At 42.7% G+C, this 207623-nt stretch overlaps 1 protein-coding gene, 2 long non-coding RNA genes and 1 pseudogene across 23 annotated transcripts; all 4 read right to left on the bottom strand.

Moving 5' to 3' along the window:
• Positions 1–21859: 21859 nt before the first annotated feature.
• Positions 21860–142054, bottom strand: TACC1 (transforming acidic coiled-coil containing protein 1). 21 transcript variants are annotated; one of them, XM_072776502.1, is made up of 15 exons: positions 141688–142054; positions 80132–80318; positions 79065–79180; positions 53885–54986; positions 51584–51619; positions 50243–50303; positions 47940–48147; positions 45133–45185; positions 38153–38278; positions 36046–36122; positions 34599–34642; positions 32413–32573; positions 31385–31491; positions 27814–27934; positions 21860–26627 (listed from the first exon to the last, which is right to left on the bottom strand). In XM_072776502.1, exons 2-15 carry the CDS (start codon positions 80290–80292, stop codon positions 26559–26561), a joined length of 2442 nt encoding a protein of 813 aa, XP_072632603.1. In that variant the 5' UTR covers positions 80293–80318; positions 141688–142054; the 3' UTR covers positions 21860–26558. The 21 variants fall into 21 exon arrangements, with proteins under 21 accessions (XP_072632603.1, XP_072632613.1, XP_072632616.1 ...); XM_072776512.1 differs by lacking the exon at positions 141688–142054 and adding an exon at positions 111223–111363; XM_072776515.1 differs by lacking the exon at positions 80132–80318 and having other exon boundaries at positions 141688–141864.
• A 2598-nt stretch (positions 142055–144652) lies between these two features.
• Positions 144653–145907, bottom strand: LOC140605528 (ras-related protein Rab-1B pseudogene; annotated as a pseudogene).
• Positions 145908–159325: 13418 nt separating this feature from the next.
• Positions 159326–163177, bottom strand: LOC140605526 (uncharacterized). The gene is made up of 3 exons (XR_012008179.1): positions 162855–163177; positions 162342–162461; positions 159326–159810 (listed from the first exon to the last, which is right to left on the bottom strand). It is a non-coding gene; the product is annotated as an uncharacterized lncRNA (long non-coding RNA).
• A 20874-nt stretch (positions 163178–184051) lies between these two features.
• LOC140604868 (uncharacterized) lies at positions 184052–198459 on the bottom strand. Its single transcript, XR_012007689.1, has 4 exons — positions 198162–198459; positions 185650–185720; positions 184728–184862; positions 184052–184363 (listed from the first exon to the last, which is right to left on the bottom strand). It is a non-coding gene; the product is annotated as an uncharacterized lncRNA (long non-coding RNA).
• Between the last annotated feature and the right edge of the window lie 9164 nt (positions 198460–207623).

Here is a 207623-nt window from a genome sequence, read left to right as displayed (position 1 = left end):
AGAACACACGTAGAGATAGCAGGGATATGCATATACATAGGGAAAACTGCATGAGGGAGAAGGTGGCCAAGTGCAAATCAAGGGGAAGGACCTCAGAAGAAACCCAAACTGCCAGTATCTTGACCTTGGCCTTCTAGCCTCTAGGGCTGTGAGCAAATTCTGTTGTTTAAGCTACCCAGTCCATGATACTTTATTACAGCAGCCCAAACAAGCTAATATACACATATTTTTTTAAATTATTATATATTCAAAATAGAGAAAAATTAGAAAGAACCTAGAAGTTCAATGATAAGGAAAGAATATTTTACAGTCATCAAAATGCTGAAGCTTCATGGAAAAAATGCTTGTAAGAGAATATTTAAAAGAAAAAGCAAGATAAATCATATATACACATATACATACATATCTCTCTCTGAAGGAAGTGAGTATATACCTACACAGACATAAATATGATAAATACATAAATTTTAACTATGTTTTGTAAATCCTATAGAGGAAAAAAAACTAGAAGAAAGAAAAGCCAATTGTGGCATTACTTTTAGAAAGTTATAATGTATATTCTCCTTTCTTTGTTAATGAGTTTAAGCTATGGCTATTTGAAATAGACCTTATTCAAATAAACAGATAAAATAGGGAATGGTATAATGGGCGTCTACACCTCACAGAATGTAGCCCTGCATTGAAGACTTCAGAAAGAGAAGTACAGTGGTTAGCCTGAGGGTTTGGTTCTTCGTCTCCCACGCACATACTTATTGATAAAATTCCTGCTCAAGTGTTCAAAGAAGCAGATTAAACACCATCCTGTACTTCATTCCTCGGTGGGCCCACTGAAACCTTTGCTCTCAGGGAGTCCAGGCTAGGAAAGGTGCTTCTCATGTGGCCCTCTGGAAACTCTTCCTTGAGTTCTGGCCTCATGATACCTGCTGCATCAGCAATGGGGACAACCATCCCATGAAGGCTTGAGGAAGGCCGGCCAGGCTCTCCTTGTATCCACAGGGGAGTCCTGTTCTCAAAAATAACCAGTGCTCATCTCCTGTTTCTCCCATTCACAACCAGACTCTCTGCTTCTCCAGTTCAACTGATGTCTTTCCTTTGAGTTAAAGGACGGTATGTGCTGACAACTCTTAAATATGTATCTCTGGTTTGGACCTTTCTGCTTAACTCTAAATTCCTGTGTCTAAGTGCTTCCTGGTCTTCTACCTGTGAATGTCCCAAAGTTAACATACTTAAAACCGAGGTTACAGATTGCCTTGTAAATATTTCTCTCCTACATTTCCTATCTCTATCAAGGATAAGCAACCACTCATCACAGAAGCCAGAGACCTCAATAACTCCCTCTCTCCACCCACATCCATTTAGTCATCAAGCTATATCAATTCTCGCTGCTTTTCATCTTTTTATTCCATTTTGTCCTCACCTGGGTTTAGGTCCTTACTGTCTCTTGTTTGACATATCATTCATTCATTCATTTAGCATCTAGGCCATGTTGGTGAATAAGACAAGGATGACTCCTTTCCTCATGAAAGCTATTTGAGACGGTGAAAGAAAATGAATTAAAAAACAAATGAATTACATGTTTGCAACATATTAAAGTGAAAGAAGGTGAGATTAAAACTGAAACTTCCTGGTTGAGAAGGGAGAATCATGGGGAGAGCCTAAGGACAAGCGCTTTAGGCAAGAGAAACAACAGGTCAATGCAAAGGTCCTGAGGTAGAAAGAGCTTGTCACCTCTGAGAAGCTGACCAAAGGTCCTGAGGCTGTAACATTCCCTTGAGAAGGAAGTGGTTCAAGATGGCCTTTCTGGGCAAGGAGGAATAAGTCTGGGTTTTATTTTAATCTCTTGGAAAATTTTAAGCAGGAAAGAGATGTCTTTCTGGGTCCACCCCTCTAAATCCTTCTTCAATATGGCTTCCAAGTTGATCTTTCTGTAACAAAATTCTAATCACGTGTCTCTGTGGTTTTAAGTCTTTCAATGGGTCTCATTTGTTTGCAGAATAACACCCAAACTCCTTAGGCTGGCCCACAAGGCCTTTCATGACCTTGCCCACATTTCTCCCATTTTATTTCTCCCCATGCCTCCTTATCCCCATGGCTTTGGCCATGCAATGTTGCTTCTGGATCCCCTGAAAGATTTTACTATTTCATCACTGTGTCTTTACTCATGATTCATCTCTTCTGAGCAGGGTTCCTTACTCCATCATCTACTCATCCATCAAAACAAGGATCAAAAGTCACCTCATCTGTGTAATCTTTCCTGATTACCACCTCCAAACAGAATGGACCATTCCCTCCTTTGGGTCCTCAGTGTGCCCTGGACAAACTTCCAACATAAGCCCTTTATCACTTGATGGCACTTCTTGGTTTGCATGCATCTTTCCCTGCTCACATGTGAACCTCTCTTACTCATGTTTATTTCCTACCACTTAGCGAAGATCTTGGAATATTTTATTGTATAAAGAGAATGAGCTTCCCTCCATTGTGCATATACAATTACACATGATAGTTCTGCCAAAGTAGTGAAAGGCCAGATGCATGGATCTCAGTAAGAATTTTAATGAAAATGTCAGATGAGACTTACAGCAGGGTGTACCTGTCTTTGAGCTATCAGTGTCCCCATCATCAGCTGCATCACCACATTGATTCTCGTTGGTAAGGATGCAACTGAGAAAGAGTTCGAGCAGGTAAACACATCTACAGGGTGTGGGCTGTTTTGAGACCTGTCTTTGTCAGGCATCTCTCTGCGTGCTGCCATGGCCACATCACCAGACACATCTGTAGTGCTCTCTCAGTAACAGGCAGCACGAGGGATCCACTGGCTGGTGGGTGCCAGACTGTTGGAAACTAAGCTCCTCACTTTATACCTTCCTGCTACATGGTCAGCACTGTGGAGTGTAGGCTGGGGAGAATCAAGAAGCAAATAACTTGTTCCCTATATTTGGGGAAGGGAGAGCATGATTATATCTACAGAAGACGTTAATTGATATTTGTCCATTGATGTATTATTATATAAGATGTAACCAGAAAATAACAGAAGGCTGTATCATCAAGAGCTGAATGACATGTTACAGGGAGTACCTGCCATGGATTTTTTCCAGGGTCTTGTGACCCTGACTTTGAAAGCCAGTCTGCAGCTTCTCCCAGCTTGTCTGCTTCTCATGGGTTGGGCCACAACTGTGGATGAATGCAAAGAGAATCAGGAGATTCCTTTGCCAAGTGCTCAGAGTACTTTCTCTGCAGCTCATTCCAAGCATTTGCCGTGTACTAAGAAACATGTTTGGAACATGTGCCTACCCAGCCTCTGTATCTCTGAAGAAGTTGATTCAAAACTGACCCAGAGGGATGTCTAGGTGGCTCAGTAGTTGAGCGTCTGCCTTTGGCTCAGGCCGTGATCCCAGAGTCCTGGAATTGAGTCCCACACCGGGCTCTCCGCAGGGAGCCTGCTTCTCCCTCTGCCTGTGTCTCTGACTCTCTCTCTGTGTGTCTCTCATGAATAAATAAATAAAATATTTTTAAAAATCCAAGCCTGACATGGAAGAGTGAGGCAGTGGCAGGTTTGCTGAGCCCTGGAAAATCCATACGGGATGAGTGTGATCTATGCATGCTGCTGACCAGAGTCAAAAGAACTGTCGTCGCCGATTACTTTTTTATGAGTTCTCGCTGAAAAATGTCTTCAGGCAAATGAGCAACTTGTGAAAAAGACCAATGGTAGTAAATTGTCCAGCTCCCCAGCCAGCTCCAGCTGCAGCAGCTTTCCCAGAGGCTCTGCCAAGAAGACATTGTTGCCTGAGAGCCAGGATCACAAGTAGCCATCCTTAGGAGAGAGCAACTGGCTGGAGCTCAGATGAGATGTAATCATTACCAATTTCTGAAGAAAGATTTGAAAACTTAAACTACACATTCTGATGGCTCATCCCTCCATAAATCCTAATTGTGGTGACTTCATTTGGACTTAAACAGCAACATGCCACCACTCTATGAAGGTTAAGTTAGTGTATCTCCTCACTTACTGGTATAAAATTTCAGTTGACTTTCAATTTTTTTTCTTTTAGCCTTCCATACATTTCTTGACTCCCCAGTAGAATTTGATACGTGTGCGGTGTCTGGTCTTTGAAGCAGGGGCCCATGTAGTTCATTGCACATAAAAAGCTGATACTAAATATCTTTTGCTTGGGGTAACTAGATGGCTCAGTGGTTGAGTGTGTGCCTTTGGTTCCCAGGTCATGATCTTGGGGTCCTGGGATCGAGTCCTACATCGGACTCCCCAGGGCGGGGGGGGGGTGTGCTTCTCCCTCTACCTATGTCTCTGCCTCTCTCTCATTCGCTCATGAATAAATAAATAAATAAATAAATCTTTTTAAAAATAAAATAAATATCTATTGTTTGACATTCTGAGTTTTAGCTTTTTATTTTTTATTTATTTTTTTTAAAGATTTTATTTATTTATTCATGATAGTCACACAGAGAGAGACAGAGAGGCAGAGACACAGGCAGAGGGAGAAGCAGGCTCCATGCAGGGAGCCCGACGTGGGATTCGATCCCGGGTCTCCAGGATTGCGCCCCGGGCCAAAGGCAGGCGCCAAACCGCTGCGCCACCCAGGGATCCCGAGTTTTAGCTTTTTAGATCATGGCAAGACATTTCGTATTGATTCAATATCACCTAACATTGAATTCATATTCATAGAGCTCTATTGCACCCAAAAAGTCCTTTCTGGCTATTGTTAGTTAGCTTTTAACCTTCTGAACCTCTTAAGACAGAGCTTTTGGTATTCCCATTTGCTTGATCACAGTCTTCTTTAATATTTATTTTCTGCGGAGGTAGAACCTGTGTCCTCGGAGGGAGAATTTAAGTCTCTATATCTCCTCTGTGGGTGAGAACTGACACAATTTGTCAAACCTATCAAGCACCCAGTGCAATACCCTGTCTCCAAACAGGTGCCCAGGGAAATGTGGGCAAGGGCACGCGGCGTTCCAAATCTGTCCTCTGAGCATCAGCTGTAAACACGAACTCACTCTGTAACAAACAACCTAAAGCTTGGTTTTCAAAGTAAAACAAAAATGTTAAGGGCATTTGATGTTAATAAAATGTGTGACTACGTCCCATGAGCTCATTTGTTTTTCGATTGGCTGCTCATATTAACCACATCACCCTGTGTAACTTGGGTCTTTGCCTTCTGTCATAAGTTCAGCAGTAGTCTGTCTTTAGGTAAGTCACTCTAAAGCTTCCCTTAAAAGGGACCCACATGCTCACTAACCAAAGACAGAATTAGACATACCTGGTGTAAAAATCATGTACCCGCAATTCAGCTTTTATTAGTGCGCAGCTCCCCGCCCCCATTGTCCATATTTAAAATTTTTGAGTGTGCGTATGTGCCAGATGATTCATCCAAGCTGCTCTGGAAGTCGTCTCTGCTGGTGACAGTAAAGTCAATCCACCCTCTACACTCCCTTCTCTCTGGTGAACATGCGGAATGTCAGTCTGTGGCACTGCTATAAGCGCACTGTGGCCTTCTTAATTTAGGTACAATGGGCTGAGGCAACTTGCTCCCACATGGAGTTTTCATCCCTCGATCGCACTTCCCCATGGTTCCCATCTGCCTGTGCCACCCAGAAGTATGTGAGCCCCCAAAGAGGGTAAGGACCCAGCGATCCCTCAGCCCCTCTGACCAATTATTTCCTTGCTCCATGGCTGCAGAGCTAAGGAGATGAGATGCTAACCTATTTCCCAGTTCTATCAGTGTAGGAGTCTTGCTCTTGCTTCCTGCTTCTTGGAGATTCTCCCTTGGAAAGGTGCCAAAAAATTGTCTTCTATGAACTTTCAGTAATTCTTAGGCTGACTATATTATTAGAGATTCCAAAACTTCTGGTAGTTCCAGCTCTTGGAGTTCTTTCTACAAGGTTTGGGGGACAGATCTGTGTTCTGAGGTTCAGGCTAACCCCATTAAAGCCGAGAGTGCTTTGTGGGAATTATGTTTTTCCCCTTCCCTGTCCACTCCCTCCATATAGATTCTCACATTCTGGAGGAAAGCCAGGTTTTTTTTAAACTGTCAATTTTCATGCTAGCCCCAGCAGGCTTCCAGCTCTCTGGTCTTTCGTTCCTCTCCTGGCCCCTATTCAATGACTAAAGCTCTCCAGGAGTATTTCTGGACCAGGGTATCTCCTGTGACCTTGTGATCGCACTAATCCTCTGGCTTGAGGCCTTGAGGCTGTTCTGCTCTGACAGTCACAAGGATGATCAGGGGTGGGGGTAGGGAGGAGCACAGTGTATCATCCAGGAGTGGTGTTTATTTATAGAGCAGTCCTTCTCCTTTCTCACCTTGCATTCTCTGCTAATACAGCAGTCGCTGTTTCTTCAAAACCTCCCACCAGGAGATAGGTGATGGATGCCCCGTGCTGCCCGAATTCAAGACCAGAGTTCTCAGAGTCAGCACCAAAGGGGCTGCCCACCCCCTCACCTCCATGGGACAACCCAAGGAGGTCTGAGTTCCTAGGAATGGTTGACCACTAAGCATGATCACTTCTGCACAACCCCAGAGGTGCAGCCAGATGCTTGCGCCTGGGCCACCCAACCCAGCAGCCTCGGGGTGTGTGAGTCAAAATTCCCAGGAAAATGGCCTCATTCTGGCAGCATCTGAGGGCTAGTTGGCCTGACAATCCCTCTGGGGGTCTTTGAGGAGCAGGCTGGGAAGTTGCTTACAGGAAGAGAGAAGGACAAATGGACTGACTTAGTAGGTCTTGTGGGATGGAATTGTTCCCATCTGGATTAAGGAGAAAGGAGAAAACCAGGGCTCTGGAGAAAGAGAGTGAAGGCCACCTGAAGAACTGGACAAGGCCTACCTAGCCTCACCCCAATTTAGCACATAATGGTATGCTACCGTGGGGGATTGTGATGGCTTCTTGCATTCATCTGACTCAAGCAGACAGTAAGTCATCTAAGGGCAGGAACCTTAGGCACAGAGCTGGGCACAAAACTAGTGTTCAGTAAGCCTTGTGTGTTCTCATGCATGGATTCTCATAAGTAACTCTTTATTAGCATTAGGAAAAGTTTTTTGAAGAGGATGAGGAGGAGGAGGATGGCAGAAATCTACTGTGGGCGAGAACCCTGCATCTTTTCTATTCCCTCTTCCTGCTGCTCAGAGAGTACAATGCACATAGTGGGTATGCACAATTGCTTGCTCAATTTTTATTAAATAAATGATGATGCGGGTGCCTGGGTGGCTCAGTTGATTAAGCATCTGCCTTTGGCTCAGGTCATGGTCCCAGGGGATTGAGCCCCTCATCAGGTTCCCTGCTCAGCAGGGAGTCTGCTTCTCCCTCTCCCTCTGCCACCTACCCCTGCTCATGCTCTGTCTCTCTCTCTCTCAAATAAAGAAATAAAATCTTTTAATAAATATATAAATACATATGTACATAAACACATAAATAAATAATGATTATCCTAGTTCCATATCTGCCACCTAGAACTTCTTTTTTTTTTCCACCTAGAACTTCTAATCTACTTTTCTCTTAAAAAAAACAAAAAGAGAATCGGATGAGCCTGGTGGTCAGGCCTTAACGTGTGTGATACATGGGGTGGTGGGGCGGTGGTTCTCCAGCATTGGCCTGGCCTCAGAGCCACCTGGAGAGCTCAGGACTACATGGAAGCTGGGCCCCAGGGTTTCTGATTCACTAGCTATGGGGTGGGGCTCAAGAATGTGCATTCTGCAGCTCTCCTGTGATGGCGTTGCTGGTGTGGGGACCGCTCTTTGAGAACCACCACCATCAGGGTGGGTACAAATGTCTCAGGTTCCCTTACCTGGAATGTGAGGATTTGAGAAAAGTCCTAGGAGTCTGTGGAGAGAACAGTGGAAAGGCCCTCCACAGGATTCTCAGAGGGATCACTTTCCCTCTCTGCCCAGGGTCCACCTTCTCAAGAATTTAGAAATTGCCCAAGTGGGAGAAAGGTTGACCAGAAACCCTTTGGGAATCCCAGTCTAACAGGCCTCTAGGCTCACCTTCTCAGGCTCCTGCTTGAAAGCCTCCCACCATTCCCTAATTCCCCCAGCAGGAGGTCCATACTCTGGAGTCCCTCAGCCTGGTTGCCAAACCCTTCGTGGTTTGACCCCTGCCTATCTCTTCAAGTAGGTGTCCTGCTGCTGCTGCCCAACTATCATGGTTCCCGGAGAAGAGCTCTCTCACCCTCTTCCTCTGCACCAGCTTTTCCCGGTCCCGTCTCAGCTCCGGCCGCCACCCGGCTCTCCCCTGCTCCACCTCCAAGCAAAGCCCGCCGCCTTGTTCTCCCCTCCCGCCCGGGCACCCCTCCTCAGAGCCCCCGTTGCCAGGGCTGCCGTCCCGTGTCCGGCTCTGGAGGGCCCAGGACTGGCCTCCGAGTCCTAACCTTGAGCTGCCCTGGATGGCAGGAGGAGCTCGGAGAAGATTTGTGGAAGGAATGGAACCAGAGGAGGACTGGGCGGCAGCCCTCCGTGCCCTCCACGCCCTCCATACACTCGGCCGGTACCGCCTTTTACCTTGGGCACCTGTTGATGCACTGTGGGGGCGAGGTGGGCGCGGGCCTGCGGGGTGGGTGAGCGGAGGGATGGAGAGGGCCGGCGCCGCGCCCAGCAGTGCCCTGAAGTCGTCCAGGTAAAATGCCCTCCTCCGGCCCCTGTTCTCCCCAAGCTCCGTGACAAAGGTGTGTTCAGAGCAAACACGTGAGGTAGAACCGCAGGCAGCGCGGGAGGAAGCGGAAGGTTTGGCGGAAGGGGAAGCAGGAGCCTCCTGAAATCACAGGGGCGGGGGAGGGCCTCCCCGAGCTCCCCCTTCCCCCAGGCTGGCGGCAGCCTCCTGCTCTCTGCCTTTAAACGCGATGGCCTTCCAGGGCCACAGGTGACGCCCGGGCCTGCGTGCCGCGTGGTGCCTGAGGACATCGGGCTTCTCTCTGTGCACGCTGGTCTACCAATGGTCTTCATTTCTGAAGCTATTTTTACTCTTATGAGGTTGACTTAGAGACCACAGGATCGAGTTTATAAGAAAAGAAGTAGGCTGGGAATCGGGAAACCTGCTTCCTCTTTCTCCCCCAGCGCCCAGCGATGGCTGCAGCGCGGCGGTTGGATTCCCGCTTCCTTCCCGGCCAGGCGGGGCCCGTTAGGACCGCCCCCTCGGCTTTATTTATGACCCTCTCAAGCTGACCACATAGCTGTTTTCCATTCCTGAGATTGTGCCTATTTCTAAGTTCTCCCAGTGACATTGCTCCTTGTGAAGTCCAATGGCCAGGAAAGTATGATAAACAAAAGCAACCCCAGAGGGAGTTTCTCAAGTTCCAAATGTTTGATCTCAAAATCTGGCTGAATTTATCGGCTGGAACCACCATTGACCGAATATTTCTGGCTGACCTTTCTGCCCTCTGCACCAGTCACCCCCATTCTGAACGCTGAGCTTCTCAGCCCTTCTATTAGCATCTGCACCGATACCTCCCCTGGGATCAGAGCCTGTGTTCTTCCTGGAACCAATTTAAACCCAACAGAGACTTAAAAAAAATCTATTTAATAGTTGGAGAGGCTCCCTCTCCTTTTAGCCTTCTGAGCTCATTCCCTCTGGGAACCAAGTGACATTTAGATTCCGGTGTGTAAGTTGTTTTTTCTTTAGATTCGTTATTGTGTAAACATTCCTCTGGAAATTATTCTCACATTGTAAGGCGACTTCTTTCAAGTGTCCAGACTCATCACAACTCGCCTCTTCGGCTACCCTCAGCTTGCCTCTCTCTCACTTCTCAACTTCCCCATTTCTCAACAACCAAGTTCAAACTAATTCTACTGCTCGTTCACCTATTTCCCCAACTTTCTGGAATTTGCATTTCTCAAAGTTATCTCCCCTGGGCTGCAGCCAGAGCTAGGCCCCCTGAGATGAATGAAGGTGCCATGCGGTCAGGAAGGCAAATCCATGGAGGTTCCAGCCTGGGTGGTGGTGGGTGGGGGGGAGGTGGGGGAGGCCAGCAGGAGGCCAGAGCTGCCCTGAGAAGGTGACTTGGAACCAGCAGGACCGGCTTAGAGTGAGGTCGAGGATGAGCACCAAGCCTGAGCAAACGGGGCGACAGCTGTCACACTGTGACACCTAGAGCAGCCTGGCAGTCACAGAGAGAAAAGCAGGCAGGTTGCATCCATTTCTGCTAAGAACCGGACTGCTCTTTTGTAACAGGCCCACCAGAGTAACTCCTCCTCATGACTGTTCTAACATTGCTGTTGAAAGCTTTGTCTAGGGCCCCCCTGTGGCTCAGTCGGTTAAGCATCTGTTAGACTCAGGTCATGATCTCAGGGTCTTGGGATAGAGTCCTGTGGTGGGCTCCCCACTCAGTGGGAAGTCTGCTTCTCCCTCTGCCTCTGTGCACTTTCTCTCTCTTCTCTCAAATAAAATTCTAAAATCTTTAAATAAAAGGAAAGAAGCTTTGTCTAATTTGGTGCAATTTTCCTTATACCTGATCTTCATCTCTCAGTTTTAAAACATGTCCCTTTATCAGGGCTATGAGGAACAGCCACATGAGCTGGTCACAACTCTAGAGAACGCATTCACAGAGACAACTATATAAGTTTCAGAAGAACCAGCCACTTGTCTTTGAAGCTTAGAGGCATCTTTTCTTTTTTTCAATTCATTGAGAGAGGTAAACAGGTTGTGTGGAAGGAATACTTAACTAGTCCTGCTATCACCACAACATGACTGGTGTGTCCTTGGACAGGTCACCCTGCTACCCACATCTCTCATCTGTAAAATAAGGGAGGGGATGAGATCATCTCTGAGGTCTTGCCCTCGGGCAATAATATTTTCTGATCAGCAGAAAGTGACATTGTGTTGATCAATAAGTTACACGATGAGGGGCACCTGGGTGGCTCAGTGGTTGAGCATCTGCCTTTGACTCAGGGCATGGTCCTGGGATCGAGTCCTGCATCCAGCTCCCTGCAGGGAGCCTGCTTCTCCCTCTGCCTCCGTCTCTGACTCTCTGTGTCTCTCATGAATAAATAAATAAAATCTTAAAAAAAATAAGTTACATGATAGGGAGCTTTTGATGAATCATTTTCCTTTATTGCCCCTCTTGCATTTCAAGCCGTTCAGCTTTGCTCTGACATTAGCTCTCTCCTTGCAATGGCGCTGAGGATTTTGAAGTCCAGCAAATGTGGGCTCGCTGTGCTAATTATCTTCCTTGATTTTCTGAGCTTGGATCTTTTCTGCATCATTAAAACCAGAAACACAAATTTGAGGAATTAACTGAGGTGGTGACTTGAGGTCATATAGCAGCTGTGACCCACCAGGGTCTCACTTTTGCAAAGAAATCAAAACAAAACAAAAGAGGCAAGAAGGTTGACCAGGTAACTTCGGAAGTTTAGGAAACAAAGTATTCCATTCTGAGTTTTTCATTGTGCGGGGCTGAACCATGGCTCCTCCTGGGTTTTGTTTCCTATCAAATCACAACTTGGCCAACAATTTCTGGTAAAGGTCATAAACCAGTGCTGTGGAGAACACTGGAGAAACAGTTATCCAACCAATCCTAGGGTAGTTCTGCAATACCAAGTCCCAGAGAGGAGGTTCAGGAGAAAAGGCTCTTAGTTGGCTGCATCCAACAAGGCTTTGTCAGGAGCTCTGGTTGGGAGGAGACAGTACTCCTGAACCTTGAAATCAATTTGTAATCTCACACTTGTGAAAAATTAGCAAATCAGAGCAGTGCTTTGTCACTAAGGCTATACTGCAAGTAATTCACTGTTAATACTTAAGCCACCACAGTTTGGAAGTGATTGTTTTGGAAATATAAATGAGAGCAGATTCAGGGGCATCTTTCAATACTGAACTTCTTTAAAAAGTCCTCTGCAGGACTGCTAGTTCCCTCCGAAGGAGAGAATTATTTTTGTTTAGGAAAATATCTTGTAGGGACATTTAGATTTTAAAAGATGGGACAAAGAACAGAGCCTGAAAAAAACAGATCCAATGGAGGAATCACTAAATGGTTTTGCATGATAAAGAGGATGGAATCTTCTTTTTTTCTTTCGTTTGCCTGTTGTTATCCTTGTAAATAGGTAAACCAAGAGGTGGGCTGGTAGTGTGGTCCTGACAATGTGACTGCAGATGGGACCCCAGAGTTAGGTCATTTAGGTTCACATCCATAGAACCCACCATGATGCACCTGGCATAAAGCAAATTTAGATAGAAGAGAATTGGCTTCCATCCTCTGCCCATCTCCCATTCTCAACCAGGGGTGGGCTAAAGTTCTTTTTATTTCAATTGTGGTAAAACACACATAACATAGTAGTTTAAATAGTACTAATAGTACACATAAATAGTAAATTTTGATCTTTTTAAGATTTTATTTATTTATTCATGAGAGAGAGAGAGAGAGAGAGAGAGAGGCAGAGACACAGGCAGAGGGAGAAGCAGGCTTCATGCAGGGAGTCTGATGTGGGACTTGATTCCAGGGCTCCAGGATCAGGCCCTGGGCTGAAGGTGCCACTAAACCGCTGAGCCACCCGGGCTGCCCTATTTTTAAGGGCACAGTTCAGCAGCATTAAGAACATTCACATTGTTGTGCTGGCTTAAGGTTTTTATTTTCTCTGGGGGAGCAGAGAATGTGAGGGAAGAGTGACAGCCTCAAAAGACGGAAGTGTTTGGCATTCTTGGTGTTCTCATCCCAGCTCATCTCGCTGGCACCATCGAACCAGGAGATTCCTGAAACTGCCTCCGGGAAGTCCAGCTAACCACAGAACCAGAGATTATTTAATCCAGAGCAGTCAGTTGCCATCGGGTGGTTGGGGCCAGACTATGGGATGGAGTCAGCACAGCTGGACCTCTTGAATGCCAGGCCAACAACTAGCAAAGCTCACCCTGGTCCTATCATTAAACTTACAATAACACAATCTTGCCTTTTTGGGATGGAAAAACTGGGGCCACAAATATTTCTTATGGAGGCATGTACTGTGTCAATAATAAGTATAATAAGCACTCAATAAGTACTAGGTATTTCTGGCCATGTGAAATATTCAAATTTAAGTTGTTGTATTCTTGTAATGTTAACTTGTTGTTCTGCAGTTTGTTCTACATCCACAAGACTTTTTAAAAAAAGATTTTATTTATTTGAGAGAGAGAGTGGGAGAGAGAGCACAAGCAAGGGAGTGGGGGAGGAGCAGAGGGAGAGGGAGAAGCAGGCTGGATTCTTGGGAATCCAGGATCTTGATCTGAGCTAAAGGCAGATGCTTAACCGACTGAGACACCCAGGTGCCCCATCCACAAGATTTCCTAATTCTAATTATTGTTGTTATTATTATTACTTTGATGAAGATTTTTAAAAAATGCTAAGGTACATTTCTGAGTCAACGCAAGTATAGACATATAGAAATAGCCATTAGATTCAGGATGAAGAATAAGAATCCACTGGCCGAAGGAAGCTAGATCCAATACTCAGCATAAGAAGGTAAGCCTCCAGAATCCTCAGTACCTTGAGGGGAGGGCATTGGACTTCCCATAAGGCAGGGAATGGAGAGCCAAGTCAATCCTACTTGTATCATTGAGGAGACTCCTAGGTTATAACTAAGTCGCTCATAAAGTCATCCCATTCAATGCTTTCTTTAACGGAAAGGAAAAGGAGGGCCCAATGGGGACTGTGGAGATTCCAGGTGCTCTGCCCCAGGGGGCTCTGGGGCAGATGAGCATCACTCACAAATGCGTAGAGCCTAGACATGCTGAGCCGGCCCTTCTGAGTTTCGACTCTGATTCTGCCACATGCTAGCCTGGGACACTGGCGAGCTTACCTGCTCTAGATTCCTTGTCTATGACATGGGGATAATACTAGGTGTCCATGAAGTCTGGAAACAGAGAAATACACATAGCATCGTCAAGGACATGCTTCAGTCTATAAAAAATGCACATTATGGACCCTGTCATACTGAATTCTGTCAGAAAAAAACTGCCACTTTGAAATAGGCGAAGAAAGGCTCAGTGATTAGCTCACTCATCGGTGTTATCTCCCTCTTTCATCTTTGAGCTTCTTTTCAACTCTGTAAATTATAGGAAACAGATACCAAAGGAAATGATTTTTGTCCATAGAAATGCAAATTAACTGTGTCAGAATATGATTGATTATTGCCTTGAGGAGAGACCCTTTTATGTATCTATGAATTTATTTCAGAATTCCTTATTCTCTGTTTAGGCTCTTTGGGTTCCCCTTTGAGTCCCTTAAAACATTCTATAGTTTCCTTCATTAATGAGTTTAATGAAATCTTTGACATGTGTTCATTTTATATAACTGAGAACAAAAGTCATGATTATACCCTCTTCCAAAAATTCTTCTAACCCTTCCTAGGGTTATAGTGAAGATGAAGTGAGTTAATGCATATACAAAGCTGAGAGCAGGGCTTGGCACACACAAAGCACTAAGTGCAAACAAGGACTGTTATTATCTATAACATGCACCCAGTTCACTGTGATGTCACTGCTAAGGTCTGTGATGTCACTGTTAAGGTCTCTCTCCTGATTAGACTCTACCGCTCTCTTAGGATAGGACCTCTGTAACTCCAGCATGGAGAACAGTAGAACCAAACACCAAGAAAGAACACAGTGGATAGATTAGTCAAATACATTGGCATTTATTTCCCCCCGAAAGGGCCAGATAATACCATAGACTTTGGAGGTCAGTCTCTCACACCAACTCAAGTATGCTGTTGTGACATGGAAGTGCCACAGAGGTTGGGTGCCTGGGTGGCTCAGTTGGTTAAGCATCTGCCTTCAGCTCAAGTCATGATTCCTGAGTCTCAGGATCAAGTCCCATGTTGAGCTCCCTCCTTAGTGGGGAGTCTGATTCTCCCTTTGGCCCTCCCCCTTCTCGTTCTTGCTCTCTCTCAAATAAATAAAGTGTTAAAAAAAAAAATGCCACAGAGGTTACATTTAAAACCAGGTGTGGTCATGTTACAATATAATTCTATATACCAATACTAAAATTTGAATTTAATATAATTTTCACTTGACATGAAGTATTCTTTTGATTTTTTTTTTTTTTTTTTTTTTTTTTTTGGCCACTTAAAGTTATAAAAACCACTTCCAGATTGGAGGGCTTTATGAAAACCGGCAGTAGGGTAGATTCAGCCCCAGCCATCCTTTGCTGAACCTGAGTACATTAAAGGCCAGAATTATGCCTTGTTCATACAACTTTTAACCTGGTCCTTCTCATACAATGGATGTCTGGGAGATGTTGAATTAAGTAGCAAATGGTTAAAGGCAAAAGGGAGACATTTTAGAAGAGTAACTTGGTAAATCTTTTCAGAAAGATTCAATCTGTAGTGATGACAGACTGATGGCTGGCTTGGCCAAGCCTGTCATGTGGGTGGGTGGCAGTGACTGGTACCAACTGCATCAACTGAGTCCTTTATCATCATCAGTCTTAACTGAGATCTTAAGTGATGCCAATGGTTTTACACCCTGCCTGTAAACTGCCTTCAATTCTTTTTTAGAACAAAATGGAAATATAAATAAGTCTAAATAATAGCTACTGATCAAAAAACGTGATCAGAATCACATTACAGGATATGTTCTCTAGAGAAGCTAGAAAACTGTCAGATTATCTTATACTGGCATTGGTCAATTTCATAGGTCAGCAGTGGGAATTTTCCAGAATTAGGAAAATGGCAGATGGGTGTCCAAAAGCAGACAGGCCCAGAATTTGATCCACCTACAGGACTGAAGTCTACCCAGCTGCAATCTACAGATGCTGCCTGCTTTGTCTCCTGGCCTACACGCCTCCCTCCCCCTCACTCATGTCCTTCCCCAGACAGAACAAAAGGTTTGCCTCCAGTTGAGGGAACCCTGTCTTCCCTGAAGACCATGGATCTGTGGTCGCCACGGTCCTGAAGTCAGACAGACAGAGGTACAGCTGTGTTTTTGTTTGTAATCTGCTTTCATCTAGGGATCAGGCAAATGTTCATTTGGATGGGAGACTCTCAAACAAGAATTCCATAAAAAGCATTTTTCACCACAGAACTATGACTAAAAGAATTAGAACAGCTGTGGCAGCAGAATGGACCTGGGTCCCAATCACGCTCGCTGCAAGGAGCCTGCTTCTCCCTTTGCCTGTGTCTCTGCCTCTCACATGAATAAACATATAACCTAAAAATAAATAAATAAATAAATAAATAAATAAATAAATAAATAAATAAATAAAATGAACACAGAGTCACAGAGTGAATCCGAACTCCTGTTATTTTATGCTGAAGAAAGAGGTCCGTGGTATTATGGTGGCTGTGGGAGCCCTGGCAGGGAGGGGACTCAGCTCTCTTCTCAAGCCCACTCAGGTGCTTTGCAAACATGATGCAGGGAGGAAAAGGAAAGGGGCCTTTCTCTCATCTATGGCGAATTATCATACATAGCTTTAAAAAATTTACCGGGGCACCTGCGGGCTCAGTTGCTTAAGCTCCGACTCTTGATTTAGGCTCAGGTCATGATCTCAGGGTCTGGGATGGAGCCTCACGAGTCTGCTGGCAATGTTCTCTCTCTTTCTCCCTCTGCCCCTCCTTCTGCTCGCTCTCTCTCTCTCTCAAATAAGTCTTAAGAAAATGTACTAAGGTAATGTATCTTACTAGAAAAGAGATTACCCATGATACCACTGCCTATAATCATAGTGATGCTTTTTTCTAAAATGGGGTGAACAACTCATCATCCTTCCTTGTCCCTCTGTGGAACATACCACAAAGGTACAATAAGGCTTGAAAAAGGAGGGGAAAACCCTAGGGAAGAAGAGGGATGAGGAGATGGATATGGCTTTCCCCCCATCAGCACCTCCCCAGGACTCAGCACATAGTAAATGTTCAGTAAATACTCAGACCTTCTTGGAATGCTGTTAATGGTGGGATAGGGAAGGGCAGAAGTAGAGAGCCGACCACAAAAGAAGGAAGCAAAGTCTAGAGAATCCTTGCAACTGGCCTGCAAATCTAAAATGATTCTAAAAATTTATTTAAAATGTTTGGAGAAGCTAGTGGTTGTTTCAACAGATATTCCAGCTGACCAATTATTCTAACACACCCCTGGAGTTCTCTGATTTCCACCTGCGTGAGGCTGTGGTGAAACTTTTTTTTCCTTGGGTTTTATCTCATCAACTCAAACTCTTGGATTCAGCTTCACATTTTATCACACTTCTAAAAACACATGGTAACCTAATGACTTAGTCACTTTCTCATCTCACCCAAGTATCCTAATTGCTTGAGGTCACTCAGTTGAAGCGTGGTGTTCATGATAACAGAAAATCACCCACCCTTAGTTAAGATTTTCAGGAATTGACTGCATATGCACACATTTCTAATCAGAATTGAACTGCGCAGAGGGAGTTTAGCATAAGAACTTGCAATCATGGAGAAGTCGTGCTCCGAACAGAGGAGGTTTCATTTTTTCGAATGTGAATCAGGGTAGCTATTAGCAGTGGCAGCAGAGCAGGAATGGGGCTCTGAACCCAAGTAGCCTGCCCTCTGCTGCCAAAGGGAGTGGGGAAGAGTTCAGTGTGCTGGGGACCCAGGCAGGAAAGAAGAATTTTATTTTTTTCTCGTGTAAAACAGAAATTTATTTTTTTGGAGCACTTCGGGGCTCACTGGTTATTTTATTCCTTATATGCTCTCCCCCTAATTTCCTTTTGTCTTTCCCTCTCAACTGACCATTAGGAAGGAATTTTTATTATGTCCTGTTTTCTGAATTGCAGCTTCATGTTCCTGTTCCAAAGGTTTGATTTCTTCAAGTTACTACAAACCGTGGTTGTTGGAGACTAAGTGTTCTAACTGTAGCTTACTTTTAAAAGATGAGCATTGCAACTGAGTACTTTTTCACGCCCATAAGACACTGTGATTCCACAACCCCCCTGCCCCATTACCTGCAGTCAGTGGCTTTCAAACTTTTGTGTTTTTTGTAGCTTTTCAGACCCCCAACCTAAAACATTTGACATTGTGACCCAGTGCCCACAGGTACGTGTGAGGTAAAAGTTCCACAGCTGGTGCTTCCCTTCACTGCTAATTAAAAAAAATAATAATAATTTAGGAAATAAATTTATTATTTTTGTTATTTTTATTTTTAAAATACTTTGAACTCAGTTTGCCCTCACTGCTAATTCTTACAGCCCACTCTGCTCTCTTCTAGTTCAGAGCCTCCCAAGAGGGTTTTAACCTGCAGTTTGAGTGGCGCCCCCCAGTGAACACTCACACATATTTGCATCGGAAGCTGCTGCAGGAAATACATGATTTTAGACCTCTTCTGCTGAAAACTGATGACATTACAAAGATCAGCTGAAAGGGAGAAAGAAAAAAAATATGTCTGGAAAAATCAGACCTTCACAAAAGACAACTTACAGTAAGTGCCACCCTTTCGGGGGAATCCAAGTTATGTGCTTTAATTGCACACATGGCACCTCGAGGTCTGATCAGGTCTGGCTGGACTCTTCCAAGATTTTAGTAAAATATGACAATTATGCACCAAATTAGCTTAACCACGCTGCCATTTTTGATGCTTAGAACAAAAAAGGCCTAAGTCTACAGAATGTCTCTTATGGTTGAATTTTGTGATGATGAGTTTGCATATCTTAAGAGCTTAACACATTTGTCAAAGTAAGTTATTCTCAGGAAGGCAGACAGTACAGGCTGGCCATCTCCAAGGGTATGCAACCAAACGCCGGAGTCTGTGGGCGTAGTGCCCTGGAACGGGTTAGTGAGTTCAGCTGGAGTCATGGGAGGCTGGGGACAGTGGCTGTAATGGCACTCTTGGGAGAGCTTAGAGGATAAAACCTAACTTCAGCCGGCGGACAAAACTGAGGCCTAATTGGAGCAGTTGACTGGAGAAAATGAGCACAAACCTGGATGTTGGCTTGGGGCTTGGGGCTTGGGCCCAGGCCTTTCCCCTTCCTGCATGATGTGGGCTGGCGTTTGCCGGTCTGAATACTGCAACCACAGCAGACACTGCAAAGCTCGGTGGACCCACCATCTAGTGGCAAGTCCACTACTGTCATGACAGGCCTTTCCAGAATGCTTTTGAAAGGGAAATTGGGGGAATTTTTGCCTTACAGGCAGCACCTTGGGCAGACCTGTAAAATCACAAATCAGAGGAAGGGAGCTGCTAGCAGTTGACAAAAGCTAGGACTTGAACCCATGGCTCAGCCTCCCACACCAAGTTCTTTTTGGCAAAGCCAGGATGCCTGAGAGGTAGAACTGGAATTTTGTTTTCCCTTTACAGTGCCTTTCCAACACTGTGACCAATTATGCATCTCTGATTAGGTTTATCCTCACACTCTTGAACTGTGGAGACATCATGCAATGGCCTCTCTGCTTTCCACTGAGATATTCCCACTTGATGTGAGAAAAGAGCAAAATTCATTTGATGAATAAAAAGTCATCCTCCGCACTCTTGAAGGACACGTTCCAAAGAGTGCCCCAACATGGAGTGGCCTTAAGGAGAATGGGATTTGAGATCAGAGACCTAGGTTCACATGCCAGCTCTACCTTCCAGTTAACTGATTCATGTTCAGTATTTTTTAACCTCTTTCTCCCATTGGTTAAAAAAGAAATTCCACCCACATGGAATTGTTCCCGTGACATATTTATAAGGCACCTGGCACAGAGAGGACTCAAATGTCATTGACCATTTCCTTTAAATTAGCTAAAAAGCAAAGTTCTATTAACTGAATATATTTTGTCTGTTCTGCATATGGATTCCCATGGAGACCTACACATTCTGGCAAAGGAAAACTCGAAATCAGAGACATCTGTCATGGCTAGTGCAGGCCTCGGGGGGGTGGGGGGTCTTGGAATAGGTATGTGGCACTCAAAGGGCGACTTCCATCCCCATTTAATTGCTCGAACACCCTAACTTGGAGATCTGTCTTCAGCTAATCCCCACTTCCACATCCTATTGATCTCAAATACAAGAACAAAGTTGGGTGACTCTTAAGTCTAATAAATCTAGAAGCAAAATCATTTGACTCTAAGAGGGAGTCTCCATGTGAAACTTTGATAAACTCTCAAGTTTTAGGTGACAATCACTATCCCATAAGGACCCAAGGGCCAGGTACGATGCATGAATTCCCACAGAGCCCTCACAACCTCGTGAGGTGGGAACGATTATCCCTATTTGGGAAAACTGAAGCTCAGGCAGGCAAAATAAGAGAGGCTGCATCTGAAACCAGTCTGAGCCGAGGGTGCTGGTCTATAGGGCCTGGTGCTCTGCTTCATTTGTGTGTCCTTCCCTGTTCCGGTCCCTCCTCCTGGACTCCTCAGCACTGCGCCTGCCATGGCGCAGACAGTTCCACACCATCTGGTCCTGTTTGGGGGTTAGATTTATCTCGTGATTAAACTGTAAGCACCATGGTGTCCCCATCCTCAAGCACATAACTTAGATAGAATGATCTACAAATCACAACTGGGCAAAGACTTGTGGATTAGGAATAGCTTTCCGCTGGTCAAGAAGTTTTAATTAGCATATCATTCATATTTCAATGGCAGTTCAGTCAAACTTGAAAACAATTTCTCTTTCACTAACGAGCCTCAGAAACTTTGCACATTTCACTTTAGACTCTTGCAGAGGCAGAAGCATTTGGTTAAGTGAATAAATGCGTTAAGTTTTGACTGGTCCTTAAATACCCATAAATCTGGAAATGTCTACAATATTATCCAAACCTGGAAGGACTTCGATTTAAAGAGCTTGAAAAGGACAAAGGATGGAGTGACAATTCTGCTGCCGATTTTGAAAGAGGGCAACTGTGTTCACTAACATGCAAGCTATGTAATCTTGGCCACATTTCTCTCTGGGCCTCAGTTTCCATAGTTGCAAAAGGACTCATGTTAGCAGCTGGTTTTTTTAAATACTTTGACCATCCGTCATAGCAAGAAATTAACTTCACCATGACACAGTACATACATACTTCTATCTGAAACAGATCTCACGAAACACTACTCATCCTTAACTTGTGTGATACTTTACCTCCTGTCATGGTTTCCCTTAAGAAAATACTGATTGCCACTCAGGATCCCACGATCTCATATTTGCAGAAGTGTGAAAATCACTTTTGGTCTCATTATTATCTAAGAGTAAAACTCTGTAAGAGTAGGAAGGTAATTCCTATCTTCTTCCCAATACTGTGTAGAGATCCATGAGATTTCTACCGTCGTTAGTGTGTAGTGAAAGGCAGTGCCACCTCCTCTCTGTCCTTTTATAGGATTCCCTCCTGCCGGTTCAGGAGCACACGAGTGAGAAACATTCTTTTTAGGAGCTTTATAGGCTGCAATGTCTCAAGAAAGTGACAGTGCTCAGACTCTCCTCACTGGGCCCCCCACCAAGTTGTGAAGTGGAGTCATAACGAGCCTTTTAATTGATCTTTTCCTGCAATAAAACTCACAAAGTCTCCTGCCCAGGCCCTTCTCACTTTAAGCACAGAGTTGGCCCAGCCTGGTTAACCTAGAAGAAACACAAAACGTGAACTATTTTCTCTGGGCTGTTCTATTTTCTCTGGACTGTTTGCACAGTCCTGGCTTATCCTGTGTCCATCGATGAGTCCGAGAGCTCAAGGGGACTTAGGTTCTCAGGACTTGAAAAGCGCCAGGGCAGACAAGCCGGCTCTAAGCAAAACCAAAAAGCATGCAATTAAAAACTCTGTTTGCACAGATGCGAAGGCATGGAAATTTATATGGCAAGGTCTGAATTCCAAAGTTTGTTTGTTTTAATTATGCACCCAACCAAATGCATAAAATTTCACAAAATGAGTGTAGTGAAAATGTCATCTGTTCTATTTTTAGACTGAAATATGGAGCTCTTAAAAGCAAGGCTGTCATAAATTTTCACACTTAGGGATAAGATGACTTCTAACCAGGGGGAAAAACATTCACACACCCAGATCTAACAGTGGTAAACAGTTTTTATTCAGGCAATGAAACATGGAAAAAATATATTAGTAATCATTATAATAATTTCATTTGTGTGAGTATAACTTTTACAAATATTTACCTGACATATAAAAGGGAAAGTACTGTGCATATAAAATTTATGTAGATGATTATTCCACACAACACAATCCTGACAGCAGTAGTCAACGCAGCTTCGCTCCTACAGAAGAGAGGCTCCTCACACATGTCACGGCACCCGAAGGGACACAGCGGAAGCAGATGTGCAGCTGATGTTTATTTGTTGGCACGTGAGTACAAATGGGTAGCTATTGGCAAATACACACTTGCTAACAGCAACACTGAAAGGTTTACTGCTACCTCTGAGGTTTAAAAGGAATGCTTGGACCCTGTCGCACTGGGTGACAAGGACCATGTAGAGGATGCGCGTGTGGTGGGTAACCTGCAGGCTGCCCTGTACCTGGACTGGGGGTGGCTTCGGAGTTCAAATTGGTATATGTCCACGTGGAAATTATTCACAGAACATCGGATAACAGTGTGACTAGGACATTCTTTGTGTATATTTCAGATACCACTAAAAGGCAGAGGGGGACAAGTGACACCTTCACAGCTCTACAGTGAAGAATGGGTACAGGGGAGGGTTTAAGCCACACCTCGGCTCTGTGCCCGGCCTCCTCCAAATGAGCTGAAGAGCAATAGGGACTTGCCCCAGGCCAGTGTCACACGCACCACTTCCTATTAGAACTATAACCAGAATATAGAGATATATGTAATAGCTGTAACCATATTATAGTTAATAAAGTCATTCCTTAGGAATCTTGTTTGTCCAAATCTAACTGCATGCTAAGAGGCACAGAAATGGGATTGCAATTTGGATGAAGAACTACGGAAAGTGCAATCTTTAGTCTCCAGGATGCTGGCTCTGGGCACGCGGGCATGGGTCTTCACTGGAAATGCTGCCTCTGACATCATCTTCCAGAGGAGACCCTTAGAGAGAAGCATCTACCGTATTGATTCCTTTACCTTCACTATGCGGGAGACTTGAGGTTTGAATGATACATGCTTTCCTAAAGCCACTGGAATCTGGAGGCTAGTCAAACCTTTTTTGGACAGAAGTCTCCTCAAAATGCTACTTTATTAAAATCTTTGAAGAAGATGACTTCTTAGACCTTTGGCTTGGCATTCTGGGATTCCCAGACTATAGTCTATTTTTTAATAAGCAAATAATAATCTGTTATCTTTTAAATTCTTTAGAATATATACATCTTTACTTTAAAATCCTTTGCCTGAATCATTTACTCTTTCAACAACTAGTTTCTCTCTTCCCCACCAGAGGATAAAGTAAGAAACTTGAGTCCCAGAGCAAGCTTGCAAGGTCACGAGACTACAAAAGGACAGTTATGAATGACTCAGGAGATGGCTACTGGTTGTAGTGCAGAACCAGAGGAAACAAACAGGGACCTTAGGAGCTTCTGCCCCACCGAAAAAGAGCGTCCTGAGTCATCCCCAAGCATGGCATACCAGGCTTACCGATGCCTGCTCTTTAAAACTGTATTCTGAGCTGTAGAGCCACTGCCGAGCCTTCTGTTACCTGACTTTATTTCAAAAGACTGCTTCACTTTGGCTGCTCGGTCAGCCCAGGAACGTTCGGGGCACTTGAAGCCCCCATTTATAAATAGCACTAATTCAGGGCTGTCTAATAAAGATCTAAGTCTCGGTGTGAGGGTTGCACAAAGTGTGGGACAGGAAGGAAGGGTAACTGGCTGGAGAAAACTCAGCTTGAGCTAACCTCCAGAATGAAACGCACATCTCCCCTTAGATTCCATATCATTCTGGAAGGCTGCCAGGTCCTCAGAGTTTTTCACCATCATGTGCTTCTGCACTTCCTAATTTGGGCTGGGTCTGAAGAAGCTAGAAACCACGTGAGAAAACTAGGCTTCTCAATATTTCCAGAACAGTTTTAAAGAACAAAAGGTTTGGGCAGGTCACTGGCTTCCAGGAGTTTCTCCAAATAAATCTCAGGAGGTCTGACTTTAACGCCCAGCCAACCAAGTGACAAACTGTTCAGCCTGTCTTATGCTGAATCTTCCCATTAAAATACTTGTAGATAAAGACTATCTATCTACACTTTGGCAAAGTAAAAAAACTTAAGAAATGGCTCTGGGTTCAGAGTCTCAGGCAGACCGATCACCTAATGCACCCAGACCTATCTTCTTTTCACCTCCCCTGCACGCTCTTATTAACAGGGCTTAGTATTGCCGACCTGTCATGGCTCTCCATGAAAAGCAGAATTCCAGGCTACATTCTTACTCTTTAGAATTTTGGAAGTTTTTTTTTTCCTTTTGCTTATTTTTAAAGAAAAACAAACATACATCTTTCTGCCCAGGATATTCTCTTGATTTGCCAGCTGAACAAGCTACATTTTTATTCTTGTTGGAGAATATCTGTCTGTTAAATGAGGAGGAAGCACATTCCCTCATAACGGCCATAGCTGAGAAGCCAGTGGTGAACACAAATTAACCAGGGCCCTTTCATGGTCCTTGTGCAGCAACCTCATTCACTGGGGTCTTCTTAGGGGGTCTCTTCCACCAGCGTGCTAGGAAAGGATTGTCGTCACCTTGGTTTTAACACACAGCTATTTTTTGTATATACCAAAGAAGCCTAAATGGAGGACTATGGATTTAGAATGGAGACCACTCTAAGCCTTTCATGCTTAATACAGATCGATATAAAACAAATAAACATGAATATCTCATTAAAACACAGCAGCAAAAAAGGTATAGCAACATTTCTTTCTGCAAAATGCAAAGTTAATTTCCCTAGTAGTGGAGGACCAAGAGAAATCAGTTCCACCAACTGGAGACACTTGTACTTCATTGATACTGTGACTGTAGCACAGCACTCACATTGAACCACACTGACTGCTTTCAAAGCCCAAATGATTGTCAAGTCACTTCTCCAACTACAGACCATTTCTATTGTTCTTTTTTGTACAAAATATTAAGACAGTAGGCTTTAAAATACAGCCTCAGCACCAATTACAATAAATACATATTGGTAAGACATGACTTCTAGCTTTAAAAGACACTAGGGACCTCCCTGGGGCTAAAGATTGCACCCATGTAAATAGTACACTGCTAAAGAAAAATGCATTTTTAAAGATCTACAGAGGTTCTCCACTAGGCACAATTCATTGCTGAAGTTGGATCATGCAAGTTTTACAAGAAAGGTACAAAAACGTACACGTACTGAATACAGTGCATGTCACCATGAAGACATTCAGGGTGTAAGATTAAGACAAAAGAGTGCGTTCAAACACTGCATGGATTTGGTTTTGCCTACCAAATGGAAGGGACTTCACTAGAATTACATGGAAAGTTTCCCTCTTGGGGTTAATAGCCTCATCACTTGGAGAGGAGCCTAAGGAATTTGGTATTGTGAATGTGGCTCTGCTCCCTGCACTCTCCTCCTCCAGGATTCAAACGCCCTTTGTTTAACACTATGCAGAATGTGCTGATTTTTGGGGTGGTTCACATGATTTTTATAGCTCGTTTTGTCAAAAAGTCTACTAAGTTTGAAAGGATTTTTTGCCTTAAGAAAAAAAAAAATCCAAAGAACAATGTATAACACTTGTAAAAAACAAAAAACAAAAAACACTGTTTCTCCACCTTATAATTGCTATCGGGGTTACAGTTACCTTTTAAATAAAGGAGACTGCCTAAACCTTTTACAAGTAGATTTTCTTTGCATATTTCAATTAGAAAGATGATGAAGGGTCAATATTGATTTTCTAGCAACAAATAGAAGCAGAGTAAACTGAACTGCTCTGGGACAGACTTGCCAAACCCTGGCTTTGAGGGAGCCCCATTAGCACTGCTCTTCATGCAGCCTGAGGCCTGACCCCAAAGGGCACACCTGTCAAGGCTTAGGAGTGTCCAAATACCAGGGCAACGAAACACTGTGGCAAAAAGTCTTCCCCTGACTCTACGGTCTTTGCACCTTCAATTCCCCAAATTCTGAGGTTGGCATCCAGAGCCACAACTCTATTTCAAAACAGGGTTTTACATTTATGGAAATATGCTCTTCTGTGGAGAAGCTCTTATTTGACTATGGTTCAGAGAAAAAACCCCCAGCAGCATATATAAACGTGTGTGTGTGTGTGTGTGTGTGTAGAAATGGGCACTCAGAGTCCCTCCTTGTTTAAAAACTAGAAGTAATAAGAGGCCAAGTTATTTTCCCTCTCAAATAAAACCATTAATGTTGAATGCTAGATTTAAAAGATGAAATAAATAGGTCACCAAAAAAGTTCAGACAGGTGGTAGACAGAAGATGATCCCAAATAGTAGCCACAAAATCCCAAATGCAAATTGCTTAGAAAAGAAAAGATGATTTTTACAAATAGACTAAAGATGGAGAACTCACAACCCCAAACTTGGCGGCCTGTCTGACCAAACCTGTCAGTGGACAGCTCTCAGACGTCACTCCTTCCCGGACTGTGCGATGCTCTAGGGCTCCTTCTAGGGCTGTGGTGTTGGCAGCAAAGCGGGACAGGCAGCAGTAGGCATGTGCTTTTTTAAAGTTTTTTTTTTTTTTTTTTTCTCTGCAAAGGGACAATTATTCCTGGATAAGGCAAGATAACTGTGGTTACAAGAAAAGCAGCCAGATGCAGACCTGCTGAGCTACCAGGGCGGAAACTCAGTCAGTTTTCCCCAGCTTCGCAATCAGCTCATCGCAGATTTTTGTTAGTTCCTCGATTTCTTGGTTCTGAAAGACAAATGGCATAGTGATGTAGGCCATTCTGCATCCTGAGATCCAGGCAGTGACAATTAAATAGTTCCAAGACTGGCTACACTCTGCCTCAAGATCCTAGCTCAATGGTTCAAAACTCTTCTATGTCAGGGCTCTTTAAAGAAAGGGAAACTTCTCCCCTGAAAAATGTTCATCTGTTCAAGTCATGCTCCAGTTGAGTCAGGGGATGAGGGTAACCACTGGTCCTATGCACCTTGTTCGTAAATTTTCTTATCATAGAAATTACCTGTGATGCTTGTTATCTGAGGCCCCACTCAGCCCCTTGGCCCCTTGATCTGTGATTCTGCAGTCTGAGTATCCTAGGGAATACTGCCTAGGGGTTAGCAAACCCCATGATAGTCACTCTTGCCCTAGCTGAATGGATGCAGTAAGAAAAACCACTAGAGGCACACAAAAAAAATGAAGTCCAAGAATCACTGAGTAGTGCAAAAGAGGGACCTGATTTTTATTTACCTACACCAGAATTTCTCAACCGTGGAACCACTTTGGGCTGCGTTAGTCTTTGTTATAGGGACTATCCTGTGCATTGTTAGATGTTCAGTAGCATTTCTGGCCTGTATCCATGAAATGCCAGTAGTATCTACCAGTTGTGACAACTAAATATACTTCCAGACATTGCCAATGTCCTTTGGAGGGTAAAGTTGCAATCAGGAGGCATGATGGCTTCATATATCACATAAAAAACAGGGGCACCTGAGTGGCTCAGTCAGTTAAACATCTGCCTTCGGCTCAGGTTGGGGTCCTGGGACTGAGCCCTGGCAGGCTTCCTGCTCATGGGGAGTCTGCTTCTCTCTCTTCTTCCCTCTGCCCCTCCTACTGTTTATTCTCTCTAATAAGTAAATAGAATTTAAAAAAAAGAAAAAAGAAAAAAAAAAGTAGCCTCAGAGCCTAAGTATCTGGTCCCCTAAACTTTACTTAATGCAATTTCCTCTGCATCCTGCCTGGGGATGTTTCCTATTCATATGTTTGGGAATTAAGGGGTTGCCTTGTTTGTGTTCACCTGAATCAATTCCCAGAGGAGCTGGATCAAAGTGTCTGGGTAAAAAAACAAGGCTTATCTCATCTGAATCCACTACAAGCTAGCCACTGCCAAGGAAGAAGACCAAGTGTCTCTCTGGTCACACCACACCCCTCTGGGTACCTTCTGCTGAAGGGCTCTCTCCAAGGACTCCACCTTCATCTGCTCCTTCCGGAGTCCAGCGTGCAGAGCTGCGCTCTCAGCCTTTGCTTTTGTTCGAACCTGAGCAATTTCTTCATTGGCTCTGTTCGTGGTGTTTTGTTTGCAGAATCAAGGGACGAGAAGCACATGGTTAGTCACCAGTCAGAGCTAAGGAGTCAAGATACTAACCGCTGACATTTGTGAAACAGACTAAAGGAAATGACATGATCACAGAAAAATCGGTGACCTGAATTGTTCAATTGAAATTTATAAATATTCAATTTGCACACAACTGCTAAGGAAATTTCCAAGGTAAAAACCAGTGGTAGAATTAACCTCATAGGCCATAGTGAGATTGAAATTTCTATGTCACTAGAAAATGGACTTACATGACAGTTTCTACAGCAATCTTAGATTTTTTTTTTTTAACCTAGGACAATAGCAGGCAGGGTCATCTGTGGGATTAACAGAGCTAAATAGTCAGGACACTCTCCACTGACATCTATGACACTAGAACTAAAAAGTGACTTTATTAACGAGATACAAAAGAAATTTTTAAAACTATACATGGCAATTGATAAATAGCCAATTAATTGATGAAAGGATGCTAAAAACCCATTAGTAGTCAAAGGTATGCAAATTTAAATAATAAACTTTTAAAATTTATCAGGTTGGCAAATATTAACCAGGATGATCTTATTCTATGATGGCCGAGATGCAAGGAAACAGACAGGATCACCTGCTGATGGGGAAATGAAAACTGGCACTGTCTGTGGAAGGGGATATGGCTGTAACTATTATGATTTAAAATGCATACATCTCTCCGATGTTTATAGCAGCAATGTCCACAATAGCCAAACTGTGGAAGGAGCCTTGGTGTCCATCGAAAGATGAATGGATAAAGAAGATGTGGTTTATGTATACAATGGAATATTACTCAGCCATCAGAAATGACAAATACCCACTATTTGCTTCAACGTGCATGGGACTGGAGGGTATTATGCTGAGTGAAATAACTCAAACGGAGAAGGACAAACCTTATATGGTCTCATTCATTTGGGGAATATAAAAAATAGTGAAAGGGAATAAAGGGGAAAGGAGAAAAAATGAGTGGGAAATATCAGAAAGGGAGACAGAACATGAGAGACTCCTAACTCTGGGAAACGAACAAGGGGTGGTGGAAAGGGAGGTGGGTGGGGGTTGGGGGTGACTGGGTGACGGGGCACTTGATGGGATGAGCACTGGGTGTTATACTATATGTTGGCAAATTGAACTCCAATTTAAAAAAAATATGTAAAAATAAATAAATAAATAAAAATGCATATATCTTCTGATCCAGCAAGTCCCCTGAAGTAACATATCCTCAGCAATATTCCCACTTTTCACAACTGTGTGCACAAGGATGTCCACTGCAGCATTGTTTACAACAGAAAAAAGTATGAAACTATCTAAATGGAATAATATATAATAAAGGAATGGAATAGTCCTACAACCTAATAAAAATAACTAGACTGAGCAACCATTTGCTTCGACATGGAAAATGGCCATGATGATATACTACTAAATGAAAAAGGAAATTTGTATTTTATGACTCTGAAATTATGCAAAAAAAAAAAAAAAGTCTGAAGCCATTCTGGGTAGTATCTGTAAAGGCACAAAGAAAAATCTGGAAGGATTCACAATAAACCTTTGATAGCAGTACCTCTGGGAGTGAGAATGAGAGAAGGGAACTTGAAATGTTTTACAAATATGGAGATAGCAAAATGTACAAGTAGGTATTACTTTTTAGTTAAAAAAATAAAGTTGGAAGCATTCTTCAGACCATTCCTCAGGATAAATTCCAAATGTGCTGGATTTAAGAGTTAATTAAAAAAAAAAAAAAAAAAAAAAAAGCCAAAAAAGTACCAGAAGGAAAACATGGGAGAACATTTTAAATTCAGCCCAGAGAAGAGTTTTGTTACCACAACAGCAAATACTGAGTAAAAAAAAAATGACTGTGGGATGCCTGGGTGGCTTAGCGGTTGAGCGTCTGCCTTTGGCTCAGGGCGTGATCCTGGGGTCCTGGGATTGAGTCCCACATTGGGCTTCCTGCGAGGAGCCTGCTTCTCCCTTTGCCTGTGTGTTTCTGTCTCTCTCTGTGACTCTCATGAATAAATAAATAAAATCTTTAAATAAAAAAATTTCACTATATAAAAATTCTTATATATGAAAAAACTCTAGAAACCAAAAGATAAACTAGAAAAATAACTCACAACTCATATCACAAAGGGGCTAGCACATAAATATGATAATATATTTTTATATATAATATATAAACTGACAATAGAAAACCAGGCAAAGAATACAGTGATTCATGGTAAAGCAAGTATGCCTATAGACAGTTGCTAAAATATGTTCAATTTTACTAGTAAGATAAACACAATCAAAACTACTTTGAATAAAAATGTTCTATTAGGTTTATCAAAAAAGAAAACGCTCAGCATTTGAGCGTCTGCCTTAGGCTCAGGCATGATCCTGGAGTCCTGGGATCAAGTCCCACATCGGGCTCCCTGCATGGAGCCTGCTGCTCCCTCTGCCTGTGTCTCTGCCTCTTTCCCTCTCTCTGTCTCTCATGAATAAATAAATAAAATCTTTAAAAAAAAGAAAAGAAAAGAAAAGAAAAGAAAAGAAAAGAAAAGAAAAGAAAAGAGAAAACCCAAAAAAAAAAAAAAAAAGAAAACCCTAACTAAAGTGAAATACCACCTTTATCTATTGTTTTTGTAGAAAACTAAAAATTTGATCTGTTGGCCAAGCTGTAGGGAGAAAAGAAGCTCTCATACTTCATGTAGGGATACACTGATAAACGTTGAAGGAGGGCAATTTGACAATATTTATCATAATTACAAATTCATATTATTCTTTGGCTGAGCACAATTCCTTTTCCTGCATACAGATAACTCACATGCACACCAAATGATAACCATCCAGGGCTCCTTACTGCAGCCCTGTTTGTAGTGGGTGATAAATAACCTGAGTGTCCCATAGGAGAGGTGACTAGTTAAATTACACAGCTAAATGAGAAAAGTTAGGTATGCTGTCATCTGCATGACAAAGGGAGAGTCTCACATTAAAAAAAACCGGGAATCACGTGGTATGATAGAGGTGTTGGTTAAGGCCATTGCTGTGTGATATATAAATACAGCAAATCAACAGGTTGTACCTTAAACTTGCACAATGTTATGTGTTAATTATATCTCCATAAAGCTGGGGAAGGGGGAGAAGGGGAAAGAGTAATCTGTAAGGACTGGAGGAACCAATGGCCAATTACGGGGGGGTGGGGGGGTGAGGAAGGTGGCGGGGGGGGGGGGGGGGGGCGCGGAATGGAAGGGGGGGAGAGATGTATCTTTTTCTTCTTTTTAATGTTTGAACCATGTGAAGATTCTACCTATTCAAAATTTAAATAATAAACACCCCCCCCCCTGGAGTTGCCAAACAAGGTTGAAGGTTTTTTGGCCTTTTTCAATCTTCCCACCACATCAAGGACTGTGAAATAGATCCTATGGCGAGCTCTCACTTGTCTAGTTTTTCTTCTGCATGTATCTTCAGAGCCTGGTATCGCTGTTCCTCTTGTTTAACTCTGGCTAAGTAATCCTGAGCACATTTTTTCAAGGCTTCTTCATTCTGTTCCAAAGTGACAATTTAAAAATAAAAGAAACTGGTCATTTTTCTTCTATTAGTGACAAACGGTGTACCAGAGTTTTCATTTTTTTTTCATTTTTTTAAATGAGAAAACCTAATTAATTCAGATGCCTTTAAGTTATACTCCATGATAATTCAAAACAGGCACAAATAATTCTTACTGAAGAAATTCTAGATAATTTCTTCATGTATAAATTTTCAAAACACAGTAAGGTTCAGTTATACCAATACACCCACAGTTTAGGGAGGCTATGATTCAAAAGTCAATGGCAGGGGTGCCTGGCTGGCTCAGTCGGTAGAGCGTGACTCTTGACCTTAGGGTTGTGAGTTCAAGTCTCACGTTGGGTGTAAAGAATACTTAAAAAAGAAATCTTAAGAAAAAAAATTCAAAAGTAAATGGCAATCTGGGTCTCATTTTAGGTAAATTGGCCATTCTCATTTTTATTTTACTATGAAAAAAAGAGAATGTTCACACTATAAATGTGTCCTACTGATGGTGTGCAACTAAGGTGAACCAATATGCCCACTTATATCTAAATTTGAAACACTAATGTAGCCTGAATTTTTCAGTGCTAAATGTTTCCTTTACTATTATTAAGTTAAATTGGTGAATTATCAAAACAATTTCTAGAATTCTCCTAAGGTCTGAGGGTTTCACACCTCTTATGCTCCATGCCACACGCTGGCTGTGGCCTGACCCAGGAGGGCAATGACCAAGACACACCACCTGGTGGGCCAGATGCCTGAACAACTGCAGAAAGAGAAAAAGGTAAAGAAAACCGAGGCCAGTGGTATCTCAGTTCCAACCCCCTATTTTAGGAGGGCACCCATACCTCTGGCATATATGTTTAAAGATCCATTACCAAGAAAATACACTACCAAGGAGAGAAAAGGACATGCTACCTTCTTGAACCCTTCCAGAACGCCTTTCAGGTTCTCATATCTCCTGAAGAGATCAGAAAGGGACCTTTCCACAGAATTAAGGTCAGCCAGGGCCTGCTCCTTCTCCATGGTCAGTTGTTGGAAGCTTTTCTGAGAGGTCATACTTGTCCTCTGTTCATCTTCTGTGAACCACAACAAAAAGTAATGGCGTATTCATAAAGCAGATGGTTATCAGCTGCCCTCTGTGAGCTAACCTGTATTCTTGGTGGAGTGGACCCAGCAGTGCACATAACAAAGTTCCTCCTAAGAATTTACGTTAGTGGGGGATCCAGATGGAGACAAGTGATGGGGAAAAACCCAAGCAGACCAAGAAGGGCAGGCTTCCTTTTTTACATAGAGTGGTCTCTCTGAGAGAAAAGATTTGAAGAGGGATGTAAAGGAGCTGAGGGCAGTAGCCATGCAGCTACCCAGGAGGAGAACGCTCCAGCAGAGGAACAGCTTTGGCAAGGGCCCTACACTGGTAAGGCATGAGGTGATGTGGACTGCAGAAAGCATGATTTCAGCACTTTAATAGAGAGACACTTAGGCAGTCAGTCCTGATGATATTGGTTACAGTTATTTCTAAATTCAATGCAGGAGAACCAACTCCTATCGTTTCATAAAAGGTACCAGTGCACCTGATACAGGGAAAAGTACACTCACAGCACAGTAAGGACACTGCACCCAGGGGATACTAATGATATGCTGAGGCCATCAACACTCTGGGTGTCAGGTGGAAGGCTTATCACAGAATTCAAGCCTTTGCTAGCCTCTAAAATGAACCTAACTACAGCTGATCCTTATTATCTGCAGACTGTGTATTTGTGAATTCATCTACTTGCTAACATTTATTTGTAAACCCAAAATCAATACTGTGGTGCATTCCCAACTGTCCGCCAAGTGGCAAAAAATGTGAGTCACTTGATATGCACATTTTCCAGCTAAGGTTGAACAGGGCAACACTCTGCCTTCTTGTAGTATCGTGATTTCTGCATTTTTGTGCTTTCTGTTGATGATTTTGCTGTTTAAAATGGTCTAAGTAGGGATCCCTGGGTGGCCCAGCGGTTTGGCGCCTGCCTTTGGCCCAGGGCGCGATCCTGGAGACCCGGGATTGAATCCCACGTCGGGCTCCCGGTGCATGGAGCCTGCTTCTCCCTCTGCCTGTGTCTCTGCCTCTCTCTCTATCTCTCTCTCTGTGTGTGTGTGACTGTCATAAATAAATAAAAAAAAATTTATAAATAAATAAATAAATAAATAAATAAATAAATAAAATGGTCTAAGTATAGTGCTGAGTACTGCTAGTACTTCCAAGTCTGAGAAGGCTGTGATGGGCCTTATGGTGAAAATGCCTTCATCAGATAATCTTCATTCGGGCATCAACTTTGGCACTGGGGGCCATGAGCTCGATGTTAATGAATCAACATTACATAGGATGTCTTTAAACAAAAACATACATAAGACAAGGTTATGTAAAAAAAAAAAAAAAAAAAGACAAGGTTATGTATTGACAAATATGTGACCAGAGGCCTGCAGGCCTGTCACTCTGTATTTCCCCTAAAGCAATGGCTCAGTAGCATTTCCATCTGTGGCTAATTCAGTGTTTGTGGCAACTTTGTAGAACAGAGCCACTGCAAACAGTGAGAATCAACTGGATCTAAGTGATGGACAAATGGAAGCCTGTATTCTGATTTGAAAATCATCTATGGAACCAGGGCACCTGGGTGGCTCAGTTGGTTAAGCGTCTGCCTTGGGCTCAGGTCATGATCCCAAGGTCCTGGATAAGCCCCACGTTGGGTTCCCTGCTCATCGAGGAGCCTGCTTATCTCTCTCCTTCTTCCCCTCCCCACGTTCATGCGTGCTCCATCTTTCCCTGTATCAAATAAATAAATAAAGCCTTTTTTTTTTTTAAATCATCTATGGAACCTATGGTTCACACCAGAGGAAAAAAAAAGTCCAGGGGCGCCTGGGTGGCTCCACTGGCTAAGCATCTGCCTCTTGGTTTCAGCTCAGGTCATGATCTCAAGGTTGTGAGATAAAGCCCCAAACTGGACTCCCTGCTCAGCTCAGAGCCTGCTTGAAATTCTTTCTCTCCCTTTGCCCCTCCCCTTGCTCGTTTGCTCTCTTTCTCTCAAATAAGCAAATAAAATCTTTTAAAAAATTGTCCTTACCAATCATTTGGGCAATGGTCTTTTCATATTCAGCCACAATTTTCCTTTAAAAAAATATATATATATATATTATTGGAAGAGAATTTTCCACGGAAGTTGGAGAAATGCTGCCCCAAACAATTAAACACATTAACAAAAGAACATCTGAGTGTGGTATATAATGTCTGATGAATATTTGAACGATGATGTTCAAATGAACAAATTTATGTAATCCAGTTATCTGTTTGGGTCTTTTTTATATTAATGTGAGATTTGTTAATGTTCAAAAAGGTTTTTCTGAAGATTTTATGTTTAACAAGCCTTTCATTATAGAAACTGACTTCACTTTTTCTTTGCACCTCATGTAAATGACCTCATTCTGCCTGGACAAATCAATCTTTCACAAAATAAGTGAATGAAATTCTTGGGGTTCTTCCTAAGAAGCCCGATCTGTTCAGAAGTTCAGGCCTTCCTGGCCCCAATCCACACTTTTGGGCAGTTTCTGCCCTCTGATTCAGTTTTATTTTATTTTTAAGTTTTATTTTTAAGTTTTATTTAACTGTCGTAGTTCCAAAAGCATTTCAGTTATTCAAAGACTTTAAAGATCACCCTGTCATGTTAATCTTTCTTTTTGGGCAAAGTGCAATGGAGTTTCCCTGACCCTGTCCAAATAAGAAGAGTGCTCTTCCCTGGGACCCCCAGCGAGAAGTGAGGGCTTCCCTGCCCCTCAGTGGTGGTGCCCATTACTTGGATCCAGGTTTCTTCTGGCGGCTACTGTAAGCTAGGGGGTTGTTGCTTCCTCTCTGCCACATCCAGCACGGAACCTCACGCCCAGCAGATGCTCAAAAAGCAAGTAATACAAGAGCTACAAATTAGAGTGAACATATTTAAAATGTTTCTTAATCATTCAAGAGCTGACCGAACAAGTATATAAATTATGCTTTTTTCTTCTTAGATGCTATCTTTAGTTATTTCACAGCTTTGAACTCCCCTTTCTAGGGAATGAGCAGCAAAAAGAAAAAGATTTCAATTTTAGGTCAGTTGATTTTGTTTCCTATTAACATGCTTTTTATAATCTATTTGGTGGTCATGAAATTTGAAGCCATCATGCATAATTGATTTTAGAAAAGTACTATGACTACTGACTTTATATGTCAATAAATCTTATTATTCTGTAGTTTAAATGGATTTTTTTTTTTTGCACAAATTGATGTCTCTTCAAAAGATTAAGAATTATGCGAGTTCTGCTTATTTGTAATGTTCTCAACAACCCACAAAAAGCTACGGCATTTGAGTAACTGGTCAACAACACTCATGAAAAGACACTGTCAATCACATATTAAGGTGCAAATACCAATGCCCTCAAGTTCTCAACAGTTGGTTTTGTGGTATGCAAATACTTTCATCACTACATTTATATAAAGTATAATAATGCATAAAAGTCTCCAACCCAAACCTCCCATCTAACCTCATCTCCAAAACTTCTTGTCGGGTTTCTTCGTATTTTTTCTTCCATTCATTTGCTTCAATTTCCTTAGTGATTATCTAAATTATAATAGAGATAAAGTGTGGTTTTACCTACTGAATCTATCACAGTTTGAATTTAAGATTGGAAACTGAAAACACATAACTAGGTCAATCCCAAGACATTTAAGCTACAATAGGAATATAAAGCCTCAAAATCTACATATAATGCTCACAAGCATTTGGAAAAATGTGCTCTCTGCCACATAGGATGGTGGAAATGTAACCACCGAAACAGAGGCAAACAGAACATCTCCCAGGAAAATTCAAAGTGATAATCACAATCCCTGTAAATTTTACCCGGGCCCAGGGTCTGGCTCTCAGCTCTGCAGGCCCAAAACCATGACTGGGATAGGACACCAAAAGAAGAGCTATCAGCCTAGAAGAGACTCACCCTAACCAAAGTAGTAATTTTAGGATATGAAATGAAGCATTAGTGTGACCAGCACATTCTCCTTCTATAGAGATTTCTGATTGCTTGGTAAGAATGGAGTCACAACTAGGGCTCAGAGTTCTAAGCCTCCAGCCAGAAGGCTTGCTCATCAGACCAGAACCCATATCCCTATCTGGGATGGCCTTACTAACTGGAAAGAAATACTATAAACTCATTACCTCAAACTCCATGTGCCTTGACAGAGCTTAGAGGGACATCCTTTTATTATACTTCTCTCTAATTGGTACATTCTTTATTTTGATGCCTTTAATCAGAATAGAATCAAGAACCTAGCAGCCAAGGACACCTATATGGCTCAGTGATTGGATGTCTGCCTTTGGCTCAGGGCATGATCCTGGGGTCCTGGGATCAAGTCCTGCATCAGGCTCCTTGCAGGGAGCCTGCTTCTCCCTCTGCCTGTGTCTCTGCCTCTCTCTCTTTCTGTGTCTCTCATGAATAAATAAAATCTTAAAAAAAAAAAGGAAAGGAAAGGAAAAAGAACCTAGCAGCCAGACCGTCTGCTTCAGGTGACGAGGCACATTTTTGCTCTACTCTATTAGGCAGACATCTGATAGTTTTACTCTTGGGAGGAAGAAGATGTCATTTTCCTCACTGACAGGGACAGGCAGGCATCCTCGCCACTGCTCCTCAGTTCTGACAATGGAACCAGGTGACATCCATCATTATCAATCTAATGCTATTTTTTAAGCTTTAAAAGACTATATCTGAGGTTCTTTTTTCTTTTTTTTAAGATTTTATTTATTTATTCATAGAGACACAGCTAGAGAGAGAGAGGCAGAGACACAGGCAGAGGGAGAAGCAGGCACCATGCAGGGAGCCTGATGCGGGACTCGATCCAGGGTCTCCAGGATCACGCCCTTGGCTGCAGGCGGCGCCAAATCGCTGCGCCACCAGGGCTGCCCTTTTTTTTTTTTTTTAAAGATTTTATTTATATATCTGAGGTTCTTATCTACTCTCATGATATTATAATAACATTGCTACAGTAAGGAAATTCCCTTTTTAAGAGAAAAAAAGATGGAACCATCAAGAAACACACAAACCAAACACATAAAATACAGCATAGAAATATAATGGGAATGGATGGTAACTGATTAATAGCACGTGACGGCATCTTCTGTATTTTCTGATCACCCAATAAAGGCCTAGTAGTAAGCGATTTTGAGCAGAGACTGTTTAAGAGACGTAGTAAAGGAATTTAAGAGTTGACGGTTAGAGAATGGATAAAGGTGGGAAACAATTTTATATTATTGCAAGCGTAGAATTTAAGACATTTGTAAGCGTGAACACATATCTCCTGCTAAATGAAGGCACTGATTCAGTCACATACGTGGGAAGAGTTGGCAGAATTTGATATTTAAAAAACTTCAAGGCTGAAAGATAAAAAAGTGTTAACTTTTTCCCTAGGACACCAGAAAGTCGGGACTCTAGCACCAATGTGAGTTTTACAGGGAGCCTTTATACGAGCTACACAAGCTACAGGAAATAAGAACTTCCAGCCAGGAATAACTTAAGCCCAACAGAGATGGAATCTCCCTGTTGGCGCGTGGGCTTTACAAAGAAATGGAGTGCTAAGCAGACAGAACACCAAGGCCTTTACCTCTTCTCTTATGAGTGTGAGCACGGCTGTCTTATCTGATTCACTGAGGCAGATGCCATCCAGGGGGCTCTCCCCTTCACAGGCCACAGACACGGGGGCCTTCTCCATAGAGGACTCCAACAGGCCCTGAGGGGCAAGAAGTCACACTTAGTTCAGTCTTCAGCTTCTTAACCCCAAATATTCTTCAATAACTTCCTCATTGCTCAATTGATTACAGTGATTAAAAACATATTTGAAGACAAAACGGGGGGGGAAGCTTTCGAAAAAAAAAAAAATCAAATCCAGTTACAGCACTATCTAAAGGAAAAAGTATCCTAATGAATATGGGGTGGCGGCAGTGAGTTAACAACCATTTAAAACAGAGAGCCTGCAAAGTTTTCTTCGTATCTAAAAAGGAGAAAGTGTGATTATCACAGTGACCAGTCACCGAAGAATCACATGTATAAAAGAAAAAATGTCTCATTTTTCAGGTGTTTCTGGGGATGATGCATTCCATGTAACTTTTCCCCAAAAGAGTATCAACTTTTAAACATACTGATAACTTTGTATATCTCTTCATTCACATTGGATAGAAATGTTTCTAAAATGGACTAGTAACTTCCAGTCCTAAGGAAGTAGAAATGGCAAACATAACTGAATGCTGACTCCCTTACCCCAGAATGCTTCAGGGCCATCAGGAACTTCAGCTGCTCTGTAGTGACATTGGCCCTGGCGCATGATGCTGTCAAGTGTACAGTGTGATTGGTCCCTTTACAAAGTGGCCACATGTAAAGTCCTCTGGTATATTGTTGAACCAAGACTGAACAAAAAGGCCAAAGTCTACTTAGACCAGTAATTGTTAAACCTTTCATGTTCATTACAATTCACTCTTTCTCTAGAAAATGTTAAAAAATTCACACATAATTTTTGCATTTAGCCCAATACAGAAAACCCTACTGACAGGAGCCCACGGTCCCCCCAGAAACACTTTCTACCTTGGGGCAGATCTATCACTATAGCTAGACGCCACTCACCACAGGCAGCCTCAAACATAGCCCTGAATGACCCCCACCATCCTGGTACTAATTCTCTCGTGTAAGCTCCTCTCCGTGAGTCTAGGGTGGACCTGATGACTCACTCCTAAAGAGGCTACTTACAGTAAAAGCCATAGGTGAAATTAGTTTACAAAAAGACTCCAGCTTCCACATTGTGAGGAACTCTCTATGTAAAGGCCCATGTGCAAGGAACTGATGTCTCTGCCAACAGCCATGTGAGTTAACTTGGAAGTGGGTCCCCCCAAATTGAGTCTGGAGGTGACCACAGCTCTGGTCAGTACCTTGACTGCATGCAGCCTGTGTGCACTCAGTCAGAGGCATCCAGCAGAACTGCCCCAGGATTCCAGGGCCAGAAATGAGGACATAAGAAATGTTTCTTGTGGATAATGAATAAACTCCTGGACTTTGAGTCATCCATTAACTTCTTGTGCCATGCTTCTCCTCAAGAAGCTTTCTCATAATCTTGATTCCCACATAACTTGCCTACAGGGAGGAAAGACCCCAGGGCAAGCTGACACATTTGGTTCACTTTATCGTTAGATTTCTGATTCTAAATTAATACATTTTACAATCAGTCTTTTATATTTTTATTAGTTGAAGACAGAATCCTCAAGTCAAATCAACTCCAGGAAATAGTTCCCCTATGCCTTCTCTGATTCTCAAGTTAGCAAGATTTTAGGAAATAAGCCAAAAGATTTTTCTTAGTAAGCAAAGTATCAACATTTATTCTAGAGGTTAGCATCTCATTCATTTGTTGGGGGAATAAAGGAATTGTCTGCCAATATGCTCAACAATTTAATGTGTCTGGAAGAGGCAGCATTCTGAATTGGAGCCAGGTGATCAGACTTTAGATAGGGACAGATATATATCCAGGTGAGTGGCTTCTGTAGCCTGCAGACCTCCCCAGTTACCCCCTCCACCTGGCCACATCCTCTCACTTCACAGCTCAAAATATGACAGTTTACAAAAAGACTCCAGCTTCCACATTGTGAGGAACTCTCTATGTAAAGGCCTATGTGCAAGGAACTGATGTCAGGGAATTTATGGCTGTGGCCTATTTCAGCTGCCTTTTCAAGAACCCTAGGAATTAGCTTTTCACCTTCTTTAGTTCTTTATATAGCTTATTAAACAGCATAGAAAGCCTACAGAATCTACCATCACAGAGAACTGACCTGACAACCTCATCCTGGGCTGGTTAATCTATTATGTTTAATAAAGATGCTAACCCAATCAATCAGTCTCAACCTTTCTACTAAAGGGTCCTGTTCATGTCCACTAATCCCCTTTCCTTGAACATTTCCTTTGAATGTTCCCAAAGCATTCACAGCTGAGCCAAGAAAGACCTGTCTCTAGACCATGAAACTCAATGCTGTCCTGGTTGCAACTGGCAGTGAGCATGGATGCCACCACGTACAGCTCTTCTGCTCACTGCCTTGCAGTAAGACAATTAGCACCATTACTTTCTCACAGCATGCTGAGTTCATCCCATCTTTGATCTTTTTCTTAAAAGCTTTTATTATTAATCATGAAAGACACACACACACACACACACACACAGAGAGGCAGAGATACAGGCAGAGGGAGAAGCAGGCTCCATGCAAGGAGCCCTATGTGGGACTCGATCCCTGAGCCAAAGTCAGGTGTTCAACTGCTGACCAACCCAGGCATCCCCCATCTTTCATCCTCGAATCGACTGGAGTGTACCCCACCCCAGCCACTTCACTCTAACAGAGACACGCTTGGAAAAACCACATGAACTTAACTTTTAAGAAGTTTAAGACTTCCTAGAAAAATAAATTGACTTCTAATTGAAAAATGTCATAGACCAATAGCTGATAAGCAAACTGAGACTTAGTGCCCACCATTGACTGATCTCTGGACTTAGTTACTTTGGCCTGGATACGACCAACCGCCAGCAACAAGCTGCAACAGGAATGCACTTCCAAGAAACACAAGGGAGGCTTTCACAAGAGAATGCTACATTAACCAGACTTCTTTATTCAACGTTTTGAATAGTGCAGTTTCTCTATGCAATGTCTAATCCACACTCTAGGTAGTAGAAATTAATTGATTTCAGGAAGTTCCACTGGGGTTACTTTTAAAAGATCACAACATAGCAGCTGGCTCCAAAGACAAGTATTTTCTTTGTCGCTCACTCTGCACTCTTTTACTAGCAGCATCACCCCACCTGACAGTGGCCTAGTACTTTGCTGCTCCCATCTTTCATTTTACCACTTTCTTTTTTTCGTTTTTTATGTGTAAGTTCCCTTTTTAAAAAAATATTTATTTATTTATTCATAGACACAGAGAGAAAGGCAGAGACACAGGCAGAGGGAGAGGGAGAAGCAGGCTCCATGCAGGGAGCCAGATGTGGGACTCAATCCCAGGTCTCCAGGATCACACTCCAGGCTGCAGGCGGCGCCAAACCGCTGCACCACGGGCTGCCCACCACTGACTTTCATCCTCATGACCACTCTGACGACAGCCATAGGTCCACTTATTTTATGGATGAAGAAGCTGAGAATCTGGAAGTTGAACCAGTCTGTAGTTGAACCAGTCTGTTCCCACAGCTGGGGAAGCCACCTAAATCTGCAATGGCACAGGCCAATGCTTCATCCACTCAACACAGCCTTCTTTGATCACCCCTCTTTGCTATTTTTATAGGATAAAAAAAAATACAAGAAAGTGCTCCCTTAGTACTTAGAAAACTTCAAAAGGAACTGATTTCCCCAAGTGCACAAGCAGGCTCTTTGGTAGGACAGTGTATAGTTTCAGCATCTTGTGGGTGGGGATGGCAGGCATCCCTCTCTCTCACAGATGAGAAAAGTCAGGAGAAGCCCAGGAGTGGCTGTGCTGGGTTTAGGTGACCTGGCTCCCAGAAAAGTGATGTTGTCCAGAAACAAATGTCACTAACGTGTGAGGACAATGCTGCCAAGACCCTGTGTGTTTTGTGTATGTCTTTCTTCTGCTCATGCTCCTCCTTCACCCATCTATCTTTACACTTGCTCACCCTATGTCCTCTAGGGAATCACTACGGGTCTCAGCCTAACAGTGAGCCCTGAAAACAATTTACTGGGACATGCAATCTGCACTAAAAATGAAACAGAATAAACTAATCCTACAGCTTCAACTATCCTGTGTACTAAAGGCCATCACTTTTTTTAAAAAAGATATATTTATTTATTTTAGAGAGAAAAAGAGGCAAAGGGAGACAGAGAGATAGTCTTAAGCACAACCCTGAGATCCCTTAACTGACTGCACCACCCAGGTGCCTCCTGGGTGGGCTTTAATAAATTTGAGGGCCAAGGTGCCTGGCGACTCTTGGTTTCGGCTCAGGTCATGATCTGGGGACCTGCGGATCTAGCCCTATGTTAGGCTCCATGCTCAACAGGGAATCTGCTTGAGGATCTCCCTCTTCCTCTGCCCCACACCTGCTGCCTCCACTCCCTGGCTCAGGTGCACACATGTGTACTCTCTAAAATAAATAAATAAATCTTGGGGTGCCTGGGTGGCTCAGTCGATCAAGCATCTGACTTTGGCTCAGGTCATGATATCATGGTCCTGGATCAAGCCCTGAGATGGGCTCCCTGCTCAGTGGGGAGTCTGCTTGTCCCCCTGCCCCTCTCCCTGCTTGTGCTCTCTCCTCCTCAAATAAAATCCTTAAGAAAATAAACAAACAAATCTTTAAAAATAATAATAAAGCCAACCCAGGCCTTTCTTGAACTCATTCTATGTATTTACTAGAACTGCCTCCTGGAAATATGGACTTAGAAACTTGTCCCACAGATGTCTCAAAGCCATAGATCTAAAAATTCTTCTACAATTCTGCACGTCTTTCTTAATTTGCTGATTCCTGTGTCCAGTAGAATTTTCTGTGGTAGGTGCTACGGTAGTAGCAGTCAGTCATGGTCTCTACCTTTTCCAAGCTTCTAGTGTTAGAAGGAAGAAAGGGAGAACAGGAAGTGACTCAAAGGGGCAGGTTTATGGAACTGAAAGTAATTCCATATGATAAGGCAAGAGTCAGATGTGTGAGATAGAGAAGAGACAGTGGAGGCTGGAGAGAAAAGCAGAGTCCCAGTGCAGAAAGCCTTGGCCACCAGAAGAGTCTGAACTTATTCTAAAGACAAGGGAAGCCAACCAAGAAGTTTAAGCAAAGAGTAACAAGATCAGTTTTGTATTTAAAACATTACCTTGGCTTATGTCAATGGATAAGAGAACAGCCTGGAAACAGGGAGACTGGTTAGGAAACTACTGCCATATTTAAAAAGACTGTTGACAGCCATGGGCTGGAGAAGTAGTAAGCGGATTTACAGTATATGGTACCTGGATGTAGAAACCACATATTTGCTTGCGGGGAATAAGGGGGAGAGAGGGGCCCAGGGAGACCCCGGGTTTGCACGATGGATTATCAGTAGCACTGACTACTCAGATGTTCAAGGAAGAAAACTTGGGTGGCTTTCACTAACTTTCTCTCACCACCATTTCACCCCAGCCACAATGCAAGTCTCCCAAGTCACCAAATAGTAAAGGTCCTACCTGATAAATATCTCTCAGCCTCCACCCCATCCTTTGAACTATTTGTTACCCAACATGATGCTCCTTACTTAAAGCCCCACGATAGTTCCCTACTGCTTCTACCATGAATTCCCAACCTCCTGGCACCAAGTCAATAGCTCCTGATGATCTGGTCCTCATCTACTGTAGACCACCTACTCATACGGGATTACTAACACTTCCACTTCCTTATAAAGCGCCTGCTTCTCACTCTTTGCCTTTGTTCAGGCCAACTCTGCTGCTTCACTGCTTTATCTCTCAAACTCCATTCTCTCTTTACAACTAAGTTCAAATGGAGGAACCTAAGACCACACCACCTTAACCAAGTGGTCATAGTTAATTCCACCAAAAATGGGACATGCTGAAAGCCACAGTGTCACTTCTGATGGATTTGTGCTCGAGATGCACAAACTGAATTTAATCATGAGGAAACACTAGATGAACCCAAATCGAAAGATTCTACAAAACAACTTCAAAAGTGTCAGGGTCAGGAAAGACAAAGACTGAAGAACTATCATAGATCACAGGAGACTGAGAACCCAAAAACTAAATTTAACATGGGATCCTGAGCTGGATCCTGCAACCAGAAAGAGGACATTAATGGGACAACGGACAAAATTCAAAGACAGCTTCTAGCTTAGATAATAACATGGTCATTGATTTTGGTAACTGGACTGTGATTATATAAAATGTTAACATTCAGGGAACATGGGTGAAAGATTTACAGAAATTCTCTGTACTATTTTTACAAGTCTAAAAAATGTTAACATAGTTTTGCTTTTAATGAGCTCAAATTCAGCCTCCCGGACACCTGCTGTGCAGGTGGTCAGCCTTGGCTCCCACAGCCCCTGGAACACATTAAATTACAACATTCACATAGTATCACTAGTTTCCATTTTGCATCTACTACTAACGAGGTTCAAAAGAAATACAATGCAAGCCATTGGTAATTTAAAATGTTTCAGTGGCCATTTAAAAAGTAAAAGATACAAGTAAAATTAATTTTAATAATGTACTTCAGTTAACCTAAGATATCTAAAACATGAGCATCTCAACATGTAATCAGTACAAAAAGTTTGAGACATTTTATTTTCCTTTTTTGTATAAAGTCTTTAAAGACAAGTAATACTTTACACTTACGAGAGACATCTCAATTCAGACTAACTACAGGTCAGGTGCTCAGTAATCAGAAGGGCTAGTGGCTACTGGATTGGAGATCTCAGGAAAGACTATGAGCTCCTTGAGTGAAGAAACTTTTATTTATATTTCATCCCGTCACCAAAGACTAGAACTTATTTAATGAATTAACTTTGGCCTTAAATACTGAAAAAAATCCAACTGAGCCCCACATTCCCCCCGCTCCTGCCCCCCAACCCAAGTGCAGGAACTTACAGTCATGGCAGATCCATCTTTTTCCATCTTCTGGCACATCTCTTTCTCTATGCCTGCAACACAGAGAGTCATTTTTATAATTATCCCAAGAAGTCAGTTCCTGTCTTTCCTGGTAAAAGACTCTGGAAACCCCAGTGCAGGCCCGGAGTGACGTCTATGAACAAATGAACAGCATTTTCAGATTTTCAAAGGAGCACTGGCATTTTGTTTATGGGTGTGTTGTCTGTATTAAAAGTTCAAGTATTCAGAAGAAAGGGGAGTGTGCGGTTAGCCAGCCATCAACAGAATCACCATCTTCAGGTGGAAAAAATAGCGAGGCTGCCCTCTTGTGTCCGTGAAAAGTTTTGTAAAAAAGCTGTACTATAACCATGGGACTATCTATCTCAGAAAGAGAAAACCAAAGAGCGAATGTTACTTTTATTATTGGTCTGAGTGAATTTAAATTCCAGCCCAGAAGGGTACCCTCATAATTAACATAGCAGATAAAACAATAAGCTCTAAATTTCAATGCCCGAAAACTAAATTCATTCTCCTCCCCACACCCTTTCAAACTCGTCTCCAAAGGCATCAAAAAAAAAAAATATATATAAAATATATATATGTATAGGTATACATATATATGTATAGGTACATATGTATACATATACATATATACATATATATACACACAATGTGATTTCTAATTGAAGGAATAGGTACTTATTAAAGAAAATCTTAAAACGTGAAAGAGCACACACAATTTTAAAGCTACATCCTCCGTGTAGCAACAACAAATTACTATTTTAGTGTACTGTCAACAGTGAATTATTTAAAACAAATGTGACCATCACTACTCTGTTTACAAACCGTCAATGGCTCCCCTTTACCTACAGAATCAAGTCTTGATTCCTCAGTTGGACCTCGTTTTTCCTACTTGTCCTGAATTCACAAAGAACTGCTTAGCATTTACCAATATAGCAGGCTCCTTCTCATCCCTGCAAGAGATTCTCATTCTCTGGGGCACATCTAAGTACATATGTATCTATCCAGACCTGGTGCAAAGGTGGCTCTCCCTAGGAAACAGATCGTGATTCCCCTGATAGAGCCAGAACTTCTTGCCCACCTCCACACACCTACCACCCCTGCATGACCATAGCTTCAGCTTGCTCCCAAGACATGATCAAACACTGTAGCACTAGCTCTTTACTAACTCTGAGGATAGCACCATAGCTAACAGAACCCCAGTTCTAGAAATTTCTGTTGGAGGAATTTCCTCCTAGTGAGGAAGAATATAATCCAAAAAATATTTCCTATATCAGAGGAAAGACAAAGATGAATCATTCATAGTCCTTAACCTCAAGAACTTTATCAAAGATACCTCTTATAATAAATACATGGAACAGGAACGGTAAGGAGAAATGTGTGGGAATATAAAGTGTGGTGGAAGCCAAGTCATAGTTTTGAAAGAAACCTGAAAAAAAACGGACAGAATTTTTATAAAGATGGCAAAGAAAGGAATTTTATTTTACTTTATTTTTAAAGATTTTATTTATTTATCCATGAGAGACACAGAAAGAGAAGCAGAGACACAGGCAGAGGGAGAAGCAGGCTTTCTGCAGGGAGCCCGATGCCTGACTTGATCCCAGGACCCCAGCATCACAACCTGAGCCAAAGGCAGACACTCAACCACTAAGCCACCTAGGTGTCCTAAGAAAGATTTTAAATGTAAGAAATAAATGCAGGTACTAGAGTACTCAGGATCATCCCTATAACTGGGGTAGAGGAGTACAGGTGGGAAAGATCTCAGAGCAGAAAGAGGCCTGGGAAGAAATGTGGAACAGTGCCTGGCACGTTTACTCTATAGATGGGAGGAGATGTGGTCAGTGAGGAGAGGCTGAAGGGAGAACTCTTGCAAAGTATGGTCTCCCACCTGCTTCCCTGGTTTGATGACATATTGTGATTTTTAAGTATAAAAGTCCCCAGATCAAATTACATTGCTGAAAAGTCTGCATTTTTAATAATATTTAAGGTAGTCAAGAACATGGTTCTAAATATTTCACAAGTTGAAGGCCACAGACATATCTTGGGACCTGGGCAAGGGCCTCAGCTCTAGAATGTTCTTACAAGTTCAACAGGAAGAAGCTTCAGCATAGGTTAAGCCTAGTTAGTCCTTAGTAGAACATCAAGGATTTTTCAGGGTATTTGTCGATTTCAGCCTACAAACAGGAAAATGGATAATATTCTAGTCGTGAAAGCAACCTCTTCCCATGTTAGCATTGTGCTTAAAAGACCATAAAACCAGACTGCCAAGGTTTGGATCCTAGTTCTACCATGTGCTAATCAAGTGACCTTGGCTAACTTACTCAACTTCTATGTCTCACCTTCCTTCTCTGAAAAATGGGGGGCGGGGGGGGAATAATACTGACCAAGGAGTCATCAGTTAATAGATGTAAAGCACTTAGCACTGTGCCTGCACATGGTAAGGCACTATACGTGTTATTATTATTTCTCTACGCTGAACAACAATCACAACATGGCTACAGGCCACTATATTTTGAGATGAAGTCACATAAAATAAGTCACAAAATTCAAGCAGCCTCATATGTCAGTGTCTCCATCCTGCCACACTCATCCCTATGGCTCTGGTATTTCGAGAAGATGCCCTCCTGCATCTCTTCTCTAGGCAAAGAAGCAAAGCACAGATCAGCAACCTGCATCTATCCTCCAAGTGACCCAATTCTCTAATCTCTTTAAACTGCCTCCTGCATTAAGCTTTCAGGCATTTCTAGGCTTATGTACATTAGAAAGATGAACATATACTTCCATACCTGCTTCTGAGGATGAAAACGCATGATTTATGGTAGACACGGGAACATTGGAACATTCAAAGTACTCCAGGTCTTCCTCTGGCTCACCTTTCACCTCGGCCCCAGCTGATTTCTGACCAGATGAAGTGGACGCCAGTTTTTCCTCATCGGTAGCGTGGCCATCCCTATTAGATATGTCTGAAATCTGGGAGATCACTGCTCCTTCATCCTAGGAAAAGCAACAGATCAGATGCTACCATTTAGGAGGACCAACAGTGGGGAAAGTGACATCTGAGGAATGGGGCAAGACAGCCACCATTCCACATGGGTGTCAGATAAGACTTAATCATAGATTTTGGTACCAATCAAGGAGGAAGCTGAGGTATCTCAATTATGGAATATTATGCTTTCTAGAACCTCGCTTCTCTTATTCACACATGAGGTCTGAAAAATTAACCTTTTCTAGCCGAGATTCATAAGCAACAAGTTTAAGTGATCTAAGGCAGTGGTTTTCAAATATTTTGCTCATATAGCCCATGAATTGTTTTTGAAATATCAATGTACCCACTGTATTTTAGGTGACATCCAAAAACTTTTCAGCATAAATATAAAAAACTTCGTAAGATATAATATCCGGTATACTTTAAAAATTGCCTAGTTCAACCTAATTACTCTAGTGATTTGATGATATTCTATCATCTACTTAAAATCAACATGAACACACATTTTTAATAGTTTTAAGTCAGAAATTTGCATCATTGCTTCTACCAAGAAATTATCCTTTTTTTTTTTTTCCAAGAAATTATCCTTAAAAAGAAGCACCTGTATCCTTTTAAAGTCTTTTAAAGTTCTATCATCTTTCTCAGTTAAAAAAGTTAAAAATTAAAAAAAACTTCTATGACCGTAAATCTTTAAACATTAACATTTTTTCTTCTGGACAACTAATCATCATAATTAACTAATGCACAATTTATCCTAAAATTATTACAACTTTTGATAAGTACTATCACATACAAAAGTTTCTACTAAAAAGTATCAATTACATTTTGTTGTACCAATTATTTAAAACTTTTGCAGTGTCATATGTGTTATTTTCCTGAATCAAATCAAAGGTAAATTTCTCACAGAAATTTGTTGCCTGCTTTAGCAGCATTTGAAATTGGATACTTTACATATTTGTAATAGATGAAAAAATAAATCAGAGGGCAAATCTTTCTTTCTTTTTTTTAATCTTCAGCCATGTACCAAGTTTTTGGTCCAAACTGTGTAAAATAAACTTAAAATGAATTTTATTAACTAATTAATGTATTTCTGTATTCACAGTTATGCTGCAATAAAGTTTTTTAAAAGGTCTCATCACAATCAAATGAGTCTGGGTTTTTGTTTTTTTGTGTGTGTGTTTTCCAATTCATAGTCATGGGCAAATATTTACTGCTAGAAGGAAACAAGGATCCACATGAATTTTATTCCTGTTTTTCATTTTTATAATTATCAATCAAGAAGAAGCTTAGATATTTAAGCCTATTTATACAAACAGATGAAAGAGAAAAAAAGTTTTAGAAATAGAAATGTCTCTTAATTCTTTGAATCCCTTTCCAAGTCATGTACCAAAAAATTCTATCATCAAAAGTTACTTTGGGAGGGGAGTGCTCCTGAGTGGCTCAGCCAGTTAAACATCTGACTTAGGCTCAGGTCACAGTCTCATGGTTCTGGAAGGAGCCCTGCATCTGGGCTCCCTGCTCAGAGGTGAGTCTGTTTGTCCCACTCTGTCCCTCCTCTAGCCTGTGCTTTCTCAAATAAATAAAAATCTTTTAAAAACATTATTTTTTAACTGAGATATAACTGACATATAACATTGGGTCAGATAATTTTTAATAGTCTATCAGGTTATAACTCAAGTTCTCCTACTTTGCTGAAAGCAATGAATTGGAAAACCATCTGACTTAAGAAATTTATTATCCAGTTATTAAAGTTAATCACTTTCTTAAAACATGCAGTATTATTTCAAATCTGCCCTTTGTTTGGTGTCCCAGACATTTCATATCCAGTGAAAATGCATCTTATTAAGATTCAGAATGACAGGAAATTTTACCTCAAAGAAGTGGGAAAAGTGTAACATGAGTGGGCACTCCTTTTCTCAGGAGCCTTCTCAGGTCACTTTAGGAAGTTGAGGGTCAAGAAATTGGTATCCTCAAAGCCAGATTACTCAGAAACCAGATTACCTGCTGGAAACTATTCATTATACCCCCCTCCCCAGGAGCACACAAACTCCAGTTTGGGGACCCCTGGTCCAAGAGACATTCTGGTGACAGGCACAGACTCACCTGAGAACATCCATCCAAAGCAAGAGACTGTGTTTCATATTTCTTCACCTTACAGCCACTCCTGGAAAGGAGAACAAAAATAAAACAAAACAAAACAAAACAGGCCATTTTGGAATCATATTAACAACTTCCAAGCTATGAGATGGAGCAGAGAAAGCAATGTGTGCAGAGAGAAGCCAAAGCATACAGCACCACGCAAGTTCTACATCTACACAGTAGAGAGGGGAACACCTTTCATGTCTCTGAATTTCCCAGGAGACAGGGCAGGCAAGGAACTATAGCTCAGCTCATTCTCTGAGAAGACCTCCTCACGTGTTTCCGTGGGATGTGTAACACCAGTACTCTGACTCTGACAGTTTCTGCTGACACACCACCAAAACTTGCAGAGGTACCTTATCACCTAGAGACATTCAGTTCATCTGATCCCTACTCACTGGCTTTGATATTCATTAGAAAAATTACCACACCGGACCAGATTCTTTAAAAAAGTTCTTTATTGCACTAAAAACCACATAAGTCTGATAAGACAGTTCCAGACCTGTGTGCTAACAGAGAAAAACTATGGTCAATGGAAAGTACAAAAATAAAAATATTTGCGTAAATGGTTATCATTCCTATTAAGCAGTAAGATGGAAAACGAATGTCATGTATTTGTGGAAAGATTGGAACTGGGGAAACCTCAAACCCCCTGTTATTTTTTAACTAGCACATAATTTATGACCCAAAGCCTAGTTCAGATTCTGTTCTGTTTTAATGAACTTAAAAATTTCCAGTAAAAAAGCCACTCTGACAAAATAAATAAATAAGTTTATAACCTTTACTTCTTCTTGGGGGGTAGGAGGGTAAGGGGAGGGGAGGAGCACATAAAGTTACCAGAATGTGCATGACCACTATCTAGTTTCTGGGTTTTTTCCCTAATGGTCTTACTAAATGCCACCCCCTGCCACCAAACCACCAAACTGGAGTTGCCTCTAAAATGTCTCTCCTCTCCAAGTCAGCAACCTTATCCCATCAAAAAAGTCAATTGTTTCTAACAATAGCAGAGCAGTCCCTCAGACCACTGTCAGGATGATCTCGGGGCCAAGCCAGCGCTCACTGTCAGGGTGCCACATGAGGCGTGCCAAGCTGGGGAGTGCAAGCTCTTGCACCTAAGGTGGAAGGCTGATCTCCACTCCTTTAGGTACAAATTGCAAGGCTAAGCTGACTCATGAAGTGGCAAATGAAATGCAAAAATCATCCTCAGGTCAAACTCAGAAACAAGCCAACATGCTATGGAGAGATGGTCTGGGGAGAGGACTGCCAACGGTCCTGGGGATGAACAGAGACAGCAGGAGTACTTACAACAGAAAACAGAGAAATTTCACTTGTTCAGTAGTCCTGATGCACCAACAAAATTAGAGACAGAAAAGAGACAGACAGATGGAGAAAAAAAATCATGTAAAGCCTGGAATATTTTATCTGTAGTCTGGCAGATGTAAAGGCTGCAAAATTCTTTCTATGAGGTGGGATACAAATAAAAATGTCATACTCATGAATGTCATCATTGGTGAGTGAATGATTATCAGGAACCTCTCTCTAACAAAGAGTAGTAAGTAGAAACACTCAGAAATGCCTCATATTCAAATTTATAGATGAAAAGTGAACTTCTAAATATTTGTAAATATATAAAACCAACATTTCTCTACAGAGAACATTTAGTCTTAAAGGTCTCATCATCCAGATTAAAGGCAATGCATGAATACAACTACAGCTGACAATGGATCTGCTTATAACTTCTGCACATGTGTATCACTAAGAGACTTAAAATGATTTTACATAATTTATCTTATTTGATCCATAAATACCAATCATAGATAGGATGATGTCTCCACTGTAGAGAAGAATTTAAGATGCCAAAGTCCCACAAGTAACCTGCTAACAGAACCTCTAACTTTCCACTCAATTCTACTTCCACATGCATATCTCCAGTCCTTCCTGCCAACAGACGGATTTTTCTAAACAAAATCCCATAGTTACATGAAAGGTGGAGCACTCTTCTCTTACAGAAAGAACAAGAGTTTTAATTTCATAAGAGTTTTTACAAAAGTCTGTAAGGTATTATTAAATCAAGAAGTGCACTCCCCAAGAACAGAACAGGAGGAAACTGCTACCACATGAGGGTGGCAGGTCTTGAGAGGGTACTTCTTAGTACTGCAAATTAGGTGTAGGAAAAACTTCCCTCCTTTTGGTCCAGACTTAATCTTATCTAACAGGACTGCCCTCACTATACAGGTTCGACATGCAACTGAAGGGAAGGCCCCCAATGACTCCCTTATCAGCCTTGCTAGCCAAAAGCACCCTGTATTTCGTACATCCCACGTTATGAAACACCAAGGCGATGACGGAGCCAACACATACTCGAAGCACCATCTAGACAGAGGTAACTAACCTCAGTCACAGAAGAGCACTGAGGACCCCCAGTCATACTTTTTAGCAACTATTTAACTGCTCATATACAATCGAAGAACAGATCAAGAACTACTACTGGCATTTCATTCACCTTAGACATTCTGGGGCTGCTGAGGAACTGGTTTCTCATGGCTCAAGTTTCTTGGTCCTGATACTTTCTACTCCTTATACTTTTCTCCCTGGTGTAATTCATTATGCCACCTAGCCTGTTCTGTCAGGACACAGTAATGCTGACTGTTATTTTCCTGACTCATCTATGGTGACGGCTGGAAATAATGGTACTTCTCATCCTCCCTTTTCACATTTCATCCTCTATGTCATTGGTCCTTCTTTATATCTCATTTTTAGTAAAACGTCACAGGGTCACAAGGGGCTATATTGTCATCAACACAAGTTCTATGAAAAGGTAACCCTGTAACAAATTTAAACTGAAACTTTACATGGAATATGGCTTGGTCACTCCGAAAACTCCAAGGACCTTGCAAAAATGGCTATAGAAGTCTCAGAAAGGGGGAGGGGGAGACAACACACATCAAAACACAAATTTAGTTAGATTTATACGACTGTTTAAAATATTGATTCTTATTGGAAATTTACTGCCTTACTGATGGAGCTAGAAGCTAAACACGGAGGGAAAGAATTCTTACCAACTTTCAGCCATAGGTCTGTTTCCCAATAAAAATCACAGCTTTCCGTTTTAAGTGAAAGACTTCTAGAAGACCTTTCCGGACCACTTTGCACATGTTACTAATACTAGATAGGTAATGGGGAGGCTTGGAATTTTTGTTTTATCCAGAGAATATGAAGATGGTGGCTAGCACTGACACTTGAATTCTGTATGTAAAGTAATTCCTGACAGCCCAGATAGGATTTCTGAAAACCATCAAATCTCTACCTAGCCTACATTTTTTTTTTTTTTTAAAGAGGGGAAAAGTACCCAAGTGGAGGTAGGAGAGGTCAGCTGAATAAACTGAGGATTCAGAAATAAGGCAGACACCTGAAAGGGAAACCTCTGGTATTTCTGACTGTACACCAAAGTTAAGCAAAATAGTGAGGACTACCACATAAAGCTATAAGCTGTATGCCTGCCCCTGATGCACCTCAAGGGTAACTTCAGTTGGCCAAGACAAGAGCAGCCAGCTGCCGAACTCAGAGAGTACACAGAACACAACACCCACCCCCGTCGTCACTCACGTTATTAAACGCGACTTTGCCTTCTTAGGTGATTCTAAGATTTCATTAATATGATTACCGGCAGGAGAACAAAAGTCACTGCTTGCTAATGTTGTAGTTGGTTTAAAGGGATCCATGGATTCGTCAAAGTGGTAGGAGCCCTTAGAGGAGAGAAGGGGGGAGTTCTGCAGAGTGGAGTGGCCCCCAAAGGGATTGAAGTTGGGGCTATCCCACTGGCTGGGATCCAGCTTAGCAGATGCCTGGGAGGGAGGAGCACTGTCTGCAGCTGGGTCTGCAGGCTGGTCCACACCTTTGGCACCTACTGGCTTATTGATGCTATCTTTCTGTACCTTGGGAGGCAGTTTGCTACCCAGTTTCCTGCCAACTTTCCTTGGAAGGCCTTTCCTGGACTCTATATTTTCCACATCTTCTGTGAAATCAAACTCTAGTTTCAGAGGTGAATTCCTCGACTCCTCTAGCAGCTCAACTCCTGAATCGTTGGTGTCACTGCTGGGAGTGCTTGATGTTTCCTTAGTATCAGGGGGAGATTTCTGGATCCTGGCACCTTCTAGCAAAGAACTTGTGTTCCCATCCATCTCATCAGGACAGAATTGATAGGATGCCTGGGGGAGAGGCGTGCCCTCTAGGGCAATATCAGTTTCTAAGAATTCGCCGATTGTCTTCTTCCTCAGAGGGACAGGTTTGGGTTTTCTTAGCTTGCTTCTGCTGGGAACAGGCTCTGGAGAGGAGCTGCCAGCCTTTAGATCAGATTCTGTGGAAGTTTCCAGTGTAACTCCCATGGTGCCTTCTGTCATTGCCTTGTCCAGGATGGCTTCTGGTATGCTGGAGGGCGAAGCCTCCCCCGAGACCACAGTTACACAGCCATAAGCTGCCCTTGTGCCTAGAGCTGCTGGGATATTCGTGGAATTCTTGGCTTCTATTGAAAATGGCCTCACTACTGAAATTCTGCTACTATCATGTTCAGGTTCTTCTTTGAAATCCTTGACCAAGTAAGAATCAACAGCCTGCTGTGCTACCTCATTTTCTGAGGTTCTAGAACAAGTTTCAGATGAACATTTTTCAACCACTTCTGCTACCAGCTGTTCATCAACTTCTTGTGATTCTAAAACAAAACACAAAGGCCATCTATTAAAGACTTATCTTTTTGGCATGTGTAAATATTCTCTACTAGCTGAATTCACATAGACCAGCAGCAAGTTCCTCCCTCTTTGCTTTTATTAAGGTTCAGCAAGGTCAGCAGAGCAGTCTAAAAGGAAACAGCTAGTACTACACTCTAAATAAATTTTCCTATCCCAAATTGTATACGTGTTTCATCTCAGTTATACAAACAATAATTATACAAAATAGAGCTATTGAAGAAAGAGCTAAATAGATCGAGAGACTATTGCAAAGCATATTAATGTGATTATTAAAATTCCTTGGGTTAAAATAACTGGTTTGGAAAAAACGTGAGATGCTGCCAGTGTAGGCAGAGGGGTCAGAACTGGCACCACAGTTTCCAGGCACTTCTTGACAGCTTCAGGGTCTGAATGTTATGCAGTAAACAGATTTTTTTTTTTTTTTTTTTTTTAGTAAACAGATTTTCATCTTTGGATGTCAAAAACTAGTATTCCCTCTTCCCTAGAATAATGTTTAAATTATTGAACCAAAATTAAATGAAAAACCCACCATGGCCTACCCGCCATGGCCTGCTCAGAGGAACTTCTCTGTAGACTTAAAAAAACCTGAAAGAACCAAATAAAAAAACTAATTTGAAAAATCAAATACAGAAATAGCTTAAAAAACAAATAGTCCTGAGGTACCTCGCTGGCTCAGTTGGTAGAACATACAACTCAGGGTCAAGCTGGGCATAGAGCTTACTCAAAAAAGAAAAATCAACTGGATTTAATAAGACTTTAAAAAAAATGAGGCTATTTAAAAACAACACATACAACAACAACAAACAAATAATCCTTATTTTACTAAGATAGGAATCATACAATAATAAAGCTATTTCTTCTTTAGCTCTGTCACTGAGCTGGGCCAGGTATTCAAAGCACTTGTGAAAAACGAAGATCCTCTTTAACTTGGGTTTTATTAGAAGAAATGCTGGAATTAGGAAGGTGTACATGAGGGTATTTCTTTAAAGCACAAACTAAGATAGTGTTTTCCTGAGTTATATACCTGAACTATAGAAGAACAGCAGCAAAAACCAAATAAATTGGTATGATCATGGTATCTTGGGATTTTAAAGGGAACTCCGTGATGCCCCTCTAACCCTAATCCTCATCCAGGATCAAAAAACTGAGCACAAGAAAAGTTTTTTAGAGCACTTGGATATATTTTCACATGACCCCTTTATGACTAGAATTAAGGCAGTGCCTTATAAACTGTTCTGCACAGATGCTTCAGACACTCTACCAATGTCCAATGTCCGTTCTGTTTCTGTTTTCAAATGTACATTTAACTGTTATTAATACTGTAGTTTTTTAAAAAAGATTTTATTTATTTATTCATGAGAGACACAGAGAGAGAGAGAAAGACAGAGACCCAGGCAGAGGGAGAAGCAGGCTCCATGCAGGGAGCCCAATGTGGGACTCGATCCCAGGACTCCAGGATCATGCCCTGGGCCGAAGGCAGGTGCTAAACCACTGAGCCACCCAAGGATCCCCAAATACAGTACTCTTTAAAAAGCTCTCAACACATGATATCTTGGATTTGCTTTAACATATTTCAAAAGAATGTCTTCTTAAAAATAGAAAGGGGTGCCTGTATGGCTTAGCGGGGTACGCATTGGACTCCTGACTTTGGCTCAGGTCATGATCTCAGGGTCATGAGATGGTGCCTCTCATCACATCGGGCTCTGTGGTGGGCATGGAGCCTGCTTCGGATTCTCTCTTCCCCTAGGTAGCTTCAGGATGAGAGCTGGTCACTGGAAAGGCCAAGCCAGGATGATGGGATTGGAACTTTCAGCCCCACCTTACCCTCACCTCAGGGGAGGAAAGAAACAGGAAGTGAAGTCTAATCACCAATAGCCAATGATTTATCAACCATGCCCATGTAATAAAACCTACATAAAAACCCCTAAACAACAGGGCCTGGGAAGCTTACAGGTTGCTGACCTCCTCAAAGTGCTGGAGAGGTGGTATACCCAGAGAGGAGAGGGCAGAGATGCTCTGCACCTTCACCCCACTTTGTCCTTTGTGCCCTTAGTTCTGAGAATCATCTAAACAAATTACCAAATCTGAAGAGGAGGGCTGTAGCAACCTGCACATTTACAGCCAGTTGGTCGGAAGTACTGAAATTGTACTGTTGCATTGCATATGCAACTGGCATTTGAATGAAGTTGGTGGGAAGGGAGGCTCAGAGTCTTGTGGGAATAAGCACTTAATTTGTGGGGCCCATGGAAACTGTGGATAGTCAGAACTAACTGAACTATTGATGCCAAGTTGGTGTTGGAGAATCTGAGAACATATAAAACAAGAAATTTGCCTTGAAACAGTGAATAATCAACAGAGATAGCCACAAAGGCACCTGAGAGTTTTTTAAATGATGCTGTTAAATACTGCAATATTATATTTTCCGTGCAAAGTTTCAAACTCATGAAGAACCACTTTACATACTTTCTATAAATTTTAAATCTGCAAAATTAAGAAATTAGACAAATTGTTAGATACTGTTAGTAACTCAACTCTGAAACACAAATTTCCTTCTGCTTCTCTTCCAGGCTTCCAGGACAGTTTAACTCAACTAAGTGTTTCAAATTCTCATTCATCACTACTGACTTGTTTAAGTCAAGGTTTTCTTCTCAATAACCTATAATCCAAACACAAGTGAAATACACTGATTTAGACTCCAACTGAGTTATTTTGTATTTTTCAATTTCATAAATCCCATTGTTTTAAAAATATCTTGGGGATCCCTGGGTGGCACAGCGGTTTGGCGCCTGCCTTTGGCCCAGGGTGAGATCTGGAGACCCGGGATCGAATCCCACGTCGGGCTTCCGGTGCATGGAGCCTGCTTCTCCCTCTGCCTATGTCTCTGCCCCTCTCTCTCTCTCTCTCTCTCTCTCTGTGACTATCAAAAATAAATAAAAATTAAAAAAAATAAAAACAAAAAAAATATTTTGAATCTTTACAACTATAATATCAAACCACTTCCCATGACCTATTTAGTCTTCTAATAAATAGCTCTATGTATATTATGCAAGTGATACAAATAATAATTAGATGACCTCATCTCACTGTAACCTACTGTGGCATAACTGAGCATAGAGCAAGTGCAATATGGAGAAGTACTGCAAGGGGGTAAAAATTCTGGGGCCTTCGACTAGGGTAATGAACAGCAAGAGAAATATATAATATTTGAGAAAGAAAATGGGATAAAATTGATAAGTCTCAGTCCTTGGCTGCCTGTAGGACTGAAGTCAAAGGAGGTTATCAATTGAAGACAATTTAACTCATGGAAAGATAGATATATTACCATTCAGTGACACCCAGGAAATACTAGCAAAAGAGCTTGGAGGCTGTCAGAGTGGGGCCAGGAGTTTGGCTTGGACACACTGAGAGCTGTTTGGGCCTTTGAAGTAGAGATGTTTGTTGAGTAGGCAGTAGCTCATAGAGATCTGGGGTGCAAATAATATTTGACATAATCAAAGACACTGAGGTAGATGTGATTCCTTTAAAAGTCACATGGAATACTACAGAATTATAAGTTATCTCTATTTTATACTTTCATCATTGAGCCTCAGCATATTTTAAATCTGATTTATAGTATCTTTTATTTTTAAAAAAGTGTACCTAAAAATGATTAATCCAGTTTAAAATAAAATTCCAAGAAAAAACCAAGCTCATAGAGAGAGCAGATTGGTGGTTGCCAGAGGTGGAGCATCTTCAGTGTGAGGGGACAGGGCAGGCCACCTGAAAGCTGGAGAAGGAGGAATGGCAGAGGAGCAGGATCTCAGTGTTAAGACAGAAGTTCTAACGCCCGCCTGGCCCAGCTCCCCTTCTCCCTCCTGCTCTAGGGATCAAGGAGCTTTATGGGCTGCATCATAAAGCATGTCACCCACTAGTAGAATGGGACAGGAAAACAAATGCCCCTCATCTGAATTCAGCCTGAGCAGACAGCTGGAGGAGCACTGCCAAGAAGACACCACCCAGGTGCCAGGCAAATTAACATGCCCAGCTATGCACCTAGTCACTGAGGACCTCACCTAGGACTAGCATCTTTAGTCCCCACTAGAAGGTACTGCCAGGTGAGACAGAGTGGGTGGGAGAACATTGCTCATGGACTTAAACCAGTGTTGGGAATTGTGAGAATGTAAAAGAAGAAAACAAACCACAAAACTCAAAATGGTATGTCTGAATAAGATTTGAATCTTACTGAATCTGAATCTGCCAAGTACCCCAGTACCAGCTGTGCCTACATACGGAGTGCTGCCCTAAAACAAAACCTAAACTTCAAGTTCCACAGAGCAAACAAAGCACAATGCCCTTCTCAACAAGCTCCGTTCTCAGCTTCCATCACTGAAGAGTCCTAGCCACAGCTGTCAGTGCTTGCTTTTCATCTGAAAACACCGTTATGTAAGTGCCCTACCTCTAGTCATCCTTTTATTTTTACAAAAATCCTGTATTCCTTAAAAATCTTCCTCCAGGGTGCTGAAATGCTCTCTCCCTGAAATGAGTTTGAGGAGTCTGGACGATTCTGACAAGCACAGCATTGCCTGGCGGCTTCCTGAACACAGACGGTTAGAGATTAGATCAGTAGATAAATTCAAAGCAAACACAGAGGAAATCCAAAAATAGACCAACATTTCCACTTCTGTCACATTTGTTGCTGTTAACAAAACTCTTCCTTTCAATTATCAGCCTCTCCTGAATCTAAAAAGCTGTGTGAATTGCCCAGGTGTGCTTTAAAACATAGATGCTTTTTATGCTTATTCAGGTAGGACATAGAGTATTCTAATGTAAAAATATTTTCCCTCTATTTTATAATAGTTTCAAAAAAAGAGGCACAGAATACCAAAACTTTGAAGACTGAGGTAAGAGTCTCCGGACACTGTGATTTGCACTCCAGTATGCTAAAGATACACGGAGTTAGAAGACATGTTTCCAAAAAATCTTGGAAGCCTCAAAAGGGGGGTGGGGGATGGGGGCTATGCTATTAACACAAGTATTTTTGAAGCTAAGAAGCGTATTCAGCTAATAATATACATGGAGAACCTGGCTAGCTGCTTTCATACATATAATCTCATTTAAGAGAGAGACAAAACAGAACCATTTGGAAAACAATGCATATTAACACTTCGATTTGGCATTATTCTCAAATATGCTTGCCTTTTGGTGAAAAATTGTCTAGAAGCTCCTTTTAGATCTGTCCATCAGTTCCTCTCCTTTAGCTACAGAAGGTCCTCTTTATGCGTTCCCAAATACCTGATGTGTAAAGTAAGAAAGCTGCCAAAATTTGAACAGGCCTCCTGTATCATACAGACATACATATTGGCCTCTTTCTAACCTCAAAATCCAGTCTCTCACATCCAAGCTGAAGATACAAGCTCTGACTCTAAGGCCTTAGAGAACCAATATATGAATCTGAGAACCAATATATGAAAATGAATGACCTTTATAGTAATTCAGGAAGGGTTCACAGATAAATTTTCAGAGGACCCACAAAGCCCCTGAAACTCAAAGAAAAATTATGTCAGATCATTCTCTAGCCAAGAAAATCCAAAGCCTTCTTTCCTAGCCTGGCATTTAGCAATCACTGCTCTTGAAGACTGTCTTTCTGGACCACTTTTAAGGTCCTCAAAAGGGCTCCTCTCATACTTTATGGTTAATTTCCCTTCAATCACTACACTGAGGTTTAAAAACTCTTCAGCTACCTTGGGGGAAAAAATCTTAACATCTAAGAATAAAGCTTGTCACCTCTGAGAATGTTCAAGAGGGATGTGCTGCTGCAAGTGCTGTTTTAAGCACTTTTAAGTGTGGACTAAATCTTTGAGAGGGAACATCACTAAAACATAAATTTAAATAGGTTTTGTTTAAACACACTTCAGCCACCTGTTGACATTAAGACTGGACTTGAAGGGACACAAAATATCAAGTGGGAGTGGGTGGGGGAAATGTCTCACCAGTACCCAGGTGTGGCAGGAAAGGATACTGGACTACTCCAGGAAGACAATCAAACCCCAGGAACAAAATGGTGTAAATATTTTCCTTCTCTGAATGGTGGCTCAGGTTTTGTTGTGCAGAGCACAGCATATGATCAAAGGATGGCCAGGGTGCCTAGGTGGCTCAGTAGGTTGGGCGTCTGCCTTCAGCTCAAGTCTTGATCCTGGGGTCCTGGGATTGAGCTCCTCACTGGGCTGGGATCCCTACTGGGCAAGGAGTCTGCTTCTGCTTCTCCCTACCTCTCTCCCTCCATTCCACCACTCATGCTCTCTCTCTTAAATAAATAAGTAAAATCTTAAAAAAACAAACAAACAAACAAACAAACAAACAAACAAACAAAAGATGGCCAAACTTTGGCCTAAGTCTGTAGACTTACATGGAACTCTGCTGGATATTTAGAGAACATTAATCTGAAGGAGAATACAAACTGCTGGCCTGCCTGATGAGCCTGGGCGTGGTCTGGCCCCATTGGGAAGTCAGGTGTTGTGAGGCCCTGGTAGACACCAGATAAGAGGCCACCCACAAGGCCTGGTATAATGTAAGGGAACAATGAGAGGGAAGAAAAAGGAGGAAGCAGCACTGACTACAGTGTCAGGCACCGTGACTGAGCATTTTACAAACAAAAACTCATACAATCAAAAGAAGAATTAAAGAACACACAGACACAATCTCCTGTCTTAAGGAATCTACAAACTGGAGGCAGTAACAACTTTAGTGAGCAACCAGACCATAAATCCTCCTCCCCATTCCCAATTAAAAAAACAAAAAACAAAAAACACCCCTGGTGCTTTTCACTGAATAGTGGAAATAAGAGTAAGTTCTATATGATAAAGCCCAAAAGCAAGCAAGCTATTTCTTTTAATGGCCAAAACATTATTGAAAAATAAGCTCACTCTCACACAATTAATAAACAGGATACCATTTTTAACCTATCAGATTTGTAAAACTTAAAATATTGATAATACCCATTAACAGTTGCCAGGTAAGAGGGCCAGGAGGCACTCTCATATATTCTGAAGGAGAGTATATTGTGGGATCTTTCAGAGTACTTAGTACTACCTATCAGATTCCAAAATGAACAGATTCTTAATTCATCAACATGACTGTTAGGAATTTATCTTAATTATGTGCACAAAGAGGACCTTACACACATGTACAAGGATGAGGATGTTGACTGAACTGTTGGTTCCTACACACTATTTTGGGGCAATTATAAAGCATCACAGAGGACTGAAAAATCACTAGGCATGCAAACTTACACCAGATATTGTATGGGCGTTAAACCATAGAGTACATCTGTATGTGCTAACAGGACTGGATCTCTAAGACACATTACATGTAAAAAGAAAGGGGAAGAACAGTGCTTGAAAAAAACAGTTACATGATTATTCAATTTAAACATATAAAGACATAAAACTTATATTCTGAGGCCTAGAATCCTTAAGAAGCACAAAAATCTCTTCTCACCCAAACTTAATACCCCTTTACCCATTTCTCTTTTGTCTCCATGTCACCACAGGATTCCTATTTCCAAGCCCAACCAGCTCCCTGTTGCCTTCTCCTCCCAAGACAGAGGAGTGGAATTCATTGTAAAAGGTTATTTTTGAAGTGTCTCACTCCAGAAAATTTTTTTCTTAAGTACAATATTATTGCAACTGCTTGATATTCTAGATATATTACACTATTTAATCCTTACAACAACCCTGTGAGATTTTTTTTTAATCCCATTTCACAGATGAAGAAATCATGGCTCAGAATGGTTAACCATATACACGAGGGGAGGTGAAGGGAGAGACAGGAAGCAGACAGACTTAGTTTGGAGCACAGGCAGGCCATGGCTTACCCATGCTAGATAGTCACTTAATTAATTCCAGAACTATCTTCGTTCATCTAATTTCTCTTCATTCATGGGAAACCCCAAGTGGGATCTTAAGCTAAGGAAGAAAGGGTTCAGAGTGGGGATTCAACGCTACGGTGTGATACAAATATATTGATTATGTTGTCATATCGACTGAGGGGTGGGCATCTGAGAGTCAGGAAGCAAAGGGACAATCTCTAGGAACAAAGCACCAGTGTCATGCTTCTGAATGCTCTGAAGTGAGATGAAGAATCCATTTGACCATGTTGGGCTACACATCACAAATAGATGGACTATTCTATCCCCATTGGTGGAGATAATCCCACGTGTATAATCACCCATGTTATATATCTCATAATCGGGAAACCTCAAACTACACAACTATAGAATAGGATGCCTGTTACAAAGAAACTGGCCTGGATTTCCAAACTCAAACCCAAAATGTAGGTCTTTGCTATTCAGGGCCACATAAAAGATACGTAGAGAATAACACAAACTTGGAAGGCACAACAATGACAGTGAAGTGTTATAAATGTGTAATAGCAATTGACTCTAAGCCGTAGTACTAAAATATTCTACAGAAAGATCCAAACCAGATGTTCAATGTCACCATTCCCTAAAATCAAATCACAAAAATTTTTTTTAAGATAACCATCTAACTAACCAAGCACAGCCCCTTATGACCTGCAGCATACACTGTGCTCCATATAAAGAGATCACAAAATAAGTGCATGGGACTTATAATCCAGTTAAGGAAACAAGAGCCACACTCAAAGCCCCTTCAGAGAACAATCAAGTGCTAAACACACTGAAATACAGTGAGAGAAGAAGCTACTACCTTCTCATAAAATTGCCACCTCACATGTTCTTATATAGAAAACACCAGTGTTGCTAGACTTCTGACTTTAAGGAGTCAGTTTCTTATATCATCAACTTCTCTTCTAAGGGAGTCATTCCTTCTTTGACTCTACCTTTATATTCAGCAAAAGAGAACTTTCTAGAGCATTATATGAAATAATTTTTTATTTTTAAAGCTAAGTTGTATTTTAAGAGAACCCTTTTGGGGAAGTGCAGAGGGAGAAGGAAAGACAGAATCCTAAGCAGGCTCCACGCCCAGGACATGAGCGCAACACAGGGCCAATCTCACAACCCTGAGATCATGACCCAAGCCAAAATCAAGAGTTGAACACTTAACCAACGGAGCAACCCAGACACCCCTAAGAGAACCTTTATTACTGACTTAGATGCAAGCTAGGAGGTATGTCTAAGGTATGGATTACAGGAGAGCTTAGGAAATCAGTGACTGGACCAAGCTCAGCAATTCCTCAAGGAGGAAAGGAAACATTTGTTCTCAGTGCTGGGGGAGAGCAGAATGGATCAGAGCCCACAACTGACTTCTTAATGATACAGTGATGTCCTCTAATACTGACAGTGTAGGATCTACTTGTTCTGCTACTCCTCAGGAAACAAGCAGAAATAGGTCTCAAAATCACTTTAGTTCCCCCCTCAAACCCAACCTTAGTTCATATTCCTTTGGTAACAAGGGCAACAATCACTCCCTTGAAACAGAACTGACAAAGGAGGAACACAGTACAAATGCTAAATTGCAGACATTGGTAAAATAAGGTTATGTTCTAACTAAGAATTTAGAACAAATCAAATACTTCACACTTATTTGATCCTCAAAATGTTATCTACCTTGATCCTCAAAACAACCCTGTGAAAAAAGCACAGCAAAGCTTATTAATTCCATTTAAAAATGAGACACTATTATGTTAACAAGTTAGATAACAAATTCCTTGAAAGACACAAACTACTGAATCTGACTCAGAGGAAAATGGAATATCTGAATAGATCTAAAGCAGGGATAGAGACTGAAATGGTAAATTAAAAACTTCCCCCCACCACACACACACACATACACACAACTGTATCAAATTGGTGAATTCTACCAAATACTTAAAGAAAAATTAGTATCAATTCTTCACAAACTCTTACATGAAATGAGGGGAAAAGGCTTCCCAACTCATTTCATCAGTCCAATATTACCTTGATATCAAACCCAAAGCTTTCATAAGAAAGAAACTACAGACTAGTATCTCACATTGAAAAGAGAAGCAAAAATCCTCAACAAAATACTATCAAACTGAATCCACCAACACATAAGAAGGATTATGCATCATGAGCAGTGGGATTTATCCAAGGAATGCAAAGTTGGTGTAACATCTGAAAATCAATTAGGGTAATATACCACAGCAATAGAACAGAAGACAAAACTCACATGATCATCTCAAAATATGGAGAAAAAATTTGAAAAAAAAAAAAAAAAACAAAATTCTTTCATGACAAAAAACACCCAACAAACTAGGCACAGAAGGGAACTTCCTCAACTTGATAAAGGACACCTATGAATTCTACAGCTAATGATATACTTAATGGTAAAAGGCTGATGCTTTCCTCTTAAGGTCAAGAATAAGACATGAATATCAGCTTTTGCTATTTCTATTCAAAATTGTACTAGAAGTCCTAGCCAGTCCCAATAGGCAAGGAAAAGAAATAAGAGGCATCTAGATTGAAAAGGAAAAAGGAGAGCAGCCCCGGTGGCCTAGCGGTTTAGTGTCACCCTCAGCCCGGGGTGTGATCCTCGAGACCCGGGATCAAGTCCCATGTCTGGCTCCCTGTGTGGAGCCTGCTTCTCCCTCTGCCTGTGTCTCTGCCTCTCTCTCTGTGTGTCTGTCATGAATAAATAAATAAAATCTTAAAAAAAAAAAAAAAAGGAAAAAGGAAAAACTATCTCTATTTGCAGATGAAATGATCTCGTACATAGAAAGTTCTAAGGAATACACCAACAAAAACTATTATAACAAATGAATTTAGCAAATTTAGCAAATTTGCAGAATACAAGATCAGTGTGCACAAATCAACTGTATTCCTATACAGCATTCAAAAATCAATTGTATTTCCATACATGCAATGAAAAATCCAAAAAAGAAATTAAGAAAACAATTCCATTTATCATAGTATCAAAAAGAATAAAATACTTAAAAGTAACAAACAAGGCCAAGCTTGTACTCTAAAAACTATAGAACATAATTTGAGGAAATTAAAAATCTTAATGGAAAGGCATCCTATATTCATGGAGTGGAAAATTTAACATTGTTACCATGATAGTACTCCCCAAATTTATCTACAGATTGAATACAATCTGTATCAACATACCAGCTGGCTTTTTTGAAAAAAATTAATAAACTGATCCTAAAATTTATAAGGACATGGGAAGAACCCAGAGTAACTAAAACAATCAGAAAGACAAAGTTGGAGGACTCATATTTCCTGATTTCAAAACTTACTACAGAGCTACCATAATCAAGAATATATGATAAACATAAGGAAAGGCATACAGATCAATAAAACAAAAGTTCAGAAGCCAACCCTTAACATCTATGATCAAGTGACTTTTGACAAGGTCGGTAAAAGGGTACAAAATCAATTCAAACACTCTTTTCAATGAATGGTGCTGGACATCTACATGCAAAAGAAAGAAGTTGCACCATTTCCTCACAACACATATAATAATTAGCTCAAAATCAATCACAGATCTAAGTATAAGAGCTCAAACTATAAAACTCTTAGAAGAAAACATAGGGGTAATAAATCTTTGTGACGGTGGGTTAAAAGGCAAAACCTTCTTGGATATGACATAAGGGACAAAAGAAAAAGTAGAAAATTGAACATCATCAAAATTAAAAACTTCTACACATCGAATGATGCCCTCAAAAATGTGAAAAGGGGGGTGTCTGGGTAGCTCAGTTAGTTAGGCATCCAACTCTTGATTTCAGCTCAGGTCATCATCTCAGAGTTGTGAGATCATTCGGCTTTGGGTATGGAGCCTGTTTAAGATTCTCTCTCCCTCCTCCCCTAAAAAAAAGTGAAAAGACAACCCCCAGAATGGGAAGAACTATTTACAATTACATATCTAATAGGGGACTTGTATCCAGAATACATAAAGTACTCTTACAACTCAATATAAAAAGATAAACAACACAGTCAAAAAGTAGGTCAAGGGCAGCCTGGGTGGCTCAGCAGTTTAGCGCCACCTTCAGTCCACGGCCTGATCCTGGAGACCCAGGATCGAGTCCCACGTCGGGCTACCTGCATGGAACCTGCTTTTCCCTCTACCTCTCTCTCTTGCTCTCTTTTATAAATAAATAAAATCTTAAAAAAAAAAAAAGTAGGCCAAGAATCTGTATAAACATTTTGCTAAAGAAGATATACAAACAGCCAATGAATACATGAAAAGATGCTCAACACTGTTAGGCATTAGGGAAATACAAATCAAAACCAGGATATACCACTTCACACCTACTAAGATGGCTAAAATCAAACAGACAGGTAACAAGTGTTGACAAGGATGTGGAGAAATTGAAATCCTCACACACTCTTGGTAGGAATGTAAAATGGTGCAGCCACTTTGGAAAACAGTTTGACAGTTCCTCAAAGTGTTAGAAATACAGTTACCTTATGACCCATCAGTAACACTACTAGGTATATAGGTATATACCCAGGAGAAATGAAAACATACATCCACAGAAAAACCTGAACAGGAAATGTTCGTAGCAGCATGAATCTTAATCGCCCCGAAGTGGAAATAACTCTAACGTCCATCAACTGAACAAAATATGACACATTCATGTAATGGAGTATTTACTGACAATAAAAAGGAATGAAGTACCGATACATGCTACAATATGGATGTGAACAGAGGCAGTCACAATAAACTATAGATTGTATAGTTCTATTTACATAAAATGTCCAGAATAAGCAAATATACTGAGACACAAAGTAGATTATCAGTTGCCTAGGACTAGGGGGTGGAATGGCAAAGGAATGCTAAAGGGTACAGAATTTCTTTGGGAGTGATAAAATGTTCTAAAAATCGGATGAAGGCCACAGTTGTACAATTCTGTTAGTATACTAAAAATCATTGAATCAGGAGTGCCTTGGTGGTTCAGTCAATTAAGTATTTGCCTTTGGCTCAGGTCATGATCTCGGGGTCCTGGGATGGAACCCTGCATCGGGCTCCCTGCTCAATGGGGAGTCAGCTTCTCCCTCTCCCTCTACCCCTTCCCCCTGCTCATGCTTTCTCTCTCTCTCAAATAAAATCTTTTTAAAAATCATTGAATTGGGGCAGCCTGGGTGGCTCAGCAGTTTAGCGTCACCTTTAGCTCAGGGCATGATCCTAGAGACCCGGGATGGAATCCCACATCAGGCTCCCTGCATGGAGACTGCTTCGCCCTCTCCTCTGCCTGTGTCTCTGCCTCTCTCTCTCTCTGTGTGTGTCTCTCATGAATAAATAAATAAAATATTTTTAAAAATTATTGAATTATAGACCCTTAAAATGGGTGAACTGCATGATATGTGAGTTAGATCTCAATAAAACTGTTAAAAAAGAAAAAATGGACATGGCTCAAAAGCTCAGAGCAAGCACAGCATCCTGCAGTTCCTAATAAAATATTCTACTCTACCACAGACTTGTATTTCAGAAAATGCTTTAAATAGTCTCTTATGTATATCACGTGTAGGAACTCAAACTTCAGAGAAGTGGTAGGTCTCACCATCACATCAATTTGGAATTTTAAATTTCTCTTGAGGAAGCCTACAATGTGCTAAATTCTATTTACAGAAAAAGGTGAAAAAATGACATCACTCCTCTCTCCTACAACAGATATAGCACAGTACAGGAACCATCCTAGAGGCAGGACAATCATCAAGTTCAAAAGGCTTTTGGCTTTGTTCCTGTCTAGGGAGGGGAAGATTTTTTCAATGCTAGTTTTTAACATTTGACTTCTTCCAAGACCTCCTTCACATACTCCCTTATTAAAACTATCTATTTGCTGTTAAAACTTCTGGAGAAGCCAAGAAGGCCAAGAAGCCTGGGAAACAGAGGCCAGCTAGCCTCCTCCAAACTCAGCTCTGTAAGGGCCTTACGCCCAAGCCCCCAAAGCAGAGCTGACACTCTATCAGTGCCCACTGCTGGGCGCATGTCAGACAAATAAAGGACTCTTTTCAACTGATATCTTTTATGTACAGAAAAGGTACATATAAGTCGTGGTAAAGCTGTGTAGCTCTAAACCAACAGCTGTGAGGGATTAACATTTGTTCTTCATTTGACCCCTTCCCTTTGAAGAGCTTTCCTCACTCAAATGTATGGATGGCTTGGTCTTGCCCTTCCACCCCCTACTCTCCTGTGTTTGAATCAGGGCTTCAGGAGGGAAATGAGCGTGATTCTGGCACTTGTGCCACCCCTTCCTGCTAAAGTGATCCGACTTGAGGAGACTGTTAATAAGGTACATATTAGCATTTAGGCAAGTGTCCAAAATTCGAGGTTTTTTGTTTTTTTCCCAATTTCATGTCTGAATTCCCAGTCCCTCTGATTACCCCAAAGCTTAAATATATTTTATATATGTACGTTCTCAGTCATTTGGTCAAGAGCACAGGCCTTAAAGTGGAGAAGTCGACATGATGTATTACCCAGGGGCAGGACAACAGCACCAGCAGGCCTTTTCCAGGAATGCTAGGTAGAAAGAACCTCAGGGTACAGGCTACAAAGCTCACATTCCCCTGACAACCACTGAGGCCTCAGGTCACCCAGAAACACGAGAGTAAGGAGGGGATTCCAAGTGGGTGAGTCAAGGCAGGAAAATGAGGAACATCCTCCTAGGTATGCAGTAACTTTAAGATGTCACTACTTAGAGCAGAAAAACATCAACACCCAACACCCCCACACACACCCTCACATACACTCCTGACCAAACCCAGACAGAAACAAACTGTCCAAACTTCCTCCTCCACGGCCTCCAAAAAAAAAAAAAAGAAAAAAAAAATCACCAAATAAAACACTACTCAGGAGCTGGGAGGGACAGGGGAGAAGGCAGGGGCGAGTTTATTGCTATTTGTAAGAGTGTAAGAGAGCACCAGATGCCATTTCTCCTGAGATAAGCTTCTAACTCCTGACAGTGGCTCACTGTAAAATGTAACACTCCACAGGTAAAGAATACTATGGAAAGCCACTTGATGAGCTGAAAAAGCTTATATACTAAGGATAAAGAAAATATTTCAAATTTCCAAACCAGTATGTTATGCTATTTTACTTACAAAAAAAAAAAAAAAAGACCCAACTCTGTCCTCTGAAGGCCCAGATCCTAATATGAAAGAAGGGAAAAGCCCACCAATCCTGAGTGTCTGCCACCCAGGCAGCCAAACCTTCTCCACAGAAACCCTTCCCATAACTAATACGTCTTCTCTTCTCATTCCTGAGATGCCCCGGAGTTTCAGAAGTCTGGATTTGTTTGAGGTTACATTTCGAATACATGAGAAATCCCCCACCACAGACAGAAAATGTAGAAGGACCTCCCTGTGGACTTCTCCTCCGAACCCAACGCCTGCAGCCTGCAGCAGGATGAGTGGAGAGAAAGAGCACGTGCTAGCAGATGGGACTCCTCTGCAGAGATGGGAAATTGTGTAACTTCACTCCGCTGCTGCCAAACAACCATAATGTGCATCTCTTCAGAAATAATTACTGGAGGATTCAAAATACCAACTGCCTCTCTCACAAAGAAGCAACCACCCACACAGGAGCTGGGGGCTGATGCAGGATAAAGGAAAAGAGAAAGGAGCCTCCAGACAGAGCAACAGCAGCTGATTTGCCAGTCACATCACATGCCTCCACAACAGGACAGAGGCCTTGGCTGAAGACCATGTTATTTCTCCCATCTCTTCTGCTCCAGCACTCTAAGAAAAGGGGCAAAAGGAAGAGGTGGATAAAGCAGCAAAGAGGCCCCAGAGGAAGAGAGTAATAAAGAAGTCTGAAGTCTTTGAAATTACACTGTTTAGCAGAAGTTTGGCTTTTTTTAAAGTAGGAAACAGGGGTGCCTGGGTGGCTTAGTTGTTTAGGCGTCTGCCTTCGGCTTGGGTCATGATTCTAGGGTCCTGGGATGGAGCCCCACATAGGGCTCCCTGCTCAGTGGGGAGCCTGCTCCTCCCCCCCACTTAAGCTTTCTCTCTCTCAGATAAATAAATAAAATCTTCGGGCAGCCTGGGTGGCTCAGCGGTTTAGTGCTGCCTTCAGCCCAGGGCGTGATCCTGGAGTCCCGGGATCGAGTCCCACCTTGGCTCCCTGCATGGAGCCTGCTTCTCCCTCTACCTGTGTCTCTGCCTCTCTCTCTCTGTGTCTCTCATGAATAAATAAATAAAATCTTAAAAAAAAAAAAAAAAAAGTAGGAAAGAGTCTTAAGCTAGTCAGCCTCCAAGATGGTCCCCAATGAGGGCGCCATTTATCAAGTGAGATGAATCCCATCTCCTGGCAATCATGCTGTTGGACAGACCTGTGTAAACAAAAAGATATTGTGGAAATAACTGTGACTTCTGAGGCCAAGTCATAAGAGATACTACAATTCCCGTCTTGCTCTTGGATCACTCACTCTGTGGCAAGTCAGCTGCCATGCTGGAAGAACACTCAAGCAACCTCATAGACAGCAAGGTCCACCCACATGGTAAAGAGCTGAGGCCTCCCACCAACAGCCAGCACTTGCCAGGCAGCAGTGAGCTACCTAAGTTCTTCCAAACCCGATCAAGCTCTCAGATGATGACAGTCCCAGCCAATACCGTGACCGTATTCTCACAAATAACCCTAAGCCAAATCACCGAGCTAATAAGCTGCTACTCAAATTCCAGACCTATGAAAACTATGTGAAATAATATTCTAAGCTGTTAATAAATTTTGGAGTAATTTGTTATGCAGCAATAGGTAACTAATAGGCCTTTTAGAAACTCCTCTTTGTGGGGCAGCCCGGGTGGCTCTGCGGTTTAGCACCGCCTCCGGCCCAGGGCTTGATCCTGGAGACCCGGGATCAAGTCCCATGTCGGGCTCCCTGCATGGAGCCTGCTTCTCTCTCTGCCTGTGTCTCTGCCTCTCTCTCCCTCTCTGTGTCTCTCGTGAATAAATAAAAAAATCTTTAAAAAAAAAAAAAAAAAGAAAGAAACTCCTCTTTGGGAGCACCTGGGTGGCTCAGTCAATTAAGTATCTGCCTTCAGCTCTAGTCATGATCCCAGGGTCCTGGGATCAAGCCCTGCATTCATAGGCAGCCTGGGTGGCTCAGTGGTTTAGTGTCACCTTCAGCCCCAGGAGTGATCCTGGAGACCTGGGATTGAGTCCCATGTCGGGCTCCCTGCATGGAGCCTGCTTCTCCCTCTGCCTATGTTTCTGCCTCTCTCTGTGTCTCTCATGAATAAATAAAATCTTAAAAAAAAAAAAAATTAAAAGCTTTAAAAAAAAAAAAAAGCCCTGCATTCAGAATCCCTGCTCACCAGGGAGCCTGCTTCTCCCTCTCCCTCTGCTTGCACTCCTAGTGCTTGCATTCTCTCTCTCTTCCTGCTAAATAAATAAAAGCTTCTTTAAAAAAATAAAAAGAAAGAAAACAAAAAAACCTCCTCTCTCTATCCCAAAATAGATGCAGAGTCCCAGGAGGCTGCATACATCTCCATGCAGATGCCTTTTCTCATCCACATGTGACTCACAGGTGGAGAGAGAAAGCAATAGCTACTACTGAATATGTCCCCACCCTCTTAATTTCTCACTGATGAGCTGAAGCTAAGCATTAAAGATGCAAAATGTTTTCAATAGAGCAGCTTACCCTGTAACGCTTTCTTTCCTGCTTCAAGCTCTATATCTAAATTTTGCTGCAAATTCAAAATTTGATATTCAAAATTCCTGAAGTACATTTTATACTTCACATATATACGTGCCAAGTTAATAAATGTGAATACATGTCCCCTATGGAACTTATAAAAAAAATTACTATCACTTAACAGGATACATTAAAGGATGCTCTCCCTGAGCAAACAACCCTGTCTTGGCAACATTTTAAGAACCTTTATTTCCTCTGATAAGTTTTCTCTTCAATCAGTGAAGACAGAGAATCACGGATTCCCTGGGGAGAGAAGCTGTATAATATGTTCTATGAAGCTATGGATGTGTGACCTTAAAAGCTGAATTTAAGGGGCACCTCGGTGGCTCAGTGGTTGACTGTCTGCCTTTGGCTCAGGTCATGATCCCCGGGGTCCTTGGAAAGAGTCCTGCTTCTCCCTCTGTGTGTCTCTGCCTCTCTCACTGTGTCTCTCATGAATAAATAAATAAAATATATTTTTTAAAAAACCCTGAATTTAAGACCCTAGTCTAGTATTAACAGTAAAGACAATGGCCTGGATTTTCCAATCCTTGGAATGGAGATCACATGCATCCTATCTCATAGCATCACTGTTCTAAAAATCAAGCAAGATGCTGAAAAGAAACAAAAAAAGCTTACTTGTTTCCAATACATTCAGTAAACTCAGCTGAAAGAAAAAGCCAGTGTTCTGCTAGGTGGGAGTCGTATAGTGGGAAAGGTGGAGATCAGTAATTTGTTCTATCTCCAGCAATGACATAGGAAAAAGGGTACCTGGACTGGCTAGGAAAATATCTGTATCTGCCAAACAGAACTGCCAGATTACATTTTTTTCATTTGAAATATCCATTTGGCCATTAGTGACCTAACCCCTGGAGATGTGACCATGTTTGAGGAAACTTCATAAAATTAGGTTTACATACAAGCAAAGGTGACAGTGAGATCCTGAACTTACAAACAGCAATCCCTTTCTAGGCCCAATGCAACAGTTTTTAGGCAGTTAAGTGACCCTCATTTATCACATCCCCACGGAGACTGCTGTTTTGTTTTGGGGAGATAAACCAGGATCTTCCCATTCCTGACCTGAGGTTAGAGAGTGTGACTAAAAGGTTTATGCTGCCAGCCAGGACTTCCTATGAAGAGTGTTACAACCCACTTGAAAAAGACACTATGAGTACTCTTTAACCTAAATGTTTAAATGTCTTTAGACCACATCCATTTTTTTAAATGGAGTATTATATGGCAGCAACATCATTTTGGAAGGGTTGCCCCCAACCAGACAGACACACACCGGATGCCTCCAACCACCACAGACTGTCAAAGTAAGTTACCTTGCTTTGATGCTCAGGTAAGCCCCAGACTGGGGAGTACAAGTCTGAAATGAGTTTCATCCTTACAACATTTCTCACAAATTTACTATTCATTTGGAAAGAAAAATACTGCTTTATAGTTATAAATAAATCTAGTAAAATGTATACTCAACAGGCAGACTTTTCCCCTGCCCCTAAGTTTTTTATTCAAATATTACAGTTCTGCACTTTCTGAGGTGTCTGCTGGAAAAACTATACTTTCTCCCTAAGACATTTTCTTTGGGTGGAACACCATACAGAAACTCTCTACATGGCTCATTTACACTTGTATAAATAAAGCAACAAAAAAACATGGCTCTGATCCCATTTACTAACTAGTAGGAATCTCCCAAGTTGAGAGCTAAAAACATTACATGGAAAAAAAAAAATGTACCATGCTGCTGAGGTTTTCAAGCCTTAAACATCTTACAATATAAAATAATATAAAAATTTAAATTGAACTATGAAGGAGCCAATTACATTTTAAAAAATCAAATAAAAATAAAAGAGATAGGGGATGGCTTAGGATGTTATTGAAGGAGCCATGGGAGTTGAACTATTGGACTAACATTAAGAGTCCTTATTAGTATTATTTCTAGGAAATTCTAATAAAGCAATCCCTATGGTAGGGGCAGGAAGAGAATGTTAAACTAAATCCTTAGGAGAACCATATTCACGGATTCGACTGGAACACTTCAATAAACACGTAATGAAAAATGTCTACATATTATTTTCTTATACATATAACTCAAAGCCTTAGAACCAAAAACCTAAGGCTTACATTTTAACAAGACTTATATTCCATGTCTCATATATGTAGTCTGAAACACCCAATAAATAAACTATTTCAACCACACAACATATACCAACAACATACCACATCAATTGTCAAATAAATTCGGGAACACCCAATTAAAACCATTAAATTAAATTAAAACCATTAAATTAAAATAATTAAATACACTAAACACTTAATGGGCAAAAGTTTAGTGTCTATATATACTTGTACTTATATTAAATGATTCCCAAACTCTCTTCATTCTTCCCTAATTTCCTTTTTTCATAACTCCTTGGATCTTTTAGTCAACTGAAAATCAGGTATACTGACAGATCAATGACATTTGTGTTTTACACGGGAGACAAATAGCCAGCCCAAACAAGTCTTTCCCCAAAGCCTTACATAACCACACAGGCCTGTACTAAGGCACCTGGTCCCATGCTTCATTGTGAATTAATCATGGATAGCCTTGCCACCTTCTTTAAAGTTATCCCAAACTACTTAAGTTTTATATTTTTATCACAATTGTCGAAAGTGTGGATCTAAGTCAGCAAACTTTTCTGTGAAGAGCCAAGCAGTAAATATTTTAGGCTTTTGCTGTCCATTTAGTCTCTGTTCCAAGTACTCAACCTTGAGGGGCGCGTGGCTGGCTTTGTAAAGCATATATATGACTCTGAATCTTAGGGTCGTGAGTTCAAGCCCCACAGTGGGTATGGAGCCTATTTAAAAACAAACAAAAAACCTTGCTACTTTAGTGTGAAAGCAGCCATATTAGAACAACACCTGAGTGAACCTGTGGCTGCATTCCCACAAAACTTTATTTATGGGCCCTAAAGTTTGAATCTCCTATAATTTTCACACTGCACAATTTTTTTCAACCATTTAAAAATGTAAAACTAATTCTTAGCTCCCAGGCAGATTAATAATTGGCCACAGCAGGCAGCAGGCCATATTTGGGTCTATGAGCCAGTCTTGCTGATTCCAGAGCTAGACTACCAAAACTGTGTCAACAAACAACTCTGCATTCCCCCTAGGCCTTCAGCAGTAAATATCTATGGATTGATTTTATTTATCTTCCCTTCTATTCTGGAGGTCTATAGTTTGTCTTTGAAATGCTGAGGCATCTAATTAACACATCAAACAGGGTAGATTTAACTAGTCATTCCAAGGGCAGTTGATAGTTTCAGCAGAAATTGATATTTTCTTTCTCAAAGAAAGGTAACAAACTATAAATGAAGCTGTGTGTGGGTGTGTGTGGTGGGGAGGCTTCTAGTAGCAGAGGACTGCAGCTTTTATAGTCCAAAACAATGGACAAAAACCACAGTCCACCACAAAAAAGGGGATGCACTTGAGATTGAACCCTTTTTAAAAGTCCTCTCTTAGGTGAAGAAGTCTCCTCACTGATATATCCTTCAGCAAAGAACAACAACAGTAACACCAGCAGCTTAGACATTCTTTGTTGGGGAAGGCAGACAGATAGCAAACACAGAATTGCCAGCCCTAATATTACAGCTACTACTGTGGTCTTTTCAATGAACCTCTTTGGTTCAAGTTTTATTTTAGCAGTTAGTCTGAAACCAGCTCCCATCTATGGCTTTAAAAAATCCCCACAACCTCATCTACCATTTAATTCCTAGGACAGCATACAACCCTATCTCAAAAAGCATTATTAGAGTTCAGATATTGTAAGTCCCCTCAAAAAACTCCCAATAAAAAGAAAATTAACTTTGTATAGACGTAGATGTTTCCCTGCATTCAAAGAATTAGATGGAGGTTGGGGTGGGGGCTGTGGCTATGGTATGTGGTATACAGCCCACACATTGGAGGGCCATCATATACCAGGAAGCCAGGATCTTTTACATACGTTAACTCCAACCCCCGACTAACAACTCAAATATCATTCCTCCGGAAAATATAGTCTTATATAATCTCTACCTGCTGCTCCATCACGTCCTGAAATCACAGAAACATGAAAGACTAACTGTATCAGGAGTTAAATCATCAACAATTTCAGGAGAAAGAAGTTGATTCAAGCCCAGAAATTAAGACTTTAACATGAAATGAGTCTCTAGGAATTTTTGTTCACTGATATCATTCTTAGTCAGACCTGGGCTTTGGGAGTATTTTTGTATTTCCTTGTATATGTATAATAAGGTCATCAACAAGACTCTGAACTAACTTTACAGGTTAGGCAGAAAGAATTCTCAAAGGCAGAATACTACCAGGCTGATATGCAATCATCCTATTATTTAAACACCGTAAACGAAAAGATTTCTTAATATGGAGTAGTAATTTTCCAGATTGTACACTCTCCCTCAACCCCTACCAAATACATGGCCTTCAATCATGATCTACTTCGCAGAGCTTCCCTGGTCCATGACTCTAAAGACAAAAAACTTTTAGAAAGAATAAAAAAAAAAACAGTGTGAACTAGAAGTTACCAAAACATTTAAAAAAGAATCGGTGGCACAAGGAAGAAACAAACATTTGGGTCTCTATGGTTCTGGGGGACTGTCTCTATGCAATTAGCAAAGAATCTGACAAGATGAATCAGACTACCAGCTGACAGAATGGCGAGGAAGGGGCCCTCCCAAGCTGAGAGCAATTCAAAGTAACTTTCAAATAACTACTTAACATGTCTGGTGAGCATTATTTAAATGGGATGGGAAAGCTTCAAAATAGGTCTTTCCAGCTTTCAAATCTCCTTTCTGAACTGCCAGTCTTAAGAGAGGAAAAAGAAAGCCACAAATAACAAGTGCATCTTCCATGCTGTAAAGCTCTTAAAAAAAAAAAAAAGAAAAAAGAAAAAGTTGAATTCCTAACTCCCCATACCTATGAGTGTGACCTATTTGGAAATAGTACCTTTGCAGATGTAATCAAATTAAGATGAGGTCATACCAAATTAAGAGGGTCCCTGTATTCACTGACTGGGGTCCTTAAAAGAATGTCATGTGAAGGCACAGAGGCACATGGGAGAAGCCTGCCATGTAATGAAGGAGACAGAGATTAAAGTTACACTGCCACAAGCCAAGGAACACCAAGAATTACACTAGCAACCACCAGAAGCTACAGGAGACAAGAAAGGATTCTTTCCTAGAACGTGTGGAGAGAACATGGCTCTGTGGACACCTTCATTTTGGACCTCTAGCCTCCAAATCTGTGAGAATACATTTCTGTCATTTTAAGCCATTACAAAATGTTCCAGACTTCCCTTTATCTGGTTACCTTCAGCTACTGTTCCCTCCCTAGTCACTCCACTCTAGCCACACTTGGCCTCTTCAGACTGGCCCTCAAAACCCTCCCACCATGGGGCCTCACCCCACCCCAGGCTGGTCCTGCTTCAGACCTTTGCAGATAACATTCCCTCTGCTGAAAGGGTTCTCTCCCCAAGAATCTGCAAGTCTGAGCCCTCAATCTTCCCTCAGGGCTCTGCTCAAGTTCCTTTATTGGCAAGGCTCCGCCTAATTACTCTTCAGCATCTCTTATCCCTACTCCATACACCCTATTCCTCCTTCCACTGCTGTATTTAGGACAAGCTGACATATATATCTTGTTTAACCTTTAAAAGATCCATCTTCCTCTATCTATAATGTTAGCTCAGTGAGAGCAACACTTTTTCACTGCTGAATCACAGCACACTCTACTGAGTGGATAAACAGATTCTATCAGGACAGGTGAAATTTTACTCAAAATTGGCTGTGTGACAAAAAAGGTTTCTGCTAATTAAATGGAACATCAGAAGCTTTTGTAGATGAAGGACAGGCTCAAGGTTGAGCTCTGAGGGGGCTAGGAGACAATCTCTGTGCCAGATTTTCTTAGGTAGACAGAGAGGTTCCCCACCATTCCTATGTAGCTTAGGGGAGAGGTAAACAATTTTAAAACAACTTCTTAAGATACCTTCTTATCTACAAAGATCAACTCTTAACTAGAATTTTTGTCTCCAGCCACACACACACCCCTGGAGAAAGTGACTGAACCTGAGAAATATCTAAAGCCAAATCTAAACATACCTCCATCTCCGCATTACTATACACACTTTTGTTTTTTAGGGGCTGAGGGGAAGGGCCCAGCAGAAATGTTCGATAATGATAATCTCATCCTGCAACTGTACAAACTACTTAGGAAGAAAGCCTCTGACCACCACATTCCTAAAAAACAAACCAACAAAAACATTTCAAAATAAGCCAGGAACTTTAAAACAGCTCTTTCTTCGTAATTACTCAATCCAAAGCTTTTAAGTGGCCCTAAATTAACCTTCTTCCTTCTCTCTTTACATTTTCAAAACTTTAAAACAAGAGAGGCAGAAAATGAAAGCCTTTCTTTACCTTGGGTTTTGGCCTCTGGTCCTGCCAACCCTAGTGATGAATCACGGGATTCCTTGAGAGGCGATCTGATTGGTGTTTCGGCTTCAGGGGTCTCAAAATTACCTTCAGAATCCGAGCTGCCAAGGGGGAAAAATGAGGAATTACCACTTTCAACGGTATTTCCGACACCCTTTACAGTTTATATATCGACAAGGGCTAATGTCCAGCATTTTTGCCTAACTTTACAACCCGCTAGTCCCTGCTGAGGCAGGGACTGGCCTGTGGGAGCTCACCGTGGGGTTTTCTCCAAGGGCCGTTCCCCGCCTTCAGCCTGTCTCCCTGATATTCCTCAGTTCCGGGGCTTTTCTCCATCACCATTTATTTTTGAGGTCATCCTTTCTTCCGACATCCCTCCCAAAGCGCTTTTCAACAGACTCTTATTCTCACCAGAACCCTTCTTCATAGATTTAAAAATTAAGATTGCCTCCTCCCCCTTAAAATTAAGTCAGCTCTCGCCATGATGCCTTTTTCTTGGGCAGGCCTCTACCTGTCCGGAACTCACTCGTTCCGAAGCTGAGAATACTGTCACCTGCCTTCCTCAATCACTGGGTGACAGCTCAGCAAAGACCACCATTTCTCACCAGCTGCTAGGGGCCTGTCATCACGCGACCTTCTTCACCAAGGCTGCATTTTCGGGGCACAGGGGGACACCAGGAGGGCCTGGGCGCGACTTCTTCCCCACAGGGAAGGCCCCAACTTGTACCAGATGGGATCCCTGACACTCGGTGTGTGTAGGGGCGGGGGCTGGGGTCTCGAAGCTTAGAGAAAGTGACAAGCAGACCGGGATGCGGAGAGACTGCGGAGTCTGGGTTAGGTTCCGAAAGCTGGTACCGAACTGGGGGAAAGGGGACACCGGACCGAGCACCCTGAACTTCCGAATGCACAGCGGGGAACCGGTTACGGGTAGGGGCGCAGCACTGCGATGGCAATGGTTACGCGGGCGAGCGACCACACACACGCACACAGAATGAGCCGCAGATGGATGGATGGCAGCACGTCTGCATCTCGGCGGGGATGCGTGTACTTGCCTGAAACTCAAGGATTTGGTCTCGGCTTGCGAGTCCTCGTCCTCGGGGTCGCCCTCCGGCCCTCCGGCCTCTTCCTCTCCGGCGCCCCCGCCGCGCACCGCGGACCAGGTCCATTTCGCCCACTGCACTGGGGACAGGATCTGCCAAGGGCTGAACGCCATGAGCGCGGCTCCTCGGGCTCCAGCTCCTAAGAGTAGGGGAAGGGGGAGAGCCTTTTTTCCCTTTCAAAATGGAGGGAACGGGTGACAGGCGCCCGTAAGCGTTTCCAGCGGAGGCGCGGATGTGGTTCAACGAGCGCCGTCGGGGGCCCGGGTGGAGCGCTTCCTCTCGGCCGCAGGCAGCGCCGCTTCCTCCTCGTCCTCCTTCCCGAGCGGCGCGGCCGCGGCCACCTCCGCGCCAGCGACTCCCGCCGGGGCGATGCCTCTCGTGGGGCCTCCTCAGGTCCCCGGGCCGCGGCGCCGGGCGGCTCCGGGTCTCGGGCTCCGGGTCTCGGGCTCCGGGTCTCGGGCTCCGGGGTCTCGGGCTCCCGCCTCCCGGCCGGCGGGCGCGCATCAGCTGCGGCGGGCGCCGCGCCCCAGGAGCCGCCCCCTCGGACCGTACTATCGGCGCGCGCGGGCGGGGGCGGCGGCGGCGGCGGGCCTTTGAAGTCGCCGGCGCGCCCGCCCGATCCCCCCGCCGCGGCACCGCTGTGGTCGCGCCCGGGCTGCGGGAAGGGGGCTGCCCCGCTGCGACTCGGAGCCGCCGAGCGCCGCTGCGCCCCCACCGCTCGGGCCGCGGCGGCTGCAGCAGCCGGGAAGATCCATTTTCTGGGTCCGCGCGCACTGGACGCGTCCTCCTTCCCTTCTTAATTCTTCTTCTTGCTACTGTGACCTAATGGCGTTGTGACATTGGGCCGCACAGAAAGGAAGCCCCTTATTAAAAAAAAAAAAAAAAAAAAATCAAAAACCAAAACCAAACTTGGAGGCCGCCGTTGCCTGGTGCGTCTCCCCCTCCCTGACTTTGACAGCGTGGAAGATTTCAGCTGTTCGCCTCCGGCCCTGTCACTCCCAGGATCTGGAAATTCCTCAGCAACGCTCTAGAAGCAGCCAAGCACGGGAATTGTAGATGCTTTGTCCCTCCCCAGACCGCGCTGGTGGACGCTCTGGGGCCAGGTCTCGGGTAAAGGGTGCTAAATTACCCTGTGAGGTTACAGCCTGCTCGGTTTCCCATTCTCCTTTTTAGAGGCTTTCTCTTCATAACTTCTATGTCTTTGATTTCTGACTTCGTTTGCTGGTTCAGAAGTATGCCAACAGGCCTGATGAAGGTAGCCTTCGAAATAAAAACCCTCTTTATGCTGGAAGGCAGAGGAAAATAGCAAAGCTCTCCTTGGATTTTCTTCATTTTCCATCTAGGGATTACTCCCCTCAGAGTTTCCAACGCACCAAGGAAGCCCGCTGCCACAAACTACAAACACCAGGCTTCACCATCTCCTAGCCTGGATAAGGCGTTTCTTCTACTATTGTAATTTCCCGAGTTTGCGGTGAATCTGCAAGGTGGCTGCAGGTTCTCGCAGAGAGAGCAGCTCCAGAATTTAGGAACAAAGTCATGCTGAAACTGCAGGAGACCATCTCCCCTGAAAGGGGTTGGCCCTGCTAAGAAGTCATGACTGTCTTACACATTCGATCACAAAAACAGAAGCAAAAATAACGCAAGATAAGGCATGGCAACTAGTCTTACCGTAGGAGAAGGGCAGAGGTTTGCCTGAAGTCTAGATAAAACGGTTGGGGTGTCAGGATGCCCTTCCCAGAGATAAACACAACTGTCATGACTGTTCTGAAGACTACAACAATGGGAAATAAGCAGGATTTTTTTTTTTTTTTTTAGGTCCACATGAAATACGTCACAATATTCTCCAGTTCTTGGGTTTTGTTTGTTTGTTTGTTTAGGTGTATGGCTGACTATTTAAACCTTCAAAATGTAAGGTCCCCCAGGTTCCTGGATTTGACACAAGTGTTCTGATGCCTGGAACTGCATATTACCCCATGTAAATCAGTAACCGGCATAACCCAGGTCCTGTTCATTCTTCCTCCTGAGTAGTTCTTACATCTTTTCATTCCTCTGCATCCCTACTGTGACTGACATATAGTTCCCACACTGTCCATTTTTCATAGGTCTACTGTATTTGTCTTCCAACTTGTTCTATCTCTGAGGGTTTTCCCACCGGAGGTTACCCACCTGACTGATAGGTGACTTATGCTCTAGTCTTGCTGTTTCTGTTCCTCTTTACTCCCAGCCCTTTGTATGCCTTGCCATAATCAGTATAGAATTGGTTCTGAACTTCCAGTTTGTCCCAGAGTCATCTGGAACACTTCTTTAAAAATACTCATCCAGATTACCAGCAGGACCAGATCTGTGTTTTTTACCAAATATCTTGGGGAATTATTTTCACAGGATAAATTTGGGAAACAATGACTAGCTTGGACTAATTGTTGCTTCAGGAACAATTTCCCTTTTGCCTGCAGAGTTTTGCACATTTTCCCCTCCCCCTTACTTCTACCTTGAGCTCCCAGACCTGGACTGCTCAAACTGCTTTCATCACCCAGCTCGAGTGTCTACTCTAGGAGAACAGGCTGATTTCTCCCTGCTTTTACCATCTCTATACCTCAAACTTTCATAGAAACCTTTACTGTGGCCCTTAGATGGTTTTGACAGGGGACACTATTAATAGTTATACCAGACAGCAAGCATAAACCAGGATGTTCCCAGGATGTCAGGTCACCCTACACTTAACGCACAATATATAATATGTTTGTTTATATATATATATATATATATATATATATATATATATATATATATATATATATATATACCACTTCTAGACCATAAGCTCCTAAATGGCAGGGACCACATCATATTTTTTATTTATTTTTGTTTCACCAGACATTAGGACAGGGCCACACACTTAGTAGGTATTGAGTAAATGAACAGAAAAGGAATATTCTAGTTTAGTAATAGACCTTATGAGTTTGGCTAGGATGACATAAGTTCTGAAAGCCTAACTCCTCCTGGGGAAATCAAGTTTCGGAACCAGCACAGAGTAGAACGTGGAGTAAGTAATAGCACCAGTAAGATAAAGCCTGACCTATACAGCAATTTCTTGAAACTAGAGAAGCAAATGCCCAGGTTTCTGAACATCGCTCCTCTGCAAGCTTCTGGATTTAATGTGAACAGCAATAAAGGAAGTAATTCAGTAGCTTGAATTTATTTTATTGTCTAGAAGTTCAAGTAATGAAGCTGATATATCAATTTTCCTGTAATTCTGGAAAGAATAGGCAAATTGGAAAACAGATATCCTAATTGAGGTAAACCACTTTGCTGCTACAGCCTCAGCATCACAGAGCAGAATGTCTGTAAATACATGACCATGTAACCACATGAAACTAATTTGTTTTGGAAATGGCCAAAAGCACAGAAAGGGCCCTATCTGTTCTTTTCCTTCCTCTGCTTCTTGCCCTTTTCAGAAGCTCTGGATCCATACGAAATGAAAATCTGAAATGTAACTAACTCCCACTCCACAATTGTGGTGTGGTCAGGCTAGGCACACTCCATCCCTGTAATGGATGCTCCAGAGGGATCTGCAAGATGGGTCTCTTCGGTTAAAAAAATAACAAAATAAAATAAAATGTATGGGTAAGCAAACTCAAACAGGCAAACAACTAATCATTTCATAGCATTGCTATTCTGGAAAAGCCCATATGGATGGGGCAAGAGTTGGAGGCAGATGTAGTTGGGGCCTAATTGGTATAAATCCTGTATATCTGATAAAGAGTTGATCTTGGCAGAACGTAAAGACTGCTAACTCTGGGAAACGAACTAGGGGTGGTAGAAGGGGAGGAGGGCGGGGGGTGGGAGTGAATGGGTGACGGGCACTGGGGGTTATTCTGTATGTTAGTAAATTGAACACCAATTAAAAAAAAAAAAAAAAAAAGAGTTGATCTTGGGATGCCTGGGTGGCTCAGCGGTTGAGCGTCTGCCTTTGGCTCAGGGCATGATCCTGGAGACCCGAGATCAAGTGCCACATCGGGCTCCCTGCATGGAGTCTGCTTCTCCCTCTGCCTGTGTCTCTCTCTCATGAATAAATAAACAAAATCTTTAAAAAAAAAAAAAAAGAGTTGATCTTAACTCAGGTTGAACTTGATATTGTAGTGGGGGAAGCAAACACAAGAGCCTCCCTAGGTAACTAACATAAAGGAGTGTTGAGGCCATAGTAGTAGCTGTGCCATCTGGAGAACCCTGCTAGCCTGTGGCTAAGGGGCAGTCCTACCCAGTTCCTGGTGTCCAGTGTTGCCATCTAACATTCTCCTGAGTGAAACTCAAATCATGGATTTTATAAGACATCTTCCAATCCATCTTTAATGTTCTTAACGAATTTAAATTGTCTTAAAACTTGTGGAGGCCAACATGATACCTGACAAAAATAAAGCCATCTGTGTGCTGGGTGGCCTGCGGAACCTAGATGGGCAGAGGGGAGTCATCAGGCTTTGAGCAAGTAACATTTCCATTTAGAAAGATCATTCTGGTAACAACCTGGGAGCTGGGAGGGAAGGAGTCAAGATTGGGAGATCTGTAGAATCACATTGCCTTGCCCCCAAACTACTTAGAGGAAGCGGATGCCCTCTCCCTGGGAGGGTGAAGAAGCAGAACTGAAAGTTGTGTCCTTAGCTTTCACTCCACTTGTTCAAGTATCAGAGTTGTAAGCAATCCAAGCATGATGGGAACACTTTAACAGGGGAAGGACAGGAAAATCTACTGCTAAGGAAACCAAGTTTCTGACAGCTAGTAAAATGAGAAAGCATCTGCTATGAGATGATGTTGAGGGGGTGGAGGAGGCCAGGGAGGAGGATAGGGCCAGCATGGCATGAGGGGATTGGCGCTGAAGTCGCCACAGGGGCTGAAAGGTCAGGCAGGCAGACAAAGCCGTTAATGTATTCCGTATTCTCTCACAATTTAGGAATCTGGTGAGCGAGAGATACATCTAACTCAACTATGATTGCATGCCAGATTGATGATGTAACCAAAGGAAAAAGCACTGGCCTGTGCAAAACTGAAACGGAGAACAGCAACTCGGTTGACATGCCTCAGTGGAACCTCCACAGAAAGTCTCCCCCTCCCCAGCCCTGCCTTTTGAGAGCCATTTGTTCACTGGATGAGGTTTCCAAGACATGATAGGAATTCCCTACATGTGGTTACTCCATCAACCTGATTCCTGAATGTTCTCTCCTCACTCACCAAGCGAAACATTCTCCTGAGGTCCCTAGGACATAATGATTTAACAGAACCTTGTATCAATCAAGTTTCATCTGATCCTTATAGTCATTCTCTCTGGTAGCGGGGCAGGTTTTCTTATTCTGTTTGCAGATGAGGTAGCTGAGGCAGAAAGGGCAATCACTTGCCTGAAGTCAGACAGCTAACTGGTGCCAGAGCTGAATCTAGGATGCTAGTCTCCTGTCAGGATCTTGGGCGCTCTATCAGATTGGAAGAAAGCAAACGTACTCGCAGCCGCTCGGTAGCTTGCCACTGGGTCAGCTAGACACTCCTGCTGTTGCAGTCCTGGCTCCAGGCTTACCTGCTTTTCTGACCGACTATAGTCTAACCAGGCAACAATATGCTGATGTCTGCACAAGAAAAGATGGCCAATAAGGGCATCTGACATATGCAAATGTGTTAACATGACAGTCTTAACCTTGCGACATCAGATGTTATTCTTACCTATAGGCCACCTGTAGAATCACAGTCTTCCCTCTACTACCCAAACACACCCAAATCCGAATTTGTGCTATGCATTTAGACTGAAAATTATATCATAAAGAGAATTTCCTTTCTAATTTTTTTTAATTTATTCATGAGAGACACACAGAGAGGCAGAGACAGAGGGAGAAGTAGGCTCCCTGCAGGGAGCCTGATGCGGGACTCAATCCCAGGACCCTAGGTTCTGGGGTTCATGACCCAAGCCAAAGGCAGACAGACATTCAACCACTGAGCCACCCAGGTGCCCCATCCTTTTTAATTTTTTTAAGAGAAAAGCCAGATTTATGTCCATAGTTAATACTCTTTCAGAGCTCCAGATTAAAAGGGATCTAGATTGCCTCTATTAAAGATGCTCCCCACCTAAGGCCTGCTCAGAGACCTTTGTCTAAGCTTTGTTCTGGTGAATAACTCTTGTCAGGTCCACCCTCTGATCTATTTCGTTCTGTATCACAAAAGTAAAGTTTGACTTTCCCAGAAATTATGCCATTCAACACAGATCACAATCAGACTTATAGCAGAGTTATACTATGTCAGCTTCACTGGGAAGTAGGGAAAAAAAAAACTAAATCTATTTTATGATGTTTGCACTGAACTAGTGTCATTTAAGAGCCAGTTCTGTGAGGCGCTCTCTCATCCCCATCAGACAACGTGACTATGTTTATTGACTTTATGAGAAAGTTCACTTTAGCTCTACCCTGGCATGGAAGAGTACTAGAGAAACAGTTGTTGAGTATGAAGGACAGAAACAGAAATAGGTCTGTTAATTCTAAGTCAGGAAAAAAAACCTCAATATTATCCCTAATTCTTCCCACCAACTACCACAAATCCAAAGTTGAAAATAAGCCAAGAATGAACATAAAAGATCTAGTTAAAGCAGTGAACGATCTTTAAATTTAGAAATATCTTCCATTCCAGGAGATATAAGTGGTTTTTCTGGCTAAACAGCATTATTGCAATTACAAAGCCTGTTAAACAGGTAGACCATCTTGTAAAATTATTGTTATTGACTTAGCGCATTTTGTGTTCTATTGAATTTATATTCCTTTTCAGTAGATTAGACATTAAGGAAAGTGGGCACTCTGAATCAGGCAGCTTTGCGTGTTTGGCCTCAGACAAGAAAACTATCTGAAACCCTTAAGTTTTTTATGACTGTAAGTTTCTAATAATGAACATTACTCCAAATTTGAGAGATCTAGATTACTTCACTTACCTTGGTTAGGCAGAGGATGGAGACTAAGGCTTGTGTTAAAGAGGATGAAGGAATTTAGGAAATTGAAATAGAATAGTATTCCTTCTCTTGCAGCCATTTTATTCCCTTTCCTTTACCCTACCTGGAAAATAAATCTCCCAAATAACACACCTGGAGCAATACAGCAACACTGATCGCATGACCCAGGTTTTCTGAGATCATTCTGATATCAAATATTATACCCACTCTCCTTGTAAATACATGTCCCACTTTCGATTTATGAAATATCGTCACTAAGAAGTTGGAAGATAACAGATGGAGATGACAATTGGAAAGGACAGCAGAGATGGCTGTGGTTAGAGGGGATGGTTGGCAGGGAGGAGGAGTTTGCACCCAGATGGAAAATAAAAAACCACAAAAAGCTTTCCAAAATAACTGGGACACCCACTCTACTAAATCCTCACTTGGGGATGAGGGGTGGATTTCATGACAGTAATTCTCTGTGACATAACCTTCCCGTGTTTCTAAGAGAAAAAGGTGGGAAAGTAAGTAGCAGACTCCATGACATGATATGAAGCCTTCTGGTACTTCCAGCCTTTATCTTCTTCTTTAAAAAAATAAAAAAAGGTTTTATTTATTTATTCATGAGATAGAGAGAGAGAGGCAGAGACACAGGCAGAGGGAGAAGCAGGCTCCATGCAGGGAGCCCAACGTGGGACTTGATCCCGGGTCTCCAGGATCAGGCCCTGAGCTAAAAGCGGCACTAAACCGCTGAGCCAACCCGGGCTGCCCCAGCCTTTATCTTCTTAAAGCAGAAGTTTAACTGCTCTATTTGAGTTCTGAAACCACATGTGTGTGAAAATTGAAGGAAAATAAGTCCTTTAACTTCTCTGCTATAGTACAAAGTGGGAAGAAGGGAAACCTGTCCTTTTTAAGTATGTTACAATATTTTTAAACTCCAAATGTTAACACGTTGCTCATTTTCTTCTCTAATAAATATAAGCTAACCAACTAGCTGAATAAATGGAAAGACATTACAATGTGTCAACTTGGTAAAACTAAATATTTAAAGATGGCAATACTACCCAATTAATAAGTCTAATATTAGCAATTTCAATAAAAATTCCTACGGCTTTTTTTCTTGGGATTTGTCAATATTTTCCAAAGTTTTATTTAGAAAAATTAACAAGTGAGCATATTTTATATTCTTTAAAAAAAGTCAAGAAGGAAATGAGGTCTATAAAATATTAAGACACATTTATGCCAAAATAGGCATATCCTTGTTCTGTGAAACAGAATGTAAAGCCAAGAAAGAGACTCTTATAAAATATAGGAATTTATTATATGTAAAGAAGATGTTATAATCCAGTGGGGAGGGGAAGGTTATTTAATACGTGGTTGGGGAATAAGGTGGTTGGCAATGGAGAAAAAGACCAAGTAAAACCCCTACCCCAGAGCATAACCAAGATAAATTCCAGATGGATTAGAATGCTAAGTAATAATAATCAAACCATGGGGAGAAAACAATCTAGAAGCAACAGAATCTGTCAAAGCTCTGTCAGAAGGATGACTGTCCAATCTTCCAAGTAATTAGTGAAATCACACATAAAATAAAGATTGCAGATTTGGCTTCATAAGAAGAGTAAAGCTTCTAAATGTTTGCCTTCAAATTAAAAGGCAAACAACAGGCAAATGACCAAAGCTATTATTGTTTTTACCTAAGGAACTCCTGAAAATATTAAGATCATCGAAACCCTGGCAGAGAGATGAGCAATTATCACTGCTAGCTATGTATCAGGCACTATACTAAGCACTCTTTTTTTTTTTTTAATTTTTATTTATTTATGATAGTCACACACAGAGAGAGAGAGAGAGAGGCAGAGACACAGGCAGAGGGAGAAGCAGGCTCCATGCACCGGGAGCCCGACGTGGGATTCGATCCCGGGTCTCCAGGATCGCGCCCTGGGCCAAAGGCAGGCGCTAAACCGCTGCGCCACCCAGGGATCCCTATACTAAGCACTCTTAACATGAATTATCTCCTCTAATCCCCATCCTCTAGCCCCTGGTATTGGAGGGTAGATTATTATGAGGAAGGTATTAGTATGGCCTAAAAAAAAAACAGGTCAAGTTGCATACATTTTCAACTTCTAGAGCAGGGGTTAGCAAGAGGAGTTTCAGAAGATTGTGACCTCTCTGCAATCATATGCAAAATGATGTGCATGTGTGTCTGTGTGTGTGCACATGCAGGTGTGTTTATTTGCACCCATCTCTCCCCACCTTGTCCCCATACCATCAAGTTCCACCCCAAAAACAATGCTTTAAGGCTGATTAAAGATTAATTTCTGAACCTGAAAATGGAGCCATTGGATTCCTCCAACAGTCACAGGGAAGTTCTAACCAAAGGAGCCCTTACACGGAGAACCCAGACCTGCGAGAGATTAATACAAGAAGCAGCAAGCTTGGATGACACGCAGAAGGGTGGAGCTGCAGGTACTAGTGGGCAGCCTGTGGGATAATCTAAGTGACACCCTCATTACAGGGAGGCATTTGCCTGGGGAGCCAAGGTGCCATTAAAAAAGAGATTTTCCCAGGGACTTCCTACCGATACACATGAACATCTGCAAGGACGTACAAAATTGAGCCAGGATAGCAAAGATGTACTTTATGTGGAAGGAGCAAAAGAATGAGGTTTACCATCTATCTCTTTTGGGGTACTTCCCTTTTAGAGTGGTGTCTTCCAAGAAACCATGTTGATGAGGTGCACTCTCCAGTAGACCCCTCTTCTGCACCATGTTCCTTTTCGTAATTTCAGTTACCTGCAATCAACCAGGGTCTGGAAGCAGATGATTCTCCTTACACATGGTCTAAAGGTCAACAGCAGCCTAACACTAGGTCCCCATGTGTATGTCATTAATCTCACTTCATCCCATCACATGTGCATTTTAACATCTCACATCATCACAAGAAGGGTGAGTGAAGTACAGTAAGACATTGTGAAAGAAAGACCACATTCACATGGTTTGTATTACAGCATGGTGTTATAATAGTTCTAGCTTATTGTTAATTAGTGTTGTTAATTTCTTACTGCACCTAACTGCTAAATTAAACCAAATCATAGGTATTTATAAGAAAAAACATAGTGTATATAGAGTTTGGTACTAGCTGTGGTTTATGCATCCACTGAGGGCTTGGGAATGTATCCCTAGTGGGTAAAGGAGGACAACTATACTAGCCATGCCGCATCTGGAACAAAGAGGGAACTGTGGTGGGGCTCAGTGGGGGACGGAGGCATGGGACAGGTTGCCAAGGCCCAGGCCTGTGCAGCAGGAAGCTTAAGAATCTGAGGAGCTCTCTTTAAGAGAACCCCAAAAGAATCTTGTGAATACAAGGTGAGGGCCCCTCTAGAGATTGTAGGGGGGGCCTGCCCAAGTGAGGCGTCCTTCATGGTAAATTCAACCCTGCCCAGAGGGCAAAAGAGATCCTTGTGGCTCAGGAGTGCCCAGCAAGGCTTCAACTTGTAAGTGAAAATATCGATATATTGAGGCACTGACCTCCTCTATCTTCCACAAGGCAATGAAAAATTTTAACTGTGGGCAGCTTGATGAAACTGTTGGAAGTTACCTCCTATACAAAGTGTGAAACATAACTCATGGTTCTAATGCTTCAGTACAGGTGTAAATACACACACACACACACACACATACATACACGTATACATTTTAATTAAGATAAAAAATAAAAACCACACACACATACATACACGTATACATTTTAATTAAGATAAATAAAAACCGTAACACTTCTCTAGTCTCGTGTGCCTTAGGGATAATCTAAGTGACACCCTCATTACAATTATCCTTCAGACTTCCACAACCACCAGACCACAGCCTACCTTCCCTGGATGGCCATTATTTCCTTATTTCTTCTGGTGAAAGAGCCCCCATTTCCCCTGGGCACATGGCCAGCAGGTAGAGGCCACATTTCCCTGCCTCTTATGCAGGAAGGTGTGGTCTCCTAAGTTCGTTCTGGCCTGTGGGATGTGATCCAGGTGGCAGACACAACTTTGGGGCAGCATGTCTTTAAAAAGACAGCTGCTTGTCCTTGCCTCCCTGTTGTGGGCTGGTGCTGAGCCAGCTTCTACAGAGTGGACGAGGATCACACTTGGGAAATCGAACAACAGACAGATGACGGAGCCAAGCCAGGCTGACCCGGAGCAGAGCAGCCTGCTGCCCTGGACCAGCATACCTGAGGGCTGTTATGTAAGAAAGAAATAAAAAGGGACGCCTGGATGGGTCAGTGGTTGAGGTCTGCGTTTGGCTCAGGGCATGTTCCACAATCCCGGGATCAAGTCCCACATCGGGCTTTCTACATGGAGCCTGCTTCTCCCTCTACCTATGTCTCGGACTCTCTCTGTGTGTCTCTCATGAATAAATGAATAAAATCTTAAAAAAAAAAAAAAAGAGGCAGCCTGGGTGGCTCAGCGGTTTAGTGCCGCCTTCAGTCCAGGGCCTGAGATCCTGGAGACCTGGGATAGAGTCCCACATTGGGCTCCCTGCATGGAGCCTGCTTCTCCTTCTGCCTGTGTCTCTGCCTGTCTCTCTTTCTCTCTCTCTCTACTCTCATGAATAAATAAATAAAATCTTAAAAAAAAAAAAAAGAAAGAAAGAAAAGTCCAACTTTGTGCCACTGTACCATTAAGTCTGTTGGTGAGAAGCAGCCTCACCTCCCCCTTCACAATACAACCTCTTTTGGGGCATTTTAGCATCTTAAACTCCCTTGGATGGCAATATTAAATGAGTGAGACTCAAGCCTGCCACGTGGATGAGGTGCTCTAACTAGCCCAGAAACAGGACTGAGCCCACCCTTCCCCCTACTGTAATAACCTCAGCTGTAATACTGCCCTTCTGAAAATTAGGCAGTATCATCTTTAGAGATGACAAATGCAGATGAAAAAACTGAAGGGAAGAGGGACACTCTGTTTCCTGCAAAGGCCAAGTTTTCCAGGCAAGAATGTTTGTGATATTATATGAAGGATATAATCTTCTTTGGGAGAATATTATCTTTAATTCTTCTTGAATATGTCTTGAAAATCATATGATTTTATACATCCAGAAATGCTATATAATAAAAATGAGTATCTTGCCAATTCAAAGGCTAAAATCATAAGTGACTCACATTCTATAAATAAATTAATCATTGTTGTTCTTTGGCTTTAACACCAACTGGTGTTAATAAGGATTTCTGGTACTCATAAAATATTTTTTTTAGAAACTGTTTTCATATAGACTCATAGTCAATTACTTTGTTGTATTATCTTACAGAAGTACCATAAGCAAGGTTATCCTTACTATTCTGAGTACCTCGCCATGTAAGATATGGTAATACTGTATGGATTTTCTACTTCCTTTTGCCAAAGCATTGATAATGCCTGAGTATAATGTATTCACTTTAAATTGTTTTTTGAACAAATGAGAAGTCAGTGACTCCAAACTAAGCATCCACCCTAGATCTCACTGAGCCACAGGAACTTTTAAATGGAAAGGACCTTAACCAGAGAGCACTGGGCTGAATATCCTTGTTTTCAAATGATCACATGAATCCTTGAGACATTAGGGATCGCTCAAGGTGCAGTCAGGCACCAAAGTTTGTATAACTAGGACTCACACCTTTCTGGCAGGAAATATAAATTCTAGGCTTTCTCCCCAACCCTAAAGGATATACATACTTGGTATGTGTAATGAAGACAAAACTCCCCCCACACCTCACATTCACCTCATTCATTCATTCATTCATTCATTCAAAGTAGGCTTCATGCCCAGGATGGAGCTCACCTCATTCTAAAAGGCAACCTGAACTGTTTTATACGGCAAATATTTTTTTATACAAATAACATTATGCTTTGTTTTAGAAGTATTTTAAATACGTCTAAGGGAAAAGAATATATATGTTCATTCTTTCATTCAATCATTCCACAGATTTTACAAATGACAAAACAAATCCAGTTCTTATCCACATGGAGTTTGCACATTAATGAGTTTAGAAAGCAAAGAAATAAATATGTAACTTATAAAGCATGAAGAGCTCTATATCAGAAAAGCACAGGGGCAGTGAGGAAGGCCAAGGGAGGGGGTGGTCAGTGGAGATAAACCAGGGAGGGGACAGGCTGAGTCCTGAGGGATGAATGTGGGAAGGTGACAGCGTCCTGGCAGAGGGAACAGGAGCCTCTGCTTTGGAGCAAGTATAGCTAAAGTGAAGCCCGTCAGGGGCAGAACTGTCCAGGTGGTTTTGGTGGCGTAGGAAAGGTACAGGTTGTCCAGAGGGCCTGCTGAATCGTGGTCTCTGAAAAGGTGAATTTTTGATGACACAGAAAAGAACAAAGACAAAAGGAAAACTCACTCATAGTTGTGCTTTTGATAAACAGCCACTGTTAAAATGTTGGTGAGCCGTATACCCTGTTTTTATCTTTTTCAAAGGACTTTTTACAACTGGCATCAAGTTATTTCTATTTCTCTAGTGATTATCTGTCTTTCCTGATTAGAAGTGGCTCCATGAACACAAAGTGCCTTGTCTACCTTGTTCTGTCTGCTGATAATATTTTGATGACTGGATAAATAGACAAAAACTTCCATCCTCTTAAAAATACACCAGCATGTACTCATGAGCATGGATAGATAGGCAGACAGGCAGACACTTTTTACACAAATGGGATTTATTTTTAAAGATTTTATTTATTTATTCATGAGAGAGACAGAGAGAGAGGCAGAGACACAGGCAGAGAGAGAAGCAGGCTCCCTGCAAGGAGCCCGATGCAGGATTTGATCCCAGGACTCCGGGATCACAACCTGAGCCAAAGGCTCAACCACTGAACCACCCAGGCACCCCCACAAATGGGATTTAAATATCATACTGCCTCTCTGCTAGACGTGAGGACTCTATTCCTACTTCTGTTTTCAGCAGAAGCTCTGCTCCCCAGGGGAGGAAATAGGGAGCAGGATGTGAAACCAATGCCCTTCCCAACCCCCTAGAGCCCAAGTGTTCTGCTCTCTCTCTCTTAGCTGCAGTAATAAGCCTTTCAGTGTCTCTAACATTTACACAATTTGTTCCCCATGGAGGGATACTTAGGGAGTTCACTATTCCTCATTATAAGAGAAACTGTGACAACCCCACACATGCATCTTTTCACATGTAGACAATGATTTCTTAAGAGCTAAAACTCTAGAAATGGTATTGTAGTGTCAAAACAAACACATTTAATAGTTGGAGACTAATAGCCAAACTGCCCTCCAGAAAGGTTTGTGCTAATTTACCTTTTTATTTATTTTTTTTTAATTTACCTTTTTAAATGACAGTGTATGAGATAACCTTTTCCCTAAGCCTTAATCAACACTGAGTTCAGTTCATCTCTAACTATGGCAAATAGGAGGAAAAGACTTGCCATTGTTGGTTTTACTTGAACATGTCTGATTGCTAAAGGAAGTCTGAACATACTTTAATGTAGTTACTGAAACACTGGGGGACTTCCTCCCTTCCCGTCCTCCCTTCCTTTCCTTCTTTCTTTGGTAAATGGAGGATTTATGTTCCTTGCCTTAAATCAGCAGTTCCGTGTGGTCCCCAGACCAGCAACACCAGCACTACCTGGAAATTAGCAGTGTAAATTCTTAAGACCCATCCTGAAACTACAGAATTAGAAACTCTGGGGCTGGGCCCAGCCTCTGGGTTTTTGATCAACAGCAAGTTCAGTATTTCCTCCATCAATATGGTATTTGTGGACCGAATTTCACTTACTCTTTCCTTTCATTCAAATTTTCTGAACTATCTCAACAAGCCCCAGGAGTCCAGGGCATCACCAGTGCCCACCTCCCCATGGTACCACATGACACCTGTAAGACAGATTCCCTCTCCTTATCTGCCTAGCCTCATTAACCCATTCTCCGAGCAGAAATCACATTTTCTTTGAGGAGCTGCCCTCTCCTGCTCTCAGGGCGTGTGGTTTGGGTATCTGGCTCCCAATGGGAGAGTGAGTAGGAGTCAGGCCTGACTGAACACTGCATTCCACAACCAGCCCCCCACACTCGGTTCTGCAAAGAGCAATGACCCAAGCCCATCCAACTCAGTTCTGTAAGACAACCTCTCTAAACTCTGTCACCACTACCTCTCCTATTTCCTGTATCAAACCTGGGCCCTCTGAGAGGATTTGAAAGAAAATCCAGCATCCTCAGGCAGGGAGACAGGCTAAAAGCTGGCCCCAGGAGCCACCTGCAGGAGAAATGGCCTTTACCATGGTAACTGCAGTGTATTCAGCAGGCATGCCAGGACACAGGCTGATATCAGCAGATAGCATGTGCACAAATGTGACTCTGCCAACATGTGGGATTAGCCAACATGATGGGCATTTTCATTAGTCACTGGCCTCTTGGTTCAATAATCCTTTTATTTAAGAAGCTCTGCAAGCCTCAAGTAATGACAGCTGGTAGACACATTTCCCAGGCTGGTGGGTGCCAGGAATGGATATACAGAGTTTGTGTGGTAACATTCTTCAGCCTCATTCCAGGGCTCTTGATACATCTGTTTGGTAAAAAGTAGCCTCAGATATTCCCAGAATTCATTTTCCCTCACCACCACCACCAAGGGCCAAATTTCAAAAAACTCCCCGACTCTCAGAGATAGTTATTAAAGGGTCCTCATGCTGGAGTCTGTCTTTTCTCCCTTTGGTTGTTGATGGTGTTTCCCCCTCAAATAAGATATTCAGAATGGTTTTATCTTCAGCACCTGCACTTTAATTAAATTCACTCATTCAAAAACATCTATTGAGTACTTCTCGGTATGGGCAAGGCAGGCCAAAGGAACTGCTTATTCTCTCTGAAATCCACATCCCAAACAGGCACATTACAGGCAGCACTGTGCAAGGAACTGATTTGTTTCACACCCTGAGCCTCTGCCTGGTGAAAGTAAAGGAAAGCTCAAGTATGGCCAAAAAAGGAAATAACATGATTCAGCTTCCATAGAGGGTTTCCAAACGCATGAAGGGAAAAAGTAGGGGGAGAGGAAGAAAAGAGGGAGGGAGGGAGGCCCGAGGGTGGTGATGTTACTGACTGCAAAGAAGGAATGTGAGTGAGCCCAAGTCCATGCTCCTCTCAACATTCTGCTCCTAGGAAACTATTTTTATGCTGATAAATAATGCAGCATAAAAAAAAACCTCTCTGCTTTGTACGAGCATAAGAAATCTGGGATTTGATACTGTCAGCTAGAGAATTCTAGCCACACAGACAGCCCTGGGTACAGCTCTTCAGCTCAGCAGGAGAAACCAGTCACCCGACATCTCCATGGCTGAGACTGTCATAGCTTTGTGACGAGAGATGTGTGGGGAAATCCTGGCTGGCAAAACAGGTGCATGTTCGTGTACACATCCCTCCACACACCCCACGCCCATGCGTGTGTGCACACACAGTCACACAGAGACCCCCACACACCCCCTCCACACACACCCCTCCACACAGTCCCATGCACATCACACACAGATATACACAACAGAATCACATGCACACCACACTCCCCCACACACACATACCTCACACACAGATGGTGCACACACAGACACACACACGGACACACATACACACAGCCCCACACATAGTCTCACACACACACAACACACACACACAGAGCCAGTCGCACATAGAAACCCACCCATACACACACCCCTCCACACAGTTCCATGCATACCACACATATATACACAACAGTATCATACACACACACACATACACACCCCACTCCTCCACATATAAGCACATACTTCATTCACACATGGTGCACACACACACATGCACACACACGGGCACACATACACACTGCCCACACAGTCATACACACACACAAGGTCATACAAACCCCTCAAACACTTCTGTCCTAACACAAGCCCCCCCCCCACTGACCATTCATACAGGGGAATAGAATCAATCAAAGAAGACAGACAATCATGAGGGGTATAAAAACAACTCCTACTTAATAGAAAAAGGCTATAAACCGGGAAAGGCCTGACAAATGAGAAACACAAGGAGAAATGTAAAAAGTGTAGGTAGGCCTAGGGAAACAGTGACTGAGAATAAGAGATACTGAAAGCACCGGTCAAGTTTGGCTTTGGTTTCATTTGGGTTTTAGTCTCTGAAGAACATTCCTCAAAAACTGGCTAAGCCACTCTTTTTTAGAAGAACTGGCATCCCGCTGAGTTGGGGCAGCACTGCAGGTCCCCTTTTCTCTCTGAATAAAACCTTCTACTATACAGATTTGCCGGCCAGGAGCTACAGCAGCCACCAGAGAACACCAGAAAGTTCTGTCACGCATTCAATCAACATATATTTTTTTAAAGAGGATTTCTTCAAGGTATGCATTTCTACAAATACAAAAAGTTACCACAAGTCCCCTTCGTGTCCAACACAGGGTGTTTATTCTGCAATTCAACCACTGCACACCAATGAACAATACACGGTGGGCAGGGGGGGAGACTTCTAGCTTCTCAGAAGCCCTCCCCACCCCCCCCCCCAAATATGCTTGGAATCTCGGAACCATGTGTTTTGGAGTGAAGAAAACACACCTGTGAGAGAGGTAGGATCCTAGCCAGCAGAAAGGTAAGTATCAAAAAAATTCAGTTTCGTCCTCCCTCATTCCCTGTTTTCCTTTCTCCAACATGCACTCTAAGCTGATGAGATGGCCCTCATTTTATCCCACCCAGCAAAGGAGCCTGCTGAAGAAACATCTCCCCTCAGACCAACCTCCCCCAAGAACTAAGCAGATGGCGGCTGGCGCCCCCTGGTGGGAGGACGGGGAACAGCGCCTCTACCCGCCAAGAAGCGGGTGAGAGCCCAGCCGCACCCCGACCTCCATCTCTCCTCCGCCACGCTGTTGTCAGCTACTTTTGAAATATGGGCACATCTCTTAGTTCTGATCTTGTCCTCAAGGGAACCTTCCAACCACCACCTCAGATATCAACTGTAAAGGTGGCCCATGTTCTTCAGAACTTGACTTGTGTTCCCAAGTGTCATCACTACAGGCCACTGGACTTGTACTAGGAACCATGGCTTCACACATGGGGAACTAGTGGATGCACAGGTGTGCGAAGGCAAAGGGGGGGATGGGGGAAGGGACTGGACTCAGAGAAATGCTTGAAAAGTGATGTCTGGCAAGTAAAATGTCAGTCATCTTTCCCACCGTGACTTCATGTCCAAACCTTCCTAGTTTTGCTTCCTCAAACCCCTATTTAAGAACAATTTTGAGGTAGCCATAGAAACATAACATCTTGCAGTTGTTAGGAAAGCAAGACCCACAGACAAAAATAATTCAGCGAAGAAATCCAGGGGAGGCATTCTATCTGCTGTGTGCAAGTGCAATATGGCATATGGGTATTTACCTACAGAATGGGCTGGACAATATTCCTCAAACATTTACTTTCCTGAAACCATGTTATCACTAGGGAAAGAGCCATAAAAACTTATTTTCCAGCAAACAGAAGTTTCTGCTGGTTTATGAGTTGTCTACGTGGCAGACCCACTCTGGAAATGACCAGTAATATTGCTGCTTCTGCTCCAACCAGGTGCATTAGACCTGAATCCCAGCTCTCCCATTTACTAGCTCTGTGGCCTTGGTTTCCTAACTTTTTCCAGGCCTCAGTTTACTTACCTGTAAAATGGAGGTAATAATATCTACTTCACGGGGTCTAGGAAAGGATTTTTTTTAAAACATTTATTTAGAGAGAGCGTGCATGAAAGCAGGGGGAAGGGCAGAGGGAGAGGGAGAGAGAGAATCTCAAGCAGACTCCCCAGTGAGCACGGAGCTCAACAGGGAGCTTGATCCCACAACCCTGAGATCATGACCTGAGCCAAAACCAAGGGCTGGGCACTCAACTGAGTCACCTAGGTGCCCTGAGTCTAGGAAAGGATTAAACAAGTTAATGCAGTGGCCTCAGGATCCCTGACACTCCTAACTTTTATATATTATATATACATGTGTGTTCATTTATTAAAAGTCTACCAATGTTTTATATTATCAAGTGATCTGTGATCCAAAGGAGTTTTAAGACCTGTTGCTCTAGAGCACAGCATCTTTATAAGATTCCTAGGGGCTCTCATCCTTACCAGTGACGTACCATGCTGTAAGGCTTTTATGGGAACATGCAGTATGAGACAAATGTGTGGGTTATATTAGAAACAGAGTTAGCCTACTTTCAGAAAATAGATATGACTCCAAAGTTTCTATGTAATACCCCTAAATTAAAGCAAGCCAAATATAATTTCTTTTGCCTACAATTGTTATTAATAGCATTTGCAGCCGGCATACCATAAGATTGGTCAGGCAAAATTGTACTATGTACAGGACAAAAAAAAAGTATATCCGCAGTAGCCTTAACAGTGAGAATTCTGAAAATGAGGAATGTCAGCGTGAGGAATTCTCTTACTCTCCAGAGTTACCAAGTCTCTACAGGTAGAAGAGCTGGAAGATAAAGGACGAGTAGAAAATAGTGGTTAATCATTTGCCATTCCTTATATAAATCCACAAGGACTTTACATCATATTACCATGAAAAATAAAGTCTAGACTGTCCAAGAAAAGTGTAAGCATGACAAAGCATGCAGATGGCCTGAGGGTATTTGAAGGCACCACTGTATCCAAACAGGAAGCTAAACTGTTTAAAATGAAATCTTCAAACGAACTGCAGAGTGACCAATGTCAGCATAAAATCTATGAAAAAAGTTCAATTATGAATACTACTTTTTCCCAAGCTCCTCATATCCCCCTTCATTCCCAAAGTCAGCTCCACTCATCTAACTCTCTGGCAAATGTCTTGCCCCCCCAAATTATAAAATGAATACTTAGATTTCAAATTTTAAAAATGCTTCTCTCTGCTCATGTAAATTCCTACATAAATAATAAATAATATTCACAGAGCTTGAACACAAGAAAGCAGTCAGTTAGTATTTGTTGAATTGATAAGAATGGAAAGAGAAAAACCAACAAGTGTTAAACAGAAGGAGAGGTATAGTAAATGGTATTTTTTTTTAAATTTTTTAAATGGTATTACAATCTGCGGGAAGAGACAGATTATTTAATGCAGGTTTTCCTCAATTTACAATGGGGTTACGTCCTGATAAATCCATTTTAAGTTGAAAATATCGAAGTCAAAAATGCATTTAATACACCTAACCTATCAAGCACCATAGTTTAGCCTAGCCAACCTTAAATGTGCTCCGAGCACTTCTATTAGCCTACAGTTGGGCAAAATCACGGAACACGAGGCCTATTTCATAACAAAGTGTTGAATATCTCCTGTGATATATCGAACACTGTACCGAAAGAAACAAAACGGTTTCCAGGGTACGGGTAGTCCACCCTCATGATCGCCTGGCTGACAGAGGGCTGTGGCTCCCCGCTGCCACCCAGCATCGCCAGAGAGGCTTGTCCTGCGTAAGGCTAGCCTGGATAAGGACCAGAACTCAAAACTCCATATTTGGTTTCTACTGAATATGTGTAGTTTTCACACCATCCTCAAGTTGAGAAATCATTAACTCAAACCCTAGTAAATCAGGGACTGTCTGTACTTTACTCCTGGAGTAACTGGCTAGCTTTTTTGGAAAAAAAAAAAAAAAAAAGTTAGAGCCTTACCTTACACTACTAATTCTAGAAATTTCAGATAGAGTAAATGACTTATCATAAAGAAAAGGAAGTCATAAAACAACTAGAAGAAAAAAGTTATCTCATCTTGGGATGAGGAAGAACTTCCCAAGCATAACCACAGAGGAAGAAAGCCTAGAGGAAAACATGATAGGTTTATTTACATTAAAAAGTAACAGAACTACTAAATGTAACATGGTATTCTGGATGGGATTCCATAACAGAAAAAGGGCTATCAGTCCAGGTTGCTTTTAATAAGTAAATGCCTATTTTGTTATATGCTGCATTTTTATTTTCAATCATCATGAATTATTTTCACGCAAAAATAATTTATATAAAAAAGAAAAAGGAGATCAGATAAAAACTAAGTAAATCTGAATAAAATATGGACTTGAGTTAATATATCAGTGACAGTTTCATTAATTGTAATAAATGGAGTGACTGGGTGGCTCAGTCAGTTAAACATCTGCTTTCAGCTCAGGTCAAGATCTCAGGGTCCTGGGATCAAGCCTTGCATCAGGCTCCCTGTTCAACAAGAAGTCAGCTTCTCCCTCTCCCTCTGCTCCTCCCCCCTGCTAGTGCTCATTCTCTCTCCTTTCCTCACTATCTCAAATAAATAAATAAAATATTTTAAAAATGTTGTAACAAATGCTATACTAATATGAGACGGTGGTAATAGGGAGACTGTGTGGCATGTATAGGAACTGAGAAGTAGGTCGGAATTTTTCTGTAAATCTAAAGCTGTTCTAAATAAAAAGTTAATTTAGAAAATACCTCCCCCTTGGGGTGCCTGGGTGGCTCCATTGTTTAAGTGTCAGACTCTAGGTTTTTGGCTCAGATGATGATCTCACGGTGGTGAGATCCAGCCCTGCATCAGGCTCTGTGCTCAGCAGGTAGTCTGCTTGAGATTCTCTCCCTGTACCCCACCCCCCTCTCAAATAAACAAATCTTTAAAAAATACCTCCTCCCTCAAAACAACAAAAAAAATGGTAAATAAGGGTTATTAGATTTGTGTGATACAATAGCAAGGCATATAGGTCTCTGGGTTCAGGCTGTCTAGGTTTAAATATCAATTTTGTCACTCATTGGCTGTGAGGTCTTGGGCAAGTTGTTTAATTTCTCTGTGTCCATTTCCTCATGTATAAAATAGGAATTTAAAATTGTACCTACTCTATAGGCCTATTTTGAAAATCATGTAAGTTAATGTGTATGTAAGACATCAACATTTTCCTAGCACATAGTGAGCACTCAATAGATGTTAGCTGGCCTTATCATTTAGAGAACCCTCACAAATAAATATGAAAAAATTAATATTTCAGTACAAATTAGCAAACAAATAAATAAAAAATTACAGTTGGCTAATAACATATGGAGAAAAGTTCACTCTCACTGATAATGGACACAAAAATTAAATCAAGATTATATATTTTTTTCTTACTAAACTGGCAAAGATTCAAAATGATAGTGCTCAGCATTGGAAAGGATGCTATACTGCTGGTACATGAAAATAATGTGCAATCTCAGTATAATGATACAGAGAAATGTTAATAACATTAAGTCAAAAAATCAGAATGTACAACATGGTATAACTCCTCTTTTGAAAAATATATTGGAAAAAAAAAGACAGTAATAAAATGTACCAAGATACTAATAGTCATCTCTGGGTAAAAAGATTATGAATGATTTATTTTCTTTATATTTTTCTGGGTTTTCTAAATTTTCAAATTTTTATATACTTTATGATTATAAAAGGGATTATATGCTTCTCATAGAAAATTTGGAAAATCAGGGGCTCCTGGGTGGCTCAGTGGTTGAGCGTTTCCTTTTGGCTCAGATCGTGATCCCCGGGTCCTGGGTTCGAGTCCCACACTGGCTCCCCACAAGGAACCTGCTTCTCCCTCTACTTGTCTCTGCCTCTCTCTGTGTCTATCATGAATAAATAAATAAAATCTTTAAAAAAAAAAAAGAAAATCAGAAAAATAGAAATGTTTACATATGCTACTGAAGAGCTAATAAACAAAAATGAAGACAAGGTAAGAGGTTGAAAGAGTAAACTCTAGTCCCCTGGATGTGCTGCCTAGGGTAGACAGGGAGGTGCTGGGGAGAATCATAGGAAGTTGTGGTTTACTGGAATCCCCACCATTTGGTTGAGGTACTCTGCAAGAATACTTCTCCTCAGTTTCGTTCAGGGCTGCCACAGTGGCTTGGCCAATCCCTCAGCTGAAAACTTCCTTAAATTAAGTCCAAATTCCCACATAGCCACAAAGACCTCACCACCCAGACTTTATCCACTTCTCCATACTCACTGCTTCCCAATCCCATCAGTCCATCCCACATCCACCTCACCCCCAAATCCTTACCACTCCCCCCACCCCATATGGCAAACTCCTGACACCAGGGGGCCATGCTTCACACAGGCTTTCCTTTCACCTGGACATCCCTTTCCTGACCCCCCTCACCTGGCAACTCATTCCTCCTTCAGGACTCCTTCCAGGATTAGTCTCTTCTCTGAGAACAGGTGGGCTCCCTGATGCTCACCTCTCAGGACCCCTGACCCTCACAGTGATTTCATTCTCGTGCCTGCCTCTCTGGGACTCCTGTCCACATCTAGGTCCTCTTTATTTTTTTTTAAGATTTTATTTATTTATTCATGAGAGACACACATAGAGAGAGGCAGAGACACAGGCAGAGGCAGAAGCAGGCTCCATGCAGGGAGCCTGACATGGGACTCGATCCCAGGTCTCCAGGATCATGCCCTGGGCTGAAGGCAGGTGCTAAACCGCTGAGCCACCCGGGCTGCCCACATCTAGGTCCTCTTTAGATACTTGGTTCCTGAGTCTCTGGGTCAGGGCAGGTTCTCAGCAGATCTCTTGGGGTGAAAAATCTGCCTGGAGGTGAGGAAGCAGAGAGGGCTGAGAAGGAGAATTTCTGGGGTATACTATCACTTGAAGGCAGTCTAGCATCCTCTCATGTAAGACTGGCTGACTTAACACACACACACATATACAAATCCCACCTCAAGAAACCCCAAATAGCCAAAACAGTCTTGAAAAAAAATTTTAAGGACTCCTACTTCCTGATTCAAACTTAGTACAAAGTTGCAGTAACCTAAACAGTGTGGTACTAGCATAAGGATAGACATATAGAACAGAACAGAGAGCCCAGAAACAAAACCATTCAGTGGGGAAAGGATCATCTTTTCAACAAATGGTGCCAGAAAAACTGGACACACATGCAAAAGAAGGAAGGAGCCCTGACCTTACACCAGATGCAAAACTTACTCTCAAAATGGATACAAGACCTAAACTTAAGAGCTAAAACTATAAAACTCCTAGATAAGACATAAGGCAAAATCTTCACAACATGGGTCCCACAATAACTTCTTAAATATGACACCAAAAGCACCAGCAATACAAGGAAGAGTGGATAAACTGGACTTTATCAAAATTAAGTACTTTCATGCATCAAAGGATACTATCAACATAGTGAAAAGGTAACCCACGGAATGGGAGAAAATATTCAAAACCACATATCTGATAAAGGATTAATATCCAGGATAACTAAAGGACACCTGTAACTCAACAGCAAAACAACTAAATTCAAAACTGGGCAAAGGACTTGAATAGGCATTTCTCCAAAGGAGATATACAAATGGTTGATAAGCACATGAAAGGACAATCAACATCATTGATCACTAGGGAAATGCAAATCAAAACAAAATGAGATGCCATTTCACACCTGGTAGGCTAGATAGTAATAAAAAAAGAAGCAAAAAATATGTTGGAAAGATGTGGAGAAACTGGAACCTCATGCATTGCTGGTGGGAATGTAAAATAGTGAAGTCCTGGGGAAAACCATTGAGTGGTTCCTCAAAAAGTTAAACATAGAGTTACCATAAGACCCAGTAATTCTGCTCCTGGGCATATACCCAAAAGAACTGAAAGTAGAGACTCAAACAGGTATGTGCACACTAACCTGCATAGCAGAATTATTCACAATAGCCAAAAGGTGAAGGGAACCCAAGTGCCCATCAACAGACAAACAGACAAATTGAATAGGGTGTGTACATACACTGGAATCATACCCAGCCATAAAAAGGAACGAATTTCTGATACATGCTACAAAAGGGATGAACCTTGAGGGCATGATGCTAAGTTATATAAGCCAGACATCAAAGAGCAAATATTGTATGCTTCTAGTTACAGGAGGGACCTAGAATCAGTGGATAGAGACAGAATAAAGGTCACCAGGGGCTAGCAGTGGGAAGGATGAGGAATTATTGCCTAATGGGTACAGAGTTTCTGTTTGGGATGCCAAAAAAGTCCTGGAAATGGATATTTGTGATGGTCACACATCATTGTGAATGTACTTAATCCCACTTCATTTTAAGTGTACACTTAAAAATTATTTAAATGGTGAATTTTATGTTATGTGCAGTTACCACAAGAAAAACAAAAAATCCCCCAATAGCATGAGTGAGCTTCATCAGAAGATGGGCTGCCATGTTCTGTGGCTATTTGGATGCACCAGGTTCATTTCCTGACCCTTGGGTTAACAAATTCACACACCCTGCAGCCCACTCTGCCTATAGACCAACTGAGACATTAGATAATCTACTTTGTTAGCTCAGGACACCAGCAGCCATGCTCTGCCTTTTGTCCTTTTCTCTTCTTGATTTTTAAAGATTTGTTTATTTTACTTTAGAGAGAGAGAACACATGGGTGCAGGAGGAGGGGCAGAGGGAGAGAACTTTCAAGCAAACTCCTGGCTTTGCTCAGAGTTCAACCCAGGGCTGGATCCCCAACACCATTACCTGAGTTGAAATCAAGAGTCAGACACTCAACCGACTGAGCCACCCAGGAGCCTCTTCCTTCTTGAATTTTTAAAAAACATTTATTTATTTATTTATTTATTTATTTATTTATTTATTTATTTATTTATTTATTTATTTAAGAAAGAGATTGTATGGGGGGGAGAGCATGAGAAAGGGGAGGATTATGGGGATCCCTGGATGGCTCAGTGGTTTAGTGCCTGCCTTCAACCGGGGGCGTGATCCTGGAGGCCCAGGATCAAGTTCCACATCAGGCTCCCTGCATAGAGCCTGCTTCCCTCTCTGCCTATGTCTCTGCCTTTCTCTCTCTCTGTGCCTCTCATGAATAAATAAATAAAATCTTAAAAAAAAAATTTTTTTTTTAAAGGAGAGGATCAGAGGGAGAAGTAGACTCCCACTGAGCACGGAGCCCAACTTAGGGCTTGATCCCAGGACTCCAGGATCATGACCTGAGCCAAACAAAGGTAGATCTTAACTGCTTAACTGACGGAGCCACCAGGGCACCCCTCTCCTTGATTTTTAATACTGAAACATGTACCAGCTGGGAGAAGCTGTGGGGTGGAAGTAGGGGTAGGGCACAGTTGGTCACTGAATCAAAAAGAGTAAAGAAATCATGGAACAAAACTATACCTGAACCTCCTTAGAGTTTCGACCCTTGATAGAGCAACTATTTTACCTTTTAATGACTCAGAGAAGAATTTTTCTTCCCTTAATTAGCCCTTTCTACCATCTGAACTACCCTCATGGCTGAGAAGTTGTGATAACGAAATTCAACATATACACACAAATAATCCTCTTGTCTTACAATTCAAACCATTTTCTTTTTGTGCCGGCCTCACCAGAGATAGAGCCATTTAAACAGGCATTTAAAAAACTTCTGTAGCAACTGGGAACTTAAAATGTTTTTAATGACAATAAAAATTGCAATGGGTTTCAGAAATATTATTCCCCAAATTAACATGTTTTGAGTAATATTTTCCTGTCTAAAACCTCAAAGCCGGGATCCCTGGGTGGCGCAGCGGTTTAGCGCCTGTCTTTGGCCCAGGGCGCGATCCTGGAGACCCAGATCGAGTCCCACGTCGGGCTCCCGGTGCATGGAGCCTGCTTCTCCCTCTGCCTATGTCTCTGCCCCTCTCTCTCTCTCTCTCTCTCTCTCTCTCTCTCTCTGTGTGTGGCTATCATAAATAAAAAATAAAAAATAAATTAAAAAAAAATAAAACCTCAAAGCCAGTGCTTCCTTTTCAGGTCAGGGACATCTGTCCTGCAGTGACGTGCCCAACAAGTGGCACTTGAGTTTAATGGTTGCTGATTTTGCAGTTCACTAGAACCTTGTAGAACCTGTATCTAATCTACATGATCAGAAAGGTGCACAGCAAAAACACTTAAGACCTCAAACTCCTCCCAACTTTGCACTGTCCTATTCCATTATGATACATTCCAAATGCAAACAAAGTTTGGTCTAGAAATTTAATAGAAATTGACAGCAGGTGCATATCTTGCATTCCAGGCAGACAAGCTCAACAAGCAGTAGATGAATTAGTTACACACCACTTTCCCTAAAAACTAATAGGCTCTGTTTATGCCATTTTTCAAATTTTTCCACAAATTATTTATTGCTCTTAGAAAACCCACCCTGGCCACATTGCCAAAACTAATCACCTAAGGAATCAGTGATTTCAAACATTTCACCAAACTGCCATGGTCTCAAACACATGTTCGTCCTCTTGAGAGTGCATCTTTCTGGAAAATGTAAATTAACTAAGGAAAAGAAAACTAACTCAACAAAGTTATTGCCTTGCTTCTTCTTTATGAGGCCTTGATGAATTAGGGAACCTTCCCTTCAGAAAAGACTCTACCTTTTTCAAAAATATACATCCCAAAGAACCTGGCATAGCATCTGGTTTATATGCACATGTAAAGGTACTTATAATAACTCAGGTATTGAGCCATCAGTAAGTACCAGGCCCTGCACTTCAAAAAGTAATTATGATTATTGCCATTTATTATTTTTTTAAAGATTCATTTGAGAGAGAGCATATGTGTACATGCAAGTGGGATGGTGGGGGCAGTGCAGGAGGAAAGAATCTCAAGCCGACCCCCCACTGAGCACAGAGCCAGACTGAGGGCTCTATTTCATGACTCTGAGATCCCGACCTGAGCTGAAATCAAGAGTGGATCCTCAACCAACTGAGCTACCCAGGCACCCCCACGATTACTGCCATTTCAAAGATGTAGAAATTTTGCCCAACAGAGGAATTAAGTGATTCTTTTCTAAGGCTTCCTAAAGGAAGTCAGTAAACTCTCTAGCTGGAATTCCAATCCAGGTCTGCCTCACTCTTCAGCTTCTGTTCCTAATCACCATAGTGTGCAGCCTCCCTGAATAAATGAAGTGAAATTTCCCCTAATTTTTTTTTTTTACCAAAGCCAGCAATTTTGTTTCCTTGGGTTTGAGTAAGGCAGACAGCTACAATTTTCAATACTGATGAGCATTATCTTAAAATTGGGCATTTCTTCAGCCAGACTGTGCACAGGGACTGAGAAAAAAAACAAAACAAAACAGATATTTCTTTTCATGTACTTCCATACTTCTTTATATTTCACAATAGAGCTCTGCTACAAGAGATTTATCTGGTTAATTTTAGGGCTTGATTAAATTATTCTGAAATATAAATTGTGAACATCCTGAAACATAATTTCTCCCTCAAAAGACAAATGCCATAGTAATGTGTTCCTTGTGAGCTTTTCATGTATTTATTTTTTTGGAAAGGAACAATAGATTTTGAAAATGCAACTGAAAAGGCTTGAGTAGAACTTCCTTGAGGTCAGTGTTATCCACGATAGCCATATGTCCGGCAGGAAATCTGTGGCCGGGTGACATTAACAACGAATCCCCCACTTTCTCAGACCCTGGAGAGACTTGTGGCTTGTACATCTAAAAAGGCAGGGCTTGGATAAAGGATATACTTTTAGCTTTTCATATTACAGGTGTGGAATCTCTTATTTCTAGTCTTTGACCTAGTGCACACCAAGTGGTTTGTAGGGTTGACTCCTTAAGCAGAGTCTGCACACTCTGAGACCAAATAATCCTATTGTTGCCTACATGAGTTTATGTGCTTCTTAATGTATTCAACTGAGTAGGGAAGGGCACACCTGGGCTGTATTTCCAGGTGAAGATCAAAGATGGGCTTTTATGCTGATCATACTTAGGCCAGCTTTGCTAAATATCTAAGGTACATGTAAGAACCTCATTGAAAGAGAGATCCTCTATCTACTGCCATGCCATTGGAAAATTTAACAATTGGGAATCAAATTCCTCACCCTAACAAGTGAACCATACATGGAAGCACTGCGTTCTGCATGTTACTAGTGAATGATTCTAATATTTACTTTCAAATTACACAGTAAACCCTGCCACGTGTTCACAAAGATTAGTCAACTTTTATCCTTGGCTAAAACAATATATTGCTCAGAGACATATTATATCACTATTAACTTATTTTTTCATATACACCTGATCTTATGTCACCTTCAGAACAGCCTATGAAATGGACATGGTTTTCATTCCCACTTTACAAATAAGGAAATAAATACAGAGAGGTTAAGGAACAGACTAAAGATCTCCAGCTGTTAAGGAGCAGAGCCTAGAAGTAAACCCAAAGCTCTGTGCTTCTAAAACACTTAACTTCATCTCAATGTTACACTGCTTCTCATATTTGTTTCTTTATTTTTTAAAAGATTTTATTTATTTATTCATGAGAGACACAGGGAGAGAGAGAGAGGCAGAGGCACAGGTAGAGGAAGAAGCAGGCTTCCTGCGAGGAGCCCAGTGTGGGACACGATCCCGGATCCCGGGATCACGCCCTGAGCCACCTAGGTGTCCCTCATATTTGTTTTTTTTTTTTTTAAGATTTTATTTATTTATTCGTGAGAGATAGAGACAGAGAGAGAGAGAGAGAGAGAGAGGCAGAGACACCGGCAGAGGGAGGAGCAGGCTCCATGCAGGGAGCCCAATGAGGGACTCGATCCCAGGTCTCCAGAATCATGCCCTGGGCTGAAGGTGGCGCTAAACCGCTGAGCCACCCGGGCTGCCCCCCTATTTGTTTTTTAAAAGGTTAAATCAACTTTGGCAATTTCCTCTTAGTAGATTCTAAGCATTGCTAATTCAGATTTCTCCCTTATGCAGGAAGAATTAAAGAAAAAAAAAAATGTGGGATGAATTCTGCCGGCTGAGACAAAAGTTAGCTTCCCGTAATAGCCCCAGCTCTCCTGTGGGAGGCAGCTGCAGCAAGCGACCTGGAGTCTATACACCTTCTGGCAGTGTGACCTTGGGCAAGTCACTTAATCTCTCTGTCCTTCAGTTTTCTCATCAGGAACATGAGGGCAATAATAGAAACCGGATGTTCTTGGGGATTAGAGTATTTTAAAAAGTGTTTTGCACATTTTATATGCTGTATGAGCTATCCAAGTGATTAATAAGCTTCCTGATCTAAGTTTAGTGATCATACATAAACATCAGGAGGCATAACTAACATGTCTATCATTTGGAAATTCAGAAAGCTACTTTGCCTTGAAAAGATGATCAACCACCACCCCCCGCCCCCCACCATGGCCAGGCTGCTCTATGTGAAGCCTAAGTGTCTAATTCTCAAATGAATTAGCTTTGTCATTGGCCGACTTAAAATACAGTATGAATTCCTTAACATTACCTCACCTCCAAGATCTACACACGCTCTAAAACTATTTTAAACTAAAAGCTTAACGACTGGGACGCCTGAGTGGCTCAGCGGTTGAGCTGCCTTCCGCTCAGGACGAGATCCCGGGGTCCTGGGATCAAGTCCCGCATCAGGCTCCCTTCTCCCTCTGCCTGTGTCTCTGCCTCTCTCTCTCTCTCTCTCATGAGTAAACAAAATCTTTAAAATAAAAGCTTAACAACCATTTGTGTTCTCAAGTAGTTCTTCACGCATTCTCTCTGGAGAGAAGCATGGCCCCCTTTCCAACCCTGCAACTAACTTGCTTTAAACTACGTTCTCTAAAAATGTTTCTTCGCAGTTTGCATTTCAGTTACAGGGTGTCCCCGATTGTTGCTGTCCCAGAACAAAAGCCTAATTGCTGCTGCTACAATACAGCCCTTTCTGTGAGATCATCACGAAGCCCTCGGAGCAAACAAGAGAGGGAGTTCTTAGGAACAGCAAGCGCTGCATCCAAATTCCTGCACTCCGAAGGCCAACACGAGCCCAATTATCTGAGACTCGAGCTCCTCTCTTGTATCTACCTCCCCTGCACACAGCTGTCTCGCGAATACGTCCGAGCCCTTGAGGACACGTGTGTTTTCCCGCGTGGACGAGTTCGGGAAAACTCGGGGTCCCCTTCTCCCACCCGCGCAGCGCGAACAGGCAGGCGCCGGGCAGCGGCCCCGCCTGGGCGCGACCTGGGCGGTGGGGTCGCGGCGGGGCGCCCCGGAGCCCCAGCAGGGCCAGGCTCGCGGCGGGACGTGCCGCCAGGCCCACCCCGGCGCCCCGGCGCCCCGGCCCCGCGGAAGGGAACCCCACCTCCGCAGCGCCCCCGGGCCGGCGCGCCAACCCCCGAACGGCGGCCCCGGGGAGGGCTCGGGACTCACGCGCTGTCTCGGGCTGTCGGGGGCCTGTCCCCCGCCGGCTCCCGGCCCCGCGGGCTCTGAGAGTGCGAGCCTCCCATGGCTCGGAGCTCCGCGCGCGCCGCTGCTCCCGGACCCTGGGCCGGGAGGAGGCGGCGGGCGGGGGAGGAAGGGTGGGGCGGAGGGGCGGGCGGCTGTCGCGGGGAGCCGGCCTCGGGTCCCGGCCGCCGGGAAAGCCGGCGAAAGGGCGTTGCTCCCGACGCCGCCAACCCCGCCGCCAATTGCAGGGCTCGGCGTGCGCCGCGGCCGGCGGGGGGTGGGGGGTGGCGGGTCTCCAGCCGGGAGACGCAGAGCGCCCCGCTCCCGCGGAGTCGGGGCCCCGGGCCGCCGCCCCCGCCCCCGCCCCGGAAGCCCCTCGGCGGCGGAAGAAAACAGGTGAAGCGGCCGGGAGGCCCGCGCGCACCCCGGGGGCCCCGCGGACCCGGAGCTGCCGCCGTCTGCGCCCGGGGAGCCCCCGCTCGAGGCCAGAAGGGGAGCGGCTCTGCAGGGAAGCACCGGTAGGGGGCGCTGTGTGCGTCGGGATCCCGAGACCCAGGCTGCCCTTCCCAGCGGCCTCCCCAGCACGGCTTCTCCTGGGAGGGAGGCCAGGGCTGAACTGTGGAGAAAAGTGCGTTAATCCCGGTTCTGCCCCCCACTCGCTGGGACAAATTACTTCTCCCTCTGCGAGTCTAATTTTCTTCATCTGGAAAAATGAGGTAGTATGTTCATTTTTACCTCCAGTGTCCCTTCTGGTTCTGACATTGAGTTCCAAACTCTGTCTTAGGGAAAAATGCACCCTATCCCTCCTATTGCACCTGTGATCCACCTAATGATACACCTAATAACTCCCTTTGCAGAATATTTCATGCCCTTGCTCACCTGTTCCCATCTCCTGCATCGCTCCTCTGCAACCTACCTTTCATCCCAGCGTTTTGTTTTGTTTCCAGGCCCCCCTTCTAGAACACTATCCAGCATCCTGATAGTACATCCTTTTTTCTTATTGCCTGTCTCTTTCATTAGAATGTAAACTCTGCAAAGACGGGAATTTGTTTTGTTTTCCCGTTCCCCCAACACTACTTGGTGCATAGTGGACACTAACAATTGTCAATAAACGCATTTATCCTACCCCCATGTTACCGTTTTCCTCCCCAGTCTTCCCACACCATGTGTTAATTCCTCTAACTTAGCAATCTTACTTTGAAATTATTTCTTTACTTGTCTGTCTTTCCACTAGAATATGAGTTCTATAATCATGAGAACACTTTCTTATCTCTATATACAACCTTAGTGCCTGTATCCTGCCTTATATACAGTATTTGCTGAATGAATGAATGAATGAATGAGCCTGTGGCAAAGCACACAGAATGGTGTTCAACATTAACTTCGTTCTTGACTTGAAGCTTTAGGCAATAATGATGTATGTGCCTACATTTCAATGTTCCCAGAAAGGGTCAGGAAATTCATAATAGAGACTTCTGTTTACAAAGGATCTTTTTATGTCAAATTTTGACTTCCTGTTTATACATTATCTTCACTCTACCATAGCTAGAGAGTTCCTAGGGTAGGGAATGCTGCCACATTGTAGGCATATACAAGCAGAACATTTGGACATGGGAAAATAAACATTAATTAGTAAAAGTGTAGTGAGACTGGGAATTGAGGTTGTGTGGGAAGGATTTCAAATAGCTCAAGAAAAGTTGACTCTTGGCCGAAGATTTTTTAAAAGCTCACATTCTTCACACATTCTGTCTGAAATACTTTGGCAATGTGATTGAAGTGCCATTGATAATGCAAACATAAGCCTGCCGGAGCTGTGGTCCCTTTGAGAGGAATACTCGGCCTCTTCTCATGAAAAAATCTTAATTCCCAGTGGATCATTCCAAGGGAAAAATGGGAGGGTAAGCAATAGGAGAGGAGGAAAAGGAGGAGAAAATTTTAGAAAATTTAGACAAGATGGACTATTGGGAAAGTTTTATTATTATTAGTGGAGAAAGGCACAGGGTAACATCACTTAAATTGTTTAAAAGAAAAGGAAGAGAGTAAAGCCCACACCTTATAGTGATGCAGAGAAATCAAGGTAATGAGGAGAAAAAAGAGTTTGCAAAATAATGTGAAAGTTTGTACCTAGGGGGCCAAAGAGCATCTCTGCATAGATGCTTGTGTTTACTTATTTTGCTGCCTTGGCTGCTACAGAGACATGGGTGGCTGGGGAGTGAAGACAGTGAAGGAGAAGTCTTATCTTTGGAAAGTCAACATATGAGGGCTTTTCAGAGAAAATGCCCAAGATAGACCGGAGAGACCCAAACATCCCTCTCCCCCCTCAATGTATAGAGATTGGCTCTTCACATAGAAGCAGAGCCAAGTTCTATTTCCCCATCTCAGAGACTGGCTGCAGATCTCCAACAAAGGAATAGGTTATGGGATATGTGCAGATCCTCTGCTTAATGTCTTTTGGCTTAAAATCCTTCTAACTTTTCATGTTTCAATTAGAAGGCAAAATTTAAAAGCTCAGCATCCCTAATGAAGATATAAAATTGTTACCACGCAATCACGAGTTCTTCTCCGAGGAAAATTATTAAAGAAATGGAACCACCTCCTCTCCCTCCATGTGGTTCTGAAGCTGTGCACTCAAAGGCCATTTATAAGTTGTGGATGACCCTGCTGTCATCTGACCCATTGGTAGAGCAAGTTATGCCAGTTCTAGGGCTCAGAGCTATTCACACAGCTGAGGAGTTGTCCTTTAAGGGGAGGGCAGGAGGATGACAGCTGTACACCAATTGCTATTGCATTTGACACAGAATAAAGGGAGAATAGAAACTTCTGACTGTTTTATGGTGCCCTGTAGTTTCTGCCTAACACAACCAAAGAAGAAAAAGAAAGGGAAGAGGAAAAGAGGGAGGCAGCCTGCGTTTTGCAGTCCTTGGGCAGCAGGCTGCTGGACATGATTGCCAGTTGGGATCAAAGGAGATATATGGCCTGTGATGGAGTCTTGGAGGGATAGTATTTGACATCCAGTATTAAGGTTTCCATTTTGCATTATAATTCTATCAGGAGGCATTTTTTTAAGTATTGAAAAAATTATAGAGAAAGAACATTTAAGAAACTAAAATTTATGACTACCCCCTATACTGCAAAATACACACATCAGTGTCAAACCCTACTCCTAGAATGCTACTTAGGCTCTGTAGAAGGATGAGAGCTAACATTTAGTAGATACTGGGAGCCTTGCTTGGTGTTTGATGAAAGTAACCACATTTTGTCCTCATAACACAGGGACATGATAACAACAGTAGGTAATAGTTTTTTGAGTACATATTATGTGCCAGACTGTTCTAAGTGCTTTAGATTTATTAATTCATTTGATGTCCATTACAATGTTTATAGGCACTTTTAGTATCCTCAATTTAAAAACAAGTAAAGTGAAGCATGGAAAGGTTAAACATGCCCAAGGCCACATAGTTACAAAATGGCAGAGTTAGGAACAGGGCCCAGTTAGGTTAGCTCCACAGTCATAACATAGAGCTAAGTCTCCATGCTGTATTTCTTTAATTTTTACACTGTGCATCCCACTTTCAGATGAAGAAACTGAGGTTTAGAGAGATAAGTGGCGTATACAGTATTTAAACCCAGTTCTATCTTGATTACAAAGCTTATGTTCAACATGCATTCTTTCCCCCAGCAATCATGCCAAATGAGTATTACCCTTCATAGTAGCCATCTTGGGAAATTACATGCTTATATCAGAGCTGTGCCACCTTTCCTTTTTTGGAAATTATTGAAATGTTAATTTATAAGCCAAAAGAATAAAATTCAGTTTACTACAGATTGTTAGTAAGGGCCACATACCGTTACTGCAAGAGCCACATGTTTTTCTTGAAATTAGACAGTGTAAGTGCTCCAACATTGTTCTCCTTTTTCAAAATAGTTTTAAATATCCTAGGTTGTCTTCCCATATAAAGTTTAAAGTAAATTTGTAAATTTCTTAAAAAAAAAAAAAAAAAACCTTCTCTGGATTTCCCCAGGGATTACACCAAATCTATTGACTAATTTAAGGAGGATTGCTCATTTAACAACATTGAAACCTCTAATCCATGAACATGGTATAGCTCTATTTATGGAGACCTTCCTGAATTTCCCATAATGTCTTGTAGCTTTTCAGCCTATAGGTCTTGCACATCTTTTGCTAAACCTATCCCTATATGTTTTTATGCTGTTTTAGATGGTGAAATGAAATTGATTATTGTATGTTATATTCTGCAACCTAGCTAAGTTCATTATTACTTCTAATAGTTTTTTGGGATTCCTTAGGGTTTTTTGTATGTCACTTAAAAATAAAGATGGTTTTACTTCTTCCTTTATACTCTATACTCTGTATACCAGTGCCTAGCACTAGCTAGGCAGGTCCATACAATATTAAATAAAGTGGTTAGAGCTAATATCTTAGCCTTTATCCTGATCTTAGGTAGAAAGCATTGAATCATTCACATTGTAGCATGACATTAGCTGTCAGCTTTTGTAGATAGCCTTAATCAAGTTGAGAAGTTTGCTTTTATTCACAATTTGTTGAGTTATTTTTAATGATAACAGTTTTGAATTTCAAAAAATGCTATTTCTGTACTTCTTAAAATGATATTTTTTCCTCCTATATTCTATTAATTTATTGAATTACATTGATTTTCAGATGTCAAGCCAAACTTGCATTGCCCCTTGATTACGGTGTATAATCTTTTTATATGCTTCTAGGTTTGGTTTGATGATAATATGTTGTTTGAGGATTTTTGCATCTATATTCATGAGGGATATTGATCTGTAGTTTTCTTTCTTAAGATGTTTTCACCTGGCTTTGGAATCAGGATAATATGACATCATAAATTGAGTTAGGAAGTGTTTCTTCCTCCTTTATTTTCTGGAAGATTTTTTGTAAGATTGGTATTATTTTTTCTTTAAATGCTTGATAAAATTCACCAGTGAAGCCATCTGAACCAGAAGTTTTCTTTATCAGAATGTTTTAAAATTCCAAATTTCATTTCTTTGTCATAGGGCTGTTGAGAATTCCTGTTCCTTCTTGAGTCAGCTTTGTAATTTACATCTTTCCCAAAATGTGTCCATTTCACCTAAATGGTCACATTTAATGCATAAAGATGCTCATACTAATAATGAGTGTTTGGGGCACTGGATGGCACCTCAGTTGTTTGGGCATCTGACTCTGAGTTTCTGCTTGGATCATAATCTTATTGGTAGTAAGATCAAGCCCTGAGTCAGACTCTGTGCTCAGTGAGGAGTCTGCATGAAGATTCTTTCCCTTTGTCCCTCCCCCAACAAATAAATAAATAAATCTAAAAAAATTTTAAAATAATAATGGAGTGTTCTTCTTTTCATGTCTGAAAGATCTATAATGGAGTCCTCTCTTTCATTACTGATATGACAATATATTTTTTTTCTTGGTCAGTTGGGATTGAGATTTATGAATTTTATTTGTATTTTCAAATGACCAACTTTTGGTTTTACTGATTTTCCCTTTTTTCCTATTCTCATTTTTAAAAAGATTTATTTATTCATTTATGATAGAGAGAGAGAGAGAGGCAGAGACACAGGAGGAGGGAGACGCAGGCTCCATGCCGGGAGCCTGACTCAATCCCAGGACTCCAGGATCCGGCCCTGGGCCAAAGGCAGGCACTAAACTGCTGAGCCACCCAGGGATCCCCTCTTCTTTTATCTTATAGGAATTCAAAGTTATAATTTATTTCCCTCTAGGTTCTACTTAGCATATCCCATGAATTTTGATATGTTGTATTTTTATTATCATTCAGTACAAAATATTTTCTAATCTCGTGTGATTTCTTCTTCAAGGTAAACATGCCCATTCACTCAGTGTTTAGTTTCCAAATATTTATGATTTTCCTAGTTATCTCACTGTTCTTAGTTTCCAATTTAATTTAATTGTGGTTAGAAAATAAACTTGAATTTACTGAGATTTGTTTATGGTCCAGAATATGGTCTATCCTGATAAACGTATCATGTACACTTGAAAAGAATGTGCATTTTGCTGTTGTTGGGTGAAGTGTTCTATAAATATCACTTAGGTCAAAGTGGTTGATAGTATATTATTAACATTTTCTATCTTTGCTGATTTTTGTTTGTTTACTCTATCAATTTCTTTCTTTTTTAAAAAAAAATCTTATTTATTCATGAGAGACACACAGAGAAAGGCAGAGACCTACGCAGAGGGAGAAACAGTCTCCTCGCAGGGAGCCTGATCCAGGACTCAATCCCAGGACCCCAGGATCATGACCTGAGCCAAAGGCAGACACTCAACCAATGAGCCACCCAGGGGTCCCAACTCTATCAATTTCTGAGAGACATTATAATCTCCAGTTATGATTACATATTTCTTCCTTTGATTCTGTCAATTTTACTTCATGTATTTTTTTTAAAGATTTTATTTATTTATTCATGAGAGACACAGAGAGAGGTGGGGGGTGGCCAGAAACATAGGCAGAGGGAGATGCAGGCTCCATGCAGGGAGCCGGATATGGGACTCGATCCCAGGACTCCAGGATCATGCCCTGGGCCAAAGGCAGGCACCAAACCGCTGAGCCACCCAGGGAGCCCACTTCATGTATTTTGAAGCTATTATTGAGCATGGACAAATTTGTGATTTTTATGTCACCTTGACTAAAACTTTTATTATTCTGAAGTGCCCTTTATCATTGGTAATACACTTTGTTTCAAAATCTATTTTGTATGATACTAATATAGCCACTTAAGCCTTCCTATGCTTACTGTTTACATGATATATCATTTTTCTATCCATCTATTTTTGAGCTGTCTCTGACTTTATATTTCAAGTATTTGTTTTTTAAATAGACTATTTTTTAGAGCAGTCCTAGGTCCACAGTTAAATTGAGCAGAAAGTATAGAGAGTTCCCTCCCCCTAAACACACATACCCTCCCCAATATCAACATCCCACACCAGAGTGGTACATATGTTTCAACCAACACTGACATCATTGTTACCCAAAGTCCATAGTTTACATTTGGATTTACACTTGGTACGAGTTTTAACAAACATACAATAACATGTATCCCCCATTGTAGTATACAGAATAGTTTCACTTTTCTAAAAACCTGCTGTGTTCTGCTCATTCATCCTTTCCCCTACCCCATTCCCTGGCAACCAGATATTTTTACTGTTTTTATAGTTTTGCCTTTTTCAGAATGTTATAATAGAATCAAACAGTATATAGCTTTTCAGAGTGGCTTGTCTCATATGCATTTAAGGTTCCTCTGTGTCTTTTTGGTGGCTTGATAACTCATTTCTTTTCAGCCCTGAATAACATTCCTTGTGTGGATGTACCACAGTTTATTTATCCATTCACCTACTAAAGGACCTCTTGGTTACCTTGGGAGTTTTTGGCAATTATGAATAAAGCAGCTCTAAACATTATGTGAAAATTTTTGTTTATACAAAAGTTTTCAACTAATTTGGGTAAACGTCAAGAAATGTAATTGCTGGATGGTAAGAGTGTTTATTTGTAAGAAACCACCAAACTTTCTTCCAAAGGAACTGTACCATTTTGCATTCCTACAAGCAATGGATGAGAGTTCCTGTTGATCCACATCCTCACCAGTATCTAGTGTCACCAGTGTCCTGAATTTTTGCCATTCTAATAGGCATCCAGTGGTATCTGTTGTTTTAATTTGTAGACTCCTAATTACATATGATGTGGCACATCTTTCATGTTTATTTGCCATCTATATATCTTTTCCAGTGAGGTGTTACATTTGGCTTTTTTGATCCACTTAAGAATAATCACCAATTTTAGTCTTTTGATGAGTGTTTAGGCTATTAACATTTGATGTAATTATTAATATGGTTAATTGGGTTCTATCATTTTATATTTTTGTTGCCAACTTTTCTCTTCGGCTTCTTCATTTCCCATTTCCTGCCTTTTTTTGGTATTACTTTAATATTTTATAAATATTCCATTTTAGTTTTATTGATGGTTCTTTAGCTACGGTGTCTGCATTTTTATATTAATGGTTGACCTATAAATTACAAAATACATCCTTAACTTTTCATAGCCCATTAAAGTTAATAATGTACTTCTTCATGCAAATTCTAGAAATGAAAAGTACAATTCTTAAAAGAATTGAGCAGATGGACTTAACAACCAAATGGATATGTTAAATGAAAGAATAAGTAAACTTTAAGATAGATCAACCAAAATTACTCAAGATGAGTAACAGGAAAAAATATCAAAAATAAAATGAACAGGGGTGCCTGAGTGGCTCAATTGGTTAAGCATCTGTGTTGGGCGCAGGTCATGATCCCAGGGTCCTGAAATCTGCCCACATTGGGCTCCCTGCTCTGCTTCTCCCTCTCCCTCTAACCCTTTCCCCTGCCCCATGCTCTCACTTGCGCATGCTCTCTCTCTCTCTCTCTCTCTCTCTCTCTCTCTCATGTGTGTTGTGCTCTCTCTCATAGAAATAAATAAAATCTTTTAAAAAATTAAATGAACAAAATCTTAGGGACTTGTTAGATGATATCAAACAGTAAACATACATCTGATTGGAATTGCAGAAGGAGAGAAGAAAATGGAGTGGAAAAAATATTTGAAGAAATGACAACCAAATGCTTCCCAAATGTAATAAAAGTCAGAAATCTGCAGACACAAGATGCTGGAAAAACACCAAGTAAAATAAACACAAAATAAAAGTAAAATAAAAGTCTACTCTAAGGCACACCTTAGTCAAAATGTTATAAACCTGGAATGCAGAAAGAAAGCAACACATTAAAAGGGATTTCCTTTTGGTTCTTTTTTATGGTTTTAATTTCTCCACTGAAACTTTCCATTTCTCTGCTGAGATTCTGATTCTTTGAAAACAAGCGTTTTTTCCTTAATTTTCTTTGCTTCATTTGCTTCATTTACTTTAGCTGTAAAGTCTTTTAAAACTATAAAAACACTTAAGAATCCTGTGTTTTAAGATTCCCACATCTTATTCATCTTCGGGTTAGATCTGATTGACTTTGAAGGATGTGTTTCAGCTTCATGGTTCTTTACCTGTTAGGTAACTTTGGACTGCAGCTTGGACCTTATGAAGGCTAAGTTGCAGAGATTTCAGATTCCATTATTTTTCTCTCTGATGAGAGTTGCTTTTTCCTTTGTTTGAACAAATGATTTTCTTGCTGGGCTTGAACTGCGAACTGTTTCTTGGGTGGCAGCTCCAGCCTGAGTGTAGATCTTTTTGTCTAGCTCAACTGCTTTGAGTGTGTTCTGCATGTATGTGGTTCAGCAATTGATTAGAAATTTGGTCGGCGGGGTGGGGTGTCTCCTTTTTAACAGTTTCCTTGCTGGGTTCTCCCACTTTTTCAGCATTCGTGTTGCTCTGACCTGACTTTTTATTCCCTAGGACAGCAAGACTGTAGAGTGTTTAATGTTGCCCCTCTATTACACAAGCCACTTTGTGAGCTACAATTAGCTTCAAGCTAAAAGTTGTGGTGGTGGAGGCCTTACTTGTATGACTCCTCATCCCCTCCTCTCCAAGCTCACATGCCACACCAGAATCTATTTACTTCTGTTTCCTCTTCAGTACCCTCAGGTAGTCAATTTATATATCGTGTTCAAGTCTTAGAGTTATTTTCTGCAAGGATGGTCATAATAACCAGAATGGTCCATAATATTCAGGGGTAGAAGCCCATATGTTGTTCTTATGAGATGATAATGCTCAGCTTTTTTTTTTTTAATTTTTTATTTATTTGTGATAGTCACAGAGAGAGAGAGAGAATGAGGTAGAGACACAGGCAGAGGGAGAAGCAGGCTCCATGCACCGGGAGCCCGACGTGGGATTCGATCCCGGGTCTCCAGGATCACGCCCTGGGCCAAAGGCAGGCGCCAAACCGCTGCGCCACCCAGGGATCCCAATGCTCAGCTTTATCACCCATCTTGCTCATCATAGTTGTCCTGAGTGGGCCCAGTTTCAAAAATCAAATCCACCTCCACAAGATGAAGATTCATTTAGAATACTGAAAATAATTTGCTATGTGTCCTGAAGACAATTTTAAGGGATAAGCACCCAAAGGAGTTGAATAATGGAAGCATAATTGCAGTAAGTCTATAATATCTTAAGGTGACAAAAATTAATATTCCCTAATAACTTTTTCTTTTCTCTCTTAGTCAAACAAATAAAAAACAACCTTGACTTTTAGCTATTATGAATAACAGCTGTGTTTCCTGGTCTCCATTGCACATGGGTATGGCAATGTAACTAAGTGTTGGTCAATGGGATAAAAAGAAAAGTGCCAAGTTCAACTTACATGAAGTGTCATTATTAGGGGTGGGGTGGGAAGGTACTATTGTCTGAATATTTGTGTCTCCCTTAAATTCATATGTTGAATAGCCCCCAAGAGTGATGGTATTAAGAGATGGAAACTTTGGGGAGTGCTTAAATCATGAGGGTGGAGCACTCATGAATGAGATTAGTGCCCTTGTAAAAGAGACTCCAGAGAGATTCCTTGCCCCTTCCACTATTTGAGGACAACAGCTCGAAAGCATCTGCCATGAATTCAGAAGAGGGCCCTCACCAGAGTACAACCTGATCTTGGACTTTCAGCTTCCAAAACTGTGAGAAATACATTTATATGCTACACAGCCTGTTGTATTTTGTTATAGCAGTCCAAATAGACTAAGGCAGGAGGTGAGCCCTTTCTGGCCCTTTCTTTTCCCTGCTGGCTGGAATGTGGATAGGATGGCTCAATTCACGTGGCCATATTTCTTCCTGAGGTGGAAGGAGCCTGAATCTGTGACACCACAGAGCCCCCAAGTCTGTGCCACAGACTTTTTATGTGAGAGAAAAAATAAACCACTATTATTTTAGATTTCTGTAAACCTCAGCCAAAGCAAATCCTAATGAATATTCTGCTCATCAGATTGTAGAGAACGAAAGTCCTATTACGTTGTACTTGAGCCATCTGTACTGGAAGGACTGTATTACTGAGTGGCCCTGTCAGCAATCATTCTATCTATTCCTTAGATAAAGAGTATGTGTAAATTAGGGGCACCTGGGTGGCTCAGTCAGTTAAGCATCTGCCAACTTTGGGTTTTGGTTCAGGTGGCTCAGGTCCTGATCTCAGGGTCGTGAGATCGAGCCAGGCAGTGGGGTCTGTACTCTGCAGAGTCTGCTTGTCCCTCTCCCTCTGCTCCTCCCCCAATCTCTCTCTCTCTCAAATAAATAAAATATAGACTTTTAAGATTTTTATGTATTTATTCATGAGAGACACACAGAGAGAGAGACATAGGCAGAGGGAGAAGCAGGCCCTCTGTGGGGAGCCCGATGTGGGACTCGATCCCAGGACCCCGGTATCACACCCTGAACCAAAGGCAGACACTCAGTCACTGAGCCACCCAGGTGCCCCATAAATAAAATCTTAAAAAAAAAAAAAAAAAGACTGTGTAAAAATTCACCTCTAACCCTAGTACTTCCCAGGGCTGAAGGGCAGCTCCTGCTGAATGCGTCCATAAAACCTACCCCCAGCCATCACTGCCATAGACACAAATCTATACTCTATCCCAAATAAACTTCCTCTAGCTGGATATTTCCATTCTCTTCTCCCTCTGTCCTGCCCTGAATGATTCATTCATTTATGCACTCATTCATTCACTCATTCATTCAACAAGTACATACAGACACCTACCCTGATGTCTATCTTACTCTGAAATCATCTTTGCAAAAATGTTGCAGAAGGTAGAGAGAGTGGCCTGAGACCTGCTATCAGCCTCACAATGACCCTTCTGACCCTCATTCCACCTCACATCATTGTTGTGGCACTGCCTAACCATAACAACAACAACAACAAAAAAAAAGTCAAAACTAAGAGTCTGATTCCTAGGACTGAGCTGGAAAGGACCTTAAAGATCATCCAATTCAAGCTTCTTTTATTTATTTATTTTTTATGATTTTATTTATTTGACAAAGAATGAGCACAAGCAGAAGAAGAGGGAGAAGCAGAGTCTCCACTAAGCAGGGAGCCTGGTGTGGGGCTTGATCCCAGGACCCCGGGATCATGACCTGAGACAAGGCAGACGCTTAACCAACTGAGCCACCCAGGTGCCCCCAGCTTCTTTTATTAATGTAACTGAGCCAAGGCCTGAAACGCTTGAGACTTCCCCAAGGTTCCAGAGATATGCCAAGGCTGCAACCGGGACTCAGATTTCTCCACCCCACCCAATTCTTTGTTCTTTCCTCCCTTCTCATTTCCTTCATCCCTACTTAATCCAAATACAAAGATTACGTATCTATTACTTTGATGAGAAAATATGAAAATTTTCCATTAAAAACCACCCCAATTATATACCATGTCAAAGAAAGAAATTACCTTTGGTGATTTGTCTTGGAATTTATTCTCAGTTTACTCTGAAGAGTGAACATGCCAGCAACCCAGACCAAGACCTTTGCTCTGGCTGGAGCCCTTGGGACTGTAGAAAATTAAGTCAGGTGAAAGTCGCATGCTTACTTATAAGGTAGGTTTTCAGTGCAAGTTTCCAGCCAAAAGCCTTTTGCCTAAGGCTAATTCTCAGAAATTCCTCCACGATTCCACCACTCCGTGTAGGACTGTTCTCTTACACTTTGTGCTAGCAAAGCTGAATTATGGCACACAAACACACGCACGCACACACACAGACACACACACACAGTCTTTGTTCCCTCTATTCAAGGTGATACAACCGTCATCCATAATAAGTGGGCAGTTTCCAGAAGAAAGCTTGTGTTTCAGACCTGTGATGCTGCCCTCTTCCTGTGGGAACAGCTGCCAAGTTGACAATTTCAATCTGTATTCTCCAGGAGAGCAATGAAAGCACTTAAAAAAAAAAAAAACTTCTTTTGCTTTTTTATTTCATTTACTTATCATTTCTATTCTTACATAATGGCTCAGGGACTATATCCTTTGTGTACTTTCTATTGATTTTGTTTTTAAAGCAGGATTTTTTTGTGTGTGCCCTGGCATTGTCTTCAGAGACAGAACCTACCTATAATTCAAACATCCTTGGGCAGCCCGGTGGCTCGCCTTTGGCCTGGGGCCTGATCCTGGAGACCCGGGATCGGGTCCCACGTCGGGCTCCCTGCATGGAGCCTGCTTCTCCCTCTCTCTGCCTCTCTCTCTGTGTCTCTCATGAATAAATAAATAAAATCTTAAAAAAAAAAAAAAAAACATCCTGGAATCAGTAACCTCAAGTGTCTTCTTGGAACATTAACTCTTGGCACTTTTTTGTGTCTCATCTAACTCGGGAGTAGTGACCTGGAGCAACCTTTGGGTATTTATTTTTAAGTAATCCTATACCTAACATGGAGCTCCAAATCAAAACCCCGAGATCAAGAATCACTTGCTCTACCGACCGAGCCTGCCAGGCGCCCCGACCTCTAGGTATTTAAACATGGATTTCAACCCCACTGTCTGGTGCTGAGGGTTGGAGAGTAGGGAAAATATACTGTATTTCTACTCTCTGAACCAGCAGGTTCCAACTTTAGTCATTGCACCAAGAAATGAAAAAGTGGATAGAAAAAAACAGATGGTTGGCAACTTGTGAGCATTAAATTTGGAATTAAAAATCAGTATGATGGTCCATTGTATCAAAATAGCAGCTTAAAAAAACAAAAAAACAAAACAAAAAAAAAACAAAATAGCAGCTTAAATATTTTAAAAGCAACAACAACAATGCTATTGTGTTCTGGCTAGGCAAACCAACAGGACGTATGGAGTTTAAAAATGCTGCAAAGCAGAAGTAAACATTCCAGGGAAATCTCTAAAGAGCAAAAAGTAAATATAAAACGTTTTTTGGCTTAGAAGTTGACTGTCCTTAGAGGGCATGTCGGGACCTTAATTATTTATCTTAGGACATTTGCGAGCCAGCCAGAGCTGCCAAGTTACAAGAATAAAACAGGCTTTGAACCATAAGCAGGTTAAACACAAAGATTGAGTGCAGGTAGAACAAAACATCAGAGCCACTCTTTCCTCAAGAAGTTTGAAAGCGTTACACCTTCCTACAAAAAAAGGCTAGAATTGCACTGGAACTATGGGTACCTGCCAGTGAAACTCCAGGGCTACCCACGGGAGTTGGGATGGAAGAAAATAAAAATATGACACCTTGCCAGATGTAGTATAGGCATTGATCAGCAGGGAGTGCTGTTGTTTACCTTTTCCCCGTGCTCCATGGAGGGGTGGTATCAGGTCAGGATTTGCTTTGGGTAGTCTTAACTTTGAATTTTTTCGACCTTCTTGCCTGTGCTCTCAAGTGTTTGATCTGCGTTCAACTCAGTCATCCACATTGCTATTGATTAGTATCAATGTATTAGTATAACAATGGTTATAGTTAACCATTTTCTTGAGCATCTGAGATCCAAAAGGTGTGGACAGCACAGGTGGAAGCTATAGACTCCATCATCTGGCTCTTCAGTCCCTCCATGAATAGACCCTGGGAGGAAGGGACTGATCCTACCTCTAGGACACAGCAGGGCATAAGACGGTCAGTGCAAGAAGGGAAACAGAGGATTGAGCAGGTTGAAATGAATGCGGGAAACATACCTGGATTGCCTGGATCAAAGCATGCTGAGAGACAGTCATAAGGCCCAAGAGCTGAAAGGGGGCAATGGGATTATCTGATTCCAAATCTCACCAGATTCAGGAATCCTCTGCTTGAGAATCATGACCAACAGTCAGCCAACCTCTATTGCAATTTTCGAAGATACTTTTGGCAGACAAAGAACTGCAGCCCTCAGATCTCTTTCCAAGAAAGGACTTAGCAACCCAGCTTCAAGGAATGTGGTTAGCTGATAACCTCCAGCTGTTGGTGCCTTCAGCTCCACCTCAGCTCAAAAGCTGAGAGTTCCCAGCCAATGTCTGAGCAAAGTTGCGGAACCAAGGCCTGACCACTCCTGCCCAGCATGGCACTCCTCTTAGAGAACAATGTTTGCTTTGGAGCTCCTCACTGGCCTGGCAGAGACTTAGAACTGCAGTCTGAGGGTTCTCTTGCCCCACCTTGCTTTCTCTTCTGTCCAAATGTTACTCCTCAATAAGCCTTAATACATGAAGCACGGGGGATTTTTTTTTTTTAGGGCATGAACTTTTGTTTTTAATTTTTTTTTTAATTCAGTAAACTCAACCCACAACATTGGGCTTGAACTCATGACCCCAAGACTAAGAGTCATATGCTCTTCTGACTGAGCCAGCCAGGTGCCCAGGGCATAAACTATTCTTTATGATACTATAATGGTGGAAACATGACACTACACATTTGTCAAAACCCATATAATTTTACAGCACAAAAAGTGAACCTTAATGTAAACATTAAGGAAAAATCACTTAGGAGGTCAAGAGATCCCAGGTTGGGATGCAGATGGACAAAATAATCTAACTGTATTACAAATCTTCAAAACACCTTTACTTGCAGTATTGAGGGGAAAAGGGTGCTGACCTACGTAACTTTGGAAACAAGTGGAGTCTGTAAGACTAAAGGTCAAAGAAACTACACATTAAGCACTGTATTCCAGCTGATAAAGTTGTTTCCCTTGGGAGCACATATTCATAAAGTCTAATACCACTATCCATGTATATTGCAATTGAACAATGATAAATGGATGGAAGGTGGTGGGAGCCAGGTTTCTCGACTGAAGTAGGAAGTTACTAGTAAGCAAAGGGAGGTCTAGAAGGAGCCATGTGGTTATAGATTAGAGCCAGAGACATAAGTATGAATCCACATTTTGTTCCATATAGATTCAGATGGTTACATATAGAAATATTTATAAGTATGTGTATATACATAGCTGAGTATACACACATGTATCTTGCTCTATTAGCTGAGGGGGCGTGAAAGCAACAGCACCTCAGTAGCAACAAATTTATATATATATATATATATATATATATATATATATATATATATATATATCACCCAGAGCTTGGTTTTCAATTCCTTTCTCCAATAAAAGGAACCAGGGCTACTTGGAGAAATGGGTAATTCTAGGACTGGGGCAAGAAATGTATAGATGATGGAGCATCTTATACTGCCAGAAATTAAGAGGTGTTCAAGAAAGAAACAAACACAACACCAAAACCCATGTTGATAGAAGTATAACATGGAGACATAGACACCAACTGAAAGTTTCTGATCGTCAAAGCTGAAATAAATTGGGAAATGAAATTATTAAATTAGAGTTGGGTTATAACCTGAAGTATGAAATCATTATGCATAAGTTTCTACAATATAAGTAAACAATTTAACAAATAAATAAATGAAAAGACAAATGTTTCATGAAGAAAAATTCCAACTAACTTATATAGACAGTCCAATCCCAATGAGGCAATTCTTAACTCTCTATTCTTTAAGCATGGGCAGCACATAGTGACTTCCTTCCAAAGAGTACCATATGGACAGAGGAAAACAAGAATTGCAGTGAAGAAATCTGACAAACACTGCCTCAGCCATGTGATCAAGGTAGACACCAATAGTGATAAGTCATGTTGACAGTATGTATCCTTGATATGATGCAAGGAAACAGTACTTTACTTCTGTGATCGTCCTTCTAAAAACCCATAACCACAGTGTAATCATGAGAACAACATAACACAAATTCCAATAGAGACATTTTACAAAATATGGGATCAACAGTCCTCAAAACTTCCTGGGTTGTCAAAAACAAGAGAAGTCTGAGAAACTGTCAAACTGAAAGTAACCAGAGGAGTTATAACTACTAAATGCAATATGGCACTCTCAATGGGATCTTGGAACAGAAAGTGGACATTAGGTAAAAACTAAAGAAATTAAATAAAGTATGGACTTCAGTTAATAATAATGAATCAATACTGGTTCATTAATTGTGACATAGGTAGCACACAAATGTTAATGTTAATTACGGAGAATTCTGGATGTGGGTTATATTGGAACACTCTATACTATCTTCATAATTTTTCTGTAAATCTACAACTATTGTAAAATAAAAGGCTTGTTTTTAAAAACACTCCCTTATATTGTTAAAATTAACTTCCTTATGTTTAGCTAACATCTGCCTGCCAAGAATCTTTACCACCTTTAGTGATGTTTGAAGATCTTCTGCCTAGATCCCTCCTACCCTAGATCTTCATGTGGCTGCCTTTATTGTCATTCAGGACTCACCTCAAGCATCATCACCTCTGTGACGGTGCTTCTAACTACTCAGTCTGAAGAAGCATCTCCACGCCCATCATCTTACCTTGTCTTGGTTTATGTTGAAATTATTTTTATTTTACGTATTGCCTCATAACCAGCCCCTCCCATGAGAGCCAGAACCTCATTCTTGCCCACAGCAATCTTCGTAAGAACCTAGAAGAGTCTAGGAATACAGTGAGCACTCAAAAAGATTTATTAGTTGAATGAACAAATTAAAAAATTGATCTACTTTCTTCTACATGATAGTTCTTCGAACATATGGATTTGCATTCCTCTAAGTTTTCTTTAGTTCAAGCTGGAAACCTCTAGATTCTTCACATGTGTCTCACTTGACATAGGCAACTGGTACTGGATGATAATACAATAGCAATAAAATTGTTTATTAACTTATTTAGTGCTTTTTCATATACTGTGAACTGTGGTAAGTAAGCACTTTTAAAACAGCTTCTCTTTTATCTGCACAAAATTTATGCTCCATAAGTCAGTCATTGTTGGATAATTTCTGGAATGTCATTATCCCCCTTAGAAATGGCCCCAAATCTGGACTCCACTGACTAAATGCATTCTGGACCGAGGAACCATTACCTTCTCTGATGTCTTTATCTATCAACATGACCTATTTGGGGGATCGGTTTGCTTAAGCAACATTGAAGCCATGCTTTTACTGTTGTCCTCTAGCCAGTGATGATCATCACACTGGTCTGTGATGAGATAAGGAGCTTGTAGCAGAATGTAAATCAACCACATCATGAAGGACACTGTTTAGCTCTGCTGGTTTGTCTTTCAGAGCAAGACCTTCTCAATGAAGGAAGCTGTGTGTTGGTTTATATTGATACCAGCTCTTCATCCTGTTGTGGACTCTGAGTGGCAGTTATCTAAGCCTCAATTCTCATCATTGTTTTCTTATTTTGTGTCATAACAGACAATATCTAGTGCATTCCTGCTGCCTACCAACTTCTAGCAAATGGAATACTCAGGGTAGAAATCCCACAAAGAAAACCCGAAGATTGCCCAGAAGGAAGGCAGTTAGTGAGAAGGTGTGAGAAGAAGGTGAGAAGATGGCATAATGGAAAAGTCCTTAGACTAAGTCCTATAACCTCTATTTTAGTCCTGAATCTGTCATTCACCAGCTGTGGGTAGGGAAATTTCCCTCTCTGGGTCTCATTTTCCTCATCTGGAAAGAAGGTGATGGAGCTAAGTAATTTCTTTCAGTTTTGTGCTTGGATTTGAACTCCTTGAGTCAAATGACTTCCACATACTAAATGTCCCCAGGCTAAGCCTTTCCACAACTTGCGTGTCCCCATCACATCTGCCACCATTTTGTTTCCCACAACATTTTGCTTGGTGACTACACAACCAACTTTAGAATGGGAAGGTCACAGTGAGATCCAGCAGCCAGGCCCAAAAATAAGGGAATTAGAATCTAGGGACTGAAAGGCATCTTCAGCAATATGTGTCTCCCAATGATGGAAGAATGCTTTAGTCAAACATAGAGGTATCAATAAATGCATGCCACTAAAATTGTTCTGGAATTTTCTGGTCCTGCATGTAAAGGGCTTGGAAGTTACTACTCTGTCCTAACAGCAAATAAAAATCTGAACAGACTGAAAAGTCAACAACTCTTCTTGGATCTGTAAGAGAGGGAAGGATACAGGACAAACCACTGCACCCAAGATTAGACGGACAAGTGAGTGCAGAAAGCCATTGCTTACCAGAGCAGAGATTCATAAGCAGAATCACCATGGCAATCATTTGGATATCCACAAATTGATTTTAAAGTTTATATGGAGGGCGCCTGGGTGGCTCAGTGGTTGAGCTTCTGCATTTGGCTCAGGTTGTGATCCTGGAGACCCGGGATCAAGTCCCACATCGGGCTCCCTACATGGAGCCTACTTCTCCCTCCACCTGTGTCTCTGCTCCTCTCTCTCTCTCTCTCTCTCTGTGTGTGTCTCTCATGAATAAATAAAGAAAATTAAAAAAAAATAAAGTTTATATGGAGAGGCACAAGGCCCACAATGGCCAACATGATTTTGAAGGAGAGGAACAAAGTGGTAGGACAGATACTACCTGATTTCAAGGCTTATTATAAAGCTACAGTACTCAAGACAGTGTGGTATTGGTGAAAGAATAGACAAATAAATCAATAGAACATAACAGAGAACACAGAAATAGAGCCACATACAAATAGACCCATACATACAGTCAAAGGAGCAAAGGCAAGACAATAGAGCAAATACAGTCTTTTCAACAAATGTGCTGGAACAAATGGACCTTATACCCTACACAAAACTGCCTCAAAATGGATCACAGACCTAAATGTAAATTGCAAAATGGGGCACTTGGGTGGTTGAGTTGGTTAAGCATCTGCCTTCAGCTAAGGTCATGATCTCAGGGTCCTGGGATCAGCCCCAAGTCAGGCTCCCTGCTCAGCGGGGAGTCTGCTTGTCCCTCTGCCCCTCTCACTGCTTGTTCTCTCTCTCTCTCTCTCTCTCTCTCTCTCTCTCTCTCTTTCTGCCTCAAATAAATAAAGAAATCTTTCAAAATAAAATAAAATGCAAAATTATAAAACATCTAAAAATAATATAGGAGAAAATCTAGATGACATTGGGTGTGGAGACGACTTTTTGATACAACACTGAAGATACAATGCATGAAAGAAATTATTAATAATTTGGATTCATTAAAATTAAATTTTTTCTGTTCTGGGAAAGACATTGTCTAGAGAATGAGAAGATAGGCCATAGACTGGGATAAAATATATGCAAAGGACATACCTTTTTTTTAAAGTTTACTTATTTTTTAGTGATGTCTACACCCAACATGAGGCTTTAACTCACAACCCCGAAGGATTTGAAAGTCACATGCTCTTCTGAGTGAGCCAGCCAGGTGCCCTACAAATGACACATCTGATAAAGGATTGTTATCTAAAATTTATGAAGAAGGGCCCCTGGGTGGCGCAGTTGAGCATCTGCTTTTGGCTCAGGTAGGGATCCCAGGGGTTCTGGGATTGAGTCTCGGCATCAGGCTCTCTGCAGGGAGCCTGTTTCTCCCTCTGCCTATGTCTCTGCCTCTCTCTGTATCTCTCATGAATAAATAAATAAAATAAAAAATAAATAAATAAATAAATAAGATAAAATTCATGAAGAACTTTTAAAACTCAACAATAAAGAAACCAGGAACCATTAAAAAATGAGCCAAAGACCATAACAGACATTTCAATCAAGAAGCTATGCAGATGGCAAATAAGCATTTGAAAAGATGCTCCATGTCATACATTATCAGAAAAATGCAAATTAAAACAACGAGATACTACTACACACTTATGAGAGTGGTCAAAATCTGGAACACTGACAACACCAAATACTGGTGAGGATATGGAGCAACAGAAACTTTCATACACTGCTAGTGAGAAAGTAAAATGGAACAGCCGCCTTGGAAGACAACTGGCAATTGTCTTGGCAATTTCACATAAAACTAAATGTACTCTTACCACACAATCTAGCAATCATATCCCTTGGTATTAATCGAATGGAGCTGAAAACTTATATCCATACAAAAATGCACACATACATTTATAGCATCTTTATTCATAATTGCCAAAACCTGAAAACAACCAGGATGTCCTTTAGTAGGTGAATTAATAAATAAATTGTGGTAATCCAGATAATGGAATATTTTTCAGGGCTAAAAAAGAAATGAGCTATGAAAAGACATTGAGAAACCTTAACTACATATTACTAAGTGAAAGAAGCCATTGAAAAGACTAAATGCTAACATGATTCCAACTATGGGGACATTCTGGAAAGGGCAAAAACTGTGGAGATAGTAAAAAGATCAATGGTTGCCAGGGTAGGGGGGTGTGAGGAGAGATAGATAGGCAGCGCATAGAGGATTTTTAGGGCAGTGAAAATACTCCGTATGAGTATAATGATGGATGTAAGTTATTATATATTTGTCCAAATGCATAGAATGTACACCACCATAGAATGAGCCCTAAGGTAAGCAGTGGACTTTATGTGATAATGATGTGTCAGTGTGGGTTCATCGTTGACAAAAACGGACCATTCTGGTGAGTGTTCTTGATAATGGTGGAGGCTATGCATGTGTGGGGGCAGGAGACATGTGGGAAATCTCTGTTCCTTCTCCTCGAGTTTTTCATTAACCTAAATCTATTCTAAAATAATAAATTTTTTTAAAAAAATTGTTCTGAAGGGATTCATTGGTGCCTCTCTCACTCTCTGTAGTAAGCTGAATAATGAATGACCCCAAAGATATCAGGTCCCACTACCTGCAACCTATGAATGTGACCTTATTTAGAAAAATGTTATTTTATTTGCAAATGTAATTAAGGATTTTGAAATGGACATATTCTCTTCTATTATCTGGGTGGGCCCTACATGCAGTCACAAGAGTCCTTATAAGAGGGAAGCAGAGAAAGATTTCACACACAGAAGAGGAATAGGCAATGTGACCACAGAGGCAGATAACTGAAGTGATGCGGCCACAAGCTAAGGAATAGTGGCCACCACTAGAAGCTGAAAAGGCAAGGCACAGATTCTCTCTCTCTTTGGAGCATAGTGGCCCTATTGAGACCTTGATTTCTGCCTAGTAATGCTGATTCTGGACTTCTGGCCTCCAGAATGCTAAAAGAATAAATTTCTGCTGTTTTGGGGTTGTTTTATTTTTTTAAATATTCATTTATTTATTTTAGAGAGAGAAAGAGCAAGCAAGGGGGGAGTAAAGGGGGAGGGAGAGAAACAATCCCAAGCAGACTCCTTGCTAAGCAGGGAGCTCGATGTAGGGCTTGATCCCAGGACCCTGAGATCATGACCTGAGCTGAAACCAAGAGTTGGATCCTTAGCAAGGGCAGCCCTGGTGGCTCAGCGGTTTAGTGCTGCCTGCAGCCTGGGGTGTGATCCTGGAGACCTGGGATGGAGTCCCACGTTGGGCTCCCTGCATGGAACCTGCTTCTCCCTCTGCCTGTGTCTCTGCCCCTCTCTCTGTGTCTGTCATGAATAAGTAAATAAAATCTTAAAAAAAAAAAAAAAAGATGGATCCTTAGCCAACTGCACTACCCAGGCAACCCCAATTTAAACTCCCAAGTGTGCAATCATTTGTTGTAGCAGCCACAGGAAACTTATACATTATCTTCCTAAATTTCACCTTCCCTTCATATAGATTTTTCTTCCTGTGATAAAGCCACTCACAGGTATCTCTGTCAGGACCCTGGCAGCTAACACTCCCCAGTTTGAGAGTTTAGTAAAGGGACTGTACAGGAAGGCCGGGTAGAGTTTGAGACCTCAAAAGAGTGTAGTTTCACAGAGCTGAACAGTCGGGGAGCTTTGGGCACCACCCTAGGCCTGAAGGCTTGGGGGACAGAGCCTTGTGGAGCAAGAGGGCTGTCTGACAGAGCCGTGCCTGCAGGCAGGGGACACAGTTGGCCCACAGCAACGCAGAGATAGCAGGTGGGATACACACCTCATATCACTCTCTCCCCTTGCTCTGATTTCCTGCCAGGGCCTCTGTTGCCTGCCTCTAACCAGAAGTCAAATGCGAGGGAGCCATTCAGGTAGCATCCTGGACACACAGAACAGTGGAGAAGAGTAGAGAGTGGATTTATAAGGGCAAATGGAAGTAGCTGGCACCCATAAAACCTCAATCCCTTCTCACGACCATCCATTAACAGATTGGCTTTGTGAGATAGAAAGCCCCGTGAAACGCCGGGACACCTGCACCCCGATGTTTATAGCAGCAATGGCCACGATAGCCAAACTGTGGAAGGAGCCTCGGTGTCCATCGAAAGATGAATGGATAAAGAAGATGTGGTTTATGTATACAATGGAATATTCCTCAGCCATTAGAAACCACAAATACCCACCATTTGCTTCGACGTGGATGGAACTGGAGGGTATTATGCTGAGTGAAGTAAGTCAGTCGGAGAAGGACAAACACTATATGTTCTCATTCATTTGGGGAATATAATTAATAGTGAAAGGGAATATAAGGGAAGGGGGAAGAAATGTGTGGGAAATATCAGAAAGGGAGACAGAACGTAAAGACTGCTAACTCTGGGAAACAAACTAGGGGTGGTGGAGGGGGAGAAGGGCGGGGGGTGGGAGTGAATGGGTGACGGGCACTGGGGGTTATTCTGTATGTTAGTAAATTGAACACCAATAAAAAAAAAAAAAAAAAAAAAAAGGAAAGCCCCGTCGATCCTAGCTCTGTGGCCTTGGGCAAGTCCCTACTTCCCTAGACAGTCTTCTTATCTGTAAAACGAGGGATTTGGACTACAAAGTCTTTAAGATCCCTCTCAACTCTGATGCTCGGGATTCTAGAAGCAGACTGAATGCCTTACCAGGCAGAGGCTGATGTGTGCCCAGAGTCCTGACAGCTGTTTACTTACTAAAATATAAGCAGCCTCTCTTTTCCATGACGCATCTCCGTATCTGTGTGGGGATGTGCTGTGCCTGTTGGTTCCCGAGCCACTCCAAGGAAAGGAGCAGGCTGTGTTCACTCACAGTGTGGACATATCACAGGTGTGCGGGGAAGGAAAACGTGTGGCCAGAAAACCAGATCCGCCCCTGGACAGCCGACTGCATGATTCGGGGAGGCAGGCAGAAAGGCAAGCCACTTACCCAATGGCCAGGATGCAGTCTGGGGGACATCTGTTTGTGCCTCAAGAAAAACTCAAGGGGACCTCAGCAGCTGTCAGTGGCTGGTGCAGCCCTCGGACTGGCCCGGCAACTCCACTGGCAGGCCCAGCACAGGGGTGGCTGCCAGCAACCACACAGATGGTAATAATTAGCCAGAAAGCCAAACCATGGAAAGTTCCAAGGGTCCAGGAGAGCCCCACATTGAACAATGAACATATACCAAGCCTTCCTCTGCTGCCTTGAGACATTTTGTTCTGTATTATGTCTGCCTTTTCTACCACTCCTGTCTGCTTCTGTTTGGAACCTCTTTTTCAAAATGGAGGATGAGGCAAAGGAAGAGAATATCTTCACTAGCCCTCCAGGCCTGAAAGTATAGGAGGTGTAAGCCCCCCGCCCCTCCTCCCCCATCCACATATACCTTGGGTGGCCTGGGATAAACAGTAGGTTTCCTCTCCTCCCCCAGACCTACCATCATCATTAATTAGGACCCTCCCTAACTCCTGACGGGCCCCCCATGAGCACTGCTTTCTAAGTGTGTGATTTGGGGGTCAGGGGTCTAACAAGAACCTATATCCCTAAATCCTTAAAAGCCCTCCCCAAACTGCTGATTCCTATATTCCATGGTCAACTTGTTCTCAGCAAAACCATTTGAATCTCATCATACACACAACCCACTCTTGGGAAGCATGTGGTTTAAGGTTGTTCAGTGAGTTAAGGGCCCGAAGGTCCTGTTGGAGATAAGGAAGGAAAAGGAGTCTGCATGTGAGGGTCTGAGAAGGTGGGTGGGCGCGGGCCACCAGAAAGGACAACAGACAGAAAGAGAGGGCCCTGGGCACTGAGGGACAGCCTCACCCACTGCACATACCGCCTAGAGCTATCCCGGTTGAGTTGGTGCTATAAATGTTTTCTGAGAATTCAGATAAGCAGCTTCTCTTTCAAGAACACAAGAGATAAGAAACATCGCAGAGGATCATAGGGAAAGAGAGAGGAACCAGAATGGGAAGTCATCAGAAAGGGAGACAAACCATGAAGGACTCAACCCTAGGAAACAAACTGAGGGTTGCTGGAGGGGAGGGGGTGGGAGGCTGGGGTGCCTAGGTGATGGGCATTCAGGAGGGCACATGATGTGGTGAGCACTGGGTGTTATGTGCAACTGATGAATTAGTGAACACTGCATCTGAAACTAATGATGCACTATATGTTGTCTAATTGAATTTAAAAAAAAGAAGACAAGAGAAGCTTGCACTGAGGACCTCAGAGCCTCAGAAAAGAGCTTGCTTTCCAGTGATGGGTAGATTTTAACCATGGAATGCAGTTAGGGGATGCCTGGGAGGGGCAGTGGGGAAGGTCTCCCTCCTCCAAAATGCTTCTCCTATTCCTTGCCACCATGAAATCTAAGTCTCCCACTAGAGCCGAACTTGCATATTAATTCATTTAGTAATCACTTCGGAGGGGTTTGCTAAAACTCAAGCACTGGCCAAAGGGAGTTCTGGTGGACAAGAACAAGGATTAATTTTAGTTACAGGGTACTGAGGGGATTAGAGGCAGAGTAGGGCTCCTGGGAGGCTACAGCTGGGACCTTCTCTTCTTATCAGAAAGTGACAGAGATCCTTGCAGAAAAGGAGGGAGGAATCCCTGGACGTAGGGCCTCTGGGAGAGCGTGGGGGCAGGTTAAGGTGGCAACCGCCTCCACAGGTTTACCCACGCTCGGCCCTGCCTGATAACACGCTTGCTTACATGCAGGTGCACTGTGCCCACCCCCACCCCCATCAGGTGCCCTTTGTATCTTCTGCCACCTATTATCCAAAATGCCTGAGTGCTGTACTCAAACCTCATGCTGTGGGTGTTACTGCCCCTCCATCCTCTTCCAAACACAGCACATTTCAAACAGACTGAAATGGACTAAGTCAGGAAGGATTAGATCTACTAGAACCAAACTACAAGATTGAAGCACCTGCAGGCAAACCAGACAGTCCTGAGTCGGTGCCGACCCTAGCACCTGCCAGCTCTGCGTGTTTGTGCACATCCTTTCCTCCTCTAGACCATGCCTTCCTCATTTGTAAACCGGGGATAATAGGAGTAGTCACTTGATGTGCAGTTTTGAAGATTAAACAAATGAGAAAATGCATATGAAGCCCTTAGCACAAGGCCTGGCTCCTAGTAAGTACTCAATAAATGTCAGTTACTCATTTATTTCTTGCCTACTTTTACTTCCAGTAAAGGTTGCCAAACTGATGTGTATGACTTTCAGAATCATTGCAAATCTAATCTAGATTTAAGTTCTGCTCACAGATCTGTCCTTTGAAAAAGCCACAAAATTCTTTTGTAATTCATGATCTCCTTACTGTTTTTTTTGTCTGCTATATTTAGCTCTTAAATTTCATATCTCAGCTTGAAATCTTAAAGTCATCCTTCCAAAAATACAAGGGGTTCAACCAATGGTATTTAATCACTGAAAAAAACAGCAAATTTGTTTTTTGAATAACAATAGGTCAGAGATGGAACTAATTTCAATAACTTCAAAGATAAATAATTGTACTTCATGTAATCAAAAGGTCCAATTTGACAAGATGATCCTAAAGACTAGTTGTTTCGGTTCTACCTCTTTAATCTCTGGGAAAACATCTCAGTTCTTTCTGGTAGGTCTTAAGACCTAAGGTACGTCTCTTGGGGACTCTGGTCCTTTCTGATTGGAGTCCAGGAACAACCGTCTCCCCCAAGCTCACAGTTGAAATTATTAGTGTCCATCTTATATTCTTGAACACCAGTTACTTATTTCCAGATGGCTGCCCCACTGTCTAAGGTTAATCCAAAAACCTCTTTTACACATAATAATATATTCACTTAGTGTTTACTATGTGCCAGACACAGTTCTAAATGCTTTTTGTGGACTAGGTCATCTTATCATGATGATAGCTCTGTGAGATAGATACTGTCATTATCATCCCTCTACATGGGATATCTCTACTTTAATAATTTGCCTACGAATGACCTAGCCAACATGTGGGAGAACTAGGATTTGAACCCGAGGAGTCTGGCTACGTAGCTGCTCTTTCCCGCTAAACCATACCACCCCTGAGAGAAGAGGTGAAGTTTATAACCAGGATACAGCTTGAACAGAAATCCCGACTCCACTCTTTCACAGAAGCACCCTTGCTTCCATGGAACATTCTGTCCTAACCCTGTCACTTTGTTCTTCCCAGCCTTTTCTCTGGGGTATCCTTTGCCAAAAATATGAACAAAACACACTCACAATGATATCCCTCTTACCTCTGTCAAACAGAGCTGCAAAAATATTTGAGGCAGTGTGGCTGAGACTTGGAGGATGAGGCTCCAAACCCACGGTCAGCACTAACTGGCTGGGTGCCCTTGAGCATGTGCATTCATGTCTCTATCTTTCGATGCCATGTCAGCATTTTCGATGCGGAACATGCCGAACCGCCTTATAGGGCTTTTGTGGGGATTACATGAGCTAATCCATGTCTTGTGTCCATCAGAGTGCCTGGCTCCATCAGCAAGCTGTTATCATTAAAGAAGATCAATAATAGCTATTATGACAATAGCCAAACTGTGGAAGGAGCCTCGGTGTCCATTGAAAGATGAATGGATAAAGGAGATGTGGTTTATGTATACAATGGGATATTACTCAGCCATTAGGAATGACAAATACCCACCATTTGCTTCAACGTGGATGGAACTGGAGGGTATTATGTTGAGTGAAATAAGTCAATCGGAGAAGGACAAACAGTATATGTCCTCATTCATTTGGGGAATATAAATAATAGTGGAAGGGAATATAAGGGAAGAGAGAAGAAATGTGTGGGAAATATCAGAAAGGGAGACAGAACATAAAGACTCCTAACTCTGGGAAACGAGCTAGGGGTGATGGAAGGGGAGGAGGGCAGGGGGTGGGGGTGACTGGGTGGTGGGCACTGAGGGGGGCACTTGACGGGATGAGCACTGGGTGTTATTCTGTATGTTGGCAAATTGAACACCAATAAAAAATAAATTTATTATTTAAAAAAATAATAGCTATTATGATTATTGACCATGCAGTCCCCAACTGTGAGCAGAGTTGAGAAGGGCACATTCAGAAAAGACGCAGAGAGAGGCCAGGTTGTAACCTAAGCTCTCTGCTGCTCTGCCCCTTGCCAGTCCCTGTGCGGGAGGAGGGCGGGCTGCCTGAGATGGCCCACAGCCCCCCTGGGCACCCCGTAGCAGGAGATGATCACTAAGTAGGAGGTGGTGGGAGGGCCGCGTGAGAGCGTAGACAGGGAAGCTAAGAATCCTTCTGTGAATCAACTCCACTCCATAAGCGGTCACTTTCAGCCCAGATGCATTTCTTGTTCCAGGTTAGCAGGTGCTGAAAATTATTTTCAAAACTTTCTTCCAACTGGGCACCCCAACATACGAGTCAGTAAAGGTAGAGCTGCTTTGTTGGAAGTGGGAGGAGGAGGCTCCTGGAACACTCATAGGCTCCTGGTTGAACTCCTTCCCAAAAAGACCCTGTGTCCCTTCTGAAAAGCAACAGTGTCTTCAGGCCACAGTTTGAGAACCATTTTTTTTTTTAAGAGAAACAAAGATACATACTACATGAGCCCTGCCCTTAGGGAGTTTGGAGTCCAGGGAGCTGGCAACTGCAGTCCTGCACTGGCTGCCAAGGAAACTCCAATGTCCCTCGTGGAGGGTACAGCACTCTTGCTAGCTCCTGCAGAACCTTGAGGCTTTCAGTTGCATGAGATCCTTCTACATTTATACCACACACTACAGGGACTGGGGAGAGCTTGCTTGTATTGTTCATTTCCTTCAATAAAATAGTCTCTTACAACTAATTTACCTCTCACAATACCTCTGTGATGTGGGGTTATTGCTATCCCATTTTACAGATGAGAAAACTGAGGATGAGGACATATAACTTATCTAGAGCCACCCAGCCAGGCAATGCTGGAACCAAGATTCAAATCCCGCTCTTCCTGGTTTCAGAGCATGGCAGCTGGGACTCAAAACGGAGGCTACCTCAGTGCAGGTCCCATTTCTGCCATGGACTAGTTGTCCCTCTGGCTTCAGCTTCCTCATCTGTCAATAAGGATGATGCCAATGACACCTACTGCCCTTAGAACAGTGCCTGGCACCCAGCCAGCGCTCGGTAAGAGTTGGCTGCTGTCTTGGGATCACCAACTAATAGGTTCTGATAAGTTTGCTCAGTTACCCTCTCATTTATCTGGCCTGTTAAAGAAGAGCACAATGTACTATGTGTGTGGCTAAGGAGCGCTGTGTGTGGTACAGGGATGTAAAAGCCATAGGAGTTCAAATGAAGGGCATAGAAGTGCTTCATTTATGACTGCTTCATAAATTTTTGAGTATTCCTTGTGCAGAAGCCATGTGGAGTTCTCGATGTCCGTCCATGTCAGCATGTATGGCACCAAGCCTAGCCTTCCAGCCCCGGACTGAGGAGCGCGTCCCCAGCAGAGCTAAGGGCCTCCTGGGTGGATGGGAACCTCTGCCACCGTCACCTGTGTCTCAAACTCCATGAATGCACAGCCCTGGTGCTCCAGGGCCCTGGGGGTCTGTGCCACATCCCCATACCTGGAGGGACAGCTGCAGAGTGTGACCACCTTGGGGGTGGGGGGGAGCAGCAGAGCATAGGGTCCTGGTTGCAGCACTTCACTCATTTCTCTGTCAATCTGTCCAGAGTTCAAGGTACAATGAACGCTCCTTGACTTCCAGGGACTCAGACAACACCACAAAATACACACACACACACACACACACACACACACACACACACAAAACAGAAATCAAGGAACTCTCAGAGTCCTCCCACGACATTTTCCATACCAGAACCCAAACAAAACATGTGCTTCCAGGAGCCGGAGAGTTCAAGCTCAATTGGGAAGGAGAGGGAGAGAGAAGACATCTGACCTTCTTGCCTGAGAGTCCGCCTACCCGGCCAGCACACGCACCCACCGGGCCAGCACACGCGCCCCCCCCCCCCAACCAGCACACGCGCCCACCCGCCCAGCACACGCACCCACCCGGCCAGCACACGCGCCCACCCGCCCAGCACACGCACCCACCCGGCCAGCACACACGCCCACCCGGCCAGCACACGCGCCCACCCGGCCAGCACACGCGCCCCCCCCCCCCGCCCAGCACACGCGCCCACCCGGCCAGCACACGCACGCAACGGGCAGCACACGTGCACACCCAGCCAGCACACGCACGCACAAAGCAGCACACGCACGCACCGGGCAGCACATGCGCGCCCCCAGCCAGCACACGCACGCACCGGGCAGCACACGCACCCACCCAGCCAGCCACACGCACGCACCGGGCAGCACACACACGCACCGGGCAGCACACGCGCGCACCCAGCCAGCACACGCACGCACCGGGCAGCACACGCACGCACCCAGCCAGCACACGCGCGCATCCAGCCAGCACACGCACCCACCCAGCCAGCACACGCGCGCACCCAGCACAGCACCCACGGGCAGAGCCCTCACAGCCCAAGGCTTAAAGGGCAAGCGCCTCCTGGTGCTCAGTGACTGTCCAACGACCGCAAGAACGTCCAGCTCCCTCTGCCCGGTTCCTACCTCTGGGGCCAGGGTCCCCGTGGTCTCTCTCCACCTCTGGCCCCACCTGCTACGGCAGCTCCATCATCCCTCCCGGGGAAGCGGCTCCGTCCTCGCTCCCCGGAGCCCACGCCGCTGCTCAGGGAGGGGTTCCGCGGAAGGAAGGCGAGGGCGGGCCCTGAGGTCACTGGCCTGGGAAGGGGATGGTCTCCCAACCAAGCACTCGGTCAGAGGGAAAAGGATGTTTTGTCATTTTTGGCTTGAACTTCCAGAGGCAGAACAGGAAATGTCCACGGGGGCTGGGAGCTCGGGGAGACGGGCCCGCGTCTCCCTCCAGCGCCGGCCTTCCGTGGGCTCTCCCCGCCGCGCCCCGTCGGCAGCTTCAAGCTCCGTCTGGACTCTGGTTTCCGCTGATGCTTTCCTTTAGCACATTTTTTAAAAAAATATTTTTTTGTTCTTAATGGAACGTCAGCTTCGTTCCTGACATGCTGGAAAATTTTTCCTCTGCCTCAACTTGGCTCAGGAACAACTTCTCCTTGTGAGAAAATTTCTCCTGTTACAACGTTCAGCTTTTTTTTTCCTTCTTCTTTTTTTTTTTTTTAAGAAAAAAGGACGCCTGGATGGCTCAGTGGTTGAGCCTCTGCCTTTGGCTCAGGGTGGATCCCAGGGTCCTGGGATCAAGTCCCACATCTGGCTCCCTGCAAGGATCCTGCTTCTCCCTCTGCCTGTGTCTCTACCTCTCTCTGTGTCCCTCATGAATAAATTAATAAAATCTTTTTTTTAAAAGCTATTTATTTTGCCAAGCTTTGTTCTAGGGACATTTTTGATAGATTTTTTTTTTTTCCATCTGAACCTCTGGATTTCAAGAACTATACACACCCATATTTCTCTTGACTGTTTTCCCCCTCTCTTCTAATGGAAAAACAACAACAGTAATAACTGGTAAAAGATTACAGTGAAACTGTCCTTAAACTCTGGTCTAGGTCAGCCTTGTCCCTGCTCACATCTCCACTCACAGTGCAGGGTGCAAGGAGTGTGGTAAAGAGCGGGAAGGCTGGTCTTCAAAGCCCTCACTTAGTTCTAGGTCTTTCTATGATGGTGACACAGGCACGGCTACCTTTCCCAAGAGAGTCTGGTTGCACATAACAAACCGTGTCCTCAGCCCCTCAGGGATGGGGCTGCAAGTGTGCTGGTTGTGATTCTTGGAGGCCGTGGGTGGGGGTGCATTGGGGTGAGAAGCCATTGTAAGATTCAGCTGTTGGTAATCACCCAGAGGGTGGCACATCTGTGAATTGTCAAATGCCACCACAAATTGGGAACCTTTAGAGTCTTGTTGACTCTTGCAATAAAACTCAGTAGTTCTCACAGTGCTAATTGGGGATTTGCTCACAAACAGGAAATGAGGACATCCCCTCTGCTCTGTTTATTAAAAGAAGGGGAGTAATAAACAAATTAATAGTGTAAGCAAGATAAGAATAATTTGGGGGGAGCCAGTTCATGAGGTTAGAAAATTTCAAATGTTCTAGAACTCTCCTTCATTTATAAAAATAATACATAGGCTGAGGGTAGCAATTTTTAGATTTTTGAGTTGATGTATTAATCACATATTGTTATCCAGTCAGCAAAGCGAGACTAACGTAGGTGATTTTTTGTCTATTCCTAGCTTGAGTTTTGTACCTAAACTCGAAAGTAATTAAAATGTGTTCATATTCTGAAATTTGGAGAGTCTGTCATTTCAATTTTGGTTTTGTGTGGAAATAATCATAATCAGCAAAATTTAACCCATCATTAGAGTATTTAACTAGTTGCCCATTTTGTTTCTTAACATAACAGTATATGTAATATACTATACTCCCTCACTTGGTTTTTATCCCCAAACGACCTCAAGAATCACACTCTGAAAGGACATAGACAGACTGAGTCTATTTGACATCTAAACAATAGACAAACTATGTTCTAAAAAGACTGACCATGCCCCTCAATGAGGGCAAGAGTCTAATTCCCCAGATATGGAGTGTGCAGTGTGGTGGACACAACTCACCACAGAGATGGGGGAATGTTGCCAAGCAGAACTGGTGGAGTGGCATTTAAAAAATACTTATTTATTTGAGAGAGAAAAAGAGAACGATAGAGTGGGGCATAGGGGCAAAGGGAGGGAGAAACTCAAGCAGATTCTGCACTGAGCTTGGACTCCCATGCGGGGGCTCCATCTCATGACCCTGAGATCAGACCCAACCGAAACCAAGAGTCAGATGCTTAACCCAACTGTGCCACCCAAGGTACCCCAGTAGGGTGGCATTTCTAATTCTTTTTTTTTTTCCCCTTGCAAAAACCCTTGGCTCACCCAAGGGCCAGTGGAAATTTATTTTTTGTCCTTTGTCTTTCCCCAAGTGGCTTTTCCTTGCAAAATGCCTGACATGACACCAGAGGGGAACCTGGGAGTGAGGGGCACCGCAGGGACTTAAATACAAGCTGGAGGGCAGGGCACAAGTGGGACAGACAAGAGATAGCATAAGGGACATGGCTTCTCAGGTAGAGACCAAAAGTTTGTTTTTCTGCAGGAAGAAGCTATGCCAGAGTGCATGGGGCTAGGATCCTGGGTGGGAGGGGGTGAAGGGAGAGGCCCCCAACCCTGGATTTGCACCCACATTCCCCAGAGGAGAAATAGTGACAGGGTATGAGGACCTGCCCTCATAGGCTCCAAACAGAAGGAAGAGAATAAGCCAGATGTGCTGCCTCAGGGAAAGGGAAGAGATGCTGGCAGAGTGAGGGTTAAGGCTGATGCCCGGCCTCTGGCACAGTGGGCCTTCCGCCTCTGCCTGCCTTGGGGAGGGGCACGGTGGACAGGCAACACATGGGCCTGGCTCTGGCATGGCAGGGGGTGGCAGGAGTAGGCTTCCTCTGGGCTCAAGGCACAGGCCCAGCATGGCTGCCCGCCCACCTGCTCTAGATGTGCTCAGACTCCACTGCAGCTGGACAGCTGGAGCTGTGAGTATGGAAGGGGCAGGGAGGAGTCAGGGAGGAGAGGAAAAGGTGGGCTGCTGGGCCCCTGTGGCCCCCATGCCCTTCCTGAGGTCCAGCCCAGGGCCCTGGATCCTGGGTCCTGGATCCCCTGGTCCCATTCCTGGCCCCTGACGCTGACTGCAGCCAGGGACTATAGAGGCCAGGGAGGCTCCCAGCTCTTGGGGAAGAGGTGGGGTGGAGATGGAAAAGGATGAGAGAAACCCACTGAGCATACATAGGGGGGCAAAGGAGGGAAAGAGGAGCCCTCATCTCAAAGAAAGGTGTGTGGTGGGGTATCTTTTAAAGTTACTTAGAGGCAGCAGCAGAGCAAGCCCACATCCCCACCCCAGTCAAAGGTCCTGGGTATCCTCCCTTGGGGACCTTGACAAAACCAGGGCTCAGGGCAGCAGGCAGATGGGCCAGAGGGAGATGGGGAGCCCAGGACACCCCAAAGCCGCAGACTCAAATGCCCCAGGAGAGGGGGGCACCTCTTGTCCCCTCCAGGAGCATCACCTGGAGAAGGTGCCCCCTCCTGTCCCACCCTAGGTGCCCCTCCTAGAATAGCCGCCACTAGCCGGCATCACAGGGGTGCTGTTGATCTTGAGATTGGGCCGCTCACCCCCTGAGGCTGCCCCAGGCCCCATCCGCTTCTTGATCTCAGCAGCCATGGTCATGAATGCCTGCTCAACATTGGCAGCATCCTTGGCACTTGTTTCCAGGAAGGGGATGCCCAGAGAATCTGCGAACTCCTTGGCTATGGTGTTGTCCACCACCTTCTTGGTGGTGAGGTCGCTCTTATTGCCTACCAGGAGTTTATTGATGTTCTCACTGGCATAGCAGTCAGTCTCGGGTAGCCACTGCTTCACGTTGGCCTAGGATTCCTGGTCGGTGACATCGTACACCACAATGATGGCATGAGCCCCCCGGTAGTAGCTAGAAGTGATGGTCTGGAACCGCTCCTGACCAGCTGTGTCCCAGATCTGAATTTGATGGTTTTGCCATCCAGCTGGATGGTTCGGATCTTGAAGTCCACCCTGATGGTGCTGATGTAGCTCTCCGTGTATGTGTCATCAGCAAACTGCAGAAGCAGGCATGACTTGCCCATACCCGAATCACCAATCAAAAGCAGCTTAAATAGGTAGTCATATTTGGGGTTCATGGCAGCGGCGGTGGCCCGCTCGGTCGCTCCCAGGCAGCTCTGCTCCGCCTCCCGTTTCAAGATCGGCATTTCTGATTCTTACCTGAGAGCAAGAGTCACTAGCTTAGTCAGTCACCTCTTTCCGCTTGCTAAACTAACAGCTTTGATATCATGAATGTAGACAGACGCCTAATAATTTTATGGGCAGCAAAAGACAGAGCTGAAGGTGAAATGAAAATCCCATCTTTTCAAGGTTAAAGCTAGACAAGATTTCACAAAAGGCCGAAGCTGGGATTGGTTTGTAGGTGAGAGATCATACTGAATTTAACCAGCTATATAGTGTTAGGATGGGTGCCAGCCATTTGAGGTCTCCTCAGATGGAAAACAATTTTAAGACAACAACTCCATAAGATGCAGTTTCTCTCATTTTATAGAAGGGATGCTGGGGTTCTGAGAAGTATATTTTGCAATTCTACTTGTCATTGTCAAGATTGCCTGTAATTAAAAAAAAGAAGAATTTTCATGATTTGAGTTTTTTGAAAAGATTCATTTTATTCATGCTGTCTGTCCAGTCGTCCAAATCCCCATGCTCCATGTTAGAACTGCAAATATCATCCACTTATTCATTCCAGGCAATGAACATTTAATGAATGTCTATGTACATAGTCTGGGCCAGGAGACAAATGCCTCAAACTCTGCCCTGGGGTTGTTTGTAATCTAGTAGGGGGAGGAAAGAGACATATCTGTAACATTGGATGCAACAATTCTACTCCTAGGTATATACCGGAGAGAAATGAAAACGTGTCCACACAGAAATCTGTACACGAGTACTTACATCAGCAGTATGCATTATAGCTGCTGATGGAAATGACCCAAATGTTTAACTAATGAGTGGATAAACAAAGTTGATATAGCTATAACAATAGAATAATATTCATAAAAAGAAATAAGTCCTGACACGTGCTACGGCCTGGGTGAACTCTGAATATACTAGGCTAAGCAAAAGCAACCAGACATAAAACACCACATAGGATATGATTTCAGTTAGGTGACCTATACAGAATGGGTAAATCTTAAGAGACAGAGAGTAAATAAGTGGTTGCCAAAGGCTGGGGAGGTGGTGTTGCTGGGGTTGATAGTTAAAACCACAGGGTTTTGGGGTGCCTAGGTGACTCAGTTGGTTAAACATCTGCCTTTGCCTCAGGTCATGATCTGAGAGTCCTGGGATTGAGTCTCGCGTTGGGCTCCCTGCTCAGCGGAGAGTCTGCTTCTTCCTCTCCCTCTGCCTCTGCCCCTCACGTGTGCACTTTCTCCCTCTCACTCACTATCTCTCAAATAGATAAAATCTTTTTAAAAACTACAGGGTTTCTTTAGGGGCTGAGGAGAATGTTCTAAAATTAATGGTGGCAGCGGTTGCACAACTTTGTGAATATATTAAAAACCATTGAATTGTATATTCTAAATAGGTGAATTTACGGTCCATGAATGATATCTAAATAAAGCTATTGCAAAACAATACACGTACCTGGAAAAAAAGTAACTGTATCTGTTTTATTTTGTAACCTACCCGACCCTGCAAAGTGCTGTATTCCACTGTATTCCAAGTCCAGTTTCTTATTTCCTTGGCTAATTCATTTTGAGGTTTTATTCTGAGAAACCCAAGACACTCAGAAAAGAAAAATATGATACTGGAGACTCAAGGAAAGAATCATTTCTTACAGGAGCAAATTATTCTGCATATTTTGATTCTTCGACAATCTGCTTTCCTTAAGAAAACCAATGTTCCCAAGCTTTTCCCATTCTGTCTTCTGCCAAAATTCATATTTGGGAAAAGGATTTTAAAAGTGTGATTATCCTGAAACTTAGGAAAAAATTACTGTCTGATTACTGTGTGCGCATTTAATTAATAAATGTTTGATTACCTTAAGCTATTGTAATAACTTCACTCGGATTTTTCATCTCTCAAAAATGATCAAACTTCTACTTATTCTGGGTACCCTTAAAGGTGCAGAAACCAAAAGTCTGGCAGAGGAAGCAAGCAAACAAATAAATGTTGGCAGTTCCAGGTGTTATAATGGGAAATACAGATATTATAAGGACCCCATTGAGACAACGAGTGAACGGTGTGGGGATTGGCTAGAATGGCAGGTGTGGTAACAAGAAGACCTGTGGAATCACTTCCATAATCGATGGAAGCCACCGAAAAGTTTGAAGCAAGAGAATGTCATGTTTTAGAAGCGATGTTCTGGAAGTATTGAGAATGGACACTGGTACTTTCACTCTAGAATTCCTGGCGAGTGGTGGAAGAGGTTTCATTATTATTGCTGTTGTTGTTTTATTTTGTTTTAGAATTTTAGAATTTTTTTCTTAAGCAGATGCCACACCCAGTTCCAAAGCCAAACTTGAACTTATGATCTTGAGATCAAGACCTGGGCTGAAATCAAAAGTCTGACACTTAACCGACTGAGCCTCTTAAGCGCCCCTGTTGTTTTATTTTAAAGGATGGAATATGTAGGGGTAATGTAGAAGCAGCTTTCTTTCCCTAAAATATGATATGCATGGATAGAGAAGAGAAAGACAATTCAGCTGCTCTTCTTTAGAATCCATGACCAGTCCAAGAAACTTCATTTTTCCCAGTGGGTCAGATGTCATTCTTGCATCTGTCCAGTAGATGGAGGTATTGCTGTTCCAGAAAGAAAACTCTTCCCAAACTTGGTCTTCAGTATTGGAGCTAAACCCCAAGAGTGGCTGCCATTTACTCCGTTCCATTGAGCGGCAGACAGGACAGCCCGGAATTATGCCATAGAAAGAGCAGCCGTATCCTAATCCGGACTCTTTGCCTTACTTAGTACAGTGTGATCTTGGGCACGCTATTTCGTCTCTCTGGACCTCAGCTACCTCATCCAAAAAGTGAGGGTTTCCCAGGTCCAGAATCTCTTGTCCACGTTTCCAAACTCCCACACTCAGAAAACCAGAAGCATTTCATAACTCACTTGGCAGCAAGACCTGACCTAAAGTGACCTGAAGTTATTATATATTTTCCTACTTAGTGTAAATATTCTTACATTTCGCTGCAAAAGGGTTTCTCTGTTTAATTACAAAGTGCCCCCCTCCCTGCCCACCGGGGGTGTGATATAATAAAAGGTATAATATGCAGAGTTAGCTTCCTAAAATCCGAAAACAATCGGAATCCTGCAGCATACCTGGCTTTTGGGTAAGAGCTCATAGATCTGCAATACTGATTGCAAGGGTGCTGTGGGGATGAAAGGAGGTGTCTAAAGCACTAAAGCACAACGTTGTGAAGGGTCCTCCAGGACTCTCCTCCTTGGCACCCAAGCCAATCAGATTTGGGGTCTGGCAAATAAGAGAAAGCTCAGGAGGAAACACAGCACATAATCCCTACTGATGCATTCATATCACTCATTCATATGACAAAGATACATTTGAGCACCTCCTATGTGCTCATTCTGAAAACAAGACACAGATGTAAATGTGCCCCAAGTATGTGTGGAGACAAGGATCGGGGGTCAGGATGCTAGCTAGCAAGGTGGGTGGTGGACAACTGGAGCAGTGCCATGCCAACGTTTCTATCATTACAGATGGATTCCTCTTCTATCTTTAAAAAGTCTTTTAAAATTCAAAGATTTCTGGGTCTCGCTTTTGTTACCTTAAAATCAGAGAATTTTGAGGCCGATAGAAATTTAGTGGTGACACCTCAGCTATCCTGTCAAAACCTTGCGGCGGTGGTTGATGGGCAACTAGAATGGGACAGCTCTGACGGCAGCTGGCTAATAACCCCCAGTGTGAGACTTGTGGACAGAGTGTAAGAAGGTACGCTAGTAAAATTTCTCCAACTTGGTTAGTTATCAGTAATGCAAGCACTTCTACAAAAGCAGAACTTCTGTCCCAAATACAAGGTATTCTCCACCTTCCCATGCCCCTCACTGGGCTTCCCGCCATCACACACCAGCTGCTCAAACCAAAGCCCTGGAAATCATTCTCTCCCTCCCTCATCTTTAACACGCAATCCATTTGTAAACATAGCCCTGGTCTGACCACTTCTCACTGTGAGAACTCAGGCCAAAATCACTGTCATCTTGCTGGGACTAAAGCTTCAGCTTCCCAGTTGGGTGCCTGCCTCTATTCTTGTGCTCCCTGGACATCATTCTCTTTTATGGCTGCCAGAACCATCTTCATCTCCAATGGTTTCTCACTGCCACTAGAGGAGGATCTGAAGTCCCTGTCCACCTCTCCAACCTTACCTTCCAGGCTGCAGCCACGCTGACCTTTATATCCCTCCAATATGTCAAACATTCACTGTTTCAGGGCCTTTGAACCTGTTACTGCCTCTTCCCCCAGATCTTCATACATAGGCCCAGCCCTGGCATGATTGGGGCCCAGGGTAAGGGCACAAATGGGGGCCCCCATACCACTAAGAACTGTTAGGTAGGATATGTTCTCTCCTCTTAACCATGACAAATGCCTTCATAATGATGAAATTGAAAAATATGTGTAAGTTTATGGTTTTTATGACTATAAATTAGCAAACTATACATGACAATTGAATGTAATTATTATTCTCATATTTGAGTGTTCTGTTGGCTGGTTGGTGATATTGTAACAAAGTAGAGACATACGTTATTCATAACTTGTTACATATTTATTCCATAGAAATTCACTCTTTGCTTTCATTTAAGTGAAATCACTAATGTAATCATTTTCAAATAATTTCTGTTCAATTGAGATGAATGATATAAAAGATTTTTTAAATGTTATTGTTCTCAAAGTGTACAAAACTTGAATATATTATCATTAAAGACACAGCTGAGGGATCCCTGGGTGGCGCAGCGGTTTGGCGCCTGCCTTTGACCCAGGGCGTGATCCTGGAGACCCGGGATCGAATCCCACATCGGGCTCCCGGTGCATGGAGCCTGCTTCTCCCTCTGCCTGTGTCTCTGCCCCTCTCTCTCTCTCTGTGTGACTATCATGAATAAATAAAAATTAAAAAAAAATTAAAAAAAAAAATAAAGACACAGCTGAGGGGTGCCTGGGTGGCTCAGTCTTCCTTGAACTCAGGTCATGATCTCAGGGTCCTGGGATCAAGTCCCAAGTTGTCAGGCTCCCTATTCAGCGGGGTCTTCTTCTCCCTCTCCCTTTGCCCCTCCCCCTGCTTGTATTCTCTCTCTCACATGTTCACTTTCTCTCAGATAAATAAAATCTTAAAAAAAAAGAATGAAAAAGAACTATAGCTGAAGGTACAATATAAACAATTAAAAATTAAAATGATTTTCCCATATGCTTTCCAAAAGTTCCTTTTTTCCAACATGCAAAATTATTTTAAAGTAAACAAATGCATGTTATAATTAGTGAGTGTGAAATTTTAAAATTAGAATTATTTAAATAGAGCTGAAGTTTTTTGGAAAATTTAATAAATTATATTAAATATTCTTATTAAAATATGATTCTCATTATTAGTGTTCAATGTCCATGGGGTTGTTAGGGTAAAGAATTGGTACACTTCAAGCATCTTGCATCTAGACAAACATATATGAATTTAAGAGAAATATAAATTATTTAACTTTGTAAAATGTTCCTCCCAAACCAAGTGCAAATGTTGCAAATACTGCTGTAATCTATGAGCGTCTCCCAAACACAAAAAGCAAAATAAAATAAAATAAAACAAAAACACTCAGAAACTCTCTGGAAAACAATTCCTTTTTTAAAAAAGATTTTAAAAACTTATTTTATAGTGAGAAGGAGACAGCATGAATGGGATGGGCATAGGGAGAGAGAGAAAGATAATCTAAAACCAACTCTACAGTGAACGCAGAGCACCACATAGGACTTGATCCCAGGACCCTGAGATCAGCACCTGAGCCAAGAGTAAGTCGCTCAAGGAAATGTGCCACCTAACCACCCCGGGGAAATGACTCTTTGCGCAACAATCTATTGCATTGATGCTATCAGAGAAGCAGGGTTTAACACATTAATTAATTTGTCCTTTCTCTTACCTAAGCATTTCTGCATGCCCATCCTCTCTGTACTAGTTTGTATGTAGGAGCAGAGGTGGAAAAGCATGTCGCTGGGATCCAGTGTTAAGTAAGGAGAACGATCAGTGTGGTCCAATTCAGGGGGCCCTGGGCAGGGACCCCTGCAGCCTTGGTCTAAGGGTAGGGCTGTTCATAAGGTCACTTCCTACTAGGTCTCAGCCACAGAAAGGCCTTCCCTGACTGTCCTGGCTGACTGCAGGGGTGGCCTCCTCCCACCTCAGCCATCCTCTAGCAATGAACACTCTGGGAAATCACATCTTATCTTATTTGCTGATTGTTTATTATCTCCCCCCCCCAAAATGGACTTTGTAGTGTCTACTTTATATACTCAGCAATTATAAGAGAGCGTGGCATATGACAGGCCCTCCATAACTATTTGGTTGGTAGTTGAACACCTCTGACTTTATAATTCTGTAGGGACAGCAGCCAGGTTCATTTATTTTTGTAATGCTTTAATGCTTCCTGGGACGTCCCAAGATGGTGAATGGGGCTAAGAGAGGTTAGAGGCTTGGCCTCTAACCCAGTGTAAGAATTGGGGCTTGAAACCATCACTCCTAACCAGAAAATGAGGGTTTTTTCCTGTATACTGCTAGAAGGAAGAAGGGGGCTGAGAGCTGGTGGCCGCCTTGGAAACAGAAACCCACGCCAAGGGCGCGTGTCTTCCCCTAGGGGGCAGTGGCTGCACACGCGTGGATGCCTCCCCGACTTGGTCAGACCCTAGAAGGTGGTGATGAGAGCCCACACCTTCATCTTCACCTTCACGCAGATTCCAGAAGGCCCACAAGACATTCTGATCACATGAAGCCTGTAACACCAGCTCTGTAGATGTCAGCTCTGTGTTTCCAGAAAGGATGGATTCCCTGCCTGTACCCCATCTTTGTCCAGGTAGAAAGTTAGAATGTAGAGCAAATACATCTCTGTTCCTTTCTGCTTTTCAGATACCTTATTGCTGGTGTTTCTCAATGTACACAAATGTTTTGTTGTGGAGGGCCTGTCCTGGGCATCATAGAATGCTTAACTGCATCCTGGACCTCTGCACACTAGTCACCAATAGTACTCACAGCCCTCTCCCCGACACACACACACACACATACACACACACTGTTGTGACAACCCAAAATGTCTATGGACTTCACCAAATGTCCTGGGGGGAAGGGAGGGGTGAAATCACCCTGGTTGGAGAATCCCGGCCTTGTTGTAAAACACCAAACCCAAGCTGCCTGTGGAGTAGATGTTCCGGAGTTCAGTTGTGAGCTGAGGTTCAGGAGACGGCTGAGGAGGAATTCACAAATGTTCTCAATGGAGGATCTTGCGATTTCCGTGGAAACTTTTCTTCCAGCAACAGTTAAATTTTTATCATCTCCAAATGGCAATCAGAGGCAAATTAAGTGGTGTTTATCCTCCTGGCTATGAACTCTAAACCGAGCGCAGGGGATTTGGGTGGTGGTGGTGGTGGTTGTTTTGTCTGCACGGTTCTTTAGTCCCCGGGAGTCACTGATCTCCCTTTGACTGTTGTTGTTTCTCACTCGGCCTCCCCCTCTACCAGACAGGCATAATGACTGGCAATCATCACATCGCAGGGCAAAGTGGTCGGCTGCCACCCCCGCAACGCAGGACTCAGCCGGTCCCCAGAGCCTGCTCTCTGGAGCCATTGCCTCTTTTGTTTTGTCAGGGGGACTGCAGTTTTGTCTCTTGGCTCTCGCTGAATGAAGGGAACCTTAAAACATCATGTGGCTGCAAATGGCTTCGTCTAAGCTGGAAGGAGCAGTAAACAGGAAGTCAACAGCACAGGCGAAATAAAAGTGATCAGTCAATTAGACTGTTAGAACGACTCAAATCCCCCCCCAGGCGTCTTTGGGCCAAGCCGGGCTGCGCTAATCAGGCTTGGGGACACAGGCCCGGAGCCGACCCGCAGGGAGGCCCACAGGGAGCCACCAGCGCTGCCCGCGCCAAACGGCCCTGAGAGCCAAGGATCCGCCGGGAGAGGCAGACCAATGCGGCCCCCATGCATGCGTGGAAATCGTCGCAGCCAAGTTGCAGGACTTACATGACAATTTTTTATCCTTTCCTGGACTCAGATGAAAGGCTGCTCTGTGAGTGGGGAGTACAATTGCCCTGGCACTCCGGCCCACATCTGGCTGCGTCTGTGGGACTCCAGATTTTCACATTCAGGAAGAGACGACCCCCCAGTGTTCCAGAGACAGCGAGGGCACTGACTCTCCGACTGCACCTCGGAGTCTGCTCCTCAGGACCCTGGCCGCCCTTCCCGGCCACCACCCAGCCCCTCTGTCTTCCCTGCCCAGCATCCTGACGGGCGGCGCCCGTCCCGACCAGAATCACTGCCACACCGGTTTAGATCCTGATCCACCCTCCCCAGGACTCTTTGCTGAAAGCAGCATCGGAGGGAATTTGGGGAATGATATAAGACTCCTTTGACGTCAGTCTTAAGGGATGGGATGCCTCGAAAAACTGAGGGAGAAAAAGAGAGAGCTACTACAGGGTTGGTGTCTTATTTCACAAGGAAGGTCAGATTGTGCAGACGGGGAGCTTAAGGGCGGGGAGGGTGGGAGGGTGAGGAAGGATGTAGGAGGTAGCAAACTAGTTTGAAGTCAAAGGTTAAGAAACATTTTAAAGCCAGTTTCTAAAGGCTTCCTGGGAGAAGCAGGGCATGCAACATGTTGACCACTATGATGAAAAAGTAACCCTCTCTTCAATCCCTAACCCCCATGTCCGTTGATTCTGTCACAGGCTATTCTGCAAACACCAGCATGCAAGTGGCCAGGGTTGTCTCCCTACCAGCAGTTCCACTGTGGAGAGTGGAGACATTTTCAGGAAGGCCCCCAAGAAGACTCATGTTCTACATGATGTAAAAAAACAGCATGATGGCAGAGCCCTGCCCTGAATGTTCCGAACTAGAGTCGTAAGCAAGTTGTTTTCCAACAGTTGACACCCTCATGACTAGACTAGAGAATAAGGATCCCACCCACATGTGGGAAGGTGATTGGCTTCCAGCTTCTGCTTCAGCAAAGGCCCCCCTTCCTGGAGACACTCTTGTTGTCTGGACTCTGGGCTGCTGTATCCATGAAACTTCCATTTCCCAGATAAGCTAAGTGCCACAACTTGACCCAGCCAGTCATCATGGACAACAGATGAGCCCGTGAACAAGAGCCTCTGCCATGTGTCTGGGCTGTGTTCAGTCCTGTGGGTCATGTTAAAGAAGCCAAAACAGTCCTGGCTTCTGTGAGGCCGAGTTCTAGTTCAACACACAAGGCTAGCAAACATGCAAGGCCGAGAGCATAATAGAAGGCCATGTGATCATCCTGCCCTCAGTGAGCTCGAGCCTAAACATTTAGGTTGAGCTTGGGACTTCATTAAAGAATATCTCACATTGTGATTTAATTTGTCCTGTCTTACCCTGTGACTTATAAACCCCTCCAGAGTAGGAAGCACAATTTACCTTTCTTAGAGTCTCATCACACACACACGCACACACGGACACACGTGTGTGTGTGCGGCTTCTAGAACTGCTGTACACTGTTAGTTTCTCATTATATTGTTACTGAATGCTTTAGTAAGTATGATTGTGTAGAACAGAATATGATTGCAGCAGGGGTTTGTGTAAGGGAGCAACCTGGGTGGGCAAGAGGAGCTGGAGTAGGGAGACTTCACTGGAGATGCAAGAGGCAATTGACAGTAAATATGCTGTGGTTCTTTTTTTTCTTTTGAAAGTAGTGATTAAAGATAACATTTAAAAAATTATAAAAGTGTACATATTCATTATGGAAAATTTGTAAAATAAAGAAAAATATAAAGAAGAAAATTTAAATCACAGATAATTTGACTCCCAGTCATATGTAAACGTACAGAATATATAATTATACACTTGTAACAAGCACTAGGAAGGCATGGATACAGAAGAGAATAATGGAAGACCCGAACTTGAATAGGGAGGCTTTTCTGGGGCTATGACCTTTACACTAGGACTGAAGAGTGGGTAGGGGTTGGACAGGTGAAGAGACGAGAGAGAGTATAAGAGGCAGGTATGTGTTAGGGAATAGAGTTTTTAAAAAGGTAAATGAGGCACACCCAGGTGGCTCAGTTACTTAGGTGTCTGCCTTCCGCTCAGGTCATGATCTCTGTGTCCTGGGATGGGTCCTGGGATGGAGCCCTGTATCAGGCTCCCTGCTGATACTTCTCCCTCTCTCTCTCCCCTGTTCCCCCTACTAATGTGTGTGCTCTCTCTCTCAAATAAAAAAAAATAAAATCTCTTAAAAATAAAATAAATAAATAAATAAAAAGGTAAATCATACAAATATAAAATGAACATATGCCAAAAGTTGTTTCTTTTAACTCAATTAATGAGATAACCATTAAGATGTTACAGATGTTTCATAGGAGAATGCCAAGGATATATATACATAGATGCCAAGTTGGGTGAAGGAAATCAGTTGCCCCTCCCCTGGACAGAATTTACTAGCACATGGAAATAATCATTCACACTACTCTCAGTTATCTACAGCTTTCAGACTTATAAACTAGCCTCACAGAAAATGAAAGAGGGAGATAACCAGGATAGGTAAGCTAGTCAGGACACCCACGAATTCTTTTTCTCTCCTTTCAAAGGCTTTTGTGTTTTTTCCTGACATGTGCAAAGGCACTGGGGAAGGAAAGAGCTTACTAGAACTGAAGAAAAGGAATGTTTTTAAGATGTAATGAGCAAGGAGGAGAGTGGGTTGAGATGGGTGTCATGGTGTATATCCCGGTTTGTAGCCTGCATTTTTCATTTAACAATATAGGGTGAACGTTTCTCCATAACATCCAATATCCATTCTAAGTAAGATTCTTTTTTTTTTAGGTTTATTTATTTAAGTAATCTTTACAACCCAGTATGAGGCTCTAACTCATGACCCTGAGATCAAGAGTAGCATGGTCCTTTTAAAAAAAAAAAAAAAAAGATTTAGGGCAGCCCGGGTGGCTCAGCGGTTTAGTGCCACCTTCAGCCCCGGGCATGATCCTAGAGACCCAGGATCGAGTTCCATGTTGGGCTCCGTACGTGGACCTGCTTCTCCCTCTGCCTGTGTCTCTGCCTCTCTCTCTCTCTCTCTGTGTCTCTCATGAATAAATAAATAAAATCTTAAAAAAAATTTATTTATTTTAGGGGTGCCTGGGTGGCTTAGTGGTTGAGCGTCTGCCTTTGGCTCAGGTCGTGATCCCAGGGTCCTGGGATCAAGTTCCACATGGAGCTCCCACAGGGAGCCTATTTCTCCCTCTGCCTGTGTCTCTGCTTCTCTCTTTCTGTGTCTCTCATGAATAAACAAATAAAATCTTTTTTAAAAAAGATTTATTTATTTGAGAGAGAAAGTGCACACAGGCGAGTGGAGGAGAGGCAGAGAGGGAGAGAGAATCTCCAGCAGACTCCCTGTTGAGCATGGAGCCAGAAGCAGGGCTGGATCTCAGGACACTGAGACCATGACCCCAGTTGAAATCAAGAGTCAGACACCCAACCAACTGAGCCATCCAGGCGCCCTATCCTTAGGGTAGATTTCTACAAGTAGAATCTCTAGATCAAAGATTATTTAAAGGTGTTAACAAAAACTGCCTTTTATTTTTTAAATAGATTTTATTCTTATTTATTTGATTGAGAGGGAGAGAGAGAGCACAAGCAGGGGGAGCTGCAGGCAGAGGGAGAGGGAGAAGCAGACTTCCCTCTGAGCAGGGAGCCTGAAGTAGGGCTTGATCCCAGAACTCTAGATCATAAGCTGAGCCGAAGGCTGATGTTCACCCAACTGAATCACCTGAGTGCCCCCCAAACACTACTTTTTAAAAAGGCTATCTCTACACTTAATGTGGGGAGATGGAGTTGTATGCTCTACTCACTGAGCCAAGTGCCACAACAAAAACTCCTTTTCAATGAAATGTTTTAGGAAAATAATGGGGTGAGGAGAGGTAGAAGCTCTGATAAAAGCTAGAAGGCCCCTGTAAGAAGAGGGTGTGAGGTGAGAGGAGTCTGAACTAGGCAAGCGGAGGGAGAGGGAGAGAGGGTCAGAGGGAGAGGTGTTTAGAAGCAGCAGCAAAGTGGTCTGGGTGTGCAGAATGGAAATGGGGGAAGAGTAAGATTTGGGCTTGTATTTGCCTTAGACAGACTTGGAAATGGGTATGTTTGGAAGAGAAACTGATTCGAGGGACATGGAGGGTGTGGGGTAACCATAGGAGTATTCAGGAGGGTGCATCTGGGTGGCTCAGTGGTTGAGCGTCTGCCTTTGGCTCAGGTCGTGATCCGGGGTCCTGGGATAGAGTTCTACATCAGGCTCCTCCCTGTGAGCCTCCTCACAGGGAGCCTGATTCTCCCTCTGCCTATGTCTCTGCCTCTCTCTCTGTGTCTCTCATGAATAAATAAATAAAATCTTAAAAAAAAAAAAAAAAAAGAGCACCCAGCAGCATCGAGACAGGGTCTGGGCTGGAAAGGTAAATTTGGGAGTCACACAGATATCTGCTAGTTGAATCCAGGAGCCAGGGGATGTCTAAGTGAAAGGAGCCCTTGCAGAATCTGCATCATCAGATTTGCTCCAGCAAAGGAGCAAGCAGGAAAGAAGAAGGTAAGGAAGCCTGTGCAGGAGGTGGGTAACTAACAATATTAAATTTTACCATGGGGTCAGAAAGGATGAGGGCTAAGGAAAAAAACCATTGTATTTGGCCAGAAGAAAGTCATAGTGACCTTGACAAGAGAAGTTTCAATAGAATTGTGGGGGCGGAAGTCAGCGGTTAAGGGAATAGGAGATGGAGGCATTGAGTGTCGGCCACAATGTGGAGGATTTTGGCAACAAAGGAGATAGAAAAGTCTGGAAATTAGCTAGAAAGGAGGAGAGTCCAGCATCATTGTGTGTGAGTATGTGTCTTGCTCATATTCCAACCCAGCAACTTCCGTCTGCCTTCCCACACCCCCCACCACAGTTTCCTCTGCTTATTTTTCAATCCTAAGTATTTTTTCAACCTCAGATGATATTATGTGGCTTCATGTGACAAGCACTTAACACAGAGCCCGCGCATAGTAAGTGCTCAGTAAGTGTTCGCTATCGTTACTATTTTTATTAAGAGTCCTTAGGAACAAAATGTGCAAAAAGAAAGGAAGGACAGTATGCCAGGGAGGGATAGAGTACTGGAGATGTGGTTAAGGAGGGGCCACTGTCCTTAGCAGCGAATCTTTAGAAACATAATAGGCTTTTCTTCTTTTCATGGCCTTAATTCTAGGTCTAGTGTTGGCTTATTTTTTTTTTAAGATTTTTATTTATATATTTATTTATTTATTTATTTATCCATGAGAGACACACAGAGAGAGGCAGAGACACAGGCAGAAGGAAAAGCAGGCTCCCTGCAGGGAGCCCAATGTGGGACTCCATCCCAGGACCCTGGGATCATAACCTGAGCCAAAGGCAGATGCTCAACCACTGAGCCACCCAGGTGCCCCTCTTGTTGGCTTAATTTTAAATACCCTTTCTAACTGAGATGTCCTAAAAGAGCCTGCCATTTGTCCGTCTGCCTGTAGCTTTGTGACACTTCTCGAGGATTTCTCTCTGCATTCACGTTCATGACTGTGGGGTCAGTCTGAGTTGTAGGTCTGGCCCTGCCCCCTTGGAACAGTGGAAGAGACCAAAGAACTCCCCAAGGGACAAGATTTGGGAAGAGAATGTGCAGAGGGGAAATAAGCAAACACCAAATGTGTGAGCAAATCGCAGCAAGTGCAAGTGAGGGACAGAAGAGCCCAAGAGCCCAAATCTCTGGCAGTGGACTGAGTGATATCACGGCCAGTCATCAACAGGGAAGATCTGGGAGAGAGCAAAAGCCCAGAGGGTTCTGTTTCCCGGTGAGGGTGTAGGAACAGGAGCCAAGGAACAGAGGGGTCAGACCTGCTTTTCCTGTTGCAGGATGACAGAATCAATCCACACTGCAGCAGGGCTGTGGAGAGAAGGTACAATGACTTTATTTTGTCTGTAACTTTGCTAGCCTTCCTCCTCAGTCCTCCTCACCCCCACTGGTTAGAAGGAGGAGAAAGTAACTAACTGTCCAACTTAGTTTAAAGCTTCAATAATTTAAACAGTCCCCTTTGAGTAGAGTTCAGTCTTTCATGGATAAAAATTCTCCTCCTCCATCTCACCCTAAGATAGCGTCTGAGTCATAGGGGAAGAGCCCCTTGTGACTTACTAGAAGGAGGCCCTCAGATGCATCCTTGGTGTCCTGGGAGATTTAGTGAACTTTCCTGTGTCTTCCTGGTTGCTCTGATGGCCTTCTCGGGTAAAGTGGAGGCTGTTTGATACATGCTCTGGCCTCTTTTGGCTTGACTAGAGCTCAGCGCACTCCCAAATAAATTGACTTGGCTCTCCTGTTGCTGCATGCCCCCCAGAGGTCTGTCTGTGACTGCCATTGGGCCGCAGTGCCAAGATTCTACCCTGCTGCCCTGGCTACAGAGACACCCATCCCAGTGATAATTCTTGTCTTTCTCTCAGCAACATTGCTGGTTGCATTCCTTTTCAGTAGCAGAAGTCCTACTGTTACAAAAGCTGCCCGTCTCATTGCTTGATTTTATAACTGGGCTAAATGTCAGCCTGGGGGGAGGGTGTGTTGGAGGGGGACATCTGCTATTAAGGCGACCTATGTGATGAGACATGAGCCCCCTGAATTCCCCTGCATCGAATGATGCTTTGGACCGACCAGTTACATTGGCGTCTGGTGGACATGGCTGTTTCCAGCCAGCCCCACAAACCTGAGAGTCTTTTATTTCAAACCTTCTAATCTCTGCGCTCAATGAGTATGGAAAGTGTTGCATGTGGAAATTGCCTGGGCGACTGGGGGAAACGTTGCCAAAAGAGAAACTTTCCAGTTCTTAGCTTTCAAAGTGTGCACTGTGCCATATGTCATGAGGTAATACGGATTCTCTGAATGGGGGCGCCACCGCCAATGAAAGCAGTGACTTGACAGTCAGCAAATACAGTTCTAGTCACTAATCAGAGGCAAAAGAATTGCTAAGAAAGAGCAAAACAACAGGCCACGAAGAATCTAAACAGCACAAAATGGAGGGAAGCTGCCCTTATTTAGGAGGACAAAATAAGCTCCAAAGTGTTCCTGAGGCAGCCGTGGTAACGTTAACAGATGCCATCTGGAAATCAACAAAACTCAGATTTTATTTTTACTGATTTGCACCGAAAACCAGTTCCAGCCAGGGACTCTCAAACTCAGAAGTCTCCAACGGGGCACTAAGATATAAACAATCATTTAGCAAAATCCGTGGTCAAAATGACAGATGAAGGCTGCTGTCTTGTCCTCTTTGTTCAAATCAAGACATGAGGTCAGACGTGACCAAGTGCGTGGAGAAGTGAGAGTTTGCAGTGATGCATTTTAAATAATTTTTAATACATAATGCCCAGCCTCAGAGACGGGCCAAAATTATCTTCAAGACTTCATTTCCCTCAAATATCCGGTGCTCTCATTCTGGCCCCCACCGATTACTGTTCTTGAAAGATAATAATTTAATGGATTTGCTAGTCCTTTCCTCAACTATCCTACTGTCTCCCCATATTTACATGTAACAGGCCTTTTCAGAGATATTGGTATCCCCTGCTTTTAGAAAGTTCGCTTTATGCCACTTCACTTTTACAAAAGACCCGTTTTCACTAACTGAAGGAAATTCAGATTATGTTTGCTTTTATGAATGAAGGTAGAAAGCAAAATAAAAAATAGCATTCAGCATCTGTTTGGCGGCAGCCACTAGTGAGGCAGTGCACTCCCTGGGCCGAACTCCTTTCCCCCAGGAGTCACCTGAGCATCTCAGCATCAAGCCGCCAGAGCTTGAACTATGTGCTTATGAACAACTGTGCTTATCTTGACTTATTTTGTGCATTCATTAGCTAGATGTGTCCTAAGGTATCAGAAAAGCCCAAGATAGGATATTTTCAGGATCCGAGAATGTTCAAAATTATCAATGGTAATTGAATTTCTGGGGAGTTTTCTTGGTTTGTTTCGCTTTACACCATTTCCTCTTACAAAAGGTTTCATAGGAACATCCTACTTTCAGATATTGGGGGGAATACCTGTAATACCTTTGAATGAATGGGCTTGAAGGGGTAAGGTGGTGGTGGGCTTGAAGGGGTAAGGGGTGCATTTTGTGAGTTGGTAGGTACATCTCTCAAATCACCACTCTGCAGACAGTTGTACACGTGAACATTCCCTGGTTTAAGGCTCGTTGTAACTTCCTTTGGCTGGGCACCCCATCTCCTTCCATCTTCTGGTGAGGTGTGAGCAGGGGTATCTGTGAAAGTCTTGCCTTCTGTTCAATGCAAAGCACAAACTAGTCTATGTTGTTGGTGGAGAACAATTAGTGCAGGTTTCCTGAGTGAAAGACAGGCCCCATGCATAATTCCCTGCCTGCGTATGGCTATTTCCAAACAAATTTTTCAAGCAGAAGACCTCAGCTTCTCAGAGAGCCTCCATACCTGGCTTCTTTCTCTGGCCCTGCCCTGAACTGGGATTCAGCAGGATCGCAATTCCATGGCTGCCTGGATCCACTTCAGTGCTTCCTGCTGCTTCATATTGGACTGTGGGTCATTCCTGTGCTGGGGAAGGTCACAGACTTGTTAATTAGATGGAAGGCAAAGACAGACAGGATACAAATTTTCCTAGAAGGACACCAGCATGTGTGATGTCAGTACCATTTTCAACTTTTAGCAGTGATTATGGCCACCACCCTTTCCTGCTTCCTGAGGACAACAGTTCAATATGACTTCCAGCACAATTAAAATAGACAGCTTAGGCTGAGCCAAATTTAAGCAGGGTGGAAGCCTCAGATCCACAGCACTGATTTTTCCATTTGACTACTGCAGGGGGTGCTCAGACAAAACCACAATGGGGAACACATATGATTTCCTAGTTTTATTTTTATTTGATATGAGGTATATTTGCATGACATTTTATTTTCAGCAAGCACTTTTACATTCATAATCTCTTACCAGAATCATCCGAGGTAGGTAAGGTGATGATTAATCTTTCCCTTTGATAAATAAGGTGTCTGAAGCTCAGAGAGCTCCCACAGGTAGTAGCAAAAACGTATAGCTAATTCCAGGTTTCCTGGCTCCTTGACCCTATTTCTATCACATCAAATCACCATTCATTACAACCCAGAAAGAGCTGCGGGTGGGCCAAATCCCATCAAATCTGTTCATATGGACATGTGTTTTTTTTTTTTCTGCCTGGCATCCCTTCCTTTGGGAACCACCCAGCCCCCAAATCTGCAGTATCCATCTACTTTGGCTGTGGTAGAACTTACCACATCCCTAACTGTAGATAGGGAACTATAAACCTGGCCAATCAGAGAATTCTGTTATCCTGGCCACATGATTGGCTCAGGCATGAGCACATGATCTAAGCTGGCCAATCACAGTCTTCTCTGGGTCTTTTGTTAAAGTTCTTAGGAACAATGTATTCTTTTTTTCTGGATTCTTCCTGATATGAAGCAAGAGTCTGATTGGGAATATAGGCAAGCAAAAGCTACCAGAGCTGAGAAATGGAGAGGGTCCTGATGTTTTTATTTGACACACTGAGTCCAGCTGTACCTGAAACTCTTCAGTGAGCCAATAGATTCCCTTTTCACTTAAGCCAATTAGAATTGTATTTATGACACATACAAATGCAAAGAAGTTGTTGATCAATAAAATATTGATCAAGAAATATTGCCATTTCTGTCTCTCCTGGAACTAGGAAATTGCCTCTTCAAAACTGTTTATTTGTAGGGGCACCTGGATGGCTCAGTAGGTTGAGCAATCAACTCTTGATTTCATCTCAGTTCATGATCTTGGGGTCATGAGATTGAGCCCCCACATTCCCCATCAAGCCCTCCTTCAGGCTCTGCACTCTGCTCTAGATTCTCTCTCTCCCTCTGCCCCTACCCCCACTCACATGCACACACACACCCTCTCTTTTTCTAAAATAAATAAATCTTAAAAAAAAAAAACTGTTTCTTTGTAGTACACTTTGTTCCTTTCCACAAAAAAATTCTGAGGCATCTTATAAAAATAAATAGACAAAATAGGCAAAAAGTCAAAGTCAAAGGGTAAGTTTCAATTAAAAAATATTTTAGAGATAGAGAGCACTTGTGTGAGTGCAGCATGAGGAGGGGCAGAGGGAGAGAGAATCTTAAGCAGGCTCCACCCCCAGCACAGAGCCTGAACTGGGCTTGATCTCACAACTTTGAGATCATGACCTGAGCTGAAATCAAGAGTCAGATACTTAACTGACTGAGTCACCCAGCCACCCCTCAAAGGTAAGTTTAATACATAAAATACATATTTTATTTATATATATAATATATATGGCACAATTTTATATTAAATTGACAAACCATTTTTAAGATTATAATACCAAGTATTGTTGAAGGTGCTAGGAAATAGACACTGTTGAGGAATTTATAAATTGGTGCAAATTTTGTGGAGAGAAATTTGACAGTGCTTATTCATAACCAGTGCTTGTCCTTAACCAACAATTCTACTTTTAGGAATACATATGAAGGAAATAATTAAATAAAAAAGGATTATGCAAAGATTTGGGTGTAGGAATGGCTGTTATAGTCACCAATAATTGGAAAACAACCTGGATATCTAATGACATCAAAAATAATATGTCCACCTATTAAATACCATATATTTATTAAAATAATGATATAGACTTTTATTTACTGATCTGGAATAATATTCACATATTGTGGAATGGCTTTGGAGGAGCACACCTAAATTTTCCCTAGGCCACAGCAAGATTCATATTCTATTCATATTCATATTCAAGATCCATATTCTTAACCCTATGCTTTTTTTTTTTTAACCCCATGCTTTTTAACAAAACAAAACAAAAACCCTATTCATTGGTTGTGGTAATTAAAATAGGAAAAATATAGAAATGGCAAAAATTGCCCTTCTATTTTTTACAGTTTGGGTATTCTTATTTGGGTCATATTTGGTTCTCCATAAATACGTGGTTAATTATCCCCTCTTGGACCATGTGCTGTCAATACACTCTCCATTTTCAAATACTTCACTAGTATTTGAAGATTATTTATTGCCAGTGAGTTGAGTTTCAAGCATTGTCTCTTCTAGACCACTGGTCACCAAAATGTGTATATGCTTAAAACAAACCACTAGGTTTTAAGAAGAAAATTTTAGCATTTCTATTTATGAATAACTTTTTTATTTTCTATTTCTGTTATTTTTTTTAATAATGGATGTAATACAACTGGATAATATATAACAAATAAGTGTACAAAGATTGCTAAATAGTTTTGATGATAAAGTTGTGTTCTGGTTATCTATTGTTGTGTAACAAACAAACTGGAAGCTGAGTGGCTTAAAACACCGTTTTATTTTGTTCACAATCTTGTGGATCAGAAATTTGTGAAGGACTCTCCTGGGCAGTCTATATCTTTGCAGCATTGGTTGCAACTCAATCTAGAAGATCCACTTCCAAGATGGCTCCCAAGTTGGCTGGCAACTTGGTGCTGGCTATCAGTTGGGGGCTCAGCCAGGGTGATTGGCTATGGGACGGGGGATCTCAGTTCTTTTCCATATAGCATCTGAACTGGGCTGCTTGGGCTTCCTCACAAAGTGGTAGCTGGGTTCTGAGAGAGAATATTTTATTTTACTGTTATTATTTTTAATTATTTTTTGGAGATTTTATTTACTTATTTGAGAGAGAGTGAGAGCACAAGAGAGAGAAAGAGAGAGAGCACGAGGGGAGGGAAGGGCAGAGAGTGAAGAAGACACCCTGTTGATCAGGGAGCCCAATTTAGGGCTCAATCCCAGGACCCTGGGACCATGACCTGAGCCACAGACATTTAGCTGACTGGGCCACTCAGGCACCCCCTGAGAGGGAATATTTTAAAAGACAAGAGGTCTTTTAAGGCCTGGAGCCAAAAAATACCAAAGTATCATTTCCATTATATTCTACTGGTAAAAACTATTCAGGAGTCCATTCAAGATTCAGGGGAGAAGCATAGAACCTATCTCTCAGTGACTGGTCCGTCAAAGAATTTGTGACCATCTTAATTTAAATTTTTTTTCTTTTTTTGTAACTGGCTTTATAAGTAAGTATCTTGTTACCCAATAATGGAAAACTTAACATGTTCAGTTTCACAGCAAGAAAATAAGGTTTTTAAAATCAGATGTCATTTTATGGGGCACCTGGGTGGCTCAGTCAGTTAAACGCCTGCCTTCATCTCAGGTCGTGATCCCAGGGTCCTGGGGTCAAGTCCCGTATCAGTCCTGTCCCCCTGAAAGTCCTATTCAGCAAGGAGTACGCTTCTCCTTCTCCCTCTCCCTCTGCCCCTATACTCCTCTCACACTTGTTCTGTCTCTCAAATAAATAAAATCTTTTAAAAAAAAAGTTAGTTGCCATTTTATTTTTTATTTACTTTTTAAAAGATTTTTAAAATTTATTTATTCATAGATACACAGAGAGAGAATGAGAGGCAGAGACATAGGCAGAGGGAGAAGCAGGCTCCATGCAGGGAGCCCGACGTGGATCTCCAGGATCACACCCCAGGCTGCAGGCGGCACTAAACCGCTGCGCCACCGGGGCTGCCCTAGTTGCCATTTTAAAATGAAGTATCAGTTTAGCCTACGTTTTAAAACTTTTAAAAACTTTTTTTTTAAGATTTATTTATTTATTTATTTATTTATTTATTTATTTATTTATTCATGATAGACACACAGAGAGAGAGGCAGAGACACAGGCAGAGGGAGAAGCAGGCCCCATGTAGGGAGCCTGATGTGGGACTCGATCCTAGGATTCCAGGATCATGCCCTGGGATGAAGGCAGGTGCTTAAACTGCTGAGCCACACAGGCTGCCCTTTTAAAAACTTTTTATTGAAGTATAGTTGACCAACAATACTACACTAGTTTCAGGCATACAACGTAGTGACACTTGGGTGGCTCAGTAGGTGAGCGTCTGCCTTTGGCTCAGGGCATGATCCCAGGGTCCTGGGATCAAGTCCTGCATCAGGCTCCCTCTGAGGAGCCTGCTTCTCCTTCTGCATATGTCTCTACCCCTCTCTATGTATCTCTTATGAATATATAAATTAAATCTTTAAAAAAAAATAAAAATACTATTATATTTTCATAGGGATTACATTGAATCTGTAGATTGCTTTGGGTAGAATGAACATTCTGACAGTGTTAATTCTTCTAATCCAAAGTACAGTGTATCTTTCTATTTATTTGTGTCATCTTCAATTTCTTTCATTAACAGCTTCTAGTTTTCAGAGTACAAGTCTTTCATCTCCTTGGTTAAATTTATCCTTAGGTATTTGTGTGGCTATCTTTAATTCACCACATGTGATCAAAAATGTTTGAAGACCACTAATTTAGATAAAGAGAATGTGTCCTAGCAGCTCCACCCCCAGACTAGGGCTCTGCTCTCTTATATAAGGAATTCCTGGCCGTCAGAAGCTGGTCTGCTTCCACTGCACCTCCTCAAAGCTGTTTCATCAGAAATGAGGCTTAGGCTTTTCTCTTAATGGCCTTTTTAATCCAAAAGCATAGACAGAAGAATATATGCATGACAATGTGGGGGAAAATAGAGTTTAACTCTTATTGGCACCACTGCTTTGTCTTATTTAATAAAATGGTTTGACTAATAGCAGAAATAAAACATTTATCTGGTTTAGTTTTGGTGACCTTTTAAAAAAGATCTCCTTTACAAAGGTATACTCTAAATCAAAATATATTGAAAATTAACAAAAAAAAAAGAAAGAAAAAGAAAATTAACCTAAATATAGCCAGAATGACTTTTATGATGCAAAGGAAATGACTGTAACAGCATTCTACCAGAAATTTCCCAGTGCACAGGCTGACACCTGCCTTTCCTTTCACATCAATCAAGTAAAATAATCACAAACAGAACTTTAAGATTTCTCCCATAACACATACTCCTAAGGAAAACAAAGTGGGTTACTAAACAGTATAAACCCTTTTTTGTAAGAAAATATGTGTGAGGGAGACAAGAGTAAAATTTTTCACTAGTGATGGTCTTAGCTTCTTTCGTTAAAAAGTAAGGCTCCTGAGAAGATCGTGTTGTTTTCCCCAGCAGGGCGATGGATAAGGGAGCATATTAGAAAAAGTGAGATAATGAAAATTTGTTTCTCAGGAGAAAAGGAAGAGCTGTCTGGGGGCAGCAGAAGCAGAGAGGATGAGTAGTTTAAATGTGTGAGTCAGGGATAATTTTGCTACATGAGCCAAGGGGATTCTCCTGCAGATTGTCACAAACCCTTCAGTAAAATCTACACTGATTGACAATTCTTTTTTGGTGTTGGATTGTGTTCTTTAGGAGGGATGATTCCAGGTAATTTTGGTGTAAATGTGTCAAAGGTAGATGCAGGCCAAGAGCAAAGGGAGCCTAAGCAAGTTTGAGGTTTGAGTCACCTGTAAGTAACATCTGAATAAGAAAAATCCAAGATATACATACATACCCCAAATTGTGCAGTTAATACCCCTGGATAGTGGATTACAAAGGAAATGTCTTTCATTCCTTGTTCATTTTCTGATATTTAGATTTTGCTATCAGTTGTTGTTAAAAGGGAATTATTTGGAAACATACATGGACTTTGCGATCAGACTGATCTATGTTAGAACCCAGCTCCACTTCCTAAATTTGTGATTTTTGACAAATTCCTTGATTTTTTAAAACCTCAGCCTCCTCATTTGAATGAAAAAGATAATAATAAATTGCATCTTATGCGTGGCTAGTTGAGATAATGTACGAAATTATGTATGTAAAGTTCTTCAGACAGTGCCTTAGAACTGAGCAGCCATACAATGAATTATATAAATTATTATTGTTTTGTTGATGATAACTAAAGCCTGATGGTGGTTCTCAGATCCTGAGAATGAGTGTCTTTTCCTACGTAAGGCCAAGAAGTTAAGGCAGCACCTGACTATGTGTCTATATCCTTGAGGGAACCAGCAGAGTAAATACAACCAAGTTTTATCCCTACCACCATAAGTCACACAACGTATTATCATCATGAAGAAGGCTTTCTGAGCACCTATTGTCTGCAGGTCATTTAAGTTCTCTAGAAGACACTTGAAGTGTAGCCTTCATCTCAGAGCCAGTTCAATTTTGGCCACTAAAGTCCAAGTTCCTAATTAAAAACACTTTAAGGGTAGGCTATACTTAGGACTGGGCCCACATGTTCTTAATTCCCAGTGAAGAACACACATTGCATCTCAGGACTTCTACACTAGCCAATGCGTTCTGATGTGGGGTTTGAGTTCCTTGGCGCTGTCATGTGACTGGCTTTTTGATGTGGTTTCTGTTCCAGTAAGTTAAACTCCAGCATCTCAGAACTGGCACAGCCTGCCACGCTAAAGATGAATTCTGAGCGCAGATGAGGGCTGAATCTGCATGCCTGCGGGTTGATGAAACCACAGACTGCCACAGGATTAATTAGCCAGAGGCTCTTGAGTGCGGCCATGGCCCCACTATTCAGGGTTTTCTTGTTGCTGCTGTAGAGCATGGCTATCTAAAACAGCGCTCCTCAATATATTTTTGGTCTTTGACCTCTTCAATGGAAACAAGAAAACAAACAAAAGCCCCCTCTGAACTTGGCATATTCCTGCTTGGCGCTCCCGAAGCAAACCGATTGGGACTTACGAAACTCTCACTGTTCTGGGAGAGATTCATCACATTCAATAAACATACAAACAAACAAACAAACAAATAAATAATTCATGGCTGAGCGAAGTAAAAACGTGATAAATATAACTAGTGTGCTCACCAATATCTGGTTCTTCACTCTAGGCACATAGAACACTGGACTGACCAGCCCTCTGTGGTTGGACAGTTATGTGACTTGTTTAGGTTAATAGAACTTTAGCTGCAGTGACATCTGTCACTTCCCTACCGAAGCGGGAAAGCACTGGGAGCAGGTGAGAGGTCCAGCCTCTATCTCCCAGCTGAGGAGACCAAAGGAGTCACGTATGCTAGATGTTGCAGCTACAGATAGTAGAGCTTCCATCAGCCTGGATCCTTTTTTGTTTTTTAAATCTTTTTTTTTTAAAGATTTTATTAATTTATTTAACAGAGAGAAGAGACAGAGCACAAGCAGGGGGGAGCAGCAGGCAGAGGACGAGGGAGAAGCAGGTTTCCAGCTGAGCAGAGAGTCCAACTCAAGGCTCGATCCCAGGACCTGGTGATCATGACCTGAGCCGAAGGCAGATGTTCAGCTGACTGAGCCATCCATGTGCTCCAGCTTGGATCCTTGAGTGACTGCTGGAGCTGAATTTTCCCAGCACACATACCACCAGCCTTGACTTGCAATGGACATCGGCAAGAAATGGATCTTGTTTGTCTTCAATGTTGGGAACTGGAGGTTAATTTGTTATCACAGCACAACCTAGCCTATTCTAACCAATGCAATTATCTAGTGAACACTAATGATACTGACAGGGGCGTGCCATTCACCCATCAGACCTGTCACTGAGAGGAGGCAAAGGCTGCTTATGGTGCAAGATAGAGGACAAAAGGAATGTGGCAGTTCAAATGACCAAGTTGAAGAAGACTGGACTCCTGTAGTCTCCTGTGGGATGCCTGGAGGCAGAGCAGAACTTCCAGGTGACAGTCTCAGAGGTGCTTATCCCAGGCACACCAAACTCCAGACCCAGGCCAGCGGAGCACAGTGCTCAACCCAAGTATGTAAACATTCCCAGTTGATCCTGTACCTTGGCCTCATTGGTTCAGAGCCTGTGTCAGTTGGTGGCATGCCCGTAGTTTCCTAGAAAGTGACAGATGCTCCTTAGGTCAGATGAACAGAATGCTAGACTATGATGAGAACTAATCAACTGGTCTGTATTGTTTTTGTTTTGTTTTGTTTTTGTTTGGTTTTGGTTTTTGGTGGGGTTTTTGTTTTTTGGGGTTTTGTTGCATAGAACCTGAGTGTTAAAAAAAAAAAAAAGAAACTGAGTGTTTCTGGGTTCTATGCAAAATTATCCAGATGGGAGTTAAGACGTACATAGCCACCACGGAAGGCTCACCAAAATGCACCATAAATGATGAATTAACAACCTTGGTGTGAGGGGAGTCAGTGCTGCACTTTCCATTTCTTTTCTTTTTTTTTTAGATTTTATTTATTTGTTTATGAGAGACAAGAGGCAGAGGCAGAAACAGAGGCAGAGGGAGAAGCAGGGTCCCTGCAGGGAGCCCGATGCAGGACTCAATCCCAGGACCCTGGGATCACCACCTGAGCTAAAGGCAGATGCTCAACTACTGAGCCATGGAGGTGTACCACAGTTTCCATTTCTAACCCTGACATCGTAGCTGCCCCATCCAAAGTCATTTACGGTTAAATAAATCGGACAGAGAAGAACCTGGAAAGGGAATGAGGAGAAGCTTCCTTTTTTGTCATCACTGATGACATGGCTTATGGTGATCAAAAGTCAAACTTATCATCTCTCCTCTGCCAGGTTAGCCTGATGCAAGGTGGTTTTCAGGTGACAGCCATAGAATGATGTACATAACCTAATTCCTCATGGCCCCCTACTGCCTTCTAATTAGAACTGGAAGAAAGAAGGAACAGTGTTAGATTAATCTTCTCATGACTCCCTGGGCTGGAATTGCTAAGTGTTTATACTTCTGTGTAAAGTTGTCTTTGCAGAAACCCACCTCTCTGAATTCGTTGTGAATTTAGAGCCAGGATTCTGGCAACAATGAGATGAAAGTGTTTCCTGGAACCCAATTTTTTTTCTACTTTGCTACTTAGCAGAACTCTTATGCTAAAGTCTCTCAGGGTTTCTAATTTTTACAAGGTAATTATTTTCAAAATCAAAAAGGTGCAGTTTCCCTTATTGAAAACTTCTTGATGCAAGAGAAATGGGATCTCGTTACAAATTACTTAAGTCACTCTGCTTCCTCTGTCTAAATCCACTCTGCTGGGAAGGCTAGCTGGAAGACCAAAAAACCACAGCTTCATTCCCAGGTACACTGCTGTAAAATAATTACATCAGATGTTATAGTGGTGAATCCATTTAAATGGAGATAAATTCCAAGTGCAAATATATTTTTCCTTTGAATGCACTTAAAAAAAGAAAATGACTGTACAGCTACATGTGAAAGAACGAAACTGGATCATTTTCTCACACCATGCACAAAAATAAACTCAAAATGGATTAAGGACCTAAATGTGAGACCTAAAACATAAAATTCTAGAAGAGAGCACAGGCAGTAATTTCTCTGACATTGGCCATAGCAACATTTTTCTAGATATGTCTCCTGGAGCAAGGGAAACAAAAGCAGATATAAAATATTGGGATTAGATCAAAATGAAAAGCTTTTGACAGCAAAGGAAACAACAAAATAAAAGACAACCTATGGAATGGGAGAAAATATTTGTAATTAGCATATCTGATAAAGGATTAGTATCCAAAATACACAAAGAACTTATACAGCTCAACGCCAAAAAACCCCAACTAATCCAATTTAAAAATGAGAAGAAGACATGAACAGATACTTCAAAGAAGACACTCAGATGGCCAACAGACGGATGAAAAGATGCTCAACATCCCTGATCATTAGGGCAATGCAATCAAAACCACAATGAAATATTACCTCGTGCCTGTCAGGATGGCTAAAATCAGAAACAGAAGAAACAATGAATGTTGGCAAGGATCTGGAGAAAAAGGAACCCTCATGCACTGTTGGTGGGAATACAAACTGCTACAACCACTGTGGAAAACAGTATGGAGGTTCCTCAGAAACTTAAAAATAAAATTACCATACGATCCAGTAATTCCACTACTGGGTATTTCTCAAAGAATCTGAAAATACTAACTTGAGAAGATACAATCACACCTATGTTTATTACACCATTATTTGCAATAACTGAGCTATGGAAGTGGCCAGGGTCTGTGGATAGATGAATGGATAGAGAAGAGGTGGTCTATATACATATAGACAATGAAACATTATTTAGCCAGAAGAAAGGATGAAATCTTGTCATTTGCAATGACATGGATGGAGCTAGAGAGTATAATGCTAAGTGAAATATGTCAGAGAAAGATGAATACCATGTGATTTCAGCCATAGGTGGAATTTAAAAAATAAGACAAATGAACAAAGAAAAAGAGATTAAAAAACAACTATAGACCCTGAACTATAGAGAACACACTGATGGTTACCAGAGCAGAGGTGGGTGGGGGTATGGGTGAAATTGGTGATGGGGATTAAGAGTACATTTATCTTGATGAGCACTGAGTAATGCATAGAATTGCTGAATCACTATATTGTACACCTGAAACTAATATAGCACTGTATGTTAACTATAATGGAATTTTTTAAAAACCTGGATAAGAAACTTACATATGATTACATGTGAACCACAAGAATGAACAGATTGTTTGCTTGTAATTATATGCAGATAGTATACATAAAATTCCCTTTGAAAAATAAAAAGAAAGAGAGAAAGTACGTGTCTGTGCTTTTAGAATAGGAGCCAGTTTTCTGACCTCCTGCCCTGACTAAATAAAGGATTTGGAGAGGGTGAATAGTGTCAGTTGAAAAATATTGGCAAGAACATATGTAGTAGTGGTTCTTTACCTTTTAAAATCCATATCAACAATACTAAAAGTGTACTTTAAGTATGATTTCCAAATCTCACTGCAATACTCTGTGAAGTGAAAGAAGAGGTCCCACATCCTGGGATGTCCCACAATTACTTATTTTTCAGGCACTCTGAGAGTGCTTTACTCCCAAAGGCTGCTGATAGAAAGATTCCTGAGAGCTGGGTGCAGGCAAAGCCCGTTGCTCGGAACCCAAGGCCTGAGCCAGAAATGGAGCCAGTTTTGCTACATACCAGGAGGAATGAGGCCCTGGATGGGCATCTGTTCATGCAGCTATAAATGGTACCTCTTGTGTGGAAAACCCACATTTATTTCAGGTTAGTCTGTGACAGAGGTAGAGCACCATAGCTTCACTGAATGAATATTCACGGCAGAAGTTAGGAGGCTTGTGCCATTTTTGCAAGCCACAATTAGAGTTCTCAGCGCTAAATAGAACTTAATAAGTAAATGCATGTGATCTCCAAACAATTAAAACTGCACAAACAAAACAATGAAAGGGAAGGAGAGAGGAGGTTGTCTTTCTCATATGCCAGAGGAAGGTGATGTTGACTTCAAATCTCTGCTTCATTCTAGTCCAAGGCCATTAAAGCTAAGTTCTGTGAAGGAAAACAAAGAGACTAAAGAAACAGACTCTTAAGGAGCTCACATAATGAATGGCTGTCCTTGCTGCCGAAAGCATCACACCTGATTGAAAGGCCCACGAACTCTGCTCCTGCCCTGCCAGCCCGGGAGCTGAGATTGATGTGCCAAGTGGGAACACGAACCCTGGGCTTCATGAGCAGTCTGAGGTCGAGTCAGAGTTTGTTTCTGTCCTACCTTTCAAAGCTTTGTTTTCATATGAACTATCCATATTAATGACTCAGTATTGCTGGGCTGGGGAAGTGGGGGAGGTGGGAGCCTTTGCAGGGATACAATTCAGAATGGACATTCACTAGAAATGAGAGAGGCTGGGGCTTTTCATAAAAGTATTGATTAGAACTGGAATTCTGTTTAACCGGCTACCAGGCGACTCTATCTCCACCCCATCGAATTCCACCTCCATGCTGTTGGTTGCCTCTACCAGAATAAATAGTAAATGTGTAAAGCTCAACAGGGATTCTATTCAGAGTTACTGCCACCCATTTCCAAAGCCCAAGCCAATGTAAAGTAACCCAAGACTTCACTTCTCTTCAGGAGGCTACTGAACATCCTCTGAGGCAATTAAATCATGGAACCTGTGCAAATAAGATTTTAATGGAATGCTATTTCCAGACAGGGTGAAAGCATTTGCAATGAATTGAGTATTCTGACTATCACACATAAATGAAGCATAGTTCTTGGATATACTAATGATGATAACAGCTAATTAATGGTTTTCCTTCGCAAAACATTTATAGTTTATGAAATAGCTTCACATGAAGTATCTCTTTTGTTTTCAGAATGCTATGGTAGGGAGGATGGGCATCATTATTTACATCAAGAGAATAAGAAAGCTAAGAGTTGGAGGTTAAGAGGCTTGTCTGGAGTAACAGAGCTAGATGGTGTTGGATATAGGATTGGAACAAAGATTCCAGGTCCAATGCTTTTTCTAATCCATCCCAGTGTCTCTACAAAAAACAAAACAAAAACAAAACAGAACAAAAAACAACTTCCTCTTTCTTGAAAGCTTAGAAACTTACAAATTTTTTAGTACTTACTATTTTGTTTGATGAAAAATAGCTAATGTTTGTTGACTCATTACTAAGTTGAGTCATTGTATTGACTATCAAATGCTCAACATAATTTTTCTCATTTATGAGGCAGGTATTAGTGTTCCCATTGCTATAGATGAGGAAACTGAGCATAGAGATGTATTTGTGGTTTTAAAAAATTTTTTATTTGTTTATTCATGAGAGACACAGACAGAGAGAGAGGCAGAGACATAGGCAGAGAGAGAAGCAGGTTCCCTGATGCAGGACTCAGTCCCAGGACCCCAGGATCACCACCTGAGCCAAAGGCAGATGCTCAACCACTGAGCCACCCAGGTATCCCCACAGAGAGGCTTTTGTAATTCATCCAAATCGCACAGCTAGTAAGTAGTGGTGCAAGGATTTGGAAACAATCAACATGACTCCAGTGCCTTAACTACAGTGCTCTGCAGGCTCTTGTCCTCACAACCATCTGGTGAGGTAGGCAAGTTTGTGACTTCTTTGACTGATGATGGAAGAACCATTGGTCCAGTTGATAGTACACAGAACTACCCACATTGCCAAGATATTTGGCACCATTTGAGTCCTTGTTGATTGTTACAGTTGAAAGGCCAAGCTGAAACTAATAGACATAACTAAAAACCAGTAGAAATAAAACAAATAACCAATTGGAACCAATTGCTTTACTCTTCGATGGGGTTCTTCACCTGCCTCTCTCCCGCCCCATGAGAACCTTCCTTTCCCATCAGCTGACTTTTTCTTCACGATGGCACCACTTTTTCTCTTATTTCTGCTCCTAAAAACCATAAAGTCCCTTCTCCCTCAGTTTCCATATCCAGTCAATTATCAGTAAGTCCTATTTCCTGGTTGTGTATGTATCCAGAACTTGCCTTTCCCTTTTCTGTCCTACTGCTACAATTATAGTCTGGTTGAATGACCAGACAATGACCTCTCTAGTTTTAGACACTTTCCACAGTGAAGTGCAACTGTCCCCAACCATCCTAAAAGCATAGCTGTCCTTATCACACTGCACACTATGAAACCACAATGGCATCCTATTGTCTATGCAGTCTGGTCTACTTTTCCTACCAATCCATTCTCTCTCTCCTTTCTTCTATTGTTAAGAAGGTCTCCTCAAATTCCCCAACACATGTCCATCTCTTCATCTCTGTGCCTTTGTTGTTATTTTCCTATTATGTTATTTCTCTTCTCTCATGCTTATTCCAGTCCAGGTGTCCCTCCAGTTTTCTAGGAAATGTTTTCAGAGTACTCTTCTTCTTGGACTCCTTTTGCTCCTATAGAAGGTACCCCAGAGTTTAGTGTTTGATAATGTTTTTTAAGTGGAGGTCACTGGCATCAGACCAGAAGGCAAACCAATACTAGTTGATTCAGTAGTTCTGATGAACAATCCAGTGGCCTCACTCCAGGATAGCTACTTCTCCAATACTTGATGCCAACATCAAATTCATTTTAAGTTCAGGAAATTACAAGAAGGCCAATTCACTTTCTGTAGTAGAGTTGTCCGTTTGCCCACCTTCTCCAACAGCTGAGGAACCTACCTTCTCTGATTCTTTCCTGGGGTCACAATAACTGGTCTCTAAAGGGGTATGATAATGGCGGGTAAGACTGAGGGGAAAATGAGTTATTGAGTGAAAGACAACAGCAAGTGCAAACTGATTTATAATCTCCAAAGTAATACATTAGAGAGTGGAAAGTAGTTCAAGGCAGATGTTTTAAAATAATTCATGAAACAGTTTTTACCAGAAGAGAAGTTGCTGGATACTGCTAAGCATTGTTCAGAATCAGCATGTTAAATGGCTATTCATCAAAGTTAAAGTTGCCCCAGGCAGCTTTCTGAGAGACTAGTACTTTGGAAATATAATAATGATAATAATAAAGTTAGTATATATGTACACATTTGAAAAGTGTGTCATACTTTCCGAACTATGTTCTCTGGCACCATTAGGAATTAAATCCTTTTGAGTTGGAAGGAGTTCTGAAGGTTATCTGGTTGAAATAGGGCTAACATTCTTTTGAATACTATTTATATACTTTTATTTTGTTAGAGACATAAATCTATCTTTGGATTTCTACAGCATGAATGCAAAAAAAAAAAAAGGGGGGGGTAATATTCAGGTTCACACAAACCAAAATGGGATTTTTGTAGGAATAATAGTCATAGAAAACAGGCTTTGTTGAAAATGAAATGCGGGGAATCCCTGGGTGGCTCAGCGGTTTAGCACCTGCCTTTGGTCCAGGAGTGATCCTGGAGTCCGGGGATTGAGTCCCACATCAGGCTCCCTGCATGGAGCCCGCTTCTCCCTCTGCCTGTGTCTCTGCCTCTCTCTCTCTCTCTGTCTCTGTCTCTCATGCATAAATAAATAAAATCTTTAAAAAAAAAAAGAAAGTAAAATGGGATTCTCTAAGTTTTTTTAGCTCCCATTTAGCATACCAAGAACCAAGTCTAAAAAAAAAAAAATAAGAACCAAGTCTAGAGATGGGACTCAGATCACAGAACTGTTTCCATGTGTACAGAACTGATTCTGTCTACAATGGGTAGGCTGGGAGGCTAGGTGGTTTAGGGTAAGAGAAGCATGACAAATTATAGAGTTAGGAAACTTGCCCATGTCTGGTCTCAAAGGACCATGAGTAGGAAAAGGGAGACAGACGCTGGAGAGACACATTGGTCTTGACTTTCTGTCTCTGGGCTGCCAGAAGGAAGATGTGTTCATTAAAATTAACACAAGGACTTTCCCCCATCGAAGACTGCATGGAAACACAGGCTCCCCACACCAATCGGGGAGTGGCCACATCAGAGTAAACTCAGCAGTACAGCGTGGTTAGACAGTGGAAGGGGTAGAAGTTAGCTTTCCCAAGCTACCCTCAGTTCCTGTGTGGTATAGAAGAAACTCAGTATCTCCTGTGCACCCCCTGGGGGGCGGGGGAGATGAAGCACAGGTGCTGGTTTGAATCTGGCTAGAAAACATACCAGAGAAGGATGACTGGGGTGGGAGCAAGATAGCACCCTGGCCAAGGGATGTGAAATAAACTGCCTAGGCCCTGACCTCACAATCAGACCCAGGGACCCAAGGCACAAGGGAGTGCCAAAGGGAGCCACATTCAGGAAAAAAGGAACCTGGGTTCTGATTCAGCTAAGAAAGAGGAACCACAAACTACCTGGCCCAGAGCCTTTGCCAGCAAATGCTAGTCAAATGCCAAGAATTAGGACAAGCTACACGTCAGTGGTCACCAGTCCAGGGAACGGCCCAGACAAGCTACCCTACAACAGACTTGGGGAGGACCCAGAGAACATCATGTGGCTTCAGGCCTGCACCCCCTCCGCCCATAAGCCCCCTCATGCTCCCAGGCACCTTCCCAGTGAAAGAAGGGAAGGAGAGAGACATGTGAAACTCTGGGCATTTTGCCAAAAACAAAACAAAACAAAAGCTGTATTATCGAAAGAAGGCTGCTCCAGAGCATGAGTTTGGACTGAGATTGGAGGATTGGAGTAACTTAGTTTCCCACATCACAGTAGGATGGGGGCTCATTGACCAAATGAGAGCATTTCCAAATGAGAGCAAATGAGTACAACTTCTCCTTTCTGAGCAGGAAAGGCTCATAAAGACCATGGAACCAGGGGAGGCAGATGTTATTATATTCATTTTGCTTGTGTAGAGGCCAGATCCAGCGATGAACTGTCTTATCCATGGTCAGAAGGCAACCGGGTAGCAAATCCACAGTAGGAGTTATACCTCCTGATTGCAGCCACACGCTTCTCTTGTTAGAGCTCATGACTCTGTAGGAGATGTCAGGTAAATGGGCCAGGAGAACAATGTAGAAAGGTGTTTTTTTTACATAATAAATTTATTTTTTATTGGTGTTCAATTTACCAACATACAGAATAACACCCAGTGCTCATCCCGTCAAGTGCCCCCCTCAGTGCCCGACACCCATTCACCCCCACCCCCCGCCCTCCTCCCCTTCCACCACCCCTAGTTCGTTTCCCAGAGTCAGGAGTCTATGTTCTGTCTCCCTAGAAAGGTGTTTATGCTCAGAAGCACAGCTTCAGTTCCTGTGTTCGGGCCCCAGTCACACCTTCTGGTCTTCATTCAGGAGAATCCTATGGCTGCTGCTGTTTCTGTGGCATATCCACATCTGGGGGCGGCTTGGGGATGGCATTGTTCTAGGTCCCTTGCATCATGCCCGATCCTCGAAATGGAAGAGAGCTGACAGGACAGTGATGGAATGGAGTGTTTCTTTTTCCTTCTCTCTTGTTTTTCTTCCTAACTATCACCTAAAACTGAGACCTTTATTGGCCACAGTTTTTATCCATCTGCAAAAACATATTAGAAAGAGAAAGAGGTTGGCAACTGTCTTCAGGCTTTTCCCTCCAGAGTGTTACTTACCTGACTTTAACCAGATGCTCTGTATCAGCCTGTCTCTCTCCTCCACGCTCAGTGGGTAAAAGACAAAAATACAAGGAATGCTTGTTATGCTATGGACTCTCTCCCCCTCTCTTTTTCCTTCTCCCCCCACCCTTTTTCTTTATCCCAGGACCGGATATACAAGTTCCAGAAGAGGAATATACATCCCTAGAGTCTGAAATCAAATCTGGAATTCATATCCTCTGTAAATGTACTTTATTAAAAGCAGGAATCAAGAAAGGTTTTGGAATTATTATATTGGAGAGGTTGATTGTGTAGAGAGGACTTGGAATTAGGGATAATTTTAGACATGTTTTGCAGGCAGCCAACTCCATGGACGAATGGAAAAACTGGGCACTTTGGCATCAGTCCTATCCCAAAGACTTTAAAACCAGCCCTCAGACCACATTACCAAGTCAGAAAAGAAAGCAGGAGACTGCAATAGAGCCCAGTCATCTGTCCTGATTGCAATCAGGTGAATTGAAATTTCTGCAGGAGCCTATAGGTAAAAATGCCAGACATCTCGCTGTCAGCTTGGGGTTAAGCTCCATAAAAGTCTGTGTGCAGTGAACATGCCTGTTGCCTGTCCTCCTGGCCATTCTGCGGGTGGGGGAACCAGGAACTTGTCCACTGTTCCCACAAGGGCCCAGACGGTTTTGTATCAGTGAACTGTCTCTGAACAGTTTTATCCCCCTGGTTTGGCAGCACATCCTTCTGAATACCAATGCAGCTCACGGTGTTTCTCTGATGAAAACCACCATTTCAAGGGGTCAGCCAACTCAACAGCGGGAGCAAAGTGATTATGGGATTCACATTCCGGTAATAAAGCAGGAGCTAAGCCCTTTAGCCGGTAGGAGAAAGGCGGGAGCCCCTCGTGAACCAGAAGAAGCCCCCAGCCTCCGAGGGGTCCTGGAAGAACAGAGGGGCATCAGTGCTTCTTTGCTAGTTTAAAGGAGAGCAATTGATGGCTCAGAGGGAAAGGAGTGGAATGCTGCCTGGGGTGCTCCAGACAGGGCCCCTGCGGCCTCCACCCCGTCACCCCGCCCGCTGCCCTGCCCCCACATGCAGTACCTCTCCCGGTGCTCTACTTGAAAAGTTCCCTTTTTCAGAACACATGGGGAGGTACTGTGAACATTTGGATGGCTCGGGTCCTTGACTTCTCATGTTGGCTGCATTTCTAAAACTTTTGAGTTATTGTCTTAATTACAGCAGCCATAAAGGAGAATTTGAAATTACCCCTACAGTGGCTCCCAGGAGAAAGAGCAGTGGGATCGTTTTCCTGTACTCCTGTCTTCTGGAGAGAGAGCTGGATTCCTCCCCTCACCGTGCCCCCCCCCCCCCCCGCCCCCCTCGTTCTTTCTCTCTCCGCAGGGTTCTGGCCTCCGGAGATAAGCGTGGGCCTGGAGTCTCTGTCTCCAGGGTTCTCTGCAGGAAGGGTGGCTGCTCAGATTCCAAGTTTCCTGCCTGGACCAGTGACGATTCTAACACCCCCTCAGGGAGGCGGTTTGTAATGTTTGTCCTGTAAACTCTTAGGTAACTGTTCTGTTCCACCAGAGGAGGTCATGTGGCTTAGAGAGAAAAGATGTGTTTTCCTGTGGGTAGCTAAGGACACTGAGCCATGGCTAGGCAGCCTCGCTGACAGAAACCCCCTCCCTGAGCAGAGAGCACTGTTCCGGGAGCCAAGGGGAAATGACAGTGGTTGTCAGGGTGCTATAAACAGCCCTGGGGCACCAGGCTTGTGGCACTTACACATCTGTCTTCAGAAACTTCACTATAGAAACGTCTCCTTTCGGAAGGCACAAATCAGTGAACCAATACACGTTTCATGAGCGACTTTCCAGAATTCTAGGCCCCTCTGCCAGAATGTTCCAGGGCATTTGTTCTTCTACTAGTTAACTTGTGGCTGTGTTTTTCATTATTACTTCAGCTGTAGAGCTGAGTCTCCCCCTCCTTTCAGTTCAGGTCATCCTGTTTGTCTCTAAAAGCCAAAAACTTTCCCAAAATGCATTGAAAGCAGCAGGTTCTAAGCAACTAGAAATTACTGAAGGATGTGAGAATGAGGATCTGGCCCTGACCTGTGCTGGGCCACAGGCTTTTCCCTATGGCCTTGCCTGCTGCCATGCCTCAGATGAAAACAGAGCCAACCACTCTCTGCTCAGATGTTTTTTATCTTTTGGGTGTTTTTTAAATTGCAGTATAATTTGCATACAATGGAATATGCAAATCCTAAGCATATATTTATATTTATCAAACTACTCCTCATTTAACTACCACCCAAATCAAGAATATAGACCTTTTCCAAGACCATAAGGAATCTCTTCATGCCTGTCCTGTTACTGTACGTTTAAAGCCCCCCTATGAATAGCTAATGTCATTAGACTCTCTCCTCACTTTGGAGTGTCTTGCCTCATTGCCTCTCTTGCTCTCCACCAGCTCAGGCTACAATCTTTCCCTCCCCCAGACACCCTCTGGACAACCAGACAATTAACAGCCAGGACAGCTGGGTGAGGGAGCTGGGACAGATTCCACTGTCTTCTTTTGAAAAGTCATCAGCTGGAAGCTCAGAGAAGGCAAGCAATTTGCTTCTAGCCACACAGCCAGTAAGGAATGGTACGATGGCTGTAAGCCCGCTCCTGCAGCTTTGCTCTTGGCTCTCTCTCCTCTGCCTGGGCTTTACTCACCACACAAACGTGGCCATTTTCAGAAGAGCACAGAGCTCAGCCCCACTGGAGTGAGAACTCCTCACACGCAGACTATACGCAGGCCACAGGAGCAGGTGTGCAGAGCCCAGCTTCATCCAGGGTAAACCTGCAGGCTGCCTCTCTCCTGAATGCCAGCCCTGCCTGGCGAGCTGGAGGCGTGAGTTCTCCCTTCAAAGCCCTCTCCGGCCTCTTCCGAGTTCTAATACCCGCGAGTCACACAGCAATCCTTAAGCCTCAGTGTGCCTAAGAATCATCTGCAGAGTGGGTTGCACATGCCAATTCTCTGGCCCAGGGCAGGGCTCAGGAGTGCATTTTTCCCAGGCTTGCTCTCCTGATCCCCCACTCACCCCAGGGAATCCGTGAGACCAAATAAACACCATGTGAGAGCTGCTCGCTCTCTATCTCCTCTGCCTCTGTAGCATCCAGCAGTTTCTACCAGTCCCTCCCTTCCGGGAAGATTCCCCCATCCTTAACCTCTTCCTTCCGGATCTGTGCCATACTGCCTAGTCCCTAGATTATCGGGCTCCTTTTGATCATGATTTTATTATGCGGCCTCTTCACTTAATCTCTAGTTCTTCCCTGAATTGTCCCGCTGTCTCCAGAGAGCCTTACTGTTTACGGTGATTTAACCCAGTCCACACACACCAAATACACATGCAAACACACCATCTGCTGAAAGCCCTCTTGCAGCCCCACTGAGTCAAGTCCAGCCAGACTCCTTCCAGTGCATTGGACTCTCCAGGATCTACTTACTGCTTACCCTCTAGGTTCATCTGTCCTGCTTCCCTGAAAAATACCCTCTCCCCCTGCCACACTTCCCTTCAAGCCTAGGTAAGCTCTGCCTTTGCCTGGAAAAGGCTTCCCTTGACCCCATCTGGCCAATGAACTCCTATTCCCATTGGGTTTGAGATTGAAGGAGGGTTTCTTCCTTCAGAAAACATCTCAGGTTTTCCTAATAACCCCCTCCCCCTCGCCCAAGAATGGATTGTTCCTTCTTTGTAGGCAATGTCTTCTCTCTCTAGCCAAATCAGGAGTCATGCATCCTCAGAACCTGCATGGGGTCTGGGCCCACATAGTGGGGGTTTAGGGCAGAGCCATAATCCAACATTTTCCTGGACAAAGGGCTGTAGCCAATTTTATACCAGGGTCTTGTGCTAAAATGATATGCCAGTGGGACGCCTGGGTGGTTCAGCAGGTGAGCATCTGCCTTTGGCTCAGGGTGTGATCCCAGGGTCCTGAGATCCCCAGGGCAGAGAGTCCCTGCAGATCCCTACAGGGAGCCTCTGCTATGTCTCTGCCTCTCTGTCTCTCATGAATAAATAAATAAAATCTTAAAAAAATAAAATAGTATGCCAGTAATAGGTTTATTGAGTGTTTCCTATGTGCTAGGCACTGTTTTAAGTGCTTTTTTCCCTATTAGGCTTATTTGTATAAGCTGTTTTTCTCAGATGTTGATTATTTGAAATGCTCTTATGTCTGTATAGTATAAGAGCTCAGGTTTCAGAGGATGCAATGTAACTTTTAATTGTAGTGTCTAGGAGTCAATAAATGCAACTGTCTCCTGTCCATCTGAGGATTCCACCCCTATCATATCTATGATTCATTCATCTGAGTGAGATTTTTTTCTTTTTTTTCTTGTAGGTTTTAAAAATGCTAATCGAATAATTTGAAAGGCGATTTTATTATGTCAGCTCCATCCTCGATATATCTGAAAATTTGAATAGAAGTCAGAGGAAAATGATACCAAATACACAAATGATTCAATACAAAGAAATTTATTTTAAAAGCCACCTCTCTGGTCTATGTCTGTTCCTATCTAGACATTTAAAATGCCACAAGGAAGAGTGCCGTTTCTCTAGACAGAGGCTTCGCACTCCCCTAGATTTATGATGCAGGATATGGTTGAGGTGTCTCAGTGCAGAAGGGGAAGAGCAGCGACTGAAGCCTCCAGACTCCTAGTGATCACTAGAATGTGCTGGCATTCCTCAGGAGATCGGCAGTTTAAAGTCACCAAGAGGTACTTCTTGATGCATTAATCTCTTCATTAGGATGGGAGTGGAGACAAGGAAATCTGTTCGAGATAAGCATGAAGTGCAATATGACTTTGCCTTCTTATAAAGAGCCATCATTCACATAAATTGCATCCTTCAACCTTTCAAGGGATTAAATGCTACAAGACAGACAGCATCTGGTTCAAACAGCAGCAAATCAAAGAGGGTAACCATACACCGTATGGTGAATAACAGGCAGGCTCCTGTATCCATAGGAGGCCAAGAGCAGAGAAGAGAAACCTGCAAGGGGCACCCGAAGAAAGGGTACACCTGTAGATGTGTCGGGGAAGATAGTGATGACTGCGGGAATAATAAGGCCATTCTTCCAAGGTGACCCACAGCGGCAGGCGGCCGCCCTCCTCCAGAGGATGGAACACAGCTCACCTTGACCCAGAGACCAGAAAAGAGAACAGAGAATAACGATGCTGTCTCCCGAAAGCCACCAGCCAGGGCCATTAATTCGTGGGCAGACTCAAATTGGCTTCTTCAAGGGTTTCTTAAGAGAGCAGGAGAGGCTGTCTGAAATTGGAGAAAAAGTGGTGGAAGTTCCACAGCGTTGCCTCTTTCTTCCCCTCCCCCACCTGAAGTCTCCTCCCCTTCTTCTCCATCTCGGGCTCTCATTACTCTTGTGACCTCTGCTCCGTGACCCTTCTGGGGAAGGATCAGATGCATGCCATTCACACCTCCATGTAAAGTTAATCCTCTGGCAGCTCCCAGGTATTCTGCTTCATCCATACCCCTGCCCCCCCCCCCCCCCCCCCCATGAAAGGCTCTCCTCCGCTAAAGAATTTCTGATTGACAATGCCATGTGCTTTTCTGACTGGTAAGAAATTCAAATGCCAGAGGTTTTGAGTGAAGCCAAGCCTTGAGCTTTTCAGGCCACCCTTAGTCGGATTGGAAGTATTAACATTTAAGGATAGAGTGCCCAGAACTATCCTAGGTTTATTTATATATAGTTAGTTTTAATTTGTATCAAAGTTATACATGTAACTTCTCAAACAGGCCTGAAGTTTAGACTCATCTGGAAAAAATGTTTTAAAACCTTGAAGCCTAGACTTCACCCCGGGCCAGCTAAGTAAAAATTTGTTGGAGGTACAGCCCAAGGATGGGGCTTCTGAAGAAGCCCAGGTGATACGGCAGGGATGTGAGCCACTCACAGAGGTCTGAGGGGGATCATTCTACAAGGCATGTTTAAAACCACCCTAAACTGAACAGCAACCCCCTCCCCACCAAGTCTTACCTCCCTTATTCCCACTTCCCAGAAATAATAAATTCAACTATCTGAGCTGATTCATCTAATATTTACCCTCATATTTCCAAATTACATGATTATGTTGCTGCTTCTTCATTTTCCAGCTTTAATCATTTCTTGACTTCCTACCATGGAAAATAGGATTTAGCTCTTCCATGCCACCACCACCCACACCTCAAAAGCTCACACTCCCCAGCCCCCGACATCATCCCAACACTGTTAAAATGCAGTTAAGTCAACATTCACATTCTGAGTATCTTCTCTGTTTGCTTAGTTTGTTTATGTACTTATCTAAATAATTCAACCTCACACTTTCCCCAGATTGTTCTCCCAATTGGAGAAATGTTTTGAGGAAATCCTTCCCACTGCCCTGGGACCTTCACATGGACTGTCACTCTATCAAGGCTGCCCTAGGGTGATTCCCTCACATCAGCCTGGGGAGTCCCACCTTCCCTTGTGTTGGATCCATGGTCTTCTTAGTAACTTTCTTGGTTTCCTTCCTTATTTTTGTGGAGTCTATCCCACCAGGATCTTCTGGGTAAAGAGTACATGGGAGCAAAGCTTTTGAGACCTTGATTATCTGAAAATGCATTCTTCTCTCCTGGAGTTTGGCTGGATATAGAATTTTAGGCTGGAAATAATTTTCCCTCAGAATTTGGAAGAAATTGCTCCATTGTCATCTAACTTTCTGGTTGCTATTGAGAAATCTAATGCCATTTTGATACTTATAATTTGCATGAGATTTTTTTTCTCTCTCTTTCTTGGAAAGCTCTTTGGATCTTTTCCTTGATCCCAACATTCTGAAATCTCATGATAATATACTTGGTGTAGTTTTATTTTCAGCCACTGTGCCAGGTACTCAGTGAACCCTTTTAATCAAGAAATGCAAGCCCTAGAGTCTAAGAAATGGAATTATTTCATTAACAATTTCCTCCTTCCACTATTCTGTTCACTCTCTTTTAAAAATTTTTGTTAAAAAATAATAAAATAAAATAATTCAAAATTTTTAATTTTAAAATTAAATGCTCAGTGGTTGAGCATCTGCCTTTGACTCAAAGTATGATCCCAGGGCCCCTGGATTGCAGTCCCACATTGGGCTCCCTGCGAGGAGCCTGCTTCTCCTTCTGCCCGTATATCTGCCTCTCTCTGTCTCTCATGAATAAATACATATGTAATGTATATTTTCTATTGGAGTTCGATTTGCCAACATATAGCATAACACTCAGTGCTCATCCCATCAAGTGCCCCTTCAGTGTCCATCACCCAGTCACCCCATCCTCCCACCCACCTCCTGTTGCACTACCCCTTGTTCGTTTCCCAGAGTTATACTCATAAATGGAATTGTTGGATCATATGGTATTTCTATGTTTAATTTTTGAGGAATCTCCATATTGTTTTTCATAGTGGCTGTACCAATTTATATTCCCACTGACAGCACACAGTGATTCACTTTCCTCCACATCCTCACCAACACTTGTCTTTTCTTGTCTTTTTTTTTTTTTTTTTTTTTTAAGTAGGCTCCATGCCCAGCTTGGAGCCCAGTGCAGGGCCTGAACTCACGACCATGAGATTGAAACCTGAGCTGAGATCAAGAGTTGGACACTTAGGGGCACCCTGGGTGCCTTAGTGGTTTAGCACCGCCTTCAGCCCAGAGAGAGAGCTCTCTCATGAATTTATTTATTTATTAAAAAAAAAAAAGAGTTGGACACTTAACTGACTGAGACAACCAGGCGCCCCCATTTCTTGTCTTTTTGATACTAGTCACTCTGACAGGTGTGAGGTGACATCTCACTGTGGTTTTTTTTTTTTTTTTTAAGATTTTATTTATTTATTAGAGACAAAGAGAGAGAGAGGCAGAGACACAGGCAGAGGGAGAAGCAGGCTCCATGCAGGGACCCCGATGCGGGACTCGTTCCTGGGTCTCCAGGATCATGCCCTGGGCTGAAGGCGTCACTAAACAGCTAAGCCACCGGGGCTCCCCTCACTGTGGTTTTGATTTGCATTTCCTATTCTCTCTTTTTGAACCTTTTGTTCAGACATTGCATCTGAAGGATTTGTCCTATAATTTTCTTTTTTTTTTTTTTCTTCTATTTTCCAATTCTTTGTCTTTTGGTTTTACTTTCTGGGTGATTTTATCTCTAACTTCCAACTCTTTTATTAAATCTTTCATCTCTGTTATCTTACTTGTAATTTCTAAGGTCTTGTCCTGTTTTCAGAAGGTCTTTTGTATAGTTGTCTCAAGAGTACATTATTGTATGTTATGGAGGACTTTGGAAATCCACAGTCAGGAGGAAAATGTGTGGCTCTGCTTTCTACGCATAAAACCATCTTTGGGATTCACAGTTACACACCTGGGTAAAGTGAATAGTGAACCATCTTCAAGTGATGGAGGAGAGGTGTTGCCAGCATAATATATGTACTAAAATAGTGCAGAAACCCAGAATGGCACTGTCTCCTAGCTATGCAGGAAGCTTCTCATCCATGACTTATTGTCCTTGAGGATCAGAGAATAAAGGATAAGCTCTCTTTTGATTACTTTAGAATAACATGGAAACATTTGTTCTAACTTATAGTCCATTTGTTAAAGATGAAAGCTATAGTGAACTAAATGTTTATAATGATCCTTTTTTTCTATATGCAACTTCTCATTTTACCAAGAGGGTTCACAAACATTGCCCCAGTTGGTCCTCATAAAGAATGGGCAGAAAGGCAGGCAATTCTTCGATTTAACAAATGAGGCGAGTACTCTTTCCTCTCACATGTGCTGCCTTGCTAAGACACCATGCAGCTGTGTGATCACACTTTTCCACAGACAATGATATAGCAAAATGGGAAAAAGAGTGGAGTAGAAATCTAGAGACCTGAATTTTAATATAGACTCTAATGTTAATCAATTAAGTGAACTCAGGCAATTTATTCCTGTTTCACTAACATTTTGGGAGCCTTTCCTATGTATTAGGTATTATGCTAGGTGCTGGAGGTATTAAGTTGGATAGGACACAATTCTTGTCTTCAGATTGTTACAGTTTGTCTGAGAAGGTATATATAAACAATAACAATAAAAAATAGTTTTCTAAAATCATTTATGAAAGTAATATATGTATATATGCCTTGAAAGACAGCATAATTAATTCTATCTGGAGGGGAAAGACAGTGAAGTTTTCAAAGAGAAGGTGAAAAAAATAATCTTTTAAAAAATTATTACAGCAATACATTGTTTCAAGAAAATTCAAACAAAATATGTGACATAGAAAGTGAAAAATCACCATAACTCCCTTCCCACCAAAAGATGAGTGATGCTAGTTTGATGTTAATTAGGAGACGACATTTGATCCATGTCTTAAATGATGAGTGGAAATTTACCTGACAAAAGGTGGCTGAGGTTAGAAAGAGAGTTCAAGGCAAAGGAAATATACAAAAGGGGACTGTAAAAGCACTTGGCAGTTTTGGGGCACAAGCTGTAGTAAGTTGCGTGTGCTCAGGAGGAAATGGCAAGAAATACAGCAGGAGGACAAAGCAACTACCAGAACATGATGGATCTTCTTTCTCTACTATGTCAAGGATTTTGGATGTGTTCTGCAGCAATTGAGGAGCCATTAGAGTATTTTAAATTAGGAAGTAGACTGAGTCAAGTCTGCATTTTACATACCATTCAATGGCATTGTGGAAGGTGCATTGGGATGGGATGAGGAAAGATTGAACTCAAGAGACCAGTAAGGAAATCTAGGTTAAAATGATGAGTCTGAGCTAAGGCAGGAGAGTGAAGAGAGAAAGGCAGGGATAAATTTGAGATACTTTTGAGAGGTAGTATTAATAAGAAACTGGAAGTGAGGCTAAGTGAAAAGAGGGGTTTAGTGTGGCTCTTTGATTTCTGGCTTGAATAACTGAGTCATTAATGACATAATTAACAAACAGAAAGAATACAGGATGGAGAGCAGGTTTTCAGGGGAGAGAATAATGCCTAGAAGATATCCTGAGGAAGCTATCCAGAAGGCACTGGTTATAAGAGGTTGGCATTGTCCGGATCCCATGTGTCAATAATAGATATCTCCTGGCAGGGGTACTGGCCACGGTAGTGTTACCTGGACCAGGAAAAAATGATTACCTGGTACAGAAGAAGACACTGAGTATTAGTGGTATTAGTATTAGAGGACTAGTATTAAACATCTGATCCAAGCAGTGAATATGAAATCATAAAAAGAAATAAGTCCAGGAGTCAAGAAGTTAGGGGATGAGAAATAGCATGGGAGACAGAGTATAAATGTATAAAGGCAGAATACAGGGTATGAGCTGCAAGAGAGACAAATATGACAGTCCTTTTTTTCATTATTGGTTCTGACTGAGGATCTGGGAGCCTACCTTCTGGCTTAAAGTGCCCTCGCTGGGTCCAGGCGGGGCAGGCCAGAGCATTCTCAGGCTTGCCCAGTGGAAACTCCAAGCCCATCTGAGAGAGGAAGGTCATCCTCTCTATGATTCTTTCCCTTCCTCTGCACCAAGTGCTAGAGCTGGCTTCAGCTGCAGCTTGCAAGATGAAAGGAATGGGGAAGCTGGAAGGAGAAGATATGATTTCTGAGCCAATAAAAAGACCTGAGAATTGAACTGAGGTTTGTATCAGGGTTGTATGTCATTATCACAGGATGCTGGGCCCTCCTCAAAATGGTGTCTCTAGGCTTCAAAAGCAATCATTCTTAATTTGAACCCAAACGAATGATCTCGGTAAGTACATGCCTTACTAGTCTTCTTTTGGCCAGAGAAATGGTTGCACTTACTGTATGTATACTTGGTGGGGGTGGGCGAGGAACAGAGGCAGATATAAAAAGGAATTTGAGCCTTTAAAATAATCTTCTTGCCCCAAAAGTTCAGAAAAATATTATCCTTCTCAACTGGACTATCCTGACACTACAGGTGCCTCAAGAGAGTCCAGGCAACAGGTTTGTAAGAGATCAGGTTCAGGAAGAATCAAATGTGGACACTCCAGTCTCTACTGCCAAGCGTGTATGGAGGTTCTATGCACTAGGCCAGAGGCCTTCCAGGTATAACCTAGAGTATTATTAAGGATTTGACTATTTAAATGCCTGGAGTGGATCAGAAATGCAAGATTCCTTCTCATCCACTCTCTGAGATATTTAGTCATGTCAGATGACAACCAGAAAAATGCAAGTACCTATTAGAAAACAGACTTGTCTACAGCATCATCTGCTTTTTTGGTTTTAGTGAGTGATAGCACTCCACCCTCACTCCCAGCAACCAGAGCTTGACCAACATTTTCTCTTGGGTTGGCTCTGACTAAGGCCAGTTTGATAGTTGTGTTGGCTAAACCAACATACTTCCAGATATCTTAGAGCCTACTATCAATCAGGTCTGCAATTTGGACAACCTCCTTCCCCATTCCTCTTTCACTCACCCACTCCCTAAACAGTCCACAACCCAACGTGGAGAGAGATAAAGAGAAGGAGGGAGGAAGGTAAGGAAGGGAGAGGGAGGAAATACATTCATTACTTTAGAGGAAAAAGAAAGGAGTTAAGAGAGCTCCCACTTCATGGCTTCTGCTGCTTTGGGTGGATGAGAAGGACTAGGATGGCAGAAAGCCAAAGCAGTGGGGTCACTGGAGGTTCTGAGGAAAATGTGGTAGAAATGACCAACAATGGGGCACAGTTGTGAAGGAGAAGGTGTGAGGAGAAGGGGAGTGAATCTAGAATGAAAAGTTATAGGTACAGGAAGTAATGAATGACTAGATAATATAATGTGGTTGAAAACCAGGTTCAATAGGACTGGGAAAGAGGGTGGTAGAGCAGGTGTGGCAGGCTAAACAGAAACCCCTCTCCCCAAAAAAGATAACCACAATCTAACCCCTAGCACCTGTGATTGTTACCTTACATGACTAAAAATGAACTTTGCAGATGTGATTAGGTGAAGGATTCTGAGACAAGGAAATTATCTTGGGTTACCTAGGTGGGTTAAATGCAATCATGTCCTTATAGAGGGAGATGTAGCCCACAGGAGAAGAGAAGGTACTATAACCACAGAGGCAGAGATTGGAGTGACGTGACCACAAGCCAAGAATGCTGGCAGCCCCTGGAAGCTGGAAAAGGCAAGATTTTTCCCCTACAGCCTCCTGATAGAGGGAAATGTGTCCTTGCCAACAGACAGTGACACTGATTTTGAACTTCTGGCCTCTAGAACTTTGAGAAAATAAATTTCTGTTGTTTTAAGTCACAAAGTTGGTGCTAATTTGTTATAGCAGGAAACTTATACAAATGGTTATGAAGATAGGGTCACAGAGCAAGAGGAGAATTGTTTGAGTGAGAATAAAAATCAACTGCTAGCCAGAGGTTGATAAAGGTAGAGTGAAAATGAAGTGAACTTGAAATAAACTTCATAAGTGCTCACATGTGCTAGGAACTGGCTAGGCATCTGAAGTGCACTATTTCATTTAATTCTCCTAAGCCAGGCTCTTAAGGTAGGCTTCTTATCCCATCTGTTTTTGTTGGTGACAAGATTAAAGTGCAGAGTGATTAGGAACCATGGTGATCAGGGAAATGGAATTTTTTTGCTTCTTTTTTTTTTTAAGATTTTATTTATTTATTCATGAGAGACACACACACAGATAGGCAGACACATAAGCAGAAGGAGAAGAAAGCTCCCTGCAGGGAGCCCGATGCGGGACTCGATCCCAGCACTCTGGGATCATGACCTGAGCCAAAGGCAGATACTCAACCACCGAGCCTTGCAGACATCCCTGTTTTTGTTTTTGTTTTTTAAAGACTTTATTTATCTATTTGAGAGAGAATGAGCACTTACGAGCAGGGGGGAGGAACAGAGGGAGAGGGAGAAGCAGGCAGGGAGCCCAATGTGGGCCCAATCTCAGGACCCTGAGATCATGACTTGGGCTGCAGGCAGATGCTTAACTAAATGAGCTACCCAGTGCCCCTAGGGAAATGGAATTTTGAAGTCCTATAGCTGTATCTCCAAAGTTGGGTTTCAATCCACACCCCAGTGAGGTTGAGGCTCCCATGGTTACTGGGTGCCTAGTGGACACTGAAGGGGATACAGAAGTTGGAGTGAGGAGAAAAATGTAATTTCTCTCTTCTCTTTCTTTTTCTTTCTTTCTTTCTTTCTTTCTTTCTTTCTTTCTTTCTTCTTTCTTTCTTTCTTTCTTTCTTTCTTTCTTTCTTTCTTTCTTTCTTTCTTTCTTCTTTCTTCCAAAGATTTTATTTATTTGAGAGAGAGAAGAACATGAGCAGGGAGAGGGGCAGAGCAACAAGCAGACTCCCCACTGAGCACAGAGCCCAAGGTAGGGCTCAATCCCAGGCCGCTGAGATCATGACTTGAGTGGAAGTCAGACACTTAACCAACTGAGCCACCCAATAGCCCCAAGACTAAATGTCTTTAATAAATGCTCAACTCTACCTCTGAATCCAAGATGCCTTTGTGCTTTGAAAGGGTAGGAGGGGAGTGTTCATCTGAGGAGTTTCAAGGACAGTGGTATCATTAGGGCAAAGTCAGGCCAATTAGGATAAGGAAGCAGAGAAGGCACATTCTAGAAAAGGGAGAGTTCCTGGCTGTGGAACTGAAAATTACAGAGGGTACAGTTTTGAAAGGCATCAGAAGGGGAATCTTGGAGGCTCCCTGATCCAGCAAAATAGCCATAGGACAGAATAGAAATCCTCCCATATAAAAATTAGAAATGCCTTATGAAATAAAACTCTTTAAATGTATGATGATGACAACAACCTGATTTAAAAAAAATGGACAGATGCTTTAATAGACATTTCTACAAAGATATGCAAATGGTCAATTAGCCCATGAAAATATACTCAACTAGCCATTAGGGAAATGCAAAGCAAAACCACAATGAGATACCACACCCATTAAGATGTCTATATAGGAAGGCCACATAGGATGGCTGCTATAAAAACAAAAACAAAACAACAGGAAATAACAAGTGTTAGCAGGAATGTGGAAAAATTGATACAGCTACTGTGGGAAACATGTGACAGCTCCTAAAAAAATTAAAAATAGAATTACCATATGATCAGCAATTCTACTTCTGGATATATACTCAAAAGAATTAAAAGCAGGGCCTTGAAAAGATATTTGCACACCCATGTTCCTAGCAGCATTATTCACAATAATCAATGGACAGTAGAGCAATCCAACTGTCCATTGATGGATGAATGGATAAAAAAATGTGCCATATGCATATAATGGATTTTTTTTAAAAAGATTTTATTTATTTATTCATGAGAGACACACAGAGCCATAGGCAGAGGGAGAAGCAGGGAGTCCAATGTGGGACTTGATCCCAGGACCCTGGGGTCATGCCCTAAGCTGAAGGCAGACACTCAACCACTGAGCCACCCAGGTGTCCCTATAATGGAATATTAATCAGTGTTAAAAATGAAGGATATTCTTGGGGTACCTGGGTGGCTCAGTTGGGTAAGCTTCTGACTCTTGATTTTGGCTCAGATCACGATCTCAGGATCATGAGACTGAGCCCTGCATTGGGATCCATGCTGAGTGTGGAACTTGCTTAAGATTCACTCTCTCCTGGGGCACCTGGGTGGCTCAATGGTTGAGCCTCTGCCTTTGGCTCATGTCATGATCCCGGGATCCTGGAATTGAGTCCTGCATCAAGCTCCCTGTAGGGAGTCTGCTTCCTCCTTTACGTCTCTGCCTCTCTCTGTGTGTTTCTCATTAATAAATAAATAATTTTTTTTTTTAAAAAGAAGATTCTCTCTCCCTCTCCCTCTCCCCCTCCCCCACCCGACTCACACACACACGCACACACACACACACTCTCTCTCTCTCTATGTCTCTCAAAAAAAAAATTAAGGAAATTCTAACACAAGCTACAAGATGGATAAGCCTTGAAGAAATGCTAAACAACATAACACAGTCACAACATGACAAATATTGTATGATTTCAAATTCATAGACACGGATGATAGGATTGTTGTTGCCAGAGATTGGCAGGGGGAGGAATAAAGACCTATATTGTCTAATGGGTACAGAGTCTCAGTTTTGCAAGACGAAAAGAGTTGTGTGGATGGATGGTGGTGATGGTTGCATGATGTGAATGTACTTAATGCCAACTGAACTGTTGTACACTTAAAAATGGTTAAGATGGTAAATCTTATGTGTATTTTACCACAAGTTTTAAAAAATAATATTAAAATAAATAGAAAAGCACAGATGAGCTTGATAGGTAGGAAAGGTGCTGGAGTGAAAAGGCATAACTTGAACAGCAGACTCTGAAACTTACACTGCCATGGTCCTGGGCAGATGATCTAATCCAGCAAAGGCTAACGGTTTGGCTTTTCACACCCATACAGGACAGGATGATGCCTCAAGCCTTGGTGAAGTGAGGGTTAGACAGTCACCAACGTATAGTTCAGATGCTCTCAGAAAAGCCATCAACTCAGAAAGACACCAAGGAAGCTCTTTTCTGCCCTGACTCTAAATGGGAAAAAACAGTCCCCTAAGAAAAAAAAAATCAAAACCCCAGTCTTGTGCCTGGCACAAGTTTAGAGCCCAAATATCTACTACCTGCATCAGAAGGAAATCCCAAGCCAAGAAATTAACGTAACATTGGTCTTTAGCCAGTGATACCCCTAGGATACCTGGCAGGAGCAAATATAAAACCACTGGAATTAAACTTCAACACTCCAGGCCACAGAGAATTCCCACAGGGAAAATAAAGCTCTGCCTACAATAAAAAATTTTAAAAACAGAGAGAGAAATAATCTACCATGTACAAGAGTCAGCAGTCAAAATAAACAGGAGGGGTTAGACTCCTCAAAACTTTAGATAATAGATAAACTATTGGATAGAGACCACAAAACTAGTATTTTTTAAATGGTTTTAAAATCAAATGATATTCCTACAAGCAGTACAAGACACTATTTTAAGAAGAGTAGAAAGATCTCAAGTGAGCCAGTGGAAACTTCTAGAAATGAAAAATATGATTACTGAAACCAAAAGGGCAAGGGATACATTAAATAGTAGATTAGACATACAGAAGAGGGAATTAATAAAATGGAGAAGGGATGTGAGGAAATAGCCCAGAATGCTCCAGAGAGAGACAGAGATTAGATATATAAAAAACAGGCTAGGGGGCGCTTGGGTGGCTGAGTGATTGAGTGTCTGCCTTTGGCTCAGGTCTTGATCCCAGGTCCTGGGATGGAGTGCCACATTGGAATCCTCATGGGGAGCCTGCTTCTCCCTCTGCCTGTGTCTCTACATCTCTCTGTGTGTCTCTCGTGAATAAATAAATAGAAACTAAAAAACAAACAAACAAACAAAAAGAAAAAAAACAAGTTAAAAGAAAGGATGAAAGAAAAGAGCCAACCTATGTCTCATAGGAGTACCAGAAGAAGACAACCGGAAGAAGAAACAATACTCAAACTCTACTATCAGGATTCCAAACATGGCCTTGCCAATTACTGCCTTAGCATGGACAAAAGATTTAACTCCTTGTGACTCAGTTTCCCTGATTGTACAATGGCTAGTTATAGGACTATTGTGAAAATTAAATGAGATGACATATGTAGAGCACGGCATACAAGAAACATAGATATATGATTATTATTAAGACAAGATATATGATTATTATCAAAACAAGATATATGATTATTATTGCTAATAATGGGAATTATCCCATGTTGGTAGATTCAAACAACTGTTGAAAGAATCACATGGGAGATAAATAAAAATAAATCCATACTTAGGCATACTACACTAAACTGTAGAACATTGGGGAATAAAATCTTAAAGTAACCAGAAAGGAAAGATGTTTGGTCTACAAGGGGCCAATAATAAGACTTATAGCAAGATCCTTCTCAAGGCGCTGAGGGAAAATCACTGTCAACCTAAAATTCAATACCCAGATAAATTGCCATTTACTATTGAAAGTGAAATAAAGGTATTTTGGTGAGGGGACATAGGGGCCTACCTAGGGATTTTGAAGGGACTCAGTTTCCTCTTCTGAAGCACAGAGTTGGGGCTAATGGTTTCCGATGCCCCTTCTCCTTGGCCATTCTATGGTGTTGGATAAAGTGGGGGAGATGTGAGGCTGGGGTTCTTGAGAATGGCAGGGCTAAGTGTATGGAGACTTCTGGAACTCTGAGGGCAGTCTCAGTTTGGCTCTGAAAACAGTGCAGCTGCAGATATTGGACATGGGAAGTCCCTCCCAGAAAGAGGGGAGAGAAAAGGCCTGAGTGTGCCACAGACATAAATGGAAGAGGTAGATGACAGGCAAAGTCTGAAAAAAACCACATCCTGCCTTCCATGCTGCCTCCCAAAGGCTCTGAGTTTGACATAAATCCAAACATGTCTTGTCTTGGGCCCTTTCCTCTTTCAGTTTTAAGCTGTGTATATTTTAAGGGAAATCCATGTGGCTCTGAATTAGGTACAACAAACTCCTCTAAGAGACACAAAGTAGGGAGCTTCTGGTGAATTTGGAACAACTCGATACGAGATGCTCTTTTTAAACTGATTCTGTTTCCATCTCTCTCTCTACTCAAAGTCCAAGATTTTGGTCAAATGCTAAGAACCTGCTGGATAAGGTGTTTGCACTTTTCTTCCTCCGCTTCCTTGGCGGTCAAAGGGAACTCATCCAGGCCAGGGGGCATCAGGCCTAGCTCTGTCAACAAAACTGCTGTCCTTGATGCCAGTGCAGACAGGGCCTTCCTTTGGTTCTCGGGCACAATGGCTGCATTTGAGGCAGGCTTGGCAAACAGGACTGCAGTTTCCAAACTGTGTTTCCTGAGGTTGCAGTAAGCACCCCACCCCACCTCCTTATACAGTGGTAAACCTCACAGAGCCGTGTCAGTGGTTCATACTCTCCTGCTAAGCAGAGCCCAGTCCACAGGCTCCAGGAAAGGAAGGTATTCAGCCAGGGTGGGCAGCACAGTATTTTCCTTCAAACGTTTTCAAGTTCTGCTGGCTAAGAGCACCTGGTCCCAGCTGACTCCATGGCTTCAGCAGCTCTGTGGTGTACCTCACTTCCAGGAAAGCTTAGCCAGCCTGGGGTGGAGAGCCTCGTCATATATTTACCCACAGACTGGTCTCAAGATGCAGAATCATGCCACTGGAAAGAATTTTTTTTTTTTTTTTAACAGAAACACACACAAAAAAAGCAGAACAAAACCCAGAATATTCCAGTTTCAAAAGAATCCAACAACCAGTTTGGTGGGCTGGGGTGAGGGGTATTAATTGATATCTCTTCATTAACCTCATTTTCTCCTTGAATTTCATTAATAAAGCTCAGGCCTACTTAGAACAACAATCTGTACTGCTAAAACTCAGCATCATGAAGTGTTCCAAGACCCTAACTCCACGCACATGGAATACAACCCCCTCTTCTAGAGACACTGCAGGAGAGACCCGGCGAGCCCACTCACAGTACTCGTGGAATGTGATCACAAAATCTGAACCCAAAGACAAGCTGTTTCTTCTTGGGATGATGGTTGTCAACAGTTCCCTGAAATGTACAGTGAAGGGGTGCCAAAAACCCCACAGCCCTCCCAGGTAAGGGGTTGAGTTTTAGAAAAGATGCAACTCACCTTCAGGCCATGGAATAGAAAATCCCTTCAAGGTGTGACGAAGAGCAAAAACTGCCTCTCCCAGCCCTCCAATTACTGAAGTAGAGAACAAGACTGCTTGCTCCACAAATTCAAGGACATCTGGGTCCCTCACGCTCCCTTTTTTTCTTTTTTGGTGAGTATCCAACCATCCAGAAATTCATGGCCTCACCGTTTCTACCTTTCCTTGACAACTGGTCATGATATAGGGGTTTAAAGCACATCTTCTCTCACACTTTCACATTCTTACTCGTTTCATTTAGCTAACTTTGAGGAGAGGCAGAACAGACCAATCAAACAAAAGAGTCAAATTTTGCCACTTAAAAAGCATCATGAGAGCTGAAAACTACCTGAGGGCTGCTTTTCTACATTATTCCCCTCCCCCCTTTTTAAGGTAGAAATTACTCAAAGGAACTGCTTCTGTGGCATCATTTTAGGGGCCACCTTCCCTCAATAATATCCCTCAGTGACATCTGCTATTCCGTTCCTGTTATTAGCCATCACATTAGGATTGCTGGAGGAAGAAAAGAGAGGAATTTGGAACACACTTGTAAAATGCATATAGTCTTTGAAATCAAAGCACACCAAGTCCAAAACACTTGATGTAAATGAGTTAATTAGAGCAGGAAGCCCAGAGAAACAATGTGGTTTAGCAGAGAGAATGCTGCGCTTGGAGTCCAAAGCATAGAGATGAACTCTCCCTCTCCTCCCTTTCCCTGCCTTAATTCCCTCATCTGTAAATTGGTAGTAACCATTCCCATCTTATTCTAAGGCAACGATTAATATTTAAGTGTGTGTGTATGTGCGTGTCCATGAACATATTCTGTAATGACTCTATGGATGTCAGTACATTTTAAGGGCAGGAGCCATGAGGAAGGAGGAAGGAAAGAAGACAGGGCCCCAGGATTTGCCACAGGCTGATGCAGTACTGAGGCCTAAGGAACTCCCCCCCAACAGCTGGCCTCTGAGTCCACCAGGCTGCTCCCAGCTTACTGTGGGACCAGCCTTTCCCATGATAATATTTAACTGAAAAGGGTCTGAGTGCTTGTTGTTTGATCAGGGTTCCCCTCCAGTATACCCAGGGCCCATCTGACCAGCCCGTCAGCTCTGGGTCCCCTCCACCAGTGTCTGCTGGTCTGTCCCCGACCTTGGCTCTTCAGCGGAGGGAGGGGAGAGCCAGCCAGACAGTTGGAAGTTCCTTGGTGGCATTTTCATGAAGACTGTTATACCTCAGGTGTAACTTTTACTGACTCCTAGGGAAGCCTGCTCACCTTCGCTTGGGGCACCTTTACTCTGGCTTCATAAAATATTGTTTATAAGGCCAGGCTCAAATAAAGTTACACCAGTGCAGCAGGGTGCTGGGGATGGGTTATAAGACTCCAGCCCCACGAGCAGATGCCCTGGAACCCCTGTATCTGCAGGCTGGTGGCTGGCCCCCAAGAGTTATTTTTCTATTCGTTTGGGCAGATTTCCACTCCCACTCCCCCTCCCCCCCCAGAGAAGGCTCTGGAGCTGCCAGGCCATGGTAACAGGGAGAAACGTGGGGCTGACATGTGAGCCCCAAGCGGCAGCAGGGAACAGGGAGGGGGAGTTGTTTCACCTCCGGGCTTGGAAAAGCAGCCTGACTTTTGGGAGGGAGCCTAATTGATTCTACCGGTGGCGGCAGTGTGGTAGAGACCCCTGGAAAGAATGATGTTTGGGGCCAGGGTACCAGCGCCGAAGGCACACACACTTCCTTTAATTAACAGGAGCACGATGCCAACAAACACACCGGCATAAGGGAAGTGAGGGCCGCTAACAGGCCAGCCTCCTGACTTCCTCCGGGAGCGCCCTGCCAGCCAGGATTATTCGCTGTTCTTGTTTCCTCACAAACCCCCACCCCCACCCCAGTGCCTGGGGGGGGGGCGCCCCAGGTGCTGGCAGACCCCCAGGCTGGCGGCACTGCCTGAGCTTGTCTTCCTGCCTCTCTGGCAGGGATGTTTTTTCTCCTTTGAGTAAGGAGAAGCTCCTTTGAGGCATTCAGAAAAGCCAGGGGACCCTTCTACCTCCTGACCTTAAATGGTCATCTGCCTCCCCTTTTCTCTCACTTGGTATTTCAGGGTGGTGGTTATTTCTACTGATAAACTTCTTCTTTCTTCTCTCTCCAGATCTCCCACAATCACCACCCACCCCCACCCTGCAGGATCTGAAATTATCTCTAGCTCCCATGAAGCCCACACCCCCCGGGGAGTGGGGCTGCCCTGCCTGTGGATTTTCCCATAGGCTAGGTCAGTGCCTCTCATCTCTAGAGCAGTCCTTCCTAGGATATTACACTCTGTGAGTCTCTTTTGATTATTAGCAACTGCAATCAGGACTTGAAAGACAGTGATTCATTCAGGAAGTGTAATACACCCAGTCACATGCCAGGTACCCTGCTGGGTGCTGAGGACTCTAGGTACCTGAGGTCAGACTCCTCTCCAGGAAAGGAGCCAGAGGTGAGGGCTCTAGTCCTATGTCCAAGGAGCTATGGGTACAGTGTGGAAGGACCACCCTGACTACGTGCCGACCACCTGAATCAAATTCAGACTTGTAATAAATGCAGATTCCCAGGTCTCATCCCAGGACCTTCCAAATCAGAATCTCAGAGAGAAGGGCCGAGGAAGATGTAATTTTTTTGAAGATTTATTTATTTATTTATTTATTTATTTATTTATTTATTTATTTATTTATTTTAAAGAGAGTGTATGTGTGTGAGAGAGGGAGGGGTAGGGAAGGGCAGAGGGAGAGAGAGTTTTAAGCAGACTGCATGCTCAGCATGGAGCCGACCTCAGGGCTCAATCTCAGCACCTTGTGATCACAGCCTGAGCCAAAACTAAGAGTCGGATGCTCAACTGACTACGCCACCCAGGCACTCCAGGAAGATGTATTTTTGAGGAGTTTCTTAAGTGATTCTTATTCACACTAAATTTTGAGAACCACTGTCCAATTTGAGAGCCACTGTTCTAGAAGTAGTTAGGAAGTGATAGCATTTGAGTTTTAAAAAATAATAGTCTTTATTAAAATTTTTATTTTCCTTGAAAGAAACTATCGAAGGGTATATTATATATATATATATCCTAGTTTTGTGAGGCAGTAGTTTATAAAACTTGAGTTTTAAAAAATTTTAACAACTAAAAATTAATTTTTTTAATTTTTAAAAATTAAAACAATTTTAAAAAATTTAAGTATAGTTATCATGCTGCGCATTACATCCACAGGACTTATTTACCTGATAACTGGAAGTCTATGCCTTTTAACAATCTTCACCTATTTTTCCTGTCCTTCTCCCCTTCCTTCAGCAACCTTCTCTGTATCTTTGAGTTCAGTTTTGTTTTTTCAGATTCTACATATAAATGAGATCATATAGTATTTTTTTTTCTATCTAACTTATTTCATTTAGCATAATGTCATCAAGGTCCATCCATGTTGTTGCCAACAGCAAGATTTCCTTCTTTTTATGGCCGAACAATATTCCATTGTGTATATACACCACATCTTTATTCATCATCTGTTGATGGATCACTTAGGTTTTTTCCATGTCTTGCCACTTGTAATGGCAAGTAATGCTGCAATGAACATGAGGATATAGGTATCTTTTTGAGATGGTAAGTTTGTCTTCTTTGGATAAATACTCAGAAGTGGAATTGCTGGATCATATGATAGCTCTATTTTTAACTTTTTAAGGAAACACCATCCTATTTTCCATCCATTGGCTGCACCAATTTACATTCCCACCTACAGGGCATGAGGGATCCCTTTTCTCCACATCCTCACTAACATTTGTTATTTCTTGTCTTTTTATCATCTTGGGATGACATTTGTGGTTTTGTTTTGTTTTGTTCTTTGACATTTGTGGTTTGAAGGATGAGTAGGACCTCTAAAGTGAGGGATGAGGAAGGAGATGCCAAGCAGAGGGAATAAAATAACAAACGCTCCATGGGGTACAAAGGAGTCAGTGAGAGAGATCAGAGCACAAGTGGGCAGGAGGGCAAATAGAGGCTCTTCCCAGGCTGGGAAGACTCTTACCTGTCATTGTAGTACATGTATGTTGACTTTCTGACCACCCAGCATCCATTCACTCCTAATAATACCCACAGGTTAGGCACTTGTCACAAGCTAGGCCATGTTAGAAATACCAAAATTCTTTCTCCTGGAACTTTGAAGATGGAATGGAGAAAATCAAAAGAAAAAAAATTAGAGAGCATTTATTCCGCACAATGTCTGGGCAGAATCTTTCCAATTCATTCCATTTTCCTTGAGTTAGCTACAGTTGGTCTTATTGTTTGCAACCTGTAAACATTGTCTGACATAAATATGAAAGGAATAGAATGGGAGATGGAGTCCTTAATACTTATTCTGTGCCAGGAACTTACATACATTAATTTATTTTCTTATGCTTTCTACTATTTTGCAGACATAAAATTTATCTTAGGTGGGGCGTCTTCACAGATAATTTTCTCTGCTCCTGATCTTGGGGTCTCTGGAGTCAGAGGAGAGGTTCTATTCACCCAAGGCTTTGCAAATGACTTTTGCTTGACTCATGACCAACAAAAGATGTTGACAACCTCCTTGCTGAGGAAGGAATATCTAAAAAATGACTTGTAGGGATGAATCCAGGATATTTCTATCAAATCAGGAGGGCACAAAGAGTGTGCTTACTAATGTAAGAAGAGAAGAGTAGAGAGGCCTGACCAATACTCAGGATGATAGGTTTCCTTTTCACTAGGATTTCAGTCAACATCTAGAGAAAAAACCAAACAGACCTAAAAAAGTTCACAAGGAGCAGGAAGATAATACAACCACATGAGGAGAAAGCAAATCAATCAGGGACAAATTGGAAGAATGAGTACTGTACTTGAATACGGATAAAAAGATAGAGGTCAGAGACTATAAGAAGTTGCTCAGTGACTGGTAGTGACATACACATACACATACACACAATGTAGTATGTATAATTATGTACAATATTATGTAACAATGTTTACAATTAAGAAAGAGGGCAATCTAATACACACAATCACTCTCTCCAACACCACTACTACATATAACAGGTAATTACATGTTTATAGAGAATATACACTCTCATTCAGCAATTATTTGTGGCATGCCTACTGTGGGCCAGACCCTATAGAAGGCAAGCCTTATTATCTCATTCTATGAAAGATGTAACTGAGCCCTAGAAACCTTGATAAGTGGTGGAAATAGAATTCAAGTCAAGCTCTTCATACTATGTGTGGAAAGCCTATTTTGAGCTATTTTAATTTTTCAGTAATGGAGCTAGAACTCTGCCCCGTTCACATGCTCTGGAATTTAGATTATATCCTGTAGGCAAAGGACCCTGAATGTTTTTTAGCAGAGATATTACACTAGCAGATCTTTGGATAGATAACTCTTGGAAAGTTATCTTGGAGAGAGAACTCTGATCACCAGATATAAGGTGACTGTGATAATCCAGGCAAGAAATGACAAAGACCCAAACTAAGACAAGGATAGTGGGAATGGAGAATGGGAGAAGAGCTGGTTAAATAGGAGGTCCTCTGTAAGACGTGATGACTGTACAAGGGGATGGAGATGTGTACGTGCTCCAAAGTGATTCTCTTCCATGGCTTTAGGAAACTGGGTGGGTACTCCCGCCACTGGCCAAGGCAGAGAATGCTAGTAGACAGTAACTGCCATAAAATGAAGTGTCTATGATACTGAACCATGGCTGCTTTCCCTCCCCCTAGGGTCTACAGGGCTTTCCCAGCAAAAACTTGGTTTTTGCTATCCTCCCAATAGTATGACAAGCCCTGACACAGTCCAGCCACACTGAAGGCATCATCAGCTCTCAGCTTTGGCCAAGAGAAAACAGAGGGTTCTTAAGTGCTTTGCCTACAATAGGATTTCGCCATAATGTCTGTGGGCAGCTCCATGATTCCTGATTCATACTATTCTCTGAACTGCAAAAGCCACTGAAATGTCTCTGAATGAACATCTCATGCTCTCATCTCCACTAGCGTGGAAACTGGGGGGAGGGTGGGCGGGGGATTCTGTTCCTTTGCAGACTTTTTTCCAGCTGTGGCTTTCACAAGCCACATAGAAGACTGCAAGTCACGTCTGATCAGCAGGCTGAAGACTCAAGCTTGTACGATACTTGTACTCAATGGCACGATTTGGTGTATTCTAACACTCCCAGCCAAGACCCTCTGGCTACTCCTCAAAACCCTGAGCAGTAGCAGAGGCTGATTCAATTATTGGAAGGAGGTTGGACAGCCTTGAATTTGAAAGAGCCAGTACAAATTTGATCTCAGGAAGAAGAGCGCTGCAATCAAATGTCCTGGTCCTACTGAGCCTGCAAAAGCACAGCTTGAGCTGAAGACAAGTACAGCATAGGGGGTGGCCCAGAAGATGAAAGTGCTCAATGATAGTGGCTTAAAACAAAAAATATATGTTTTTTGTTTTTTTTTCACATATTTCTGGGTCAGGAATGTTGGAACGGCTTCGCAGGGTGGTTCTGGTTCACTGTCTCTCATGAGGTTGCAGTCAAACCATTGGCAGGGGCCGCAGTTGTCTGAAGACTTGAATGAGGCTGGAGGAGCTGCTTCCAAGTTCATTCGTATGGCTCTTTCTAGAAAGTGTCAGTTCCTTGCCATGTGAACTTCTCCATAGGGCTGCTCATGACATGGATGCTGGCCTTGCTCAATGCACATGACAGATACAGAGAGAAGGCACAAAAGGAAGCCATGTGTCTTAAGTTTAAGGCATCTCTTAAACCCTGATCTCAGCAGTGGCATGTCATTATGTCTGCCATATTCTACTGGTCACATAGACCAACCCTGGTACAGTGGAAAGAACCACCCAAGAGTGAATGTCAGAAGGTAGGGTCACTAAGGTGGGCTTGGAAGATGGATAGCACACTGAAAGTTCTGGTGACCACTCCATCCCATAGTGCACCTGTTAAACACCCAGAAAGGAAAGACAGCTCAACCCTTGATACTTTCTCTTCATACAGTTTTTGCCAATTTATTACGGTGTAGGAAAGTGTGTGAACATTATTGCCTGTATTTTGACCTCTAGCAATTCCATCCCATTCCCACTTATGAACCCTTAATGGACAATGGCAGTCCTCTAGCCTTCTAGACTTAGACTTGCATCTAGACTTAACACTGTACGCTCAGCACAGTTCATTATTGCCCTGATTGTTTTCACATGTACTTAGATGGTTTCCTCAACTCGATCATAACTTCCTTATGAGAAGGGAACATAGGTCTTTTTATTTGTAAACAGCCATAGCAGCAAGCCTGATGCTGGATACACAGGAGCTGTTTAATCAGGAGTTATTCACTGAACTGATTGATTCAGATGCCCTCCTCAAATCCTCCTTTTTATAGTCTGGGAAGTTGAGGAGTCAGCAAGGAAAAAACTTGGTCAGATGAGTCATCAGTCAAGCCTAGAGCAAAACGCCATAGGCAGCTGCTCATCCCAGCTGGAGGAGGAAGCCTGGCTCTTAGTCCAAGGCTCAGAGGCTGCCGGCTACATCTAGCTCGGGCTAATGATCCTGCCTCTCCTGCACTGATCTCTCCAATAACTCATGAGGCTGTTGGAAGCCTCGTTTCTGCACAGCCTGGGCTGGTTGTGTGCAGTTTGCCAGGCAAGCACTAATGCTTCCAGAGGAAATGGTCATAACAAGCAGGACTTCCTTTTAATCTCTCTGTGATTTGTGACATGGCTCTGAAATGGGAAGCAGAGCAGAAGGGCCACTTGCCTCACACAATGTCATGGCATACACCAATGAGTCATATGGATCGGGTTCTAGTCTGCTCCTTAGTGGTAGATCATACAACAGTTGGTGATTTGGAAAGAAAGCTGTATTCAGCTCCATGCTAGTGAGACATATGCAGTGGTGCCAACTGAATGCGCTCTGCAGTTGACATAGCTAAGTGGCAATACCAGTATCTCAGATTGGATTCACAGTGAAGAGAACTCCCCACCGCCTGCTTTTCACTTGCCTTGGGTTTACCTGGGCTTAGTGGGTCCCTGCTAAATGTTTCATTATTCAAAACGGCCTTTAGAAACCTATGACTTTTGTTTTTTCAGTGAATTCACCTTAGTCCTGTGTTGTCTGCATGTCAGCTTTTCCTATCAGTCGTTTTGCATTCGTGGTAACTATGGGAGAAAGCTTGTGAAAAATGCTTTGTTATATTACATTGCCCTTGGCTCCGATGAATTGCTCCGTAAATCACGATATTGTTAAAGTGTCCTAGCAAAACTAAACCACTTTCAGGGGCTCAGAGAGCACAAGGATATTAATCAGAGGCAAACACTGCAGAAGGGACACTTAAAAAAAAGAAAAAGAAAGAAAGAAAAAAACAGTTTTTCATGTGTGGAGTCTGGAGAAGAGCGTCCTTTGGGACTGGAGCCAAACCAGAATATCTTTACTCTTTCATAAATACTCTGATATGGGAATGCATTATCTCTGAACACTTTAAGCCCATTTAGCTTTATAGCAAAACAATATTGAACACCTGCTGCATCTTAATGAGGTAGTTCAAGCAGCACAGGGCAAGGATGGGACTGGTGGGGGTCAGGGCTCCATGCATCAGGAAGAACCGTTAATCAGCTTCAGCTGGGACACACAGCATTCCTGGAGAGGATGACAGGCGCAAGCATCTCACAAATAACCCGAGTGCACCTGTCCTTGACTATAGCACAACAAAGGCAGTAAACCTAGCTCCTTGAGTCCTAGGCTGTAGGTGTGAACCTCGGGGAGGGGAAGTGGTAACAGCAGGGTGGGTTTCTCGGATTACTGCCTAGGACAACTAGTCAGCAGATCAACAGCCTTTAACCACTGAGAGCCTATAAACCACTCCAAACGAGGTCTGATGGAAAAATACCAGCAAAAAGAAAGGGCCAGATTCTACTATTCTGGAACTTAAGTCAACAGCATGTTCCTCTAAATAAGTGGCACTTGCTCATCTTTTTGCTACTTGGATTTCTTGTTACAGATGTTACAGCATTTGGTTTCTTCTTTCTCTTTTTCCAGTTTTATTGAGATATAATTGATATATCATATTGTGTAAGTTGAAGGTATACAGTGTGTGGATTGGAAACAGAATACATTGTGAAATGTTTACCAGAATAAGGTTCATTACCACAGCCTTTGCATCACATCATTACCATTTTGGTAGTGTTATGGGGAGAACACTAAAAGTTCTGCTGTGAGAGCAACTTTCAAGTAGACAGCATAAGACTGTGGACTACAGTCACCATGCAATATCTTAGAGCCCCAGCACTTATTCATCTTATAACTGAAAATTTGTGCTCTTTGACCAACATCTCACTTCCCTGACCTTTCAGCCCCTGACAACCTCCATTTTACTCTCTGCTTCTATGAGTTTGGCTTTCTTAGACTCTACTTATAAGCGTGTGCCTTTCTCTGCCTGATTT

This window comes from Canis lupus, chromosome 15 (genome assembly GCF_048164855.1).
Source record: "Canis lupus baileyi chromosome 15, mCanLup2.hap1, whole genome shotgun sequence".
In the NCBI taxonomy this organism is placed as follows: Eukaryota; Metazoa; Chordata; class Mammalia; order Carnivora; family Canidae; genus Canis; species Canis lupus.
This window is presented reverse-complemented; position numbering and strand designations above follow the sequence as displayed.

Excerpts from the sequence above, each read along its gene's own strand:
- TACC1 (XM_072776502.1), bottom strand. The coding sequence starts at position 80,292 with ATGGCGTTCAGCCCTTGGCAGATCCTGTCCCCAGTGCAGTGGGCGAAA. Across the intron at positions 79,181-80,131 it reads ACCAAATCCTTGAGTTTCAG|CTCGGATTCTGAAGGTAATT; the intron begins GCAAGTACACGC and ends CCCCCTTGGCAG. Across the intron at positions 31,492-32,412 it reads TTCTGGAAGGGTTCAAGAAG|AATGAAGAAGCCTTGAAAAA; the intron begins GTAGCATGTCCT and ends ACTTTGGAACAG.